This window comes from Ptychodera flava, chromosome 22 (genome assembly GCF_041260155.1).
Source record: "Ptychodera flava strain L36383 chromosome 22, AS_Pfla_20210202, whole genome shotgun sequence".
In the NCBI taxonomy this organism is placed as follows: domain Eukaryota; kingdom Metazoa; phylum Hemichordata; class Enteropneusta; family Ptychoderidae; genus Ptychodera; species Ptychodera flava.
In genome coordinates this window covers 18,127,381-18,415,738 of record NC_091949.1, presented here as the reverse complement: position 1 = coordinate 18,415,738, position 288,358 = coordinate 18,127,381, and the positions used below count along the sequence as shown (strand labels likewise).

The 288,358-nt window shown below is 37.3% G+C and overlaps 8 protein-coding genes across 16 annotated transcripts in view; 3 read left to right on the top strand and 5 right to left on the bottom strand.

Moving 5' to 3' along the window:
* LOC139122861 (SH2 domain-containing protein 4B-like) overlaps window positions 1–47,579 on the top strand; it is a 56,982-nt gene extending 9,403 nt beyond the window's left edge. The window contains exons 2-9 of the mRNA XM_070688678.1: window positions 7,893–8,100; window positions 14,054–14,210; window positions 31,650–31,881; window positions 34,913–35,054; window positions 38,090–38,255; window positions 40,344–40,480; window positions 41,369–41,589; window positions 41,942–47,579. Of these exons, the coding sequence (XP_070544779.1) occupies window positions 7,920–8,100; window positions 14,054–14,210; window positions 31,650–31,881; window positions 34,913–35,054; window positions 38,090–38,255; window positions 40,344–40,480; window positions 41,369–41,589; window positions 41,942–42,061 (1,356 nt within the window). The 5' untranslated portion in view covers window positions 7,893–7,919 and the 3' untranslated portion in view covers window positions 42,062–47,579. The remainder of the gene's footprint in view (window positions 1–7,892; window positions 8,101–14,053; window positions 14,211–31,649; window positions 31,882–34,912; window positions 35,055–38,089; window positions 38,256–40,343; window positions 40,481–41,368; window positions 41,590–41,941) is intronic.
* A 1,597-nt stretch (window positions 47,580–49,176) lies between these two features.
* Window positions 49,177–87,334, bottom strand: LOC139122860 (cyclin-dependent kinase-like 2). 2 transcript variants are annotated; one of them, XM_070688676.1, is made up of 11 exons: window positions 86,703–87,334; window positions 84,268–84,455; window positions 68,972–69,166; window positions 64,852–65,030; window positions 62,611–62,723; window positions 59,588–59,727; window positions 58,641–58,847; window positions 56,503–56,712; window positions 54,886–55,133; window positions 54,092–54,351; window positions 49,177–53,633 (listed from the first exon to the last, which is right to left on the bottom strand). In XM_070688676.1, exons 1-11 carry the CDS (start codon window positions 86,707–86,709, stop codon window positions 53,476–53,478), a joined length of 1,905 nt encoding a protein of 634 aa, XP_070544777.1. In that variant the 5' UTR covers window positions 86,710–87,334; the 3' UTR covers window positions 49,177–53,475. The 2 variants fall into 2 exon arrangements, with proteins under 2 accessions (XP_070544777.1, XP_070544778.1); XM_070688677.1 differs by having other exon boundaries at window positions 50,173–53,633; window positions 54,092–54,348; window positions 86,703–87,305.
* A 4,999-nt stretch (window positions 87,335–92,333) lies between these two features.
* Window positions 92,334–101,596, bottom strand: LOC139122859 (coiled-coil domain-containing protein 200-like). Of its 3 annotated transcripts, none has more exons than XM_070688673.1 (3): window positions 101,350–101,596; window positions 96,996–97,144; window positions 92,334–94,942 (listed from the first exon to the last, which is right to left on the bottom strand). In XM_070688673.1, exons 1-3 carry the CDS (start codon window positions 101,440–101,442, stop codon window positions 94,756–94,758), a joined length of 429 nt encoding a protein of 142 aa, XP_070544774.1. In that variant the 5' UTR covers window positions 101,443–101,596; the 3' UTR covers window positions 92,334–94,755. The 3 variants fall into 3 exon arrangements, with proteins under 3 accessions (XP_070544774.1, XP_070544775.1, XP_070544773.1); XM_070688674.1 differs by having other exon boundaries at window positions 92,334–96,028; window positions 101,350–101,576; XM_070688672.1 differs by having other exon boundaries at window positions 92,334–95,496; window positions 101,350–101,576.
* Window positions 101,597–130,724: 29,128 nt separating this feature from the next.
* Window positions 130,725–151,874, top strand: LOC139122857 (ras GTPase-activating protein-binding protein 2-like). Its single transcript, XM_070688671.1, has 10 exons — window positions 130,725–130,897; window positions 139,279–139,392; window positions 141,074–141,143; window positions 144,401–144,674; window positions 145,091–145,190; window positions 145,651–145,922; window positions 146,370–146,479; window positions 147,795–148,044; window positions 148,550–148,668; window positions 149,323–151,874. Exons 2-10 carry the CDS (start codon window positions 139,298–139,300, stop codon window positions 149,557–149,559), a joined length of 1,527 nt encoding a protein of 508 aa, XP_070544772.1. The 5' UTR covers window positions 130,725–130,897; window positions 139,279–139,297; the 3' UTR covers window positions 149,560–151,874.
* Window positions 151,875–159,848: 7,974 nt separating this feature from the next.
* Window positions 159,849–192,408, bottom strand: LOC139122856 (lysosomal alpha-mannosidase-like). Of its 2 annotated transcripts, none has more exons than XM_070688669.1 (25): window positions 192,198–192,408; window positions 190,539–190,641; window positions 188,767–188,940; window positions 188,300–188,493; window positions 186,531–186,734; window positions 184,946–185,017; window positions 184,330–184,446; window positions 183,573–183,773; window positions 182,799–182,868; window positions 182,227–182,266; window positions 181,832–181,901; window positions 181,448–181,570; window positions 181,078–181,194; window positions 179,395–179,518; window positions 178,706–178,738; window positions 178,311–178,384; window positions 172,785–173,003; window positions 172,121–172,239; window positions 171,538–171,639; window positions 170,872–170,959; window positions 170,114–170,194; window positions 168,373–168,600; window positions 167,477–167,626; window positions 166,860–166,980; window positions 159,849–161,785 (listed from the first exon to the last, which is right to left on the bottom strand). In XM_070688669.1, the coding sequence occupies exons 1-25, from the start codon at window positions 192,279–192,281 to the stop codon at window positions 161,694–161,696; spliced, it is 3,000 nt and encodes a 999-aa protein (XP_070544770.1). In that variant the 5' UTR covers window positions 192,282–192,408; the 3' UTR covers window positions 159,849–161,693. The 2 variants fall into 2 exon arrangements, with proteins under 2 accessions (XP_070544770.1, XP_070544771.1); XM_070688670.1 differs by lacking the exon at window positions 186,531–186,734 and adding an exon at window positions 186,309–186,512 and having other exon boundaries at window positions 192,198–192,371.
* A 4,942-nt stretch (window positions 192,409–197,350) lies between these two features.
* On the top strand, window positions 197,351–248,652 carry LOC139122864 (prolyl 4-hydroxylase subunit alpha-1-like). 4 transcript variants are annotated; one of them, XM_070688683.1, is made up of 14 exons: window positions 197,351–197,484; window positions 198,788–199,044; window positions 204,580–204,731; window positions 207,123–207,287; window positions 213,766–213,926; window positions 214,572–214,623; window positions 216,745–216,938; window positions 218,175–218,348; window positions 235,738–235,908; window positions 238,563–238,616; window positions 239,599–239,664; window positions 242,954–243,022; window positions 243,737–243,833; window positions 244,397–248,652. In XM_070688683.1, exons 2-14 carry the CDS (start codon window positions 198,863–198,865, stop codon window positions 244,465–244,467), a joined length of 1,608 nt encoding a protein of 535 aa, XP_070544784.1. In that variant the 5' UTR covers window positions 197,351–197,484; window positions 198,788–198,862; the 3' UTR covers window positions 244,468–248,652. The 4 variants fall into 4 exon arrangements, with proteins under 4 accessions (XP_070544784.1, XP_070544783.1, XP_070544782.1 ...); XM_070688682.1 differs by lacking the exons at window positions 238,563–238,616; window positions 239,599–239,664 and adding exons at window positions 238,680–238,739; window positions 239,736–239,801 and having other exon boundaries at window positions 197,353–197,484; XM_070688681.1 differs by lacking the exon at window positions 238,563–238,616 and adding an exon at window positions 238,680–238,739 and having other exon boundaries at window positions 197,353–197,484.
* On the bottom strand, window positions 225,758–228,518 carry LOC139122855 (uncharacterized). 2 transcript variants are annotated; one of them, XM_070688668.1, is made up of 3 exons: window positions 228,179–228,518; window positions 226,690–226,886; window positions 225,758–225,888 (listed from the first exon to the last, which is right to left on the bottom strand). In XM_070688668.1, exons 1-3 carry the CDS (start codon window positions 228,353–228,355, stop codon window positions 225,843–225,845), a joined length of 420 nt encoding a protein of 139 aa, XP_070544769.1. In that variant the 5' UTR covers window positions 228,356–228,518; the 3' UTR covers window positions 225,758–225,842. The 2 variants fall into 2 exon arrangements, with proteins under 2 accessions (XP_070544769.1, XP_070544768.1); XM_070688667.1 differs by lacking the exon at window positions 225,758–225,888 and having other exon boundaries at window positions 226,199–226,886.
* Window positions 248,653–249,901: 1,249 nt separating the features above from the next.
* Window positions 249,902–258,978, bottom strand: LOC139122867 (mitotic spindle assembly checkpoint protein MAD2A-like). Its single transcript, XM_070688686.1, has 5 exons — window positions 258,810–258,978; window positions 256,420–256,566; window positions 254,845–254,965; window positions 254,039–254,142; window positions 249,902–251,339 (listed from the first exon to the last, which is right to left on the bottom strand). Exons 1-5 carry the CDS (start codon window positions 258,883–258,885, stop codon window positions 251,173–251,175), a joined length of 615 nt encoding a protein of 204 aa, XP_070544787.1. The 5' UTR covers window positions 258,886–258,978; the 3' UTR covers window positions 249,902–251,172.
* Between the last annotated feature and the right edge of the window lie 29,380 nt (window positions 258,979–288,358).

Sequence of the window (288,358 nt, the reverse complement as noted above, 5' to 3'; positions counted from 1 at the left end):
GTTTGGTCAGAGCAATGCCAACAGGCATTTGATACACTTAAAGCCATACTGCAAAGTGCCCCAGTGTTGTCTGCACCAGATTTCACTTTGCCATTCAAATTAGCTGTAGATGCTAGTGATACGGCTGCTGGTGCTGTTTTATTGCAAGAAGATAGTCATGGGATAGATCATCCTGTTTGCTATTTTTCACGCAAATTTAACAAATCCCAGAGAAACTACTCTACAATTGAAAAAGAGTGTTTATCTTTGATATTAGCTTTACAGCATTTTGAAGTTTATGTTACTTCTTCAAATCAGCCAATAGTGGTTTATATTGATCACAACCCTCTTGTTTTTCTGCAGAAATTTAAAGGCAAAATCAGAGATTGCTAAGATGGAGTTTAATGTTACAGGAGTTTAATCTTGACATTAGACATATCAAAGGCAGAGACAATTTAATTGCAGACTGTCTCTCTCGTATTTAGAGTTTATTGTTGTTCACTTTCAAGAAGTTTACTTTAGAGTAAGAAAAAAAAATTGAGTACTTGAATCTTTTCAAGATTACATTTGCAAAAGAAAGATTTTTCTTTGAAAAATTTTCTTTTTTGAAGAGGGGGTGTGTTATGTAGGTCATTTCCCCCACACTCATCATGACCTGAGTTCAATTAGTCTAGAACATTCTCAAGGTCACTGCCCTTGATGACCTCACAACCTTGAATTCAATTAGTCATGTTTGGAATGTTCTGGAAAATTGATTAGTTGTGTAAGGGAGATAATTTTAGAACAGTAATTAGCATGTCAATAAAAGTTCTAGATTGTTCTTATATGCCTTTATAAAGGGACGCGCTCAGCTTCCAGTCAGACTTTGGGATCGTGTCTCTTGTGTGTTACTAAACTCCAGCAGTAGTCATTCTCAAGACTTTTCAAGACCTTCACTGTCAACGCTGGATTTATACTGTGGACTTTGTGCAGCTTCAAGCCTGCAAGGACTGTTCATTCATCCAACTGACTGTTACAACTCTGAGACTGGAGCTTTGCCGTCCCAGCTGAGATAAGTAGTCTGTACACTTTTAAAGCTTGTACTCTATCCCTGACTTAGCAATTAGTTTTATTTTCGTAATAAATTTTGTTTAAACGTTAACTGCTGAGTTCACCCTTTTGTTCGTTTTCTCTGCACGTAACAATATATATATATTCACAAAATATAATTATATACATTTATATGTGTGTATATATAATTCTAGACAGACACATGCACACACATGTATTGTATGGTAAAGAATACACTAGTACATCTGGATGGTTGACTCATTCTTTCAGTAGTGTGGTTTTACTATCTTGCTAATCATTAGATGTGATATATCTCTTCTCATTAATTAGATGGTGTTCATTTAATTTGGTTCAAATCAGCCTGGAGACACTTTGAAATGAAGGCAAATAAAAAATGTGTAATAACTCTTGGTTTGGCAAATATTTGCCAGTAGATACCATGAATCATAGAGCATAATTTTTTATTTTGCTTGACACCTTGAATCGATAGAACACTGACAAATGATATTATGTCAATTACACAATGATGTTCTGATGGCAGATATTCATTTTCTGATTGTGAGGTCGTTATCTTTTAATTGATTACCTGTCAATCAAGGTGTATAAGCTTAGCAAATAGCCACCAGGGTTTTTAATTAAATCTCTGTCTCACAAAAGCCAGTTAATGTACTTTTCTCGTGGTCAAACTCGATGCTTAGTAGTTTTCAATGCAAGTCTAAAGGCTTATCGAATTATTTTACGATTATAGCCACTGCACAAACACAGTTGAGTTGCGGGCAGTTTTATGATTGACATATAAATAGATAGTGAGATAAAATTTTCAATTTGATTGTGGAAGTAAATATCATTGACAAAAAGGTGTCACTAAAGGAGAGAGCTGGTGTTTTGTTTGCACTCTCGACATGGTGTTGGATACTGAGATATTTTCCGTGTGTGTTGTGTGTGAGAATGTAACAGATGTGGCAGAAGTGGTACTGACATTCCTGGTCACAGTGTGTTACAAAGTGTTGAATTCATTTTGGCACCAACGGTAAAAAACTCATAATCTGGTAAATGGCATGTGTCACATTTATCATATTGTATGTATAAGCACCAGATTGTGTTGAGTGGAACCTATGATAGCTTTTGTCAGTTTGTTGTGAGTGGACACTATTAAAAAAAACAAATTTATGTTGTTAATCTCTATGGTACTGTGTCATTTCTCGCCTGTTTAAATGCCAGTTTGTGTATAATCTTGTCAAAACCACCTTTCTGCAAATTGTGTTTATTTGCTAAATGTAAAAGTGATAACAGTATATTGTCTGTCAACACTGTATTGGACATTATCAGTGTTTTCGCAGGACATTACAATTACCTCATATCAATACAGCTTGTCAGAAACATGTTTTACAAATTGAGAGACCAGTCGATAGGAGCATGGCAAGTGAAACTTTGCATATGACCTCAAATGGCACCCACCATTGTACATCTACTGAAGGATCTTGTATGTCTTTTGTGCAGTTCACAGAACAATTTTATACATTATTTTTTTTGTGAGGTGCAAGACAATGCATACATATCAGTGATTGAATGCAGATCAGATGCAGTGCAGTATGGCACGAGGCAGTACAGTAGAGAATTTTGCATTGCTCTATGGTAAAATGCAGCACATGACATTAATATAGTGGTAGAATACAGACATTCACAGTACATTATCAGGTAGGACTCTTGTGCAGAACAGTACAGCATAAATGCAGTGCTGCACAATATTCCTACTTTACAATAGTTTTAGTATAGTTTTAGATCTCACATGATGTTATGATATAGTAGAGCAATGAACTGTCATGGAGCAATTGCTACAATGTTGAACATTATGCAACAATGTCATGCAGTATGCTACAATGTTGTGCTGTATGCTAAAATGTTATGCAGCATGCTACAATGTTGCACAGTATAGCCACAATGTCATGCAGTATATGCTACATTATACAGTGTTGCACAGTATGCAACAATGTTGTGCAATATTCCACAATGTTGTGGAGTATATGCTTCAATGTTGCACATTAGGCAACAATGTTTTACAGTGATAACTCTGATGATTGGATTCTGTGATGCAGGTGAGTGCATTACAGAATAAGTAGTTGGTCCAGCCAAAGAAGAAAAGGGAAGAGCCATATGTGATTTTCTGAAACCGACAAATGAGAGAAATCCATCAAAACTTGACAGACTTCCCTCTCGAAATTGCAAATGTTGTTTGCCCTGAGTACACAAGTACTTCATCTTTCTGTCAACTTGAACTGACCTAATTTTCCATGCAGAACTCAATCGAGCTGTGCAGCCATTGTGAAATATGAGAGAACGCAAATGTACAATAAAGCTATCAGGTATCGGTGAGGTATTGAGTATAATGGTTTTGGTTGCTGGGTTATCGTCATGGTATTTTATGGTATGTAAATCCTGGAATGTATACCATTCGGACAATATTGTCAGGTGACTTTTTTAGATTTTTGCATAAAGTTTGAAAGACGAAATGACATTACTGGCTTGCATTACTTGTCTCAAATAGTTTCAATGGAAGAAGTGTTGTAAAATATGAAAATTTGGCTTTGAGTGAGGTTGCTACATTCAAAAGAGTGACTGCACAGGCAGTAAATCAGAATCCCAAATCTGTTTCTTTGGTTTTTGCCTGCAATTTAAAATTCTTGATTAAAAAAGTTTCAAGTCTGTGAAATTTCTAAGGTAGCATTTTGGTTATATCAAGTTTTTCAACAACTAGATATGAAGATTTATTTTTACATATTTTGTGCTGGAAATGAAATCAAATGAATCTTTATTCAGATGTCTAGATTTTGAAACTTAGTCCGTTGCAAACTGACATCTGTTCTCATATTTAGTTTCAAATGGGATTAATATTACATTACCCCTGTACTTCTGTTTCTTTTGTAACACAAGCCAAGAACTCAGTTCTCAAGTAAAGTTTGTCTCTTGGAAATTGTGATATAATTCGTCCTGCAATGACAGAGGCTAAAGACCTTTTCTCATTATTACCGTAATTCGTTTAGGGTCATCAGGGCACACAGATATCTACAGTCTACATGAGATATCCTCTGTCAGTGTATACTCAAAACCCTGTATCAAAGTTCTGTTTCCTTTGTTATACATGTAATTATGTACAGGCCAAAAACTAAATTATCTGATGTCTGGAATTCCTTGATCAAATAAAGCCAACCAGGAAGGCCCTTGTGACTATTTTGTTTCATGACGCATTTGGCATATCTGTAACTCAATAAAAATACAATAATATAAGTAAATGATTTCAATTGTTGTAATCTGGTATTGTAGAGGTCAATACAGGGTCAATCATGTCAATTTTGCCGTCATTCAAGGATATCTCACGACAGATTGGTTGAAAAAAATGGTTTGATCCAACTACATTGTCTGCTGTGATGACGTTGGACCGATACATGTAGAAATAGGGGTGAAAGGGTGACACATTGATGTAATCTGTTTGAGTTTTTGATTTTTATATAGCAATTATGACTAAAAGTTTGAAATTCTTCAAAATGTTATGTTTGACAACATATGAATCGAATTCAGTGTCTGCATGTTTTCTGCAAGTTAAATTGAACTCTCACAATAATTAATGCCAGCGACTTATAAAAATCCAAATGTCTATGTGGTAGGTCATGTCTGTATATAATTGATACAGAGTTCCAAAAGCCAAATACAAACAAACATTTGGTCATAACTAAGTGTATCTGGAGTAATAGAAAGTAATTTTACAGCTGTTCACATCACGTTTTCTCAAGTGTAGTGATGTGTTCTAGCCACACACATGCATGTAACATATACCATTAGCATGATTAGTATTAGTATTTGAACATGTTAAGTAATAACATTCTACCAATATCTTTGGACATTCCTTCCATCGTGTTCATATAGACACAGATTATACTGGTCAGTAGAAAGCAATAAGTCATTATTGATTTGAGTATAAAAACCGACAACAAATTGATTTTTCCATGAAACAGTAAAATGAAATAGCTTGCAACTTGTAATTAATGTAACACTTTCCTATGTGTAACTGTTGGTATAGTGTTGCATACAAATGCTATTACTTTTTCCACTGTTTGTGGCAAATTGAAATCATATCTGCTGGTTAATGATTAAACTATCAGTATCACTTCACCTTGATACAGTGTATATAGTCAAGGTTTGCCAATGATGCACGTCCTTTGGTTCATCATAGTTCAAAGTTCATTCAAGTATCTTTGCTGTGTACAGATCTTGCAGAGAAACACCTGCCGTGTGGAAAAATAGTTCAGGACCTGTAAGTGTTGTTACAGTGCCCCAGCTGGTTGCTAAAAGGTCACTTTCCGACTGAATTAAAAAACCTCAGGTTGGTTTCATTCCTTTATTGATTTCACACTTCTCATTGGACTGGAAACTTCATGCATGAAAGCATGTCTGTGCGTTCTGTTTGTATGCACAGGTTAGGTAAACACAGCAAATGTCTCTCATGGAATGTCTATTAAATCATTTTCCAAATCCTCTCATAATCCATATTTTGCCAAGTACCAGCAACTGATTATTAACTTCCAGTTCCTCAGCTATGCGGATTGTCATTGCATCATGACTGTGGGATAGAGAGATGTATAAGATTCCCAAAATACTGTTCAGGAATGAGACTAATAACTTAGGTTCATTGTGTGAATATATAGAATTCAGGAAGTCAAGTACTAACTGTGTTAAATGCCATGTGCATCCTGTTTTTCAGAAATTTTGTCTGGAAAGTACTCTGACAATGTTTAATTTTGTGTCTATGAAAGGGGAAAGTTTCAGCAAAGCATTTAAATGGAGCAAATACATAAACCATATGAAGAGCGTTAATTGTGATTTTAAAACTACCCACTTCAACATTTGTTATTGTAGACTTCTTCACTTATCACAAATGATGTCAAATTTATGTAATACAAAGGTCACAAGGAATTAAACATGACACTATGCATTTGCAGTATATTGTATGTGTACGAGTATGACTGTATACATATGCCAACATATATCAACATAAATTTACAGTGAATTCAAAGTTTGTAATGGTATTTTCATATATCCTCACAATCATCAGAGACACTAATACAGTGATGCCCCATATGATGCCCCATATCTATATCTATATCTATCTATCTATCTATCTATCTATCTATATATCTATATATATATATATATATATATATATATATATATATATATATATATTTTATTTATTTATTTATTTATTTATTTATTTTTATTTATTTATTTATTTATTTATTTATTTCGAGAACCAACTCATTCACCAAAAAAAATACAGAAAAAAAGGGGGACTGATAAACTATAAAAAACTATAAAACTAAATCATGATGGAAATTAAAACTGTCAGACAGAGAAAACTTTAAAAGCAGTCGGAAAACAGTCTTTTCCAGAAATGAAATATATATATATATATATATATATATATTATATATATATATATATATATATATATATATATTATATATATATATATATATATGTGTGTGTGTGTGTGTGTGTGTGTGTGTGTGTGTGCTTAACATGTTAATATTCCACATCCAGCAACAGTATACCACATGATTTCGAGCAAAAGCAAGTGCATGTATACTCCTTGCTGAGGTGGTTTATTGCTATTATATTATAACATTACAGTATGTTGAAATTCTGGTATGAAATGTCAAAATTTGACTTTTGTCCTAGGTGAGAGCTTGCATTCAAACGGTGCTATATTGTGAATATAACATGGTTATTTTCACGTCTCGACCAATCAGATCACCAATTGCTTCGTGAGTTTGCATCACCAACTTGTTGGAATCCAGGAGGTGGAAATATCCAAATGAGAATTTGAAATCCTTTAAGGTCCATTCATTCTGAGCTGAAATGCAGAAGTGTATTTCAAAAATAAACAGCTTGTAGGTCGTAAGTGATGGCATGTCAGAAACCATACACTGTACTTGTATTGCATTTTATCCGTGAACTGACGCCAACCCTTTTTATTGCGTGATTAGAACCAAAGGTTGAGTACGCTGTGCCGTTAGGATATGACTTATTGCTCTGTACAGTACAATAAACACAACAAATTTTATCTGAATATAAAAATTAATGCAATTCCTGATTTCACATCATTGAGGTTGTAAACAGCTCTCTGTGCAAAATATTAGATAAATTTTGGGTTTCATGTATTTCAGTCCACCCAATACTGGTACTTGCATGTTACCTAATAGTCTTATGAAAAGTAAGTGTAATTTCCATACATTCCAGAAATGAATATTTTGTTTGCTATAACTGATCTTAAAAAGTGTATGCAATCAAATATTGGTTCAGTGTATGACAGTAGAGCAACAAAAATCATGGACTGACTGTAGCATTGCCATAAACAGGATTGAATTCCCATTGGTCAGTTATTATGTGTGCATGTTCACTATATCAAGTGTGACTGTTTGTGATTTTTTTGCAAGTTAATATTGTTACCTAATATTATTGAGTTTTATGCAACTTTTCACTGAAAATTGGCTCGTGGAGTCTTTCGTTACTACATCATATGAGTGTGATATGCTGAGTGGATGGCAAATTTTATGAAGTCTGGTACTGGCGCACTGCTGTTTTTGCCAGCTAATAAATCAATTTTTCAAACCAAAGTCACTTTCCATATCAATTTCATTACAATGTTCGTCTGGAATATCATTTGTAAAACACAGAAGCTAACTGGATTTCTCACAAAGATCCAATGCCAGTATCATGGTACGTTCATAGAAGGTGTATTAATATGTTTACCTTTGTAGTAATGACAATATGAGTGAATTTTCAATATTTTTCACTTTCTTTCACAGTTCATATAACCAGAAAGAAAACACAAGATGTTACAGCAGATTCTACGTGACATGTACATTGAGCCAGAGCTTCTGGCCGAGCTCTCTGAGGACCAGAAACAGGTTTTGTTCGTCAAGATGCGGGAAGAGCAAGTCAGGAGATGGCAAGAAAGTGAAGAAAAAACGGAAAAAGAAAACTCGCGGAATTTTAATCGACCCCAGAAGAAAGGTAAGTAGTGATTTGTTTGCTCTGATCATAGGTTCAGTCTATAATCTGACCATAGAGGTGTAGTGCATGCTTTTGCATTAGCTAGAATAAGTTAGAATAGAAATTTTCATTTGGCGGCTGTTTTGAAGATTAAGGTACTACAGTTTCTAATCTGTATAAAGCAAGTATTTAATGCTTATACATGCTTTATCAGTGGCGCTAGTCACAAATGTGGGTGTACTGAATATAACATTGGGTAGGAATGCGTGTACGTAGCGTCCAACCAATTTATTGAAAATTGAAAATTGAAATCACCTTCAAAATGCAATTTTCATTTGAATGAAATAACAACCAATTTTTAATATTCGTTTTTGCAGACAAAATTTTTATTTTACCGATTTTTTGGTACGGTTTTCGCGGCCAATCAATTCCCAAAAATATTAAACAGCCTTTTGGCATAGAAAGCAACATTTGAAATGTTTCAAATCGAAAATTATTTTTCATTTTTATCTTCGTTGAAAAAAAAAAAAACGATTGACGGCCCGTTTTAAATAAAGCTTCTGCTATTTCATTATTAATGAAACATAATTCTGTTTCGCCTTCTTTATATTTTGAATCCGAAAAGCAATTTTCAGTAAACACAAATTAAGCTTTAATCAATTAATTGTGTTTCATTCATAAGATTTGAAGACACAAGTTCGGGTTTACTTTTATTGAACGTTCCTTGTTTCATATTTTGATTTTAATTCATTTTTAAAAATGATGTTGCCATTCTCAACAAAGCATAAAAATAACTTCAAGTCTTCAACTTTATTCTATCTTAACATAACAAAAATGGTATTCCTTCCGATTTTCTAAAATATAAAATATAGGATAATTTTGACATTTGAAGGAGAACAAAAATGATGAGAATCGAAACTCGTTAATACTAAATCATGTACAACTAATTTAAAATGAATCGCTGTTCATTTTGTTACTTGCGAAAATTGAAAATTGAAAATGGTAAGTTTCAACCATTTTCATTTTTTTGAAAATGGTCGAAAAACGACTACATGTTATTTCAATTTCTTTGCTGTTCCTGGCCCTCTACCGGCCAGTGGGCGAGCAGCGATGCGTGCGAGATTTTTGGCTTCCGTCAACGCAAGAACTGCGGTAAATTAAAATGGAGTTGTCTTCCTTAGTCTCTGAAGATGCGGCAAATGGTTGTTTTTGAAGGTAAAACACACCGCGAGATAGCATGTACTTTGAAAGACTTGTTCCTGATCATAATCTGTCAGGATTAAGCGAGAGATCAGTGCGCAGATTTGTGAAATACATGAAATTAAGTGACGCCACACGCTGAACAATGACCTGATTAATAGTACAACATATACTGTTAACATAACGAGCACTAGCAACGCTCAAAATATACCCTAAAACAAAATCCTTGTAAGCGTCTAGAAACTCCGGCCGATGCTGGGTCATGTTAATTATAATATGACACCACACACCGGATCGCTCACCATAGTCAGTCAATAGAGTGGCTAACTCTCTGAACTCTCTCAATAACGAATCTGGCTTCTCCTCCCCGAGGACGAAGATGACTACATCACACAACCAAGCAGAGGGGATACAAAACAAGAGAGCGACTGATGAAGGACCCCCATTTTGGTTCCGAAACACCGTTAAGACGAATCACTCAATCAACAAACCAGTTTACCGGGAACCCAGATTACATGACTAGGGTCTAATTCACGTGCCGCGTGCCAGGACTCGTGAGAAATTGTAGGGAGGGAGGGCCTAATTAAATAGAGTATACGGAATCTAGGAATTGCGTCAGTTTATACATGCCCGTAGTATATTCAGGCAACACCACAATACCCATCTCAACACTACCTTTGTTGCGCCAAACTTACATAAGTCGGGGATTGAAATTGATTAGATGGAATAAAGTCTTTAGAGTTTGACCAATTTCGACACCTCTACATGCAGAGTCTCTGGTAAGCGTCACAGTGGTTAACTGGAAATACATTTGTTTACGCATGGAGGTATAAAGTGAGAGTCGTCTTTTGCCCGTGATTAGGACACCAAGACTGGCCAAGACTGTATCGTGTTTCGAAAATCAATGTTGACCTGGCCTGACACGAGTATGCCTATCGCGTTCATGGTAGGCCTGCCCGCAGCCTATGTGTTGTGGTGGGACTGTGGTTTACTTGCACGCGTGCGAAATACAGCGTTTTGGTAACATTTTGATTGATACAAGTTGGCAGGATGGTGGACTTGTCCACAAAATAAACCTGTTTGCAACGTTTTTATTGATACCTGTCAATAGGCTTACGCCCATACCAGTCACAGTTCGATAGACACCATAGGACCTAGATATTTGCAATATAGCAACCTTAACATATGGTCTACAAAATCAATGTACGGAATTTTGATTGATCAATTTTTAATGTTACAAATTTACGTGCAGTGTGATTTTGAAAAATACTGGCCTCCCTCCCTATAATTTCTCTTGAGTCCCTTTCTGCATATGCACGCTGGTCATTCGCTGGTCCCCAGTTCATGCATTTAGAAGGCGGCGTTGAAGCCCGAATGTTGATTTGTTCATGAAAATGAATCAATGAATTAAATTGGAGTGAAAATTAACCTACTTCTGGCTCGCGGCGCGTGGCACGTGAATTAGGCTTACCCCGATTCACCGGTGTCTCGCCATGTATTCCACACAAAATAAATGCAATGATCCTTTTATTCACCACATCGTAATACTAAACAATCTTGGTAGAGCCGATGTGTGGAGTAGTCCTACGAGTATGGCGAGAGTGTCCGGCTTTGGCTACGCTGTGGGAGGCGGCGTAGCCAAAGCCGGACACTCTCGCCATACTCGTAGGGCCAATGTTTAGAGTTGCCCTCAATTTCCTTTTCATATATCGTCTTCGGTGACCAGTCTTCCGCAGCACATGCAGTGAGCGCGGGAACAAGTACGCGTTGCGGAAACTGGAAGTCTCGTATGCATTGATGCTGCTCACCCACTGGCCGGTAGAGGGCCGGGAACAGCAATTCAAATGAGTCGTCTTTCAACCATTTTCAAAAAAATGAAAAAGGTTGAAACTTACAATTTTCAATTTTCAATTTCTAATTTTCGCACGCACCAAAGTAAAATTGCAAACTCCTCTTAAATCGGTAAGACATGATTTTATTTCAAAGAGTTTCCTTTCTCTTCATTTCGTTTTTATCAAATACGTACAATGTCCCGTAATAAATTTTACGAATCTTGAAAATAGTACTATTTTTTTATTTTAAGATTAGGTAAAATTTTGATACTGATAATGATTTTTTTTTATTGGTGAAAATGAAAACATCATTTAAGGATACAAATTATAATATGAAAACAAGAAACTTTCCTTAAAAATAATCCAGAACACGTGATTTTGAAATTTAAGAAATAATAGATTAAATTTCATTTTGTTTTCACTGATAATTGCATTTCGGATTCAAAATATGAACAAGGCAAAACAGAGTTATGTTTCACTAATAACCAAATAATAGAAGCTGTATTAAAATTGGTCTGTCAATTGGTATTTCAATTAAGATGAATATGGAAAATAAAATTCTATTTCAATCATCAAAATAACGCTTTTGTGCTAAAATGCATTTTATATTTTTGAGAATTGATTGGCCGCGAAAACCGTACCAAAAATCGGTAAAATAAAAATTTTGTCAGAAAAAACGAATATTAAAAATTGGTTGTTATTTCATTCAAATGAAAATTGCATTTTGAAGATGATTTCAATTTTCAATTTTCAATAAATTGGTTGGACGCTACGTACACGCATTGGTAGGCCGCATTGAAAGGCTGCTTGCAAAAATACAGATTAATTTTATACAGCAAGCACTGTGTTTGAAGAGTTTGTAGTTAGATCTGTAATACTGGTGCATGTGATTTTTCTTGTTTTCATTATGTCATTTGTTGTATTTTTCTTGTCATTCTTGTGTGAGTAATTTCCTTGAGACTTGCAAATATTTCAAGACAAATGCTTTTTGCATTAATTTTGTTAATGTGAGGTCATTTGGAACCCACATGTCCAGCTAACATTTTGTATTGTCTTGTTTGATGAAAAGTGAATTTTAAGCCAAATTAGTAGTGTCTTGTGTGATGCTCCTTCCCTTGTCCTCCAATATAAGACAATTGTTCCCGATGTTGTTTTATGTTTTGGTTGTAACAATTTGCTAGAACAGTGGAAATACCTGTACATGTAGCTACTATAGCTACTACTGATACCTCCATGGTTTTCTGATAGTTTTTCTGATAGTTAAGAGGGAAAAATGACTCATTTGTCTGAATTTTTGTAAATTTTGTAGTATGTAAGATGTCAGGTATATTGTTTGACTTCTCAAAACATGCATAGAGATTGGCTGATGAAATCCCATCCCATTTGATGTAGAATTTGCCTCGGGAACAGATTTTCAAACACTCAAATTTCACAGTACTTCTCCTGTCTTGTCGCATGGGCTCATTTTATAGCCTGTAGGGTGATTCTTAAGTTTTCAAAATGCTGTTTTTGTGGCAATTAAAAATTTTATTTTTTCTTATTGAGTAAACTTGGGGTATAGATTTCATTCTTTTGAACTCCCAAGTTCCAGTAATTTGAGGAAATCTGTCTCTCTATTCTCCAAGTCTGCATTGTTATCCACCCCTCCTTGTTTTTTATTCTTGATTATAAAAGAGTATGGTTTCAAGTTTCCTGAAGGGAAGTTTGAGCAAAAGTTTAAAACTGTCAGTTTCAAGACGGGTATCGTATTGCTTTTAAAAATTAGCAGAGTGAGAAACCATTAAATCTAAATATCTATAATACCTCTCTGCTCTACCAGATTGTAAACTTCAACTATCAAACAGTTAGGTCATATATTAAAGCCATCATATTATGCATCAACAATATCTTAGTTTGTATTTGATTTAAAAAAAGTAATTCAATTTGCCTTTCATCCAAATAAAAAAGCTGAAAGAGCAATTTTACTCCGTTGATGTGAGTCACCTGTGTATGGATGCAGCCATCTTGACATCAAAAGTGGGTCAGTTACTGCACTTAGATCACTAATAGATATGCATAAAGTCAGGGTCCCAAGTGGCACCCATGTTCAGAGTTACTTGACCTGACTATAATTGAGGTGGTTGTCATAGTTACAAGTAAGGAGCTGACAAACATTCATCGACAACTCAAATGCAGAACATTGTAATATTCATTTGGTGTTTTTCTTCACAAATAGTGATCAGGACTTCAGTCATTTTGCCGTATGTCATCAAAAAATTAAATGAAAGTGGTCATATAATTTAGGATACGTATTAGGAAACTTTCAGTTGTAAGATATGTCTTCCTGTTTCACAAACTTTTCATAGATATCAAATCCCTCATAGTTGCTTTGACACAGTTTGCATTTTGCTCCTGATCTGAATGTTCTGATAGAGAAAACTATCAAAATGAAAAAAGGGGCTAGCTCATGGTCAACATGTACATGTTATATTTTGTCAGTGAGAATTTTGTTTATGGCTGTATGGTTTTACCAATTTTAGTGTGTACAGTTGAAAACTTGTTGTAAATTCAACGCTTTGTCTAGCTTGAGACATCTTTCATAAACCGTGAAAATTACGGGCAATGTGCAGCATCTCGGAAGCTTGTAGCATATAGGTTGGTTGAATAGCATTGACTTTAATGAATTATTTCAGAACAACCAATCAGCTACATACTAGCCTAAGTTTCAGACTGCATATTATAAAGTTGCTGTTAAAAATTACAAGATACCAAGCAGCTATAACCTACTGAGCTGCTGCACATTGACCTAAATATAAAATATCTTCTTTAATTAAAGAAAGACTATCAAAAATGGAATACCTTTTCAAAACATGTTTTTAATTAATTTGTGGGGTCTAAATATCTATAATTATACAAAACCAATGGAAAAGAGTTAATGAAGAAGTTGTTTGTGATTTTTTCAGTAAAGAAACGTGTCCAGATTGCCCTCGGTACAGATGGGGAGCCATGGACTTGGGTGATGGGTGATCACAAAGATGACAAATCATATGACCAACTAATCGATGAAGTTCAACTAGAGAGAGCCAGAAAACTAGCAGCAGCAGAAGAAGCTGAACAGAGGTGAGTTGGTTGCCATGGCGTGACACCGAAATCCACCCTGAATGGACGTGCTTCCTTAACCCTTTTCCTGCCGAGCGCCCCTGTCCGTTATCCTGCCAAGTCGGTCAAAAACCGGCCCCCTTTTCCGTGTCTACAGAAGATAGGCTCTCCTGCACGCTTTCCTGCCAGGCATTTGGCGGGAAAATACCGCATTTTCGGGGTACGATTACTGACCATATACGTGTTAGACTTCAAAAATTTTGCATGCCCGTATAGAGGGGCAACCGCTGATGAGGTTGTGTCGAGAAAATAACGAGGTCTTGGGCGTTGTTTGCCCCGGGGGACGTGCACTTTTATGCCCTTTTCTAGCTTACTTTTGCGGAAGTAAAGCTCGTTCGCCGTCACGCACGTCCACACCGGGGAAACATCACCTCGCTCGTGGGTTAGTAGAAGACCCAGGGGTTAGTGCTATGGGTGCGGCAGCACCCTCAAACCTGTCCTGTTCCCCCTGGGTTGTGTCACTTGGCCACGTACTTTGAACGACTTGGAAGAGTCGCACAGTGCAGTCTGCTTTGACGTAGTGTCAACGACATAGCTTCGCCATTGAAGGAAGGCGTGTACGTAGTTTGGCCAGTTCAGTGACACTTAGCTCGTTAGTGTTACCGTTTCCTAACAGGTTAGTTGTGCAGTTGTTACTAAGGTGCAGTTTTGTACCACCTTAGCTCTGGACAGTGCAACTGCTCTATGCACTAACCCAAACCACAGATGGTTGTACAACGTCTACGTCGCACGAGCACAGCCTCCGTTGGGCTGTGCCCCTCCCACGTGATACAATGCACGTTCATCCATTACTATAGCGTCCTTACGGATCTGCCAAAAACGAAAGTGGGGGTAAAAACAAAACAAACGAAAATATGCGATCATAGATAGTATTTTATTCGGGAATAATTACATTATGCCGAACAATAAATCTCGGAGTCTGTCTCGACGTCCGAGTGCATGGTCCGTGTTTCAAAAATTACAATCAGGGTGGCAGATCCGTGTTAAAAAATTATAATAGGGGGAATTGTACAAAATAATCCGTCTAAACAAAAACAAACGAAAATATGCGATCCATAGATAGTATTTTATTCGGGAATAATTTACATATAAATCTCAGAGTCTGTCTCGACGTCCGAGTGCATGGTCCGTGTTACAAAGATTACAATCGGGGGGATTGTACAAAATAATCCGTGTTTCAATTTACAATCAGCGGGATCGTAAAGCACAAACAAACGGCACAACCGTGCTCAAAATGTGATCATGGTCCGTGTTAAGAATACAGTCAAGCCACTGTTAGGCGAAGCTGTCCCCTGTCCGTTATTTACGTCGGGTTCTCTTGCTGATGGGTGTCGTCGGGGCTGTGTGAGTAGAGGTCTGCACGCCAACGCTCCTCTTACCTCGTAGCATCATGCGATGATGAAAAGCCGCAAAACACTCGCCCTCGTGAAGATGAACCCCGCACAGACTACATCCTTTGGACGTCTCAGACAGTCGTCCGCTCGCAGTGGTCTTACCCTCTCTGCTGCATACTTTACAGCATTTCTGCCGCCCCTCCAAACGGCTGACAACGTACATCGGCTGATTTTGTGGATTTATGTACGAGGCAAGAGAAACGGTGGCCTCGACCTCTCTCACACTGGGCTGCGATCGCCCACAATAACCGCCAATGAGCTGTTTCCCGACACACAGATGAAACATCTTATGGGTCAGCTTACTATCAGGGTGTACATGCTTGAAGCATATATATGCATTTACCAGGGCAACATCAATCAGGTAACATGCCAGATATGTCCACCATCTGTGATTCTTGCGCCCAGTGTGAAAGTACTTGCGCTTCTGGTTGGCTCGGTCGACACCTCCCATGTACCGGCGATAATTATACAGCGACAGAGGCACTTGTCGCTGCTCGTCTCCCTCCCCCACTGGCACGCACTCCAAGGGTGGATAGACCGTATTCAAGATCAGCACCTGAGCGTTACTATCCTGATAAGCAGTGATGTTAAGACGAGAGTCCGTTCTGGTCGTGGCTTTCATATCCCCAACAGACAGAGGAAGGCGCTTCCTCTTACCCGGCGGAATTAATTGAGGGGGCATGGTGCGACGATTACGGCGGTTAAAACTCCCGACCATGTAGATCCCGGTCTCCATCAGCTCTCTAGCAGTAACGACCGTGCTAAACAGGCTATCACAAAATAGGCTGTGATTTATAATATCCACAAAATGGCTGGACCAGCTCCATCATAATTCTTTTCACCACACCTCGCTCCTGCCGTCTCCATCAGTCCGATCCCGAAATTTCACACCTAGGTACGGTGCAAAGTTAGCGATGTATGCAGTGGTGGAGTCGCACAGCTGCCATATCTTGAAACCGTCTCGATCAGGCTTATGCGGTAATCTCTGCTTAAATTTAGAACGGCCCTTAAATCGCACCATGCCCTCGTCGATGGAGATCTCTCTACCCATCTTATAATTATTTACGCACCTGTCAACTATGGGCTCCATCCATGGATTGATTTTATAAAGGGGATCCTCCTGACACCGACGTCGGCGTCGGCGGTGCGCTCATCAGGATCACGACGTGGATCGTTCTCTGGGTCTGCCAGATGAAAATATCGCATAAGCTGCTGAAAGCGACTGCGGGTAATCACAGTAGAAATACCCTGGTTTCTCAGAAAGGATCGCTAGACCAATAATCCTCCACTGATGATTTACGGTCGATACCCATACAGACTAAGACGCCAATGAACGCCTGCACCTCTCGGTAGTCAGCGTTACGCCAGTATTTATCTATTTTCCTAGCGATATATCGCTGGTGGAATTTGGCGTATTTATTAGTCTCGTCCTTGGCCAATCTGATCAGTGTAGCTGGAATAAACTTAAAAAAGTAATCGATCTCACGGGAGTGGCTGGGCAAGGTGAAAGGTCGGTCCTCTCTCATGGTCAAAATGGGTCTCCTCAAATATATTAGCATCGGTAGTTTCCGACATACGCCAGACAGGAGGGGTGTCGTCCTCCGCCAACACAGCAGCAACGTCATCATCGTCGTCAGAGCTTGCCTCACCTACATACTGCCTGTCATAAAAGTCATCGTTCTCTGCTGCATCCTCGTCAACCTCCGAGTCGGACTCAGCGGTGATATCACCGATCGTCTGGGCGTCTGGGCCTGAACTCGCTCGTAGTGGCATCAAGGATCATATCTGGCTCAAAATCAGGTGGGCTATCCTGATAACGAACCGTCCGCACTATCTTTTTCGGCGGGGACATCGCAGCACACGAAACTATGGCAGGAGCGGGCTGGGCAGCCTCTGCTGATGACGAGGACTCAAGCTCTTTCGCACTGGGCACAGGAACCTCTCCTGACGCAGGATGAGGGCTCATGGTGCACGCAACAGGTGGTGTCTCTCCCGGAGCAGCCGGGGGAGAACCAATGGCATCAGCCGTCTCGTTACTCACTGTCTCACTAGCAGCAGCAGACGTAGTCTGTGCAGGTGAAGTATCTCCCACAAGAGCAGATGTAGTCTCTGCAGGTGAAGTAGTCTCTCCTGGAGCAGCCGGGTGAGAACCACTGGCAACCGGTGACCCGTCATCATCCTCATCGGCAGAACGATCAGTCTTACGTTTACGCTTACCACTGGGTTTTTCAGCCGGAGATAGCTTCGCCTTACGGGAGCGTTTCTTGCCCGACTTCTTAGAACGTTTACTAGGGACATCACAACGATCGCTACCACTACCGCCCGGAGACTCTGCATCTTTGAGCTTCAGTCGTCTGCTCGCCTTCAGAAAACTTTTGCGGTCCGTCAAGCTCATGTCTGGAACAGTGTCGACAGACTAGCAGGTCCCACCCTTTTAAAGCCACAGGGAAACAAAGCCCTGGACATGATTGGACGCAGGGGTGTTTATATATGCAGCCACCTGTTATTATAATGGACCTACGGCAATCAGTCCACCAACCGGCGCTGACATTCCTACCCGTCATGTAAATTGCCTGTCCGCACCATTTGATATGCTAATAATACTCATTTGCAATGCAAATCCCTCGAGCACTTAGCATAACATAGTCAATGTCATTAGCATCTCAACTTGACATTCCGTCCAGCTGGGTACGTGGCATGCGCACCTGCCACCCAAGGACGTTGGCCCAAGCCCATGTTTAGTACGGGTGGGAAACCCGTATCTTTAACCTCATGTCCCTTCTAAGTACGCCTGCGCAGGGCGTATTGTCATCCAAGTCGGTGACAAGCCAACCCGACAGATCGCCCATTAAGCAGTAATGGACTGGCCGTCTCGTTCTTGTACGGCAACGAACAGTGCTTCAGCGGCTTGTTTAGGTCATAACCGTCGCCTGCCGAGCGGCTTACCCAACTAAGGCGGTCAAAGATGAAGGATGCCAAAATTGTCAACAGCTGTCTCGGCCTCGTCTGTTGGGCAAACATGGCTCCTTCAAATAACGTGGCCAGCACGTCTACGTCATCAGCGGTGATGACGACCCGTCATTGACGCCAGAGTGCGTAAAACTCGGAATATACCGACAGGTACCTCTACCTGAGTCGGTCATACTACGGTATAAACCAAACACAGGTCTGCCAACTCCCGTTAGACTCGGCCGTTAGCCGAACTTCACAGGGACAACATAGGCGTAACAAGTCGGTGAACAACGGTTCACGCACCTAACCGCAGTCGCCAAGTCGGTGAACAATGGTATCAAATTTTGAGGCCATGTTCCTGAATGGCAAGGCTGAGGCGGTGTGTTTCGTTGCACGGCTTGAACGTCTAGAGCCAAGTGCAGCCGACAACGTCCGACATCTGCTCAAGTAAGTTAATGCATGGGTGTTGTACCCATCAAGCCCAAAAAGTAAGAAAATGATCAATTATCTTTAAAAACCACCAGATTTGATTGATATTTGGCCTAATTATTGGAATTATAAATTTTTTAAAAAAAAAGTCTGCCTAAATCTTGACGAGTTGAGTCACGTGACCAAATCTGATATTTTCCCGCCAAAATTTACGTCTTTATTAATTTTAAAATTCCAACCGTAACCCGTTAAATTTTCTTGATTTTCTTTGCACTTTTGGGAACAACATCTATCATATTGTTTCAAAAATAATGGCACTCATGAAACTCTATCTATACTTCTTTCTGATATTCAAATATTCATGTAAAACGTCAAAAATATTGTATTTGTTGTTATTTGTGAAGAAATAGTATTCAAAATTCAATAATTTTGCATCTGCCACTAGTTCTAACACAAGTTCCCATCCATTTTACATTAATTGGTCATAATATTTTACATATTTTGATGTTTAGCGGTTGGAATATTCAGTTATTTGCAATATACAATTTTGGCGGGAAAGTAATAGATTATGGTCACGTGACCTGACTTAGGTAATATATTATGTTTAATTTCAACTTAATCAAATGCAAAACATATTTTTGGCAATTTTCACAATTTTCGACCAGGTCTGATTAAAAAGTATGTTCAAACTGATTTTACATGTATGTAAGCCTATGCCCATGCATTAACATACCTGAGTGAGTGGGTAGTCTTTTCGAGAAGGTAACAAGTCGGTTAAAAGCGGTGGTTACCCTTCACAAATGTCGCTCAAGTCCGTTCGGATCAGTTCCATGTCAGGGACTAATCAAGCCGAGTCCGTCAAATCCGTCCGCACTTCCCGTCAATCAGGACTAAGTCCGTGATTTTCGTCTCGCACCATTGGCAAAAAATTGCACCGCCAGCTGAGGCGGTCTTAGGCGGTTGCCTTACAGATTAGCGTTGCCGAGACGGTCAATTCGGCCGCAATCTATGTAGTGCCTCAGAGCCAAGTTAGCCCAAACTCCGCTAGGATACGTCACCGTGCTAACCTGCCAAGTACGTACTCGTCCCACCCAAAAAAAAACCAGTCCCCCAACGGGGTTGGGGACTGGCTGGGTAGCTTCTGCACCTTTCCCTGTTGTTGGACTCTCTGTGAACCCATTTCGAGAGCAAACGCCGTTCCTCGCCCAAAACCTGTCCTCGAACGACCCCTAGCGCGAGCAAGGGTTTGCTACACGTAGTTCCGTCGACTAGGCAGGAAAGGGGGTACCCAAAAAGTTGCCCGATTTCCACCGCCTTGGCAGGATAACGGCGTGGCTGCTCAGATTCTAGCTACACCGACTTTCAAGCGGATTTTCACCGACTTGGCAGGAAAAGGGTTAATTAAGGAAGTGGTTCAAGAAGCATTCCGTTTCCGTAGCTTATTTTAGGCACAGAAGCTGTAGAGTATAACACACAGTCTAATCTGTATCTGTCCATTTTAGGTTGAAGTGGATTTATAGATGTTATTCCAGATGTCTTTAAGAGTTGCAACAGTGAAAGGGGATTCTATTCCTGGTCATAATTTCAGGGAAAATTAGAAATCTAGGAGAATTTGATGTGACCCATTCTGTAACAGAATGGTAATTTTGAAAACTAAAGTTTACTACCTAAATGACATTTTAATGATTGTTGATATCTGTGTGAAGGATATGCTACATAAATATGAATGAAAAAATGAAGTTGGTGCAAAAAGTTATTTTTGAGAGATCGTTTAAATTCTATATGTTACATCATAGGCCTGGTTAATGGCAAAGTGTCTACACTTGAAGTGATCAGGAAATGACATGATATGGTATCATCTCATGAACTCAGTGCTTTATAAATATCCTCCTTTTAATTTTTGAGTGGCAATGTGTACCTTTAATACCAAAAAGTGAAAATCATTTAGTAAAACAGACAGGATGAAAAATTGGGACATAATAATATATTGGCATGTAATATTGCCTGTAAGTTGTAAAGACTTTTACTGTAATACCCCAATACATGCAGTTTGTGAATTTACCATTCTGCATCATATATTTATTTTACCATTCCAAGGTTTTACCTCTTCTCCCCCTTTTCCATGTGAACAAGTCCATCCTCACCATTGAAAACAATGGATTTGAGCCGAACCATAGATATGAAAGGGTCGAAAGGAAAAATAATTGTGCTTAGGGACCGTTCAGTTTTTACGGCGGGGGGGCGGCAAAATCCAGGGGGGGGGGGGGGTCATCATAATTTTGGAATCCGCGAAGGGGGGGGGGTCATCACTTTTTCACTGGTAGGAAAGGGGGGGTCACCACATTTTCAAAAACATAATACCTACAATAAAGTTCACTTTATGCCATGGCCATGATCGACCCTCTTTACCGGCGGGCCGCCTTCGGCGGCCCACTACAATAAATATACTTTATGTATTACCCATGACCCTCTTAACAGGCAGACGCCTTTGGCGGCCCACTCCAATTAGGTTTACTTCATGCAACGGCCATGATCGACCCTCTTTACCGGCGGGCCACCTTTGGTGGCCCACTAGAATAAAGTTGACTTTACGTAATGGCCCATGATCCTCTTAACCGGAGGGCTGCCTTTGGCGAACCACTCCAATAAAGTTTACTTTATACAATGTCCATGGACATAAGTTGTCTATGTAAATGAAGTTAAAATGCCTTACAGTCGTCCTAAGTAACAGACGTTTGCATGGATGTGGCTGAGAAGTTTGTGCACTGGCATCTCTGCTACACAAATAAAGTGCGCCGCGTACCGGAGTTCAAATCCAAACCGTGCGGGTAAATTTGACATATGGGTTTTGGTTATTTTTCAGCGAGGGGGGGGGGGGGGGTCATCAATTTTTTCGTCTGACAAAGGGGGGGGGGGGTTTCATTATTTTTTTGCAAAAAATGCAGGGGGGTCTATATTTTTTTGAACACCGGCGACAAGATTTTGCCGTCCCCCCTCAGGCCGTAAAAACTGAACGGTCCTTTAGTGTTGCATTTACCCTTAATTCTGTTTGAAAGTCTGCTCATAATCCTGCATTGTGATCAGCAAGTAAAGATGGTACTGAATCCTTATTTTTGGCAGTGAGCTTATCAAACAAAGGAACTGTATTTGGCAATTGAGGCATTTATTTGCTCCATCAATGACACGCTTGTCTGTATTTGTTGTGAAGTTATTTTTTACTGCTACCACATACTTAAGCATCATGTCTGACAAGGAAATGCCAGAAGGTATATGTTTCATAACTATTGTTTAAGTTTTTCAAATACTCCAGAATCCTGCAGACTTCACCACCACATCAATTGTGCAAGCCTAGCCCACAGTGGCTGTGAAGATGAAATGATATAGCATGACAACCCGCTCCCAGCTGAGATATTTCAGATTCTATCACATTCTTTATCTATTTTCCAATTGAATACACTTAGGCTTGTCTCTTACAATACACGAAGCTTGTCTCTTGCAAGACACGACATGTCTCAAGAGGTTCCTGGCATTGTCAATTGATAAATGAGGAAATGGACTATGACCAAAAATATTTAAGAAATTCACAATGTAGCCGCCTGACAAAAACATCTATAGCAAAGATTCCTCTCTTTATGTATTGTAGTCCCAAATTTCATAATGTAGTGGATGAAAAATAACGAATTGTACATGGGTTTTGGAACAAGAGCATTTTGGAATTGTTGAGTTTCATGATTTGAGATGAAAGTTAAAGTTCTTTAGAGTTTAGGCCAACCGATATTTCTTTTGTTTTCTACCTCTAGTTCTTGAATTGCTAAAAGATTCGATACTCCTGTTGTTTTCTGCAGTGAGATTTAACGCTCACAGAGGTGAATGCCCTCTTTGGTGATAAACCAAGTTTGAATGGTGTTTTCTACACCGTTCTTTCGTACTTGGCACTATTATTACACCGGCAGTCATTGAAAATCAGAGCTTTTGGCCTGGACTTTGTGACCCCACAGCAATAAAGCTGAATGTAGGTTTTGAGTGGTACTTCTTCATACGCAGCTAGCAACCTTTATTCATGTTTGTTGTTTGAATTACACAAGTATCAGGTCAGTATTGTAGAGTTGTTTGTGTGGAAAATCTTTGTGTCCATATGTATGGAGTAAAATCAACAAAACTATTTATCCTAAATAGTAAAAAATCCTCTTCCAAGGATAAATCCTTCACATGATTTGGACCTTAACAAATTATTTTACAAAGATAATCTGCTATTATCGTAAGACATTTGGGAACAGGTATATGTACAAGGTTAACAGCGAAAGGGCACTATTTTATTACAACTAAGTTCAGCATTTTTGGCTAGCCTAATTTCAGCTTTTTTAGGGGAAATTCTGTCAGGGACAAGCATTTACAAAATTTAAAATGCTCTGATTGTGTTTGACAATAGAATTAGAGGGTTTTTGATAGTGTGTGGTGTAAACTCGTAAATTGTTGTTTGTGTAGAAATATTCAGGTCAATTGTTTTTGTCAAAATTTCAGTACTTACCGCTCGGTTGGTTTTAAATAGAATGAAGACGTGTGCAATCATAATATAATGCGCAATTTGCATAATGAGGATTATCATATCATGCTCACCTGGATGTACAATCAACATTTTATTGTCTTCTGTAAGATATCTGTCAGATAGGTCAACTCATAAGGTAGCCGTATTTATTTCTTTAAAACAGAAGTATTAATGATATAATTTACAGATGTGATAAAGCTCACCTTTAACACCATGAATACAATACTTCTGTTGTTTAAGTTAGAGTCACATTACATTTCTGACCTGAAATCTGATGATGTAAGCACTGTGTCTACATTTCCATAAAATACAAGTTTGTAATTCTTCATCAAAAAGTTTCATCCATGTCTCAGATTAAAAGTATTTCCCAAGCAAACGGACAGCCCAAGTTCAAGAACTCTCCTAACGTCACATTGTGCATTAAGCACTCTCATGTAAGCTCTGAAAAGAGTTCTCAAAGTCTTGATATTTTGGGCTTTCTTTATGTCTTGCCATTAAAATGTAAGACTAAGAAGCAACTCAAAAATGTTGGAAACATCCTAAAAGACAGATTAGTATCTGATTTACTAGTTGTGCGGTATTTCATAAGACTGTTTTCAGATTTGATTTTATTATAGTGTTCAAATAGTATGGTATATTGATATTTACCCTTGAATCACATGTATAAAGATACAGTATTATACCGAACACATGCTAACTGCTAGAATTTTATTTCAAATATTTTGGAAAATGTTATGAATGGTATGATTATTCGTGACCTTTTAAATTTTGATCGCTACAGCCATTAACCCTGTCTGTAAATGCACCAGGGTATCATATATAATGGGAAATTTGTAGTTGACCTACATTGAAGGGTATCGATATCATGAATATTCATGAGACACCACATTTTAGTTGCTATGTCGACAACACATGAGGCAAAGTTAGTCTGTCATTTCATGTTGTAGTCAACTCATATGACATTTCATCTTGCAGAAAGCTAAAATTTGCATTGTAAAGTTGAAAGTGCAAATTTGAGGTAATGCATCACTTTTTTGTGTGGCTGCACAGGTAACACATATCCTTGACAGCATTTTTCTCACTGCATAGATATAAATTCACAATATTGACTTTGCAAGACAGAATGCCATCCCTTACTTCCATTTAAGAAGTCTTCCATATCATGTCTTATTTCATCTGTACCACAATTTATCAGTCCTAGAGATTTTAATACAGCTCAAATTTTAGACCTCATTTTCATTGTTTAGATGACCAGCACTGAAATGGACAGCAATTTCTCTAAAAGTTCCTCTGTACACTGTATTCATGGAGTATTTGGACTGAAATAGAATTACCTGCTGTCTCCTTTGTCGTTATCCATTTCTTCACGTTAACCAGCTTGCTGCTTTTAAGTCATCAAGCAAAAGTCTCATACAGCTGATCCCTAATAAAACAGTCGATTTAATCACTTTAATGGAAGATTTGCTATTCTAAATTCCAAAATGGTCAAGCCAAATAAAATTTCCATAAAACACATCAGTTTGAGTAAGATTTATGACATTGGTGTCACCTGGCTACGTTCATTAGATGAAAGTTTTATCACCATGCTCAGAATTCAGACATGACGATTTTCCTGTTCAAACTCAATATAATAATTGACCAAAATGTGTACGGTTGTTGAGATCATATTAGCTGAAATACTATATTGCAACAATATGTAATTGCATAAATGAGTACTATTTCAATTAATAAATCAAATATACTTAGCATATTTTTTATTTTTGATCATGATTTTCAGTGATAGAGTTTCCTTTTGATACCAGCCATGTCTGAAAAATTTTAACGGTAGTTAAATTTTATTGGGAAAAAACAACACAAAAACATTGCATTTCTCTCCAAATTTTCCCCTGGAGATCGAAACAATCAATGTAATTGGAAAACTAGCTGAAATTTTATATTTATTGGCTGTTTTACTAGCGCCGTTTATAAATGATTTCAGCTTCAGTTGCATTTTGTTTAAACTTTCTGTCCGCTTGAAATATCAAATTTCTGTCTTTTTTGCAACAGCCAATCGTAACACATCAGTTTCATTTTACAAGGGGAATCAGTCTGTACTGTGTAAAAAAAATTGTCTGACTGTCCTGTTGTCTTGTGACAATCAGTTTATTTGGTACATCACTGAGTCATCACCGATGGAAATTTGATAAAAGTGGCAATATTTATTCAATAATGCCAAACTATCATGTGATTGGCAGCTGTTGTGACCTCTGACCCAGAACAGTGAGTCACCCATGTGATACAATAAGGTAGAATGGATCAAATGATGGGACAGTAGAGTGATGGAATTTTTGACTGATTTCTTTGTGCAGAAATTTTCTCTTGTAAAAATGTGAGTGAATATACATATCAAAGTGTACTGTCTTTGTTGATGAAGAGAATTCTTGGGACATGCCAAAATGACAGAAAAAAATTTGGATTTGAGTTTCTGGCACATCCCGAAGTACTTTTTCAAAACTGATTGTTTTGGAGCATTTCTTCAGTAATTTGTGAAAAATTATGTGAAAATGTCAAGCCATTTAGCTTGAAAGTCTTGGAGGGGGGACTGTGAATCAGGAATATGCTGTAATCCCTTGAATTGGCAACTGAATATTTAAGTCTGAAATATGACAGTGCAAGATAAAAGTGTGGTAGTATTTTCAAACTCCACATGCATGAAAAATGGCTCTTTCAGAAGCAACCACCATATTTCTCATCTTGAACAGAATGTATTTTATTTTATAACTTGTTCAAGCTTGGTTGCTGTGAAACTCTGTTGGCATACATGTACCCATGCTCCTGAACAGAGACCCCTTGGGTGGTTCCGTAATTGAATAACCAAGGACTGCACTTCCTTCATTGAACCTATCCATGGCAGATTAAGTTTGACATATGTATAAGGTCCACTTAACTTTTCACTGCCATGTCTTTATTCAACCTTATCGTTCACAAGAGAATGAATTTACCTAATAGTTATACTCAGATAATTATGGTTTCTAAATTTTACAGAACTGCCAACAAAGACCATATGTTCACAGTCTGTCTGTTTTACCCATTCATCACCCATCTCTAACATTTGTTTGTTTGTTTATTTATTTCAAACTCCAACACAGATATGATACAGTTTTAAACCATATACTGCACGTGGTTCACAGAGCTCCATAAATTGGAGAACCAAAAATTCAATTTGATGTCAGTTTGATCTTTGTACTCAAGTCAGTAAATGAAAATTATGTTGACTGTCTATTTGTTTTATCATCATTACGATAGATAGTACTTTTCCCAAGAAAAGAAGTAAAATCATCAGAAAAGAGACATTTTAGAATTTTCAGCAAAGTGTTGTATGATGTTTATACATATACCCATGACCGCATCCGTATCTCCTCTGACGCGTCATGACGTGGAACGTAAAATATCAGTCTGATACGGCACGTTATACGTCATCAATGTTGTTTATTTCCGATTTTGATGTTATGATGGCGATGTTCATCTTGCATTTAACGATCAAATCCATCTTTTTTCACTTCAATCAAAATTAACCAATATAAAACGAAACATATTACTAGTACATAACGTTCCTTTATTTCAGATGTAAGAGAGTTACAGGACAGGTTGTAGAAAATTAAAAGTTGATGTTTACAATCTGTTGTATTTCGCGCTACTTCGTCGTTCGTGTTCACGTCAGCCATGTTTCAGCAAGAGTAATTAAAGTGAATTCAAACTTACAATATTGTCCGTGTAATAATTATCCACCAGAACACCGGGACGGTGACCAGAATAAGTAAATTGGCTCCATTCGTTTTTCTGAACTGCAGTAAATTGCGCTGAAATAATCCTGTTTAGACTGTATACAACCGACACGATGCTATCGACGACTTGATCAGCTTTTGTAAACAAACATGTATCAATGCGCTCAGACCAGCGGCAGAATATAAAAACATAGTCCCTTCGAAAGACTGACAAAAACTAATAAAATTTCTTATTTTTAATTACCTTTTACATAAATATACGGTCATGGGCATATGATAAATCAGTTATCCCACGATATCAGCGCTTGGTTGGGACGTATTGCCACTCTTGAGGGTGCGCGCCGCATCACACTCGTCTTCGACTCGTGTGATGTGGCTCGCACTCTCACTCGTGGCAATACGTCCCAACCAAGCGCTGATATCGTGGATAACCTCATAGTATCATATGTATAGCTAGAGCAGTGACTGAATACTCCCTGCGGACACATTACAACTTTACTCTTATAAGGTAGAATGTGCTTCGGGGACAGATAATTTTGGACCCCAAATTTTTCCAATATTTTTCTGAGATACCATTGTTGGGGGCTCATTTTAAAGCTCTTGGATTGAGAAAATTTTTCACAGTCTTGGTTTTTGAAAATCCAAAAATTTGTTTTCCCCTCACAGTTAAGGGAGGGATGGCAGCCATTTTGAATTTCAAACCTCAGTAAATGTTGGGTTATTTGTTTCTCTAGTTCCAAACTTTGCATGGTTACCCATGATCTCTATTCTTGATTTCGTAGGAAAGTGGTTGAAAGTTTCATAGGGGAAAGCTTGAGCAAAAGTTGTAGTCTTTCGCTTTCTAGACGCATGCTATCTTAATTGTAATTTTGGGTATGAAAATTCCCAGCTTTGGAATCATGGGTACCCTGGTGCTAAGTCTCACATATTGTCATTATAGAAAGGAAAGAGGAAACTACACTCTCTCACAAAATGAAGAATTTTGTGATTTTATGATTTGTGCAGTGTGTATGGAATTCATGAAAAGCATCAATATGGCATGAAGATTGATAAGAATCTTTCCCTTGACACATTTACTGTTGACTTACATAGAGTTCCATCAACTGACCAAATCAACCGTGTGTGTGCCGACGATCATGTTTCCAGTTAATCTGTTGCTACTTGATTTGATTCGGTTGTATCCACTCATCAGATTCAGCATGATTCCTGTGTTGCCATATTTTGTTTCAGATAATAAGGGTCTGCATTTTATTAATAGATGGTATTTATCATCTCTATGGACATGATGGCATTGTCATATTTCAAATATCAGAGTCAAACTCATGTACAAAACATAGAATCGATCTCTCTAAAGAAAGATGAAAGATTTTGCATCAAAAAATAGAATTTGTGATAATTTAATACTCGACAGAGTTGAAGGAATACTATTCCTGTACGTGTTAAAAAATTAAGAATAAGTTTGTTAACCTTTTCAGGCTCCTGGAGGCAATAAATTCATTATGATTTGCTGAAATGAAAGACTTCTTTCTGTCACTATCTCTGAAGCAGCAGGTGTTGACCCAGTGTTTGAAATTTGAAGTCTATTAAAAACTGTAGAAATCATTGTATACTGTTCTATATTCCCAGGCATTAATGATCAGGTACTTCCCATATGCTTCAAAAAAATTCAAAAGTAACATTCCTTATTGATGTCGAAATAAGGAAGAAAAAGCTAGCGGCTAACGTTTTAAAAGCGAAATTTTGAGTCAAGTAGTTCTGCTTTAGGTAGAATGATTGGATCAAGCCAGCACACTAAATGTAACCTTGTATCATTCATGTTGCTAGGCGATTGATTTTAGTTGTAAGATTCTGAACTGCCCTCAGTGATGGCTATATTGTTAACAGGTGGTGTATTACTGGTAGTTGAAATATCAAGGTTTTGCATTCCCAGCATACAGTGTGGTGGCTGATTTGCATAACAATACATTTAATTGTTATGGTAATGAGTTTCTATTGTTTACCAAAAATTAGAGAATGGTGGCCACCATTCTATAATTGCCCTGGGGAGAACATTGGCATACTTTACCAAGTGTTGTATACTTCCTGCCAAATACATTCTGCTTATATTTGTACTGATTTAAGTTATTTTCATGTATCCTTTACACTTTTTAAAGTAATTTATACATTGATTTCAGTAATTTTAAATCCATTGTTTAAGCTTTGTGGTTGTCACAGTCCGGACTTATCACATTTTTAGCTCCCATAGCCATATGTATATATGGCAATGGAAGCTATTCTTATAGGCTAGGAAAATGTCTGTATGTCTGTATGTCTGTATGTCTGTCCGTCAACATCAAAAACTCCAAAACCGCTGCACATTTCATCTTGATATTTGGTGTGTACATGGATGATGGGCTGTAGATGAGATTTTGTTCAAATGAAGTTGTCATTGCCAAAAATATGCAAATTAGTGCCAAAAAAGGCGTTTTTGGTAAAAAATCTCCTTCTTCATAACCGCTGGTCAGACAGCTTTGATATTTGGTATACAGGTCCCTAGGGATAACCCAACTTGGATTTGTTCAAATTGTGATGAAATAAGCAAATCTGTATTTTTAAGGAATTTTTTTGTCATTTTTGGTCAAAAATTTATTTCATCAAAACCGCTCGTCTGACAGCTTTGATATTTGGTATACAGGTCCCTAGGGATAGCCCAACTTGGATTTGTTCAAATTGTGATGAAATAAGCAAATCTGTATTTTTAAGGAATTTTTTTGTCATTTTTGGTCAAAAATTTATTTCATCAAAACCGCTCGTCTGACAGCTTTGATATTTGGTATACAGGTCCCTAGGGATAGCCCAACTTGAATTGTTCAAATTGTGATGAAATATGCAAATCTGTATTTTTAAGGAATTTTTTTGTCATTTTGGTCAAAAATTTATTTCATCAAAACCGCTCGTCTGACAGCTTTGATATTTGGTATACAGGTCCCTAGGATAGCCCAACTTGGATTTGTTCAAATTGTGATGAAATAAGCAAATCTGTATTTTTAAGGAATTTTTTGTCATCATTTTTGGTCAAAAATTTATTTCATCAAAACAGCTCGTCTGACAGCTTTGATATTTGGTATACAGGTTCCTACAGATAAACTAAATATGATATACAGAATATATGATGAAATCTGCAATTTTGTATTTTTGGTGCAATTTTTGCCATTTTTGGTCAAAAATGTGTTTCTCAAAAACTACTTGTCTGATGCCTTTGATATTTGGTATACAGGTTCCTGGGGGTTCTCTTAGTGTGATATAGTGAAATTTGATGAAATCTTCAATTTTTGTATTTTTGGGTCAGTTTTTGCCGTTTTTGGTCAAAATATTTGTTTCTCAAAAGTTACTCATGTGATAGCTTTGATATTTGGTATACATTTTTATACATAATTATGATGAAATCATCAATTTGTATTTTTGCAGCTAATTTGCCATTTTAGGTCAGGCCATCCTGAAATGAGCTATCAAAGATCTCAACCTTCTTCATCAATACATATGTCACAAAACGTTGCTCTTCTTCATAACACAGCAGAGCTCTGTCGACCATTGGGTCGTTTGTTAGCTCCCATAGCCATATGTATATATGTTTACAAGTTTACATTTTATTGAAAATCTCAATAGCCACTGAGCAGATTAGATGGAAAATTAGCATGTAAGTACTTTGGGCTGACCTGAAATGATTGTGCACATCTTGGGTCAGTATCTTGGACTTGCTATTTTTCATGATTTTTTTGTAATTTTCTCCCATTTTTGGTCAAAAAATCTTCTTCTCTGAAACCACAAGTCTGATTGATTTGAAACTTGGTATGGAAGTGCATAGGAGTGACCTTTCTCAAATCTGGGCAAATCGTGGTGAAATTTGCATATTTGCATTTTTTGGCTATTTTTTTCATTTTTGATCAAAAATTTTTTTTAACTCTGAAACCACACGTCCGATTGAGTTGAAACTTAGTGTAGAGGTTTTTACGGGTGACGTCAGTAAGATTTGATCAAATTCTGGTGAAATTTGTATAATTTTATTTTATTGGGGGAATTGTTTCTATTTGTGATAAAAAAGCTTTTAGCTTGATTTTAGCTTGTTTTGATAACTATATGGGAGCGACCAGTGACATTGTCACTATTTTTATATTCTTTGAGTAATTCTTTCCCCTGGTTTATTTGCACCAGGATAATATTGATAGTTTGGTTTTTGTCAGACTTAAATCAATCACCGTTTCTGGTAAAATGTCTTGTGGTTGTATTCATCAAAAGTTGGTAAAATTTCAATATTCTCTCAAAAATTTCTCTGCAGAGCAAAAGAGGAACAAGAACGGCTTCGGAGACAGCGGGAAGCGGAACAACGACTTGAGCGAGAGAGAACAAAACTGGATGAAGAGAGACGAAAGAAAGACGAAGAACAAGCTCTTTTTGCATCACTGAAACAAGCAAAACTTGAAGCTGAGAAGCTGGAAAAGCAAAGATTGGAGAAAGAGAGTCAAATGAGAGAGATAGCTGCCAAAGAAAAAAAACTGAAAGAAGAAAGAGTGAGTTAAATAAAACATTCATCGTTCGGAAATTATAAACTGGTACATGTACTTTGAGTTACCAGTGTAGCAATTGGGCAGTCAGGTGACAATTATCAACCAATCAATGGCATAGCCTTGAGTTGCCAATAATTCAAAGATTGTTATGATATTATGCATTAAAGACCTGAGAAGAAATCCTCGTATGGATTGCAAAAATTTGAATATCTATTTCGGAAATTACAGAATTCTATAAAAAAACTGTTAAAATGGCAATTACATAATTGTGTAATGGCATAATTTCTTGTGTTTCCTCGGTGTGATAATGGCAAAGTCAGAGTACAATTACACACTGCAAACATTTAAGAAGTACTTGAAGCCCGGTAAATTCCATTCATAAGTGTTTTCCATTTGGCATACTTGTCACGATGACTGCATGTATTTTGTGAAGTGGCAATTAGTTGAGCTGGCTTTTTGTAATAGAGTACTTCCCTCCAGTAACAAAACAGAAGTTTAAGTACTGTACCTTTCTTTTATGGACTGTGTGCATTAAAAGTATGAATGCTCTTGAATCAAAATACATTGCCTTCAATAACAGAAATTATCCTGTTTAAATTGCTAAAATTTCAAAACTACTTTTAGCTCAGTAATGTAGGCAATATGTGCTGCTAGCCTTTGTTCCATCCAATTGTTAACAACAGCACAAGTTAAGCCTATCAGGGTAATGGGACTGAGTTTGTAAGGACAAAACATTTTGGAAATTAATTATGCATTTAGACCAGAATTGAAGCCAAAAATATATATAGAGTATAAGCTGTGTATACCGATCTGTATGTTGTCATTATTGAACATGATGATGTATTGGCCATTCAGAGCCAGGAATGCTCAGACCTGCCTGGTACTGCAGTTCTCAGGTGATCATACTTTGGAAAAGGGGAAAACTCCCATTGGCATAAAATGTCATGAATATTTCTCTCCTGTAAATTGAAATTGGCAAGACTTCGAAGTCTATCAGGAAGGTTAATGTAACGTCACACATGATCTTTAATATTTTTTGACATTGGAATTCATCTGTTAAGTCACTGTATTGTTTGGTGGATATGTTCCCCCTGAAGCTTGGCGGCGCCGCCCCCCCCTCCAGTGTCAAAGTATAGAATTCCACAATTGTCATAGATAACAATTGGGTAGTCCTAAAATATGATGGTGAAAAGGTGAACAGTAAATTTGTATATTTTGGAAATACACAGAAATTACATGGAGCAGCGTGATTTCAATAATATCTGTAATATGCCGTAAGCCATTCATACCATATGCGGTGGCCTTGTTCTGGCACAATTCTGTCTGTCTCCAAGTCGTTCCATCGTCTTGTTCAGTTTTGTTGACAAACATAATATTGACAAACAATTTCAGCGGTGGCATTTTAATTTGGAGGTAGAGTCAATCTTAAGTCGTCTATTTCTATTTACTCTTTAATAATAGTGCAGAAACACTGATTCCAAGGTTTGTTGCTAAATATAGTAACATACAACATTTGCTATAGCCAACAGAAAGTTGGACGAATTTTATCTGTATGCATCTGTCTGTGTTATTATAGTTTGTGATGAGATCCTTTGACATGTGGTCTGTATACTGTCAATAAGGACATCTGTAGTAACGAAGTGTACCAAGATTCCCATTTGTGCAAGAATTATTTCTGAAAGTCTTGTCAAAATTTTTAGAAAATATTTATTTTTGCATTATTGATGATGGAACTATGACATCACTGTAAATAGGATCTGCCCATTATATGTATAGACAACTAGGAAGTGTGGTTTGACTGATTATCTCTGTAACTTTGAGAAAATATTTTTGATATTTTCTCAATTGTTACTGAATGTAATGCGGAAAAACCCTAAAGTTCAAGCAAAAGATACCTGTTGGCTATGTTACAGCAAGATGTGAGAAAATCACAGAAATATGTACTTCTCTCAAAAACACTGCCTGGGACTCAAAGATAATTGGAATCAATCTCAATAAAATATAAAGCAAGTTGCACAGAGTATAATCTAATGTCTAAGTTTTATTTAACATTCAAGACAATATTTCATTGTAAAAGCATTGAGTTAATTCCTCCACTTTTCTCAGCCACTTCCACAAAATGAAAATTAGTGAAAGTAAAACCCAATCTTGTTGATATTTGAAAACAAAAAAAATTTTTTTATCAAACAGCAGGTGAGCATGACACCCAAATACTAACAAGCTTACTACTAGTTCCCTGTACAATATCACAGGAATTGAAATGCAAAGTGTTTGAAAATTCTCATTGCATTTATACCATGCCAGGTAAAATATGGCAAAGTTAAAATGAAAATGTACAATGTTATTAGTAAATGCTTTTTCGGGAACTTATTTCCCATATTTTATGGTGAATTATGTTTTATTACTTTACCTTACAGTCCCTTATGATGTAGTATGTCAGTCCAGCCTTTTCACTTCACATATATCACTTCAAATAATTAAAACTGTATCAGCTGTACCTTCTGATTTATTTTCCAGCATGTTTATTCAGTCTGTGAAATACTCTCAATTTTAATTTGTCAGCATAGCATGTATACCTGTACCTGTATTATGTCTAACATGATTGTAGGCCGTTTGGTTTTGTCAAGACTAAAATTCATTTTTTGTCAAAAGCGCTGCATTGCATATTTTGAACATATCGTGTGTTGTGTGTGCAAGGCTGGTCAATTAGTTCAGTATAATCTAGGGAGAGGGGTAAAAAATTTACGTGTGCTTTGTGACAAAAATTATGAAAAAATAATCAAAAGTTACAGATTTTAATAAATCCAGAATTTGTATACATGCATAATAAAGATTGGAAAATACTTCAGCCATACTCACTACCACTTTATGACTGTTGCAATTGTTAGGTTATGGTAAGGCAAGATTTGTAAAAAACATTGAGGGTGACAGACTTGTTTCCCACATCGTAATTTTCCATGAATGTTAACTTTGAAATCGTTGTGTTTTTATGATTGTTTGACCTTAGTATTGACCTCAATTGCCATCTCTACAGGAACGTCAAGAACAAGAAATCCGTAGGCGGGAAAAGGAACGGGCCAGAGAGTTGTACCAGAAATGGAAAAGGCAAGCAGCATTAAACAGCCAGGCTGAAGAGAGTGAAACAAAACAACAAGATGAAATCTGGAAAGTTCAATGTAAGTTCCTGTGATGTTCATTGTCACTGACAAACACTTGCAACAAAAAACGACATTTTGACCGACAACTTTTGGTATAGCTGTTGCTGTCTTGCATAGCAGTTATTCCATTTTCTGAAAAGAAAAATGTGTTGGGCAAGAAAATTAAAGATTAGTTTGTTCTATGTTAGGTCTGTAAAATGCTCCTCATGAATGGATTTCTAGAAAAACTAAAAGCTCTGTCCATTTTTAGTTCCATCCAAACTTTTTTGGCGCTGCTACTGAAATGAAAAGAAGGTTGCATTCTCAATATTGTTTGGCCCCAGACTGTCAAGATCAATATTTCATCATAAAGTTGACAGAGAAATTTAATAGCAGTCTCTGTAAATACATGTTATACTGTACCAGTACAGTTTAAATAAATTAATTCTTTGTGAAAATTCATCCATTATATAAAGGTATTCTTGATTGTAATAGACAACAGTTTAAACATATACTTGAGCATTGTATTAAACTTTAGTTTTCCAGGCGTGTTCAGTGTTAAAAATAGTTATGGTCCTGTAACTGAGGAATGTGTGTGATTTTGTTGCCTATAAATGGCTCGTTTAGCAGAAGTTGCCAAAACTATAGATTATGCTGAAATTGAACCACCCCTGTGATGTGTCTTTTGAATGAACCATTGACCTATTTAGGATGCAGGAAGTATTTGTTTTCGGAAATGCATTTAAAGTTTGTTTATTTGATAGGGTATTTAAATTAAAAGATTGGCTTTTGACAGTATATTGAAAGGAATAATGGACTCTTATATTTGCATTATTTTTCTTTTACTAAATTAAAACTTCCTTTTTGCTTGGGTGTACCTGTTAAGATATAAATTAAGCCTTACCAAGACAATAGATTATATGTAAAACATTTTACACACCTGAACAGTCCGTGTTGACATTTTGAACAACAAGTATTCAAAATATGATTTAGCTGCACAACAAGAATCTATTGCACTGTTTTAATAAAATCAATAAAAAATGCATCAAAGGGTACAGCCAATTGGAATGTGAACTGGTTTCTTTATCAATGGTTTCACAGCCTACCAATCAAAAGCTTTGAGAAACTATACATTAATTACTGGACATACATTCATCATCAGCCTTGATCAATAGAAATATTCATAATTCATCTCATGGTATGTTACATTTCAACAAGTCCTGCTGTACAGTTTGATTTCTTTGTGTCTACTTTGAACGTACAGTACAGGAATTATTTACCATGTCCGTACAGTAGTGCAGCCTTCAGCACAAAGTGTAAGAGAATGTTTGTCATAGGGGTATGTAATAAAAATGTTTAAGCAATAAACCACACCCAGTGACAGTATACTACAAGATTTTGACCTGGAGTTCACGACATGTGTGCACGAGCGATAGCAAGTGCATACATGGAGTGACCTGGTCAAAATCGAGCGGTATGCCCATTGCTAAGGTGGTTTATTGCTATTGTATCATATGAAATTAAATTCTGGCATGAAACATCAAGAAAGGAATTTTTCTCTTGCCAAGAGCTCGTCCCTGTTCCAATTAGCTATACTGCGAATATAGCACGGTTATTTTCACGTCTCAACCAATCAGATAGCAGTATTTACACCATTAACATACTGGTATGATATGATAATGAATACTCACTATCCAAAAACTTTTAGTAGACGTGCCTGCCAACTCTGTGAATTTTTCACACCACGACACAGACTACTCAATACTTTCTCACATGACAGTTCCCGGATATTGCATGTCTGTCAGTGTCTGTCGACACCATGCTATGTATGGTTTTTAGAGTTGATATTGATATGCTCTTGAGCGTACAGAACACGGCATGGATAGATGGCAAATTATACTGAAATTGGTGTAAGAGGTCAAAATTTTAGTGAGATTGTGAAACCCAAGAATGTTATCATCTGCTTCAATAAACTTACAAACATCTTAAGTAAAACATCCTCGACAAGGATGAGCTGCTGCTGTCTCAAGTATTCCTGCCAGTAATGGTTTTACAAATAATGTACATTTCTGTACATTATTTCACAAGTCACAGGCCAGCAACTGCATTTCATAGGGAAGCAATTTTTATATGGTAATTTACTTTGATGTTCAACTTTAAAGCAAAGTCGTTTGAAAGCTCATTGACTGCAGTCACGTTTGTTCAAATCATGCCACGTTTGTTATTGCTTTTGTTTTAGAATTTTTCTTGTTGTTAATAGTCTAGATTTTATCTGACGAATACCTTTTTGAAATGAAGTTTGTTTTAAATAATTTTTTGGTGACATAGCAGTGGTGAATGCATTCTGAAGGAGTCTGAATGGCTGTAAACACCAGTTTAACATTTGAGCATGTCTGTCATTTTCAACATTAGTGACCGAGGCCACAGTTTCGACTTGTGAACAATATCTTCCCTCATTATGCCATAACTGTCAGCCGAGAATATTTATTATACTTGTAAAGCATTTATGAGTAAGAAAGTGATTTGGTATCTCATGGTGGTTGACCTTGCAGGTCAAAGGTCATGTGACCTTCATGTCCTCCACGTAAGGTCTCTTACAAATTAGGGTAATCACTTGAAAATTGGCCCTGTAAGAAAAGAGAACTAGAACAAGGCAATTCCCACTCTGTCAGAAGTTTAGAATTAATTGTCAGCAAAGCAGAAAAAGAATCCCGAGTTTGTATTGTTGGTTTTAACCTTTTTGGCACCTGAGATATGCCAGGTATTTTGGTTGTTTTATGGAATGTAATTGTCTTCTCATCAAGATTCATATATCAGATGGGACATATAACAACACTATGATTTAACCCCTTGTAACTTAATTGGACCTTATGTAAGAACTCTTTGTGTGATATTATGGCTCTGCAATTGAATTCCAAAATAACTTTTAGTATGACAAAAGGCAAACTTTCATGATCTGGCTTCTACTGTCTGGTGCTCCAATTTCCACTTGAACAGTTGCTTCTGTTGACTGTAAAATATCTGTAGTGATTGAACGACTTTTTTTCTGCCTTGTTTTTTCATCTCCTCTGAAGTGCGCCGTTCCAAGAAGGCTGACAAGGAGAGGAGTGAAGCCGCCAAGAGGGCTCGCGTCAGTTTACGAATGTCAGGGGATTACTCTGGTTTGAGCTTTGCAGATGTAGCTCTCCAGGTACACAACAGAAATCTGGCGCAAAAGGGTAAACCAGGCATACCGCCCAAGTAAGTCATGTTTCAATCCTTTCATCCGTATTTTCCTGTGAGTGGTTCCACCCAACCATTTGAAATAAGAGGGATATACCAAAGTTTAGTGGTGAAAGAGTTAACCTGTTCACTCTCATGTTTCAATCCATTCACCCCTTTTTCCTGCAAATGGATCAACCCAACCATTTGAAATAAGAGGATATACCAAAGTTAGTGGTCCATGTTCATCAGTGTTACAAAAATGATAACAATTGGCTCAGACCAAACCATAGTGGTAAAAGGTCAAGGTGGGAAGTGACTAGAAAATTTTCAGATTTAAACTTTTGCTTAACTTTCTTCAGGGAAACTTTAAACCATTCTCTTTCAAAATTGAGAGTACAAGTGAGGGGTTTCTCTGTTAAAACTGTTAAAAGAGAAAAAAGTTACTAAAAATTTACGAACGTATGAAATTCAAAGTGGTCACTTTTCCTAACTAGTATGTAAGGAAAATTGAATTTTGTTTAATTTCACTAAAACGAGTGGAAAATCCTTTAACACTCCACCAGCTTGAAAATGAATCTACACAAATGGCACACCAGATAAGTATTGTTAAATTTAAAGTCTGAATGTCTGTTCATGGGCATTCTACCGTATGCAAATATTACTTCCAGCAGCTAATCCTATGCAGTCATAAACCTATCATATTTCCAGTCAGCTGTACTTTTCAGACTGTCATCTCATAAACATCATTTTCAAGCTGTTACAGTTAGGAGAGGAGAGATGTTTTGCATCATATATCTTGCCGATGACAAGGTTTCCCAGAGTTCAGTAGCTATTCCAGATGTTCACAAGCTCTCTGTTGCAAAGACGTCCTTGTCAGAGTTTAATTTGATACTCAGAAATCACACTTTGGAGGTCAAAGGTCAGTCTGGCATGACCACCGGTCCAGAGGTTTGACCAGGGCTGCTCTAAGCTGTCAACAGTCTCTGTCAGATGCCAATATGACAAGTCATATTAAACTGAAGTATTGTCTTTTTGTGTTGTTTCAAGTTAAAAATAAATTTCTGCTTTGGAATAGGAAGCTTTGTCTGCTAAAGTCGCCCACTCAAAGTTCCTGTCATATGGTTCCAAAACTTGATGACAGACAAAAACAGGATTGAGCAGCAGCTTGACTTCAAAATTTAATTGAGGAAGCCGCCTGTTTAGAAGATCATAATGTGTGTTAGGAAACAGCATATGAAACATTATTCTAGTTACATGTATTATTAATGGTTGGCAGGGTTTGTACGGTCCTGGACAACCCTGGAAAACCCTGGAATTTATTTTAGCCCTGGAAAACCCTGGAAAAATGTGATTTAGCCCTTGAAAACCCTGGAAAATGAAGACACTTGAGACTGATGTAGTTGAACTTAACAAATCTGATAATAAATATTCCAAGAAAGCTGAATCTACAGGGAAATGTCTTTTGTCGCAAAGTTAAATAGTCTTAGGAGTGCAAATTCTAAGACTGCAAAAGAGAAAAACAAACTGAAATACAATCAGTAGCTATACAGTTAGAAGAAAAAGCTCAGGAATTAAAGCAGTAGATAGGTACGGTGTGTCGATAGAAGTCGAGTATAAATTTGTTTTCATGATCAAGAGCCCTGGAAAATTACTTGATTTTAGTTGAAATAGCCCTGGAAAACTGGTCAAAAAACCCTGGAAAGCCCTGGAATTTTATTTGTCCCAAGGTGTACGAACTGTGGGTTGGGCAGATGATTTTCATAAAAGTGGCAAGAAAACCATTCAGAAAAAGAAACACAATTCACAGCCAAATTCTACAGGGTTTATTGTTCTATCATTTATTATGCAAAAATAACATTTGTACAAAACTTTTAAGAGGCTTTCGGAAATTACTTCTTTTTCAAAAGTGGGAAAATTGGTACTTTTGTAACATCAATGAATGTTCTCAAAAGTTGCAGTAGTGGAAACAGGTGAAAGAAGACAAAAGTTGTCCAGATTTCTATATACAGCAACAAATGCCATCCCTTCTGTGCTATATTCAGCAACAAACATACAATTTACTTACTCTGACACACAGAGAATATTTATTATTGACTCATGAAAACGTTTTCCCTCCATATTCAGGCCTCAAAATCAATCCAGAGGCAGGCCAGCCCGTCCTAAGTGCAGGGGAGATGTAATCCAGTGGATAAAAGAGGTTGAAGCTCCAAAAGGAGTGGGAATTGATCCAACAACTAACAAGGTAGCTGAATGGTTTCATGGTGAGTCCATCCCCTATATCATTCAAATTTTTAAAATCTTTCAAAATGAAGCTGGCTATGACTGTCTGTTTGTCCATCTGTCTGTCGTACATTTTGCGCATCATTGTCATTTTAGCCTCCAAGAATTCAGCTATATGCAGCAGCTCAGAAGGTCACACCTGATCGGTAGATGTGAATTATTTACAGCAACTTAAGGAGTCTGAAACTAAAGCTGTTATGCAGCTGATTGGCTATTTGCAATAATTGAATCAGAACAGTGTTATTTAGTCAACCAATAAGCAACAATCTTCAGAGACACTGCACATATCCCCAAGAATTAAGTGGACTCTATGTGCTCGTACTGTGTCTGTCGTATATCTGTCCAATACTTGAATGTACTAGCTATGGACATTCAGTAGTATGGAAGGGTTATGCAGTACAAAGATTTTCTAAGTAAGATGTCAAAATCCGAAGCTCATACAATGTACATGATCAAATTTTCCTAGAAACAATATCAGCAATGATGTTCAAGAAACATTTTCTTTTTAAAATGTTGATGTAATAATTGATTATTTCAAAAGGATTTCCACACAAATATTCCTGGAAAATCTTCAACAAAAAACTCAAAGTGTTCATATCTTCACATCAAAATTTCATATTTTTTTAGTAGATCTAGAAATAAAGTAATATCCATAGGCAATATTTCTTGTTTCATAATCTTAGAATGCTTTTCCTGATAACACAAATCGTTTGGGTTCTCAACCTTAAAATAATCAAAACATATTTGATACTCTCTATCATTCTCGCTCTATTTTTTTTAAACTCTGACCCAAGACATTCAACTGTTAACTTTTAGTATTATGCAACTTAATTTTAGACCAGTTGTATCGGGAATATCTTCATTTGTAGGTATCATTCCCAGACAAGAAGCAGAAGAGCTTTTGAAGAACAAACATGTTGGTACTTTCCTCGTGCGAGTCAGTGAACGCGTCTGGGGCTACACCATCTCATTCATGGATGCGGATCGGATAAAACATTTCCTAATTGATACCTCAGACAACACGTACCAGTTCTTTGGAGCCAATCAGCTTGCTCATAATTCCTTGTATGAACTGGTGACCTACTACAAGGTATTTGACCTCTCACCGTTTTGATTGCAGAAATGCGAAAAAATCTCAAACTAGAAGTAGTTGGACCACAATGTTTTCTATTCATCAGTTTGACTCTCTGTGGTTGAATGTAGGTGCTGTGGGGCTGAATATTTCCATTACATTGTTTATTTTTTAATTATTTCTTTCAGATCAGATATCAAAATTTGATTCTGCCTTGAAAGTTGAAATTTAAGTGATAAAATTGTCATGGCGTTCAAACTCCATGTTGATTTACATGTTTACAACACACGTTGACATGCTTACAACATACTTGTTTCCATAGTTACAAAACAGTATCCTGTAAAATGTCTTGTTTTTTCTTATTCTACAGAACACACCCATCTCAGAAGTTGGTCAGGAGTATTTGCGCACGCCGTGTGGGCAAGTGAAAGACCCTCCAGATTATGCAGATATCCTCGACCCAAATGAAGTGCACAGTACTAACTTTTAAAAGTAATGTGAGGGTACGACTTTCAAATTTATACTGGATCCTTCCTAGAAATTGGTCTGGAGTGAGTTTACTTCAGCAAACAAGTTATTTTGGATTGATAAGACCAGCGGCGCAACTCATTGGCATCATGGTTCGAAGTTTGAACCCAGATGTTATTTTTTTCTCAGACTTTACTTTGATTGGTGCTCTGTTTAGTCATAATCCAAGCTGATTGGTCAGTATTTGAGGCAGAAATCTTTTGAGGAAAAAGGAATAAATTTGCCTGCTGTATATTCATAGTCTTGTTTCCTGGTGAAATTTGACCAAGCCTCTGAGTAAAATATAAAAAGTGAAAAATCAGAAATGCTCATATATGGTATGTGATTTCAATAGAAATAAGCCCAACAATAGAATATTGGGTCCACCTATTGTATTTTATTAATCAGTGCTTTTCTGAGGGTACCTTTTGTGATGACAAAATACAAACATACCCCCTGGAATAGTATTAAATTGTCAAGCAGCTAGTATGGGTGCAATGTTCATCCGCCTTGCCTAGAGTTCAAAGTAAATCAATCGGGTTTCAAGTGGTGACAATCAGTTCAAATATATTTTATTACTCTTTAGTTTGCTGATCTGTAGTAAGAACGCAACCCGTGCTGTGGTTCAGTCCTGTGGTTGCACCATTTTAGACTCCTCCCATGTAATGAATTTGGGTGGGTCAAGTTGGGGGAGCTGGTCATTTTTGAAACACAAGCACAAATCATATGCTATTGAAGTCCATGCTACCACATCTGTGTTGTATTTTCAGCAAGAAACTTTGAAGTCTTCAAACATTTTTCTCTGAAATACAACATTACTTGTAGCTCTTGGTAGTATCAGTTCCTGAAAATGTGTAATATTTGAGGTATTATCAGGAAACACATTAAACAGTGTATATTGTATTCAGTGAGAGGAACCACATGCATGTTGCTCACAATGCAATGAGGAAATTACTTTTGATATTTATATGAGACTGTCACTCAAACCATTGTCATTCAAGAAATTTGCCAAAGTTATGGCAGTATGGTATTTATGGATTTTTTCAAGGAGATGGGGATATATGCATTGTAATAAATGCTGCAAGGTTTTTCTTTGCTGTGATGAGGAAAAGATTTCTTTACCAACATAATTATTTTTTCAATAATATTCACTTGCCGTTGGTCAAATTTCTGTGTATCAAAGAGAAATCCTTATTGTTGCTGTCTATTTTCATTAAGACTTATGGAAAAAAATATCATTTTCCTATCAATCCACAAGAAAAGGAGAGATAGTTCCAAGTCTTATGAGTTTTCATAAGTCTCTGTCCTGCATTGACTGGAATATGGAGTATACCAAGAAGAATTAGAATCTAATGAAATGTTATAAGCATAAATCTTGAATTCATGTTTTAGGAAGAAGTTGAGATTTTTATTTTGCTTCAAAAAAGGTTTCATATTTCTGATTACGATGCGTGATAAATAGTGAGAAAGCTAGGTGCTCACATGACCTGTCATAAATTAGGTCATTTTGGAAGACATGATGTGGTTTATTAATCAGAAATTTCAGCATTGCTTGAATATGAGAAAGGTTCATAATTAAAGTATGACAGCTGAAGCAGAATAACAGATACAATAACCCTTGCAGACCTTAATTTCTGGTAACTTACTGGAGCTATCACCTAAAAATTGGTGTTCAGACCAGAAAGGGTTTTAAGAATTGAGAAGTGTGAAATCAACCCCAGTCAATCACATATGTATTATGATTTCAATTGGACACTCACTCACACCAAATCAACTACAATGGTCCATCCATTACAGTATAGGAGTTACAAGGACTATACCATTGTCAACATATTAGGGGTAGTTTGATGTATTTTGATTAAATGATCCTATCAGTGTAACTTGGTGATTTTCCTTGCTTTAATCAAATAATATGAATTATTATTGCAAATACGACTTTTTATAAAAATCTATGCAAGAATTCTTTATACTGTATACCTTTTCTACTTTTGCAAAACATTCCTTTGAGTTTTGATACAATACATTTTGATTGCAAAACATTTCATATTTCAATGCAATTTGTGATCAAATTTATACTTTAATTGTTTTGTTTCTACCTAGTTTGTATTTTTTTACATTTCACTTTTGAAAGTGTGCTTGCTAATTTATTCTAAATGACTCGTTCGTATATGTATGACCCTGTATATGATTCAACAGAAATTCAAGTCAGACCTGATTAAGTAGTTTTTCCCTGGTGACATTAGGTGTTTGCCTACAAACTTACCAATGCTCATTCTGTCATATCAATCTTTCGTTAAGGTTGTCATACAATCCAGCATTCTTTCAATTCTGCCAAATAACCCACTCAGAAAAGAATGTATATTCTCCCAACAACAGATGTATCCTTAAGCTGTATGCATTGATCGCAAACCCCCGGTATAAAGCTGTATGCCATTTTGTTCTCAATCTGTCCACCAAAATAGTGTGATGACACTCTGAAGGTACTGTATGGATTCATGATTCAGTACAAAGAATAGTAAGCCAAATGAAAACCAGCATGTCTAAAATTATGTTTAATGAAAGTGTGTTATCTCCAGTCAAACAACTTTAGCTGTTTTGCGTGGCCATGATTTACCAGAGCGTACTTTGTGAAGATAACTTATCCACAGATGTTGATATTTTTAAAGATTAAAAATATAACCTGTTAAAATATCACTTCATTTGAAAGAACTGTCCATCCTTGCCATATAATGTATTCACCAGCAAGTGCCAATATATGAGAAAAAAATCCCAAAATGTACTTTGCATTGCAATCATAACGCCAATACAATCATATGTAGACACAGCAAAAAATGACATTATTTTACTATAAAATCAATGAATCTAATCTTGAGCAAACAGTTCAATCATGTTCATGATCAAATATGTACTTCATTAAGACAATTTTTGACCACACTGTGGTTGCTCAATACATGTGTGTTTCATTCGTTTTATTTATATATGCCAAGACACTGTGTGAGGACATGCTTGGGAATAACCGTTTTTTTCTCTGTAAATATTTCAAGACTTTGGTTGGACTTGCATAGCCTGGTAATAAAATTATGTAAATGAGAACACCTAAATAAATTATCCTCCCTGAAAATCACTGCCTTTGTTTGGTTAAAATTTAATCTGCATAATCAAATTAATAATATGATTGAATTATGAAGAGAGATGATTCAGTCTTGCTCTGACCGGATGACGAATGTGTTTTAGAAAATTTAATAATGCCGATTTTTTTTCTCTCTTGAAGTTTGTTCTGCTCAATATCTGATTACAAAATCAGTCTGTGTTTATTTATGAAGAATGGCATGTGATATGACACTGCAATATGCCTGTGTCCCTCACATTTGGAAATTTCATTTGTAGAATTTAATAAAACCAATATTATATGTCTGTTGCTTAAAACTGAAAACTAAAAGTGACAGAAGCTGTATATTTTTAATAAAAAAAATAAGTTCAGTATTTTTGTCCATATTCCAGGAGCAGAGAGAACAATGACCAACCTCTTCACAGAGTAGAAATATAAAAAAAAAATGTTAACGGTTATACAAACAATATAAAAAGATTTGTTTCATCAATTTTTAAAAGAATATTGATTAAGGATGGCTATAAATTCAAATGCCTTTGAAACAATCATTTATGTCTGAAAAAGAGTTTAGAAATAACACTTGGCAAAAACCAAGTCCCTTTACATTCATTGAAAAAGTAATGCACCTGTTCTGCGAAAAATATCCTATCTCAGTAACTTGCTTAAATTTTATCACTGTAGCCTAAAACAAGTGATAATCTTTTTCAAGCATGTTATTATTGATAATATATAAAGCATAGTTATCAGTGCTGATGCAACTCATTTTAATGTCATTCTTGTTCATACGCCTAGGGAGGCATTAAATTTGTGTATAATTTAAATGTATTCTTGCATATATAAAAACTGATTTGCATAAATTTGCATATTCATGAACATAATCAGATCAAAGCTGAAAGGCATTATAATTCATAACAAGGATTTTGAGAAACTGTCAGAGACTCTTTAGAATATAGTTGATTATACATAATTAGACTAGTGAGAACTAACTTTTTTCTTTTTCATATTGTGTGCCTAAACTATGTAAAAATGGTGCTAACATGTGTGTACAAAGATGCCAAGAAGTCTGAAGAGATGTACATTCCTAAAATTATGCAAAGTAGATAAATGTTATATACAATAGTCTTGGTTTCAAGCAGGGAAAAATCTTTTCGACAGTGTTCACTGTAATGTGCATGTGCCAAGGTGTTATGGATCAAATTGCAGATGTAAATCTCATCGTCAGGCCTGCTACAATATTTATGGAAACAATGCATGGTTACATTGATGTAAATGAAACACTTCTATCGTTTACACTAATTTGCATATTATTCATATGTAATTTGCAAATGATGATGAACAAATGAGGACTACCAGCTGCCATGTGATTGGTGTAACCAGCTAGATTTGCCTGTCCAATGACAGAAAGTCGTCTGGTACACTTTCAAATCTCATTAGGTTTTCTATCATTGGGTTTTCTAAGTCATTGAAAGTTAATGACTCATTAAAGATATTTCAAAAGTGAAGAAATGTAGACCAAGCATTGATGCATTCAAACTATATCATGGAAATATCGGTTGATATAAAATTATTATTTTGAATGCAAAATCAAATTTCTATTTTTACATAACTACTATGTTGAATGGTTTTACTGAGTTCTTTCAGGCGTTGGTGAACTTGAACAGATGTTTTCTAATTCCTGAACTTTGTTACTGGAGCTTGTATGCAAATTTCTTTGGGTCTCTCAACTCACTTGAGATTATTTATAATTTGGAGCTCCCAGCTGACTTCAAATTCTTCTACAGCTCTCAACAGCGCAGTTTGGAAACTCATATTTCTCAGGATGGTCAGACTTCCTATGTATAGCCCAACTTTCTCCTATGTTTGGCAACATTCCTTTTCCTACTTTCCTACATTGTTTTTTCAAACTTGTATATTATTGTTAGTTATTAAAGAAGAGTTAGCGTGTAGGACCAGTAATAATCTGAATATATTGATAGAGTTCAGGGCCAAAAAGAGCCAGTTTGTATGTACGTTATGTCAGACAAGATTAAAACAAAAGTTAGGGATTGTCTAAAGTTTATTTTTGAATTGAGAGTGTGAACGAAAGTGTATGTCAGAGTTTGTCCTGATTTTTTCAGCATTGTCGGAATGCACCCTACTGTTGGTAAATGCTCTTTACATGTATTTAATTATTGTAAACATTTCTTTAGTTATTAAGTTTATATTTGATTTTGGACATCAAGTGTTTAACCAGTTAATTTCATGAATGTATGGTAGTTATGCAAAGACAGATTTTTGCAATGAAAGCAATGAGTAAAATGTTTGATTTATGCAAATTAAGCTCTCAATTGTCTGGATTCATTCCAGTGTCAGGATGGATAATTTCCGATGGAAAATAAACTCTTTTCCAGGATTTTTCTGTGTTTGTGTGTTTATTTTTACTTCACTTTAGTACCCAGCTTGTCATATTCTCAAGAGGGGAATCTGGTTGTGAGATTAATGGTTTTTTTGTTGGTTCACAAGGCAGTCTAGTTGGATGGGAAAAGGTCACGAGTATGTTGACAAAATTACCAAAACATCAAGTTGACTGAAAACCAGCGAGGTATAAAATTATCCCACATGTTGCATTTTCACATAGATTTGAATATTTGAAAGCCCCTGAACACAGAGATACTGTAAACATTATATTTACTGGCTAAATCTGCTATTAAAATACGGCCAAGGAGGTAAAAATACCACTTTTGGTTAAACCAATTTATTAAATGCCACTTTTGATGTACTCAGCCGATGGGATAGTGATAGGCCTGGCAGAGTATTGAACAGATCAAATTTTGGTTACTCAATGCCTTTCATGCTTGAGATCCAATTTTTTCAGCATTTGTAAGCCAAAGTCTGTTATGTTTCAACTTCACCACACCAAATTGATAGCCAAAATTTATCCACTTCGACAACACTGAAACAGTGTGATAGATCCTTTTTTAAGAAAGCTGACATGGAAGCCTGTTTTCAGCTGTGTGAAACATTGAGAAAGATGTATTGGGTATCATGAGAACATATGGCATACACAACAAATTCTGTATCAGCCACATGTAGCACTACTTTATTGTGAGACCTGCATCAAGTGACTGCCATTTTGGTGAACGATCACACACAAATCATGAGGTATAGCGCCATCACAAAAGAGGTTTGGTATTCTTTTGTTTATTTTTGGTCTGCATGGAGGCTATCTCTTTGAAATCCAGCTATGATTATTAGCTACTTGTAGGGCTTCAACAACTGCGAGGAGTAGCTTTAGTCACTGGGTAAACATACTCTACAGAAGATTTGAAATTTGTTTATGCTGAAATTCAAGGGGGTCGACATTTTTTAGTACCATTTTTACTATCAAATATAGTGAATTTGATGTAATTTTCTTCTCTGATGCAAAATCTCTTCAACCTGACTTCCTGTGAATAGGTCTACAATCACCATTGATGATGCTTGGGCCAAGCCATCATGGTTAAATACTCATGATGGCAGTAAACAGTCATTCTCAATTCTTTCCTTGGGATCACTTTATAGCGATGTATTCCTTTTGCATTCTTCTAGTTTCTGATCACAAAAGTTTATCCTTTCTAGATACTGTGACATTTTACTGTAAGATATACCTAAAAAATTTAATACACGAAAATAATCCTTCAATGAATCTAAAATGATGTGTAATATTATGAAATCAGGTTACATATCAACTTTTAGGTCATAAGACTCTCATCTATGAATCAAAACTCCTCTTGAATGCATATCATACCGAACAAAGGGGAAAGCAAGAATGTACGACACTACTCTTTTTGTTGCAATGTCAATGTGTTTGTGTCAGTCTGCTTTTTTTCTGTTGAACAGAACAGCGTGGAGCGCCCTCAACGGTATGGGACCGTGGCACCTTCACCGAATTTCTGAAGATAACAGCGAAAGGTGAGGATACTCACAGTAAACAGACTATTTAGGACAACATGAACACGCAAAGACCTGGCTTTGATGTAATGTTACACATTTATTACTCTTCCTTCAAATATACATCGCCCATTTGAGTAAAAGAACTGAATAAGAATCAAATTTCTCTACACAAGCAGTTTTGGTAGCATAGAAATACAATTTTTATATCCACATTTACTTGGAAAAAAACTGATCATATAACAGACAGGCACCAAGTTGATCAAAGCTAATATACAAGACTGTTACCTAATAAAAGATTTTATTAAAATGCAATGTCATGTTCCATTACAAAGCAAATAAAATTTAAATTTCAAGTATCTTAGGACACCCTTGTGGAAAATATTCATGCAGTTTCAGCAAAAACTGTTTCCAACACTCAAAAAGGTCAAAGTTCATGAAAATTCTGCTGTGTGCTCCCTTGAACTGACAGCAGTAAAAATTCATACTTTTTTTGGAGAGAATCAAACATACATGCATACCTTAATGACTGCACCAAAGTCAGAGAACCAAAGGTGTCATGAAATATACAGATACCTGCAATTCCGGCAGCAATGACCAACAAACATATTTACAGCACCAGATACATAACAGTAAATAACAAGATTTCTACATCCTCAGTAGAAAATAAACGAAGGAAAAATATTCATATGTAGACAAATATTATCATACAACACACTTGCATAGAGACAGTGATACTGTGTCTCATATTGAAAGGCACTTGCATCCCTATTGCCTATTAATGGTTCAGTCCACTGATACACAACACAAAGGACTGTTTCAAAATCCAATGAATTGAAAAGCTACAAACACCACAACATCTATGCTATAATTATCACTTACATTTTGACAAAATTTACAATTTCTTTTCACCCAAGTTCATTTTCAAAAATGTGAACTTATTAAAATGTCTTTCAATGTTATCTTCCCATATATGTAACATACCCAAATAAAATATGCTATATTTTCAAAATATCAGATCTTCCTGGATAATTTTCCATGACAACACAACCCCTAAAAGAGACATGAATTGGTCCATGAGTGGTTCAAATCTCAGAATCTTGAAATCATGACTAAGTCGTAAAGTATGTTTTGCCGTCTAACCTGTAGATGAATTTCCAGCTTGCAGAAAACAAGCTGGCAATATGGTTGGAAGTCAAAAGGCCCTGGCTTTTGTAACTCCTGAAAAATAGTTATGTGATATGGGAAAGTCATTCGGTCTTTGTCGTGGGGTGACACTTTCAAGAGCAATGAATACACTGAACCTGAGATACAGAAAATTCCCAGCAGATATTTTTGTCTGGTATCAGAATTTTGTGCTTCAATATCATCTGGGTCAGCATTATACCGAAGCCTTTTTCCTGATTAAACTGCAAGTGTTCTTGATAGACTGCCATCAAAATGGTGGTAAACTTGTATTTGTCAGTACACACCCTTTGCTAGAACTTTTCTACAATATGTCAAAAGCTAACAATGCATCTAATTAATCTTTGCCTGTATTCATTGCTCTGAGAAATTTCATGTTTTGCTAATGGAAGTACTGCCAGTTTTTTTTTCAATGAATCGTTAATTATTTGGAAGGGGTGAGCAAATCCATTTAGTATACGATGGTCCTGAGATCAGTTTCAGTATTGTCATAGTGGTTGTGTAGTCTAGTTTTCTAGTCCTGCAGTCTAGTTTGCTGGTCCTGCTGTCTAGTTTGCTGGTCCTATAGTCTAGTTTGTTGGTCCTATAGTCTAGTTTGCTGGTCCTATAGTCTAGTTTGCTGGTCCTATAGTCTAGTTTGCTAGTCCTGCAGTCTAGTTTGCTGGTCCTATAGTCTAGTTTGCTAGTCCTACAGTCTAGTTTGCTGGTCCTATAGTCTAGTTTGCTGGTCCTATAGTCTAGTTTGTTGGTCCTATAGTCTAGTTTTCTAGTCCTGTTGGCTAGTTGTGTAGTCTAGTTTGCTAGTCCTGTCTAGGTTTGTGATCATGCTGTCTAGTTTGGTAGACCTGCAGTCAAATTTGCTAGTCCTGCATACATTCTTTTATCTCACTAAATTAGTCCTCACTGCTCTGTTGGTCTGTTGGATTTGAAACAGCAAATTCACTGGTTCTAACTAAAGCTGATGGTTGCAGGCCTCTCACCGTCGGATTCGCCCATCCCTGATTTTGAGAATGGTCTCTCCTGATTGTGTACTTGCTTTGATAGCTTCATTTTCAGACTCAACTCTCCAACAATAATGTTGAATATGTGACTGTGATTCAAAGTGCAGTTAAACCCAGCAGCAATGGCTGGCACATTGCCAAAGCTGTCAAGGATGAAAATTTGCGACACTTCTAAGCCAATTCTTTTCTAAAAAATGAACTGAATACTGTAATATGGTAAGGTAGGGTAAAATCACCTTGAATAGCATCGGTTACAGCAAAGAGGGAGACCAACCCATTCACATTAGCAGAGACCGACTATCTACAAATTTTGGAACAAAATGTGGAAAACACACAATAAATATAATGCTGGTATGATGTTATGATGTATATATACGTATGTACAATGAATGGAATGTTTCATAGAATACTGCATCAGAAACATTTAATATCTGGTATTTTCATTAACCTTGTATCTTCCATCCTGTCTTTACAGAGAAACCCCACAAATTAATTGTGTATTGTGAACAACCTCTGACGTTTTTTTACAAAAATATGAATAAATTACAGAATACATCTGGCAACTACCCAATCAGAAAGGTGATAAGAATCTCATTGTCCAATCCGGTGAGTTTCTCATTTTCAAATTAAAGAAAACATTTAGAGTTTCTTTACTATCAATGAAATTTCCAGAAACAAAAAAACTTCAAAGAAAATTCAATAGTTCCCACCTTTGTGAGCGAGATATTTTCCAAAGCAACTTGAACTGACTAAAGGAACTGGTATGAGAGTTCAAGTATGAACTGAAAATGGCATTACTGACCTGAAAGGTTGCCCTGGCATTCTGAATACTCCACTCTATCGACAATTTTTTTTTTCGCGTATTTTTTTTTAAAAAAACAATGGCAACCTGAATTAAAAACCAAACTCACCTATCTACACTACACATTGTAACCTTAAAACCCTTACATTCTTTGTCCAAGAATGGATTAGTCCAAGTCTTAAAAGACATGCAATGACTGCACTGAAAAAAATTAGAATGTTAAGGGGCAGTAAGGTTTAGCACTCTTGAGTTGTTAACAATTGCACACGTTATAATAAGTAAACAAACAGCACTCTGTATTTTTTCTGTAACCATGGAAACAAGATACTTTTCTTGATTTGCGTGATCATATTTCAGGAAATTACCTTTGATGGATGCTGGCTAACTGATTGGCAGTGTGCAACACTTCAGCCTGTCAACATTGCTTTCGCCCTCTCATGGTTTGTAATAATGATATCAGATTGGTTCAGATCATTGGGTCACTTGGGGTGAAAGGTCATCAAGAGTTTAATTTCAACTTTCTTATTCTGTAATGCACGTTTACGAATTTGGTATTTGCCTTCATTTTCCAAAATGTTAGATCTACCAGCACATGGCATTATGCTGGAGCAAAATTTTATGATTGACAGCATAAGTATAAATAGTAATGCTGTAAAAATGAACAAATTCTCAGAAATAGGAGAAAATCTGAAACTTTCATTTTTCCGTCACTTTTGTGCTTTACTTTTGTTCATTCATATTAGCCTTAGCATTGAGCAAGAAATTTAGATTTGAATCAACAAGTTGGAAGTGGATAATTATTATGTGTACTGTCTACTTGGTAGACTTGGATTCAGTTTTGTTCATTACATGTTATTGAAGTACACAGCAAAAGTCGCAGATAATTTTTTGAGATGAAACTTTCAACTTTCTGATAACAGGGTCATATGCTGTTATCATACAACTGCTGTTTGCAAGCAGAAGAGCCATAACTCTCATTTTATGATTTCATTTTCCAACACACTTGTATCGTTTTAATGCCTGGCTTGTTTCCAAGAGTTACAGAAATAATAACTTATGGTATTAAACATCTCCTTAAAGCTTGTAAGAAATCAATTTTATTTCACACACAGTTTAACTGAATTCACTCACAAATTCCTAAACTACATAAAATCCTATTTACAAGGTCGGTGAATCTCACTCCCACCGCGGCTCAGTGTCTGAGATCATCGTGACTGAAAAGGGCTTACAGCGATTGGTGTGGACGGACAATTTGGAAGACCAAAACACTGGGGTCAAATCTGTACACTGTACTCAAATTGCATAGGTTGAGAAAAAAAAAATAAAAACACAAAAACTGAGATTCTGGCAAGATAATACTATCAAAATGTAAACGAGGGTCTTTTTTTGTGTCATACGAGCGGAAGATTTGATTCGTGCGTTGATGATTTGTTTTCGGGCGTTGCCATGCCGTCCGGGGTACTGCTCTGAAATGGGTCAATGTTTGCAATGTGAGGCATGGTGGCAACGTATGTCTTCTTTTTCTGCTTCTTCTCTGTGCTCGGCTTATCTGGGGAAAAAAGAATGAAATGTGTGGTCAAAACAATGAACAATTTCAAGCTATTATGACAAAAATATCAGATTATTGGTTTTGGTCCCAGTATCTGGATCACATGCCTGAAGATATCAAACCACTTAGGTACTCCGTATCCTTCCCTAACAAACTAAGTTACACTACCATGATAAAAGGTTATCAGAACTTTGACAAACAAAAGGGCTAATGTTTTACAAACTTCACGACAGAGGGCACTATCCGCAAAACACATCTATAACACACAAGACAGAAGATGATCATGTTGTGTTGTCTATTATTTCAGCAAAACTGGAAATACAATGTAGGATGTACATTGTATCAAATTATGTGGTCATTGATGAAAGACAGCTACAAAAGTACTGAATTGAAGTAAAAACAGATGAAGAACGTAAAATAATATTATTGTAATTTTGACAGAAACAGTTTCCACTTACATTCTGCTCCTTTGAGGTTCGGCAAATGAGTCACGCTCTCTTTGGAATTCACCTGGCTGTCTGATTTAGAGCCTTTCTTCTTCAGACTGGCATTGATCATCTTATCAAACTGCGCTGTCTTCTCATAGAGGGAGCTCTTCTCAGACTGTATCGTCCCCGTTGGATTAATGGATGTGCTGTGGTGGTTCGGCGGTGGTGGCTGCGCTGGCTTCTTGAAGTACGAGTTGTTCGGGTTCTTCTTGGCCTTATCGGAACCTCTGCTGGAGAAATTAAATTTTACTTTTTTTGTGGTGAAATGAAGGATGTTAGCGAAAAGGGGTAAAAGTGCTGGCGGTAGCGAGGGAGTGTTATTAGCATTCCATTATAACCTTATCACAACCAAATCTTTGACAAGTCCCATTGATTTCAATGGTGTGGTTGGACCTTTGCATAAAGAAATGGGGTGGAAAGGGTTCTAAGAATAGTCCCTATTTTTCCAACTCACAATTTTTGTCGTGAGAAAATTGGTGGCAGTGATTTTAGCAATATTGGTGACATACATATCGGTTTGTAAACTGTGACATATACCTTAGAGGTGGTGTACGTGACATTACATGTATGGGCCTGTGATGAGAGAAAGACTCCGGATGATACTTTGATAGTGATTTAATATTTAAACACAGCTGGTGAAGACATACTTACAAGTTACAGCGTGACAGCTAGCAGCACAATTTGTACAATTCCACGTGACATGTACACAGAGACGGTGCCCACAAGGCGTGCTGACAATGACACATAAGAATTCCCTGTCTTACCTTAGTAAACCCTGATCGGGGGCAAACGTGCCAGCCATACTCAGGTTGTTTATTATCGCGTGATTATGGGGACTGGAAGCACCGTGAGTCGTGTGATTGGATGTCCTACTTTGATTGATCGGTGGGATGGGTGATGACCCCCTAGGTGTGTGTAAAGGTGGGATTGGGGACTTGTTTGAGCCGCTGTGGTGGTCAACACTCGTTCTGCTAGTACTGCCAGTAATCCTTGGTGTAGTCTCTATGGTTGACTGTAATGAAACACATGAACTGATAAGGTCAGATTCTGGAATGCCCTTTCATCTCTGAGATGCCCTTTCACCTTTGAGATGCCTTTTCACCTTGGGATGCCCTTTCACCTTTGAGGTGCCCTTTCACCTTTGAACTATCTCATGCATTATAGAGGGATGGTAGGTGAGAGGGTAGATTCAGTACCAAATTTGCAGAACTTCATTACAGATTGGAGAAGAACTCATCTGTCACTCAAAAATAAAGTCATGCTTCAAAATTTTTCACAGAAAGTGAAAAATTCAATAGCCTACACTGAGAAAAAAATCCAGATAAAGATCCTGCAGCCATTTTTGTCCAAAGAAATTTGGTTTGCTTGGGTAATCATGGTGTGGTCGTTTTTGTTTTTCTGTTTCCATTGCAGAAAAATAAATTGATTACTTAGTGACAGATTTGTCTGATATCTTAAAAAAGTTCACGTAACAACAAATGTTTACCCTTACAGTGAATGTATTTTAAGTTTACCATTTGGCATGCTTGCTTCACTTTTTTAAAAGAGACATTATTTCCCCATTCAAGTTCAACAAATTTGAAGCATAGGTATTATTATGCTATCACTGAATACTCTGAGACGTTGACAGACACCCATTAGAGAGTTCAAAGTTATGAAGCCATGGTGCAATTCTGTCTTTAAGGTGTTGTGATGCTTAACAAGAGACATTTCATTCATGTCTGGACATGTTAGACGTAATAACATAGTAGATCTTTACAAACACACACATACAAATGCGCACACAACAAACTTTGCTCCCATCCCTAAAATGCCTACATACAAAAATGTGTATTTCAAGACTATCTTGTTGATGTTTCCTTGTTTATTTCCCCCACAACACAAGTGTTTTCACAAGGAATCAAGCACTACTTTTCCAAGTGGACAAAGACACTGTTTTAAAACATTTTCCTCTGTGACGCAAATACCTGTGTAAATAGCCCTACTACCACTATCTATCTTACTTTTGTCCATGAATACATTTCACTAATCACCGCTTTGATCAGTAACTCAGAAGGATCACACAATGAATAGCTTGTGATTAACTTTGATGCATAATTAAGTGCCTCCATTGTCAGACCACCCCCCTGCCGACAAGCACAACCACCACTTGTGCAAGATTATGAGGTTTCATCCAGTTAGTACTTTTGTCTTCCAATGCAAATGGACAAACAAGAAACACCAACCAGACCTTATCATTATAAATTTCAAATCCATTGTGTCCAGCTGGAATAGATCTGGTAAACCCTACTGCTGTACAGAAACGGCATGACATAACGCAAGGTACAAATGCTACTACGCACCTCTGCATTTTAATATATTTACTAAATATACACACCCACCTTCGTTTTATTGCTTGCGTTGATGTTATTCGCTGCTGTACTATCGTTTTCTGCCGCCGTCGGAGGAGTGGAATTTCGCTTCATCTTTTCCGGATCCGGTAACTTCTTCTTCGACTTTTCTGCCTTCTCTTGCCTTTCCTGCTTTTCTGCTTTTTCCTGCTTCTCCGTCTTATCTTGTTTTTCCGTCCGGCTGTCTTGGTCCTTGTGCTCCTGTCGATACAGTTGTCATCAAGTTTTGTGTGAGCTGAGTTTTACGAGCAATTCAACGCCTTTCAAACGCTACCATCATAAAACGGCATCATAAAGCTCCTTTTGTCTCACTTTCTTTGCTGATTTTCACCATTAATCAAATTCTAACACAAGCACAATACAATGATGATTCATTTTCTATCTTTCTATTGACCAACATCCAGTGTCCGTCTGAAGCTTTACGTAATGTGACTAGAGCAACATTTACAGCTTGCGAACTCTGTGTGGCTTGGACCGGTTACAAACATGTAATAAACACTATCATAAGTTATAGGAACTTATCATCGTAGTAAATGCGTTCAACAACAAAATCTACAAACATTGACAATGACAATATGATTACCCTGAAGAATACTATTGTCAAATGTAATTATTCAAAGTGGTCAGTCAGAATTTTTTTTATGCTCAATAAACCTATAAAATATGATATTGTAATATTATATTGGGGCTTACATTCTTTTTGTTTACTTTCTCTTCAAAGGCATTACTGAAATTGAGTTAGAATTTCTCTGGATTTGAACTCTCTTTATCTGTCATAAAAATGGTCACATAAATAACTACATACATTCATAGTTATTTATTTCTTAATTGATTAATTTACTAATTTGTCCTCTGGCTTACAAATTCCTCTAACTTTCATAGAGGGGGTCAAGTAAACAAATAAACAATTTAATTAATTGATAATTAAAAGAAATAAATTAAAAATAAAACAATGTGATTTTAAATTAACATATCTCTGATATTTATTTTAACATTCTGAAAGTTTTAAGTCAAGTTTGTTGATTTTAGACTGTCTACACCTATGACCTGTGATGGTTGAAAAATATTTGAAAAGAAACAAAAATGAGGTGGCAAGATTCGTCTATGAAATGCCTTCCTCATCGCTTCATTTGATACACATTATACATTTTACAGTCCAGAGTTTTTGTTTACTTTCTAGTTCATGTTGATAACTAATGATTAAATAATCTTATTGTCTTCTCATGTGAAAGGAACCAATTATGCTGACACAGGGGCAGTATATCTTTGGTCAAACTGATATCAATTAAATTCAAAGTATGAGAACGCAGGGACAGCTGTATACTGAAAGGTAAATCCTTCATAAAATTTGAAGAAATCAAAATGGTGCTGCAGTTGAGCAGTGGCAGGAAAGACTACTGCGTGAAAACATTTTGTTACATTATTCACAGTGTGGAGGGAAAGTATGCCAAAGTGAACAACCATTTTGTTGAGATAATCTTATTCCAAACAAAGATGGGGCGACATATTTACAAAGAGTACTTAATGTTTTTTTTTATTTGAGCAACAGGAGACAGCAAATACCATCTTCTTTCAATTACCATTGTTGTGAGACAAATGCATCAGGCATACTTGGAAGATATCCGCTTTCCAATTGGTTTTTCACAATGAATCGGTACGACACAGGAATGTAAATATCCCATTCTGTTTGATGTTTTCTTTTCCGTTGTCATAACAAAAGAGAAGGGTTTTCAACAAGCACAAGGAAACAAGCAGACATAAAATTTCATGTGTAGCATAGGTATTTTTGTTATTTTTGGAAAGGAATTTACATAATCAGTACAAATATCATCCATTTACCCTTTGAGTACTGTAATTTTCCAACCAAAATTTTAGTGCAACATTCTACCAATTTTTATTAATTTTTCTGCTAATCTTTGATAATTTTAGACCAAATTGACATAACTTTCCATTGGCTACTGGTTTTGATAAAAAATTATTGGCAAAATCTGAAAAAAATGTTCAGATCAGAAAAAATAATTGTCTGCATGATATGTTATAAAGGGTATTGACTTGAGCACTCAAAGGGTAAGTCTATTCTTTACTGAGAAATATTCAGTTTAATCAGTAAATATCATAAAATCTCTCACCTTTTGCTTTTTCTTTGATTTCTTCTTGTCTTCTGCGCTATTGTGGCCACTCTGTTGCCTTAGCAACGGATTCTCTATCATCTCTTTTTGTATTTTTGCACGCAACTCTGCTGGAAACTTTTCCGAAAATCCATTTTTCCGGAAAAATTCATGTTTGAGAAGCTGCCCACAGTTGGGTCTTTCATTGGGATCTAGTAGTAAACAATACTGAGAACACAAAAAAGTTGAAAGATTGAAAATTTCTGTGTTAAAGAGAGCCATAATTGTATTTGTGAATTTCTGTGTTAAAGAATGCCATAATTGTATTTGTGCCAAGCATACTTAAATAATAGAAATAAAGTTACAAAAATATACTTTTATGTAAATATATGAGTGACATGATTTATCATTCATAATGAAATTGTAAAATATGATCTCAAGAGGGCAGTATTCACAATTTTGTTTCAACACATATATCCTGGCCCCTTGATGAAATGATTATCAAATTTTATGGACCCCCTACTTGGAACAACATCTTCCAACAATTCTGGTCTGATTAACATATTCCCACTATCCCCGTAGCAGTTAGAAGACAGGGCAGAAAGATTAAAATTGTAGAAAATTTTATATTCTAAAATTTTACCCTCCAGTAAAATGTATCATTTGGTTTTTTAAAACATGTGTATCTCTCTTTTAAATCACCATTTCAAGGTCTGTTCATTATTGAATGATGTTGAAATACTTATTTGGCTTGTCAACACAGCCTGCAGATATTTGACCAATACTGCTGTTGTTGACAAATGGATCTAGATTCCTCTCTGACTACAACACCAATGCTTGTCACACATATATAGCATGGACGAGCAAATACAAAACTCTTGGGGGAGCAGATGTTGTTCATATGTGTAACAAAATGGAAGAAAACTCTGAAATATTACAGCTATGTCAAGTGAGGTATAAAGACTTACTTTCATAAGTGCCAAAGCTTCTGAGGTAACCTTCGGGAGTCTTTTTTCTAACGGTTCTAACTGTCTAACCTCCGGTAGCCTCATACCAACAAAGAGAGGGTTCTTGTGAAAGATCTCTCTGTGCTTCGGTATCAAGTTACCTACAGTGGAGAAAACAAAAAGAAACCACTGTGAAGCACACAATTAATTCCCACAATGCACCATTTTCTGCTCCAGGAAAACTTAACAACTTGAATATGGAGAATGTTTATCAGCAATCTCTCTACATTAGGGTCAGTTTACAAAACTGCAAAATTAACATCAGATTGGTAGATGGTACCGTAGATCGTTTTTGCTGAAATTGACTTTGTAAATGTCACTTTATGCAGAGACAAGCGAAACTAACACATTATACTATAGAACTGCCCCATTCAATTTTCCAGCAATGAGGAATCACTCTCAACATCACTTGGTTGCTAGGTAACAATGATACCTTTCCACAAGACGTCTGTTTCTTTTGTCAAACTAACAGCTTATATATAACATGTCCCAGATACTGCATCATTCTGCACATGAAACTGAACACATCCTCTTCAATGATACCATCTAATTTACAATACTCAAGAAACATTTATGGTATGCAAGTTATTATCTATTCATAGCATTATTTGAGGAACATAAATATACATAAAAACTGTAATAAATCAAGCAAATATAAATTGAGATCATTATGATTCAGATGTTAGTATCTTTCCTTAAATGTTGTATTTCATATGAAATTTCATTTGAATGTATTTCAGTATGCTTTCCATCGGGTTTTGGAGGAAAATTGGAATATCACACTGTACATATCTGAATTTATTTCATGTTTTTAAGTCGCAGCAACATGTCACTTGATCTGAAATCTGCTGACAAAACCGAAATGAAATGAAACATCTCTCTTCTGCAGACTTTTTTGTTAAATGATTTGGAACTAATCCCTCACTGGTGACAAAAACCAGACAGCAGTCTCTTGTTAGTCCCTTGTGGGAGATTGTGAATCCAATATGGCTGTCCTACTTCAAGTAACAAACATATCAGAGGGAACTGTTCTCTGTGGTGTGGATTTTTTTTCAAATTGTATAATTCGTCCTTCCTTTTGAATTTTCTTCCTTTTGAATTTCTCATTCTATCTCAAATCTACGAAAGCTTGAAAGTAAACCTCAACACATTTTTTATTTGAAAAGATCACATATATTGAAAAATTTACAGAAAAATTTGCTTGTTCTACTTCTTGACCTTGAAGTACCAAGAAGAACATGTAATCACCATGGATACCGTTCCATCTTTCGTTTGAACAAGTTCAAGTGATGGCCATAGTGACATTGCTATCTGTCTACAAACAATTTCCAAATGACATTTATTAATGAAATCTATCCCATAATATTTGCGGTAATTCACTATCATAACAGAAACCATCTCATTATATTCTTTACATTGTTGCCTGTTGCTATGGTGACAGGGTGAGCACCATTAGAAAGTGTTCCAGACTTAGTAATCTGTCTCAGTACCATTAATAATTCAGACTGACGATGGATCAATATTTGAACTGGAGACATAAACATTTTCTCCGTTTTAAGGAACACCCTTTGCTTGTTTACTTAGCAATACATAGCAAATATTAAGCCACTAAATGACTAAGTTTTGCTTCTCAAAAACTGTTACAGAAAGCATTTTTTGATTGAGATTTGTTTTCTCATGGAAAAAAAATGTTAAATGCGCCAATCAGAAAAAAGATTTTTCTTTGAATTTTCATCTGTCTCTTCGAAGAATTTTTGGAAAGCTTTGCTTATGAAAGATTTCCTGTTGACATAGTGCTGACCTAAAGACATGTAAGTTACTGTGGTTGTCTAACACAGAGATGAGAAGTACATATTACATAAATGGTGTTTGAATAATACAAATTTGAATGGCACTCTTTGAAACAGTAATTTTGTGGGGCGCTAATCACTTGTGCATATTACTTAATCGTGTCAAAATCACACGGATAATTGGCAATTGTAATGCCAGTCAACCCCAACAAATGTCTTTCTACAGCTGTTTCTTGTCAAGGATGAGAAACATTCATTGTCCATGATACTGAGTTTCATGTCCACAGCAATGAATATATCTGTACTCTCACAATTTGCTTCACACTTAGGAACACTGTTAGTTTGATGATTTATAACATTTTGAATGGAAATAAGACTTTACGTTTGCCAAGGATGCATTTCAAATTTTGTTCACAATGTATTTGATAAATCAGACGGTGTCATTCATACTGTATATATGATTCAAATTCATATTTGGTGAGTCACCTGGCACATTCCCGGTAACAAACTTGCACACAATATGATACAAGATACACTAATATATATACAGCAGAGGTGACTGGAAATGGGACACGTAATTAGCAAATTACCCAGCTGTATTGCAAGGCATATCGCTATTTCCCTTCGTAATTAGCAAGTGACTTTGTTAACTTGTAAGCGATATCGTTTTTCATTTCAGTCAGCTGCAGACACTTCGTGCATGTAGAGGGTATGTTGCCATAAAGCTTATCTGGGTTTGAGTAATTCGGTGTAGGGGTGGCTGCTTGTTGCTTCATGGGATTCAAAATTAACAAAGAACAGTGGACAAGCAGTGTTTAAACTGAGTGCTTTCAGAGGCGATAGCATGTTTTTGCGGTATACGTAGTAAAACATTGGTGATAAAGCAATATACCAAAATCGAACAAAAATTAGCTATAAAGATCAAGATAATCTACACTTGTGTTTTAAAGTCGTCTGTAATAAACATGTATGTGGAGCAACTTGTACAGGGGACATGGGTAGATTGATTTAGAAGTAAGTATAACAAGATTTATTTCTGCTGTCCACTCTAGTTTAGTGTATCACTGAACTGTGGATACATGACTTGTGGTCCTCGGTATTAAACGTTCATTGACTTACATTTACGGTAAGTGACATAATCACTATCATCGATGATATCATCAATGACATACCCATTGGCAAAATATTACTTACCAAAACATTTAATGATGTGATATAATTGATCAATATCACTATCACCAGGAAACAGTGGTTCTCCCGACAGCATTTCAGCTAAAAGACAACCAATTGCCCAAATATCAACAGCCCTGTAGAATAAAATTTAAAGAAAATTGGTTACCTATAATTGCAGTTTCCTTTCAAAATCTTTCAAAATTTCTTACATAATTTAACCTATTAGATTTAATGAAAATCAGTTTGATCACTATTCATAGTTGACTGAGAGACTTTCTGTTAAACTTTAAGTACAACATATTACAGACTTATGAATAAGTTATGACCAGGGCTCTTTGTTCAAAAAGAACAGAGGTCAAAGGTCATGTCAATCTTCTAAGTTACTTTGGCATTTTTATAATACTTCTATTGATCACAAATGAACTCTAGGGTCTTTCTTTTAAATACCATTACGTCCATAGATAACACACATTCCTGAAACACATTGCAATGTACAAGGAAAGCCAATCAAATGTCTATTTTTCCTCTCTATTTCACAGGAGAAAAAAAAAATATTTCTTTGACTGCTCAGGAAGCCAACAAAAGAAAGAGGTGAAGCTATTTCAATTTTTATTACAAGCCTGTACAATTTCCCAAAATAATTTTATGATATCGATGGTCTTATTACTGGAAGCATGTATCACTAGAGGATGCTAAATATAATGTATCTAACAAATGTGGTTCCCGAGCAATGAAATTACAAGAACACAATAACTGATTGCCTAGAGAAAATTCGATAGCGTGGAAGTTTACGGCCGAAGTAGGCATGAATAAAAATGCAATTTCAAGAAAATGTTCTTAAATTTATTCACTTCGCCTGACAAAACTTGACTTTCACGTCATACTCATAATTAAGCACATAACCTAATAAGTACATTATTACAGAAATTTTAGAGAAACTTTGCTGTAACTTTGATACCGCCCCCAACATGTTTTCTCATCAAATACACTTGTGAGGTTTTCCAGCACTGCAGCTGCACATCTACATCATTGGTAATTGGAGAAAATGTCTGATACTACAATTGCACAGTTTCGAACACAGCAAATTTGCTTTACAGGAAATGGATTTAAACCCGGAATTCTGATGGACCATGGTACAAACAAAAGCATGTGCACAAACACACATAGAAATGCATACATCATCATATGTGTTTGTACAAATTGGATTGTTTGTTCCGCTATCACATGATCATCTTGGGCGTACTGCGTCTGTAGAGCACTGTGCGTCCTTTTTATTCTGGAGTGGAACCATTCTTTGTAAACCCTTTGACTGGCAAAATCTTATTGTCTTAATGGTAAATTTGGTTCATTTAAACAGTTAATTCAAGTGGAAAGGTTCAATATTATCCATCATAGCCAACTGCAGAATTTTATTGACACATCGCACAAGAAATATATTCACAGAAAGGCAAAGATTTTAGAGGGCGCCATCTGAATTAATGAAGGTCAGCTTTTCACTGGTACTTTTTTTACAAATCTTGTAACGCCATTGCTAACAGCAGGGTTTTCCAAATCAAGAATTGTACAGATGTACCATCCCAGTTTTGGAGCAAGACATAATTTATTAATCTGTACAAAAGAATGCACTTTCACATAAAATAATATGCAGATCATGCATTTTTATGTAAATTAGCCATCCAAGCTGCAGAGAACACTGCAATAATATTCTATAAGATACATTTCTGACAAAAATAACGCTGAAAAATGAAAAGATTACGATTCCCTATCTGTGTTTTTTTTTAGTTTTATTACACCTGACAACAAAGGGACCATTTGCCCTCTGACCTTGACCACAGGTAAACAAATGAATATGACCATACACATTAGAGGTCAAGGGCTTAACAGCCTCTACAAAACTGACTTTCATCCAAGATGGTCTACATATTAAACCTCAGCTTTTTCAGCTTTTACAGGTTTATGGGTATTTCTACATTTCACCTCATGAACCAAATTGACCTTGAAAGAGGCTTAACTTTTTTAAACAAAAATTTTGGGGAGAAAAGATTAAATTAAAATAATTTTCTAATCCATCCTGACGGTGAAAAACTATGAAACGAGGAACCATAACAATCAATGGGAAAAAATGACGTCTGGAATAAAAAATATTGAGTATAATACAGAGTATTCCTATCAGTAAATTGGCAACAGTTTTAGCAAATATCCTGGATTGTTTCATCTGAAGTGCATGTACAGGGGTGGGTGGTGTAGTGCTAATTTACTCACCTGCCGTACTTAGTGTCACCTACGAGTAATTCCGGTGCCCTGTACCACCTGGTTGCCACATAATCTGTGTACGCCTCACCTGGCGACGCTAACGTCCTCGCAAAGCCAAAATCGCATATTTTAACGACACCTGATTTTGATACTAGTATGTTTTCTGGTTTAACATCTCTATGAATAATCTGTAGAATACAAAAGAAATAATGTATTAGGCATTTGATAGTCCTACAACAAAGCCATGACACAAGTCTCCTACAATGAATAAATTCAACTGACCAAATAAAAAACCACACTATAACATCCACTTTCACTTTTACAGGACAGGTATTGGATGATTTTGTTGAAGTTCACTTGACTTCAGACAAATTGATTGTCGTGGAAATTTCATTTGTCCTATTAAACACAGCTTCCAAATACAGGCGATGGTCTTACTCTGGAATAAAACGATGCGCAATCTTCTTCAGACTCAGTACACTCAAAAGATCATGTGATGACACAACAAACAAATCCATGTAAACAAATGGACATAGAAATACACATATTTCTATAGGGGCTTGTGCATTAGTTTTGTTTGTACCACAGTCCATTCGAAATCTGGCTTTAACCCATTGCAAATACTATAATTAATTGGAGGAAAGAAATTGGGTTTAACTCATTGTAAATATTTAAATTAATTGGAGGAAAGAAATTGGGTTTAACCCATTGTAAATATTGTAATTGGAGGAAAGTCCATTCGAAATCTGGCTTTAACCCATTGCAAATACTATAATTAATTGGAGGAAAGAAATTGGGTGTAACCCATTGCAAATATTGTAATTAATTGGAGGAAAGAAAATGTCTTGGCAAATGAGTTACATGTACTTTTTGCACATCCTGCAATTCCACTAGCTACCAGCATAAATAGAAAGAGTAAATACTGATTTCATCTTTCCAAATGTCATGAACGTTTTTCATTTGATACTGTTCTTTCTATATTTGACAATATCTCAATAGCTGAAAGTAGATGTTAAACTTTGCACAGCAAATTTTTCCTTCTCTCTCTTCTGAAAAATGTGGTAGGTACAGAGGAAAACAGAATTCACAAACCAGCAGCAAAAAAGCCATAAATTGTTCCTGTTCAAATGGATCTGTAAAGATGCATGGGAACTTAGCATGATCTGACATTTATTTTTTAACCACACATGAATGTAGAACGATTTGATTTTGATTGATGATTCATGAATGCCTGGTTTTCAAACGCAGCTAATGTGTGTGCGTTCATAAATTATCTCCTCAACTACCACAATACCAATGGGGTAAAACACACAAGCTAACATTTCACTTGCTGCGTAAAGTCAACCGAGAAAGTAAACAGATAAAGAAGATTTACAAGTGCATTTGCAAATTACAGCACAACCACAAATTTACAGAAGGGAACGTTAAAGTGGCATTACAGTTAATCCATGTTAACTCTATCACCCCCATTTCCCAGTCTGTGAATCCAACCAACATAGAGCAAACAATAGGATCAGACTATGTTTTGGTCATGAAAGGGTTCAGAAAAGTCTGGCTTTGAGTTATCTTTTTCTCTTCAACAAAAATAAGACAAACTCTTGACAAAGTGATCTTCTGTAATGTGTTCTAGTATAGATGTAGGTTATAACATTGAGTCACTATATATTCTGTGGCCTGTTCACCCCAAAGTCCCAATAAACAGATCAACAATCTATATTGATCACAATTGGTTAGGGTCAAACCATTGTGGTGATAGGGATCAAACCTAAATATTGGTGTAGTCCTATTGTGAGATTGGACATCTGCAGTGGGAAATGGTTATCATGTAAAAGGCTCCACCGTATGGGATTTGCCACCAGATATACAACAAACACTGCATAGTGAATCCCACACAACATCTACTGTTACAAAATATGGTATCGGTGCATTAACTCCATCTATTTCTACTAGATCTGCCCCCTGATGCGTTGCTTCCTCTAAACAATGCCTGCAGATTATTGAATTTCATCACAAAATAACTGGTTTGCCTTTCATTATTTGCCAACCCCCAAGATGTGAATACAAATAAAAGATTGTTAAATGAAAGAGATAAAATGATTTCTTGTATGAATATAACTATAATATATAACTATAATATAGTTAATATATATAATATAACTATAATTTCTGAGATCTTTATATAAACAGTGTGTGATATCTCACAATAAAGTGAATATCATAAGAAAGCCGACACATCAAAATGGAAACTATGAAAACATAGATTGCTACTGAACTCAAAAAATGCCCCGTTATGTCAAATCATGCCTTGTGTTGAAGCAAAAACCTCCCTGTATTACAAAATTGTTCTTGGATAAACACTTGGAGCAAATAAAGGAACTTGTTTTGTCAGGCAATACAACTGTTATCCACTTTCGCTCATATTAAATACTGTGGACATACTACAGGCCGACACAGGCTAGACTCCACGAAAGCCAGAACAAATGTTTACAGAGGAGACTACACCCAGGGTTAATAATGAGTAACATGTTCACTAAGTTTGTTTTTCTGGAATATTCTCCTCCGGTGAAAACTTTGTATTTGTCATGGCAAACTTAATCTGCATGGTCCAAGCAACCTGACACTGACTAAAAGCGATGCAGTTTGAACACCACGACGGGATCAAGAGAATATCAAACAGGTTGACCTTTTAATATAGAGTCTAACATTACAAATTGCACATTTTTTGAAAGGAAATCATGCTGATATGGTTTCAGGGAGATTGCAAGTCTGTGATTGGTTAGTGGTGGTCACATGACCTGGTAGAGAGATGTCGTTATTGGTTCAGTAGAAATCATGAGACTTTCTTATAGAAATGCAATTTCAGTCCTTGCACATGTAATTCCATTACCAAATTTGTTCTGCGCCATTAAATGTCACTGATACATATGGAAAATCACACCATGTTTTGCCAAAGTGAAGATATTGACATGATAGATTTACGAATCTTTATAGCTACAACCATTTTTAACACAGAGATTTAAATGTGACAGCTTGAAGTAGTAATGTGATTTGAGATTTTTGAGTGAAATTCACAATGACAGCAAGCAGACTTGTAATTCTTGTGTGTTTCTTTGCCACCTATGGCTGTCCTTTTTAATAGTCAATGCAATAATTACCATTTCACCGAATATATCTTTTTCACATCATCCTGCATTCCTCATATGAAACCTCATCTTGATAGTTTCATTTTGGTGATTGATCAAGCATAACAATCCAATGTCTGAGGACTCACTTGATAATTTGGGAATCCTAACAGAAGCGATACTGTGGGGGGAAACGTGCAGCACCTCTTACACAAAGGTAGACCAATACAAAAGGCATTATTGATGTGATAACCTGCCAATAGCAGATAATGTCACCGGGGAGATCTGCCTCACTATCAGCCATTTCTGATAAAAGACTATCTCTTGTTCAATTACCATACACATGGGAGATATATTTCCCAGTGTTGTCAAGTCTTCCTATAGAGAACCCTCAAATCACGTCATTGAATGCCATGAGTTATCTTGTCAAACCTCTCAATATAATTCCAGCCTGTATGTTCTGTGATTCTGTTAGACTGGATAGTGGAACTTTATCAACATCTTGCCGTTATACTATCAGGGACAGAATGATGCTAGACTGGATAGTGGAACTTTATCAACATCTTGCCGTTATACTATCAGGGACAGAATGATGCTCACTGCACTATGCAACACTGAACTTATAAATTACCACACTGCAGCGGAACTTTGTTGTATAAACTTTAAATGATATGATGAATGGATATTTTGAAGCCCTGGTAAATGGGGAAAATTCTTGTCGCCATGGCAGTCATTTCAAAGCAAGACCACTTAAAGTGGAGGATTGTAAACATACACCACACTTGCACTACATCTGACTGTTTGCATTGGACATGGTGTACAATTACAATCAGGCTTTACAAAAGTCCCATGACAAATGCATTGAATGTACATCCCTAAAGAAAGCCATATAGTGTAAAAGAAATTTGGTCTACATCATTTGTTTTTTGTCAACATTCAAAGAAAACAGACTGCCATGTTATGGTTTCTTGTGTAAACAAACTGAAACAAGCAAAAAACATACTCACATTATGATTATGACAAAATTCAACTCCTTTGAGAACTTGCCAAAGCACCTTCCGACACATCAATTCATCTAGACCATTTGGATACCTCTCCAGTTCATCCAGAACTGTGTGATCTACAAATTCAAAGACTAGGTATAACCGCTTCTTCCGCCGGAACACTTCTATAAGATTCACTAAGTTCTCATGTCGTAATTGCTGTGAGAGAGAAAATGAAATCAAAGAACATTAAGCAACGTGAAAACTTTACAACAATTCTAGACCCATGTTTAATAAGGGCTTAAAAATATATCTGACAGTGTTAAATGCTAAATTTGGTGTCACTTATTACTGAAGATCTGTCAGACCGAACAAACAACATTGATATTTGTATCTGATGAATTTCAAATTTTTAAAAGCATGACATTTTCATTTGAACATACAATTTACTGATACTTACGACTCAACTTATGGAATGAAACATGAACTGCTTGAAGCCAAACAGTAAATGGTTGGTTATGTTGTATTGGGACTGATGGCTGTTAGAGTCATCAGCACAGAGAATTATTAGATATTTGACAAAACACTAAACTTTATTAGCTTCAAGTTCTCACATTAACCTCATGCAGTACACTGTGGTATTACGTAAAACCTTTCTCTTTTATTTCATTTAAGTGCATGTGGACCTAGTGTGGAACTACCATGCCAAGGATACAAGAATTACCGAAGAAAAGAATTAACACCCCTTTCTCCATTTGGCTGTGGTATGACCCTATTGTTTTTCAAGAGACTAAGTCTGAACCACATTCAGAGAAACAGGGAAGACAAAATTCATGTAGTCGGTCTCTGTATGCACTCATTGTACACACCACTTTCTTCAACAAAACCTGCCTTTGTACAGGCTATGGATCAGTAGATGTATTCAAAACTACAGCATTGATGTTAATGTCTGTATTGAAGTGTGTAAAGAAAGTGCGATATAAAAATCATTATACCACATCTTGTTCATGTACAATAGCACATTAACTCAATATCCAATTGAATAGATTTCAAAGACAAAAAATTGATCTTATTATATGGTTTTGAAGACTTACAGGTTATTTGCTTAAGGCAAACCATTTGACTGCACCGTTGAAATTCAATTTTTGATTGTGCCATAATAACGAGATAATTTGATTTCCAATGTGATATGTTAACTTTCTCAATCAAATTGTCAATGATTAATTTCAGCATTATTATATGGAATACAAGTACAAATCTATCTCTGAAATGATGTACTGTACATTGTACATAACTTTGTAATCAATTGGACCACTAATGTACATGTGAGTTTTGCACTTGTTTGGTTTTGCTGCTATAATAACCTGAGCTCACTGGCATACAATATCCAAGATTGATTCTTTCGGTTGACTTGAAGGATCATTGGACTGTACCATTATCAGAATGGGGACAAAGACACTAGGATTGCATAAACAAACCATCTACCATGAGAAATATTATGCATCTGAAAACTTGAACTCACATGGTTTATTTGGTGCGTTACTTTAAAAATTCTACCCAATGCAATCATTCTAGAATACAAAGCCTTTGCCTTTCAAGTTGAAGATATCACCACACTGGTGACTATCAGTACTCCAAATTAAGTAGAACCCACACATGAAAATCTTTGATTTCATTTTGGATGTATCACAAATATTTTTCACAAATCGAGATGGCAAGATGTAATGTACAGTTATTGGCCACGTCAGGTCAAATCCCCTTTTCACGATCCTCAGGTTCGGGGACCAGGGAAACGCTGCACCTTTATAAATACCTTCCTGTCATCATTGTCACATTACACCAACCTCTGGCATTAGCTTTCTAAAGAAATACAACACTGTTTAGTTTCGGCTTTCTGAACGGGCTGGGAGAAGTGTGTGTCCTGCACAATGGAAAACCCTATCTGATTGCTGGCCCATTATTAGCTAAGACACCTCCCTACTCATGATGTTATTGATAGCTAACGGGGTTGCCATGACAACCATTGTGTTTCAGGAACTGTTGGTATTAAAGGAGTGTTAACAGTATACTTTTTATAAACTTGGAGATTCTTTTCACTGGTATGATTCGTTGCTTCCTCTGAAATTTACAAGTGTCCCTTACACCTGGGCGTACACCCACAGTCATCAGATTCAGAACATTTGCTAGATTTAAACATTGTGACATTGGAAACTGCAATTCACATCTAACACATTAAACAAGTGTAATCATTATAATTTATTTATTTTTGGAGTTAGTCAGAAATCGTAACATTTTGAAGCTCTACTGTTATCATTTATACATATATTTTGTCTGGACTTAGATATATTACTTGCATATGACGTTTCACTCTATAGGTAGAGCTTCTTCAAATACATCTAAAGAGAGAGACAAAATGTACAGATCTCAGTATGTTTATAAATTACAACTTGACCGTGGAATTTGTTCAATTCAGCATATACATAAGTTACATGAGTCTTTTTGAAAGTTTCTAGTAAATTAACTGGCCATGTTTAACTGGTCATGTTTTGCAAGTACACACATATCTCTTAGATGAAGGAAGACAATGATATTCCAACACTCAAAATAAATTAGTCGTTCAAATGCAAATGACACACAATGTCTAAAATCTGGTAAATACATGTGGGTGGCGAGAATACGAGCATAGCATTTTTTATGGCCAAAGAAATTTCAGTTCAACATGTTCAACTCTATATAGCTGTCCCTGGGAATTAACTGAACTACATGAATTTCCAAAGCTACAACAAGCAAGGACTGGACTGTGTATAATGTAACCAAAAATCCTAGTTTAAAATATCTTTGTGCAAAAGCCTGGCCCCGGGCCAAATCTCAGCCTTCTGCTTAGCATCAATCCATTAAAACTGTTTAACAATACCACCTGTTCAATTGCGCTCACCTTTTATTAGGAACACTCCATTTTGGCCTTTCAGATTGATGGCCTTATTCAATTTGGTTGCAAACCAAGAACAAACTTCAGTTTTTACATCAATATGGTACTTTTGTTGATAGGAAATGATCTGTCAAAGATGTCTTACTTTCTATTAACTAAATGTAAATTAGAAGTCTTATGTTGACCTATTACTAGATGCAACGTACAGTTATCTCTGCTTTCAGAAAGAAATTAACCTCTAACCTGTATTGGATGTGGTTACATGTATATTCTTGAGGTTATGAAAATATTTGCAAGATCTCATAAATTTTTATGTCATTTTTATGTACCTCAATTTATGGATGAGCTAAGTTATGAATCAATAAATATGACCATATCAAAGATGATTACTGTTGAAATAGCTTGGTCATAATCATTAAAGTTTTTTATGGACGACAGACCAATTTTTCTCTATGATAACATTTTTCAGACAAATAAATTTGGCCACAAATGTTGCAGTTTTACCTTGACTTTTAATACTTCAACATCAGTCCAAACTTCTACAGTCTACAATATATTTCTAACTCTCTATGGTGCCATCTTACTTTGCCGCTGGTCCAATATGCATTTCTTATGTGAGATACGATGCTAATAATGGATCTTATATGTCAATTAAGGGTAATGGCCATGATAGGGTTAGAGCAATCGTGCCACAGTCAATGTATAAACAACATTTCGATCTCATTAAACTTTAATTTTTAAAGGCTGGTTTTGAACTCGTGTTGATATGCTTCTTAAAATAAATAAAAAAATATATAAATAAATACAAATGAATAAATAAATAAGTAATATATAAAATATATAATGTAGCAGCACATATGTTTTATATTAGATGCAGGGTCAAATTACATGTAACTCCGAATGTCATATTCAAGAAATGAACTCTAGAAGAATACCATACATTATTATGACAATAACTATTACTTTTGTGAAACTGATTTAATACATATTCTGGTTTAACATCAACAGGATCTGGAGCACATACCGTACTATGACCTGAAGGCTGATTGCAGGAAAATGTCGTTAGTTGCTTTCATTTTCATCTCATCAGACCAGCTGATTTATTCAGCCATTTCCTGCAAAATCTGGTAATATTTTGAATGTCCTCTACAAAGGACAGATATTGTGCTGGACGCAGCAGGAAGCAAATCTCCCCTCAAGTTAAAAAGGGCCGTGTAAGCAACTGTTTTTCAATGTCACAATAATAACCATTCTCTCTTTATTTGAAAATACATTATTTTGCAACCGGAATTCATTCCCTTTGGGTCTTTTCACTTTTTTTGTGGTTTCACAGCTGACGGTTTTGCGTTCGCTTTCAAAGTTCAAACGGACGCTTTAGGACAAGCTGCACATTAACAGGGATATTAAATTATTTCCTGGCGGATAATGGATCTCCAGGAACAAAAATTGGATTTCATTGTGAGTGAGTCATAGAAAATGTGACATTTATGTCTGACCACCTGCTCTTGTCCTGAGAGCCCTATACAAGTAAAATTCCAAAGTACGTTTAAATAGGGTACGGTCTGCTGATTCTTGACTGACACTGAGAAATGGTTACAGACAGATTTTTTCAGCGTTGAAATTTGTTTTCGCTTATGTTTACCCTCTTCTGTAGCATTTTCCATGTATTCTACAAAAACAATAATAATTTTCTGTCTGCATTACCGATTTATTCTGAAGGAACTCACAGCATTTTGACTTCATATTATTTTTAAAACACAGCAACAAAAACATAATACTCAAAATAATGCAAACATTCTAGAGTTTGATGTGCATGTGTAATTATGTTAAGTTGTCTTGCTTACTGTACATAAATAATGAAGTCGTAATAAACTGCTTGTGATGCACTAATCAAGGTTTATAACATTCAGAAAATGAAACTACAATTACATGTACAGTGTTATATAACACTCTTTCTTCATTATATAGTATTGTAGCAGTATTAAAAAATATCTGCTTTGCTGTCAGACTCCATCGTCCCTCCAACAGCAGTATGTAAATGTTGGCATGTGACATTGCATGGGGAACATCTTGTGTTCAACACAAGGGGAATACAAGCCAGATTTAACCAGTTCACCCTAATTCTCTGTAAACAGATCCTGGAATACCATTTGAAACGATGGATTCAGGCTAAACCATTATGATGAATGGGTTGAACTAAACTGAAGATTAAGTTTTTTGAGTATGCAACTATTCTGAATCATAATTTGATGTGAATGTCACCAAACTGTTTTCTAATTTTTTCACAGCACAGACCTGTAAACACCTACACACGAAGGGAGTCCCTTTCTAGTTTCTTTCAAAGTTGTCACTCACCCGACTATGATTGATGCTTAACTGTTGTTCAAACAACAAACAAACAAACATGTTCTTAACCATAGAAAGGTGATGTTCTGAAATGTGATGTGATTGTGAATGAGAAGATCCAAGATCCGCTGATGTACAGTTGTATGTTTATCAGTATTGTTCAAACATAGAAGCCCTTACAACTTACAAGAGACAACAATTTACACTCAGTTTGAACAATGGGCAAGATTCATTAGCTTTGAACTTCACAAGTAAAAGTTGCAATTTATTCAGGTTGTTACAGAAATGGTGTCGACAAATACATCGGGGGCAGCTGATCTGCAGATTTTGAGGAAAATGTATCGGGCATATGTAGAGTCAATGTCATATTCTAACAAGTTTTAAAGAACATCAAAAATTTGGAGGGAACACTAAATGCTGTTCCTACCTACTTTCCCACAATTTTGAATTTCCCTTCCTCTCCCCACTACCCTCATCAGGTGACTGCCCTCAGCTTACCCTATCCAGCCGAAAGACTTCAACCCTTTCTTCCCCGTTTCCCTCTCCAGAAGTCCAAATATACCATGGAAAACAAGATTGATTCAACCGCAGAAAAAATGCCCAGTCACCAAAAAAATTTGTCAGCAAAAAACCCTTGTCACAAACAGCTGAAAAACCCTGTACACTAATGGTTGACCATGCACAGGCACAGAATGATCATTGATACAGGCAAATAGCAGACATGATTACGTTTTACTGCACTACATGTTATTAGGTTCCATAAATAATCATAACAATTCACACAATGTTAAAAGCTTTCCTCTCATAATATCACTTAGTCTTTCATTTGTTGAATAATTTTATATCATTTATCCTGTTGCCTAACATCAAAGCACACTCGTTTCTCTTGACAACTCTAAATACTCTGTGAGTCCTCAAGCTAATAGTGTCCGTAATATTATCCAGATGGTACAAATAGTCACTTTAAAACTTTTAATAATTGTTAATCTCATTTATTTCTTTTTTAAAGGTAGTATGCGCCTCGAAAGTGAAAGACTTCAACTTTTGCTCAAATTTTCCTTTCAACCATTCTCTTTCAAAATCGAGAATAAAAATCGGAGGTCACGGTGCAAATTTTGATACTAGAGAAACACATCAACCCAAGATTTACCGATATTTGAAATTCAAAATGGCTGCCATCCCTGTGTTAACTATATGGAGAAAAAATAAAAATTTTGATTTTCAAAAAAACTAAGTCAGAGAAAGTTTTTCTCTCTTCAAGAGCTTCAAAATGAGCCCCAACAAGTGGTAGATCAGAAAAGAATTGTAAAAGTTTTAGAGTCCGAATATCTGTCCCTGAGGCGCGATCTACCTTAAGGCAATAACAGAACTACCCTCTTTTTATACATTTTCTAAACACATCTTGATCTGTTTTATCAGAAATTTGCAGCAGTAATGGTATGAAAATGGAAAATTAAAGATATACTTGGCTATTTTCCAAAATTTAAACAGGCAAAATCTCAAGTATTGTCATGTACAATAATGGTTTTGCCTTATGAAACTTTAAACAATTCATTTACAACATAAAATTAAAAACCACGAGATGAAAGTAAAATAATGTACATTTGCTGCATTATCGTAAGCTTGGTAATTCTATTTTGGAGTTTTCCCGCTCTTTTTTGCATCAAGAACACCTGTACACCTAATAGATAAACCGATATACACTACCAGCATGACCTGGTTCCATTGACAGCCATTATACATGTACATATACTGGCAATTAAAATAACTGGGTTAGAATGCCGGGAGCGTGTTAGCAGACGGTGCTTGATATATTCAAAAGTTAAACTCTCCTGCAATTTATCATGTCATGGAAATGGTTTCATGAGAACAACCATTAAAACTGGTGACCTTGCGTGTGCACAGCAGAGGTTTAATTTTCATCAAAGGATCAGAACATGGCTGAATACACAGTTTAACTGATTGGCTAAGCCAACTGGAAGAATCCACATTCCATGTGGACAATCTGAGCTGAAAGTGTTCAGGAGGAAAATTTGTTTGTTGATTCAGATACACATGGCCCACAAACCTGTCACCAGACACAAAATCCTAGCTTACCTAGGCTTCGTACATACACTGTATAAAAAATCATACATGCACATGTTCTATTGCATTCAGGAACACTACATTTGCACCCCCAGTTTATCATGAGAGAAAAAATGTCATTGGATAACTTCATGTACAGTGACCAATCAACAGTCTCCTTTTATACTATGATGAGCAAAAAAAAAATTAAATCACATACAGATACTCAGTGCATCATGAGAGACACAATGTCATTGGCTAGCTTCACAAACATAGGTCGATTGTAAGTCTTTAGTCTTTTTAACATTACTGTTTGTTGAACCCAGTGGTTGACTAAAAAAACAAAATTTCAAATAAACATAAACAAAATCAGGGACTGATGTTTTAAGAGCATCTGGTAACACCTGGGTCTACATTCAAAAAATAAATAATTTGTTTTCTCTGAGGCATTGACCTTAAATGCACTTTTTGATAAATGATATGTTTTCACAAACTGTTGTCGGCAAGCAGCACCAAGGAAACATTAGTCCTCATGTTACGCACTTTCAATTCTTCAAATTGAATGCACAGACAGTTGACCTAAACGTATTGCCACACCAGCCAGAAACTGTTTAATGGTGCCGCAGATTTTGGCTGAACTAAATTTGAAAGTCTATCAGCTTCTGCTCTTTTGATAAAATGCTAACAAATTTCGAGCAAGTACCTTGATTTTACATCAAATTGATATAAACACACTGATCAAGAAATCTCACTGCAAATAAAATAAATTCATAGAACCTAACTTTTCTTAACAACAAACTAAATAATATCAATAATACCATGATAATGCTATTTTTTCATTTAGAAAATGGTTATATGTGCAACCCTCCTCATACCTGTCTTAGAATTGACCGGCAAGCACAGGTCTGTGTTACACCTGTCAGTCCTATCCAATTACAAAATCAAAGGATCCCATGCATACAAGCATTGCACACCCTCTATTCAGGGTCACTTCTGCTCCTTATGCGCTTGGAGTCCCTACAATATCACAATAGAGCTCGTACAATGGCAACGGCACTTGAATAGCTTCAGATCACTCCAGAATGGAATGACTGCACTTTCTAAAACTCATAGTGGTGCATCATTTCAAGCCCATTTCCCTGTATGTACATTCACCTACCATACTGAAAACAGTGTGGGATTCACCTGAACGTGTTCCCATTAACATGACATAAACTCTTTTGACACCTGTGTGATCGATGTATAAAATTTCCTGAAGATTGCACGAATCTCTCGATTATCCTTTGTACCCGACTACACTGATTGCCGGAAATTCCTGATGTTATTCTACCTGTATTCATAGTATGTTTGGTATACTAGGATGTGATTGTCATGGGGGCTAAGTGCAGCAGTGAAATTCTTTATTCAGTGAAAAAACTGCATTCACTGTGTATCATAGCTTTGGTTTATGACTGCTATCATAACTGCTATCATACCAAAATGAACAGCTGTATGTATAGAAATTTATGAAAGTAATAAAATTTGAAATTTTCAAATGCAGCCTTGTTGACTTGAGTTTTCTCCCTTGCTGCTGATGTCTCAGCTATCTAATTTGCATATTAACATGAGGTACACTGTGACATCACAGTGTACAGATTTACATAATAAAGCCTCATTTGTATATAACATCAAAATGTGCAGATTTATATCGTTCAGCATAAACTGTTTCTTACAATTTCAGAACAAGGGTGAAACATATTGTAGACGCCTGGCTTAAACCAAAGGCAGTTGGAAGGTTGAGCATATTACACTATAAAGGCTGGGTTGGGAAAGTTAAGAATTTTGCCTCAGTCAGGTGGTAGTTTTGTTCATGGATGCAGTTATATTCTAGTATGCTTGCCAGTTTGAATTTGACAGTTATGAGGTCACGGATGCATGTGAAATGCTATTATGACTGTACATGACTTCAAAATGACCGATGTAAAGACGCGTTGTTATTGGCAGTTAGTTTTGGCTGAAAGTAAAGGGAATCCTGATTTGAAAATGTTAAACTCTGAGAGACGACCTTAAAATGTTTGACTATTACTACTGACTCGTTTGGTTTATTTGATTGTACATACTCGTACATGCAGAATTGAATTTCCTCACAGTCACAGAAAACGAACTTGTGTCATGCCTTTTCTTTGTATTATACATTCAAAACATGGAATGCCTGTGGGCTGCATGTACTGTGCATGTAAATCAAGGTAGATGATGTAGCAACAACTCGATTGTACAATCGACCTATTGTGCACCTGTGATGTGATTTATAACTTCTACCAGAAACTGAATAAATTACAAGGCAGAGGAAGATTCACTTTAGTATGTATGTGATTAACCCATGCATGTAGGGCAAGACTTGATTTATGCATGAACAAACGTAGCATGCAGATTTGGACCGTCTCTACCTTGATGCTGGCAAAGGTCTACATTCCAACAAGAGAGGATGCCATAGAGATTTTGCTACACTTTTACATCATAAAGATTTTGTATATTGGTCTTTGCCAATAATTTTCAATGTGACGTACCTACAGAAGCGACATGCCTTTTCACAATTCAATATGCCACTGAAACACGAGTGCTCTCTTTAATTCGACAAAAATTTTGAATTGTGTGTAATATATTGTATTGATCGAGGGCCGAGTCAAGAAATCTTACTGAAATTTCCAAATCAAGTCAGAGAAGTTCAGAAAATCTTTGAATTTGGCAGGCAAACTGTGCAGAAATCAAGGACTTGGATGGTATAATAAGATTTGCTTGATTTATATGTACCCGGCATCCTCAGTGGAGGACATAATGTATAAAAATTGACAATTTTAGAAAATCTGGGTGAAAATTTACCTCAGAATTTCACACCTGCACTACATAACTCAAAATTCATTAATTCAGATGTTCTTTAATACAGCTACTGAAACGGTCAACGGAAAGTATAATCAAATTGACAGAGGTCACCTGGGAGGGCAAAGGTCAAAGTGCATGGCAGTATAATGTTTGCAACACAGTATTTATAACAATACCAGGTACATGTATTCATGCAGACAAGAGGGTATGGACTGGCTTGGAATTGACTGGCAATTACTCAGCTGCTACCGTAATCTCTATCTCTCATACACTGACAACCGAATTTGATCTGCAGTCAGGATAATTCACCACGTCTAATCAGAAGTTCATTACATTTTTTTTCAACTGAAGCCTTATCCAGCAAATTCTTTTAATAACTCCCTACTTCACAGGCCTCAACACTGTTGATGTTGTTATGGCCACCAAGGGGCTCTCCGGGGTCAAAGGTTACACAATGCACTTCAATGATGTCAGGGAAATGCAATTAATTACTGAGCCAAGAATAACCCGTCCTACATTACAAAACCTTGCACCTAATAAGTTTCCCAAGTGGAAAATCTAAAATCTGTTCCGTGCAATCTAAGATCTCTTGATATACCCAAGGAATAAATTGGAAATTTTATCGACAATGCAAATATTATAGTGCTTGAATTTTACAGTTAAATCCCAGCTTATCACTTGCTAAAATCCAATGTTCAATATTTGTACGCCCTAATGCGTTTACCCAAGAACAATATATGTTTTGATTTCCCCTCCATTACCCCATTACATCACACATGTGGAAAGAAACACAGCTGTGATAAAAGTATTCCTTGTACAGGTATTGCCTACTGAACTGATGATAAATGATTATCGTAGGGAAGGAATTTGATAACATATAAATATCACAACCATGAAATGTAAACATGAATCGGGTGATAGCAGTGTAAACAAAGAATTTTGCTTAATTAAATTGGTAATGTTTGATAACATACATACAACTCTGAGATACATATATGCTTGTCCGAGCCTATTAGCCTTTAACCCTTTGAGCGCTGTAATTTTATCCTGCCCAAATTTTAGTGCAAAATTTTACCAATTTTTCATGAATTTTTCTGTAATTTTTTTATAATTTTGGACCAAATGGACATCACATCTCATTGGCTACACTTTTTTCTCAAAATTTTTGGCAAAAATCTGAGAAAAATTGACTGGGGTTTATTATATAAAGGGGACAAAATTAGACTGGTGCTCAAAGGGTTAATGCCAACCTGTTTATTTTATCCCTATTGCCATGGTTGAACCCACATACAGAGATAACAGGTTGTAAATATGGAACCCTTTGTTTTCAGGGTGCAGGGCAGTCAAATTATCTTCTATTGTTACATCAGTTCCATCATTCTCACAGTTTTCTACACATGAAACCTATATTTTGAGGGTTTCGAAAACTTTCACCTAACTTTTGTACATGCTAAAACCAGCAAAGCTAATTTTTGCCTTGTAATTTCCAAGCATACAGAGATCTGTACATTTTTCGCTGGCTATTATACGTACATGTATAGTTGTACCTGAAGAAGCTCTCTACAGATTCCCTCACAAATGCGTCTCATGGTTGTGTCATAGTGTTTGCAAATCAGTAACCATTCACATGATAACACAGAGATTTTGTTTCATAATCATACCTTGTAAGTTGTAAACAATAGTAAAAAAATCTAATCCTATATTTCTTTAGATTCTACAGATAACAGATAGATAGACTGATATATGGATAGATGTTGCTTGTTGAAAATACTAATAGTTCCTTCACCTAGCAAGATTCATATTTGATAATCATACATAGTTTACAAAATCATAATGCATGGAAATGAACACGTAAATTATAAAACTATGAACATTATCGTGGCCTCTTGATACAATTAGTGAATTGCAATTAATCTGTAACTAGGGTGCCGACATACAATGAGCTATTATAACACATAACATGATATTTATTTTACCCAATACCACGAATGCTTTTGTTGGTAGTTACCATTACTGAATTACATTTGCATTTATGTAAACTTACTGAAGAAAATTAACCAGGGGAAGGAATTCTCAGTGTACATGAAAAGCAATCCTTTAAATTCAAGAAGCCAAATGCACACATTGTGCTCTCCTGCATCTAGGCTATGTGCATCCAGAAAAAAGTGTTCAGTCATCTTGTACTTTCCATAGATGAATATTTTAATTTTCTGCACAACAGGTAATTTTTTCTCAAGGTAACATACAGCTATACATGTCCACCACAAACTAATGGTTTAAGCCTTAAATTGATGATATTTGCAAGAAGTTTTGCTCAAAAATGCTATGATACCATTGCTGCTGACAAACTACAAGAACCGGGGTTTTTCATATTGCTTTTCTGAAGCATAAAGATATTGTATACTTTCTTCAGTGACTGACCATACCTGGAAAACACAAGTCTTTGACAAAACAAGGTGAAGTTACTTGAGCTAATATATTTTCTGTTTTCATTTAGTGAACATGTAATTACGAAAGACATTTGGGGTGAAAAATCTGAATGAGTTAGGGGGTCATTTCATTACATTTTGGTATGTATTGAACATTTCATGGAGCCTGCATTAAATATCCGCTCCACTTGGACATAATATCATATAACAAGGAAAACAAGCAATGCATACAGTATACTTTTCTTCATGTTAACGATTGCGTAAAAACCGACGATGTTTGTATATTTTCTTTGAAACGGGAAGCATTACAGAATGTCAAAACAATAAGCAGAATGTTATAGGTGGTTTATATGAGTATAAAGAGGATAATAAGAATTCATGGAATGGCAGTCTTTGATAAATGGCAAGTTGTGTTGTGGATCTGAACCCAGGCTCGTAAAGGTGATCAGGACTGACTTAAAATAAAAGGAAAGGGGAACTTAACCCAATATGCACAGTTCTTTGGTCTGAATCTATAGCATTTAGTGTGGTCAAATGGACCAAACCATATGCAAAATGGGGAGGATGCAATGATTGTTACTGTATTAGTGTGATTTTTCATTTCACCAAAATGGCAGGTGTGGACGAGGTGATCAAGAAGTCAATTTGTGATTTCACTAAATCAGAGTTATCTATCACTTATTGTTTTCATCAAGAAATCATTATTGATTGTTTTCTCGTAAGCTATAGTGAGACCAATATACCCCTCACGTCTCATGGTGCAGCAAAATAACAATGCAAATCACAAAATTTATTGAATGTGCAAACATGATGTCACCCGATGTCGTGATTGTATCATTGATTTGTTATTTCTACACTTGAGTTATAACGGTATGGTGACACTACATCACACCTACCTTACACAATCACATAAATTATGTCAGATAAATACCACCAGCGAAAAAAAAATGCAATGAAAAGATTGTCACAGAGTACATTCCTTCTTCAAAACAAGTGTGTGAACAGGACAGAAGTAAATATTAAAGCTATTAAAAACAATTTAGATATCTATTCTGCAGGCTAAGGTAAGGAAGATGAAAGTCTTGAATCTAATAAGGAGCATGTTCAAACATGGTGATCACACAATTATTTTTTCACTGCCATACTTGTTGCACTGACAATCAGATGCAGTTGTGTGTTTTTCATTTATATCTGTTTCTTGTCTAATTTAATTACCATACCATCAGGGGTACCTGTCATTTTTATTATACTATCATTTTTATACGATACTATTAAAAATATTTCACTTTTCTCGCTGTGAAAAACATGTAAATTTTAATCTTCAAAATAACAATACATCGACTATCTTGACTTACTATGTCTGTTCTTATTTGCCAATATTGCTAAAATTTATGGTTTGCTATCAGTAATTTCAATCTCAAACATTTTGCATGTCAGCTACTGCTCTGATAAAATCAGCAATGTTTGTTGTAGAGGTCAGAGTTGGGCCAATTAACAGATAAAAATACTTTTTAGTGTTTTGTGTAATCTGTGTCTGATGACCGTAAATTTTCTCATACAGTGCAATGCCGCATCCATCAGAAAGAAATACAATTCGCTGTTTTCATCATCAACACCTAGTTTATTTCAATCTTTGACAATATTAGATCAGTCTTTACAGGGCCCATAAAATGGTCTTATACACAAATGTTAGGATCTCTCAGGTCATTTATTGAGCGCATTTGTAGGATAATTGACGAATAAAAGTGTAAAACTGACATGTTCCTAAAGTTTGGACAGTCAACTTTTTCGTCTTTCCAAAGATTCAGAAGATTGCCCGATGTTTAAATACACATGTACTTGTATACAAATAAATTTCAAACCATGGTGACAATGGGCCAGGGTCTCTGTTTGTATAACAACCTCAGCTTGTTTTGAGAACAATTTCAGTTTTGTTTAAAGTCCGCTATCACGACTTTGAATATGAAAAGGGACCACTGCCTCCTGCAATACAGTCCAGTACTGCCAGCCAAGTCTTAGCTGGTGCTAGAAATGGTGACAAAAAACAGTCTTTCTGAAGTGTAATCCATAAAATTGCAACAGTTCATGCAACAGTTCTTGATCAAAATACCATCAGGAACATCTCCCACAATGTGATTAAAATCCATAAAAGACAAAGGACAGACCGTTTCATGGGTCCTTGACAGTTCCTTTCACATACAAACATTTTGGCAAATACTGTACCTTTTATTTTTCTGATGTGATCAAACAAATGTATATACTGTACAAGAAAAAGTGTGCAAGATACCCTGTGATGATGAAACAATCTGAATCAATTTACCCTCTACATTTCAACCTGTTCACCCCTAATGCCCCATAAACAGGTCCACAATCACCATTGATTACAATGAAATGGGGCCAAACCACCGTGGTGAAAAGGTTGAGATTTCTGAATCCTTTGCTTCAATTTTGAAATTTCTCAAAATTTTCCTGGGTCATACTTTTTGTCATTGGTCACAGCAAAAACTTTCGGAGTCTATGACATATGAAATTGACTACCCGCATATTGAAACATGTTCATTTCCACAGATTTTTTCACGTTCAACATTAAAGAAAAAAACACAGTGAACTTTATCTATGAAAAAGATGGGATACCATACCATACCTATTACATGCCAATACAAAACATTCATACATAAACAACATCAACTTACCTTTAACATTCTAACTTCTCGCATGGCTATTTTCTTCACCATTTTGTCCTCTTCACTCTCCAGAAACTTTTTTATAGCCACTACTTGATTGGTTTCTTTATGTTTGCATTTTAACACCATCCCATAACTACCCTCCCCAACCAAACCCAAGTTCTCATATTTGTCCATCATGATACCCTTTTTAGACCCTGAAAAGGAAAAGACAAAAGCGCTGTAAGTGATGGTTCCAAAACTAACATCATTTAACATCATCGAAAATCCATAGCATCTGTGTATCTGGGCTATCCAGGAATTGCATCAGCCCAGAAGTTCAACAACACATTGCAAACATCTGTACGAGAATGTTGTTGAGTGTATCAGTGTTTTTGCCAAATTTTGCAACTCTCAGATTTGCTTACAGGTACATTCTGCTTATATCAACATAGAAACAAAATTCAATAGCAAGCAAACATGGGTGGAAATTTCCTGAAAAGAACTGTGGGAAAGTGATACAATGTCAACGATTCTCAAGCAATTACCCCTCTGGTAATCTGTCAGCTTACTCATCTGTTCAGCTCCAGACTACATAACTGGAGGTGATGTCAAATATTTGTCTTTGGGTTTGAGCAAACCACATCTTGCTGACAGCAACCAAGTAGATTACCCCATACAGCCCACAGTGGTTATTACTCCAACACTTTTTGATTAATGACTTGGCTAAATTCTTTGGTTCAGGGACCTACCAACGCAGAGCTACAGGTAATAAATAAATCTGCGATACGCTGACCCCACACGCTTCCTGACATCAAAAGTCCATGTTTCATTGTCACTACCTTGAACTTCTGACCAAAAATATCAAAACACAGTACCGATATGCTTTGGTAGAATCTTTCGTGAATATAAATCAAAATGGCTCTCTACAATTATTTCCTGTTCATTGGATTATTTCAAAATTTACATTTACCAGACTGATTAGTGTTCAGACAAGGTAAACAATACAGTAATCAACATCATTGCATTTTATCTTACAATTGCAATTGTGCACCAAATGATGTAATTTCTAGTTTTAGCTGTCCCATTGTGAATAAAACTGCGTACACGACATCCACTTCTACCGATTAGACCAGGAAGTGTATATTGTCTACAATTCAAAAAAATTTCAGAGCTGCTTCATTCACAAAATAGCAAAAAGATTTGATAATCACACAATTACAATACTAATTAAAAGTCAGCTTTACATGATGAAGTATAATTTCCCCTTTGATCTTGAAATATTCATATGCTACCTAATATGTCACCTGCAAATTCTAAAATTAATTGATGTAAATTTACTGAAATCTGGCCAGAACAAATCAAAGCTTTTCTTCAATTTTGTCCAAAGAGGCTTTAAAATATGGTGATTGTGTGGCGTAAATCATGATTTGGGGAAACGTTTCCTAAAAGATGGTGAAAATATTTCAAATGGGGATCCCATGGAACAACAACAACAACAATTGGGTAAGATGCCGGAATATGCAGTTCCTGGATAACATCGAATTCTGAACAATTCACTTTGACATCAACTTAAATATGTTTCACCAATATGTATGTCAGTCCGTAGACAGATATGATTGCAGATCTGCCTGTGGGGTTGACCCGAATGCCCTGAACACCCCCCAGACTTTTTCAAGGCTTGTCCTTCGCTCTTGCCATTACACGAAGATACATAAACCCAATATGGCTTTCAAACGAATAATAGCGAATTAGTTTTTTCACAATCAGTTTATCCGTAGTTTTCAAGGGATCTTTAAAATGTCAATTTGACAAGGGAAGAATGCACAAATTGATACGCCTTTCACAAACATACCACTGGTGGGATGGCAGACCAACTCAGCATGGTCGTTTATGTGCAAATACATTGTTGACAACCTGTGTTGGCACAATGGCCAGACGATAACTCAATAGGGTCGTTTAAAATTTTGGCCTACATTTGGCCCTGCGGCTCACTAAAAGATATCCTAGTCTATGCCTAGTAAAGTCATTGGCGGGAAAATATTCTTCGGCAAAAAAGAAACTGTTACTTCCAACAACAGATTGTTTCACCGGTCAATTAGTTATTTTCGTATTTGTTTTTAAATCTTGAATTTGTTTTTCACGCGGACAAAACAAGTTGTAGTAGCAACGTAGTGAAAGACATGCGACAATTACAAAACTGCTCTCCTATGGCGGTCAACTTACGTTTGAATAACTATAACTACAGGTATATTTGAGGCTTAACGGCAAGTCACAATTGACAAGCATCAGCGGTACGCATGCACCCATAATTATTCAACCTACAAATTTAAATTGTTTGGTTGTAAGATGCACACAGTCGACTACGAAAAGTTTAACATGAACAAATCATGTTCTCGCATCAAGCTATCGTTTCCCATTGACTCTATCTCTCGTAGGTTCATGTATTTACAAGTGATACTTACCCGACATTTGTTATGTTCTTTTGATCGTACAATTATATATAAAAATTGGCATGGTGCGTACAGTGTCGTGAGAGACGGACTGGCTGTGGTGGGAAATCCGCTTCCCCTGTAAATGTCGATATTTTTTGACCGGTACGCGGCGGTGAGCAATGGGGCACAGTAACTTTCGTGAGTCACGCGCCTGGCGTCTTTTACATCAACCGATGTCGTGTCTCTGACTTTCTATAAAACGACAATCGTTTGACGTCTTCCCTGCGCTAACAAAACAAACACAGCCGGTGATTGCCGACACTTAATGAACAACAGCCTTGATACACGTACGGTCGTAAAATCTTCGCCCCAGTGTCTTCCGCACGTAGCTAGTCGACAGTTACGTTCAGCGTTGCATAAGTGCAGAGTAACACATTCGGCGAGATCTGCTCTGTCTGCCTCAAGTATCCGTTTTGTAGGAAAGCAGTTACATTCCCTTGTCGTCAAATACCCGTAAATCTCTCAACTGGAGTAATATCTTGCACACGAAGTCCATGGAATAATCGAACACAAATCTTTCGCGATGGTCGCTTTGTACACTTCAAGACTGTGCTGGTTCCTTTGCATACATTACACATGACGTGTTGTATCCATAGGAAACTGGCGTCAATAGTGCCGTGCCAGCAGTTATCGACACCCCTGATACTCAATAATTTTATCAACAAATATTTACCAAAATAAAATTGTATTAAGAAAAATATGATGAACGAATGTTGTAATGTGAGATTAAGGTGGCGCAAAATACCAAAATATTGTGAATGTATAGTAAAATTGCCAAAGTATCCGAGAATTTGCAGGTGGTAGTAACACTTACAGTGGGGTGTCCGTGTTTGTGGTAAACTAGAACATCGATGTTTACTATTTGGCTGAACAGCCGGTGGCCGATTTTAGACACTGACTGCTCAGGCGTGTGTTTCAAAAGCGTAGCAAAATATTGTTTTTTCAATGTCCTGTTTCTCTATCAATATGCCACCTGTACTTCACATAGGTCAGTAATTGTAGTATCAGTTGTTTTAGGGCATACTGTAAAAAAAGTGGTATTAACAGACAAAAATTGTTACACGGAACTAGCACTTCCGTGTGCCGACGACTGTGGTGTACAGTGATACACCCACAACGACGCAGAACGTTAAGATTACAGGTGTTCTCGCATTGAGATCTCACTTTTGCGGCTTGTGCCCGCGCCCGTAGGCCTAGCTTGTCTAGACAGTAAAGTGTGAATTACTTTCTAATGACAGCGTTGTGAAAATACAGGAACGAGTTGAGGTTTGCTTCATGTCAACTCGCCTTTGACACAGGAAATTGAAATGTCGAACTCTGCAATGAGAGAGAAAAGACAATATTTTTAATCAATAAATCTTTTGATTGAGTTCAAGCCTTTCAAATTGGCAAAAGTCAAGTAACCTTTTCGTCAAACAGTATCGTATTTATTTTATTTTTGGCCGCATTTTGTAAACACTTGAGTACGCTATGAATGTTGAAGTGGAACTACCTATGTGCTGGCTGTTTACAAACATCCTCTTTTTCATCATATTGCTATCTTACTTTGAAACAAATAATTTTAATGAGGATATGAAAGAGAAAAAATTCAAACGCCCATTAAAAGCATTAAAAGTGTTCAGATGGACTAAAAAAATGTGTGTTACAAGGACACACTTTAAGGACAAAGCAAAGCCACATTGTTTTTGCAGCAACATTTTGAGGAAAAGTAAAAGTTTTGGCAAAATATTGTTTTGATAAGTAACTGCTTTAATTTACTGTAATGATATATAATGAAACCTGCAGACACTCAGTATACACAACAGTGTGTTAAGACCACATGACCATTTTGTCAAATATTAGATTTATAGTTTCATACCTGTCTTATCAATAGATGGTTGGTATAATTATCAGCATATTTGAAAATTCAAATTACTTCTATTGTCCTGTGATGATATATCTGGCAAATGCAAATTGCTTTGTGTTTCATTCTAGTTTCTAATGACACATACATGGCAAATTGTTACATTGTTGACTTCAGGACCCATGCTATGTTGCATAATGACAATGTAAACAATTTTATGGTGCAGTTAATGACAATGCAGTTTTCAATAGTCAAAGAGTCACCCATTCAATCAAATAGATATTTTAAAATGATAGCCCCCTGGGGCAAAATTTGTTCCTCCGGGTTTGTAATTTAAATAAATTTTACACACAACAAGGTCATATTCATTTCCAATGATTCATTGCAGGCTATACTGGCAGTTGCTTTTTTAGAATTGCAACAAATTTGATTATTATCTGGATGAGCATCTGAATCAGCCTTAAAGTGCTGCCATTTGACACTTTCAATTGTCATTGCTCCGAATGATGCAACCAACTAAGTTCTTGGCTATGATTTTAATTATGCTTCTTTATGGCCATCTTTTGACCTTAAAACCCTGAGATGATCAATTTCCTGACAAAGTTTAACTTCTCTGTAAAGTCTAGTGTATTTAATCCTTTGAGTACCAAAGCCAATTTTTGTCACCTTAATAAAATGTAACCCAGCCAAATTTTTTTATATATTTTTCCCCAAAAAAATTTGATCAAAACTGTAGCAATGTAAAACGATGTCCATTCAGTCAAAAATTATCAAAATAATTACAGAAAAAATCATGTAAATTAGTAAAATGTTGCACTATAATTTTAGAGGGAAAAAAATTACAGCACTCAAAGGGTTAAACAGTTTAATACAGGGTTTGTTGTCAAGAAACTGAAAGTACATTTGCATACTTAAAAGTCTCAACACTTTTGCTTTAATTATTTTAAACGGTTTGCTGTTTTAATTATTAATGCGTTTATCAATAAATTACTAGTAATTAGGATAGTCAATTAACTCCTTTGATAATGCATGGAATATAATTAATAAGTGTATTTTACTGTATTGATCAGTGTAATAAACAGCTGAGGCAAATTTACTTTTAACCGCCATTTTGAAAAATACAATCCCAAGCACACATCAGAACTACACAGAGGTTTTATTACATAATTGCTCCATAGACTACAGATTCTACTGCAGTGTTGGTAGGGATATATGATATAGTATTGTTGCATAAGGGTCAAGGTATTGTACATTGGTGGCCTTATTTAGGGATGGGGAGCATCCTGAAATATGATGTGATCATTCAAATTTACCAATGCATGTATATTTCTTGTAAAAGTTGGTTGCTGAACACAACAGCATGGCATAGCTTATAACCCATTCATCACCATGGTTTGAACCAATTCTATTGTTTTCGATGGTAGAGTTACACCTTTAGAGAGGGAAATGGGGTGAAAGGCTTAAGTTCTAAACTCGAATCATGAAAGGAAAATGAAAGACAGCGGCACTGAGACTAGAAATACTGTTGGTTTTCTTTTGTCCCCCTCACTAAGGAATTTTTTTCAAACTTTGAAATATCATTCCTTCTTATTCACTGCAATTTATTGAACATGATAATATCTGTTATAATGTGTGTAATGCATTGCTATGTATTGTATGTATGTATGTATGTATGTATCAATCAAAATATTACTTAAAAGATACAAATGACTTTCTACAAATCAACTTGTCTTGATAGTTTTGCAACTGGTGGGACATCTTTGGAGAAGGCAATAGAGGGCGCTCTTAATTCCAAAAAGTTCATTTGCTGAAAAAAAATTTTAAAGTATTTTTATACCTGATATCTTCTGTTCTGCTCACAAAGTATAACGTTGTGGTAATTGCAACAGAAAACTTCTGGTGAGCTACAGTCAAGAATCAGATTAACATTTTGGGTTTCCCTAAACTTTTCAGGGCAATTTAAATACTCAATGCCATGGGAATGAATCCCGATATTGAACTTGATGGCATTTGCAACTTTTGGGCATAGGAGGAACACAATGGAAGGTATCATAGCTTGATTTGTAATATTCCAAAACAGCCAATTACAAGTGTATATAGATATAAATAAAACCTTCTTGGATACGTGTTTAGCTGTTATTGCTGGGAAGCCACTTATTGATACATCGGGAAAATAATGTGCCTACTGTACCACCCCTCATATCATTTTGTGCCTATACCTAGTAATAGGTATTGTGGGTTTTATTTTAGGTAGAATGCACCTCGGGGACAGCTATTTGGACTCTCAAATTTTTATAATTCTTTTCTGATCTACCACTTGTGGGGGCTCATTTTAAAGCTCTTGGTGTAAGAACAATTTTGATTGTCTTAGTTTTTTTTGAAAATTGAAAATTTTATTTTTCCATAGAGTTAACACAGGGATGACGGCCATTTTGAATTTCTAATATCAGTAAATCTTTAGTAATTTGTTTCTCTAGTACCAAAATTTGCATGGTGACCCCATTTTATTTTTTTGATTTTGAAAGAGCATAGTTGAAAGATTCCTTGAGGAAAATGACAGCAAAAGTTCCAAGTCTTTATTTTTGGAGTTGCATACTACCTTAACTGAAAAGGTTTCCCGATTCTTATTTGGGGGGGGGGGGGGGGGGGGGTAACCAGGTTTTGTAATCTGATTTTTCAAGCAATATTATATCAGTAAGTGTAGAAAAAATATTGTGTCAAACAAATTATCCTGATTCATACAGATGTCTTTCTTTTTGTACTTTAGCACACCTCATAAATCATACAGTTTGAGCATTTTTCCTTTTCATATCATTTGTTTGATCATCATCCGGCCCATACCGTTTCTTTAAAAAAAATCATCATTCTCAAAAACCTAGGTAGCCAATTTACTTAAAAATGCTTTTGTAAAGATTAATAGTTTGCTTGAAAAACAGAGGGGTGGTCACCCCCACAAAATCGCCTTGCACAAAACTCTGTGTAATCTCTCAATAAATAATTACTGCTTTCTTGGTTTTAAAGAATGTGCCTCAGGGACAGATATTGAACTCTCAAACTTTTTCAATTCTCATCTCATCTGCATTTTGTGGGATTCACTTTGAAGCCCTTTGAGTAAGAAAAACTTTCATTGTCCTGGTCAAAAATTTTGGTTTTCTCTATATAGTTAACACAGGGATTGCAGCCATTTTGAATTTCAAATATCGGTAAATCATGGATACTTTGTTTCAAGAGTACAACAATTTGCACGGTGACCCCAAATTTTATTCTTGATTTTCAAAGTGAATGGTTGAAAGATTCCTTGTAAGACTTTGAGTGAAAGTTTAAGTCTTTTACTTTTTAGGTCCATACTACCTTAAAGGGCCACTAACTGTAACTTTTCCATGAGTTTTTTCACTGTGTTTGTTTTCTATAACAATTGCAAGTTCTTGTTCTAGGCCCTAAAGCATGTTGAAACACCAAACATTTATCTTATAAACAGTGTCTATATGTGTGGAGTACTCTTTTATTGTTTGTACTTAATTCTAGTCTGGACTAGGTTTAGACATGTATAGGCCGAGCTGACAATATGAATACTGGGGATATAAACATGCTTCAGGGAGCAGAAAAAGAAACCGTGGTTAACAATAAAAAATTAAGTTTTGAAGATAAAAAGCACTGAAGTTGAAGCTATTAGCCCTTAACCTTATGACCAAACACAATTTATGTAATATTAATTGTAGCAATCCAAGATGCATATGAAATGAAAAGACCCACACTGATTGGTTTTGGGGTGTATTTTATTTCGATCAAACCAAACCAACAAAAATACTTGAGTTAAAGCCATTACAATAACACAGCACTCTTGTAAAAACCAAGAAAAACCTCAAAAAATAACTGGCTGAGGCGATTTGAGTGAAAGCCCCATTTTGTACAAAGCCAAATCATACCACTAGAGGGCGCTGTAATGTGCCCAATTCCCAAACTGTGAGCTGTTGGGTAAAGTTCCTATACGCCACTCGTGTATTGAACAATCCAAGTATACGTTCTCCAAAATGTCGTTCATGGGCTTAATGGACGGAATGACACTCAGAAATAGAAGAAATGCATAATACTGTCATATACAAAATCAGAAATTACTATAATTGCATAGGTGCCAAAATATTTTGTAGATGGACGGAAGAAGAAAGCAACATTGTGCACATTTCCATTGTAACTATTATAGGCAGTGAGATATAAAATATATTTCTAATCAACTTTCATTTTATAATCGTTGGGTTCATCACCAGTTTTGTGTTTTCTCCTGTGTATTTCATATCTTTGGCCATCTTACAGCCAATACTGTTTTTACTAATATTGGCACTTGCTTCTCAAAAATCTCAAAATATTCCAACACGATGATCTGTAAGCTGCATGAGCTCAAAAAATACTCAGAATGAAATGCAAGTGAAGTTGTTTGTGAAACAATTCCACAAAGATCAAGGTAAAATGGTCCTGACAGTGGGACCTCGTAAACAAGAGTTAAAATGTACATTACTACCTGATTAACATATTCAAATGTGATGTAAAATATATGGTAGAGAGGCAAAAGAACAAGTATTACACAACTTAATGACTCATCAACTTGAAATTTGCAAACTCTTGAAAGGAAAAGAGGGCCAAATTATGAACCACTCTGTACATAGCAAACTTGGAGAAAGCAGTTTCTGACTTAAACAGGCTTGATTTTTTTTCAAATTTCTTCATGATATCCATGATCTCAGCAAACTGTGTTAACAATTTCAAATTCTACAAATGAGGAAAATATATTTCACAATACACTGATGTCAACCTATAGAAATTGCAAACTTTTGTATTTGGAAACCACAGCAACCAATGTAAAATTAATATTCGTGAGGTATGCAAATGATCAAAAAGTTTCAATAGTTCTGATTGGACAGGATAATTTATTCATAAATTTATGTATCATAAATTAATTCATTCGTTAATTTTCAGTGGAGCCCTATGGTAATTCTTCATCGAATTATTGATCTTATTTTCCTTGCTGCATCAACGCTCATGCTCTGAAAAGCCTTAGTCCTTTCACACCTAATTGTGTGTATGTAGATCAGCCCACATTGTTGAAAACAATCGACTGAACCAAGTGAAACAGAAAGAGGTACGAGGCAAAGAAAAAGTCAACATCACAAAGTTACACATCAGTGAGAAATATTTCAAGGAGTGAAAGATAGAAAAGATGGAAAGATTTATTGCAAATTATCATGATTGAAGCTGATTTTTTCAGTTTTGTATGATTTTTTTCATTGGAATATTGACTGCTTTAGAATCTCCTACAATTTATGTCATTTCTTGTACATAATTACCAGCAACAAGAAATTCAGCACTTGCATTCAATTCATTCAGAGTTGTAAATATCTTCTGTTCTTCTTGAAAAATTGTTCATTTCAAACAACTTTCCAGGACTATGTAATTTGAGAGCTTTGAAAGATTCATGTTTTCAGTAATACATAATACCACTGCTCAATTATATCGGCTGATTTCACAACTTTCTGTTGTCAATTACAAATGAACCCTTCCATGATATTTGTGTGTACCATTCAATGAAGCATCAATAGGGTTTTTTTTTTCAAACATGTGTAACATCCAAAATATCAACATGCATCAAAATTTGGTGCAAATTTGCTGTAGATACAGGGTGCCTTTTCTTCATTCTTACAATGGTGCGAAACATCTAAGTGTGTATTTTGTATATGTTCACCGTTGCTGGAGTTTGCCAAAGTTTCCATGCGTATGTCACCTTTCTTCTGTTCCGAACGAACAACACTGTCAACATATCTCTTGAAAATAGACTCCTGTGATATCAGCTAATTTGCAAATCTTGTTATCTCAGTGGATGATCAAGCCATTCAAATGGATGGGTTGGTTTGAAGTTAAGGCCTGAAAGAATTAGGTTAAAGATCAAGTTCTGACTATTTTTCCATCGAATGGATGACCTGTGTCAGCCTTATCATCCCTAGATACTCCCACTATCATGTAATTCACTTTGCTTGTCTACTCGATCGACAAGTTTACGATATTGGCAGCACTGGGGATGAGAAAGCTAGCTACTTGAATATTTTTCCTTTTGTTAAAATCATCAAAACACAACCGATGTGTTCCCATGGAAACTTTGGCAGACTCATTTTAGTTGTTTTTTTTTATGAATTAGGCATATTCCGGATCAATACAATAGGAGGGGTGTCCGCGATAGAGTCCATGATCACGCAAGACTTTCTCCTTCTGGCTGTGATCTTTCATCAGAAGGTTTTTGACCTTGTTGCCGTCTTCGTCCTCCATTCGTTTAATTATCTCATTGTGCCATGTACGCTCTCTCAGCAACCGTGCTATCTCCCTGGAAGATTAGAGACGTACAGAGATGTATGTACTCGGAGTTGGATTTGAACAAGTGTTCTGAAAGTTATGGGCGGCGCCAGGCAGTAACTGGCACCCACCCGCAAGGAAATGGTATGACCCAGAAATCCCACTGAGCATATATTCTGTATTTCTGAGTTTTGTCTTGAGTTTTGATAACCAGGTTGTTCTTATGGCAAAAAAGGGTAAAATATAAATATTATAGGGTATTATCAAATTCTTGTTACAAAACACAATACTAAAATGAATGCGTCCTCAAGCTCTAAGGTTACTGGACATTCATGGTGCAATTTTCAGGGGGAGAGGGGAAAATGAAAAAAAAAAATTAAAAAAAAAATTTAGTATTGTGCCATTTTAGGGGATTTAGCATAAGTATGGGGTCCATTGAACACGCCATGATCTCGGAGCAATTTTTCCTTGGCACGGTGGTCGCGAAGAACGTCTTGCAAGACTTCGTTCTTTTTGGCTTTGTTCATTTTGCCGACGCGTTCATCACGCCAGGTGTGTTCCTGCATCAGGCGCTGTGCCTTTATCCTGACAATGAGTTGAGCCATGCAAAGAAACAAGAACACCTTGATTCAGTACATCCCTGGCAAGGCCAGAGATTATTACGAGCAAGAATGGTGAAAAAAAAAACTACATTTGAGACTAAAGCAGGACTAATCTATACATATATTGATCTAAAACTACCTTTTCTTGAATTTTATTAAAATCAACATTAGCTTTAAGCCAATAAAATGCCAATTGTTGCTGAGATGTTGTGAGATTATTCTCGAATCAGTCAAATTAAATATCCTTGAGATGTCGTGAGGAACAGTTCTCAACAGACTTGATGCCCGGATACCGATGAATTTATAAAAGGAGGAAGTGGTATCTTGAGACACTTCCAAGTTAAAAGTTATTTTTATTTGTTTTTTTTTATTTGGTTTGTTTGGTTCTGCCTTTCAACGTCTACATTTGTCTTGGTCGGTCTTCGACATTTCCTAAAAGCTTGGTTGAGTTGTCGATCTACAATTTGATCTTGCGTGTTCTATGTCCTTGTTGGTAAAAATGGACTCCCTCTAACCTAAGGAGAGGAATGACAGACAAGAGGCAGGGAACAGCATGACTTATGAAATGACCGGGGTAGTGTGAGGGTGAAAAAGTGTGGGCGAAAATGATGTATCGCAATCAAAATTTGAAATAGAATACCATGGAGTAGTTTCAGTTTCTTTCTTGATCCAAAAAAATATTCTTTAATCAGAGGTACAATGTCCATGTAAATGTTGCATATTTATTGGCAAATCCAGCTTGTTCATTTCAAATTGTAAATTTCAAATGATAGGACACACTAAACTCTATCAGAATGTTGTGTCAAGTTCAATGCCAGAGGACGAGCATGTGTTCTACAATTAGTCTTCAGTTGAAAGTTCAATTTTTATTCCGAGTTCTCACACTTCAAACCCACTTTGATATCAATTTGCCAAAAAGATCATATTAACGTACAGAAAGTTTTTCAAGTGCTTGTGATTTAAATATTATCAACAAAAAATTATAATCAAGTCAATTTAGCAATTAGTCAATTTAACAGAAGCACAGATTATGTCTAACACCATTAAACTATGATAACAAGACACAACATTTTTGAAAAAATTTAAAAATAAATTTGGTGCTACAGATTTTGGCCACCTTTCCCGACTACTAACACAAACACAACACCTTACCTCTTCACATTATACTAGGGATGGAAAACGTGAAATTTTATAATCTTTATGCAACATGTGTGAAATTAAGATATATGGTGCATGATAATTACATATAAATTACAATGTTGAAAGCTGAGTGATGAAAATATGCAAATGGTGCCGTTGTGCAGGGTTTCTCACAAAACAGATGAGCACAAGGTTGCAAAAGCATTACCTTTAACAGCCTTTTTTGGATAAAAAATGCAATATTACAGGTGAGGTAAGCAGAGGCAGTGACTATTCACACTCGACGTAAAACCTTTAGTTTGTGAAATCTTCAACAAAATTATTTTTTAAAATTTACACTACCTTTCTCGATTATGGACAGATTTCTTCATGTCACCCTTGTTGCGAGTACGTAGATGTTGTTCGAGTTCCTTCCTCCTTGCTTCTTCCTGCTCTCGTCGTTCACGCTCTTCTTTTGCCGCCAGTTCAGCCAGGCGTGCCTCTTCTTGAGCCTGGAAGAATGGAAACACCACATCGGTAAAGCCAGATTTATTTACAACAGTCAAAAAAAAATAACCTACTTGTACTTAGCTAGGTCAAATTTGATGTACCGGTAATTCAAATTCTCATTAAAATTTTCACTTTCTTTCAAAATTCATGTGGCTTTTGTCACCATTGAAGATGCAGCTATTCCTTCTCTGTCAAAAGTTTGGTCCCTGTTTATCAAAGACAGTGTACTAAGAGAAACTGGGCGATGACAGAGGTTGAATTCATCACTACGTATGAAGATGACACTTTTGTCAGAGATGGAAATTGAAATAAACTGTGCAAATTTAAAATCAAACTGCAAGTGAAAAGAACATTATTTATGTTCAAGAGTGATGCAAGAGTGTACCATAGTTCAAAAAAGCAAAATCATATAAACATTAATAAATAGTGACAAATGGAGCACTTTCAAATTATATCATGATTTGATCAAGATTAAAAACTAGGACCTACGCCCTTATTTTGAAATCAAATGTAGTTTTGAGTTCAAAACAAACAAGGGTTATATTCTGGATCAGTGATAACTAAATCATAAAACATACTCTTTTGACTGAAACAGGCACACATAATAGGAGAAAATCAATACAACAGCTGAAATATTGAATGCATTATTCCTATGACTGGTATTGAGTAACAGACAATTCACATCAATGTACACTGACATGTATGTTATCTATATGGTAGGATGCACCTACGGGACACATATTCAGACTGTCAACATATCACAATACTTTTCCTTTGGGAAAGTTTGAGCCAAGAGTTAAACAAGCTTTCAGTTTTGAGGATTGTACTATCTTTTGAAAATTCCAACATTTTTGCAGTATAACTTTTGAAAGATCGGGAACGTTGGAATCAAACAAACAGCCACACAAACATGCAGTCAAATCTACGGCACACCTAATAAAGTTGTAGACTGCCTAATTTCCTTTCCAGAGAAATTTTTTCATTAATTGATGAGATTTCTAAACCTCAAACAGAATAATTCTATTGATTAAGAATATTAAACATGCAAACAGCTATACCTACAAAAAACTATTAACATTTGAATAGCCCAAAAATGATACCAGTGCTGGTGATCACGCAAGCTATGATTAAATACAATGCTTCTATGATACAACAATCTCCTTATCCCATTTGCAGAAAGTTAAAGAGTTCAACTGAAACCATTTATGGGAGATACGGAAACACTGTAGGTACAGTTGTTTTGTGCTGTCAAGTTCATGTTTTCTAAGGTTACTGACATCTTCAAAATTGCCATGTATGGGCTGTGAAGCACAAATTATAGTAATGAAAGCTTTTTAGGTAGAATGCGCCTTGGGGACAGTTATTTGGACACCCAAACTTTTAGAATTCTTTTCTTATCTAGTACCACTTGTGGAATTGTCACCGTCTTAGTTTATTGAAAATCAAGAATTTTATTTTTTGCTATAGAGTTAACACAGCGGATGGCAGCCATTTTGAATTTCAAATATTGGTAATGTCAGGTAATACTAAAATTTGCATGATGACCCCTGATTTTTATTGTTGATTTGGTTTATGAATATGGCTTAAAAGTTTTCCTGAGGAAAATTTGAGCAAAAAAGTAAGTCTTTCACTTTCAAAGTGCATACTACCTTAACCCTTTCAGCGCTGTAATTTTTCCCGCCAAAAATTTTGGTGCAACATTTTACCAATTTCTTGAACTTTTATGCAATTTTTTATATAATTTTAGACTAAACGGACATAACATTTCATTGGCTACAGATTTTTATAAAAACTTTAGCCAAAATTAGGAAAATATTGACTGGTTTTCATATGATGAAGGCGACAGACTTTGACTTTGGCACTAAAAGGGTTAACAGCCGAGTTCCTTCTATATCACACTACCTTGTTAGAGAAGTCTAAAGTCAATAAAGACAAATTATGTTCATTTCAGACATAGCTACTTTATCGAGCAAATATTTTCGACAGTCGAACAACACTCAGCCCTGCACTTTGCTGAGCTTTTGCAAATATTGACACAGGGACTATGTCAACTTCATTTTCCATTTCTGAGCAACACTGTTAGAGTTATTGCTGTGGATGTACTAGAATTTAATTTGAATTTTTACATTTTCATCGATGTTAATGAATTTTACCTTCTCTCAACTACTTTTTGGTTTAACTCAATTGTTTGTGAAAGATTCTAAATTTCCAAATTCCAAAGACAGGGTGGGAAGCGTACAAGTTGAGCATGCGTCTTACTTATGTTGATTTTTTTTAAGCTGTTGTAGAATCAAAATTAGCTCAACTGCTGATTATTTATTTATTCATTTATTTATTTGTTTGTAAAATGCACCTCAAGACAAGCTAATGATAGCCATGACGACAATTAGTCAAACGATGTTGCAGAGGTACTTGAGAAGAATATGTGATGTTCCTAATGGTGGAACAGAGGACATTGACAATTCGCCAAATGCAATGTCCCTGTTAGTTGGCAGTGAGTATGTGTCAATCAATGGTTTACTTGTTCAGTCTCTCTAGTAATTCAAGACAAATGATAAATTTAATTAGTTTGTTAACTTTAAGCAGCCTTTGCACACATATATGTGGATGGGTATGTGTGTGAGCGAGGCATTGAGTCACATAAGTTTCCTGTATTTGGAAATTATCAAGAATTAAAAACTTATTTGAATCATGGAGGCAGGAATGTTTGATTAAAATGTATCAAAAGGTCATTCCCATTAATAAGTTGCCAAAGTGAAATGAAAAAAGATGTTAAATGACTTATTCTTGTGTATTTTGTTCATTTCCTCTGAAGTTATATGATGTTTATGTTCACTAGTACTGTTAGAAGTGTTTATTTGGCTTCCTTTGAACCAAATGAAGGTATTGTGTTGCGGGATTACCGGTCACTTGAAATATTCAGCCATGCTTGGCTGGTTTTCAATGTGTTGCGGATAAGTAGATTGTTACGTGCAAAGCTTTCACCTCATTGAAAATGGAATTGCTGTCAAAGTTAAAGACTTCGTACATTTTGATGGAGAGAGAGAGAGAGAGAGAGAGAGGGAGAGAGAGAGAGAGAGAGAGAGAGAGAGGGAGAGTGGGGGACGTTTTATATGCATGTCTGTCAACACAGAGAGGAATCAACAGGTGTCTTGACCTCCAGGACAGAGATGTAACAACATCACAAAAAGTATACGTTCTGATTCAAGGGTGATATGATGAAAGTAAACAACTTCTCTCAAGACAGATGGAAACCCCTGACAGCACTGAACCGGTGGTAGATTTGATCGTCCAGCTCAAACCTAGTACAACCTCATCTAATATCTAATACCAATGAATGCCGACTTAAAATCCTGACAAGTTTACTCTGGGAAACCAGACTGACAACAGTAGCATTTTCTCACTTTCATAGCGTCGTAGTTAAGATCTCGGTTCTATGACAATTTTTAAAAATTCAAAGTCCAGTTTTTGCACCACTTCAGTGTCAATCTTGTCCTGCAGGGAGGCTGGTTTCCTTAGCAATAAATGGGAAGTGTTCAAATTAAAAATTCATAACCGTGGTGGCGTACATAAAAAAAACACGAACATTGCAAGGAAAAAAAAAGAGTGTGGCGAAATAACACTATATTTAAAATCATTGGTGAATTCAGAAAAAGAGAAAAATTATATACGATATTATTGTAGGTCCATTTTTGTTTGACCAAGAATAGTAGCGGATGGATTGACCCCTTCGGTCGATGTCATCAAAACAACACTTGCCGGCACGCGTTCAATTGTGAAAAAAACACAGTCATTAATGGGGAAAATTGCCACTTCAAGTAATTTGTCACGGAGTAAATATCGCGTTATTGGGGTCACCATGGGAACTATAGAAATGACGAGCATGATTAATTCCAATGGTTAATTTGACGACAGCCCTGGCTGACGTTGCGTTGAACTATGAGGATTTTGACACCTGTTGTGCCAAGCATTAACCCGTCAAATAGCTGATATAAAGGAAGAAAATGACAAGGGGAATTAAGTGTAACACAATCATTACTTTGTATTTTCGATACGCTTTTACTTGTATCGTTTTTATGTCAAGCGAACAGCCAATGTTGACATGCAGGACCAAGTAATAACCAATAAAAGCAGAGTTGGTGATATGACTGCGCGCTACGCCGATGCACACGTACACTGGACTGGGTAAACCAAGTTGCTAACTTACTTGTGCCTCCTGTAACCTCGCGAGTGCCACTTGCCTACGGTCGATTATCCTCTGTTTTCGCCTGGCTTCCCAGTGGTATGCACTTTGACTCATCTTCGTATACTTTAGAAGGTTTCCTGAAACGAGATTAGGTTTGAAAAACCGAAAACTGTGTTGAACAACACAAACTGCACGCTTTCGTTCGGGTCCGCTGTGTGGCTGAAACGCCGACTAGCTGATAGTGACACTATGGCAACAACCTTGTAATAATGACGCATGCGCATGGTGACCAGTTGCTACAACAACCGATGAGGGCGCCCAGTACTAGGCATTACTGTAGAAAGGTATATGCCCCTTATCACCGTTACTGTATATCATGGCAGCAGAAGTGCTAGCCGAAAATATTCGTAAAGATGACAGCATATCAGGATTCATACTACCAGACAAACAAGAGGAAAAAATTAAGAGTTTTGCAGATGATACGACTCTTTACTTGAGAAATTTGAAAAGCATTACTCAGTCATTGAAAATGTTTAACAATATGAAAAAGCAACAGGTGCAAAGCTGAACAAAAAGAAATCCAAAGGTTTATGGGCTGGGAGTTTTAAAAACCGCACTGATTCAGTGGAAGGGATCGATTTCTCAAACAAGGTTTTACAGATCTTGGGAGTTGGGTTTGGAAACAGTAACACATCTAGAGAAAACTGGAAAACAGTGATGGAAAAATTTACGAATTGCCTTAAGATCTGGAATACTAGAAATCTGTCGTTTAAAGGCAGAGCAATAGTAGCTAATATGCTGGCTGCATCAAAATTATGGTACCTGGCATCATTTGATCACGTACCTAAGGAAATTATTAATGAAGCAATAGTAAATTATGGAAATTTATTTGGAGAGGTAAACGAGAAGTTATAAAAGGGGTATTTTCATTCAAAGATATGATGACTGTGGCAAAAAAGTTGTCGACATTGAAGAAAAAATTAATGCACTCCAATTAAAGTGGCTTATGAAACTATTTGAGAAAAATCCAGATAAGGGGACCCCTAAATGGGCCAGCTTATCAAAATATTTCATAGCGAGTTATGACAATAAACTTAATAGTGATTATCACTACCTGCATCTCAATTTCAAAGTCAACAACAAACGAACCCCAATGGTGTATGGGGATATGTTAAATACCTGGAAGTCACTTAGACTTACAAGAGTGAATCTGCCAACATCAAAACAGAATCTTCTTAGAGAAGTTCTGTGGTATAACGACAATATTAAGAATGAAGGAAGTGTCCTCTTTTATGACAAATGGTCAAAGAGTGGAATTTTAAGGCTTAGGGACATTTGGAATGATGACAGAAATGACTGGCTTCAACAATGGGAAATAATTGCAAAAATTAGAGGAGGTACAAATAGACATGTGCAAGAGGAAATCAAAACAGAGTATGAAACACTCCTCAATGCTATTCCAGATTCCTGGAAACAAATCATTTCTTCAAACATCCAAAATGAAGAAAACTATGATATCTTAGACTTAGAGAATTATGGTCTGACAAAAAGTGAGGTCAAAACCAAGTCACTTTATTGGAAATTAGTTGATAAGAAATGGCATGCAGTCAGAGGTCAGATTGGTCAAAATGGGCTGAGAATCTAAGTCTTACTGACAGTTACAAAGCTACTCTATTCAGCCGTCTTAATTCAACAGAAATTGTCAGCAATTCAGTAAATGATTTAAATTGGAAGATTTTCCATCGAGGCCTAGTCACAGGAAGCTTGGCCAAAACTTTCAATTTAAGTGATGGGAAATGCCATATTTGTGGCCAAGAAGAAACACTGGAACACATCTTATTTGAGTGTAAATATGTTAAAGAAATCTGGCAGAAATGTATTTCTTTCTTTGTCAGAAACCACAACTTTGATAATAATATCAATATCAAAAGATTAGCAATTGCAGGAATCGAAAATGATAATAATGCAACATCTGACATTATTTACTGTATTACTTTCCTTTGTAAATATACAGTTTGGAATATTCGAAATTCGGTTACTCTTGATGGGATTAAAGTTTCCCTTCAATCCTATGTCATGCAATTGAAATGTCATCTCTCCTCATGGATGAATACATTGTATTTCATTTATAAGATGATGAACAAAACTGAGGATTTTATCACAAAGTTTTCAAGCCTTGTAAGACTGGAAGGAGAAGAATGCATCCTGAATGCATTCATATGATGATCTTTGTAATCAAACAGCTAATTATTTGTTTTTTCACACAAGACGCATTGTAATTTTAACGCATTCACAGTTATGTAGATTTGTTTTATTTGTGACTATGTTGAAATAAATTTATCTTTTTCAAAAAAAAAAAAAAAAAAAAAAGAAAAAGAAAAAGGTATAATTGAAATGTCATCTCTCCTCATGGATGTACACATTGTATTTCACTTATAAGATGATGAACAAAAGTGAGGATTTTATCACAAAGTTTTCAAGCCTTGTAAGACTTGAAGGAGAAGAATGCATCCTGAATGCATTCATATGATGATCTTTTTAATTAAGCAGCTAATTATTTGTTTGTTTGTTTTTTTCAAACAAGACGCATTGTAATTTTAATGCATTCACAGTTATGTAGATTTGTTTTATTTGTGACTATGTTGAAATAAATTTATCTTTTTCAAAAAAAAAAAAGATGCACATGTAAAAAAAAAAAAAAAGAAAGAAAGAAAAAGGTATAATCTTGATAAAACCATGAATAATAATGGTCGTAATTTGTTAGAGATATGTAAAGGCCTCAATCTGAAAATCATCAATGGAAGGTTAGGGACTGACCATTCTGTTGGCAATTTTACATGTTTTAAACCAAATGGTTCCAGTACAGTTGATTATGCTATAGCTTCACCTAGTGTTTTCCCACTAATCTCTCATTTCGAAATTGATTCGTTTGATAGCTGTCTCTCAGATGTGCATTGCCCAATGAATTTAAGCATTAGAACAGACATAGAGCGTATTCAAAAACCTTCTATAGAGAATTCTCAGTTTGATCCTATTTTTGAGCCTCCCAAAGGAACATGTAAGAAGCACCTTAAAACAAAATGGCAGGCCGAATTGGCTGGTGATTTCAAAGAAGTGTTCAGTGACCATATACAAGCAATTAACAATTTAAAAATGAGGCTTAACACACTAAATGTATGCAGTTTACAACAAGGTGATGTAGATTCCTTGACATCTGACCTTTGTAACATTTTTATTAGTACTTCTATGTCTGTTGGCATCACAAAAAACACTCCTGTTGGGAAACGGCCACGTAAAACCCACCGTAGTAAACCTTGGTTTGACAAATCTTGTGAAGAACATAGTATATAAGAAACAAGAATAGACTGAAAAAAATGAAAACCCCTGAAGCCCAAATTGAAATTAGGCAGATGAACAAAGCTTACAAGAAGTTGATCAAGCAGAAGTTTAAAAATTACTACCATGATTTGCATACTAAATTGAGAAATTTGAAAAGGGAGAATTCTAAAGATTATTGGAATATTATCAATAGAGTGGAAAACAAAAATGGAGGTTCTGGAAATGTGCCTATGTCTTCTTTTGTTCAACATTTCAGAAATTTAAGTCAGAAGAACAATCCTATGGATGCCCCCGAAAAAAAGCTTATGACACTAGGTCCTAAATCATTCTATAAATACTTTCATTAATAACTCCATAACAGTTGAAGAACTAATGAAACAAGTACGAAAGTTGAAGAATAATAAGAGTTGTGGCTGAGACAACATTATCAATGAGTTTATCAAAAACAGCCCTGATAACGTACGTGAGATTATAGTTGATTTGTTTAATGTGGTTTTGGATACCGGTTTTGTTCCTAATGATTGGTGTATTGGTATCATAAAACCCTTGTATAAAAACAAAGGGTCAATTGATGACCCCGACAACTACCGAGGCATAATTCTGCTGAGCTGTCATGGGAAATTGTTTACCTCTGTTATAAATGCTCGTTTAAGTTGGTATGTTGGGAGCACTGGCATGCTGGGCGAAGAACAAGCTGGTTTTCGGGAGGGTTACAGCACAATGGATCATATCTTTGTCCTTCATAGCATTATTGACTTATATTTATCTCGACACAAACGAATTTTCTGTGCTTTTATCGACTATAAAAAAGCGTTTGACCTTATTGATAGAACTTCCCTTTGGAAAAAGCTTATAAGTCATGATATAAATGGTAAAGTCTTGAATGTTATTTATAATATGTATGATAATGCCAAATCATGTGTAAAAAATGAGAACTGTCTTTCAGAATTATTTACTTGTAATATTGGTGTTAGACAAGGTGAAAACCTGTCGCCACTGTTATTTGCTATTTATCTCAATGACTTTGAATACTCTGTCAGCAGAAGTTATAGAGGATTAGATCAGCTTTCAAAAGATTTTTGCTCTGTACTTAGTGACGACGATGTCGAAGTATTTCTGCGTCTTTATGTGTTATTGTATGCTGATGACACTATTGTACTTGCAGAATCTGCTGAGGAGTTGCAAAATGCGCTCAATGCTGTACATACCTATTGTAATAACTGGCACCTTACGGTTAACACAAGTAAAACTAAGGTTGTTATTTTTTCGAAGGGTAAAGTTAAAAAGCACAAGTTTACTTTTGGAAAAGACTCTATTGAAGTCTGTGATGAATACACATATCTAGGTACACTCCTTTATTACAATGGTAAATTTATAAAAGCAATTGATAAACAGGTCAATCAGGCCAGGCGTGCCATGTATAGTCTAAAAGCCAAGGCCCAGCGTCTTAATCTCCCTGTTGACATCCAGTGCGAGTTATTTGATGTTTTTGTCACACCTATACTCTTGTATAGGTGTGAAATTTGGGGATATCAAAATCCCAAACAAATTAGCACATTCTATAATAAGTACCTGAAAAATCTTTTAAGGGTAAATACTAGAACAGCGAACTGTATGGTTTACGGAGAGTTGGGAAAAAACAGTATGGATATTATTATTGAAAAACGTATGATTAATTTTTGGATACACTTGATATCTTCCAAAGAGAGTAAATTGTCTTTTTCCATGTTTAGATTATTAAAGTCCATGCATGATAATAACAGCTATAAGTCGCCTTGGATTGTAAAAATCAAAAGTGTTCTTGACAAGTGTGGTTTTTCTAATATCTGGTATGACTATAAAAATGTAAACAAGAAATGGTTGAAACACAGTTTGGAATTGCGAATGAAAGATATCAGCATTCAAAATTGGCACAGCGAGGTCCAAAAAATACTTTATGTACAAACTATCGTATCTTCAAGAATGAGTGTATCTTTGAATACTACCTATCTAAGCTCAACGCAACGAACAGAATTAATCTCACTAAATTTCGTTGTGGTAGCCACAAACTTCCTATTTCCAACCGTTACCAAAATAATATTAGTAATATTTGTACTTTGTGTAAGTTCGAGAATCTCTTCAAAAGTAAGAATTTGCATGATCTCTCAAAATTAGCGAAATTCGCCAACCTCATTATGAACAAGTTTAAGTAGTTTTTTTCTGCTTTATCTATGTATTTTTCCGTATGTGCATGTAATTGTTCTACTTATAGTGCTATTTTTAAATACATTTTAAAGTCTTTTATCAGAACCTTTTTTTCAATGTATTTATCTCCTGTTTAGAGATTTTGATGTCAATGTACTCTCATACCTCGAAAGGGGTCGTAGAGCTCAATAAAATTATTATAAAATTATTATTATTACTGTCCCACTCACTTCTGTGAACTCAGCTGATTAGGTGATTAGGTGTTTGTGTATCCTCTTTCCGTGAATGTCTTCCTGTTATTTGGTTGTCTTTAGTACTTTATTGTCATAGAAAAGCTTTACTGCAACTAAGTGAATTGATAAAAAGCTTGTTGTTTGTAAAAATAACGTTTTCAAGACTCTTGGACTTGGTCAGTTCAACTTCAGTTTCAGAGTTTGAAAAAGAACTTATTCCGACGATTCAAAGCTTTTGTGCAACATGCGTAAAACCACGATCACGTTATTTTCATGATGTTAAATATACCCATGGGGTTAGGACCTCCATTGTCACAGACAGAAGTACCGAATATCGCTGATACTTTACTATCTCTTCAGATATTAAGAATTGCGCCATTCTAAACGAAAACGCACCGGATAAGTGACGGAAGCAAGCATACTCTGTGTTAACTGAGCAAAAAATTCAAACTTTCACGTTCAAGCAACCTACATGAGGTTATCAGACTAGTCCAAAGTCCTCAGGTCTTTTATTATCAAAACAAAGTATTTTTTAAATAAACTTCGGCAGACTGCGTTTTGATGGTGGGATGATCTGGATGATCGTGATAAACATCTATACAATGCCTGTGTAGCGTGTCTCCAATGGTCACATGTATTTCTGTGTAAGTATGCATCGATCACAGATACATCTATACAAAGCTTGTGCAGCCCATATCTGCCATGTATGCATTGATCACTATATAATAACTGTGTATTGTCTCCCATGGTCGCACATGTACCCTATTATTAACTGAGTGGACTATAAGATTTTCAGAGGGGGTGTTCAACATCTGAAAAAGATAGATTTTTACAACTTTTCTGCGTTGAAACAAAGAAAGATCGGAGAAAAACAACAATATGACTTTAAACCGAAAATAAAAGCGTGAAAAAGCGTAAAAGCTCTTTCTACTCCGAAAAAAGTGTCTAAGCTTACACTTAAAGGCGAAAAACCACTATAACCAGTAACGCTGACCTCGACTAAAATCTGAGAATTCACCCTCAACAAGCTGGCATTATCTCTGAATTGCATATGACTGGTACTATAATGGTTGATGAGGTAAAAGTGTCCTCGTGAAAACTATCGCAGAAAAAGGCTGTTACGTAATTTCATTGGTTAGGTAGGGTTCAAACGATCCAAGGGGAAAATTCATAGTTACTTGTTGTACTGCAAATCCCTCTCGCCATCTAACATCGTCAGGTATTCGGAATGTTTCGTCACCTTTCGCGTCGGACGAACATCTTAATTCGGGGAGTAGTGTTCGCTGTAACTGTTGTGGTTATGTTCCATATCGGTCGATTGTCTAATGAGAAGTGTGAAGAATTCGATAAGCTTGGTGCGAAGCTGCAGCGGAGCGACGGCGTCACGGTCTTACCGACTGCAGATTTTGGGGCAGCAGCTGCAGATTTTTCAACATTTCTCGAACCTCTTCCAGTTGTTAACACGTCAGTAAAGTGTTCTGGAAAAGCAATGTTTTCTCGAGATGCGATCAAGCAGAGGACATGTATGGAGAACTATTTACTTTTAAGGGCTTGTCCACCGAAAGGGGATCATGGCAGTAGGCCATTGAAAAATTTCTACCTCACTCTCAGTCACAACAGCAAAAATGTCACCCGATTTAAAATGGTTCTTCATCAATACAGAGAGGCTAATGTAGCTTTCGTCCATTTGCCGAAAGCAGGTGGAACTTCGGTAGAAGAAATCTTCATGCGAATACCAAATTTAGTGATCAGAACCACAGCGCTAGCACTTCGACATTGCCAGCAGTTCTATCAAGCGGCCTGGAATACGTACAAACAAAGCGAGAAGACTTTCTATTATTCGAAGAGGGCCTACGGAATACATTACTATGCGTATCCAGATAGACCATTTATATATGTCACTTGGTTCAGACACCCGGTAGAAAGAGTCGTGTCGACATATTATTTCCTAAGCCAACATGGCTGTTTCAAAAAGCACATCCTGTGCAAAGAGTCGCTATTATCAAGTAGGAATCTAACAGATTATTTACGGAAAACCGAGGACGGCAGACATCCATTGCAAGATCTAGATAATTATACAGTTCGGCTGCTGCTTTTTGAAGAGTTCCCGGATGTAATGACGGCTTTTGAAGACTGTTGTGGCTCCGTCAAAGACTATGATAGCATTCCAGCGATCGAAGAAAAACATTACCTGCGAGCAAAGGAAACTCTGGAGCGACGGATGGCATTCATTGGTATCCTGGAGGATTGGAAGACGTCACAGGCTATGCTAACACTGATGCTGAACATCCCGGATAATGACGAAGTAGTGCATGCCAATGCAAATGCTCACAGAAACCAGTTGAGCGAGTATGAACTCAAAGAGATTCAAAGGCGCAACCACTGGGACTTAAAATTGTACGCAGATGCCCTGAGAATATATGAAAAACAAAAGGAAAAGCACTTGAAATTGAGAGAGCAGATATATATGACATGAAGTCTTGGGGATTATGCAAGATCTACATGTACGTTGACTTTAACTGGAAAGATTGGTTTCAGTTCTGACTAAACTGTCTTGTTGATTCGATCAACAAACTGGCGGTGCTTTTCATGTTGACGACGCTGGAATTGTGGCCCGGGGTTGAGCATAGTCAGTAAAGGGAAAGCACCTCCACACACCGTTCATACCTGAGTTGTTTGCGTTTTGTGTATGATATCGTGTATATTGTAAGTGGATAGAGGGACTATGGTGTATATCATGTTTGGCTGTTTTATGTATAGTGTTGAACAGCCATGGCGAAAGAAACCAAGGTTGAGCTATGGTTTAGCGTAGCTGAAGTTCCATGGCTCGAGGTTTTGCCTGAGTGGGTCGGACGGCAATTTTCCGTCCGAGCCAAACATCCAGGCAAAACCTCGAGCACTGCAGCTAGGTCGAGTATTGAATCCCGGTCCATGGGATCACATATGATGCCCAATCCATGCCAAAAATTACTGCTTTGTTTTATTATTCTGAATTCAATTCTCCAAGATTCAATTCTTCTCACTCCAATATGCAGTCATCAAATTAATTCAGTCGTCATGACAAATAGGAATGTACTATTTTAAATTATAAAATGAAATTTTTAGGGAGAAAAAATGGAGAGTAATAATGTTTAACTGTGAAATATAATGTTGAATCTTGAGACTGTTAAATGATGAAGTCACGGATCGAGTAATAGAATGCAAAATATAATGAATAGACAGATACATAGAAAATCGAATTGTAAAGTTGAATTCAGAATAGCAAAACAAGAAAGTGTTAATTTTGGCACGAATTGGACACGTCCATAGACCGCCGGCCGAGCTGTGAGAAACTGCGAGCCTCTTGCTCGTTTCAACAATGGGAAAATCAAGCAAACTGGCTTTGAATACAAGTTTGTGGTTTTCCTCAGAGAAATTACCCATGATGCCACATTAGGTATAATTCCGTGAGAAATGCTGCTTTCTGGAAAGTTTGTAAGTTTTGTACCACAGAAACGACGAATTTGTGCTTTTAATTTCCTTTACGGTGTTTGTTTACAACTGCGTCACGTATGGGTATGTTTACCTTCAACCATCTGTATTGATCGCATTATTCTAAAAGGTGTACTGTGACCTGTTCCAATTTTGCCACAGTTACCATGGAAAGAGAAAATCTAACCAATCACAGATTTTAAGCGGGTGGCCGCTTTTTAAAAACAGCGCCCTCACATGGGCATTTTGAATACCCAGGAACGCCCCTTTAACCACATGTGACTGTATACCTTTAAGATCTTCTGCAGAGGTATTAAGATCAGTTGATCGGAAGCCCTCGCAAGGAAAGTTGACGCGCCATTGTTCGAATGCCCGACATCTTGCCAGAGGAAAGTCTGCTTCATCTGACTTCTTTTATTTGAATAACGTTATGTCGACCTTGCCAGAGCAATCGAGTGGTATACATTCGTTTTAAGAAGAACACGGTATGTAATTTTTTCCCTGTTCGAGATTACTAGTGTGTGCTTTTAATTTATTCTAAATATCCAATGTTGTTTCCACTAGAAACTCAATCATTATTGGTGTTGCTCTTTGTAAATAAAATCGCTGAAAAACCTCATTGTTCTATATATGTTGTGTTCTTCATGAGTGAAATCTTTACAATACTGTCGTTATTTATCGGTTCTTGTCTGTATCTCCGTGTGTGTTTTTTTTTTCGATGTCGCCATCATGAATGCATGTACAAGAATAATTTGGCTTCATGAATATCACATCTTTTGAAATATCTGCGCTTCCCGCAACAAAACTTCCAAAACACTTCGCGTGCTCTTACCCTTCCCATATACTACGAAACAAGTATTGGGAAACTGAGTACCAATGCCAAGCTGGCGTACAGATGAAGACTAGGAGAGTGAGGATGGGTCCCTGTATACCAATTCAGACAAAAGTTCATAAAGCCACAGTCACATTCTTGTACAATATCGCACCAACAGCGACATTGGAACAATAAAGATAAAAAAGCAGCAACACATAACCAACAGTATTTTTTTGGCCTCTTCTCGACTCTGTTAAAATTCACATTATTTGCATATATTATCATACAGTTCACCGCCATGTCCTCATTGGTATTGAATGACTCTGATTCTTTATATTAGTGGTGAAACAATTGATGTGCAAGCCTCAGTTTATTGTTCGAATTTAGACTATCTTGAGAGGAACGAGTACCTTCTGTCGGCATCATCGTGGCACTGTAACAATGTTTTCTCATCGCGCAAGAAGGATAGCGTCTCGCAAAGACTAGAGAGTCGGATTCTTTTTCAACTCATTACAGCCATAGCCATCTAAACAAATGCGTAGATAAAAATATAACTTAGAAAAATAAGATTTTCAATCGAGTATTTTTTTTCTACTATATAGACCAGGTTCAAGTCTTTGATTTGTGAATGTTTGAGTCGGGTGAACGCTATGATTTGAGTTCTGTTTTCATATGAAACGTGTGAGTGGAGTGAATGCGATGAGTGGGGTGTACGCGATACAGGGGAGTTTCACCAGGAATCTGGCAGAAACTAACTCACTACTGCGCAGACTCAAAGGTAACGCCTTCGATCGCTCGGAAAACCTGATCTGGGCCAAATTTAAAATAGGTTTGTATGAAATGGAAGAGACACAAGAGAAACTGTAGCAATATGATTTTAGGTTTTTTTTAATTCACCGACTTGAACCAAGTCTACCAACTGTAAAGCTTATTACATATTTAAGAATGTTCAACATAATTGTGGCATGTTTCCTCAGTGATGCGATGCAACCAGTGCAGTGTGTAATAAAAGACTTTCAGCATCAATGCTCGCCATATTGCGACCGTCATATACGTCAGCACAGAGTTTAACCACTAGAAGGGATCTTTTAGAGTACTATATCCGGTGTAGTACACCGCTGTGTTTGTCAAGCATACAACTTTAATAAAAGTAAATTTTGTAAAATATTTTTACTGAGTCCACAGCTTTCCTATCAGAAGAAGCGTAAAATAATGAAGTGATCATACCGGGCCATTGCAGTGGGTCAGCGCTTGTCTGTAGTTAATTTATACATAGACCATTGCTTTGTTTTGAAAGTAAGGTCACAGAGTAACATAAACAGTCTATGATATTACTCTGTGGTAAGGTCAACGTCCCTCTGCCGTGGAATCGGCGTGACTGGACGAGTGTTTCCACGGTCCACTCTAAACTGGAAATAATTTCCGGGGGGTACTCCCATAGCAAGGTTTACGGGTATGAGCAGCCCGAATAGTCACGTTTTCATGAAAAATTCATAAACATGGGTCGATTTTTCATCTGAAAAAAAATCCCAAGCATTGGTCGATAACAAAGCAAATGTCCCATGCTTTAAGAAAACCTTCACATGCAACAGAATAAAGGTTAAATTTCCCCAAATTTGTTACAGCAAATCCCTAAGCAACGGGTCATACTTTTAATTTACATTGGCAGATGTTTTCGACTTTGGCGACACACCCCCATACGAAAACATATTGCTTTGTTATCGACCCATGTAAACCTTGCTATGGGAGTAACCCCCCCCCCCGGGAATTATTTCTTGCATGCTCCAGTTTAGAGTGGACCGTGGAAACACTCGTCACGCCGATTCCACGGCAGAGAGACGTTGCTTTGAAAACAAAGCAATTTAGTTCTCTGTTAGTAGTACGTAGTCTAAGATGGGCACATAATTCAAATTTTATGTAAATGTATATTCTTTAAATGGAAATTTAACAATGCATGACTCATCAAAAATTAGTGGACCGAAACCAAAAACAGATAAGCGGGCGCTTCAGAGCATGAATTTGCCAGAAACAATATGTCTGGCGTTGAATGTATCTTCGTCTGAAACAGCCACTCCAACTTACAGACTATAGTGAGGCACTGTGGTTAGATAGTAATACCATCAATGAGCAGTTTTCGAAAAGTATCGAGTGAGGTAGTTTCGTAACGATCATGGTTTTCGTCGTTTTAAATCAAAGTGTCAATCGATTTTTATGTAACGTACAATTTCTTTATCTTTTCATGGACAATAAGCTATCTAACAACCGTGTGGCCATTTCCAGTTACGTCACACACACACGATATAAGAGAGTGTCTTTGCTCTTTTCAAAGGACCGAATCTGCAGCCTCGAATCTGCATTGGAAGCTGTCTAGTTTTCAGAGTAGCGACTCGCATTATGCTAAAACCTGCCGATCAACGTAACAGGCACTCTGTCACGGTCCCTCTATCACCGTGGCTCTGTATAATACATATCTCAGCTTGCATTCTCATGTTATGTAGGCTAGCAGAAAATATATATAGTCGACCTGACGCTTTCTTCAAATTTTTATTTTGTTGTTTCTATTTCCGGACCAACCGAACTATACACGACCATTCTCTTGCACTCTTCCGCAGCAAATCAATGATTGCATTGTATCACGGTCACTGACCGTGATTGTACCACAACCAATGACAGTGGATAGACAATCAAGAATGACTGAAAGACTAATACTTTTTTTTGTCAAAAGCGCACAAAAGAAGACAGGCATATTTTTCTTTTCGAACAGTATATGTTGCCTAGCAAAAAGTATCGGTCAGGAATATAAATTAACTACAGACATGCGCTGACCCACTGCACTGGCCCTGTATGATCACTTCATTATTTTACGCTTCTTCTGATAGGAAAGCTGTGGACTCAGTAAAAATATTTTACAAAATTTACTTTTATTAAAGTTGTATGCTTGACAAACACAGCGGTGTACTACACCGGATATAGTACTCTAAAAGATCCCTTCTAGTCCTTAAACTCTGTGCTGACGTATATGACGGTCGCAATATGGCGAGCATTGATGCTGAAAGTCTTTTATTACACACTGCACTGGTTGCATCGCATCACTGAGGAAACATGCCACAATTATGTTGAACATTCTTAAACATGTAATAAGCTTTACAGTTGGTAGACTTGGTTCAAGTCGGTGAATTAAAAAAAAACTAAAGTCATATTGCTACAGTTTCTCTTGTGTCTCTTCCATTTCATACAAACCTATTTAAAATTTGGCCCAGATCAGGTTTTCCGAGCGATCGAAGGCGTTACCTTTGAGTCTGCGCAGTAGTGAGTTAGTTTCTGGCGGATTCCTGGTGAAACTCCCCTGTATCGCGTACACCCCACTCATGTCGCGTTCACTCCACTCACACGTTTCATATGAAAGCAGAACTCAAATCATAGAGTTCATCCGACTCAAACATTTACAAATCAAAGACTTGAACCTGGTCTATACAGTAGAAAAAAATACTCGATTGAAAATCTTATTTTTCTAAGTTATATTTTTATCTACGCATCTCTTTAGATGGCTATGGCTGTAATGAGTTGAAAAAGAATCCGACTCTCTAGTCTTTGCGAGACGCTATCCTTCTTGCGCGATGAGAAAACATTGTTACAGTGCCACGATGATGCCGACAGAAGGTACTCATTCCTCTCAAGATAGTCTAAATTCGAACAATAAATTGAGGCTTGCACATCAATTGTTTCACCACTAATATAAAGAATCAGAGTCATTCAATACCAATGAAGACGTAGCGGTGAACCGTATGATAATATATGCAAATAATGTGAATTTTAACAGAGTCGAGAAGAGGCCAAAAAAATACTGTTGGTTATGTGTTGCTGCTTTTTTATCTTAATTGTTCCAATGTCGCTGTTAGTACGATATTGTACAAGAATGTGACTGTGGCTTTATGAACTTTTGTCTGAATTGGTATACAGGGACCCATCCTCATTCTCCTAGTCTTCATCTGTACATCAGCTCGGCATTGGTACTCAGTTTCCCAATACTTGTTTAGTAGTGTATGGGAAGGGTAAGAGCACGCGAAGTGTTTTGGAAGTTTTATGGCGGGAAGCGCAGATATTTCAAGAGATGTGATATTCATGAATCCAATTATTCTTGTACATGCATTCATGATGACGACATCGAAAAAAAATCACACACGGAGATACAGACAAGAACCGATAAATAACGACAGTATTTTAAAGATTTCACTCATGAATAACACAACATATATAGAACAATGAGGTTTTTAAGCGATTCTATTTACAAAGAGCAACACCAATAATGATTGAGTTTCTAGTGGAAACAACATTGGATATTTAGAATAAATTAAAAGCACACACTAGTAATCTTGAACAGGGAAAACAATTACATACCGTGTTCTTCTTAAAACGAATGTATACCACTTGATCAGACAGTTTTGTTTTAACTTTGCTCTGGCAAGATCGACATAACGTTATTCAAGTAAAAGAAGTCAGATGAAGCAGACTTTCCTCTGGCAAGATGTCGGGCATTCGAACAATGGCGCGTCAACTTTCCTTGCGAGGGCTTCCGATCAACTGATCTTAATACCTCTGCACAAGATCTTAAAGGTATACAGTCACCTGTAATCTAAATATGCCCAAATATGGTCAAAGGGGCGTTCCTTGGTATTCAAAATGCCCATGTGAGGGCGCTGTTTTTAAAAAGCGGCCACCCGCTTAAAATCTGTGATTGGTTAGATTTTCTCTTTCCATGGTAACTGTGGCAAAATTGGAACAGGTCACAGTACACCTTTGAGAATAAAGCGATCAATACAGATGGTTGAAGTTACACATACCCATACGTGACGCAGTTGTAAACAAACACCGTAAAGGAAATTAAAAGCACAAATTCGTCGTTTCTGTGGTACAAAACTTACAAACTTTCCAGAAAGCAGCATTTCTCACGGAATTATACCTAATGTGGCATCATGGGTCATTTCTCTGAGGAAAACCACAAACTTGTATTCAAAGCCAGTTTGCTTGATTTTCCCATTGTTGAAACGAGCAAGAGGCTCGCAGTTTCTCACAGCTCGGCCGGCGGTCTATGGACGTGTCCAATTCGTGCCAAAATTAACACTTTCTTGTTTTGCTATTCTGAATTCAACTTTACAACTCGACTTTCTATGTCTCTGTCTATTCATTATATTTTGCATTCTATTACTCGATCCGTGACTTCATCATTTAACAGTCTCACGATTCAACATTATAACTTTCCATTTTTTCTCCCTAATTTCATTTTATAATTTAAAATAGTACATTCCTATTTTGTTTTTCGAAATTACATTTGTCATGACGGCTGAATTAATTTTATGACTGCATATTGGAGTGAGAAGAACTGAATCTTTGAGAATTGAATTCAGAATAATAAAACAAAGCAGTAATTTTGGCATGGATTGGGCATCATATGTGATCCCATGGACCGGGATTAAATACTCAACCTAGCTGCAGTGCTCGAGGTTTTGCCCATCGTCGTAAACCACGTGCCTCTTTACGGCAACAGCTCAGCGCTACCCGTCAAGAGATTGATTGACGACTTGATTTTTGCGTAGGTCAGCGGAGCGGAAATTATTGCTCTGGCTCGCCAGAATGGGTTTTGCCTGGATGTTTGGCTCGGACGGAAAATTGCCGTCCGACCCACTCAGGCAAAACCTCGAGCCATAGAACTTCAGCTACGCTAAACCATAGCTCAACCTTGGTTTCTTTCGCCATGGCTAATCGTATCAACACTATACATAAAACAGCCAAACATGATATACACCATAGTCCCTCTACCCACTTACAATATACACAATATCATATACAAAACGCAAACAACTCAGGTATGAACGGTGTGTCGAGGTGCTTTCCCTTTACTGACTATGCTCAACCCCGGACCACAATTCCAGCGTCGTCAACTTGAAAAGCACCGCCAGTTTGTTGATCGAATCAACAAGACGGTTTAGTCAGAACTGAAACCAATCTTTCGCAGTTAAAGTCAACCTACAAGTAGATCTTGCATACTCCCCAAGACTTCATTTCATATATATCTGCTCTTTCAATTTCAAGTGCTTTTCCTTTTGTTTTTCATATATTCTCAGGGCATCTGCGTACAATTTTAAGTCCCAGTGGTTGCGCCTTTGAATCTCTTTGAGTTCATACTCGCTCAACTGGTTTCTGTGAGCATTTGCATTGACATGCACTACTTCGTCATTATCCGGGATGTTCAGCATCAGTGTTAGCATAGCCTGTGACGTCTTCCAATCCTCCAGGATACCAATGAATGCCATCCGTCGCTCCAGAGTTTCCTTTGCTCGCAGGTAATGTTTTTCTTCGATCGCTGGAATGCTATCATAGTCTTTGACGGAGCCACAACAGTCTTCAAAAGCCGTCATTACATCCGGGAACTCTTCAAAAAGCAGCAGCCGAACTGTATAATTATCTACATCTTGCAATGGATGTCTGCCGTCCTCGGTTTTCCGTAAATAATCAGTTAGATTCCTACTTGACAATAGCGACTCTTTGCACAGGATGTGCTTGAAACAACCATGTTGTATTAGGAAATAATATGTCGACACGACTCTTTCTACCGGGTGTCTGAACCAAGTGACATAAATAAATGGTCTATCTGGATACGCATAGTAATGTATTCCGTAGGCCCTCTTCGAATAATAGAAAGTCTTCTCCCTTTGTTTGTACGCTTTCCAGGCCGCTTGATAGAACTGCTGGCAATGTCGAAGTGCTAGCGCTGTGGTTCTGATCACTAAATTTGGTATTCGCATGAAGATTTCTTCTACCGAAGTTCCACCTGCTTTCGGCAAATGGACGAAAGCTACATTAGCCTCTCTGTATTGATGAAGAACCATTTTAAATCGGGTGACATTTTTGCTGTTGTGACTGAGAGTGAGGTAGAAATTTTTCAGTGGCCTACTGCCATGATCCCCTTTCGGTGGACAAGCCCTTAAAAGTAAATAGTTCTCCATACATGTCCTCTGCTTGATCGCATCTCGAGAAAACATTGCTTTTCCAGAACACTTTACTGACGTGTTAACAACTGGAAGAGGTTCGAGAATTGTTGAAAAATCTGCTGCACCAAAATCTGCAGTCGGTAAGACCGTGACGCCGTCGCTCCGCTGCAGCTTCGTACCAAGCTTATCGAATTCTTGACACTTCTCATTAGACAATCGACCGATATGGAACATAACAACAACAGTTACAGCGAACACTACTCCCCGAATTAAGATGTTCGTCCGACGCGAAAGGTGACGAAACATTCCGAATACCTGACGATGTTAGATGGCTAGAGGGATTTGCAGTACAACAAGTAACTATGAATTTTCCCTTGGATCGTTTGAACCCCACCTAACCAATGAAATTACGTAACAGCCTTTTTCTGCGATAGTTGTCACGAGGACACTTTTACCTCATCAACCATTATAGTACCAGTCATATACAATTCAGAGACAATGCCAGCTTGTTGAGGGTGAATTCTCAGATTTTAGTCGAGGTCAGCGTTACTGGTTATAGTGGTTTTTCGCCTTTAAGTGTAAGCTTAGACACTTTTTTCGGAGTAGAGAGAGCTTTTACGCTTTTTCACTGTTTTATTTTCGGTTTAAAGTCATATTGTTGTTTTTCTCCGATCTTTCTTTGTTTCAACGCAGAAAAGTTGTAAAAATCTATCTTTTTTCAGATTTTGAACACCCCCTCTGAAAATCGTATAGTCCACCCAGTTAATAATAGGGTACATGTGCGACCATGGGAGACAATACACAGGTATTGTATAGTGATCGATGCATACATGGCAGACACGGGCTGCTCTAGAGTGTTTCACTTTTGTCAAAATTTCATCTTGTAGACACATATCTAAATTTACTAAATTCACAAAGCTTTTAATAAGGTTTGGTACATATTTGCTTGAAAAGTTGTGAACCAAACTTTCTCAGTATTTCCATGGCAACCAGTTCTTTATTGTGTTGACACACCGTCACGGACACTACAAAATATTATGAGTTGATGGAGAAATAACACAGTAGACTATACAACATTTGTACAAATATTCTTTTTAAAAGTTTAACCAGAAATATATATATGGCGCGTAATCAAGACCAATATTCGAACTCCCAATTTTCAACTATCGAACTCAACATTCAACATTTAAACACCCAATTTTCAACTATCGAACTTAACATTCAACATTCAAACTCCCAATTTTCAACTATCGAACTCAACATTCAACATTCAAACTCCCAATTTTCAACTATACAACTCAACATTCAACATTTAAACTCCCAATTTTCAACTATCGAACTCAACATTCAACATTCAAACTCCCAATTTTCAACTATCGAACTCAACATTCAACATTCAAACTCCCAATTTTCAACTATCGAACTCAACATTCAACATTCAAACTCCCAATTTTCAACTATCGAACTCAACATTTTCAACTTTCGAACTCCACATTTTCAACTTTCGAACTTCACATTTTCAACTTTCGAACTCAACATTTGGGATTTGTATTCTCCCTAGGCATCCCTAACTTGCTTCGTTGTGGTTACCCGAGTTTTTCCTTCTGGGCTATACTATGTCAGAACGCGTCATTGATACGTCACATGACGTTTCGGAGTTTTAGAGTTATTCCTATGTGATGTTCTAGAGGGTCCAAAAATATGAACCGGAAACACTTGTGATGCTATAACTTCAAGATTTACCGCCGACCTCCGCCATCACTTAGGCCTAATTCGGTCGCTATCATGTCGTCTAATTACAAGAGCATGCGTGCGTGGCTCGCCATGGCTTATTTTAAAATTAAAGCGCAGTGTCGTCGCGCTGCGCATCCTCCTGAGGGGGTCCCCCTCTGTTGTAAACAAATCCAAGAACGCCGCACATGTTACGGGTTGATTATTGTAATGTTTGCGATATTGCCGCTTGTAAAATGGCGGTTGATCTGTCACAAGCATACCAACTAACCAAATGTAACACGCAATAAAGGTACGGTCAATTAATCTAAGTTAAATATCTGCTGAATATTGAACAATAATTGCACGCTGGATTGAGATCACATTTGCTCATGATTTTCTTGAATCAGTTGAATGGGGCTCGGCTACTGTTATCGCTCAAGCCATAGAGCTAGACGTACGCATGTACGCATGTATACGCCAACAGATTATCAACGACCGGGCTCTAGTTTTCGACATCGCTAGCAAGGACGAGAGCTTTCATTTCAAGAGGCCCGACAGGAGTACAAAGACAACAACCCAAACTACAGAAATCTACAGCTCCCAGAGCAATGCCCGCGTATAGCAAGAAGCATCTCTGCATCTGTTCCGTTCCGTGCTCTGTATGAACGTCCGTGTCAAACCGGGTATATGGCGCGCTACACTCTGCTGTGGAGAATCCAACTCAACTACAAAGTTTACCCCGTTTGGGGGTGCAAACGAGAATTCCGAGTACAGGTATCTCAAGTCAAGCGAAGGACCTTTCATAGGTCTTCTTGTTATGTGGGGGTTATCTCACTTGAAAGAGGATTCAGACCTACCCGGTAATCAGGAGGTACAACAACGAAGTTTGCCCAGCACCGGTAGGCTACACCAGCTAGCGGTTGGATCACTGCCATGACCGTGCACAGGACCGGGGCACAGGATCTCTCGATACGTCTATGCACGGTGTATAGCCGTGCAATTTTCCTGCCAAATGCCGCGAAAACCCGCTCGTTTTGTCTATTGTTTCCTGTCATTTTACTATTTCTTACCACGTAATACTAGGAGAAGTAAGACATGGTGATCAACAGTTGGTTGTGGGCCAAGTCGTCGCGGGCCGGTACGTGTGGGACCGGATTTTCTATATCCGGTTACGTCAACGAGGTGACCGTCTCCCAACAAATCTCCCGTGTCCTGCTCTGGCTTGCGATCATGGTCTTGAGTGTAATTTTTGTGTTAGGCATTGTGCTTGTTACTGGTCTACATATATAGGCAATGTTGATTATTCTAGTTATGCATTTTCACTGTACTGTACATAGCATTGTGTACAACCAGCGTGATCGCGCGCGATCAAACCTTTTTGTTCACTGTGTCTGCGTGCAGTAAACTCAGCGACATAATGTGCTGAGTGTAGTGTCCCAATGTTCGTAGCTATACACGAGTTTATAGATAGAAATACACCACTGAAGTTCGTTTCCGATCTCAATATTTTACATGATGATGAGTCTTACATGATGTTGAGTCTTACAAAGGCCTTAACAAAGTGGGGGACTGTTCCCATCTCACTCCTATTGAAGTTGAGAAGACTTATTATGTTTACAAAAATTTATGTTTATCAACAAAAAAATCACGCACGCGCAGCGCGACGACCACTGCGCTTTAACGACTTGCTTGTTAATTTCCACACTACAGCCAAAACACAACTCAGACACTAAGGGGTGGACCATTTGATATCCTGGGGGGGGGGTCTGGAAGATTTTGAAAAAAAAAAAACCAGCAGATACAAGGGGAAAAAAATTCTGCCTTAGATGACTTAATGAAAAAAAAAACTGGCAAGCTAATATGGAAGAAAAAAAATCTATCACAGTATCAGCAAGTACCTTTTGGGATGTAACTTTCATCATTCAGTTTCATTTTTCGGCGCGCCCTTCGGGTGCGTATCTTAATAATATGAGGTTACTAATTATGAAAATAGCGCAAAGGATGCAGCAGGACATCCGCGCAGCGTATCGCTAGTGCATCCTTTGAGGTATTTTTTTGATAATCTTATTATTACACATCTTACATTCTTGACTAGGGCATCAAATTGTCAGAGTAATGACCGTTTTAGTGCAATGTCAACACTTTTCTTCCGATTTGTGGTGCCAATGTAGAACGCTATGTCAGTCATGATATCAAACGCCTTCAAGGTCAAGATTTGGATCAGGTGAAACGGGTGCAATTCATAAAGTCTTCTTCGGCCTGGGGAGGGCGGGATTCATGGGTGTCACCTTGTTTTTGACTTTGGTGATAGGGGATACCATGTTTTGAAATGCCGAATGAAGGGGGGGGGGGTCAGTGTGTTTTTGAATTTCGACAGGGCTCATACTTGCATAAAATGCATTGTGCCAAATTTCATTACTCAGTTGGATTTTGGCGCACCCTTCGGGCACGTATTTAACTTTAATGATAATAAGACATATTTTTCAGAGCCCCGTCCTAGTGCAAAACTTTAATATATCAGACATACTTATATCTGAGATATCTGTATGTTTAAAATTTTTCGGCGCCCCCTTCGGGCGCATTTCTTTAAAATATCAAGCAATATATATGCCCTTCAGCTGCATGACTTTCACACACACACACACACACACACACACACACACACACACACACACACACATATATATATATATATATATATATATATATATATATATATATATATATATATATATATATATATATATCAGACATATATGTTTAATATATTTCAGCGCGCCCTTCGGGTGCAGTAAATTAATATATCAGAGATATATGTCAGAAATATGTTGATGTCTGTAAATTGAACGTCTGTTTTGCAAAGTGTACTAATCGTTATGAAATCTCAGTGCAGTTCATATGAAAAGCATGACAAGTTCCTGATGCTTTTCTGTTTCCTCTATGAGAATTCAGTATCAGAAAGCAACATGCATATCACATTTTTCTTACAACAGTTCTGGACATCTGGTTGTGCATAAAAGAGTACGTGGTGTACATTCACAGCTCGTTCAAAATACTGTATTCAAACTTTAGAATTGACACTTTTAAGTTCCTATCTTACAACTGACATGACAACAATTTCATTAAAACACTGAATGATTCAAAGCAACGTCTCTCTGCCGTGGAATCGGCGTGACGAGTGTTTCCACGGTCCACTCCCGGGGGGGGGGGTACTCCCATAGCAAGGTTTACGGGTATGAGCAGCCCGAATAGTCACGTTTTCATGAAAAAATCATAAACATGGGTCGATTTTCATCTGAAAAAAATCCTAAGCATTGGTCGATAACAAAGCAATATGTTTTCATATGGGGGTGTGTCGCCAAAGTCGAAAATATCCGTAAATGTAAATTAAAAGTATGACTTGTTGCTTGGGGATTTGCTGTAACAAATTTGGGGAAATTTAACCTTTATTCTGTTGCATGTGAAGGTTTTCTTAAAGCATGGGACATTTGCTTTGTTATCGACCAATGCTTGGGATTTTTTTTCAGATGAAAAATCGACCCATGTTTATGAATTTTTCATGAAAACGTGACTATTCGGGCTGCTCATACCCGTAAACCTTGCTATGGGAGTACCCCCCGGGAATTATTTCCAGTTTAGAGTGGACCGTGAAAACACTCGTCTAATCACGTCGATTTCACGGCAGAGAGACGATGACCTTACTCATTGAAAACAAAGCAATGATCTATATTTCTGGCAGAGGGCGCTCATCATTTCAGCAACTTGAATGAAGAAACAATCCATTTTCAAAAAAAAAAAAAAAAAAAAAAAAAAAAAAAAAAAGAAGAAACAATCCAAAATCATCCCTCCAACCAGCACAAATGGCAATGTACTTTTTTAATTAAGCAATAACCCCCGCCGCAGACGGGTATAAATGCACTCTCCTTTATTGGTTTCCGCATTACATTTTATGCTAGTTCAGGGGCCCGTTTTAGCACCGCTAGCAGTGCTAAAACAGTATTTTAGCACTGCTGTCGTCCAATCAGAATGGCGCATGGTAGCATGATATAATACAATTTACATTTTACTTATGGTTTAACCTTTCTATCAATTACTGTCATACGGTGTATATGTTTATATTACTCCAATTATACTGAAGGCAATTTTCTCTGTCGCTGTCTTTGTCCATATAGGCCTATATTAAAACCGTGTGTATAGGCCATACCACTTAAAGGCACTGTTCGCGATCCCTGGGATCGCTTTGTTCTAGTCTGTAAGAGGATTATGGAGGTGTGATAGCCTTTTCTTTTCCATTGAAATTGTAACTTGATGGGTAAATTTTCTGATGAGACAATCTGATGCCAACACAGGCCCTTAAGTATGCGGCAAACACCCCCCCCCGGTGACCGCTGACGTCCTACTATTCGCCACAAGTGTACCTAAGCACGAGTGACTGCGAGCCAGATTTTACTCAATAATCGATGCATATATGAAATATTTATGTACACTTTTGTCAAACTAAATGATGGACGCAAAAATGCTGGTGCTTTTATAATGGGAAAGCTTCTTGTTGCTGCCTTTTTAACATCTGGAGAGAACACCGTCCAGGACCATACACAGCTTATACCAGTTTCTCAGTACTGTCCAGTTCAAATCAAACACAAAAGGCATCCGGTCGAAATGAAAATCTGAATTGCATTACCCGTGTAGAAAAGGACGGTGGACCACAGTCCCTCGTGGGCTATTCAGCTCTGGGACTATTCGCCCCATAGACGAGTGTACAGAAGCGAGAAACCCAGTCCCTCGTGGGCTATTCAGCTCTGGGACTATTCGCCCCATAGACGAGTGTACAGAAGCGAGTATACTCGCTTCTGTACACTCTATCGCTCTGTACACTCGTCTATGGGGCGAATAGTCCCAGAGCTGAGTAGCCCACCAAGGGACTGTGGGTGGACGAGCGTTGATAGCCTACCTGTAGGCTATACCAGATGCCTCTGCCTTTGTACTCTTCGCATACGAGAAAATGACTTTTGCGATACTTCTATAGCTGGATTACTACAGACGTCATCACACATCGCAGGAAAGGACTTTGGGCACCCATGACAATGGAAGTATTTATCTATTACTAAGCCTTTTTTTTCTCTTGATATCCATTTGACATAACGCCGAATCGGTCAAATGATGCCGTCAAGGCCTCTCATAAAATGATTCAGAACGAGATTTTATACTCAACATAACTGCACGTCGGAGAGATCCCCACCTGTACCACTTCAATCTCGCCAGGTACCAGAAATAGCTTGAGCGCCAATTCTGATATACCTACTTTGTTATTGTAGTCAGCACATGGACTGGCCGAACTGACCAACTTAATATACCTATATATTGGCGTATTTAAGGAAATATCATTCTGAAAATTAATACAGTCAAACCAGAATCTATCTGAATCTTGAGGACATTTAGCAGGCCAATATTTTCAGATGGAAAACTGTATACTTGTGTGTCACTGGCAACGTTATAAGTAGTAACGTTTTGGACTGTTCGGAACTTCCCCTTCAAATATACAGCATGGTTGGGTCCTTTTATGAGTGCACCAGTTTAGTTGTCGGAATTTCCATATAACATCACTTGTGGCACGTTTTCGACGAGTATATATGTAACTCCAAAGCACCAAAAATGAACACAATGAGAATTTGTTTTTGAAAAGAAAATGGTTGAAAGTTTAAAACAAAAACTGGTTTCATATGTATTGCTGTGTCATTAATTATGGCACTCGTAATTATATCAAAATAAATCACTATCCTGTACGTTTCCTTTTTCAGTGACCCTTCACATTTTGTCAATGGGGATATTCAAAAAACCAATGAACTTATTTTCACAGGTGACAGACAAAGACAAGTGCGCCTCTGGCAGTCGGCTGGTGTACATTTCTGAAAAGACTTCAATGATACGCACATTCTAAAAGGGACACAATTCATCAATCTCTTACCCTACACAATCTTCGGTTGCGATCATTCAGCGGACACTAATTACTGTGAGTAAATTCACATTGTAAATTAACACAATAAGGGTGGCACGGCCTTCAGTGGACAGTGCAAAAGTCAAAGATCGTGAACTAATGTAAACTATAGCAGGCGATCGACCCGTCTTTAAAACCGATTACATGGCAATAAAGTAAATAGCCAATGATATAATCATTTCAACCCACATGTAAGAGATGGTTTGTAAAAGAGAGTTTGTAAAAAAATCGATACGCCCTTGTGTAAATCAGCGAAAGAGGGATGTAGGCCTTATTGACTCAAACCGAGAAGACCTGTCACGTGATGTCAGACCTTTCTGGAAGATTACATGGACACACTTCCCGCATCCTGCTCTGGAATAATACGACGCCCACTCAAAATCAACACGATCTCGCTTCTATAGACTGTCGAATTATGTGCTTTTCCCGAATTCCCCTCAACTTAATAATTAATTGCGGCGAAACGTTCGAGCCGGCACCGTTACACCACAGTCCCTTGTGATCTATTCCGCTCTTGACTATGCGCCCCATAGACGTGTGTACATACTGCTTGAGAAAAACCTCGCTTATGTACGCACGTCTATGGCGCGAATAGTCCCAGAGCTGAATAGCTCACGAGTGACTGTGGTTACACGAGCAAAGCAAATACAACAACGGTACAAGCAGTCGTGGAAAATATATCACTTCTACACCCCACCGATTATAGAAGAAGCACCGTTGTAGAATTTAGAGCGATTAAAATTGGGGTTGAATATTGTCTTTTCACCTTCCAAGTTTGATATTTTTAATCGGAGAGCATAAATACTGCTTATCCAGAATGCTGTTCTTTTTTCCTGTTTCCACGAATGCATTTAAATATTTGTTTCGGAAACATATTTGTTTCCGAAACCATCATTAATTGAAATAATGAAATGAAAAGACTTCTATTAAGGGTTCGAGTCCTCAAAACTTCTCCGAAGGGTATATTATACTAGAATGCTATCATAATCAATGGCCCTCTCATTCCAGAAGCATAATAATCGTATTTGATCATTGTATCGTATATCCGCTCTCACCAGGATGTGTGTCTCCAGCATCAGTCCCAGTGCGTGGGAAGAATAAGGAAGTCCAGTCATTGAACTTGGTCTAATGTATCGTTAAAGTCACACAGATATGAAATATGCGCATGCCAAAGCTGCTAGTGCAAGTTCATCACTGCGCCTACGATCAACAGTCACCTGTGGTCTATTCCGCTCTGGTCTATGCGCCAAATAGACGTGTGTCAGGTGTATGTGTACATGTCTCCATCTCAGGCATATGTACACACGTCTATGGGACGCATAGACGTAGAGCGGAATAGACCACAGGTGACTGTGCTACGATCATAGTACGATGTTACTTCCAGACTTAGGGAGCATTCAGTAATCATTGGGGGGGGGTTAATTACAATTTTGGGACGTCCCTGTAAAGGAAACGTGACCACCTCCCGCTCTTGTAATGCGCGAACATAACAATTTCTCAGACTTCTATAAAGCTTGATTCCCTCACTACAGACGATACATCATATAACATGTTTTTTATTGGAGTTATCGATCATTATCATACATGCCTTTAGTACATCTGAGAAAAATTGTTTTACTTTACGAAGCAATTAAAATATTGAACATTCATCATTCATTATCATTATCATGTGTCATGCCTGTTGTGCATGGGTCTCGGTGGATAGAACTGTAAATTCCCCACTTCTTATCACGTGCAAAACATTGTCTCTTTTCTAAAGGCGATGTGAAACTCTTTTTTTATACAGAGTTAACAAATCTTTTGTACGGTATAAATCTGGGTAGTTCCTTATTACTTCGACAGATATAAATGTACCTTTTATCAATAAGTAGGAAATTCATAATAACAGAAAGTTTTGGATCACCTAGTATGATCTGCCATATTTTTGGTCTTATTCTCAATTTTAATTTTTGTCCCGATAACATAACAGATGATCCAAAAATAATTGCACATGTTGACAATCATGTAAAATATGGAGTAAAGTTTCCTTGTTGTTTTTGCAGAAAGAACATAGAGCATTATCAACCGTGGGCAGATTCATTTTACTCAGTCTAGCATTTGTATATAGGATATTGTGTAATATTTTAAAGTGAAACTCTCTATAGTTATTTTAAATGGAAGTTGATAAATTTGGTTCCAGTTGTCAATATTGATTTTAGTAAATTCATGTTCAAAGTACAGTTCTGATTTGGTTCTATAAAATTAATGTCATTAATTATCTGTGTCATTACTTTTGTATTACGCAGTTCTACACTAATTGACCTGTTACTTTCCAATACAATTTTGACTTCATCGTCATCATCAGCTGTACTTTGCCAATTTACTTGTATGTTGACTGAGATAACACTTTTTAGTCCAAACCCTTTCAATATGGATGACTGAGGGACACCTTTACTATGTACAGAATCCCAGTCCAGCTTTTGACCATTTTCTTTGTACAGTTGTTCTAAATATAAAATTCCTGCTTCCACAAATTCCTGGTAAAACACAACGTTTGCCAATCAAAATGTCCTTATTGTTCCATAGAAGAGTTTTTCTGGAATTCAAATTATTTTCTCTGTGTGGTATTTTCAATATCAACTCTTCCCATGCTTTCAGCATGGTGTAAAAGAAACCTGTGATTTTCAACGGTAGTAAATCAACTTTAAACAACAATTCAATAATAACTTGAAACCTCCAACTGGCTTCAGTACTCCAGTAAAAACCAGTTTCCACGGGTGGTTATTTTGTTCACTAAAATACCATCTGATCCAGTCAACCCTGGTGGCATTATATATTGCAAATATATTTGGCATACTCAACCCACCATTTTCTAATGTTCCTACCATTGTGTACCTGGCAATCTTATCTGGACCTTTCCAAGAAAATGAAATAACATTCTGTCTATTTCTTTCAGCTTATTTTTAGAAATATCAGTTATACTCACAATATACTGAATTTTGAACATCTAACATGGTTAGCATTACAGAGTTTCATCGACCGGCAGATAACGATGGACCCTGATTTGGGAGTTATTATTTGACTCAAACTTGTATAAAAATAGACGCACTCGCTGCAAAATGTGAAAAAAAGATCTGAACTTGTACAACTCCCCTGGATCTTCTTGCAGGATCTTCTCATTTAAGAAGCAATGTCAATGTCAGTTCAGCATCTCACCATTGTCGGGCAAAGTTCTTCTACGCCATATATTGACTCAGAATCCTTTTTTGCAAAGATTCATCCAAATTTCCAGTGATTTGCTGACCAAAAATTAAAACATTGGTAGGGATCGACTTTTAACATGACAAGCATGTAAGTTAGGTGAGAATGAAGTGTAAATTTATGCAAATCATCCGATTTCCTGACTTCTTTCAACATTGGTAAAGGATTTAAAGGCCTTTTGGCGATCCCTGGGATCGCCTTTGTTATGGTCTGTAAGATGATTATGGAGTTGTCATATAGCCTCTTGTTTTCTATTGAAATTGTGATCTAGTGGGTAAATTTTCTGATGAGACAATTTGGCGCCAACGCAGGCCTTTTTAACTCCATTCTTACTGAGTCAAATTTTGAGAAATTTTCACATACCATTCTTTGAATTTTATACAACAAAACGACAACTTTGATTACAAATAAAGCTCTTTAATTTGATTACAAATAAAGCTCTTTAATTTGGAAATACAGTAATTTAAATTTTGCTTATCATTAAACATTTTTATGCAAGTCCGTCAATAGGCCTACCTGAAACAAAATTGTCGGTTTTTATATGAACTCTCATTTCCAATAAAGTGTGAAATTTTCATAAAGTGGTATCATGTTTTTGGCTTAAATTTACTTTAATCATTAATACTAAAATTGAGATTTTCACCCTAAATGTGTAGGCCTACTCCATCACTGATTCTTGAGTAAACTTTTGCACAATAAGGCTTAGGCCTACTACTGAAAATATTGAATATAGGGCCTATAACGCTAAATAAACTTTGACTTGAGTGTACCTCCCACAAGATGAACTTTAATATTCCTTCTTCATGAACTGCTATGCAAATGGTGATACTTGGAACTCGAATGGACCAAGACACAAACAAAAACCACTCGAAATATGTGTACTTTTGTGCACGTATTCATCCTCTTGTAGGCCAGGCCTATTTGATTGTACCTCACCTAAAGGGAGATATTGCGCCGAGGGGACATACTTCGGACTCTCAAATGTTGACAATAACTTGTTGGACTTCATTTTGAAGCTCCCGGGGTATATAAAATTTTCCCCGTCTTATTTTTATGAAAATCGGAAATGAATTTTTCACTATGAATTAATTCAGTTTCAGTCTGCTTTTGTATCGAATTCTCCGACACAAAAAGGCTAGACTTCTCATAAACCTTCGACACTGGTCTTTTTTATTGTAAAACTGTGTAACATCTGTTGATAATTTATTTTATCCACTAGTTTTTTTTTAAATAGCGTGGCTTTAAACAATGTGTTTTTAATATTGCTAATTTAGTAGGAAGAATGAATTAAATGATCATATCAAACATTTCATTATGTTTGTTACTTGAGCCAGACGAGCGCCGCACTGTCCTGAAAATGAGATTGAGCTTCGCAACCACTGGCGGAGTAAAGAGAGTAAACGGATTTCCCGATCTGCATTGCAAGGGAAGAATGCGCAGTTGACTTAGTAAATCGTCAGTTGTGCGCACAGTGCATGTGCCTTTCGTCTGCATCTTGACAAACACAAACGCGTTTTACCAAATTTACACACCGTATTCCATGAAAATTTAAACTTTTAACCTTCAAAAGAGCTTTATATTCAGTCAAGAGGTGAGTATGATCGATATTTTGGATGTATATTCATGCACCGTGGAAATAGACGTCGATTGACGTGACATGGCGTACGGAAAAACCACGCCGAGTGATTTTCTCTTCCTGTATATCTTATTGTCTATAAACTGCGTAGTTTTTCCCCGAGTCTCCATTGTTTCCGATATATTGTACTCGCGGTTGTTTTCTGTTTCGCAGGTGTTGTTGATATGGGTCAAGCTCTGGCGATTTTGTTAATTTTCTCTTTTTTATAGTGTTTTCGGCTTGACACTTACACGACGTGGTTCGCCATTTTGGTACCCCATTCATTCCATATATTGTTTTCTTTCAAACAAAAACCATGTGAACTTTAGTTTGGTTTGTTTCGATTGCGTACCAACGCAATCGCATTCGTTGTCAGTTCGCCCTTGCTGTAACGCCAAAATTCGATGTACTGTGACCTGTAGACCGTGGAATTTCGATATAACTCTTGTCTTTCATTTCGAAGGGGGCGAGAGAGCACCATTTGTGACGTTCTTGGCATGTTCACGACCTCAGTTTAGTCGTGATGGTAGTTGGTAAAATAGGGCGCTACAACTCCGAATAATTTCAATAAATGTCCCACTTGATCGCTTTAACTTGGCCAGTCGTAGGCTAAAGTTGTGTGGTTGTAGTGGTTCTGAAAACCGTCAAGTGTGAAGGGGGACACTTAACTAATGGAATTCGTGAACATGTGCGATCATTGAGAGCAGCCGTAGATGTCATGGTGGAGTCACTAATGCATAAATGATATTGTCCTGAAATTATCTCCGGCGATTTTTGGTAAGGCGGTTGTTTTTGTTCCTGAGCTCGCGTTAAACGAAACTGAAATCGTCATGGCTGTTTTTGGTACGTTGACTCACTTAGTAATGTTCATGATAACGAAAAAGAAAATTGTAAATATGGCGGGTTAGACAAGCAAGTAATGGCGACTCTAACTTCGGATGTCACGCAGGCGCTGACTGTTTGTCTTCTGAACTTGTATGGCTTCTGTTTTCACAAGAGTGAAATTGAGACGATATTTCCAGATTCACGATGGGGTGGAGGTATTCGTCTTGTCACCTTTGTGTGTTTAGGAATATTTACCGCAATCCACATAGTTGCATTGTCATGGTTGTCTATGCGTGTTGAGTTGTGTGTATGACTCACTGTGACCATCTCGCTCGCCGTGCCGGTGGAAGCCATTTTGAGTGACCCCTTTCAGGTCACATTGGCATTTTTCCCTACGAGGAGAATGCCACCGTCGGTAAAGAGGGCCGATTTCGCCTTTTTCTCTTTCTTATTGTGGTGTTTGTATCGATTATGAGTTTGTTTGTAAGGACCTTGAACTCTTGTTCAGGTCAAAATGAGCTATCACTGTCAACCAGCAGGTGTTATGTATGTTAGCAGTGCACCAGACTGTTCAGATTTCTATTTTTGCAGGTCGAATTTTGTTCTTCATGTTTCTATCTCAATGTAACCTTTTATGTTCAAGTCTTGTTTGCATAACCTAACCATTTGTCATGACAAGTTAGATGTCTCGATGTCTGGATTGCTTAAGAAATAGTTTTCTGTGTTTTTGCTTTGCAAGCCCTTAAAAGCTCACACTGTCCAAGGATAAATTAACCCTAGCTTTGTGAAAATAGTGTCATAGCCGGTGCTGAGGATGTGTGCATATATTCAATATATGCTGCTTTTGTATTCAATGCTGAGGTGATATGTATGTGTACACTTCAAGTTGATCATAAACTGGGAGAGTATTGGGTTAGTTAACCATGTCTGTCACTGAGGGTGCAGAAACCAGACACTGTAAAATCATTGACATTGACAAGGTCATGGCATTCATAAAAGAATTCAAACTGTGCCATGTGTTTAGGTCACTATCATATCAGCCTTCACTTTGGTGTGAAGTGGAAACGGGTCATCTATGACAAAAGCTCAATGATTATAATAACAATATGTCCATGTATGAAAATGCACCTACATCATGATTGTATGGTAAAGCTGGGAATAATACTGAATGGGAAGAAAGGTTTGTATATATTTTAGGGTCTGTGGTTTATGTCAATGTTTATGTGCAGGTGTCACTAATGTTTATCAATCATAATGGTCTTCCCTGTTAAAAGTTGTCACAGAAAGAGAATGAACTTGGGATATGATAATGTTAATCATGATCAAGATGGGGATGAAGTACCTGTTGTTAAGGTCATGTTTAGCTTATGTAACTTGCATTAGCATTATTGTATTTGTGAAATGTGACATATGCATATGTCATTATGTGCATGTCAAATGTCATGATTGTCGTGGTCCTGAGTATTACTTAAGAGTATTAGTTCCCAGGTCTGGCAAAATGAAACTGGGTAATTAGGGGGGTTCAAATCAGGCCATAGATTATTTCTACCTCATATGCTTAATTAGTCCCAACGGACACCGTCCGGGGGGACTTATAGGTTTGGTCATGTGCGTGCGTGCGTGCGTCCGTCGGTTCACGCAGATATCTCAGAGACGCCTGGAGCAATTTCATTCAAACTTAGTACAAGGATTACTTCATATGTCATACAGATGCACATCAATTTGTTTTGTAATACGATCCAATATGGCTGCCAGGCGGCCATTTTATTACGATTTTTTCATGTACAGAGTATTACACTTCCTGGTTGAAACCGAGGCAATCTGGAGGCAATACCCGTCAGAGGGCGTACTTAAGCCACAGTCACTTGTGATTCGATACATGATGGCCGATGTGTGGTATGCATTACGTATACCACACAGCGGCCGTCGTATCGTGTATTGAACCACACGAGACTGTGGTAGTCTGACGCACTGAACGTGTTCGCTTTGCATACATACCGGTATATGTCCACGGAATTCGCGGAAGCTGGAGGCGTCATGGGCACGATAAATATTTTCATAGGCTACGACAACAATAATCCGAACTACGAAAACACAAGAATGTAAAGCTTGTATATCCCTAAGGAATTACATGAACATTTTTCGAAAACAACGAACTTGAAGCTGGTGTCTTGAAGGGAACGACGTTATAGTGTTCGTGCCGTTGAGATTCAGTGAATTTTTGTTCTCGAAAAATAACGCAACTTTGTCTGAGATAATTTTTAGGTCTTTGCTATGTTTGGAATCATGTATAAACTTCGCGGGAGATACGTGTTGTGTGATGTTATAAGGCATTTGCTCCATTCCTCGCCCACGCGACCTAGTACCTACGACTGGAAATGATCGACAACTGGCCCACTGCCGATTGATAATATTATTCCAAAAGTAGTTCAGAGGTTTAAATGTGGAATAGTTGGAGGAAAGTTCTCTTATTATGCAAAAAATTATCAATTCTTGGCTTGCGCATGTGATAAGTATATTACATGTATTCCAGGCGAACTTATACGTGAGAACATTGACGTCTTTTTTCCATGCTTCGATCAATTGACAAAATTTGTAGCCTTGGATGGCGACCAAAATTTCACATCAAAAGTTGATGATTGTTTACAAACATCATAGGGATATGTTTCTTGATCTAAATAAATGCTGACTTGGCCTGTTCCTTCTGCTGGTTGTGAAAGGGGGTTTAGTGTGCGAAAAAACGTAACTAATGACAAAAATCAACTGGGAGCTGAACGGCTGAACACTAGCAACTACTGTTATTGTAGAGGGCCCCGAAATGGACATTCACTGTGGAAAGAACGAAAGTCCATAGACTTTTCATTGAAAGGCACTGATATTCAATATCAGTTGATATGTTTACAAAAAAGTTGTTGAGTTGAATGAGTTGTGAGTCCTTCATTTTTCCCATGCATAGAATAAGGTTCGTATTTGCAGTTTGACTTTTTTAACGTATTTATATATTGTCTCACAAAAATCATCCGTTGTCCCGCTTTTTTTTGGTCAGCGGGACAAAATGTCCCACAAAATTTTTTTTCTGGTGAGAACACTGGATGAAAAAAAGAATTGCTTCAAACGGTAAACTTGAGCTTCAAGAAAGAAAGCGACATGGATAGGGAGTGAAAATCAAATATGACAACGACGTGACATCAAAAGTTGTATTAGGGAACAGCCCTGGGTTTATTGATACTGCATTCTCAGGGCAACTTTAATATTTTATCATCTTCTAATAGCATATTTGCTCTGAAAAGTAATTATACAAACATTAATGATCCATTACACTTGTATGAGGCTCACACATCCCTCACAATAATACACAACTACCATGACCGTCATGATGGTAATACTGCTTTGAAATGTGCTAAAGTGAAGGTGTTCTCCAGATCCATAGTTGGTCAGTCTGTAACAATTTTCATATCCAATCATACTTGTCATACTTGTATCTACATAGAATTCCATGTTTGAGTGTAACTTATATGAGTAAAACACACTGAATGTTTCAAAAATCTACGAAAATTTGGAGGGGGGGAGCAGCTTATGGACGAGCAGGAGTTCACATGTGGAGAAATAAGGTACATGCTGCCTTGTCCAACAAAGTGTTCTGCCGAGGCCGCGGCCTTGCGCCATTGCCGCAAAAATAAATTGAAGACCCCAAAAAATCAATCATCGGGTCCGGCAGGCGCAGCACGCCGTCAGTCCCACTAAACTTTCGGTAAAAAAATACACTTTAATATTTACGTACTATACGCGAAAGGCCAAACGCGGAAGTAGACATTCCACGCTGCTCATGCGTGCATGCTGCTCATGAGAACATGAGACGTGTTGCTTCCATAGCAACCTTCAGTGATTTTTTATTTGCATAATCGTGAACTAGGTTTTTCATCGGCTAGATTCAAGTCAGCCAGTCAGCGTCTCTGTTAAATTCAATGCCTCACAGTACTCTCTGGCAGTGGAAAGGAAAATTGCTTCCGTGAATAAATCAAAACATAGAGGCAGAACAATTCTTAGTTTTTTTGGACCAATTCCGCCCTAAAAAGACAAATCCAACAACCGGACGAGTGAAGACAATACGATCGAACATGACATCGTGTCTCAGCTGTTCACATCCTCGAAACTGAAAACCAATGCACGCCGCTGCCATCCACATCGGAAACGCATCAGTCAGAAACAGAGCAGTCTCAAAACATTGAGCAGCCATGCATCGGAAACTCAGCCTTCATTGAGGCAGGCTAGTGTTTCCGTTAATGCGAAATCCGCGTATTTTACGTAAAATTGTTCTGAAATACGCAAAATAAATCATGACTGCGTAAACTAATACGCATTGAGAAATGCCCCATGACACGACGTACTTGCCGCACTGCATGTATTGCATTGTATTGCCTGAATGTGGTTCAATGCGGGACAAAATTAGAACATATGCACCTGCTTGCAAGTGACATTTATCATGATATTGCAACATTTTTGTAGATTTTAGCAGACCGCAGCACTTTATGCAACATTGTATTTCATCATCACAAAACGTCACGTCAATCAGTTCTGTACAGACAATGGCACTACAGATGCAAAAAATTCGAGAATCGATCGAGTCTACGTTGTTGGTAACACAATACAGTTAATGGTCATTACGTCGCATGTTATTTGGAAAGTGTTTACGGCCTACTACGGATGACCATTTAGAATCTGTCGGGTTGCATTCTTGAGAGGTCCCGCTGGACTTTGAACAGTATCTGCTTTTTGTTGGCCCTTTGAAAACACTAATTTCACAGTCAGAAGGTCTTTTCTTTGAACATGAACTCATTGGGCTGCTCAACGATCATATACGGGACTTGCATCATCACGGCATGGCAAGCATTCAGCTACACCTTGAAGCCCCCAGGTTGTTGTTTTTTATTAATAGAGCATGCGCATTACAGGAAACCCTCCAAGTTCTACAGAAAAGACTGCCCAACTCACATCAGATACGGATTCCTTAGCCGTACGCATTTTGAATACATTTTACGCAAATAAAAACTCAGTTGCGTAAAATCATACGCAAGTTTTGAAATTGTCACGCAGGCATGTTCGACGTCTTCATGAAAATTTGTTACGTGATTTCAGCTGGCTCCACTACGATGCCAAAAACAACCAAATGACTTGCAAAGTATGCATAAAGCATAATAATAATCGAAATACGATGACCCAAGACAATATGAATTTCCGAACGAGTACACTTACTCGCCTTGTAGACTGTAGGTAGGACCATAAAACCGCAGCACTCATGGAATCTGCGAGTTCGAACTTCGAAACAACAACACGGGTATGGCATGTAATAAAGTGAGAATGACCCCCTTTTTTCAACAGCGACCCACTTTTTGAGCTTCCATGGGCCCTCAGACCCCACTGATGCAAAAGCTTGGCAGAACATGCTGCCTTGTCAAACAAAGTACAAGTTTAGTGGAACAAGAAAGTTTGTCTCAATTCGTACTTTCACTTCCATCATCTCATTGTACACAGAAAATTCTAGTATCATGCCATCTGAAGGATTCTTTAACATCTCAATTTCATTGTGCAATAGAGGAGCACCAAAACATGCCATTGGCTCTTTGATTTGTTTTTTGTTAACATTTTCGTTTTCACAAACACTGAAGAGGAAGGTGAGGGCCTGCTGCAGAGGTGTCAACAACATGCCCAGAATATGATCACAATCCAAATCCTGCACTTTGAATGCAGGCCTGCTTTTACCATACTCCCATTGTATCGATTTCTGTCAATATTCACATTTTGTGAACAAAGAAAAAGGATCTGCAATACCAATGCTTTATTTTTATATTTTTTTTCACTGTCGTTTTCATATGCTCTTGCATGACCATGGAGCTGTTGTCTGCTCACAGCAACACATCTCATGAGATAGTATCCAGCATACATGTATCAACTTCATTGCCTGTTATCTGGAACTGTAGACAGGCTTTTACTGCAACAACATTGCCATTAGAACAAATAATCGGCCTATATTTTCAGAGAATTCACAGCAACATTTTGTGTACTTGTCTTTTCTAAGTTATTGTATGAAGACTGATATCGTACTTCAGTGCATTTTGAAGGTTTATCTTTGTTCCAGATGTAGGAGTAGTGTAGGCAAGCCCTTCTAAACCACACTTGCTGATGTTACGTTTGCAGGTTCCTAGCTTTTCACATCACTCCATCAATACATACTTAAACCTTTCATAATAAATAGTTCACTGAGGAAATACACCTCATCAAAATCTTTGTAGCTGTGTATTGGCACCAGACACATAAAATTGTATCGAAGTTCACTTTATGTACCTGACACCATCAAGGTTAATGTGGTCTTTTGCTCCTGTCTTTGTTTGTGTCTTGAATATGACATTGTACATCTCTGTGAAATTGGAAAACATTGGCAAGAAGACATGTTTACTACAGCTCTCCCTAAAATCACAAGTGTGTACTCTGTCAACATCCTTCGTTTTATGTGAAATTAATATTACTGTTTTGACCCGTAGCTTATTTCTCATAGCAATGTACATTTGGTTGTGCATGTTCAAACAGTCTTACAGGCATAATTTAACTCCATAGGGATTGATTTGGTGCTTTTTGTCCATCTGCATATCAATGCATGTGTCCTCACGCCTCATTGAAACTTGGCTCATGATGACAGTGCATCAATTTGTTATGATGTGCAATCCAGTGTGGCTGATGGATAGTGATTTTGCCATGAATACTTTCACACTGGCTTATTTGTCCGTATTTGTGAAGCACTTAGTCCTCTTTTTCCCAAGTTGTATTTATTTCTATGGTTTGTCTATGGAACCTGGTAGAATTAGGATTATATTGTCTGCCGCTATGCTCAAACTCTAGTGTGTGTCCTGTACATTCTTATTCAACTTTGGTTTTCTACGCAACATTCTGTTTACTTGTCAGTATCATGTTGTTAATAATGGAATGATCTTTCATAATCATAATTCCTATGAGCTAGTGGCAGTACTTAATGATAAGACTGATGTGTACTTTGATATGACAAGAAACCAAGCAGATACTGGGAATATTCTCATAGTGTGGCAAAGTTATCAGGTTTTATGGATGTCTGCTCTTCAAATATTGGTGCAGTCTGAGAAAAGGAAGTTGAATCTGATTGGCATCAGTGTGTCCATCATTTGCAAAAACATTCTTCTGAAATTTTGAGAAAATATTTGGTGTTAAGAAGAAGATAAGTGACTAAAGAAGATGGTTCTATGTGTCTCCCAGTGGTGCTGGTATGATGAAGATCATAATAATATACTTTCTGACAAGTATGAAATTGACAATACTTTGGCTGAATTTCTGAAGACTGATGATGATCTTGCATACAGAGTACACCAAACAAACTGTTATTAGCTATACAGTGGCTGAAATGAGTCCGTGACATGTCATACATTTCACCTGGATTGTGTGTACAGTAACACATCAAGTAGAACTGGTCTTCCTTTACTTACTTGCAATTATTTTTTTATTTTCAGTTTTGAAAGTTCATCGGTCATGGTCATGGCAACTCCAAGTCCCGAGTGCGTAGGACGCGAGTTTGTCAGACAGTACTACACACTGCTGAACGAAGCGCCTCTACATTTACACAGGTAAAGTAACACATGACATTGTCAAGTTCATCCCAAGTGATGTTGTGTAAATTAATCTATTTTGTAACTTATTTCCTTCCTGGACAGGATGGTTGACACATGTTTGTAGGTCAGTCATACAATAAATCATTGTAGAGGATGCGGTTATCTATCACTAGAGCATCACACAAAAATTTGTTCCATTCTCAAATGGAAGACATTCCAAAATTGTTGTGTCCTGATACCTGAATATTTGTGTCTCTAGGATTCACTCATTGACTTGACTTGGTCACATAGTGCAGTGTGTCAAGCATGGGTCAGATATTTACACGACTTGTCCAGAGGTTTGCTAGTGTGCTTTGAATATAGCCAACCCAGTACAGAAATAAAATGAAATTCTGTTACTGTTGTCTCCTCTTTTTGCGCTCAATTTCTCTGGTGAATCAAGATGAATTGAATACTATCGTAGAAATGGCTACAAAACTATATATGACACTACTTCCTGTCAGCGTTACTTCCCAGCTGATGCATGTAAATAAATAAAAATATCACTCTGTGTTATGTCCTTGAAATCCAGATTGAGCTAGTCCATAACAGTAAAGTTAAATAATGCCTGCCAACTTTACAAATTGTTGTAATGGTCATTATTTAATCTTGTGTCCGTCTCAAGGTTACAGATACAGGATGTATATATGTAGTGAACTAGCAGATATGTTGTTTATGTAAAGCTATATAATGAGGGGTGACTGACTTTGATGTTTGGCTGTGATTTTTATTTGGCTAGTGATAATTTCAAGCCTTCTCTCTCATAGTTTTACCGAAGCCTTGTTGTGCATATTGCAAGGTTGAATCCTTTTACCACAATTTTTTTGTCCAAACATGTCATCAGTTTATGATTTGTGACTTGTTTAAAGAGAATGGAGGTGATCAGGTTAATTTCTATCATTGGAAAGTAGTTAATGTAGAGAGAGAGGGAGGAAAGGGAGGGAGATCAAAAAACCAAAAACCAATATATTGATCACCACTTGGAGGTTTTAGTTTTTCAGATGCCTGGAATAAATTTCAGTCTATGGTTGATACCAGTGAACTCCATAAAAAATTTTGAAAATTTTTTGTGTTTTTGTTCAGGGGTGATAAGTCTGCAAATGTTACTGTTGGGCTGCAATTATTTGTCAGGGTCTCTTAATCACATGGAGATAATCATTGCAAAAATTATGCCAAAACCTCTACAAAAGTACGGTATTGGTGGCTGGTGGCTGCTCCTGTGACTTGATTGTTTACTGATAGTATCAGACACAAAAAAATCAGAACAAACTAAACAGAATTATCAATGCTTATTTTTAGGTTGCAAGTATAGATGTACTTGCCCACTTCATGTAAATGTGTATTTACTTGTAAATGGTCATCTGTAGCAGAAAAGGTTTATGTTAACCAATTGTGGCGCTTAGCAAGAATGTCTCACTGTTGTCATAGTAAGACAGCAGACCAGTTTCCCAAAAATGTCAAATATTCAAATGATTTGTTTTTACCTCCTAGTGATTGATGTCTTTTTGTTGATTTGTGTATTTATTTTATTTTATTTTATTTTATGAAACCTTGAATAATGATTGAACAGTCTGGAATAAAATATGATGAAGAAAGAAGAGGCAACATTAGACAAAATATGCAATCTCTTATGGTTTTCTGTTTTGTAATTTCACAGATTTTACAGCAATAATTCGTCGTTTTTGCATGGCGGCGTCGATCATGAAGAACCTGTGATTGGCCAGGCAGTAAGTAAATATAAATTTGTAGATAATATAGCTGGATAATATTTCACTCTGTTGTATACATGTCTAGCCATGCCCAGAAGGTAGAACACTGAACATGCTGCTGGGTCCTATCTGTGTAATGATAATGTTACAAGACTAAAGGTATGGCACAGCTGACTTTATGAAAAAAATTAGGTTTTCTCAGAGGGCCTCTGTATTGTTATAAAGCAACTTGACCCCTTAGGATCATAGAGAGTTGTAAAATTGTTAAGTGTATGAATGGCTGTGTTAGCGCTGGGTTTCGAAAGCTGTTAGCCACTGTGGCGAATAGTTTCAAATTTTATTAGCCACAGACAAATTTTATTAGCCACACACTTTTACGAAAACAAAGCTTTCTATAATGCTATAATCTCCAATGTCGGTTGCATGCACAAGAATAAACTATCAACACATCAACCTTGTATCCAATTGTCTTCATTTTAACAGTGGAAATTGCTTGATTCTGGACCCCGATGAAGCCCTGCGTACGATGCTGTGTGTTCCGCTACAGCTAATCGCCCGCTCACCACAAAGCGAGTGAGCGGGGCGATTAGCTGTAGCGGAACACACAGCATCGTACGCAGGGCTAGACCCCGATGCAAATCGACAGCAGCACGCAACGTTGAGACCACGATTAAAATGAACTGCAACACGGAAGGTTGGGACCGCGATGCAAATCAACAGCATGACAGCAACACTGAACGTTCGGACTGCGATTAAAATAGAAGTTTGGTTACACGTAATTACGTTCCATCAGTACACGTAGCGTCTTTGTCACGTCATACAAGACGTCGCGTAAATGTGGCACAGACGTTCGGAACGTCATCAAACGACACTTCCACATGTAGTCTTAATTACGTGTAGTAATTTTTAGATTTTCTTGGTGATTTGCGGGAATTTAGACAGGAAATCTCGTTAAGTACTAGTATGAGTATCATTGTAAATTAGCAAACATCTTTGATATCAGAAAATTCCGTAGAGTTCACCTGCACAAAGACGTACGTGCTATGATTTCCTGACATAAATGAAATGTTGTCCAATTCAACTTTTTACCTGAAGCTGTCACAAATTTCCGTAAACCTCATAAATAACTGTATTACAAAAAATCGGTAAATTTAATGCGAGGATACAACGAGCTTGCAATAGTCCTCGCGTAGAGAAATTAATTGTTTCTTAAAACTTAGACGAATTTCGTATGTTTCTGAAAAAACAATACGGCAAAATCAACCAAAAAAATCACAACTGAGCATGGATACGCGTACGCCACTGTGTGCCTTCAGACGTACACGTAATTAGATTATAACCTCTCTAATGAACAACAACACGGAACGTCGAGACCGCGATGCAAATCGACAACAACACGGAATGCGTCGCTGGGATAGCGATTTTAATGAACATCAATAGGGGACCATGAGGACCGCGATGCAAATCGACCACCATTAAAATAAGACCTCGATTAAAATGCGCAACAAGGAACGTCTAGACACGATGCAAATAAATTTTAACACCGAACTTTGTGACCACGATTAAAATGCGTGTGTCTGCTGTAGCAAAAGTTTCAATTCTCGCGAGTGTTCGCTTTGCTTGCTGTACACTGGACAAAATGACGTCAAATTTATCGCGAGACTAGGGCTCGATTGCGTCTGCCTGCATTTTCAATTCTCGCGATAGTCATTTATGTGCATGCTGTACACTATACAAATTGACGTCAAATCTCTCGCGAGACTTGGCTCGACTGCAATTGCGTACGTCGGAGAGAACAATACGGAAATAGATATAGTTTTTTCGCGAATCGCCGAAAGAGAAGCGCAGATCAACAAAAGACTAAAAAACCCCACGTTTTTGCTTATTTTGCGGAATTTTTTCAACAAAATCACTTTCGCCACTGTGGCGAATTAGGATCGATTTTTCTTCGCCACGCTGCTGATTTCAATTCGCATTTGCGAACGTGGCGAATGGGCAGCGCGAACACAGTGTGAGAATTGCAGTATATCGTTCATTCTTCCCAAAGAAACAAAGGCAGATCATTAAGTTGCTATGTTTTCTGTAAAAAGATTTCCTTGTCAGATTAGTCTTTTCTTACAGACCGTGACAACTTCTACGTATATGAAGTACTTCATATTCGAAATTCATTCCTTCATGCAGGAGAGGTTAAAGAATAACCACTCTCATTATGAAAATCCAAAACACAGAGATGCTTGCAAGTGATTTCAATTTACACCATATGTCAAACAAAACCTTTCTTGTTCACTGTTTCACCGTGATATCAAGAGTGCAACCAAACTGATTCTCACTGTAATTAACTGAAAAATAGTCCAAATTCAGAAAAAAACAGTGTTATGTGAATCAAATCCTCTCCTACCACTGTTGTTAAGAGTTTTGCTTCTGGCAACTTCTTGGAAGAAAATTTACAAGCTGGCTACTAGTCAAACTCCCCTGGTGACTTTGTGAAGATCAGGCACAAGGGGGAATGATCTGAGTCTACAGATTTAATTAAAGTTTGACATATAGTAGAGCAGGGATGAGTAAATCCACCAGCTCAACTACGTAGGATAGAGGTTTTTATGACTGAGCTGATAATTTTTTGCCCAATGGCAGTGGGTAATAAAATGCTGACTCGGGGGCTTGTGGAAATAAGCTTGGGTAGTGATGTGTTAATGGTTGTGAAAATGATTTGCTCTCACCGCAGTGAGATTCCAATACCTACACAAGGTGATTAATAAACAGGTTTGGCTACACGTTGTATGTGAACGTGAACGCGTAGAATCCACGTTGGCGTTTGCGTTCACGTGCAAAAATCCATTTGGCTATGCGTTACGTGACGCGTTTGTGTGGCAAGCGCAAGAAATGATTCTGCTCGGCTCAAGTTTTCCGTATCACAGAGATAGCTGAATGGTTACCCGGTATGCCGCGAATCGACGGAGAAATTTCACATAAAAATAACTAATATACATGAATATCTTTGAGGATGTCATATATCCAACTAACAACGTGCATGAATGATTCACAGTTTATATCATGTTTTGATACGTAAAGATGAGAAAAAATTTACATGTTTACAAATTACGTGAAAACAACTGTCTCCACGTAAATACGCGACGCTGGCTCCATATATGTGGAGAACGTACGCACAAGTTGATGACATCGCAGAAATTTGTTACGTTACGTGTTCATGTTCACGTAAAACGTGTAGCCAGACCTATATAATTAAAAAATTCCACTTGGTGTTCAACCTCCAGGATATCCACAAGAAGATCATGGCTCTGAATTTCCGGGATTGCCACGCTAAGATCCGCCAAGTGGACAGCCATGCTACACTCGGCGAAGGAGTTGTCGTCCAGGTTACGGGTGAACTTTCGAACAACGGTCAACCAATGAGACGGTTTATGCAGACGTTTGTGTTGGCACCCCAGTCTCCTAAGAAGTATTACGTGCATAACGACATCTTCCGGTACCAGGATGAGGTTTTCAATGATGAAGATGAACCAGACAATCAGGAAGGCTCACCTGTTGGTAAGTGATTCCAGCATAATAAATCAATCCTTCATTTTTACCGCACTCTTGAAGTACATCATGCTACAGATAGGGGCAAATACCTCAGAGAGTGTTTCTTTCTTATTTTGGGCCAATTATTGAAAGACATTGTACCATTGGTGAAAGGATTTGCATTGACAATGAAATGTAAAGAAATGGACCAATCGCAGACAACCTTGCTAGAGAGCAATGGGCAGCCCCTAAATTTTGCTGTTTTTTCCAAAAACATTTTTTGTCTTCTGATATAATGCAAACTTACAGAAATTTCAAGAACTTTCTCCATGTATGAAGTTATACGAAAGTTTTATCTAAATGTTGGTGGTGTCTAGGACATCGTCTGGCAATAAGAAAATGAACGAAGTGTTTGAACTCTTTTGACTGTCTTTGTCCAACAGAATCGGAAGGGGAGGCTGAAGAGGTCTTGTTGGATTCTCCTCCAGTGGAAGCTGTGCAGGATCCAACTGTTACTTCTTTCTATGATACTCACCCTGTCAGGTAAGAAATTAAAAAAGAAACTGAATCCCTGGCTGACTCTGTATGCTGCTGTGTACCTTGCCCAATGCTCTTATGGTAACGTGAAATATATGAAACAAAGGTTATATTTGGATGTTAACTCCTAGTGAAAAACAGAGTGAAGGACGTAAGATTTTTGTTCTGCATTGTAACAGTCTATATGTGAATCACCGTGCACTTAAAATATGACTCTCGTTGGAACAAAGTCTGCATTTTCAGTCCATATATATATATATATATATATATATATATATATATATATATATATATATATATATATATATATATATATATATATATATATATATATATATATATAATATATATATATATATATATATATATATGGGACAACTTGTCGTACAGTGATTTCCTCCATGTAAAATTGAGTCAATGTTGAATTCAAGGGTGTGATGCTTAAATACGTATTTTGTGATTGTAGCAATGGCACTGTGGAAGATAACTCACAACCAGTTCAAGTTGTTGCAAAGCCGGCAGAAACAGAAGAGATCGTGGACATGAGCCCAACGACGACGCAAACTGCACCGTCGCCAACTCCCATTGCTGGATCGACGACGGTGATGGACAGCCAGTCGGCGCCGGTGACGCAGTCGGAGTCGATTGCGCAGCAGAACCCGGTAGTTGTTCAGTCGGTTGATGAGAATCACACTGGTAGGATAACACCCACCAGGGACGAACAACAACAAGAACTTGGTAAGAATGCTTATTGTGCAAGATGGCTGTCTGTAGTGCATGCATGTAAAATGGTCAGAAATATTGTGATGTGATAGTTGAAAGCCAGGAGTGATGGTCCACTGGAAAATGTTTCAAACATGAACTTGGGATAATATATGGAAACGTCTATGTTCTTATTTGTGATATTACTAGGAGCAAATAGATCAGTCAGTCCATATGAACAAATTATTTTGATCACAAATGTGAGATTGGTACAGCATTTCTGAGGCTATGTTTTCAAGTATTGCTTTTTCGACAGAATGTATCACAGTGTTTTACCACTGCAAAGTTTTCTTTGGATTAGAAGAGTTCCAGCAATTTTATCCAGGCACACTATCTTGCCAACTGTCTTGTCATGGGACAGTTGTGAATTTAACTAATGATCCACACATTCTAATGAGGTTATATTTTATTCCTGTTTCTCAGAAAATCCCAAAGCACCCAAAAATTGGGCAGACGTTGCCCGACAGAATACACAGAGCAATTCACCAACAGTTCAAGGATCTGCTCCAGTCATAAAACCAATTCCACAACAAGTAAGTCATGCCTCCTTCGTAACAGAACTTCTGGTGCAACAACTTCCCCCAAAAAGCAGCACGCAGTAATCACAAGCATGCTAAAAAATATCTCAAGCTGCCTGCTTCCTTTATTCTATTCCCCCCCCCCTCCCCCGTTTACAAATGGACAAGTCAAACAAATCCGATGTATGCGAATCAGATCACTCCTATTCACTGGTGATGAAAAGGTCAAAGCACTTTCAGTCAATACAATAACTGAATACAAAAACAGAAGCATCAACTACTTATGAAACTTTTAGATCAACAGTACAATAACGCAGTATCATGTTACTTTAATGGTTGTGAAACTCAGATCACAGGTCAAAGGTCACTTCAATACTTCCTGTTGTTAATCTTCCACAATGTCAAAATAGGGATATAAACATTATCTGAATAGGTTCATAATGCAATGCCAATTGAAAGTTTATGCTGTGAGATTTGGCACGAGTCATAATGATCTACTGTTTAACAATGTGATATTCATCCCAAACAAATAAATTGTAGCCATTTGAGTTATTTTTATGCTTTAAACTTGGTGCCTTTATAAGCTCTATTGCTTGCTATTTTTGATCAATGTAAAAAATATTGGAGCTGGGGTCGTGACATGTAATGATGCACTTACGATTATTGTGGGATTGCAATAGCAGCACCTGTGTGGCCACAGAAAAAATCATATCGTCCTGTGGTGAAGCGTATATGTATCAGTGAGCCACTTGAAACAACCTGTGGCAGACCCCTGTATTAGCTATTAGGCTTCTCAAATGTCTCTGCTTTACATATCACTTCATGGTTAGTTTGATCTTTACCCTGCAAGGCTTGTCACTTACCCATCTGCCAAGTCAGCAGAAAGCGGTATTGAGTCCAAACCTACACATAATTTCACCTACTTTGCATGGTTTGTTGCAGTGGATAAAGTCAGTAAAATTACAGTATCTGTGTTTTCAGAGTCATTTAAATGTTCCAGTCTTTGTTAAAATGAAACATATTTCATTTATGCCATGCCAGCTTTAACCAACTTGACCTTATGGTGACACATGAACTTGGCAGGATAAGGGTCAACTTGTACACCTTTATGGAAAGTTCCTTTTATGCTTGCCTTCAGTGACTTACACCACACTTACTTTGTAAACATTTTTTCAAAGGAAAGTTAATCAGTCAAGTTTTGCGTATTCTGTATATTTTAAAATCCACTTTTGACATAAGCTGTTGACAGGCCCACTTCTAACTTGATTTTCAATGAAGTTTGAAGGAGCGAAAAATTACAAGTCGTTTTCTTTGCCCCCTTCCTCCATAGCCTGTGTCTCCCCCTTCAAAAGACCAGAACAAGACTGTTGAGGGCGGCATAGGGCGTCAAGAACCATTACCCCAACGACCACCAAGACCAAGTGGAAGAGGTGCTGGCAGGGGTGCGCCCCCTAGTGGCCCTGGTGAGGGTGGGATGCCAGAACCACGGAGGGGACCTCGATACCCGGACAGCAACCAAGTCTTTGTTGGAAATTTGCCCCAGGATATTAACGAAGACGAACTAAAAAATCATTTTATGGGTAAGTTAGTCTATTTGTCTTTTTTGTTTCTTTGTTTTGTGAGGATCAAAAACTCATTCTATAAACTTCATTCAGTATTGCCATCTTGGTTCAGAAATTATAGCCTCAGTGCTGTCAAACAAGCAATTTTAAAATTACTTGCTATGGGTAGTAGTTTCTGTACAGAATTTCTGCTTCCAGTCTTGTTTTCAAGAAAAGTTTGTAGGGCAAGAGAGATACTCTAGATTTTACCCATAGAGTACCATCTATGTTAGATATCATTTATTGGTATATTCAAGCATTGTACTCACGTATGCAAAAGTTTGCAAAGATGAAGTTTCTCTGTAATCTTTGAACAGTTCTTGTTTAAATTTTGCTGGAGCCGAGTAAGAGATGTCAAGGTCAAGGCAAATTTTCATGTACTTTTACTTCCCAAGACACAAGTAATTATGCATCCTTTCCAGTGCAGAACTGTCTCACTCTCCTGTACTGAATTGTCGTGACTTTTATTCTTTGTGCATTTCAGAGTATGGAAATGTTGTAGAAATGAGAATAAACACCAAAAGTGGCGGCGGAAAGGTGCCCAACTTTGGATTCATTGTCTTTGACGACCCATCGTCGGTACAGCGCATTCTTAGTGAGAAAGTAAGTAGCTGAGCAAACTACATCTTTGAAATTTGTTCATATCAACTTCTTATGTTTACCTTTGATACCTTCAGTGTGGTCGATTTGATTCCCATAGCAATGTTTTGCAAAGTACTTTATAGGTAAGACTGTTTCTGATCCTTGCTCTGCCAAAGTTTAGGATGTAGATTTTTTTCTTGTCATTGCCTGAATCACTTAAAGGTCTGCATGCCACAAAATACATAGAGATCAATAGGTACAGTCACAGAAAAATAACCCCAAAAAACCAAAAGAACAAAAAACAAAAAACAAGGACTGTCAGGGTAATGTCATATCTAAGTGGTCAATGAAGAGAAGAAAAAACAATTGCATCATAACGCAATGCCTGCTAAATGTAAAGCATGTGAAGCAATTGTTTTCCTGTCTCAACGCAAACTATGTGTTATAGACATTCCCTCTAACTATGTTGAAACCAGTATACCACAAAGCTTAAAGGAGATAATTGGTCATATGTGTTATGTAACATTCTTAAAAGAGTTGAGGTGTTTAAGTAGTCATTGATTAAAATGAGGGATAATAACAGAGGTGAAGGTGAACGACCTGGGGAAATGTTCTTGTTTAATGTTGCATAGCTGAGAAGAAATTCTCACACGGTGTCGCTCTTTTTCCTTGCAGCCAATTATGTTCCGTGGCGAGCATCGTTTGAACGTTGAAGAAAAAAAGGCCCGCGCTTCACGCAACGACAGCCGTGGAGGGAAGCCAGGAGACACCCGTCCCATGGGCACTGGACGTGGCATGGGGGGTCCCCAGGGTGGTGGAAGGGGTGGTGGTAGGGGAAGTGGGATAGGAGTTAACAAAGGGGGTGGCGGTGGGGGTGGTGGTGGTGGTAACAGATTTACTCCCCGTCGTTGATCCACACAATTAAAAATTCTGTAATGTATATTTGGTGCTTTCAATGATGTTATGCAATTCTGATAGTGGACTCATAACACATTTTTTATATATTATATACATATCTTTATTTTTGTTATATTCTGGATGCCTGCGTCAAAGCAAACTTTCTTGTGTGTTTTCTGTGTCTGATATCGAACACTAAATAGCGACAGTGAGACGTGGCAACTTTTGGGGACAGAAACAGATTGGTGATTTATATAGAATAGTGGTGTACTTGTGTAGCAAAATTATGTAGATATATTGCAGCACTCTCGCTGACTTTAGAAAAAAAATAATTCTAAAAAAATCATTTTTTTGTAAAAATTTAGCATTTGTATACTTAAAAAACTTGTCCATGTACAATTTCAGTGCAATTTTAGCTGCCATGTGTGTTTATTTTTGAAAGATGAAACACTTTGTGTTTTTCCACAATGAAAGTTTGCTTTTGGCAAGCATAGTACTCGGGGTTGGGTAAGAAAAAAATAAAGAAAAACACTTTAGTCTGCTATGTTGATTCACTATCAGAATTGCATACTTGGGCAATTGAGGAATTGCAGAAAAACATTCATGTACAACGTTCAAAATTGGTTTAAACAAACATCTGTGTTTTTCATTTACTCGTCTTAACATCAGTTTTGTCTTCAGTAAGAAAAAAAAGACCTTGCTGATTAATTTTTTTTTTGAATTTTTTGTGAGTCCTCTCTTTTTTCCTATCCGTGCCCCCCCCTCTTTTGATGAATGTATTTGTTGTAAATGTGTGACGTCCCTTGGGGAGAGATGGGAGGGGCTTGTCTCTGACACCAGAGCTGTGACATTGGCCATTTTGATGGTGTGATGCCTTACGGAGGGTACAGTTGATACAAGTGGACACTCCCTTGCAATGTTTCAAAACCTGTTATCACAATGACTAGTTTCTCATGTCACTGTAGTTCTCAGGTATATGCCAAAAATTATTCATTTCTTCACATGAGAAATGCGTGCGGTGAAAAACCTTTTTTGTTCTTTTTTTCCCCTTTTTTTTTTGCAAGGTTATGTGTAGGATTTTTGTTCTTAAAAGCTGTAAAAGTAATCTTAATGTATTTGAATATTGTAGACAATTTTGAAAAGAGCCTTTGCCACAACTTTATTAATGTAACTGTGACTTTAAAATAATAAATTCCCAACAGGAAAGACAATTTTCTTCCGAAGGTGTGATTTCTATTCGGACGTCAAGGTCAAAGGTGAATAGAAGCCATGTTTTGGTGCCTGGAGCTGGAAACAAACCATAACTCCCCCCATGTGTAAACTTTCTTGGTTCAGTCCATGAGAGTTTTCAGAGTGAACCACTTTGTTATAGGGGTGAAGTACTTCATTAGGAACAATATTAAGATATGCAACTTGTAAGTGTAACCTTTTAAACCGTCAAGTTTTCAGTTTCGTTGCATTTGGTTTTATGTTTGTTCTAGTTGAGTGTCCTGTGTCGAGGCGATTACTACGGCCCTGCGAGTGACCGCCTTCTTGCCACGACTTTTTACCTCTTTCCCTTGACCTTGAGGTATTCCTGTATTGACCTTGAGGTATTCCTGTATTGATATTTATGGGCTGAGGTCATACTATTTAAAAAAGGAATTAGGGGTATTGAAAAACACGCAAAACTTGGTTTTGCTCTTTAGTGTGTGTATTAAACCTGACAAAAATTTTTATGGCACATGACTTTGCCTCCCCCTGAGAATTATGGTTGAGCTTCATTGCCTCGTGTGATTGTGTCCCTGAACATTCAAATTTCTAGTATATGTGCCAACCTGAAATACGAGAAAAAAACTACCAAGAAAACTTACTTTTTTCCAAAATTACATTTTTACGCACATAGTATACTGGATATGCTCTGAATACGGTAATGCAACAATCGGAAGAGACGGTTTAACCAGAATGTACATTTCTTCTAAATTACAGAATGTGTATTTTTTATGCTAATTCTGACGTAGTTCAAATTCTGCTACTTGTTTTCTAAAAATGCTGTCTGTCTTAATTCTGTGTCAGTCTTGTTCTGTTGCCAAAACAAAAAAAACACAAGCGGGGGTCGCATTTGCAAAATGAACTCGCTGGCCTGGGTTTATTTCTTTCAAATGTGTCATCTCTTGTGAGATAGTGTTGTCTTATTTAGTTTAACACTCGTTCAACATCTTGCTCAGCTAAAATTTTCTTACTTCACTGTACTGTGGTAAGTTAAATATTGTCCATACCAGCTGTGGCTGCACTTTTTTTTTGAAAGAAAAATAAAAATTCCTAGAAATGCCTTGACGACATTACTTCAACTATGCGTTTCCTGTCTTCACTATCCAGTGAGAGTGTAGCAGGGTGGTGAATTTTGTTCCCAACTGCGTTCCAGAATTCTTGAAATTGGTTTCTAGGATAAAAGTTTAGAATTAAAAGGACACACAGTGTTATACATCACCAGTACGCCCAACTGATCATGTGATGGCAGTAAAAACCTACCCATGTGTATAGACGCTTATGAAAAACACTTTGCACGATTGTGCATATTGCTTTATTACATGCCTCAATGTGAGTGCAAATCAGTGCATTGATTTGAATGGGAACATCCGGGATGTTAGTGGGCCTGTGAACGATGTACTGACCGGTACCCATGGTTACCCGGTCCAGTGAAGCCGTTCGACGTTTTCGACATCAAAGTAGACGCGTAACGCTAGATGTAAAATATCCATGCGCGCACTGCTAGTTTGACTTTCATTAAAATCTGTATGATGCTGGTCGATAATGGTAAAATTGTTTGAAAACGCCCTGCATGTAACTAATTGTCATATAGCGTTAACTGTGAAGAGGCATGTAATAAAAATATTATTGCCTGAATACATGGGTTTCTGTGCCCTCGCAGCAGGAGACAATTTGCCCTCCTGGCGTCGGGCAAATTGTCACCTGCTCTCGGGCACATAAACCCATGTATTCAGGCAATAATATATATTATTTACACTGTGGTCCATTCTGATTATGGGCTTAAGCCATTTGGCATGCCATAATTTCCCTTTTACAGCAGGTTGTGATCACATTTGCTGAGCAGCTACATGTACTTTTCATCATGAATGACAAAACTATTGTGCAATATTACATTCAGAGATTTTGCATGAAAACTTAATATGGGAATCTGCAAGGGAAATTTTCCTCAAGTTGTCAATGTCACTATCATAAATGTCAGTGTAAAAGCTGAAAAAACGTGCTATGCACACAAAATCTACGAATGAATCTTACAAATCAAGAAATGTGGAAAAGAGTTACCTTGCAAGAGTTTTGATGAACAGTTCATGGCACCAAATTTTTTAAAGTGTGAATTTGTACATGCAGTTTACTGCAGTCATTGACAATTTTAAAACCCTGGTGATCACGTGAACCAGACGATGATTGCCTTTCAATTTCATAGTGCTTATCTCGACAAAAAGAGGAATTTTGTCTTTACATGCATTAAAAGAACTATAATACTTCACTAGCCTGGCCAAATTCCCTGTAAATATATTCACGCTCATGATTGATAACAATAGTGCTGATCGCAAATGATGTCATTTTTCTCTCATTAATATGCAAAAATAAATATTTGTATTCTCACCAAGAACAACAAAAATGAAACCTAATAGTCTTACTATGGATACTAGAAGTCACACTGATTTATGGCCTGGACCAACAGGCTGCAACAACTGCCATGCATGCAACAGTAAAATTTGTCCAATTTCAAGCAGCAGTGTCCGATGTCGCACGTGTGCAGCTATATTTAGTAACAAACGTGAAATTGCAATCAACACTATAGGTTTGGACCAAACCATGATAATGAAAGTGTTTATAAGAAACTACACCATGAAGGTCATTCAAATTGTAAGAAAATGTAAGTGACGTCAGCACTTTTATTTGAAAGAAATATTAGTAAGACATCTCTGACCCCCCGAATGGAGATATTACGCTTGACATGATCTCACATTCCCTGAAGTCAGAATTTTCATAATCCACGCACTGCCAATCGAAAAATATAGCAGAGAAGACAGAACAAGTGGACATTTATTCATTTTTGTATGAAATTCAAAATATGGTAGCAATAAAGGGCTTAGAAAATTTCCTTTTGTGCACCATTGAGCATAGGCTTTTCAACGAAAACACCAATCACTGGTCATAAATTTCAAATCTTCAATTAAAAATTCATGAGATTCTGAAATGAAGCAAAAAATGGGACAAAATACATGTGCTACTGAGCATGCCCATTCAGGTGAAACACAAGACTCTCCCCCACAAGCAATAAGACCGCACTGTATTTACAGTGCCAAATTGCAAGGTTAAATTTATTCAATATACAGCAAAAAACAGGATGTTTGGACAGTCTCATATACATTAACGTTTACTTTTTTGTACGTCTCCACAAGTTTGTAGATACATTGTAGATAAAAGAACCGACTCATTTGAATGAAATACTAATCAAGTAACTCTCCACTCCACTGTTTATCTTTGTGTGGTCTAGACAGATTGGCATCAGTACCTATACATTGTATTATGGTTTGTTTAGCAGAGTGCTGTCCTAATTAACTTCGGTCTCTACTATCAACACGATAACTAATTTAGCAATTCCCCTGTGTGTTCTATCCAGACACTCAAATGAATCTGTTCTTTTTATCTACAATGTTATCTACAAACTTGTGTGCCACGTAAAAAAAGTAAACGTAATGTATATGAGACTGTTCAACCATCCTGTTTTTTGCTGTATGATGTGGTAGACACCATTGTGTTGTGGTCTGAAAAGAATAACAAATACTGGGAGAACAAGAAGGGTTACTTTATAACCAACAGAAGTAATAACGAAAGGTGAAATTAGTGTTTCATAATAAAATAATAAAAATTGATGTATGCAAAATTTATGGTGTACATGTCATTAATATAAATAATTGATATATAGACTCGTGAGTCCACTGTTATTTCAATCTAAAGCAAAATGCTTCTTTCACACTTACTATTCAATTTTGGCTCCATCATGAGGAGTGGAGAAGATAAAATTGTGCATGGAGCTACTCTTTTACACATGCAATGTCTATGTTTGCTTCATTATCAGGTGATTGCCAATGAGAATGAACTCAAACCCCCTAAGTGAGACTTAATACTTGCATGTAGCCCCCTAACTCGTAATACAAAAGGACTTTTGCAAAAGAACTTTTTTCACATTCATGTTAAGCAGAACACTATATATTATAGCCCAAACATGGGACTATGTACCCTCAAGGCAAAAGACCATTTGCCCTCCTTTAATACATTGAGTAAATTGTCTCCTGCTTCAAGGGTACATAGTCCCATGTTTGGGCTATAAAGTTTTTATTACATGCCTCTCTTACATAATTTTCACTCCAAATTTTTGGGTTTACATACTAATGACAATTTTATGCTTTATTTCCATGTTAGACAAAATCTGTTGAAAAAATCAAATGATTATCATATCAAACGACACATTGATATATTTAAATAACTGTTATGCAGTTCGATTTTTTTAAAGTTTTTTATAAAAAACAGTAATTCCTGTGTAAAACATGTAATTTTATCATTTTAAATCCCGAAGTTGTCAAGGTGAAAATAGTTCCGGCTCACTTTTCAGTTCAATTATGACTATGCGGCAAGTGACGTCTTGGATGAGTTACCATTGAATCCTATGGAGCACGTGATGTTCAATATTCGTGGCATGTAATAACTGGAGTTTCAGCTTTCTGGCAATGGACAGACCTTCATTAGTATTGGTACTCAACCTGCTGCAAATTTTATTCCTTAATTTTGAAGACATCCACTAAAAGTAAAATAGTGCTTTTCATATGTGACATACATATAGTCTTCTTACTGTAAGGGAGCCATCATTATTTACAGCCTGGGGGGTTGGAGGAATTGCTTTAGAAACTCCAAAATTTCGAGTAACCCCCCCTGCCAACCATGACGTATTTGAGTAACCCCCCTCTCTGCTACAGAAATTTTGAGTGACCCCCCCCCCCCCAAAAAAAAATGGGAAAGTTAAATATCTATACAGTAAAATGGATTGCTGTTGGCGACAGGCCCTGTACAGACCCTGGATTATTAAAAGAGGTTCAATTGCTGTGACAGGGGCTGATGTACAGGTCTGTATCCAGTGCTCTGATTTTTTTACAGGAGGGCGAAGATGTGGTGTGAAAGCACCACAAGTGAGGGGGAGGTCGGGAGGGGTGTGTCCCTCCTAACCGTTGGTGCTTTTGAAAAAGAGAGATTAAATTGGTGTTATTTGGTGGCACTTGGGAGTATTTTTTCAGATTTTTTTCGTATAAAAAACTCAAAGGAACAGAAATTTGAGACAGTATTCCAAAACTTATACTCCAGTTCACTGATTTCAATCAAGAGTCTATTTTCATTTTCGCTCACGTGTCACACACGTGAGCATATGTCGCAGCGATGTCTGTCTGTCCGTCTGTCTGTCTGTGTGCTCAATATCTCAAAAACGGCTCATCAGATCAGAATCAAATCTGGTACATAGATTCAGTTTGCAAATGGCAAGAACTGATTAGTTTTTGGTGGGTGTGGCTTGCTTACTTTTTGCTCATTTGCATAATTAATGATTTTAGAAAAAACATATATATTGACAACGACTGCACACAATTTGATGAGATTCGCTACAAATGTTGATCACACCAAGATATATCAGCTTTGAAAGATATTAAGGGGTGAAGTGAAAGATAATTACTAATTTGCATGTTTAATGAAATTTCCTAATTAGGAGTATATATCTGGATTTACTCGATCAAAATTGACGAAACTTGGTATGCATATTGAAGATACTATGATTTAACCTTATTGAAAGTCATTAAGCATTTTACTTCATCCAAATCCTAATTTGCATATTTAATGACCTTTTGAAATTAAGGCTATATATTTGAAGTTACATGACCAAAATTGATGAAACTTGCTTTGTACATTAAAGATACTATGATAGAATATTATTAAATGTCATTAAGCATTTTTACATCAGCCAATTCCTTATTTGCATATTTAATGAACTTTCATAATCAGGGATATTTATCTGTATTGACAAGACCAAAGTTGACGAAACTTGCTATGTACATTAAAGATACTATGATACGACATTATTGAAAGTCATTAAGCATTTTTACTTCATCCAGCTCCTAATTTGCATATTTAATGAATTTTTGAAATTAGGGATATATATTTGAATTTACATGACCAAAATTGATGAAACTTGCTATGTACATTAAAGATACTATTATGTAGGCTAACATTATTGAAAGGCATTAAGCATTTTTGCTTCAGCCAATTCCTAATTTGTGTATTTAATGAACTTTCCTAATTAGGGATATATACTTGGATTTATTTGATCAAAATTGGCATAACATGCTATGTACATTGATGATTATACCAGGTTATATCAATATTGGAAGTCATTTCGCATTTAAGTTTTCATGTCAGCTAATTTATAGTTTGCATATCTAATGAGCTTTCAAAGTTTGGAATATATAGTTTGAAGGACTTGAACAAGGCAATTACACTTGCTATATAAAGTGGTGATACAATGACAGCAGTCAAAGAAATTAATATTTTTCAGCTAATTACATATTGAATACTTAATGACCTATAGAGTTAATCTGTGGTGAATTATGTTCATTATGTTGGCAAGAATATGAATATAATTTATAATGCTAATGAGACTGTGTGCAAGCTTGTTCAATGGAGAAACTGAACATTCCCAGAATAACCCTCAGTAAAACTTAATGGTAAATCAAATTGAACTTTGTTTCTGTGCACACCTATCTGGGACATGTAATATGGTTGTGATGGGTGTGACAACGAGGATATCGCAAGACAGAGACGTGCTTTTTGTGTAAGAGCAAACATGTTACTCAGACAATTTAAAGTATGTAGTCCGAATGTAAAGAAAGCATTATTTATGGCATATTGTAGCAATATTTACTGTTGTAATCTTTGGGGTGAACTTCAAGTTAAAAGATGAACAGCTTTAAAACTATGTATAACAACGTCTGGAGAAGACTTCTCGGTCTTCCTCCATTGTTGTAGTGCATCACTATGTTCGCAACAAACCATGTCATGTCTCTAGGTGAAGTTATTAGGAGTAATATGTACAGTTTTAAGTGTAGGCTTGAAAAGTCATCAAAGTGTTACTTGCTGCGATCTGTCATCAGATGAGTGACAAATGTATATTCTTTAAGCATTGGAGAAAGCAATGTGTATTTTTTGTAATTTTTTTTCCCTCTGTGTGTTATTTTTTTCAAATTGTAAACTTTTGGAGCAAAAGCATATATCCCAGGGACTGAGAGAATTTTTCAGGTGATTCTTTGTATTTTCCTTATATGGACATTTCATTCTGAAATAAGAACTATTATTATTATTATTATTATTATTATTATTATTATTTATGTTGATCATAATACTTTCAATGAAGTTGCAAACATGTGGCAAAGGTTCAAATTTACACATAACCGCAATATATAATGAAACACGTGAGCATTCTACAGTTCATATCTGGTTGAAAAAGAAAAAAATAGCGACAGACATACATTTATTCACATTTATTATTTATTATCATTTTCCTGCAATAAAAGATGGTTTGTTGTCAAGGCATTCCACTGGTTTTAAACTTTATAGAATCAGAATTAGCTTGCTTTACACATTTTCCCCTATCGGTAGCCTATACAAAGTAGAAATAGAAAGTAGACGATTCTCATGAATGATCAGGCAAGTATATCAATCTTTCATCAGGAAATACTGAAAATGTACTCAGTACTAGCCTCTAACATAAGGCTTGCCACGTCGAATAACTTCATTCTCGTCTGAAGATCACAATAACGTAAACACATGGTGTAATGAGATTTTAGTTTCTACTTGAAACACCTGTATTATGATATATATATATATATATATATATATATATATTATATATATATATATATATATATATATATTATATATATATATATATATATATATATATATATATATTATATGTGTGTGTGTGTGTGTGGGTGTGTGTGATGTGTGTGTGTGTGTACATATACCGGGTATGAACATACATATCTCAAGCATACATATTGCTGTTCTTTACTATTATTGTTGTATTAATTCATAACTTCACTAAATGCTTCAGTACATATCAACAAAATTGAGTAGCCCCCCCTTCTTGTTCTCCACTTTTGAGCAACCACCCCTTGGAGCTTTTGACTTTTTGAGTGACCCCCCCCCTTAGATTCCTCCGACCCCCCCCCCCCCCCCCCCCCCCCGGCCATAAATAATGACGGCTACCTAAAGGGACAGGTTTTTTATTTCTGAGCAAAGTGACTATATTAAACTCCGCACAACAAGGTAAACCACCACTAATGTGTGAACCAGGGATTGAGAACCGCCCCTTCAAGTTTTGGTAATTGTCCACTTTCTCCACAGCATAGTTTTTGCAAAGTTTATCACGATTAAATGTACCACTCAACTTTTTGTCTCATCAAAAAGTTATCCATCTTATGCAATGAGCACAGTTGTTTTGCGAAATCTAGCAAAATTTGTCTATTTTGCTGTGAAATTGCATTCAGAGAGAGTCATTGGTACCACAATTTTGTAAAGCTGTACAAAGAATTTTGAGAGTGCATCCATTTTGTTGGATTTCTTGATCAGTTATGGAACACTTTAAGGCTAGTGGTGTTACAGTATCAGTGTTCTTATTATTATTGTTGTTATGTAACAAATTGTGGTTCAGTCTGACGCCAACCTCCGAAAGCCCTAATTTCATGTATGAAATATTATCTCTTATCTTCACATCAAGTTTAATTCAGCGGCAGACAACAAAGCTGTTAATGCAAAAAGACGTTTGTGAGCAGTATTTACGACAAGTGGAAAGGTAAAACAGTATGATGATATGATCAATTTTTCGCTCATTAGCTCGGATGATATTTCTTTCTCTTGCTCTACATAGTTGATATTACGCAAAATGGCTGGGCAGGGAATATGATTGAATTGTTTTGGGAAGTTTGTCTGTGAGGAAGGGGAAAACATGACACAAAAAGGCAGTAGGTGACTTGCAGTGAGAAAAAAGCGTTTAGCTGTTTTGCTTGAACATTCCTAAGAGGAAGGGGGGGGGGGCCCTCATACTAGTCATAGGCAGGAGAGGACAATTTTCAAATTGTAGATGGAGGGCAGCCATGAACAGCTATCATTCTACCATGATTTTCCCATGCCTGGATTTTGTACTGCATTTGATAAAAAGACAACAAATGTTGAAAACAAATTAAAATGCCTATTTATTTTGTACTTTTCACCTGACACTCCATCTATAAATTACAATAAATTAAACGATCCAACTATCCAATCACACATTTGTTAGAAACAAACCTCACAACTTTCTATCGTATGTCTGATACTCAGTAACTTAAAACCTTGCCACTAGGTGGCAGACTTCTATTTCTCAGTTATCTCTGCATGAATGTGTTGCACTGGCCCTCAAACCTTTCCTGAGCATAGCTCTTAGAATTTTATTGGAAGACTACCTAGACACCATAGATATCGATTTTTTGCTGTACGCACACTTCATGTGTCCACACTGACAAGGTCTGCCATACATGCATAATATAACTCATCTAAGCAAAAAATCCAATCTCACATGTCAATCTATGATTACATCTTGAATCAATACATGCTTTAATTTTAAGATCGCCACACTGTTGTTATGTATGTTATCAGCTGGCGTGAATACCCTGAAAACTCACCAATAATTTTACTGTAAGTACCATTTTACCACTGCGGCTTACAAAACATCCACACATTAAATTTCAGCAGTCAATAAAATGTACATGCAAAAAAATCTGAGGATCTACCCACTTTTTTACCCTTTCCTCTTTTTGTCCAAAATCCATTTTGGAATTGTAGAACTACCGTTTTGTACTCTGCCACACAACAGCACTGCTAAGCAGCACTGTCAAGGTGTAATTCTAACATTTATTCACAGAATTAGAAACCATGTTCGTGAGTTTGACATAGGCACATATTATTATGTAAGAAAACATGACAAACTTTTCCATTGGCTTCAAAATCAATTAACAAAATCTTTTCCAGGGACGAACTTTGTGACAATATTCACACAAACACTGAGGAAGACAAGATATAATGGTGTACAAAATGTTGACTGCATCGGGCTGGATAAAAATATGAATCTTTATAAAATCATCTGAAGTTCCCTGATATCAAGTTCTAGGATAGAAATCATCACTGTTCTTCTGTTCCTCAAGTGTTGTCAGTCCTTTGACTCCCCTCTTCTCAAGTGTGAGAGCCCATTACATCATTGAATACAAAGAAATTAGGGCAACTTTGTCACTGAAAATTTGCGTATATCCATATATGGTCAAAAAGGCTTGTTAGCTATGTTTGCTTATTGAATGTTGGAAGTGCACTGCAGTTTTGAGGGCACACTTTTTTTGGTTGATCTCAAAGTAAAATCACTGATTGGCTATTCTGAATAAAAGTGAAAGAGTTCCTTTGATCCTGCATATGTTTGCATTGTACAGATCATTTTTCCAACACTCGACAAAGAAAAATCAATTTGTTGAATAAAAATAATATATACTTCTGTTGTAAATCTAATGTACATTTTGATATTCTAAAACTTTAAGATAGAGAAGTTTGTGTTAAACTACGTAAATTTTGTAGGCAAATGAAAAATTTTATTTTTCAAGGTGATGTACTAAAACAAGCAAACTATTGGGGATAAACATTTTTAATTAATATTGTTACTCACTGCTGGAAATTTATGTTAAAATCAATTAGACCAAAAACAACATCACACATGTTTTGGGATTTTTGTTTTGGTGCAAATAACACCAATTTGAACATTCCTCATTTTGCCTTAATTGCCTGATTTTTTCCACTAACAAATGGATTTAATTTTAATTTGTACATTTGTTAAAAAAAACCCTTAATGAAATGACTAATAAAATGAAACGAAACTTCACATTTTCTATATTGATTTACATGTTGGGGAATCTTTCTCTTGTTCTGTATACTTCCAGATGTTTGACAGCTGCCATCATTTTGAATGGTACCCTCTAGGGAATATTGCTTCATTTGTACTACCCCCTCTTCACATGAATTCTGAAGGTTCGTATTTGGAAAGGTTGCAGTTCAACATCCAGGCTGTCGTTGAGTGCTTCATAGTTAGAACCTAGGAAAACAAAATACAACATATTATGAGGTTTTATCGTGAAAATACCGCAAAGGATGCACAGGGACATTGGCAAAGCGCATCAACCAACACAAAGCAGAGGGCAATGCGCTGTATTTCCTGATAACCTTATTATTACATATCTAACATTCGCGACATGGGTGTCATCAATTGGACCATTTTCGCGCAACATCAACAATTTTTCTTCCGATTTATAGCGCAATTGCCTAACTCTAACTTGCACGTGCTTCTGGATAGCCTGGGCACTACACGTACAGAGTGCAAGACATTGGTCCCTTGAAACTGTTCAACGGTGAAGGCACAGATGTACTCGCAGAATGCACTGCACATCATCAAATGGGAGCGAGGGAGCCTGGAAATGGTAAATGCCATGGCACGGGCATTCCATACATTTTTTTAGCACATGCAGCATTCTATTGCTCTCGATGGTAGATGTATAATACTACAGTAAATGTTAAGGAACAGGCATTCCATACAGCTTTTTTAGCACACACAAAATTCCTCGTCATATACTAAGGAGGTGAGGCCTTAAATATAGCACCTATAAAAAATAATACGACGAAATAAACATTTTATGATATTTCTTATCTCCAAAAACTACATGAAATGCTTGAACTTTTGTTGCAAAAGTTGTTGATATCGCCAACTTGTCAAGACTACTTACTTTGCTGAATATTATGTTACCATTGTCATGCAAATAAATTGTAATATTGTAAAGCAACTAAAATTTTCATAAAATATGTAGGAATTAGAACTGCTACGTTCAAATGATATCAGAGTGATTATGGTCACTTGCAATTTTGTCATTTATATGATGATAAGCTGAGCCACACAAGGTCAAGTTCAGCGCTCTGCACCTTCAGATTAACTTCTCACATGGCAATGTTAAAATGTTAAATGATTGTTGTGATCTACCAGTACAGGGGTTTCACTAAGTTTTGAAACAGGGGGCCAAATGAAAATTATAGGCGGCCAAGCCGTACCAACGTCCAAGCATGAGGATGTTTGGATATGGCAGGCCCCCCCCCCCCCCCCCCCCCCCCCCCCCCCCCCATACACGGTTCCAAATTAGCTACAACTCGACAAAACGGTACATCAATCACACATGATAACTTTATTTAAAAAAGTATTTGCATTTTCAAACGATCAGAGACAACAGTATATAGCCTGAATCAAGGTGCCGCTACTTTCAAATCATGAATGACTGTTGTAAAAACGTTTCGTTTTATGTTGAAAGCATGGGTCCCTTCGGAAACCACACTCAAAAATGCATAGGAGATCATCTTTGACGCAAAGAGCATAGAAAATATCAATTCAGAGATGTATTTGGAACCATCGATGTTTGTTTTTTGAAAGAATTATTGTGGCTTTTGGTGCGCGAAATCCGTCTCGCATGTGTACAGTGGCTGGTAATTCAATTTCCCTACTTCCTGCATTGCCGTGTACAGTGTGAATGAAACCACAAACAACTGTGCTACAGCACGGTCTCTCCGGACCGTGGCTACAGCCTACCACTCAACGTCACAGTCTGCTAAAGTTTACACCTTCAATTTATTCTGTTTTGATATTTATATGCCCACAGAGTTGAAGCAAGTCAAACGTTTGGCTCTCAGTCATTAAAATCCAAGAACGAACGCGAACGTTGACTACATTGACAAGCAAGCCGTTATCCGCGGCCACGGATAGCTGTGGGCGATTGCTGATGCATTCAGAGGAAACCTTTCCTGAGAGATATTCATAAAACGCCGCATAAGTATCAAAATGATCTGAGAAATTGCCATCGACTGTACCCTTCTTAATCAACCAACCCGTCTAACTGTTTCCATTTCTACCGAACTGAGTAACTTCAAGTTCAACTACGTATGGCCGACATTATGTTGCGTTACTGCACATGCTCAATGACCCCTAACCTCCAACCACCCTGTGTACGTTGTACAGATGGGTTCCGTGCTGTACCAGTATCGCACGATACACGAATGCGAACCAATGACCACAAAATTTTCACTGAAAACCTCGCGAAAACAAGTAATTCAGCATGAAGGATACAGATCGTTGTAAACTTTTACCGATATGCTGTATTTGTTACCAGCTATTCATTCCTGTAAGCGGCACAACAATTACATGATTTCAGGTAATTACAGGCGGCCGTGATCGCCTTACAGCCAGCCATATGGCCGGTGGCCGGCTTTTAACGAAACCCCTACCAGTATGTGTCCAGTGAAGCGGTGCGCCCTCCTGGTGTGGCTATGAACAGTCTGGGGCCATTTCACTCAGTTTAGTTTACTCACTGGAAAGATTTCTGATTATCAATTCATGATATTGCGTCATGGTCATTTACTTTGTTTTTTAGTATGAATTGACGATGGTACATGTTGTTTGCCACTGAAGTTAAGAGAGACATGGGCATAGAAATTCATCCTACCATCATCTTTTGTCTTTCTTGAATCCATTAAATCCCCATTTTGCTCCATAAATAATCTGTGCTGTAAAAAGCTATGGGGGTTTGGCTGAAATTTGATGGTGAAAGGATGAGTGACACAAGTGACTATTAGCTGCCTAAACTCTCCTTTTAGCACACAGTCATTTTTTAATGCCACTTCTGTGGATAAGTTTGTGTTACAAGGAAACACTGACGTGTAAATTAAGTGCTTTTTGAATGGAAATTCTATTCGCGTCTCTCTAAGATACAATCCCTCTATCCACCGGTCTGGAAAGGCCTATTGTAAAAGGTGTCAATCACCTAGACCGCACAGCCAAAGCGCAACACGGTCATGTGATACCAGTGTTCTCTGCATCTATCTACGGCACCGAGACAGAAATAACCGTATCCTGAAACTGGGGTGTTTTTTTTGTGATCCTTCTCCCATCGTAAATGATGATAGTGAGCAATAATTTCTGGGGTTGATCACTTCGAGTGTGTTGACAAAGCACAAGCAACGGCTGGAATCACACCGGAAAATTTGTCCTCCCTTTCTCTTGCAATGCTACAAGTCAGTACCCCCAAATATGATCTAACGGTACATATGTTTTCTGTGTTATATTCTATGAAATCATGTCTGTTAACTGAGTAGAATAGGAAAGACAAACGCAGAAATGCGTGTAGTTTTAGTTTATAGCGTGAATATGGCAAACTCTTGACACATACGCTCAGGCACAGCTTTCAATGGTGCATAAATGTGGAAATATATCACTCAAAATTCTATATGTCGACCCCAAAAACAGGTTTGATAATGAACAACTCCGTTGTTGATGTTAATATTTGGCTGATTTTGCCCTGTCGTTATGATTTGGGCAACAGTCATGACACAAAAGTGCGTCGCCATTGTGTTTTCGATCGTGATCATAACCATAGACCCTCGAGAAAAACGGGACAGGCAACTGCGATAGAGAACAAAGGGTCTATGGGATTAGCAGCCTGCGATCTATCTTGGAATAATTAAGAGGTGTTAATGGGTCGGGGACGGAATGAAGCTGGACCCGATCGACTGCACAACGTCCGGTTCATAGACACGTGCATGCGGGTATACGGTAATAATGTTTTCAGATTACAAGTTATTTCGGATTACCCGCAAGTCCATTTTTAGAAATAAAAGTGTTACAACTATTTTGAGAAGAATTCGTCAAAATGGTTTTAAAGTACTTTTTACATATTGGTAGCGAGATTCGATGCAACTAGAAGTCTGCAGGGAGTCAGTATGTTGCTGTATAGTGACAAAGTTTTGAATAGAAATCCGAAACACATACCGCTGCAGTTCCAGACTTAACAGCAGTTGACATCACAGAGTTGTTTACATTCCACAATCGTCCGTGTATCTCCGAATTTTCCCTCGTTTTTGCAGTTTTTTAACCGTCGGAATATTTTCTGTGCGAGGAGTGCTCCATGATTCGGTAAAGTATGTATGTTAACTACTGAAATGTTGTTGTTTGAAAACTGTCAACGGCCAAATTTACGAGGACAGCGTTCAGCTTTGTGTAAATGCATGTCTACCTTACCGCTTCGGACTCCATCAACCGATGGCTAGTCCCGATTTATCGCGAAGTTTCTCCTGACAGCGAAAGTCAGTGTTACAAATGTATTTTCTAGTACTTTGCAGATGTAAACATGTGTAGCTTATCCGAACTTTGGTGTTTCTTTAGGCTAAAACAGTACCAAAATGTTAGAGGTTGTGTATTTGAGCTCCGATGGAGTAGTCATTTTTTGTTCCCTGATTTTCGTCAAATGTTGCGTGACAGATGAAATAAGGTCAGATTTTCATTTCGCAGGACTGGGGAAGTGTAAAGCTGTCTAACTTGTAAATGTTTGTTGTTATAGGAGATTTTTATGGTAGGGAATGTAAACTTATATTGTCGATACCTAGCAAGAGTTTTCTGCAGCGTCTATGGCTAAATGTACACTGTTTTATTGTCTGTTTTTTCCCCGTTGGCTTCGGCTAGAAACCAAAATGTGATCTTCATCGTTACCAGAACATTCACCATGACTAGTATCAAAAAACCCCTCAAAATTATCTGTGTCATTACTCGGAACGTGCCATGCAAGAGCAAACTGTACATATTCAGAACGTCAGTTTGATCGTTAATGAGATTCAGTGATAAGTACGACGTATTGTTGTCGGGGACCGCTTGGCAAATAAACTTAATATATTCCAAGATAGATCGCACAAAGAAACAACAGCAGTTGCCTGTCCCGTTTTTCTCGAGGGTCTATGTCATATGCAACCATAATGTGTCGTTCCCTTTCAAGCTTTATCTAGAGGGGCAACGTTACCCATTTAATGAAAAGTAAATTGTTGAGTGTTTCTAAAGGGAACAAGTTGTAATGTTTTTGTGATATTCTGAAAATAACCCACAAACGTCATGTTTTGAATGATCTCATTGAGGCTGTCATAGGATCGTGGGGTAGCAGCATTGATATAACGGCCCGTTGGACATTGTCAGTGTCCTTTGTTAAGGTGTGAATAGTTTGTTTGTTCATATCACGGAGTGTAACAGACAAACCATCCGCGTTTCCGGACTGTGGATAGAGGGACTGTTCGCGTCTCTCTAAGATACTAACCCATCTTCCTGTCTGAGCCATTCACTATGTCCCAGTGCAGTCTTTTCACATCCTTCTGGAACTGATTGGCTCCTAAATTCACTTCCTCCGCCATGGTGATTTCAAATGGAGCAAACAGACCCTTGAAACAAGTAAATAAGAAAGACGTCATTTTCTCAAATACCATCATCCCATTTATTTACTTTTTGACCTGTTCACCTCGATTTCAAGTAAACAGGTCCACACTCACCTTTGGTAACAATTAGCTTTGGTCAAACCATTGTTGTGAAAAGGTTAAGTCGGACATAACTTTGAAACTTTGTAGTTTCAGTAGTATTACAATATAATTGATATTGATACTGAAAGTGTACTTAATATATTGTTCTTTCAGATGTCTTCATAGTGTGTTCAAAGAGAGTGCTGACATATAACATGGCTGCCTCATAACTCAGATTTGTGCACTCATATCTTAACAACGTAAACAAAACTGTGTATTACTTTTCTTTCATTCTACTACTGTCCTTAGTTGAAGTGTGCTGTTGACTGACCGATAGACCGACAGATAGACAGACCAGTATGGTCAAAATCAGCCACAAGGGGCTAAAATAGTGACTCTCATTATCAAAACCTTTACCAACCTGCAAAGACACAGTGACAGGTTTTGACATGTTGGCGTCCTCTCCTTTCTCGTACTGATGTTCCAATCTCAACAAATGCATGTTGTTTTCCAAGTGTTCCAGAGTCAGCAGATGGACATTGGCTGGAAGTTCATGTTTCAATGCTGAATACTGTGAATAGAATGTAATATACCTTGAAGAGCTGTAATTCATGATTTTGCTCAGATCTGTGTCCACTTACCTCTTGTGTCAGATATGCTTCTGTCTAAATATGGGTGTAAACTCATTACAAGCGTAGACTAGCTGGATAAAACAGCTTACTCAATTTCTAGAACTACTACCACACCATCACCACTTGCTAATAGCAATTTCGGAACTTCTTGAAACTGTTCACTCCCGGTACTTCTTTTCTCCGACTACAAATGTTACCGGCCACTGAGAATCAGTGACTGTTTTCGCAAAGTTATCTTCAAACTATTGTACCATAAAATTCAAAATTGTAGCCCCCGCTAGCATATTACTTTCAAATATTTTTTTAAAATAATGTTACATATGTTTTGTCCACTATATAAGCAATATTTGGACCTAGCACATTACTTTCAAAAATTTTTCAACTCGATGCATGGAAATGCATATCACAAAAAAAAAAAATGTTACATATGTTTTGTCCACTATATAAGCAATATTTGAACTTAAAAAAATTGTGTCAGGTTGAAAGGTTTTCCAACGGTGTGATATTCCAGTAAGGGATTATATGCCTATGATAATAAACTCAAACTTGGAAAATGGACTAAGAATTAATTGTATACTAAACAATTCATGGTTTCAGGGCGCTCTCTGCTATGGTCCCCTCCTTTGGGGAAATATCAGAAAGAGCAACCTCAAACAACAAATCTTTTAGAATAACTTCAACATACCTTAGTGTTAAACTTTTTACTCCAGTCTGACACCATTGGTGTAAATGAAACCCATGGCGCCATGTACACTTTTTCTCCGAGATCACGATGCAAGGATGCAGACTTTTCTGGTGGTGCAACCAAGACGTACATCTTGCCGCGAGCGATCAGTCCATCACCGAACTGCCCAGGCTCATTCAGCGCTTCACCGACACCGTAGTGGTCATCCCAAAACATACGACGGTGCACCTACCAATCACAAAGCAGAGACTTGGTTAAATGTTAAATGTTAATCAGTGTATGACACATGAACTGCTTCCACATGACATGAAGTGTACCAGCAGAATAATAACACTTCCTAAAATCTTTGAATTGCACAAATTCTTCATCTCGTAGAAGTACCCACAGTTATTGAATTAAAGGGACATAAGCTGTAACTTGTGGCAAGTTTTTTAGTAGTCTGCTTCTGTATATCAACTACCATGTCTGACCCTAATCCGTTTGTCATGCTGAAATTTCGAGTATTCTTTTTGTCAACATAGCTTTTATGTGTGTAGTGATCATTGTTTATTGTTTACAATTGAATTCTAGTCCGGACTTGAATACAATTTTCAACAATAACAATGTAGATTATACTCATATAGGTTGTGTTGATATGCTAAATACTTGGCATTAAATTACAGTTTAGGGATTCAATACAGAAAGTGTAGGGAAATCACAAAACAAAGGTTCTGACAAAGTAGCAAAGATACAGCTTATGGAGCTTTAACCCTTTCACCACCATGGTTAGTCCCAAATCCATTGTTTTCTATTGTAAAGTTGGACCTGTACATAGGGAACTGGGGTTGAAAGGGTTAAGGTTTGATACATGAGCTGCATCTTCTTATATCCTAACACCCCCCCCCCCACCCCCCCCACCCCCCCCCCCCCCCCCCAATTTGTGCTGATATTTTAACCTGTGAATTTCTCTGTTACGTAGCATATACTGGAAGTATTTCATGGAAGGTAAGCTTTTAGCGATTCTCGATGTTTTACAGGTGATGTATATTTCTATGAAGTTCATCTCACTGTTGCCAATGTCTTAACATTTTTTCCTGTCTATTAACTACACTTGCTGAATTTAATCTTCTTCTTGTAACAATTGTGATTGAATGTGCCTTGGGGACAGATATTCAAACTCTCAAGTTTTTACAATTCTTCACTTGTAAAGGCTCATTTGAAACTCTTTGAGGAAGTGAAGTTTTCATAGTCTAGGTTTTGTGAACATAAACAATTAACCTTTGGCTACAGAGTCAACACAGGGATGGCAGACATTTTGAATTTCTAATACTGGTATATGCTCAGTAATTTGTTTATCTTGTAGCAAACTTTGCATGATGACCCCCAATTTTTACTCTTGTTTTGTTCTGAGAATGGGGTATTGTTCAGCAGAATTTTACATCTGAGTCGTTCAATTTTGAAGCGTGTACTGCCATATGGTTGAAACAAGATAGAAGTTCCCCTGTTAACTTATTTACCAACTTTGGTACATCATTCCAGCAAAGAACAACAGGTCTCACAGGACTTGGTAAATTTTGAGCTCAACTGTTTGATTAGATCTACTCAGGGCACTGAGGCTTAATATCACTTGCAGACAAGTGAAATATCAGAAATCATTGCACTTGTAATCAGGCAACATTATGGAAGTTATAAGTTTGTAAAAGACTAGCATTGCGGGAAAAATGAAAGTAGTGTGAATGGAGCAAAAGACAGAGAAACTCACCATCAATTCAAGGGATCCATTCATCATGCTGCTACCTCCCTGAGATCTGTCATTAAGTACCGTCAACTGAAGATTGGAATCCTGGAAAAAAATGGAAAATATCTCAGGATCATTGTTTGCAGGTTGACAGACAAACTTGTGACATGGAAACATCACTTTACGAACTCTTGCTACATATTGAACTTATTATCTTTTCTGTGAAGACAAGATGACACTGTGGTCATGTTTACTGATTGATCAGTAAAATTTCCTGAAGTGAATGAAATTTTTCATGGCCATTCAGGCACAAGATGACGAGCCAGGTAACCGTGAACATCACTACAGAAGACATCAACAGGGATTCTCTTTACTTACCAGTAACCATAATAGTGTACATAGCTAGAGACCACATGGACAACCTTGAAAGGCCATGAACTACAACTTTTTGCATTATTTTCAAGATTTCCTTTTCACAACAATAAATCACGTTTCACGTTATAAAGCATCAAAGCTATTGCCTGTAACTTTGGTCAGTTGACTTTTGTTGTGGTTTGAAAGTTTGCACAAAAACTCGGACGCCTCACAAACGGACATACATACATACATACATACATACATACATACATGTACATACATACATACATACATACATACATATTACATACATACATACAGACTGACGACGGATGCCGGACAGATACCAATCCCAATAGCTACTATAGACTATAGTCTATAGTAGCTAAAAACTTGGGAAATATTACCATTGAGTGATCAGTTACCTTGATAAATATTCTGCTGTTGACAGGATAGTAGTTTCCAGCAACAGGCTCAGTGTCGTTGTACTGCCAAGTGTCTCTGTGGTTTCGGCTGGGCAAAGAAACAAAATATACAATTACACTTTTGTACTATCATAGTAACTTCTACCTACTGAAATATTCCCTTCATGGTGTTCTTGATGCACCAAGTTTCAACTTTTTTTGGATTGAAGTATATGGAACTTCAGTCTTCTTCAGTGGCAACTTTATCTTGTAGACCATCATGACCTAGCCGATTCGCAAAGTTTTGTAGGCCTTGGTTTGGACTATAGGTATTTGAAACGTTGTCTAGATAAGCTATCCGTGCAGCTGCGATGCCCAGCATTTTGTGATATTGGCACAATATGCTAGGTCAGTGGTATCACTGACCGGGCACTGTGGCCACACAGATAGCTTATCTGGGCAACATTTCAAGTACCTGTGGTTTGGATTACATGTCACAGTTTACATCAAATGGTAAACTCCATCAACCTATTGTCCAATTGAAAATGTATCGTATTTCAGGCCATTGTACCTGAAGTGGCTGAAAGCTGACAAAATTTTGTTTAAAGTTAGATTTATTTCAGTTTGTATGTCCTAATGACAACGCTGGTGGTCATTTATGATATGTGAGGGTACAATTATACTTACACTCTTGTCAGAATTTGCCGACCATTGGCATCGGTGTAGAAAGTTTTGTTTGTTGCCAGTTTGGTGTCAAATCTGCAGATAATTTCTTTACCAAGGCCATCCCTGTGGATTCATGAAATAACAAACTTTTATTAAGAGCACTAAATAAAATACTAACAATAACAATGAAATCTCTTTGATGATTGCGTGTATGATCAGAGTGCAACAACAATGCTGACCGAGTTGAGAAGTTGATGGGATGAAGTGTGTGATTTACAAAAAGTTGACAAAAAACTTCACGATTCAAGGCAGAAATGGACAACGGAAAGCAAAAACATCACTTAACAACATGTCTTGAATCTTATTTGAAGATAATCTGACCAAACTTTCCCCACAGTTTATTTGTCATATCCATCAAATACTGACCTTAATGAAGAATAATAGATTTAAATTGTTATTGCAAATCTTGGATCCCTCAGTAGATTGATAAACAGATGATTGTTCCTCTAGACTGAGTCAGACACTGGTAAAAAACCTAGTATCGGTCAACAGTAGGTTTTATAAATTTTCTGATATATGTGCGGGAGAATTAATAAGACCTTACTTGAATGGAATTGGTCCAACGGTCCATTCAAACTCTGCGTGTCGTTGACCTTTAAACAATCTGATGACCTGGCTGACCCAAGGAGTATATTGTTGTTGAATCTCTTGTACCAAATCTCCCTGCAATAAGAATTAAAAACATTATATCATTGCACTCTATGCTAGAAATAAATGGAAAAGAATAGATTTCTCATCTTGTGATTGGTGGTAGACCAGGTGTACTTGTTGGTATTAAAAGTATACCAATTTAGAAATTGACTTGGTGGGCAAGGTATTCATCATTGATTGGTCACTGATGAGTGTTCACCTGGTGTATATACATAATCTGATCCAAATTGGCCAAACCACTAGATAACTGAATACTATTGCAATGACATACATATGAGGGTTAGGACCAAGTGGTATTTCCTAAAAACAGCAAACGTATAACCTAACAACATTTAAGTTTCTTTATCTTCTTGGAAACTTGTGCATTATTGTTTTGACAAAGTCCTTCCATGCTTTCATCCCAGCCATGCTTCTGAAATCCTCATGAAACTCCAAGACTTCAACATTCTGGCAATTTGCAGAATCCAATGGTAATCTGAATCACTGGACAATGTGACACATATGATCATTAGCCAATCAGACTTGCCCTTGCGTAAGTTGTAACAGTGTATACTGACCTGAACAATGTGCATTTGTACTGAATCTTTGAAAAGCGGGAAAGCATCAGTCTGATTTGGACGGAATATGTATGCCCCTGAAGGCTGGTTGTCTTTGTTGTTACCGCTGCTACTGTTGTACCAGAAGAATGACTGGCTAACTGGCAAGATTTTGCGAGATTCCAGATCCGTTATGGACTTCAACAATCCAGTTGTACCATCAAAACTTAGACTCATATACTACAGTGGAAAGACACAAAGTTTTGTGGTGAGTACTTCTGCTCTAAAGGGTCAAAGTTCACAGCTGTAAGATTAATATTCAATGAACTTGCAGTATCACCTACCTACCAGAAATTTACATTGATTTGATTATTTGGAGTCATCTTTGACAGAAAACAGGAGTTGAAAATGATTCAAGCTGGTCAGAAGAGTACTAAAGGTTTTCACATCTTTTACCCTGAAATTACAGTACAATCCTATCATTTTAACCCTACGAGTGCTGTAATTTTTCCAACCAAAATTTCAGTGTAACATTTTACCAATCTTTATGAATTTTTCTCTAATTTTTTGATAATTTTGGACCAAATGGACATAACATTTCAATGGCTACAATGTTTGACCAAAATTTTGGGAAAAATCTGAAAAATTTTTTCTAGGTCTGAAAAAAGTTGCTGGCTATGTCATATTCTATAAAGGCAAGAAAAGTTGACTTTTGCACTCAAAGGGGTTAACCCTGATCATGCCAGACAGTAAAAAGTGGCATTGAACCAAATCTTCATTTATCATACATGCTATGCCTGTATTGCCATTCTCCTATTGTTTAGACGGTACTAGTATGAACCCGTATTTTAACTAGTGAAAATACAAATTATATTTTCACTGTAACCAAACTACTTCCAGCTACGCGTACGCGTGACCTTCGCTGGGGTGTTCACATACATGTAAAACTGCTGAGCGAATAGACTTGTGACACTCCGAAACGTCATTGTGAATGTGATTATGGTCAAAATTTTGTTGTTTGCAGTCAGTTCATGGGCATTGCACTTAGGTACAAGTACAGTTGTACAAAAAACATACAAACGAACGCATTGAAAATGTGTATGTTTTGCCGACCCGACACCTGTCATCGTTTACGTCCAGTCCCATACGGTGTGGTATTTTCATGTCGTTTACTCTGCGCTGCTGAAGATTACGATCTCGGTTGAGAGAACCGCTATATGAAAAGTTTCACGTTGACGAGTTTCAGTATCTGAGTGGGAATTACATCGTTACTGCCATAAATGAGCCACAAAAATCCAACCGCACTGAAAATACTCTAGACAGACGATGTGCATATATTATATTCCCGATTTTTACAGGTCTGTCAGTGAGATTCACAGGTCATGATTGTGCCCGGTGGCACCGGTGTGGGTTTCGGAGACAATGTAAGATACAAGGGAAAGTAAAACTTTCGTTTACGTTGTCGTGAAAGAAAATTAGTTCTATTTAGGCAAGCCAGTAAGGAAAATATACGAGCAGACGATAAAAATACCTTTGAAATGTTTTATTCGTACAGCAACAAAATCACGAACGAGTTACGACGCTACAGCTTACAGTGTACTCACTTCACGTTTTCCCTAATCCGCTCACAAATTCCTTTCTAAGATGGTAAATTCGGCATAATTGACGACTGAGGACATGTATCATTCTTGGAGATAAACTGACTGGTACGGCTATTATATCCACTGTGCATTCATAGATGTCGCAGAGCTGCTAGCTTCGTGCTGATCAGCTGCTCGATCGAGTTTGAAATCGAACGTTGGCGCGGCGCGAGTATTTTGACCCGATTTTGGCGGCCTCATAACTTTCGCGAAGGGATGAGTGTATGTTTCAAAACACGAAAACATACTCATTTTACACACTCCAGCCTATTTTTTACTTCCACCGCCATTTCAAGCTAAAAATCAAAGTGAGACTTGAGTGGACACCGTGGGTCATCAGTATGTATTAGGGAGATGGTGCAGTGGCAAAGAATGTGAAATTTTTAGAAGAGTACTTTCAGAACGTGCTTTGGAATTAACCAAACTTACTAAACTTTTACCATAGTTATGCTATAGGGTAACAAGTCATTGACAATGACATAGTCCCCACTTGTAATAGGAGTATTAGTCTTGATGGGGCAGGGAAATGAGGTCATTAAGAAGTATCACTGGAGTGTATATGTTCAGATCTATGGACACATAGGTCTATGTCATTGTTCCCAATTTGAAACAAGAGGCATGTCTAAGTTATGGTTCTAAATCGGGAAAAAAGATCAGACCTCTAGCTGTATTGGCCAGCCAAGAAATACATATGTGCATAATAAATGAGGTACAAGATGTGACATCTTAAGGTCTATTATCCTATCAAAATTGAAGCGTAAAGAACTTGTGGTTACTGAGTTATGCATATATATGCATATTCAAGGTCAAAGGTCATCAAGGTCATGTGACATTTTGAAAATAAAACATTGTATTGCTAATTAATCCATATATGCCAAAATTCAGACCTCTAGCTCTATTGGCTTGCCCTCAATTATATATTGGCATAATTAACGAGGTAAAGCATGTGTTGTCATAAGGTCTCCCATCCTACTTAATATAAAGGACATAGCACTTGTGGTTACTTATTTATTGACATAATCGTGTATTTTAGGTAAAGGTTATCGAGGTCACGTGACATTTTGTCAAAAAATTTCTATCCTATAGTCTATCCCTATATACTAAAAATCATATATTTACCTCTATTGGCTTGCTCAAAATTAGATATGCACATAATTAATGAGGTACAATATGTGGCATCATAAGGTGTCCCATCATACCATATATGAAGGGTGTAGCACTTGTGGTTCCTGAGTTATGGACAAATATGTATATTTGAGGTCAAAGGTCACCAAGGTCACGTGACATTTTGTCAAAAAAATGTATTGCTAAGTTATCCCTATATACCAAAAATCAGACCTCTAGCTCTATTGGCTCGCTCAAAATTAGATATGTGCATAATTAATAAGGAACAATATGTGGCGTCATAAGGTGTCCCATCATACCAAATATGAAGGGTGTAGCACTTGTGGTTACTGAGTTTTGGACAAACAAAGGTCACCAAGGTCACGTGACATTTTGTCAAAAAATTGTATTGCTAAGTTATCGCTATATACCAAAAATCAGACCTCTAGCTCTATTGGCTCGCTCAAAATTAGATATGTGCATAATTAATGAGGTACAATATGTGGCGTCATAAGGTGTCCCATCATACTAAATATGAAGAGTGTAGCACTTGTGGTTACTGAGTTATGCACAAATATGTATATTTGAGGTCAAAGGTAATTGAGGTCACGTGACATTTTGTCAAAAAAATTGCATTGCTAAGTTATCCGTACATACCAAAAATCAGACCTCTGGCTCTATCGGCTCGCTCAAAATTAGATATGCACATAATTAATGAGGAACAATATGTGGCGTCATAAGGTGTCCCATCATACCAAATATGAAGGGTGTAGCATTAGTGATTACTGAGTTATGGACAAATATGTATATTTGAGGTCAAAGGTCACCAAGGTCACATGACATTTTGTCAAAAAATTGTATTGCTAAATTATCCATATATACCAAAAATCAGACCTCTAGCTCTATTGGCTCGCTCAAAATTAGATATGACATACATAATTAATGAGGTACAATATGTGGCGTCATAGGGTGTCCCATCATACCATATATGAAAGGTTTAGCACTTGTGGTTACTGAGTTATGGACAAATATGTATATTCGAGGTCAAAGGTCACCAAGGTCACGTGACATTTTGTCAAAGCGTCTGAGATATCTGCGTGAACGGATGGACTCACATGGATGGACTAACGGACTGACATGACCCAATCTATGAGCCCCCTGGACTTTATCTGTAGGGACTAAAAACTGTGTCACTGCATCCTTTTTGCAATATGAATACGATGAGAAACTAAATTTTTATTTTTCTTGGCCTTATACATGGGAGTCTATGGACTGCCTTATACATGGGAGTCTATGGACTGCCTTATACATGGGAGTCTATGGAGGTGAAAACTAAAAAGTCCTCTAACACGGCCAAATTTGATCGCATTGTGAAACAAATCGACGTGCATCTGTATGAGGTAGAGTACTATCCTTGTACCAAGTTTGAACAAAATCGCTCCAGGCGTCTCTGAGATATCTGCGTGAACGGACGGACGGACGCACGGACATGACCAAACCTATAAGTCCCCCCGGACGGTGTCCGTGGGGACTAATTAAGTATGTGTACAGTCACATCAAATTTGGTTCAATATTTCTTGAGATATAGCCCTATGGCAAAAAAGTCATAAAATATGCAAATGAGCAATTAATTAATAAGCCACACCCACCAAAATCTAATCAGATCTAAGTCTCATCATGATAATACCAAATACCAAATTGCATGACATTGGACCTAAGGGTTCTTAAGTTATGAGTGGAACAAAATCTGTCTACGGACGGAACGGACAGACGGACGGACAGACGGACGGACGGACAGACGGACACACACACAGACATTGTGGCGACAAAGGACACCTTTGGTGCTTCGCACCACGGTGTCCAATAAGTCTTCTTCAAAGTGTGAAAATCTGTGTCGACATCTTAATATTTAAATTGTTCGCTTCAAAAGTGTGCCACAAACCCTCCTTTGAAGTGGAAGTGCCCAACAGCGGAATAATATCAAGAAGTGACACGGTTGTCATCACTCCTTAGCAACCAACTTTTTATTAGTACAGCGATGAGCAAGCAAGGTTGATTTCAATGGATTTCGTTGCTGATTTCGGAATGTCCGTAGGAAAAAAATCATAACCAAAGCATGCATGTATGATAAAGGGGTTATTACACGAAGTTTGGGCGATACCGCGTCATATTCGAGTGATGTTGTCCGCATTTTGACTCGTTGCTGCGCAACTCGTCAAAATACGGACACATCACTCGAATACGAGGCGGTATCGCCCAAACTTCGTGTAATAACCCCTAAGTATTTTCACTCACATGGCATGATATGTTATAGCTGGTTTTACCAATAGTCAGTAAAATCATGTTTACAGTATCTGTTGCCGGGCTTCAAATGTTCAAGGTTAGTCTTTATTAATATGCTATGCTTCACTGTTTTTAACCACCTTGACCTGATGGTGACTTATGAATTTGGCAGAATAAGGGTTTAGTGGTCTGGCTGAACCAATATGCTGGGAGATAGGGGTGAAACCATTTTAATATCAGGGATCAGAGTACTCAATTGGGATTTAAACATATCCCAGTATCAATGTTGATAGAAAATGAAGCAATTTCATTCTGTCATGTTGTAGAAATATGCACAATCCTGTTGGTTTATGCACATATTTTTTTATATTTTCCTTTTTCTATTTTGTATCAGATGAATTCAATTTGACGACAACTTTTGTAGCTTTAGTTATCATTGTTAACAATCATGAGACAGTTGCATAATGATGAACATTTGTACTGAATGCAGTTTGACAATACAAGATTCCGGATCGATTACCTCATTTTTGATGATTGTGTCTGCATTACTCTGCTGCCTTGGAGTGTACTGTGAGGGTTCAGAAGATCTCGATGCTGTAACCAAGTAAGAAAGAAGCCATAAAAAGGTTGAAATGCAATGAAAAATAATTTTGAAAAATTTCACGCAACATGATCCACCATTGCTAATCACAGATTTATTAACTTGTCTCATCACAGATGCAGGCAATCTGCCTGTACTGGTAACTGGCGATGCATATTTACATTTCACTCCAGTAAGAGAGCACCATCACTTATTGAGAAACTCCTGACATAGAATCAAAATAAAACTTTTATCACATATCTAGGGAGTTTGATGATGCATCATGGGAATAAAGTCTGCACTGAATATTGTCAAAATTGATTACTGATACTTACATGGATCATGGACAGGCTGGAAAACCAATTTGCCTGTAAACAAAACACATATACTGTCATTGTTTTGTTTATATCATTTCATTTATCCAGCATTACATAGTTTTAGGATATGAAGTCTACCCATTCCTCAGAGCTAAGTATCAGGTAAAAGCAGTGTTAAGTAAACTGTTCAGAATGGCAAACTGCTTGAGAAAAGGATTTAGACCCAAGTTTGCCTTTCTTTCAATTATGCATCAAGTAATTTGCTAACTAACACTGTCAGCTCCCCCACTTCTCTCTCTCTCTCTCTCTCTCTCTCTCTCTCTCTCTCTCTCTCTCTCTCTCTCTCTCTGACAATCAATAATACTTGTAAACTTTTCACAGTAGCTAAAGTGTTTCATAAATGTTCCAAAAGTCTTTACTTTTTTTTTAAACGCAATAATAGGAACAGTTATAAACTGTGTATGCTGCTTATTGTGGGCATGATGAATGCAAACAGCTTTTCAATGCAGAAGCACATTCAAAGGATGGTAAGCTCAAGACTCCAGCGTCGTCTTATGTCTTCAAGCAAGGCACTTTACTCATTGGTGAATTGGGTAGCAACTGCTCGGTACCTAATCCTGTACGTAGGCTTCTCACCATTGGATGATGCAGTAAACAGAGAGTATAAAAAAAAACGCACACACAAATCTCTGATTCAAGATACTTACTGTCAGCAGTGACCAAGTAAGTAGAGTATCCTAACGCTGGCGCCGACACAGGGAAGAAAAGTTCATGTGTGGCACTGCCACGGTTACCGCGCACACGCTTTGTCTCCTTGGTAACATCTAAAATCTGGAGGATAAATCATCCACATAAAAAAAAATATCTTCATTATCTGTTAATTATGAAGTAAGGCATAAAATATGCATGTTTCATCTCATACTTCTGAACCCCTTATCATAATGATGAATCAGTGTATGCATACTAATGAGAACCATTAAAGCCCCTGTAGCTATAACTTTTGAAATTTGTCGACCTGAAAAGGCTTTCTATTATTCTCTAGTTTTCTTGAAATTCTACAGATTTAAAGGATATAGTCTTTTACCACTGAAAAATTGGACCAGTACATTTAAATTTTAACCGTTATTTTGATTTCAGGCCATTTTTAAAAACAGGTAATAAAACGAAGAAAACACAGCATATGGTGTCCATGTGGAAAACACTCAGCATTATAGGCATAATATAGGACTAATCTGTTGTTTCTGTGAAGATTCCAATGCATAATGCACTGCATAGTGTGTTTTTGCTTTATTTGCATGAGGGCCCCATTTAACGTTTGGGCAAACATTTATTATTTATCTTCCTCAAAATTGCACATGCAGTCCCAGTGGACAGTTTATCGTACTTGTAAACATCCCTCAATGAGTACATTCCCATGAACTTGTTTTAGTTTGGAAGTAAAATCACAAAAATAATGCTAAAAGATACAGCTATTGGGCCTTTAATGTACATGCTATCCGTAACAGACTGGCAAAATGCATTCAGAGGAGGATTTTGAAAAGGTCAATGGCTGTGAAGGGATTTCAATTTTTCAAGTCACCTTGGCTTATTCTGCTCTCTCCTGAGTGACAGATGCACCATATCTAGATGAATCACATCAACACAGCTGCAACAAATGTATATTATGACACATGTTTTACCCTCAATCGCCTATGTACCTTAGATACAGTGTGTACCTTAGCCTGGGTCCCATATGACTGTTGAGTGCAGTTCTGACGACCACCTCCCTTTAAATGACAGAGTGCCAGTTCACCTAGTTAACCCTTTGAGTGCTGTTATTTCTCCCACCAAAATTTTAGTGCAAAATTTTACTAATTTTTATAAATTTTTCTGCAATTTTTTGATAATTTTGGACCAAATGGACATCACATTTCATTTGCTAGTACAGTTTTTTCGCAAAATTTTGGCAAAAATCAGAGAAAAATTGACTGGGGTTTATTTTATAATGGGGACAAAAATAGACTTTGGCCCTCAAACGTTTAAAACACACTTGGAAGGAAAAGACAGATGTCTCAACTGACCCAGTTTTTTGACTCTGTCTCTTCAGAACGTTTGACAGTGCACTGGTTTTTTGCCTGTAGCATAACTACTGCACATGTTTAATATGATCACTAATTAAAAACTTTGATCACTACATTGTTATGGTTACAATTAAGTAATAAACTGTAGGATGTATTTTCAAAGGAGGCACGACGAAGAAAATCCTGGCTATCAGGAATGGTACGCCAAAATAATGACCCCCTTGACCCTCTCAACCAGTTTCCCTTTATAGATGATCTCGCTGCCACAGAAAATAATGGCTTCAGGCGTTACTATGGCAGTGAAATGGTTATTGGAACATTTCAACTTACCTGCGTTGGTACAGTCTTGCCGTCAGGATCTGTCACTGTATACCGCAATAAATCCACAGGGACACGCACAAAACTGTTTGTACTACGAGCCAATGGATTGTACACTGTTACAGTGAACTATTGAGAAAACAAAGTTAGAAACCATTACTTTCTTGGACAAACTTGACTGAGAAATGTTCACTGAAACTAACATCTGGGAGAAATTTATTATAAACACTGCTGTATCATATGTTTGTGAAATAAGGTAGTGATGGCACAAGCCTAATTTTCAAGTTGACCTTTTAACTTTTACCTTTTGATGACCTTTCAACTGCAACTAACAAACAGATAAATTACATTTATGTACAGTGTTAATACATTTGATACTTACGGACTTTTGACTTTCAGTACTGCTGCATATACTGATATTTAGATAGTGACAAAACTCGGATGTTGGGGGCATCGTCTTCTGATCTTTGGACATGATGGAAGACAGGGAATCTGACACTAAATTCTAAAGACAAAACAGGGAATTTGAATGGCATAACATATGCTTGTAGTTACGAGGTGCGTGCACTTTTGCAGAGATGAAGTTGCTGACGATGATGCATATATGTATACTGCTGTTATTCCTGTTCAAGGGCCTGCTGTTGACCAATCACTGAACAATATTGCTGACTTTATCACATCATGTGGTACCATTGGACCAATCACAGAAGGCTATTTGCAGAGAGGTTCCATTGTCAAAACCAAGACATCACAGAAGAAATCTTACCTGACAATTCTGAATACCAATGGCCAGTCTCTTGGCATAATCGTTGGCCACGTGCTGCTTTTCTGTGCCACTGAAAATGAATTACAGTAAAATTCCAAAAAGCGCAAGTGATTTTTGAGGAATCGAATTTCTTAAAATAATCAAAATCCTTGGATGTGACTCTCTTCCCTTAATGTTCTTTTTCATTGGAAAGTGTTTTTTTAAGCTTTAAATTTATGAATCTACCATCAATACAGAAAGCGTAGCAAAGCAAAGTTGTGGACATTTATGATGGGACTGATTTTAAATTTTATCTGATGGATAAGCATGACAAATATGTCATAAGTTCCTCTTTGTTGTTCACAAATATGATCTACTATCATCATATATTGTTGAAGGCATTTTTGACTTCTCACCTGACAGCATCATGATGTTGTGCCACTCCCATTGCTTGCTCTAGAAAAGATACAGACAATAAACCAGTCGTTACTTGGTTTGTGTTTGGTTTCAGTGCTTGATGAAACAGAAACCAGATTGTTCTTTCAAATGAGAGTATAACAGCATTTGACTTGGTCAAATACTGTGATTTCATGCAATGCTATCTTACAATATTGGCATAATGCACGACAAAATGCACCCCAAAAATACTTTTTGAACCCCAAAACACCATTTCCCAGACATCGTTTTTACAATATATCATTTTTATATACTATTATGATACCATGACTGATTGTCTTGTCATTTTTGAAAATTGAGCAGACAATCAATTTTCCAGAACTTTTCATAACTCAGTTTCATTTCCAAGGACTTTTCCAGGATTTTAAAGGTTTTAAAATTCCAAGACACTCCAGCAGCATTCCTACTCTTAATGAAATTGGGTTACTGGATAAAGCAACTGTGAGCTGGCTGTGGTAATGCCTTTTCTGCAAATTACTTGTGACAACTTTCATCATGTTCACAGATTGATATACAATGTACTTGTACTTACTGAGTGTCATTGACTCTGAAGCAGCATTTTTTGTTTGAAGACCTGACAACACATCCAGCTGTTTACAAACCTGCAAACAATCATGATATCATAAATTTTTTTCAATTCTTTTAAAATTACAGATGCGTAACTACACTTTTAGCAATTCAAACTCTGAATAGTCTTTGGAATAATGATAGATTTCATTTATTAAACAGCTTTCCAGAATAAAAGCATGACGTATATGATGAGAGAGTTCTTCTCAAGACTGCTGGCCAAGACAATTACAGTAGGATTGGATTTCACTGACAAGGACAATCTTAGTATGAGGGTTTTATCAAGCTTGACCCTTTGAGTGCTGTATTTTTCCACCAAAATTTTAGTGCAACATTTTACCGATGTTTATGAACTTTTCTGTAATTTTTTGATAATTTTGGACCGAATGAGAACAACATTTCATTGGCCACAGTTTTTTATCAAAATTTAGGCAAAAACCTGACAAAAATTGACTGAGCTTTATTTTTATAAGGGCGACAAAAATGACTTCGGCGCTCAAAGGGTAAAAGCAAGTCGCTTGAAGTCAACATACTAGTATTGTGTACCTTGACTATCTCATTATCAGTTTAGCAATTAACAGGATTCCTTGAAACTTTAATTATTGAATGATCCACTTCAGGATAAAAAGCATACACAGTGTTCTGCCGACTCAGTACCCCTGAATTGTCAATCATATCAGTGAACTGGGACATCCTATCTTTCTACGTCTATAATGACCAACTGACCATGTGTGCTTACCTGGAGGAAATTGTTGGTCTGCCTGACGTAGCCTTTGATGGCTGGACGGCTTGTGAAGTAGCCAGTCCAGAAGCTGTGTGGTGCATTAGCATAGGGAAAGAAATCATCTTGCTTTGTTGTCCACTTGACACCGGCTTTGTTGAGGGCGTAGGTGTAACAAGATGGCGTGGAATACAAAACATGTACGCCTGAAGTTTCTTCCTGTTGAAAGACAAGGTGCAGGTTTTCGTTGTTATTATTATTCATCTGATTACTGTCATTGTTATTTTTGAAATAGAGTATCAAGGGGCCTACTCTGGAATGCAATACATGCCAAGAGATCACATGGTGACAGTACCAACAAAACCAACATTTACAAATACCGGTATATATGGGTATACCACGTGTTTCTATGTGCATTTGAGGACATGATTCTGTTTGTACTGCCCATCTTTCAAAGTATGGGTTTCAAGCTTCATAAAATGGTAAAGGGGGAGGGAGGGAAGGAGGGAGGGAGGGAGAGAGAATGAGAGAGAGAGAGAGAGAGAGAGAGAGAGAGAGAGAGAGAGAGAGAGAGAGAGAGAGAGAGAGAGGGGAAAGGAGAGGAAAGGAGGGAAGGGAGGAGAGAAAGAAACAGAAGGGACGAAGGAAAGAGGAGGGCTTGGGTCAGGAAAGACAGATCTCTTCTATTAGAGGTATACTAACATACAGACAGAGAGGGCAGGGGAGAGTTTCAGCGGCAGTTAGAACTTAGAGAAAGCATATATACTTGACTTACTTGTGCATTTACATATTTAATTAGTTTATCCATGTTCTTGTACCACTCATTTGCATTTTCATACTGAAAGTCTGATCCCATGGTGAGGATAATGTGATTGGTTTTGAAATGACTTGCCTGGTAATGAATGTTGGAAGAAGAGTTATATTATCACAAATATTAACAGGAAGCAAATTATGATATCTTCTATTAAGACAACTTTTAAGTTACTGTAAGCAGCTCATCAAGTTGGTAGTATGTTTCACGTAGTAAACTTTAGACTTTGAAATTAATTAAAACTGTTGGGTCTAATTGCTTGGCATTGGGTCCCTTCAGGTTAACCAAATGAATTTTGTTCAAGTTGTTATGATATGAAAAACATTAATCATTTGAGAATACTTTTGCCGAACATCAGGTGAAAGGTTTCTTTAAAAATTCTATGCTACCAGCAATCCCATTTCTTGTAATTTTGTGAGTTGCAAGTCCTGAGGCACGATCTGACTAAGGTTAGGTTAAATTAAGTGATAATGTGATTTTGCTGTTATTATATTTGCTTCATTTATACACAAGTAAACACACTAAAGACAGTTCAGCAAATGCAACATCAAGCTCAAATCAATATTGTTTTTAAACTTACCTGGTCCTTAACAAACTTCAAGAATTTTTTCACTTTCTCATCAACATTCATATCAAATAAATTTGGATCGTCCTGTGACAGAGATCAAATGTTAATCACTGACGAGAAAATGTGTTTGAAAAATCACTTGGGCATTAACAAAGCATATGACAGTATACCAGAAATCAGTACAAACCAGTGAATATATAATCACACTAATAATGCTACCCTGTTTTTTAAGAATTGTTCCATTTTTTTCCCCTTTGTTATAAGTCACTGACGTCTCAATACTGACAAGACAAGAGAAGAGTACAAAATATCAAATATTTCTCATTGCACAAATGACAGCTGAAGGTTATATTCTGTGTACACATGTTAGATTCACAGGCAGCTTTTCTAAATATTTAAACATATTAAAATATTACTCAAGGGATGAGGAAATCCTTGGGGTCTGATGACATTCTCTATTGGCTGTCTTGTATTTCCACTTTTGTACTGAATAATCCGGTTTCTGTACGTGATTTTTGTGATACAAGAAATAGTCGAGCAGCTTGTACCACTGGATTTACTCACACCACAATTAACCTTTTCATCCAACTCAAATTCAGTTGATAATGATGGATGCGGGATTGTGAAAAAGTTAATTTTACAGCGAACAAAGACAGTTTGCAAATCAATAATGTACCTTGATGTCATTTATATGTATGTGTGTATGTAATAAAAGAAATGAAATGGCGTTTAGACTATGATGATGACTTTACTGAGGATTTGACACACCAGCATCACATGGAGATTTAATCATATGAGCTTTGACATGTTTATCATATTCAGAATGTCAGTCTTGCCCCTTAAGGTAGTATGCACCTCGGCAGAGAAAGACTTACTTTTGCTCAAACTTTCTAAATTAAACTTTCCCCCATTGTCTTTCAAAATCAAAAATCAAAATCAGGAGTCACCATACAAAGTTTTGTACTACAGAAACAAATTACCTAACATTTACCAATATTTGAAATTCAGAATGGCTGCCATCCCTATGTTTACTGTATGGAGAAATTTTCAATTTTTGATAAGCCAAGATGCTAAACATTTTTCTCACTCCAAGAGCTTTAAAATGAGCCCAAACAAGTGGTCGATCACAAAAAGTATTTAAAAATTTGAGAATCTGAATATCTGTCCCCGAGGCGTGTTCTACCTTAACCCTAATACCATTTTTGATCAATGCTTAAAGAGCCACTAACTGTATGTAATTACTATAATTTTTTTTCTGTTACAAAATAAAGTCTTCCACTTTATTACCCTGTTACTATGGTAATGATCACAGACATGGAAGATGCTTGTTTTACATGTTCTTGAATGGGACTGACAATTGTCTTGATAATGGTACCTCAAACGGGGCATCATCACAGAAAGCGTCAAAACAGAAACCGCCTGGAGGTCCGTACCCGTTGTAGAGGGCGCCATAGAACAGCTGGGCTTCCAAACCTAAACTGATAGAAGCCTGCCACACTTCCTCCATTCTTTTATCTTTCAATCTTTTCTGCTTATCATCATAGTCCAAACGACCAAAGAAGAAACCGTCATACGACATCTGAAACGATTAGAATACCTGTATTGGATCATCTGCGCAAAACTGATCAAAACAGAATCCCTCAGGAGCATCGTAATGGTGGAACAACGCTCCGTAAAATAAGTCAGCCACACTACCCAATGATGTACTCCCTTGCCATAGCTCTTCCATTGTTTTATCTTTTAATCGATTTTCTTTATCAGCGTAATCCAGCCGAGCGAAGTAAAAACCATCAAAACCCATCTGAAATAGACATGAATAACGTTAGCATAGTTCGGCGTTCCGGATATCATCGCCTTTTCTCAACACAACTAGCTGGCTTTATCCATTCAAGCAATTTCAATGTTTTTCATGACAAAAATGCTATCCAAAAAAGTTACAATGGAATTCATGCTCACGTCAATTCGTACTTATGGCACCAAATTCTATAATCTACCTAATTTTAATATCTTTAACGCCTAGTTGCTTTGACTTTCATGATAAATCATTTATTTATATTTCATATGTCAATGCCAAGTTATTGTTCAACAACACAGCATCTATACTTATGAAATATTTTGTTACTGTTTACATCTAAATTCTTGTCCGGACCAGAATTCACTCGTCAACAATAACAAAGCAGTTTCCACATGTACAGGCTGAGCTGACAAGCCAAATATCTCAACATTCTTTGGGGATTAGAACAAGAAACTGAAGTTGACATTAAAAACAGTGAAAAACATCAAAAGTTACAGTCTTTTAGGAAATATACTTTTCTATTTCTAGACTGTAAAATTAGAAAGCAGACATGTAACTTTTCTCTGCCAGTGCAGGAAAGTTTTACTTGAGTGCCAATACTACTTAACAACTACCAATTGATAAGTAAGAAAACATGACCCTTGACCCAGTGTGTGTCATCACAGAATAGAAATGGCAGTACATGTGTGGCTGTCACAAAAAGTGAACAGCAATTTGACAGCTTTTGTTGAAATTGGAGATAACCTTGACAGCTTGTCATCAAGAAGCTGGAGTTCTACAGCTGTGTAATAGAAATAAATGACACATAACATTTTCAAACTATCACAGCTTATGTTCCCATAATCCAGAGATACAGGTAGGGGAATCAATCCCAGGGATCCAGTTTGTTGGAGTCTGTAAGAGGATGATGAAGGTATGATAGCCTTTTATTTTCCATTGAAATTGTAATCTAGTAAGTAAATTTCCTGCCAAGACAATCTGACGCCTGAACCATGCCTTTAAGTTCAGATTTGGACTCCTTTACTTTTGAGAGAAACCCTTAAAAAAATATCATGTTTCTCAAAAGTTAGAATTTCCTCTCTCAAGTCCCCAGTACACTGGGAGTGTGAGAATGCTAGAATGCTATTGATTTGTTCATACACTCTATTATATGTTCCTGAGACAAACACTTATACAGGTAAGCCATTTACTCAGATGAGCGTTCTTATAAGTAAGGGATCATGTTAACTCAAGATTTCACTTCCGAATTCTAATTTTTTTGAGAGGGACCTTCCTCATTTACATGGAGGGTCCTACCTCTCATAAAATTGTGAGAGTTGAAATTTTCTGCCTGACATTCTTAAACAACACAGGGACTCACTCACCCATGGCAATTCTTGATATAAGCACAGTAGAAACAAGGTTTCAAACATACAGGCACGTCAATATAATATACATTTATGTTACATCTTTGCACCACCCCATGCAATTTGGTTTTGTCCTAGATCCTAGTATGTTAAATGAATGGTTTGGATCATGTAAAGGGAAATGTGGGGGTGGGGAAGGTTGACACATGTGGAAGTGTCCATTACCTGTGCAAACAAAGCAGCCTGTTCCTTGGAGTGGCCAAATGGATCGATGTGCCAGGCAACTCGTGGTCGTCCACATTCACCGAATGTGTCGTTCAAGAACTTCAAACCCAGGGTCATTTGATCAATGATGGCATTGTAGTGAGTTGAAGCTTCATCATTCATGCACCATCCACCATTGATGAACTCCAACCGACCTGTGAAATGTTGAAAGATATTTAGTCAGAATAATCTCCCCAACCCCTAAATCCTTGTGCTTGTATTCTATATTTTGAAATCGGCCTCAATACTGACATTTTGTCTCAGAGCTATACAGGGCATATTCAACAGATACTTCAAGCTGCATCCAGTATTCTTGATGTGGATTTTTAATTTATATATGCGACATGAAAATATGACGGACGAATATGACGACATGTAGTCCATCTTAGTAACTTAGCAGAATAATATTTTTGTCCGTGCACTCTCACCTTCCTCTACAAGCGTCTTGACAGTCTTCTTCATCTCATCACTCTGCTGACGCCACCAACGATAGAAAAATGCCATTTCTACGTAGATAAACCTCTTGTTAGGGTCATCTCTCAACTGTGGGATGACAGAGTCTAGAATGTACTGTACACCAGCATGCTGAATGCTGTTATTGGCTGCAGAGAAAAATTCCACATTGATGCTGTTTAGTTACCTGGCCAACAAATGGGTCTCTTTATTTCACTTAACCACACAAACATGTTTAACAGAATTCTACCAATTCAAAATCTTTAGCGTGAAATAATTATCAGGTTATCATACATTTGTTTTGTTTTGTATAAGATGATGTATGTCAAAACTCTATTCCATAGCTAGAGCTGCCTGTTGAAAATCGAATGAAGACATAACAATGCTTCCTACAAAATCAAATCAGCAACTTTTTTCTATATAATATTGTTAAATAAGTTGATACAAAGATAATACCTCGAACACAAATGATTGAGTTGCATCTGCATGCACTTTTACATAGTTTGCCTATGTACGAGCTGCATTACCTGCACTACAGTAAGTGTGCATACCCAGATTTTAACTGTTATACGAAGTAGTTTCATGTGTACCCTTTGTCAAAATAAAACGTTGGGATCGAAATTTCCCAGTGTTTAAGAGGCCCTCAAAGCGTCATCACATTGAAACCAAGAATTGAGTGACCAGAGATGGTCAGATGACCTAAGACACAGCTTGGTTTGTGTTTGCATTTGCAAGGCAGTACAATGTCCATGTTTGGCATGAAGAATCTTCAACCTTTCATAATCACATGACTGAAGTGTATTTCCTCTGGCTTCTGAAATTTTTTAGTAAATTTACGAATTGGGTATTGAAACTTTTCGTAAATTTTGAAATTCATAAGTAAACTTAACCGTCCCGATACGGAATATCATTCAATCAAATTCAAAATTAAGTACAACATGTGCTTAGAGAGAACTATTTTGAGGTTTTGGGGCCTTCAGCTCTCAATAAACTAACTGCTTCCTTGCATTCGTATATTTACGAATCAACAATGAAAAAAATTAGTAAATCATCTAAAAAATTAGTAATTTTACGAATTTGAGAGTGGCAGAGGAAACACAGCTGAAGTATTGTTCTGGCTCAAGACCTCAGTGACCCCTAACCTGTGCATGGAAGATGGACCGATGTACTGTAGTAACTGCTCTGAATGACAGTTGTTGAGATAGGTTGTAAATTGCAAAACAACTCAAGCTAAACTATCAAATTTTTCCATGTACCTAACGATTATTTTATCCTAACACGTAAAGAGTAAACTTCATTTTTTGGGGGACTTTTCAATCGGGATAAATCACTTCTTAAGATGTGTTTACATCACCCACAAGGTCTGTGGTTTGCTGTGTTGACAATACCCATATATTTTGAATGTGAAGCTCTTGGCTACATGCAAATTTACCACCACCAGTTTCTTGAGCACTTAAAAACTGCTGATTTGGCCACAAGAACAGTATTTTAGTGAAAAATACCATCCTGAATAATTCCCATAAAATTATTTTGATTTATATGTAAACAGGAGAGAGACCATTTCATTGGACAGTACATACATACAGCTTATGTTGACAAGTTGAAATCTGGTGCAAATAGAAATTAAAATATAAAATATGATTCATAATGGCCTTTGCAAAATGAAGCATGACATATAATATGCAAGTTTAGTGCAGTTAGTGCAGTTAGGTCTGGACTTAAGTTCAGCTGTCGATCAAGATCTCACCTCCATAAAAATATTGGTCCACTGTTTTCAACCATCCAACATCATCATGAGTGTGTGGTACAAGATGGACATTCAGCTTGTCAGCTTTGGTAGGGTGGCAAGACTGAAATTTGAAGAAAGAAAAGAAGAAAAACTGAAAAATTTTTCACATGTGAAAAACTAGTCAACCTCAATCCCCAAAATGTTCAAGTGAAAAACGTTGACAAGACAGTAAATACCGGGTTAGGATGCATGTAGTACGTCTACTGTTGAAATCTGATACCATGATATCTAAAAACAACTTTATTCGTCCCACAGAGAAAAATGACTTCCCGTTTGGCTCTATTTGCTGATTGAAAGAATTGCATTGTCAGATTTTCACATTGTGCACTGCCTTAAAACCAAATTGACAAACACCTAAAGGTTATGACCTTTCATGCGCCTGTCCAGTCGTTAGGATTTATTATTAACATGAGTTCCGATAAAAATTTGACGAGGCAACCACAGGGGGTGTGTCTCAACCTGGTCAGACTTATTTTAAAACCACTTATGTAAAGATTTCTATTCACGGAATAGAATTGCCAAAAAACTGTACTCTTCAATGTCTTCCTGTCTATGACTCTACAATTTCCTTGTTTATATCCATCATAAATTTCCCAGTTCTTCCTCCACAACAAGTAACGAGCAATGGCGTGCATTTCTTGACATAGTACACCTATTGTTTCATTTGTGTAGCGATCTCATTCACACCTTGTAAACCTTTTTTTTTTGTTTTCCAATGAAAAAAATTGTAAATCAGTTTAAACAATTTACTTGCTGTTTTAATCTCATCAAAAATATACCTCTTTAGAGCTAAACAAGCTGAAATCATTATAGGGGTTTTATTTTGTGTTTGTAACAGAGTTTCTTGTTCAAAAAATCATACAAGAATGAGTTGTCTTCAAGTTATCAACGCAGACTCTGTGTTGCAAATGTTATTGTTGACCACTGACTTTTTACTGAATCCAAACTGAACTGGATTCATTTGTTTACAATAACATAATGTACGGTACATAATACATAATTTTGATAAGCTAATAGTTTGTATCATAACATATCCTTTGTCAGTTTGTGTCATAACTTTTGAAAGAAGAAAATGCATTGGTTTTCCCATAGACCCTCAAAAAATGGGGGTCTATGGTTTTCCAGAACAAAAAAATATTGAACCAGTTACTGGCAGTGTCTGATTCATTCGAACTACTGTGATCATTTGTGATGATTTATCAGTTTATATCCATTGTAATAAATTTCCCTGTTCAAGCTTGAGTTACAAGTCGGTGGCAATAGAAACAGTGGGACTAAAATTGTAAAATTATAACTAAAATAAAATGTTTTGGATGAAAATATGAAACTTTTCTTGTCGTCTTATGCCACATTGAACTCAACCATATGGGTTTGTGATAGAAAAGCGAGAAGCGCACGCTACTTCTGTAAGTAAGCCTCTCATCAGGCCTCAGAAAACTACTTAGGTTGTGTGGGGTCAAAGCAGAGACAGATACAGAGACACGGGATGGCACGTATGTACAGCCACGTACAGGGTAAGCTGGAGAAAAAAAATAGAGCTAGACGATTGGATGAGCAGCTCGTCGGTTTTTCGTATAAACTGGGGCGATTGGTTAAAAATCAGTGGTTTTGACTGACCTCATAGCCGCAGGTGGCAAGTGTAAGGCGCACAAAAAAGATCTGAAACAGTATAAACGTTGTGTAAATCAATGTTCGCAACATCTTCGATTCCGAGATGTGGTATCACTCTTCCTTGTGATGATGCGACCGCGACCGTGGAACACCGGTTACTGTCACATGCTCATGTCTCATGTGACCGTGCCATGTGACCCAACTATTGACCCTCTAACTGCCCTACCGTATTTCCGTTTTCCTTACAACACTCTAGATGGCGCTGTTATTCAGCCCATGCCTTCTTCCCATCCCTCATTCTGGCGTCTGATACGTAGCATCCCATATATTCTATCGTGTATATACATGTTAAAAAAATAAAATTCAATGTGGAGACTTATTGTTTTTACTGTTGATGACGCTAACTATCTGATTAATTTGATCCATGCCTTAGAGCGGAAATGGCCAATAATTCTTTTTAGATTTTCGGAAAGCTGAGCCTATAATAGGTCGAACGTGCTTTTCTGCTGAAAACGATGGAGAAATTTAAGGGACGATTCAGAATTTACTTCCGGGGGAGGGTGGAGGATTTTCTATTTTCTGGGTGATTTTTTTCCACGCCGCCCCCCCTAGTAAATTATAGAAAAAATCTATGGCCCCCCTCATCTTTCGTGTTTTTTTTTCCATGCCCCCCCCCCCCCCCCAATTTATACATGCATGCTTATACACTATAGACAATCCAGTCTAACAAGTTGCAGGAACTGTAGTGGACATTTAATCGATGATATAACAAATCATTTCAGGGTTATGTGACGATAAAAAGAATGATTTGCAGGGACTGCAAGTGGAACGCTTGTGTACACAATATTTCAACAATCCGACACCATAGCATTGATGCAGTGCCACATGATCTTCTGGATGCACATACAGGATTATTGGAAAATCAACCCTTTTGTAAATTTTTCACCATATATTTTTGACAGTAATACATAATATTTTTATTTTCAACATTAAAAAACTATTCGCTGAAAAGCAACTTGAAGATGGGACGGCCATAAATTTATTTTCAAAAAAGTTTATAGTATAGTAGATGTAAGCACTGTAAAAAGTTATGTAGAACATTTGAAAAATTTAGAAAGGGTAAAATTGATGAGAATGAAACAGAAAAAAGGAGCAGAAAAGAAGAGAGGATAAAAAATACGAGGACTGTGACTGGTTAAAGATGCTCTTGAGTGGGAACCTTCAACTTTTAAACGTAAAAGAATTAGATAAATACCTTGATAAACATAAATTACCAAAACAAAAAAAATGAAAGCTGAAAAAGTTCAAATTATAACCGCACATATACATGCACAACCTTCATTCAATTTAAGAAAACTGTCAGGGAAAGATGTAACAACTTATGTCACAGATGAGTCAGAGCCAGATAGCAGTGACTCTGAATTGGAAACCTCTGTCATTGGAGTCATTGAGAGTGATGATGATGGTGTTGGTTCTGAATATGATAGTGACACAGACACTGACACAGACAAAATCCCAGAGAACCAACGTGACCATGTTACTTTAAGAAGTGGCAGAGTAGCAAGTCAATTTGTTTTGAATTAAGGTGGAGCTGCATGTTGCCAACACAGTTTTTTTTCAAAGCAATATTTCTCATCAAAGATGACAAGGAAACCCCCTCATACCATATATTTTCAAAAAGCAGAGACTCTAAAGTTTAGTATGGTAGCAGTAGTTACTCAAAGAATGAAGTGGGTGTATATTTGGGGTAAAAAACCTCAATTTTGGTATTAATGATAAAAATTAATTTAAGTCAAAAACTAGACAGTATTTTCTGAAATGTAATATTTCACTTGAAAGGAGAGTATATGTAGAAAAAAACGACTATTTTATTTGGCATTATCTATCCTCATTTTAAAATTGTAGGGGTTTAAAGACTGACACTCTAATAATTGATTAAAATCATGATCAGCAAAATTAAAATGCCTCCTATTCAAAATGATGCCTCTTATTAAAAATCTAAGAGCTTTATTGCCAAACAAAACCAATTGATAGTCGTTTTGTTATATAGCATTTAAAAAACATAATGTGAAATTTCAGAAAATTTGACCCAGTCGGAGTGGAGTTATATTCTTCAGAAATTTTGAAATTGGGAGGCAAAAGAAGCCAAGAAATCGGGTGATTTGCATACATTTGCATAAAATAACACTTCTTTATCATGCAACTTTCAACTGCTTTACAAGCTACAAGATAAACCCAACCTGATGATGCTGAATATTTGCTGTAATTTGTAGCATTTCTTCAATGTTCATCTCTGTGTATCAGCATTTGTTTGTTATTCTATCACTACATAGAACACCCAATGCTGTATTTAGCAACATACCAGTGTGAACATAAATGACCATTATTGTTATTGTTGATAAATGAATTCTAGCCTGGACTTGATTCGAGATCTCTTTTCAACAAAAACAACCCCGACTGTTTACTGTATGGTTTGTGTTGACATGCTAAATACTGGACATTTCATGACGCTTCAGGGAGGAGAACAAGATACTGCAGTAGATGCATAAAACAAACCACGGTGAATATTACCGAATTTGGCAGCTAAAGGAGTTTAACTAAACATGTTGAGTTTATCTGTCACCCAGGTAGCGTCTATGGTTCTCTTTTGTAGAGATCAGAAATTCTGGGCAAATATTGAATTGATGATTTTTTTCCTTGGCCCCCCTAAAAGATTGTGGTATTTTTGTCTGCCCCCCCTAAATTTTCTTGGGAAAAATGGGTGGCCCCCCCCCCTGAAAATCCTCCACCCCCCTGGCAGTAAATTCTGAATCGTCCCTAAACTCGGAAATACTTTCAGAAGACATAAAACTATATACAACTTCAATGACTGTGATCTCTCTGCAGTGATATGGTGGGCATGTTCCGAAAAGCTTCACCCTTCCTGGAGAACCAGACAGGGTTGTCCTTTGTTAGCGCACGGTCCGTCCACAACGTGGTTAGCGTTACTTTTTCTTTTGGTGGTTGAAATTCTTGCCACTGTAATTCGCATTAATGAGCTATATCAATATTGCCATTCAAGATGAGTCGATTTACGGATCAACAAGTAGCCGATGATACCACATTATTCTTAGCAAATGAAAATAGTGTCCAATGAAGTTCTTCGTACGGTAAAGAGCTTTGGCGAAGTCGCTGGTTAATAGGGAAGCACACACAAGATACACGGTATCTGAGTAGCTAAACGGAAGGCCAGAAAAGATATTGTTGCAGTTCTGGCCTGATAAACCACAATTAAGGTCATTATCTTTCGGAAGTTATTTCCACATCAGTATGTCAGGCTATGGAAGGAGTTGATAGAAGAGGATTCTAAAAAGTGGCCAACATTTTATAAAAAGAGGACGGAGTCGAGTAATCGCAATCTAACTTTATGTGGACAAGTTGCAATTTTAAAAAGTGTCGCAGTTTCAACGTTTATTTATCCCCAATGTTAGATTTTACCCCTAACAAATTTGAGGGAACAAATAATTTGTTTTTTAACTTTTTTGGTGTTTATCCCATATAGAATGTGACAGACAATGTAAATTGCATCTGTTGTTTTGTCAATTTATATACCTTCTTTTGCTTTGTTCATATATATATATATATATATATATATATATATATATATATATATATATATATATATATATATGTCAAGATTGCGTTACGCTCTTACATGTGATTTACATTTGCCCCTGTTCGCCTCTTTTTCACATGCACGTATCTTTTAAAGGCACGATTAGGAGAGTTTCAGACTGACAACGATGTAACATTTCCTACCATCTAGCTTTCCTTCAAAAACTTTCTAGTCGGCGATGGTGGGGACGGTGGTACTTTGGGGTGTGTAAGTTTTGATATTACCAGTATGTTTTATGTGGGACTGATCAGTAGGGCGGTCAGAATGTAACATGCATGTCTTCAGAATCTGTAAAGTAACATTGCGACGCAGAAAATTTGAGGTTTTTTTTGTTTGTAACGTTTGCTCTAGCTGCTGGCATTGAAAAATCCCCTTCCCAATATCTGATGATCTAAATATTACAAACAAGAAGTCATAAAGGGGCGACTTAATTTGGCACGTATTTCTTTTTCTGATGATTTAGTCAAGGTATCGCATGTATGTTGGAAGAATGATACCAACAGAGATGATAATATATTAACCAAACAATATCGACTTTATCCGATAATATCCGATTGAAATGTAGTAAAGTTGTTTTGGTAAGGCATTCTCACGGGAAAAGCCAGTCACTTTTCAACCATGTACAAACCTTAACGGGTAAAAAGAGCTTCACAATGGTCGAGGCTTTTTCCACTCATTCTTCACATTATCCTTGCAAACAGAAGAGGATTCTGGAAAAATAAAGTTTTCAAGTTCGGGAATGCTATGTCGGAGTTCAAGAAACTTAAACGCATCCTCCTCCTCCTCATCTTCATCATCATCATCATCATCATCATCATCATCATCACTGTTTTCAGCATCGTCACGGTCGTCATCATCATCATCATCGTCATCGTCATGTCAGTCAGGCGGGCCTTAATCCTGAAAAACGACCGTAACTAGTGTTGAATTAGATGTGTCGTTTTCGGTAATATTCGCTGACTAGGTCTATAGGCCTAAATGTTGTCGAACTTTTCGATGAAGTGCCGCGGCCGTCAAGAGTTTGTCTGGCATATGTGGCAGATTTACAGGTTATTCAATCAATTAACATTTACTGCCCTGGTTTAGCGTTATCTGTACTAGTCTATCTTCTTGAACGTACATCTAATTTGATTACATCATTTATGATTTAATTTCAAATAAAATTCCACAGTTTCTGTTTGCTTCCCCGATTATCCTCTACCAACGTACACAGTATGCGCACTGCATGGAGCATTTAGGCTCGGTTTACACTGTTATTTATATGTCTTTCAAATTAGCTTTTAAAATTTGTTTTCCTGTCAAAGCCTTATCAAGTTTTTGTTTGATTTTTATTCTATTTGTAGTACGATATATTCAAATCAGACGCGAAGCTTTGCTACTTCTTTTCATGAAGAAATTTCACGTTGATGGATATCTCCCACGGATATCTTGCTTTGCTTGCGTGGCGTAAACTTCGCCCTCTTGTGATTAATTTATTCAAGACGCGAGATTACGCGAGACTACTGAAGTTGAAAACCAGGGATTTGAGGCACAGCACTGAAGTCGCTAGTGGTGGTACTGTCTTGACTGGCAAACTGTCACAAACGGAAGGATAACCTATCCTGGGCCCAAACTACCAGAAAAGAAGCTTAATTTTAGGTGAGTTCGGGAAATCTTGTGAGGAAATCTTGAACAGAACAGAAAGAACAGTATCGCGCCTTGACAGTAACTTTGACGAGGAGGCAGTGTCGCGTTTTACGTCTCGTCCACTCTCAGGTCGTGCGTAGACTTCTCCAGGCCTCCACCAGCCTACAGCCGGGCCGACAGCCCTGGATTAGGACCAAAGCCGGCACTAGGACCACAGTTTGGAAAAATCGAGTGGACAGTTAGAACGATTCATAGCCTGCTATTGCAGCATAGAGAGTGGGCACATAGGCTGTGGTGGTTTTTAGAGGTGAAAAACGGTAAAAGTTGATATGGTTCACCTAGTTTGTAAACAAAGTAGAATCGCCCAGCACAGAAGTCACTTGTGTGCAACTTCGCACATAGTGTGAACGTCGGTAAAAGTTAAAAGTCACGTTAATGAGGCATTTGTTCATCTTGTTGTGAAAAGCTTCTTGCTTTACTTATCAATCGTCCATGCTTTGTATTCAAGCATTAAGGTGATAAAAGGCCGAGCTTTACCGCCCTTCTCAGCTGACACTTTTGTGAATGCCGGGGAAGAAGGCTGACCAGCATATATCATCGTATGTGCACGGATATATTTGCACGTAATCCATCGATTGGCTTCGCAAACATTAGCCCCTCCACAAACATTACACAATTTTCGTAAAAAAATATCAAGTTATAAGCAATGATATTCCCTTTCCAGTACATGATTACAAATTTGCTACCTTATGGGGTCAGTACACATTACGCCAAAACGACAAAGTTTTAAGTTAATTTGACTGCACTTAGTTGGAGGTAGGAAGCCCTATGGGTCCCCAGTACTATCTCCTTGCCATGCTTGAGTAGAGCTGAAGAAACATTTTATTTAAATTTATGGATAAGATTTTGACCTTGTATTTACCTTTTGTAATTGTGTAAAACAATGATATTAATTCTCCTATTAGTAATTTTACATTAGCAAAATAGGATGATAGAAGTTATGTTAATTATTTTTAATAACAGTGGCAAATGTATGAGCCGGAACTGCAGCTATATGCATACATGGATATCTTCACATTGTGTGCAGGGGGGAATGTGGTGTCACGTATACAGGTATGTGCGAGTATGCGGAGTATTTTGACCTTAGCAAATGAATAAAAGGGACTCTTGTTGTGAAACTCCAAGGTCTGTGAGCTGTCTGTCGCACAGGAAGCAGCGTAGGTGACGGTCGTAGCCAAGTCTCATTTGTTTGTTTCCACCGATATATAAGCATTTTAAAATTCTTGTCTTGTACACTTCCCGTACATTTGAACAGGAACAGAAAGGAGTGAAGAGCAGATCATTCGTACCTTGCAGTCTGACGCTACAGTTTGCACTGAGAGGGAGCAAGATGGTGGGTGCTACCCGAGGTCTGCTGTTTTGCCTGCTGGCTGTCAGTGTAACGTATGTCAAGGGAGAGATGTTCACAGCCTTAGCAGACATGGAAAGATTGGTCTACCAAGAGTCCGATATGGTTGCAGCCTTGAAGCAGTACATATATATGGAAGAAGCCAGACTTGATGAACTCAAGAGGTACGTTGAATAGGTCTACATGTATAAATTTATTTACTTTATTGCAATTCAACATTTCCACTATGAAAGTACGTCAAACACTACAAGCTTTTACATTGATGTTACACATTACAAATATCATTTTGCTTGATTTAAACACAAGTGAAGTTTTTTCCTTGAAAAAGAACTTGGCAAATTTCATTGGTTGATGGTTGATGTTAGGTAGCTGTATGTGTGTAATACTAACCATATCTCACTGCTACTTCACTTGATGATAATGTATTTGAGAGTAGAATTCGAAATATGTGAGGAGAACAATACTTATTCAGCACAGAGGCTGTATCAGAAACACATGGAGAGATTTCTAGAAGCTTCCTTGCAGCTGATGAATGACCCCTTTAACGTGGCACTGTGATGGGTGCAAATTGTAACTTGAGCAATATCTGCCATTAATTCAAGTGGTATAACCTCCGATATGAACCGTACAGTCTTGTGTTACATTTGTGTTTAAGGTTTGAAAACTTTTAGCCCCTTTTCTAAACCTAGGGTCTGTGTGTAAACTACAACATTCTCAGTCTTAACTTAAGTATCTTTGAGGGAGTGTGTGTTTGCGTATTTACTTATATGTAAGTCTTTGTGTGTCCTGGTAGCACTTCTAAATTGTCTATTGCATCTTCATCTCTCTTTTTTCTGATGGAAAATAGGCAGGTAAATCCCAGACATTAGAAAGCTGGGCAGGGGCATAATAGTAACCCTTCTAGTAGTTAATTGCTGCCATATTTTCTATGCTTGGCCATATGTACATGTACAGGCATGGAGGTACATTTATTACACACTCTGAACATGATATGAAACTCTTGTCTGACCCTACAGAAGAGTTATGACCAAATCATGAGTTCAGTCACTACTTACTTTGAAACATACTCACAGCTGTCAAATCCCTACGAAGATTTATTTCTTAATGTTTTGTAGCAATTATGGTAAGGGTAGCTGATAATAAGTCTTACAGCATGGTAGTGTGTTTTATGTGTAATTATTCAGTAAAATTCAAAACATGTAACTTTTGTTTCTCATATTTTAAAATTTACTGTAATTTTGTAGTTTTGATGATATTTTAGTCTAGAATAGCAGTATTACTTGCATGTACCTATGTCTGGTTTCTGTTTCAGAGCTGACAAACATACTACACAAGGGTATCCGTTAATGTGTTTGTCAAGGCCTTTCACTGTTTAGACATTTAAGATACAGGCAGTGAGCTGTGCAGTGGCATTTTGTATTCCAATTAAGTTACAATATCTGATGTATTCATACAAAACTACCAAACATACAGTAATTTGGAAACTTTCCTGTTGATGGTGAACAACTCATGGATATTCAATCAGTCTGTATTGTAGGAAGGGAACAGGGATGTTCATAAATTTTCTTTTAACAGGTATCAGACAGTAGCTATGTGTATCAGAAGTCCCTTTTGTGTGGTCCTCTTGACCTCTTGACCTTTCTTCACAGTCTGTTGGTTTTGTAGTTTTGCTGTTTTCTGAAAAAAAACTTTTGTGTCTGTCAAGGATAGCAGGATTCTATGCAACGTATGAATTGCCGATACAGACCTCATATGACACCTGTAAATAGTTGAATAACTTAGTTGGTTTGAAATTTAAGGAAAATCAGATTACAAAGCAAACATCCTTTATATGTGATAGTTCATGCCATGGTTTTGCACTCCTTTTAAACAATTTGCATATTGAAGTAGTCAGTGTTCTTTTACACTACAGCCCTGTTGAGTTTAGAAGTTTTTAGAAGCCTTTGACTGTAACCATGTATCTGCATAACAAATGTTTCTTCCTAGGTCAGGGAACTTAAACAATAAGCAACTATGTAAATTTGTGGTTAAGTAAATGGGAGAGACATTGTATATTACATAATTTTGAAATCGCAACTGTTTTATGCCTTACAGATTCCACTGATACATTCTTTATCCTAGTTTGGAAGATTTGTCATGTTTTGTTTTGAAAGATGGTACAATTTTTTGCTGAGGTTGTTCACATCAAACAAAGATAACCAAATTATTTCAATAAAATTATTTCAATAAGATAGCAACTTTGTCCGTTCAATAAAAATTTCTGAATGAACATGGAAATACTTCTTTCATGACTGAATTCTGAGGAAGCCCTGTGTTTGTACTGACTAAAGCCATAATCTCTGAGAGTTGTAGTCATGAAATCTCTGTCTTTGAGTTTGACTGAGCATGTCTGATTTGATCTGAACGTTGCAATGTTAAAAAAATACAGTCAAATTTGTCTGTGATAATCTATGACACAACTGTAAACGTCATGTTTTCTTCTTAGAAGGTCATCCAGTCTCTTGCCAGTCAATGCAGTTCAACGCATTGCCTTCCTTACAGTAAATACTTCCTGTACATTATGTTGCTCCAAAGCAAAAGGTGAGAAAAGGTCAAGAGCACAGATGACTGAAGATAAAATTCCAACCTTGTTATACTTATCTGCCTGCATTTAGTGTGAATAGTGAGAGTATAGAAGGGACATTATGCTCTTTTGAAGCTGTGACCTTTTCCCTGTCACCTGGCAAGCTACCGTGAAGTGACAATTCAGTCGATGAAAGAAGTGATATTCTCCAAGCAAAGTAATACTTGGCTTGGAGTGCATTCCCATGGCATGGCTAAAACTCTAAATCTTTCTAGGTTTATTGCGACCAGTTCTGGTACAAACCTCTCACAACTATCACTCAGAAACATTTAGAATATCAAAAACTGTTGGCAGGATGTTGGACATCCAGTTAAAGATAATTAATATACTGCAATTATTTTGTCACTAGACAAACACTCATTTTGAACCTGTCAGTTGTTTCAGTATGGTCAAATGAAAAATTTATGGCTTTTTAATGAAAATGAGAGGATGATGCTAGAATTAAAGGGACAAAGTCGCCCATTTTTCATGAATTTTGTTTGATACGAGATACTACTAATATTGTTTGACATGTTGAAAGATACTGAATGAATGGGTGACCATGCATATATTTGACCCTGGTTTTAGACACGACATATGAAACCTTCGCGAAAATGAATTAATAGTCCGCGAAAATGAATTAATGGTCATGACAATTAATTCATTTTTGCCCTGGTTTCATTTAATTTGTCTACTACCAGGGTTGAATATTTGCGTGGTCACTCATTCATTCAGTATCTTTCAACATGTCAAACAATATAAGTAGTATCTCATATCAAACAAAATTCATGAAAAATGGCCGACTTTGTCCCTTTAAGTTTTTGGTTACCATATCAAAACTACATGGAGATGTCCTGGACAACGAACTCTCAGGTTAAGGGGTTGACATGGTTTTTTCAGTGAAAACATACACTGTGTTCAATGGTTCCTCAGACAAAGCCATTCTGTGTGGCTCTGCTGTCATCTGATGTCTCTATCCACACTGCAGTGCTGTCAAACCATGTGATTCAGTCCACTGGTACAGTCTTGCCTACCTTTTCCACTTTTAAGTACATAAAATATTACAGTGTCAAAAAGACATCACACTTTTCACCACTATATGAGCATCTTTTACACTGAAAGGGTATGTATTTAGTTTGCTAGGAGTGTCATAACAACTATGCATGTCATCCATTGCAGACGTGACTTCCTGTCTCGTACACCACATGTCAGTCTCAAATACTATAGAAGATGTAAACAGAGTGTTGGTACTTCATCTGGCGAAATCTGCAAGCCTTGAGGCTCGGCCTGTTTGTCCTTCAGAACAGTCTTGGAATGCTCAACTGTTGTCTTCACTTTTATTTTTTTTAACTTTGACCTCCCTCCTTTCCCCCCTGCAGTGGATGTTGGTCCACTGACATTATCGAATGTGGAGGTGCTACACAAGTTTGGTGTTGACAGGATGAAAGCACAGGTTATCGTAAAGTTGCTTGGATAGTCGTTCCGAGGCGGGCGGCCGCAGGTCGCCGTTTACTTGGAAAAAGTAAACGGCGACCTGCGGCCGCCCGCCTCGGAACGACTATCCAAGCAACTTTACGATAACCTGTGGATGAAAGCATGAGTTTTAAAGCTCGAAACAATGTCAACACACCAATATATACATATAGGGAGTGGTTGCTCAACCGATCTCATTACTGTTGTTTACCTTCTTCAAGGAATTTAGTCTAACATTGAAGTTGTTACTGACAGGTTAAAGGGTTAAGTTACTCATTATGAAGGTCACTTAACCCCCCTCCCCTCCCCCCCCCCCCACCCCCCCACTTTGTGCAATGTTGCTTCCAAGCTTGTGTATGGGGGGTGTATGGTATCATGGAGGTCTTTTTCATCCGCCTTCCCTCCCTGCCACATTTTGGTATAACCTTATTCCCCCAGGCACAGTATACCTTAGGGACTGTGATGCAATGAAAAAGAGAGATTGAGTAATGAGAGTGTAGATTGTGTAAAGTGTGGAAATTTCACTAAGACATTTAAGAGCCGTCAATGAGTGTGGGGAGAAATGTAAGGGTAATGAACTGAGATGTGCAGCAGGAAAAGGAGTCTGGACATGCAAATCCATACAGAATGAGTGAGAAAATGAAAAAGATAGGGAGCATGCAAGAAAATATTGGGCAGTGCATTTTTCTGAATCTCTAGAAACTTGTGCAATGTCAACAAGAGAGAAGATTTTGATGTTCCCCATTTCCCTGAACACAGTGTAATATTACAGGTGTTTCAGATAAGTGGCAATGTGTGGCTGGAAAGTTCAGAGGTCGTAAAAAAGTTTAGTAACAGTCAGCGAAGAATCACCTTCAGCATGCATGGAAGAAAGATAGCTGTCAGGAAAGACAGAAGAAATGAAGCTTTCAAAAAGCTGTCGTGAACTACCCAATAAATCTTTTTCAGGAGATGTGCGAAAGAGATGGACAGGAAAAGCTGTCTCCTGTCATTGTGTTGTACATGCCAAAACTAGATGGCCAATGACCCATGCTAGACAGCGTGAACACCACTCTTGTCAGTGTATTGTGCAAATTTGATGAATCACTCCATATGGTGATATACTGGCATGTCCCGTTGATTTCCAAGTCTTTGCATTCCTAGGCCACTCTGTTTTGATGTGTTCACAGTTTGAACAGTGGCTGAGTCTCTGTATTGAGTCATTCCCAAATAAACAATAGAAAGACAGGATATGTTATCAAACAGGAAATGTAATATTGTTATTGTCTTCAGTGTGTACAGCAAAATTACTATTGTATGTGGGAAGCACAAGTTGCTCAACTACCTGTATAGTGTCTCAGAAATTTATGGGTTCTTTAATTTTTCAGTGTTTTTTGAAATAAAGTTGTCTCATTCTGCGTAGAAAGGCAGGTGCATTTATTCCTCAATCAAGTTCACTATTCTGCTGCATTATCAAAATCTGTGAGAAAATGTTTTAGCATTGTGGAGTCCAACCCAATAGATGTATACAGAGTTGCACAAAGTTGCTTTCAAGTTGCCAATAATCCAGTGCCAATCACAGGCTTTGAATCTCAAGAATGTAGAACTCGAGGTTTATAAAAGAACCTTGTCTGTCATTTTCCAGGATTGCTGATGATTTTGAAGCACTGACCAAGAAAGCCACCGAAGATGCTGAAAGCTACCTTCACCATCCAGTCAATGCCTTCCTGACTGTCAAACGTTTCTTGGTCGACTGGAATAGAGTTGATGAGCTGGTGGAGATGAGCTTTGCATCTGGTAAGTACAAGCAACACCAGCAAGGTCTTCGTGTTAAATAGAAAATTTAGGTCGTGAGGTGGCAGCCTAATTCATGTATTGCTTTTAATGTATTCAAAGAACAGAAAGGAAAGGAAGGGCCGTACTTTTATAGCCAAATAGTTTAACCCTTGTAGCGTCATAGTCAATTTTTGTCGCCTCTATAAAATATTTGGCAAAAATCTGAAAATTTTTTTTTCAAATTTTTGCCAAAATTTTGTTAAAAAAATGTATCCAATGAAATGTGATGTCCAGTTGGTCCAAAATTATATAAAAATTACAGAAAAGTTCATAAGAATTTTTTAAATGTTGTTCTAAAATTTTGGCGGGAAAAAATTACAGCACTGAAAGGGTTAACCCAGCATTTGAGTGACCTCAAGTTGTCAGGTTGGAAATATTTATGGAGAAATACGGGTGAACCTGTGAATGCTAGTTTTTAAAAATTATCATATACGTGCAAGTATTTCTTTTCAAGTGTTTTCTCTTTCACTTGTCATAAATTTCAGTTTTATGAGACTCAACAAGTGTGACCTGGATCTCCGTTCGGAGTGAGTTGTCATCAGTTCTTTGGAATCATTCTTGACTCCAGATGTATCCAGACAAGTGTTAGGATCAGTGACCTCTCAGTTTGTCCCATTTTGCTTCAAAACAATTCTCATAATTACCGTACTGGCACTTTCCAAAGTGTCCTACATAACTACAACGTTCAAAAACCGTATTCTTTAAACTCTTCACATGACCATGGTATATGAATACATGCAACTGTGGCTTTGAGAATAAATCACTCCAACTGCTGAAACTGTGTTTGAAAATTTGAAAATCGAGGGAGATGTCTCTATCTTTTCAGGAAGATTTACAAATTGTAGGTACTCTTTGAAGCAAGATGGCAGTCATTCTGAAAGTCAAAGAGGCTGATGATCGTTCCTTTTTACCTGTTTCCTGTGCAAGTTGGTTAAAACATCCCTCAGAACTGAAAAATTTAAACCTTGAGCAAACATTCTTGCGGGAAACTTCAAAGGACTAGTATATTAACTGTAACTTAAGACTCATACACAGTGCAATCCCTTGCTGGCTATGCACTATGGCTGGTGTAGCTTTGCTTGTTACAAGCCGGATACGCCAGCTTTCTGAGCAGGGCTTCACTGGCCACAGTGTGTAGCTAGCTAAGGGCTGTAGGAGAGCCCAGTGTAACTTTTTGCTGATTTAATCACTTTTTTTTGTTGTCAATGTCAATCACAGTTCCTAGCTCTTCATCCAAAAGCATGCTGAGATATACAGAATCTCAACTCTGAGCCTGTACATGTGTAAAACTCCAAAGTTATTGTTGACATATTTTGTTCAACACTAGAATTCACGTATAAACAATAACGGTACATTCTACCCACATAAATGCTGTGTTGGCAAGCTACATAGTAGATATTTTACACATAACATGCAGTGGACATACAAAACAAAAATAGTGACAAAATCACCAATGGTTACAGCAACTGGGCCTTTAAACTATTCTCCTTCAAATTCAAGAGTAAAAATTTACTGTCATTGTATAGATATGGCACTGAAGAAAAAATTACCTTAAATTTACTGATATTGATCTCAAAGTTACTGCTATGCTCATGTAAAATCTATGGGAATGAATTTAGTTTTCAATTTTCACAAAAAGATGATGGTTGAAACTTTGTTTACTGTACCAGCTTCAAAATGAACGCAAACAAGAAGCATACCAGCAAATTATTATAAAAATTTGAATATGTGTTCCTGAGCTACATTTAGTTGTATTCTACCATTTGCAGATGGTGTACCTTGATAGAGGGATACATGTAGTTTCGATATCCAGGGAAATGGGAATAGTTTTGTTGTCATGGAGATTTGTTTGGAACACAAATTTTATTATGTAAGGTAGAATGCACCTCAGGGACTGTTATTTGGACTCAAATTTTGACAATTTTTTTCTGATCTATGACTTGTGGCAGCTCTTTTAAAGCTCTTGGTGTAAGAAAAATTTTCACAGTTTTAGTTTTGTGAAATTCGAAAATTTAAGTTTTCTCCTTAGAGTTAACACAGGGTTGGTGGCCATTTTGAATTTCAAATATTGTTTAACTTGGGTAATTTGTTTCTCTAGTACCACTTTGCATGGTGACCCTTGATTTTTATTCATGCTTTTGAAAGAGAATGGTTGAAATATTCCATGAGGAAAGTTTGAGCACAAGTTTAAGTGTTTCATTCTCAACGCACATACTACCATATGATTGTGACTCACTGTATTACGGCCAACCAATAAGTTTAAATTAAAACATCGAGATAACGATATTAATCATAAACATATTAATATTATTCATAGACTTTGATTAAATATTACAATATATTTTTCCCCAGATTATTTGTCCAATATCTCCTACCATCGACCATACTTCCCAACCAAGGAGGACTTCAGAGGCGCAGCCTTAGCACTTTTCCGTCTTCAAGAGACGTACAAACTGACTGCTTCAGATGTTGCAGACGGTATAATACAAGACACAAAAGACAGTCCAACCATGAATGGTAAGCAAATTTATTGTCCTTTTTTCCAAATTAATCAATTAATTAATCGTTTCTTTCTTTCAGAAGTTTCATTTGCATTATTGATCAGGAACAAAGGGCGATGCGCTAACCATTAAAACTTATTTATGGGCAAGGGCAAGAGAAAAGCCAAAAATTAACAAGCGAGATCTAATTTACTACAACAAGTATATTGAAAGGTTATCAAAAATTACTGCTACTGTTTTGTAAATTGGTTGAAATTGTTCTTTAACTAGGTTGAGTAGATTTTACCTGATATTTGAATTTTGCATATACATTTGACATATTTATTTTATCAGCTGGAGATATTAAATATCCAAACTCTATGAAACAGCTATTAATTAACATTTCTCATGCTGTAAAGTAAAATGTTACTGGTTAGCGAGCATTTTGACCATGAAAACGTCTTGTATACAGTAACCCTTTTCCTGCCAAGTCGGTGAAAATCCGCTTGAAATTCGGTGTAGCCAGAATCTAAGCACTGGTGACTGTTATTCTCCCAACCCGGTGGAAATCGGGCCCTTTTTGGGTACCCCCTTTCCTGCCAAGTCGACGGCACTACGTTTTGCTATCCCCTGTGTGTTTAGGGGTCATCCGAGGAGAGGTTTTCTGACAAGGAACGCTACGCCTTTTCTCCCTCGAAATGGGTTCGCAGGGAGTCGATAGACAGGAAAGGTGCAGAAACCTGTCCGCCAGTCCCCCACACCCGAGGGGGCTGGTTTTTTTTTACCGCTTTTTGGCGGACTTGGCAGGATAGCATGGTGACGTTTTCTGGCGGAGTTGGACGTACTTGGCTGCCTGGCACTATAGAGATTGCTGCCGAACTTGACCAACTCGGCAATGCTAATCTAGAAGGCTACCTCTTGCAAACGACTTGGCAGATATGCCGATGGTGCGAGACGAAAGTCACTTATTCAGTTGTGCGTGACTGAAAATGAGAACGTATTTTTGACGGGACGGCTCGACTTGTTCCTCCGATGGAACGGATATGAACGACTCGGAAATACCATTACAAACTGGTGTCCGACGTACTAAGCTGGGCTTCAGCTCTGCAAGTTCAAGCCAGGCAACGTCCTTCACCGCCTTGGCCGTGCCATTCAATGGACGTAGCTTTGGATTTTTTATTTATTCCATCGTCCGAAGTATTGGCTCTGGTTTGCAGGCAAACGTATCCTCTTGCCGACGCATTGGTAACTACGTACGCTGTTTGCGTACAGAGAATTCAAAAGTGACATAAGGTCAATATGCTACGGGGATACCGCCTGCATTTAGCAGGGACTGCTTTTGTTATGCAAACCAGCTAGCAGTACAATATGGCTGCCAGGCATGTGGACACGTCGATGGCTAGAACAATGGAAGCATATTGCGTTGTACCCATGCATCGCAAAAGTGAGACTGACGACTTGGGTGTAGTGACTGGTTATCACTGGTTAGCTGCAGCCCAAGCCATGTCGGTACAAACCCGTACCTGACTGAGGACCACTCGATTAAGTCAGTAATGAACGGTAACACTCGTAAACCAACTCCCAACTGAGCTGGCTAAACTACGTGGAGCTGTGCTTCAATGGCTCAGCCATGTCGTTAATACAACGGCAAAAACGTAGTTTTTGTGCTACACTGCCAAGTCGTTGAAGGTACGTATTCAATTGACCCTACCCTGGGGAAACAGGACAGGTTTGCCGGTGCTGCTGCACCCCTAGCATGACCCTCAGGGTCTCTGACTAACAGACGAGTGAGGTGATGTTTGTGCCTAGCGGACGTGTGTAATACTGAAGGAGTTTATTTCCGAAAAAATAAACATGAAACGGCAATAAAATGACGCACTCCCAGGGGCAAACAAAGCCGGTGACCTCAATTTTTTTCTGCAGTAACCCTTGAGCTCCTTCCCCTGTCTACGGGCATGTAGAAATTATCGAAGTCTAACACGTATAAGTACGGCTAAAACAACCCTGAAAATGGGCGATTTCTGCCAAAATGCCTGGCAGGATAACATGCAGGAGAGCCAATCTTTTGCAGGCACATATTATGGGGCGGTTTTCTACTGACTTGGCAAAATAACGGACAAGGGCGCTCGGCAGGAAAAGGGTTAAAGAGCGTGATATGTATCTCTTTGACCCCTGACCTCTTTATATGGCTCCCGAGCAATCCACACTTCCAGAAATTTCACCTGAGTGAAAGCATTTTTCTGAGAATAGCAAAGTATAGTGAACAACCACGGCCTTGTAATTCCAGGTTGTGTCTTTGTATAAATGTCACAACATATAAATCTTAGCCTTTAGAAATGGAAAAGTCAGTATACAGTGAGGCATACTAGTATCTCATGTTTCTTGGATGTTTTAAGAATCTAGGCTAATGCCTGAAGTCAAAGGGCTGTTTCAACTGAATGAAATTCATTGTTTACTGTCTGGCTGTTGTATGTTCTCATGGCTTGAAGTCAGACAAGTACCGTCTGATCGACCCATGTGTTCTGTTATTTAAAGAACCTTGTGTGTACAGGCAATTCAAGAAAAATGACATGAAAAAAGTCCAGGAATTCAGTAAAATTTTGTAGCATAGTAGTCAAAATCCTCTGTGCAGTCATGCTTACACAAACACAAACACACTTGCACATACCTTATATACACAATCTCATACACAGCCTCCCTTAAAAAAAATGCCGCTTATAGGTCCAAATCAACTATCATGGACAGTTATAATGAAGTTATATCGAAGTGATGTCACAAAAATGATCAGTAACCAAAGTTTTTGTCAAAATATTTAGGTTACACAATGTATATGCTCTGAGGGTGCACAGCAGTGTTTTTAGCTCCCATAGCCATATGTATATATGGCAATGGAAGCTATTCTTATAGGCTAGGGAAATGTCTGTATGTATGTATGTCTGTATGTCTGTATGTCTGTATGTCTGTCCGTCAACATCAAAAACTCCAAAACCGCTGTACATTTCATCTTGATATTTGGTGTGTACATGGATGATGGGCTGTAGATGAGATTTTGTTCAAATGAAGTTGTCATTGCCAAAAATATGCAAATTAAGTGAAAAAATGTAAAAACAGTCAAAATTGAAAAAACTCAATAACCACTGAGCAGATTACATGAAAAATTAGCATGTAAGTACTTTGGGCTGACATGAAATGATTGTGCACATCTTGGGTCAGTATCTTGGACTTGCTATTTTTCATGAATTTTTTTGTAATTTTCTCCCATTTTTGGTCAAAAAATCTCCTGCTCTGAAACCACAAGTCCGATTGATTTGAAACTTGGTATGGAAGTGCATAGGAGTGACCTTTCCCAAATTTGGGCAAATTGTGGTGAAATTTGCATATTTTTAGTTTACACGTCCATAGACTCCCATGTATAAGGCAGATCTCCATAGACTCCCATGTATAAGGCCACGAAAAATAAAAATTTAGTTTCTCATCGTATTCATATTGCAAAAAGGATGCAATGACACAATTTTTAGTCCCCACGGATGAAGTCCAGTGAGCTTATAGATTGGGTCATGTCCGTCTGTTCGTCCATCCGTGAGTCCATCCGTTCACGCAGATATCTTGGATATTTGACAAAATGTCATGTGACCTTGATGACCTTTGATCTCAAATATACATATTTGTCCATAACTCAGTAACCACAAGTGCTACCACCCTTCATATATGGTATGATGGGACAGCTTGTGACGCCACATATTGTACCTCATTAATTATGCACATATCTAATTTTGAGCGAGCCAATAGAGCTAGAGGTCTGATTTTTGGTATATAGGGATAACTTAGCAAAACAATTTTTTTGACAAAATGTCACGTGACCTTGGTGACCTTTGACCTCAAATATACATATTTGTCCATAACTCAGTAACAACAAGTGCTACAGCCTTCATGTATGGTATGATGGGACACCTTATGACGCCACATATTGTACCTCATTAATTATGCGTATATCTAATTTTGAGCGAGCCAATAGAGCTAGAGGTCTGATTTTTGGTATATAGGGATAACTTAGCAATACAATTTTTTTGACAAAATGTCACGTGACCTCGGTGACCTTTGACCTCAAATATACATATTTGTCCATAACTCAGTAACCACAAGTGCTACAGCCTTCATGTATGGTATGATGGGACACCTTATGACGCCACATATTGTACCTCATTAATTATGTGCATATCTAATTTTGAGCGAGCCAATAGAGCTAGAGGTCTGATTTTTGGTATATAGGGATAACTTAGCAAAACAATTTTTTTGACAAAACGTCACGTGACCTCGGTGACCTTTGACCTCAAATATACATATTTTTCCATAACTCGGTAACCACAAGTGCTACACCCTTCATGTTTGGTATGATTGGACACCTTGTGACGCCACATACTGTACCTCAATAATTATGCGCATATCTCATTCTGAGCGAGCCAATAGAGCTGGATGTCTGATTTTTGGTATATAGGGATAACTATAGGAGAGAAATTTTTTGACCAAATGTCATGTGACCTCGATGACCTTTTCCCTAAAATATATGTTTATGTCAATAAATAAGTAACCACAAGTGCTATGTCCTTTGTATTTAGTAGGATGGGAGACCTTATGACAACACACGCTAACGCTTTACCTCATTAATTATGTACACATCTAATTCTGGGCAAGTGAATAGAGCTAGAGATCTGATTTTTTGGCATATAGGGATTAATTAGCAATAAATTTTTTTTTTCAAAATGTCATGTGACCTCCATGACCTTTGACTTTGATTATACATATATATGCATATTTCAGTAACCACAAGTTCTATACCCTCAATTTTGATAGGATATTAGACCTTAAGATGTCACATCTTGTACCTCATTTATAATGCGCATATGTATTTCTTGGCTGGCCAATACTGCTAGAGGTCTGATCTTTTTTCCCGATTTAGAACCATAACTTAGACATGCCTCATGTGTTTCAAATTGGGAACAACAACATAGACCTATGTGCCCATAGATCTCAACATATACACCCAGTGATACTTCTTAATGACCACATTTTCCTGCCCCATCAAGACTAATACTCCTATTACAAGTGGGGACTATGTCATTGTAAATGACTTGTTGAGTTAATGGTTGTATCACAGTATTCGATATATCTAATTCTGTATTTTTTCCATTTATATTCTGAATAATTACATTAAACATATTTCACTGTCTCCAGTACATTTCATTTAAGTATTTTCACTTCATGCACTTTATCCCTTTCACACATGTTCAAATATCTGACCAGAGAACAAACACTAAATAGTCCAGGATGGGAGCTACAGTGTCATTGACGCTATTTTTTTGTACAGCTGCAACTGGCTAGAAATTCCAGTCGCAGATAGTCCAATTTTCAATGAGCCAAAGAAGATCACAAAAAGCAACTGGTACATTTACTGGTAGCGATGTAGTCAAAATTTAAACACATAGCTTGATCACTTTAGAAACCTGTCAACAAATTGTGTTCAACGCTCCCCTACCTCTGATAGCCTAACAACAAATGCAGGTACCATTGAAATTAATGTTGTCAGTAACAGTATGGAGTATTTCATACAGTATACAAGGTAAATTTACAATTGGTGGCAGGCACCATACTGGCTATAACCCCATAATGGTAGACATCAAGCAGCTAATCTAGTGGTCTTGTGATCTTTTGACCTGAAGTTTGGTTCCATTTATTCACAGTTACGAAATTTCCACTGTCCTCTTATGAAACCAAGCTAGTGACAACGAAGGAATTTTGCAATTTCAATAATACGTATAACTATATGGTTAAGCTTAAAGTACTGGAAAGGCAAAGTAAACTGAAATTATTAAAAAACATGACACACAGTTTTGTTCAGCAAATGGTTCATATGGAGGCAACCTGTTAATATATAAGATAAATTGTTTAATGGATTATTGTTGTGAATTATATATTATTTTATGAATCACGAAATATGACAATTTACTTTCATGTATCAGTGGCCCTGGTGATCACGGCTTCCGAACACTGTATTCACATACAAGGAAAAGTGTACAATTCAAAAGATCATGTATCTGTGTGTATCATGTGTCCTCTTTTCACTGTGACTGCAGTGGAGTGTAAAATCCCTCAACTGTGACTTGGGAAAGAATTTATGGCACTTTTTAGTGCCCATGCTGTTAACATTCAATTCTGACAAAAAAATCAGTTACATGGTCATTAATGTCCGTTGATACAATTCAAATGTTCACATGGACTGCTAGATTGTCCCTCTTTCAACATTGATGCGGGATCCCTTTTCCAATCCAAATTTAGTACAGAAATAAATGTTTACATGGCTGCTTGTATTTCAGATCATTGATCATGTGATCAATGGAAAAGAGAGTTTCCGGATAATTAGTATAAATGTATGAATTATGTGCAATTGCAGCGTCACAAATTGTCTTTTCAATTTATTGAAAAACACCTTGATTTCACTGTAATTTGCTTCTTTGCAGCACTTGAGTGTTTTGAATTGGGAAGAGTGGCTTACGAAGACACAGATAACTTGCATACAGTTATGTGGATGAAAGAGGCTTTGAAGAGGGCACAAACTGAGAACCCTCCAAGCATTGAAATTTCTGTAGTCCTGGACTATCTGTCCTATTCCACTTACATGGTAAGTTGCCAACTGCTCAAACAGTGTTTAGCCCCTATCATATCTGGCTGCCAACTTACTTAGGGTTAGGATTGCTTATGTCTGTGCTGGCTGTCTGTTCTGATCTATCAACCAGACAGACATTGCTTGGTTTCGTTCAAACTGGAGACAAGAATATGATATAGCAGATATACGGAAGTCAACTCATCCCCCTTGGTTTTCTGTGGATATTTGTTTTGGAACAACTCTCGTGTGACGTTGTAACAAGCTATATGTTCCCATAATATTTTCAGATGTTTCCATAGCCTTTCAAATTTCAGCTTTTATATTTTCTTTGTGACAGAATCTCTTTTTATGTGTTCTGTATCTACACTTGAGGTACATGTAGCATATTTGCACTCATGAAACTAGTTTTACAGAAATAAGGTAAATCGAATTATTTTTGAAAAATCAGGTAAATTTACAGAATAGAGACATAGGACAACTTATTTTAACTAGTGGCAACACACGATTTTATCAGTTTTCACCTTTCAAGCAAAAATCAACTTAATTATCTTGTGAAAGAAGTACATGACAACTAAGGATGAAAGATCTTTGAAGTTCAAATTCTCATGTCAGTGCTCAGTGTTCAACTACAAGCCGTCTCTTTATGATCTGATCATGTAGATTGGTGACTTGAAAGAAGCACTCCGTCTCACTGAACAACTGTTGGATATTGGTAAGTACATGAATTCATTATGAGAAAACTTTTCCTCATTCTTGAGATATTCTTAGTGTCTCTGACACAAAGATCTTGAGACTTGAACTTACTGGTATACTGTCATTACAACAAGTACCATACAGTTTTGTATACCAGAGTGGATATGTCCTTATGATACTTCTTGCAATATTCCTGTCTCCTTTGGAAGGCTGCAGTGGACGTCCTCTAGTGATTATTTTGTACAATCATTCTACAATCATTGTTAACAGTCTTCATCAATTCCTTACTTCATGACCAAAAACTGTTTCCATGGTGATGGTTAATACCAGTAATTACAAACTTCAAGGTACTCTTTGAACAGAAATATTAATTTTTAGAACTAAGATAATCAGGGGAATAAATAATTTGTACACCAGTCCGCATGTGTCTCTAGATACTAACCCTACATTTTATAGGCAGGAATTCATTCTGCACATGGCGAGTCTTTACCCATACTTGGATGGTTTCATACATGAGTGCGGTGTTCTGGGAGATTGAATCAGGACAGCACACAATTTATCACTGCTTTCCCAGAAAGATGTGAACATTGCAGGGGATATGAACAGGGACACAGCAAGTTCATTGTATGAATCTGTTTGCTCCTTGCTCTAACATACATGAAATAGTTACAAAAAGGTGACAGCTGCAGTTGAAACAATTTAAATGAAAATATATAAAAAATGTAATAAAATATGACCAGGAACAATGTGTTCAATATAAATATAATTTATCAAGCCAGTTTTATTTACATGATAGCCTATTTGTGGTAAACTGGTAAATTATTGACAAGTTTTTGCATATACCCAGATACTCACAGAAAATGTGAATATTTCAAACACAATTCAATTAGCCTGGCTATGCATTAGTAAAATGTGAACACCTATAATCCTTACACCCCCATTTTGCTGGATATGTAGTGCCTCCCAATTTATCAGAAACAATAGGGATGAACCAAAGTCTGGAGATGACTGAGTTGAATCTCATCTTGTATCAAATGATGGACCAAATCAATTATCATCTAAGAGGATTGTCGACCTGTCTACAGGCAATTGGGTTGAACAAGTTGTAAGTCAAAAAGTATTGATGGTTGTGGCTGTGTTGTGCTGTTCAAGGACATTCAACATTTCTCGGTATTTTTAGTTGTCCGTCGGGACTTAAAGATTGGTCTCTGTCCATCCATGCATGCATCTGTCTGCATAGGTACATGTGTCTCAGGCATGCTGGGGCCTATTTCTTTTAAACTTGGTACAAGGATAATAAATACACTCTGGCATATCAATTGATTTTGTTATATAATCAAATATGGCTGTCTGGCGGCCATTTTGTTTCCATTTTCTTCATGTCTGAAGGCATTATACGGGTGTACCTGGGCCGAATTTAAGTTGGCACATGGACAACACACTATGACTTACAAATGCACGCAAAATTATTTTTGGACATGATTCAGTATGGCTGTGACGAGGCCAATTTTTTTCGAATTTTTCATGTCAAGTCATATTACTCTGGCATGCCTTGCTGATTTAATTTTTTTTAGGTTTGGCAGAAGGAAAATATGCTATGAGGCTGTCTTTCACCCAGTTTAAGTGATATATATATTAATTGCTTCAATAAAGTTTGTGTGTGATGTGTGATATTGAATGTACGAGCGTGAATGCTTCATGAACCCTACGGCATATCGAGGGGTCGCAGTCAGAAAAATTGTTACAAGTATAAGCTTAGTTATTGAACCCCCTTTCTTTTTTGAGAGTGATGATTTGGCTGAGTGGTTTTGTCTGTGGCTTCTCCATTAGGTGACTCAGTTCCCTATATTATGAGTTTGAACCAGATTGAAAACACCATATTATATGTGCATGAGAAAATATTTTATGATTTGAGCATATAAATTCTTGAAATTCAATGATGAATCTTCCAGAATCCATACACGAATCTGAATTCATATATCTGTTTTCAATAAACTTTTTATGAATATGTAACATAAACATGACTACTACTCACTTATTTGCATTCTTATCAACCAAGAAACATACAATTTGACTTTGTGGGGACTGTGTCATCAGCGATGACTTGTTAATTACATGTACAACTTTTGTTGCATTACAGAACCTGACCATCAGCGAGGGCATGGCAACAAGGCCTTTTTTGAACATGAACTTGCTGTGATTTCTGGACAGAAAGGAGATACTGGTGACATGGAAGAGGATGAAACTAACAAAGTCCAAGACAGCAGACCAAAACGAAATGTCCCTGAAAGGGAGGCATATGAGGCCTTATGTAGAGGGGAGCAGGTTCAGATGGTAAGTTTGCTTGCCCCGATTCATCAACACTGTCTGCATAGGTCTGATCACAGTGACCTGATTTTAGCTAAATAAAACAGAATGCATGTAGGATATTTTCTGCGGTTGACAGCTAGAAATTCAGAGATTTTTCGTCTCTGTGCCCCTTTCTTTATCACTGCAGCTTGTGGTGATATTTTTTGACATGTGATCTGTATAGAGTAAATGAGAACATTTGTGGTAATAGCAACAAATTTCATAATTGTAGAAGAGTTACATCTAAAACTCTTGTTATAATTAATGACCCAGTATGTATTTGCATATTAATAATGGAACTTTGAAATCATTCAGAATCAGCCGAAATACTACTTAAGATCATGACTGCTCTAATCCAAACCTCTGTATAACACTGTAAATAAAACCCAGCTGAGGAAATGTAACATTTGAACTTACAGATTAAGTGATTTACACACTTGCATTTAGACAGATTTCCAGTACATGCAGAGACCAATTATTTCAAGTATGGTAAAATGATAAATACAGTGTGAAAATGTTTTCATAATATAGTTATACTATCTTTGAGAGAAAGTACATCGGTATACTGGCATATTTCATAACAGATCCAATATGCTACTGGATACCCAATTTTATGCAGCTGTCTCAGGTATGAGTCACAAACAGGAATTGATTTCTTTCTAGATGTGGTTCAAGGATGATACAAAATGACTTACCTAATGTTTTTGAAATTTGTTTTGCTCTGTAACGAACAATAGCCACCGATCAGCCATGTTAATGTCATGTGATTTGTCCTGTCTTCAGCTGTAAATTCCTCCACAGTAGTTTCACATTTACATTAAATCATGACTTGCATTGGTCTCAATTTGTTTTGCAACGGGATCCAAAATGGCTTCCATGAATTGGGACAAATGCAACCATTTAGCATAATATTAATTATTCATAAAACCCAGGGAATGTGAATTTGCATATGTTATTGTCGGACATTGCCTGAACAACAATATTTTGGAAGCATGTGTTGTATGATGATAGCCAGGAACAGCATCTCTTTAGCAGTTTAATGGATTTCATGTCTTACAAGCACAAGTCAGTGACCTAAGTAATTCTTAGTTAATTACTTATCATATATTTTCAATATTTCAAAATATTAAGCTTCAAGTCACTGTTATAGTAGTGTTTTAGGAAACCCATCTCAAACCAAGGGGGATGCTCATATAGATACTTTGTTTCCTTTTTTGACAGACACCAGCCAGGGAGAAGAAGTTGAAGTGTCGATTGCGACACTACAATAGACCATTTCTGTATCTTCAGCCTGCCAAAGAAGAAGTTGTCTTTGACAAGCCTAAGCTTATCTTGTACCGAGACTGTATCAGTGACGCTGAAATTGAAAGACTCAAAGTACTTGCTGCACCAAAAGTAAGTGGTAGCTTTGTTAACCATTCCTTGTGGTATCATATCACACATATCCACATCTATATTGTCAGGGAGAATTTCATGATATTCATAGATTACTGCTCTGGGAGAAGAATTGAAAATGACTAAAATGTTCATATTTTTGTATTGCATTTCCTGACATTCTTCTCATTAATATTATTGTCCGTCTTCATGATTGACACAAGTTTTTTATACCTGAATAACAAATACAAATATTTTGGTATCTCATGACATTTTAACTCGATCAATGTATCTGTGCAGATTTCCATGTAAGAGAATGATTCCTTGTAGTAAGAACAGCAGACAGAAGTCTAGTAAACAATATACATGCATGTTGAACCATTGATAATTTTCCCATTGCAGAATGCCTTGCATTGGACAACTGATAGTTCATTCAGGCCTGAGACTGAGAAAAGGAAGCCATCTTTGAAATGGCTGATTTTCGTCTTTGGCAAAGAGCATGTTTTCTCACTGCGCTTCTGTCTTATCTATGGAATGCAAAGAATATTGATTTTTGTGGCATTTAAGACTCAAATGTGTATTTTCTATGGAAAGTTCACATTTACAGTCTTTTGTTATTGTGTAGTGTTATGCTATGCATGAGAGTATTCTTACATGTAACACTGTGCATGACGTTGGCTCCATGGTTGCTAATACTTGGCTTAACCTTTGCTTTGCTAAGATACAGGGATGACACGTTTGTTTATACATTTTCATGTTTTGGTCATGCAATCTTTCATTACTGTGATGATAAACAAAGATGTGACGTTGATTTACACACACCAATTTTATGTTGTTGTTGCCAGAAGAAAGATCATAAAATTTCCCATCAACTATAATGATTATATGATTATTTCTGTATCTTGCTAGCAAGTTAGCAGAGTGTTTGCCAAGTAAGAATATTTTCCTGTTCATTGTTGTATAAGTTCATTGAAGTTGTTCTATTGAATTTTTGTATGTTTTCCTGTCCAAGTATAAGCCCGCACTCTAGAGTTTTGCTCTTGTGTTTATATCTCATGTTGTCCAGCAAATGTAAATATCGTGTTGGCTGTGTGTACATATTTGTATGAAACAATGCCCTTCAATTTGTCAGAAACATTGTGAAATTATCAGATGGAAACAAAATGACAACTTTTAGAGGATTTATCTGAATGCAAGTAGTCCATGAGCACCAAAAAATAAAGAAGTGATGTTTTGCTGTAAGAATATTGCTGTAAGTTTAAAAATATGGTAAAAAAGTATGTAGGCCTCAAGCCCATGGATTGCCATTTACTCACTGGGTCCATTAGTTCCTGGAAAGTCCTGGAACTTTAAAGCCTTCTGGAAAGTCCTGGAAAAGTCCTGGAAAATTATATTGAGTCCTGGAAAGTCCTAGATAATCTATCCAAAATTTTCAAAATTGACAAGATGATCAGTTGTGATATCATAAAAATGGTACTCAAAATAATAGATAAAAATGATATATTTTAAAAGTGACACATGGAAATGGTATTTTTGACTGAAAAATGTTTTGAAAATTGCTTAAGTCCTTGAAAAGTCTTGAATTGAAGTGACTTTGAGTGTATGGACCCTGTACTCATGTAAAACAACATACTCTGTGACAGATCTTATATCATTTATTGGTACTGAAAAGCTCATGAGATAAAGAATTGCTCTACGAAGTTGTCTTGTGAAAAAGAAAAATTGTGATGGGCTTATGCTTGGACAAACAGACTTTGTGCCATTAAACAAATTTCAATTTTCTTGCTGCGATTTGTATTCCAATTTCAGGATTGCCTGTCACTTTGAACCGAACGGTGCTCGCTGTTGTCTGGGAAATAGAGACAAAACTTTTTTCTTTCTGAGGTTGTTGGGTACAACTGCAATCTTGCACTGCTATGTTCTGTCCTTGTTGCAGCTGGTAGCTGAAGTCCCAATACTATCTATCACTTTGCCCCCGTCTGTTTCTGTCATAAGTTGGCTGCTGCCGTCTCTTTCACCCTGTCCTGATTTCCTATCCCCCCTTCCTACGTTTGTTTTCTTTCTGAAGTTGCTGGGTACAACTACAATCATTATCTTACACTGCTATGTCCTGTCTGTGTTGCAGCTGGTAGCTGAAATCCCAATGCTATCTTTCATTCTATCTCATGTCTCTTTTTGTCATAAGTTGGCTGCTGCCGTCTCTTTCACCCTGTCCTGATTTCCTATCTTGCCCCTCCCCCTCCCCCATGCTACTCCCCTTTCCCATGCTAATCACACTCTCCACTTTATATTGTAGGCATGATGCTTTCTGCTTTACATGGTAGGCAAGCTGTTAACATGTGCGCATGGCAAAGAAAGCATTTTCTTGCTTGGCTGATATTTTATATATAGTGTTGTTGCTTGTCAGAGAACCAGTTTTCTCACTGTCTGTGTCTAAGCTATCACAGATATGTTAGGATGACTTGGTATTTGAGTATAACAGGCCACAGACCTCAATGTATCATGTATATTCATGCTATAATTGGTCTTCATAAGGTGCATGGCATACAATTCTGCTCGTTATATGTGTGTGAGGAAAAAATCTTCAGTCATTGAGTTGGTTATCATATTTCCCTTTCATGAATTTTGGATGAATTATTTGTCAATATGAATAGGGAGAAAAACCTGTGAAATACGAATAAACTCCAAGCCCAGGTAGGACCTTCTGTAGCTGTCATGGTCATATATGATATTGGGCACTGTAGGAATTTGTTCACGTACCTGATAGGTAAAATACAAACAGCTACATTCATATACAATCTTTGCAGTTGCACCATGTGTGTTTTCATTCTCCTTAGCTGACAAACTAAAATGAACAGAAAACTCAATATTGTGAAAGGATGTCATTGTAGAAACAGAAAACTCAATAATTGAACTTTAACGTCACCATCATGCATATTAATGAATAAGATTGTGTATAACTTAGAATACCATGCTTTGCGCTGTACAATAATGCTTAACTTTTGGCTTTCCTGTAGTAGCTGAAGTAATGGTGAAGGCTGCTGCATTTTGTTCACTAACAACCCCCTCCCAGATTATAACCCCTGCCAAACTTAGGTAGCTTTTGGTGGTGAGAATACAAATGATAGGCATCAACTACCCCAATTCCCATCAGCAGTGACTTAGAATTTTTGCTGGTCACATTCCATGATTTGAAAATAGGGCATCTCCTTTTGACTAGTGTGAAATATTTTTAGTTTCATATTCTTTAACAATTTCCAGTCATTCATAATGAAAATAATTACATGATATAGTTCCCCATCTACACTGCGTAGTGTTGTTTAGTTTGATTTAGTTGTGGAGTGGTCGAGGGTCCCTTGTTGTATTTCAAAGAGTGACCGATGGCCATTCGTGGTACCTCGCTCGTCATCCTTAAAACTGCTGCCTTGTCAATTAACACATGCCTAGGGCGTCGGCGACTTTAGGGTGGGTGGGTGGGCGCTGTCTGTCACGCTCCGCCGTGAGAAGGCATGGGTACTACATCTGGGTAACACTTATAAACCAGTCCTCATGCATATTCATATTTAGTTAACCAATCACTACGCAGTGTAGCTAGTTCCCCATCTACACTGCGTAGTGTTGTTTAGTTTGATTTAGTTGTGGAGTGGTCGAGGGTCCCTTGCCTCCTCTCTTGATCTCCCTCGACTGTACCCAAAAGCAAACCCTCTCCAATACTCATCACGCACATCTACAAATACCACACAAAGATGAAAGAGGAAAAATTATTTATTTTCCTTCATAAACATAATAGTCGACAAAACATAAGTCAGGAGCAGATATCACCAAAGTCACCCTGACGGTGTCAGCAAACGTAGCCTGACCTAACCAAATTGTCCTGTTAATCTTCACTAGCTGGTGGGAACGCTGCTGACGCCCCAACAAGTTCATTACATCTCTGATACATACTATGCGCTTCTCCTATCGATTGTTGTTGTAATCTGAAGGCGGGGGAGAAAGGCAACATCACCTTCGATAACTGCATGTAATACGATGCTGTTGATTGATTAGACCATCCTATATGCTGCATAATATCTGGGAGGGATGAACCTGATAAAGCTAATGCAATGGCACATGCACTGCGAAAACTATGAATAGTCTCTCCTTGAAAAGTGCCTGTTTTCTGCATATAGAATCTCAACCTAGCATTGGCTGCATTAGTAGAGATATGAGTACATTCCACTTTCCGATCCCTTGAAGTTGAACGGAACAGGTAGCCAGGACTAAGCGTAATACTTACTGCAATTGAAATATCGACATAGTCATTTATGGCCTTGACTGGACAGATCAGGCTATTTCGGTTCTGAAATAGTGCAGAGGGCCGCACTTTCCCATCACGCAGCGTCTTCCCCCATACATGGTTTAACACAAATCCACCTTCGGGTAATTGAACAATATTTTCGATTTTAGTCATTAAGAGGTCACCTGACCGGTCACCAGTGAACAAGAGAGTAAGAAAAAATGCTCTATCCCTCGCCAGTACAAAAGCCCGATATAAATCCATGTTTGGGAAAGCGCTAATTCCGAGTTAATATACTGAACGAGTTTTACAACTTTCTCGATTGTAATGGGGATTGCCTGTTTTGGTACTAAATTTTGTTTTAGTTGTTCTTCTGTGACGGCCTTTAGATATTCTTTCACCGTTTTATCTGCTGCCGGATTACCAGTCCAAGCCTTATATCCCACTCTCCACCTCGTCCTTCCTTTTCAAATATCGACCTCAACTGACCAATATATGAATCGACCGTTTTAAACGCCAAACGATGAGGGCAGGTACACAAGTCTTCCCCGGGACAGTCTACACGATGTACAACAGTACGGCCTTTGCTATCCTTCCAAACCAAAAACCTCAGCACATCTTTAGGCGAAGCTGACAGTATAGTCTTACGTGTGTCCAGGCTAGCTAGGAAATCCTCAAGTTCCCCCTGTAACTTAGATTTTCGTTCACCATATGGTGTTGACCTTATACGCTCTTGAACCTCCTGAATTCTCTCATCCAATGTCATGATATCGATGGGCAACCGTAGAGGGCGGTGTTCACTGTCGGGCACTCGACGAAATCCGCATTGTTGGCAAAAATTGAAAGAAATATCATTGGGTAACGGCACTCACGACATTTTTCTGCTGGTAACCACAGTCGAGGGGCACCTAAGGTAACATGGTCCGAAATCTGTAAAATATAAAAGAAGAATAACAGAAAACTCTAACAATTTTTTCCGGACAACATTTTAATTTTCCAATCATTCAAAAAATGAGTACGTAACCCTTACTTTATTTACATAATTACCATGTCCAAATTAACTAAAGGCCAAACCATAACAGAAAACATGTGTTAATCTCTGCAGTTGTCTAATCACATTTGCGGTAATCAATTCGGCACGCAAAAATATCATATACCGATGGGACAGAAAACCAGTGCCCTGTTTTTGTAGGGATTTCCCAGACCTTCTCACCTGCCTGAGCAAGTCGAACTATCTTGTATGATTTCATTTCCACTATAGGCCACCAATACATGCGGGGTGATGTTAAGGGAACAATTATGGTGGCTAATGCCTTCTCCTCCTCCAAAAACTTAAGTACAGGCCCTATCATCGAGAAGGCGGGAACACATAGTTGTTTTCTCCACCAATTTTCTGTGTGAACACATCAATGCCCGCTGAATCAGGGGTCTTCCACGGCGTGTAGTGCTTTAAAGAAGCACCATTCCGACCACTCTGTGCATTCGAGTCGAGGGCCATTAAGTCGACTGTATGTGGGCCAAATTCATTTTCTACTCGTTCCCAAACGCCGGCATAGTTTTGCGTCACTTGCCGACATCCTGCGCGATGGTTCATCAGCTGGATTTTCAGTTGATGGGATATACTCCATCTCCAAAACTATATCAAGATTTTCCACAGTACTATACAATTGTTGCAAAGCCTCGTTAGCCTCACTACTCTTTGTTCCCATATTTAACCAACCATAAAGTGCTAACTTATTATCAACTTGGGCTTTCACTCTGGTATTTTTAACCAACTCGCTATTTGCCTGTAAAATGTTCCGTAGGGCTAATATTTCTTTATATGCGATGCTTTTGTGCTGGAGATCACTAACCCAATAATCACATAATTGCTCATTACCATTAGTATAGATAATACCACCCCAAGCCCCAAGGGATGCATCACTCGCAAGGGAAACTGTGACATGCCGTTCATATTTCCAGTATGACCAGTCTCGACCTGTATCAATTCTCCTCCACCCTAGTATTTCATCCCGAAGATCGCCCTCTATCGGTATGCGTGACCCCAGTTTTTCTGCCTTTGCTATTGCTTTGGTCATTACCCTCACAAACAGCCTTGCTGCTGGAATTGCTACAGTAAATGAAACACATTTCCCAACGAATCGCTGCATAGTTTTCACTGGGATCCATTTCTTTGCTAAGATGGACTCCCTGAGATCGGCAAACTTCACTTTCTTGGCAGGAGGTAAGGTAAATGCCCTACGATTGGTATCAACCCCAAATCCAAGATACTCAATGTATTGGGTAGGCTGAAGCACACACTTCCCTATCCCTAATGTGTAGCCTAATTCAATCATAGTATAGCACAAAATAAAGCATGCGGCGTCAGCCTTTTCGTAATTTGACAGACTTGTGCTATCTGTTATCAACTGACCCGCGTGTCTGTCGTCTATGTAAAGGGAACAAGGTACACCCCAACGACGCACTTCATTCATAGCTGCCAAGCCCACTGTCTGGTAAATATATGGGGAGCACTTCCAGCCAAAGGGCAGCGTAGTAGCTACGTACCAATAACCGCCCCATTGTATAACCATTAAAGCACGACTCGAATGTGTCAAGAAAATGTGATCATATCCACTCTTGTCGTCCGTTTTTGTCTGATAATGCCCTTTATCCAGATACCGTGGTAGGTTTGTAATCAAATCTAATCTAAAAGGCAGATCTTTCATCCACTTATTCAAGTATCGCTGATCATGACAAAGCCTAGGTTTTGTAGGTTCTATAACCAAAGGCATTACTATATATGGTGGTGGTACTCTGCCAACCTCACCCCAGATCTCCAGTGACCCTGCCTGTACCCTTTCTAACAGTGTCCTACCTATAAAATCTTTGTAATGTTTACACACTGCATTGTTCGGCAAATATACACTTGGTGGAAAGCCACAATCATAATGTCTCCCGCACACTTCGCCTTTAAAAGGAGTGATATAGTCAAAAACTGACACGTAGTCATTTATCCATTTTTCAACAAGCCTCTGGTTATCCTGATTTTGCAATATACTAGACCAATATCCCTTCTTTCCATGAAGTCCTCCTGCTTTGAAATATGCCGGATCTCGAAAATGGAGTCACGTGCAGAGACTTTTAGTCCGTTCCGGAGTACCAGTTTGGATGCGGCAGCACGGTGGAACAATTACGATCATCCAAATTTATCCATCTTGTGGCCCTTTCAAGATGTTCTCCGTAAGCCGGTAGAGGATTCACCCTGATTTCCCTCTCCCATCCCGGAATAGCGGGAACATACACCTACAAAGGTCAAAACCACTCAATTTAGTATCTATCGCATACCAAAAGCGACAAACAGTCGTTTTGTTTGGGTTGTAATTTATTCTTTTTTGCAGTTGTTTTTTTTTTTTTTTTTTTTTTTTTTTTTTTTTTTTTTTTTTTTTTTTTTTTTAATTTCTTTGGGGAAAAAATAAACCGGGCATAGGGTTAGAAACCCCCGCCTAGTTGAAACAGAAGGGACTGTAATTAGACTACAGTACACCTCCCCCAGGCACGCCCCCATTTCCCAACATGCGCAAACCACTCACACAACAGACAATTTTACATTACGTTCTTATGGTCCTTTAATCACCATTATCAATTCCGTGCTACAATACAACAGACAATATAGTATTCCAGCCAAGGTGTCCTCTTATATCATATAGCCATACCTCAAACAAATCACCGTAAATCTACACTAATACCTATTTGTCATCTCTACTCGAACGGGAACGGTAAGATTCTCTTCTCCCGTCATCATATTTATCATATCTATCGTATCTATCGTATCTATCGTACCGATCATACCTATCACGTCTACCATAACAAAACCTAGCTATATGTCCAATTCTGTTACACTTCCAACATCGCAAACTTGATCTTTCTCTATTCTCTCTGCGACCAGCATTTGAACGGGTGCTAGTATTACCAACGGCTTTCTTAACTTTTGCAATTTTCTCTAAGATCTCTGCATGTGCACCTGATCCAAGTAGGGAAAGCAGCATTTGAGGCATAGCGGGTGATTGTCTCTCTTTACGCAGAGCCCGTAACATGGCTACGTACTTATGATAGTCTTTATGTCCTATATCCATCGATATGTCCACTAGCATTTCAAGGCGAGCCAAAGCTTCTTCTGGACTAAAAGCCGCTTCGTCCCGTTCAGCATACAACCGCAACTCCGTCAGTGATCTTTCGAACCTGTCGTAGGATTCCAGTCGAGGGCCACTTGACGTCTCCGATCTGCGAGTATGTGAGGGTCCCTGTAATGCAACAAAGCAAATAAACCTTAGCACCTGGGGTATGCCGCACGTTTAGCGTGTAATTTACATGACAATCATTTCTGGCCACACCCATTCACAGTCAGCCTGCAATATTCCCCGGAAAAAAAAAAAAAAATCGCCAACATGCAAGTCGTATATCGCAATTCTCACCAACGAAGAAACTGATATTCAGGCAGAAAACAGTCCCATTTTACATCACGAAACAGAAGACGGCACACCCTAACCTGTACAACTATCCCATTGCTCCGAGTGTAGAAATTCTCGGAGTTGTAAATATCGCTTATACTCAAGGAAATCTATCCAGGCGTGCACCGCTATACCACCATGCCACGTAACGTATACACTGACGAACTTCAGAGCTTCTACTCTGTACACACTTTACTCTGTGCATTTTCACAGAACGACCTACGACATGGCATTTCTATAAATGCAAGCAAAACACGAGCAAACCTCAATGCGTCATGGGCGGGTCCATATAATGCAAACGTATTCATTCCAACTGGCGCTATATAATTCGTCAACCCACAATGTTTATAACCTGCCATGACCAATCCGGCCATACCTTTATCACATTATGTGACAAGTACACTAATTCCAGATTCGTCAAACCCACATATATAAAATGAAAACACTTGGGACGACTCGTCGCCTTCACTACCATTCATTACAGTCTCAGCTTTTCATGGGGACGACTCAATACTAAGTTTCCTCTCCATTATGTCAATTCGTCAACCCAAACGCGTATTTCATAACTTTTCATGGGGACGACTCAACACTTGGTTTCTTCGCCATTATAACAACTGCCAATTCGTCAGACCCAAAACCACACTTCAGAACTTTTCATGGGGACGACTCAACAGTTTTCTTCGCCATTATAACAACTGTCCATTCGTCAGACCCCAAAACCACATTTTATAGCTCTTCATGGGGACGACTCAATAATCACTTCTCTTTCGTCAAACCCAAATACATTCCATTCTCACTCGAAAAGGACTCAAATCCCAGTTCCTGATGATATCTTCGGTCTTGAACGCAGATGATTCCATGAGATAACATCGGCCACCTGGGGAATTTATTCATTTTCCCGCTACCACATCTTACTATCTCAAAAATCCAAGTAGGGGCCTAACAGTGACGACTCAAGTCAAAATTATATTGTTCATAATATCAGCAGGTACCCACGCATTTTCCACCTATCAGAATACAAGCTGGATGTGAAAAGACAACACAGCAAAATGCACCAAATATTCAGTCTGCAAGGTAAAACTTACCGCATTGACTGGTTGCACTTGGCTGGTACTTGTTCGGGTACTGGTTAGAGCGACAGTAGCGTTGGTGGTAGTGGCAGTCGCAGTCCTGGTTGTCGACATTCTACTTACAGCCAAAGTAGTGAGAACTGGTGTTTGCAGTGCTGTGACAACTGTTGCTTGTGTGGTTGGAGTTGCCATTCTGAATTCCACAAAGAAAACTTTGATGACGAGCGAGGTACACTGAATATTGCTGTATGTCACGCTCCGCCGTGAGAAGGCATGGGTACTACATCTGGGTAAACCTTATAAACCAGTCCTCATGCATATTCATATTTAGTTAACCAATCACTACGCAGTGTAGCTAGTGTCCAAGGGACTTTTTTTTAAAGTGACCTCAACATTATATGCATTGGCAGCAGAAACAATTACTTCAATATTGTTTCCGACACATGACGATGTAAATGATCATGAAGAATAATCAGAGAAGACTAATCAAATTTTTATCAAAACATTCACGTACACACTGTTTATATAATACACTTGATGTCTTTCCAAATCTTTTGAATTCTGTCAGCCCCCCTAACTTAATCCAATCAGGATTCAATTTCTTGTAGTTGCTGTATGAAGACCTACGAGTCACAACCCAGCAAGCTTAGGGCAGCTTGTGTGCAGCTTTGTAGATTTCTGCTAGTGCCAAGGCAACAGTGCAGCATTCTGATTGGCTGTTGTAGATTGCTGCTTTCGCCAAGGCAACAGTGCAGTATTTTGATTGGCTTATATGACAACGGTTACCAATTCCATGACATGATTAGTCATACCATTCAGCATGATTCATGTATCTAATATTCGTTTCCATGGCTACTTTCATCTCCCAACCACCAAATTTACACACTACACCATTATATACTTATAGATGTGTGAATTTCATGTATGGTATTTCTGTAAAGAAATTTAAAAAAATATTCCATCTAGCAAAAACTCAAGTAGATAGGCATCTCATTGTGTAAATATTTAGGACCAAGTTTCTCATATGTACTAAAAAAATGTATTTCTAAAAATATGGGTAAAGCTGTCAAATTTAGTTTTAGGTTTGTGGTCCATAGGTATAACTCTATTCAGATAGATTAAAGCAAAATTTGCATATTGAAATTACTTTGGCCAACTCTCTGATTTTTTTGACCAAAACATTTCTGAAACTGCCTTTTTGATAGATTCCAAAATTGTATTGTAAACTTACCTTTGTTCTTATCAAAATGAATCACAGTTTTATCGATGCTGTTCTTATTCAAAATATCTGCTCTTTAAAACCTGATAGCTCACAGATATCTAATAGTTACTAATTTGATTTGCAAGCTCATAAGTTTTACATTTACATTCTGATTTTGTCAATTCAGGGTGCAATTTGCATATACAGTTTTTCAGAGTTAGTTGACAGACTGTTTTGGTAATAACATCTTTGAAATCTTATTGCTTATATCTTTCAACTTTGGTCTGTAGGTTCCCAGTGGTGACTTCATTTTGATTTGTTCAGGTGATGATGACATTCGCACAGTGTACTTTTGTAAGGCTGAAATAAGTTCCTCAATTTGGTCAAAACATCTCTGAAAATGCTTTGTTAATAACTACATATGATAGCATTCAAATTTGGTTGTAGGCTCTTTCCTTCTGATTCGTTCAAGTAATGATCATATTTGCACATATACTTTTGTCGGGCATATATTTAGCTCTGCTGTTGGAGATGCAGATCTGTTAGGGTAGGTAGGTTGATCATAGCATCTGCCATCCGTCTGTCATCTGTTGTCCTCTGTCATATTTAGCCTTCTCAGAAATGAGCACTCTGAAATTGATTACATTTCAAGTGCAAGTCACTCAGTATGATTGTACTCTGATTTGTCAATATGATGGGGATACTTGAATATGCGAAATGTCTTGGCTTATTTTGTTGTGTTAGGTCAAACTCCAATTTTTCAGATACATGGGTGAGATTGCTTTCAAATTGCTATGTAGCTTTCTTGGGATACTCTCATTAACTGCTATGAAATTAGAGAAAAAATTGTTAACATTTTTGAGAATTGTTTGCCATTTTTTGATTAACTTTTTCAAAAATCTGCTTCTCTGAAAGTGCTCATCAAAAAGCTATCAATTTGCTTTGAAGGTTCTCAGGGATTACCTATTCTATTTTGTTCAAATGGTGAAATTTTAACATATGTTTATTTTTTGGGCCAATCCTGTCACTTTTAGTCAAACATATTGTCAGACGTCATTGGTCAGATTGCTTTGAAATCAATTATGTAGCCCTCTAGGGATGCCCTCATCATAAAAACTTATGTAAGATTTGCATTTTAAAATTTTTGAGAATTTCTTCATGTTTTGTTCAATTTTTTGATGAAGATTTTTTTCTTCTTAAACTGATTTAGTTTGTAAGTTCCAAGGGATGACCCCAATCAGTTTGACACAAATTTGCACATGCAAATTTTTTGGATTAATAGTCTAATTTGTGGTTCAAGTACTGTTTCATCTGGTACTTCTTACACCTGTGAAATTCAATATGTAGCTAGCTAGGGTTATGGTCAATATAATTCCTACCGTGGTATCTTGCTTGAGAAATTAAAAATTTATGTATTATCTCAGTGCAATTTCAATACCTTGTCATATTCAAACCAAGTCAATTTAAAATGTCTGTCAGTGATTCTAACATAGTAAGCTGTATTCAGCAACAACACACAGCAGAGCTATATCGGCTGCCAGGTCGTTGTTTTAGTTCAAACATTTCTTGAACAGTATGGCTGATAGCTTTCAAATTTGGTTCGATGTTCCCTGATGTGTCGTAGTTTTGATTTGTTCAATTGATGATGACATTGGCATATGTAATTTTTTAAGAGCAGTGTTTCTCAGTTTGATCAAAGCATGCCTGGAAATGCTTATCTAATAGCTTCATAGCTGGTTCATAGGTTCCCTTAGATTACCTTTGAGTGAGTTATTGAAATTATGGTGTAAATTGCATATCCAAAATTTGGAGCCACCATTGTCATTTTTGGTCGAATCAGCTTTGTTTATACCGATCGTAGGTGGCATTCAGATTTGATTGAAGTCCTTTTGTTGTTCTCATTGTGGCTAGTGGCTTTGGCTTCTTTTATCATGTGTTTGTAAGATTTTATTTTTGAAACTTTTTTTGGCCAAAATATCACTTTATTAGTGTGTCATTATTATTACTATTGTACTTGGGCCTCAGCCCCAAGTACATTTGTTTCATTCCGTGGGAAAAAATTTGTAAGGTATAACCATTTCTGGCTGAGACCAGGGAGGGCAAAATGTCTTGGCTTCATCTTTCTTGGCATAATAAATGGCGTAATGATGTTAACTGAATGGAAGTGCTGCTCTCAGCCAGCTTGAATAAGTGAGATGTGAATATTAATGCTTCTCTATCTGAGTTTTTGCCACAAAATCTTCTGAATATAATCAAAATGTGCATCGAAATGCAACAATTAATGCACCCTCCGTTTCCTAGGCGATGGCACGACCCTTGCTACACCCACTGGACGAGCCAAAGTGGGAGGGGTAATTTCAGTTTGGTCGAACAAGAGGGCTCGAGACCAGAATTTAACATTTAAACTTGAAACATGTTTAATCGCTGACAAGATGTGGACTAGTGTTAATCAAAGTAAAAGTGTAAAAAGGAGAGGTTTTATATCCCGGACACAATGAAAAACATTACGACTGGAAACTGTACCCCCAGTTGAGAATAGTAATGCCCACAGCGATGGAAACACTTATCCTTGAGCTGAGAAAACCAGACCATCATTTCGAAATAGAGCTGCAGATTCGAGAAGCTCGTTCAAAATAGCTAGGTACACCCATAAAAGGGGTGGTTTCGAGTTTTGAGGGCAAATTTCGCCTCCTTCATATAGAAATCGTACGTTTGTTTTTCCAGGAGAACACACCATTTGACACAAAATTTGCATGTAAAGGGGTCGCCAGTAAGCACGTGGTCAAATCTGGCATAAGAAACAATATGAAATGTTGGGTAAAGCCAGTCCAAAATAAACTGATTTGAACTTTTGTGTTTTGTAATTTATACCACTGCAGTAACATTACCTTTTTTTGACAACATCACACAATGTAATACGTTTTGAAACTGAATACTCCGACGTATTCTGTGTCTCCTTTGCTAAAAAATACGGTATGCCGATTACCATGTAAGGAGATGATGACGTCAAGACAGATTTGTAGTGCGTTTGGTCCTGGATGGTGCACGAAGTTTTGTCAAGGTAGCTTGTGTATTTATTTCCTAAATGGGAGAGATTAGGGTCGATCTAAACGAAGGCCGAAGAATGTTATGATACTCTGAGCGAGCTGAACTCTAACGCGAATGGTTGGATAATTTGGAGGATGTCTAGAATGATCTCGTCTCATTAAGATTATTTGGCGGTCAGTATTGAATTTCAACTGCGTCACAAGTTTGCGAAATGAGTATTCCGTCGAACGGTCAACGAACGATATTTTAGAAATCTGGAGACATGGCACATCGCATTTTATTTTAGTATTTTATATTTTACAAAAGATTTAAGAAGCAATGATTTTGTCGAAAATTCTGAAAAAAATATAGGAAGATTTGATCGCGAACACATTTTCACTTGGGTCAACTAGCCCTGCGTACGATGCTGTGTGTTCCACTACAGCTAATCGCCCCGCTCACCACAGCCCTGCAAAGACCCGTACGTAGGGTCGGTGACTTCAAATCCATTTTGGGACTTGACGTAAAAGCCAAATTACTGCCGAAATTCAGCGTTCTTGGGCCCAAGTCGTATCCCAGCCTACCTCAGCTACTCGATCGCTTCCAAAAATGACAGTCTTTTATTCACTTCTCGTAAATAACCGTCGATGTCGGCAACTCTCTCGCTAGCCCTGCGTACGATGCTGTGTGTTAGCTGTAGCACATAGCATCGTACGCAGGGCTAGGGGTCAACATGGGGTCGCAGCCATGTTGCCTCAAAACTTATTTCTGACAGTGTCTGCACTCAAAACTCAAAAATGTCGGATATGAACCAGAAAAATCGATGCAATTTTGTCAAACTTCGGCGAAATTTCAGCCTTTAGACAAAATTTCATCTAGGTAAGGTAAATTTACTGAAATTTGATCGACAAATAATCCTGAGCTTGAACGTGACAGCTCGCCTTCTCCGGGAAGTCAAGTATCCAGCTGCCCATACACATAGTTGCCCATGGCCAGGTTTATGAGATTGTTTTCAAGCGACGGCGGCAGACTGTACGGGGCTCTGGATATGAACCTACCGCCGGTGTAGCTGTAATAACTGTTGCGTTGTTTTTAGTGCCCACGGACGAAGTCCTGGGGGAGTTATAGGTTTGGTCATGTCAGTCCGTCCGTCCGTCCGTTCACGCAGATATCTCAGACATGCCCTGGTCAATTTCTTTCAAACTTTGCACAAGAATAGTACCCAACCCCATACAGATGCACGTCGATTTGTTTCACAATGCGATCGAATTTGGCCGTGTTAGAGGACTTTTTAGTTTACACCTCCATAGACTCCCATGTATAAGGCAGTTCTCCATAGACTCCCATGTATAAGGCCAAGAAAATAAAAATTTAGTTTCTCATCGTATTCATATTGCCTAAAGGATGCAGTGACACAGTTTTTTGTCCCCACAGATAAAGTCCAGGGGGCTTATAGATTGGGTCATATCCATCAGTGAGTCCATCGGTTCACGCAGATATCTCAGACATTTTGACAAAATATCATGTGACCTCAATGACCTTTGACCTCAAATATATATATTTGTCCACAACTCAGTAACCACAAGTGCTACATCCTTCATATTTGGTATGATAAGACACCTTATGACACCACATATTGTACCTCATTAATTATGTGCATATCTAATTTTGAGCGAGCCAATAGAGCTAGAGGTCTGATTTTTGGTATATAGGAATAACTTAGCAATACAATTATTTTGACAAAATGTCACGTGACCTCAATGACCTTTGACCTCAAATATATATATTTGTCCACAACTCAGTAACCACAAGTGCTACACCCCTCATATTTGGTATGATGGGACACCTTATGACACCACATATTGTACCTCATTAATTATGTGCATATCTAATTCTGAGCAAGCCAATAGAGCTGGATGTCCGATTTTTGGTATATAGGGATAACTATAGGGTAGAAATCTAAATATGCCCATCTAAATATTAGACATCTACCATCGAGAACAAAAGAAATTTGCTGTAATTTGAATATTTAAGGAGTTTAAGCAATTTCCACTATAAATAAAGAACCCTGCCTCAAACTCCACAAAAGTTGCTAGACATATTTTGCCGTTGCCATGCCATTGCTTCGTTTAATAACCAGTTAATCAAATGCCTAATTGACAGGAGGAAATTCAAGACCATATTTGAATAGTAGTATATATTGTCCTCAAAATTACTCTATCACGGCCCAAGTACTCATTGCCTTCAGCAATACTGCCTTGTTATTATTATTATTATAATCTTTATTTAAACTCGATAACTCCATAGGTGAAACACCTCTTTTCATGGAGGTTGAATAAACTAAAGAAAATCATATTACACCACCAACTTGAAAACACAAAAAACAAAAAAAAAAAAAAAAAAAAAAAAAAAAAAAAAACTACGAAGAGGCATCAGACAAGTAAATAGAAAACAGAAAGCTGTTACAAGATTTCTTAAAACTAGTCAGCGACTCTGAGTCCCTGACTAATTTAGGGAGATTGTTATATTCATCCACACCCGCAACAGACAAGGTGTTTTGATAAAGAAGTGTACGTTTCATTTGTCTTTACACTTGATATTCACTTGATGTGTTGACAACTGATTTAATTGTTTTCCACATTTTATTTCTGATAATTTCCAACAATTTTAAGATTGTCAATATGTAGTATATTCTGTCAACTCCCAATTCCAGATAGAATCTGATAAATCTTTTTTGGTCAAAAATAATAAACAAGCAATACAGGGTTTTAGTTCACTTCTTGATTTAATTTTTGATTTTGCGCCATTTAAAAATCAGAGCCATGTTGCATCTTGTTGCAAAACATGATGTTGTCGGTTGCTATTGTATCTACAATAACTGTTTTCTGGTTGTTTTGGAAATGTCAGTGATGATTGTTCCTAGGTCATTTTGATATTGTCTGTGATGGCTGTGTGCTATTCCCATAAAACTGTAGACAGGAATCTATTGGTGACTTTTTAGAATTGTCTCTTTTATCCAAATCTTTCACCAAAATAGTGGAGAAGAATGTTGTGAATTTCTCTCCATGTGGTGAAAAAACAGAAACTTGTAATGTCTGTCATGTATCTAGAAAGCATAAACTTGTACTGTCTTTCCATATGTTGTTCAAAAGCGTAGACAAGACTGCCAAGCTTTCTAGTGGAATAAGCAGAGCATGTGTGTTCATCTTATTAGCCACACAGCTACATTTATGAGACTTTCTCATGGTAACCGGCTTACATGCACACCTAATTCCCTGTACCCTCCAAGCTCAGTCGTCACGACGTGTAAGATGTGTTTTGTTTCTTCTTTAAATCACCGTTCCAGTTAAGACGGGCAACCATTCAGAACTCAGTGACAGGCAACCTTGAGTTTGCGGAGTACCGCATCAGTAAAAGTGCATGGTTGAGAGATGACGATGACGATGTGGTCATGAAGATTAGTAAAAGGATAGAATACTACACTGGATTGACCATGGACACAGCAGAGGAACTACAGGTGAGAAATTTACAAACTCAGAAGTCAAGGTAGTATGCACCTCATGAAATGAAAGTTCTTAACTCCCACCCATACTTGGCATAGGGAAAATTTGATTCGTTCTCTGTTGCTATCAGGACAAAATGCAAGACATTTGATTTTGCCCAAAATATGTAAATTTTTCAAAATTTTGAACTCTAAATTCTCCTTTTCATTGACTCTGTGAAAAAAGTTCAAATATTTCTGAAAAACCATCTGGCAAACAAGTTATCTATTCCATTGATTGTAAACTTCAGTCTACAAAACTGTAGTGTGGCAAAGTATGGTTAGAGTTTAAAAGGGTCGGTATGCTCCAACAAAGTCCTGACTTTCAATACCTCCCTGTAAGTTGTTGAAACGTTATTCAAAACGATGTTTAACCCTTGAAAATTGATAAGACAACCTGATGAAAATTATTGAATGATCGGTCATGCTTTTCAAAAATGATATGTAAAATGATATACAGAAATGAATTGCAAATGGTATTTTAGACATCAAAAACTCCCTGAAAATTGCTGAAAAGGTATTTGAATTTTATTTGACTGAGTGCATGGACCCTGAAATAAAGAATTTTCTTCTTTTTTAAAATTTCTCGGAGGTGCATCCTATCTTGGAAAAAGTATGCATATACTAACACATACTGGTACATGTTTGAAATAAACTAGTGCCAGAAAGTAGAGTCATAAAGGTTAAAGGTATACAGTCACCTGTAATCTAAATATGCCCATATATAGTCAAAGGGGCGTTTCTTGGTATTCAAAAGGCCCATGTGAGGGCGCTGTTTTTAAAAAGCGGCCGCCCGCTTAAAATCTGTGATTGGTTAGATTTTCTCTTTCCATGGTAACTGTGGCAAAATTGGAACAGGTGACAGTATACCTTTAAGTTGCATCCAGTACAGGTGTTTGATTGTCCATAGACAGTAGAGTGGAAGAGGACTGTCCAGATCATTTGCCAAACTAATCAGCTTTACAAATTTAAACTTCTTCAACAGCTTAGAATCTACTATGAGCTTTGTTCACATCGTAAATCTTTACAAGAGTCTAGAATAGAATTGGTAAAGTAGAAAATACTCCATGTACAAAGCAAGAATTCACATCAGCTGGATGTGTTACAAATGTTTTTCTTCATGGAGAAACAGAAGAATTTGTAGCATTTTCCCCAGAGTACCTTCTTAGGTTAAAGTGATAGATTTATACTCAGAGCTGATTGTGGTTTCACAGTGATACTGAGATGACCTTATGGCCCCGCATTCCTTCAAACACCCTGGCTTCTCAGAAACATCCTGTGCCACTGTTTCACAAGTTTTCACATTATAACTTCGTGCCATCTTACATATCTGCTACTATTTCCCGCACCATCACCACCGTTATGAGTTAAAGATGCCAGTTTTACGGAAGTGTGTCATTCAGCATTTAGCGTTATATCACAAAATGTCAAAACGCATACAGCCATAGCATCGTGTTCCTTCCAACATAACAACTTTTGTATTGGTGATTATGCTAATTAGAAACAAATGTTGTAACCTTGTCAACATACTAGTAAGTAGTATGGCTCTTACAGTAAAGCAGCAAAGACACACCACACATGAAGTGGTTCACACAATTTATAAAATAACACATTTAAAGTTTTAGAAGAAAATAAAATCCTTCAGACCTTTCCTAATGCATCATAAAGTGTAAGATATAAAGAAGATGAATAGTCATTGTCAGTGTGTCATTGCCACCACATTTGCATAACATGAATATTCATTGCTAAATTTACGTATATGTATTCAATTTGCATAACATGAATATTTATCATTATGTCTCTATCACTAAATTTGCATACCTACACAATAATAATTTGTAAAGTTAACAACAGTGAATACTATTATGTCATGTTTCAAGCATGAGAAGTCTTTTATCAGAGATATTATAGGTTTGGACACTGTGTCTGTTTTCTGAGTTATCATTTGGTCATATTCTGCACATGTTGTTCAACATCTGTTGGTTATCATGAGGACCTCAGGGCATTTAAAGAAATTATTACAACAAAGCAAAACTTAAAGTTTTCAACAGTTATCTCCTTCCACTTAGACTGATAAAATCATGTTCATGATAATCTAAGAGGGAACTCGGAGAGTCAGGCCATGCGTCTGATTTTATCCATCCATCCCTATGTTAACAACCAAACATGAACCTTATATTCACAGAAAACAAAATCATTTAGACTCTCACGTGGCATTGTCTGCCATTCAGTGTGGCTGCATCCTTCTGTCACAGACAATCTAATCCTAGTGTTGCCAAGCTCAGTAAATTCTAGCAAGGCCTCTCACATGCTTACAGTATCTTTGGCAACAGCAATCTGTCTACATTGATGTTGTTGAGGTGTGGAAGAGGGCACACTGTTGTAATGTAGCCACCATGATTTGAATGTCAATAAATTATAGAAATTCTAACAGCAAATATTTTCAGAAACTGAAAGTTTGTCAGAATTTAGCCCCTTTGATTTAGACTGATAAAATTCTGTTCATTGTTATCAAAGAGGGAACTCACAGAGGTGGGCCACTTGACTGATTTGATCCATCCAGTGTCACCATGATTTGAATGCCAACAAATTTTGCCGGACGAGCACTGATCTGTTTCTGTCCATTACAGGTTGCTAACTATGGACTTGGTGGACACTATGAACCTCATTTTGACTTTGCAAGGGTAAGTCATTGGTAGCTGGACAGGTCAGTAAGAAGCCTTCTCCTTTATTACTTTCCTTTACAGGTTGCCAACTATGGCATAGGTGGGCACTATGAACCACACTTTGACTTCTCCAGACGGAAGGTGGGTATTTGGTATCTAAGGGTAAACAATTTAACTATTTTCTTTTCATCATTAATTGTGCTTAAGGTAGTGTTCACCTTGAAAGGGAAAGACTTAAACTTTCGCTCAAACTTTCCCCAATGAAACTTCCAGTGAATCATTTCCCAAATCAAGAATAAAAATCAAGGGTCACACTGCAAAGTTTGGTACAAGAGAAACAAAATTACCTGACATTTAACATCAAAATGGCTGATTTTAGAAAATTAAGACTGTGAAAACTTTTCTCTGTGCAAGAGCTATAAAATGAGCTCCACAAACGGCAAACCTGAAAAGTACTGTAAAAAATTGAGTCCATACTTCTGTGTGCTGTAGGTGTAACAATGCAGAATATTTTCAAAGTTGGACAGTGTAGCAAAAGTATACTGTGAAAGATATCAATGTTTTGGTTGAAATTCCTTCCATTTCACTTGAATGCTTAAGGTACTGTATGCGCCTTGAAAGTGAATGACTTAAACTTTTGCTGAAATTTTCCTTAAAGAAACTTAAAATGATTCTCTTTCAAAATCAAGAATAAAAATCAGGGATCACCATGCTAAGTAAGGTACTAGAGGAACAAATTACTCAATATTTGCTGATATTTGAAATGCAAAATGGCTGCCATCCCTGTGTTAACTCTATGGAGAAAAATTAAATTTTCAATTTTCTAAAAACAAAGGTGTTGAAAGTATTTCACACTCCAAGGGCTTCAAAATGAGCCCCCACAAGTGGTAGATCAGAAAAGAATTTTAAAGTTTGAGAGTCTGTCCTTGTAGTGCATTCTGCCTTAGCAACTTTTACAGTGATTCAATCATTCATGTATGTCATTCTCATCCAATCACAGAAAGATGAAGTAGATGCTTTCAAAGCTCTACAAACTGGAAACAGAATTGCTACAATGCTGTTTTATGTAAGTAATATTACCAAACATCTGTCATTCATAATTAAGAACAATGTTTGCTGTTTTTTGTTCAATCGCAGAAAGAGGAAGTAAATGCATTCAAAGCACTGAAAACGGGAAATAGAATAGCTACCATGTTATTTTATGTAAGTAGAATTGTTCTTATACATCTACCATTGAGAAGAATGGAATTTTCAGTGTACAAAAATAACCAAATGGAATTGCCTGCTCAGCTAGACCAACCTTTTCCGGATACCCCAAGCAAGGTGTATTTTTATCGGTGTCTTGGCATGTTCACCTTTGGATGGTTTTTAGGGACCTATTCCATGACTGCCAAGATAAGTCTTGCATGCTGTCTATGTGGCGGCACAGTCTGTCAGATGCATGTCCCAGATTTGGCCTCTTGCTGGTGGTGGATAGTGGGATACAATTGTTTGTGACATGCTGAAACGTTCTTGTTCTGTTTAAAAATTGCTAGTATTTATCTGGTATGCTGTCTGTTAAATACTTGTCTTGGATCATGCTCTTTGCTGGCAATGGACATCGAAAGACAAATTGTTGTGAAAAGCATAAAAGTATTAAGTTCAGATAATAAAAAGTTATCATAAAAACAAGGTCAAACCTGTATATAGCGGTCAAATGAGACCAAGAAAAAGTGACCACTATATGGAGGTGGCCTTACCATAGAGGATGGGTTTGGCATTACTTTCAGTGTGCGTGGTATGCTGTGTGGGGAAATTAGGAAGAGATGTAGGAGTAATAAAGTGAACATCATAAATCTCTTGAAAATGACATCTTATTTTTAAAAGCATTGTAATGCAGATATGAAATTTTTCAGAATAGACTATTTCTTGCTTTCCAGTGTGAGTATATTTTGACAGAGGTCATCCAGAGTCAGATATGCTGAACATGATAAACATATTTCGTACCACATTGAAGCAATTACATGTGGCCACTGACCACGTAAAAGAGGTGACTGTTCTGTAGAGGGTTTTTAGGATGTAAAATATTAGTGGACTGCTTCAAGGGGACTGCTTCAAGGTGACCACTGTAAAGAGGTGACCACTCTGTAAGGGTGACCACTAAGACAGATTAGACTGATGTACGGTAAACTATGTACTCCGTAGTGCTGTGTATGGCCTATTATAAATACAGCACTAGTGTCATCGTACACACTTCATGGAATTTTTGTAATAACTTCATAAAACTGTTGATATTACATATTAAGTGAGGCTGTCTTCTTGATTTTCCATACCTTATTTCATTGCTGCTTCTTGAAATATGAAATTAATATCTTGAAAATGATATCAATATCTACATCTAATATAGTCAACTCGTCCATAGAAACAGCTAGTATCCATCACTCTCTCATATAAGGGACTGGTCAGTTTCTTCGGCCTGGGGGGGGCCGGTGGATTATTTTTTGCCGACGTCAAAAAGTGGCTGACCCCCCCTATTCCAAATTTTGAAAACAGGTGACCCCCCTATTCCAAATTTCTAAAACAGGGTGACCCCCCCCCCCCCCCCCCCCGGGCGCGACAAAGGTAAAACAAAAGATGGACATAAATTTTATATATATATATATATATATATATATATATATATATATATATATATATATATATATATATATATATATATATATATATATTATATTTTACATTTTACATATATTTATATTTTAAATAGTCATTCTATGTTTTAGTGAAATTGTTGACATGTCAGTTGTAAGATAGGAATTTCAAAGTGTCAATCTTAAAGTTTAAATACAGTACATTTTGAATGAGCTGTATTTTGAATGAGCTGTGAATGTATTTCACACTTTCTCTGCTTAACCAGATGTCCTGAACTGCTGTACAGAAATGGATGTCAATCATTAATATCAAAGAGGAAAAAGCAGTGAATCAAAAACTTTGATGGGTGTTAAGACTTGCCAACCATCCAATTAAATCTACTGAGGAGCCATAGAGAGCTTTTTTAGCCAAATCTGATGTGTACAGTGTCTGAGAGGACCTTTCTTGTGTAACATTGAAACCATAAAAGCACAGCTAATAATGACAAAAACTGCCTTTTTTAACTGTTATTTTGTTCATAAAAAAGCATCTTTTACAGAAAACCTATGAAACAAAGGAAAATAATTGCATCAATGAGAAGGAAAGATATCTTGTCATTTTTCTATCTCTAAAATAAGTCACTGTATCAAATATATATTGTGAAATATTTGTGCATGTTGCTTTCTCATACTGAATTCTCACAGAGAGAACAGAAAAGTATCAGGAATTTGTCATCCTTTTTCATATGAAATGCAGACTTCATAATGGTACACTTTCACTTAGCAAACATCAAGATATCTCTGAAAGTATGGCGCCCGAAGGCGCGCCAAAAAATATGAAACATCCTGATATCTCTGATATATATGCCTTGTATATTAAAGTCATGCACCTGAAGGGCATGCTGAAAGATGTATGATATATTAAAGTAATGAGCTTGAAGAGCACGCTGAAAAATACTGAACATACATGTACAGATATCTCTGATGTATGTATGCTTGATATGTTAAAGTTGGGCGTGCTGAAAAATATGACTGATTATTAAAGTTACGCGCCCAAAGGGCGCGCCGAAAAATACAACTGAATGATGAATTTTGTGGCTGACACTAGCATTTTAGGCAATGATGAGCCTTTGTCAAAATTCAAAAACACACTGATCCCCCCTATTGGGCATTTCAAAAACATGGTGACCCCCCCTATCACCAAAGTCAAAAACAGGGTGACCCCCCCCATGAATCCACCGGCCCCCCCAGGCTGAAGAAACTGACCAGTCCCTAAAGAGCCGTGTAAAATCAAATGAAATGATTTTGTGAGAAGAATTCCTGCAGGAAAGGAAAGAATACTAACTTTGCTCTTGCTTCACGATCCTTGAGCTCTTTTTAATCTACTTATAAATCAATCTGCTTAACCAATAATAAAATCCAAAATTGTACTATCACTTATTGATCTCTGAACCCTTTTCAGCCTTTCTCACCAGTATTAAAATCAATCTGTACTGCCCGTTGTGGATATCTGAACCTTTTTCAACGTTTTTGCAAACATGCATATCTAAACTGTACTGCCACTTACTGTGACTTAGAGAGATATCTAACCTTTTTCAAACTTTCTCACATATATGCAAATCCAATGAGACTTTGTGAAGTAGCAGGATATTGCAAAGGCTTTACATAAATTAATTTACTTGCTAAAATCTGGAACAAACAGGAACAAACAGGTTTTTTGTGCACAATTTTTTTTTCTTATGACAGATGAGTGAGGTTACTGCTGGAGGAGCCACAGTGTTTCCACGTGTTGGGGCAAGGCTTGTCCCAGAAAAAGTAGGTCACCTCTGAATCTTTTAGTGTGTTATGATACTATGTCTATTAACGTAAAATGTTTTGCCTACTTTCAGTAAAAGGCACCTTTGGCAGTTTTTTGACAAATGTTTACAATACCTTGCTCATCTGCTGCTTGTGTAGCCTTATTTTGAAGCTTTTTTAGCAAGTTTCACTACCTTGTTTTTGTAAAAATCAAAGTTTCATGTTTTCCCATAGCGTTAACACAGAGTATAGCAGCCATATGCATTTCAAATATTTGCAAAATTTAGATAATTTGTACATATAATCCAATAGTTTCCACTGTGACCACTGATTGCTGTGTTTGATTATAAAAGACAATGGTGTAAAATTTCCTTGAGGAAAGTTTTAACAAAACTGTTTTGAGGCACATATTAACTAAATTTGAAGAACAAATATCAACCTGCAACAATACAGATTGACTACCTGTTCTCAACAAATTTCAGTGATATGAAGCAGATTTCATCTAGTTTGGAAAGTTTCCAACTTGCCCTTACAAAACACTGAAAGGTAAAAACTAATATTAGAAAGAATTAATAAAAGCTTTGTACCTCCTTATTTGATGTTTACTTTCTGCCCGACCTGCTAAGTCAAAGGTCACAATATAGCTATAACAAAGAAGATTATATCAAAAAGTTGGGATTAGATGGTGTGAATGCAGACTTCAATGTTTAACTGTTTGTTGTTTGCTTTCAGGGCACAGCGGCTTTCTGGTATAACTTATTAAAATCAGGAGAAGGGGATTACTCAACGAGGCATGCAGCCTGCCCAGTCTTGGTGGGATCAAAATGGGGTAAGTCAGTGTAGTTAATGATGTAGAGATAATTCATGCAAGTATAGTCAGCCCAGTAAGATGGGGAAAATCTTCTGCAAACAGAGGAATGAAATTGAAATCTGAGAAGACCAAAAATTAGTAGTCGTCGCTTCGGATTGTTAACTTATATTCATTTCTGGACTTCACAAATACTGTGGTCATGGTTGTGACTGCTTGAAACATTTTCATTCAATTTTGGTCAGAAAATGTGAGAAGGACAGTATATATGTAATACCATAGGTTAATACCAGAACACATCTGAATTCAGTACGTCCATTTCTCTCAGTTATAGTACTTTACCTTCACGGTAGAGTGCCTTACATAATCAGTGCCTCTTGGAATAAAATTGAACAGTAATAGGGCCCGATATGATCTTGGTATTGTTTATTCTTTCTGCTTCAGTGTATGTAAAATTCCTTGCTTGTATCAGTGAAATCTCTTTCGTCTTAGATTATGTAGATAATAGACTATTGACATGATTGTTTTTATCACTATGCTTCGGTTTTGTTTTTATGAGTTCAATATTTATCTTTATCTTGCAGTATCAAACAAGTGGATTCATGAAGTTGGGCAAGAATTTCGACGCAAGTGTGGAATGTCAGAAGACCGTTAGAACTTTTTTAGAAATATATCTTTGTTTTCTACCGTAAATAATTGTTTTCAAGATTGATGTATCTGTAATCAAACATGTATCCTATGCATTCGATTCTCTATGCCCTTTAATATGCTGCAATGTTTAACATCTGAAACATAAGATTTGAGCTTGTACAATTAGTGTTCATGGTACTGCTGTTCATATACTTGAATACCAAGGCGTATTTTGTGTACTTTTTAACATTCAGTCTCAGTCCAACCTTCAAGTTTAATTTTATTGAAAAAAGCCCAATAATCAGAGAAGCTACAATGTAAACAATTACCCATCACATGTTTAATCATCTTTCTACTAGGCTCCATAGACAAACCATAGAAATAAATATGACTTCTGAGAAAGACGATTAATTTGATTTGATATGTCATCCATTTATGACTCGTCAGCTGTCTAAATCTTAGTGCCTATTTTTGAAATATCACAATTGCACTGAATACAAGTCAGTCATTTTAAACTTGAATTTGCAATGCTTTTGGCTTGTCTGGGATTCAGACAGTTGTTCTAACTTGATTCAACTTGGCTGAAAAATGACTAATTTTAACGAGACAATTACGCTATACTACTTACAAATGAATACTAGTATGTAGCACAGCAGGAAAACCTACAATCAGCGTTGTACTATATTGAAATGTGGAACCGTGTCTGTGAGAAGAGAGTTACTACTTTTGATTGGTTGTCAGTATGTCATCGTGCTCTTGAATTTTAAAGTTCAGGGCTCTGTTTGACTTGTCTGTACTTACAACTTTATTATGTAATGATGCTCATTAGGTTTGACCATTGACAATTGTGTGCTCCCCTCTGCATTATTCCTTGTAATGCACTTTGAGGCAACCAAGAGTGTTTCACCCCAAAACATTGACATGGAATCGAAAAATTGAATTGAAAAAACTAGTACTGTGTAGATATCCCAGACACATACTGTGCCACCCACATGGTTGGTCACGGGACAGTTTTGGTCAGTTTTGTTCGCTGGACGCTTGTAAGGATGACCTTTCATGCATGCCAGTAGTGCTTAAAAAAGGCATAGATCAAGAGGCAGCTGGTTTGTAAAAGAGGATTGTAATCTTAATTGCTCATGAATATGGGACAAAATGATGAAAAGATAAGGAGGAATACACACCATGCTATTCAGGTAATGGTATGTGATCTGTGCAGCGACCTGTCCATTCACATGCAAAGATGTCCAAAGCCTTAATGTCTTTATACAGAAATGCAAATTTCTGACAGCCATGGAAAAGTATTCATTGAGTTTGGTACATTGTTTAGCAAACCCGGTGATGACAATCTTATTAGTGTCATTTTATCTTTCCTCATAGTGAGGAAATCATTTTGTACACGTTCAGATTAGTGTGACATCTTTCAATAAATAAAGGGCTTTTGAAGCACAAGGAGTTACCAGTGGTAGTGTCTAGTCAGGTGACCTTTGCACCATACAGTCGTTGTAAATTGAAGTCGTATATTATCTGTGCACTGTGAAGGAATCTGGGGTAGCATGTTTCTGTGTAAGAGCTACACAAGTCAAGATTTTGTGTCTGCCCTATTTACATGTCAGCTTACTGGTCAGATTATTTGAAATCCCAGTTTTGCTGATATGTGAACTTGGGCATTGATAAAGAGGTCAAAGGTCACTGATTTGACAAGAAATCTGCTCAAAACCTGTACCGAACTCACAACACTGTATGCTGTCAATCATATCCCAGGCAGTATCTCAACATAGCTACAGGGTTTGACAAAATTTCAAACATATTATCTGAGTTACGATATTTGAGTCACATTCATTAGGAACATCAGGTTGTGCACACCAAAATTGCACAGTGTCCACTTTAAATTAATATGTTTTTCCTAAATGAGATGTTTTCACCTTTTGGTTGATTACAGCTTATCAAGCCAGGCAGAATAACGTGAAAGCAATTCCCATCCATGTATTTTGTTTTGCAATGTCAAACAAGCATGGTGTTCAGTCAACAGTCACCAAATCCATTCATTTCACAAAGAATGGAACTCCTTGAGTTTGGTCCCATGGCTCTCTGGCCGGCCCCACTGCTAGTCTCAGCTGGTTTTGCACTACTCACTGTACTTCAATGAGAGCTAGTATCACCAGAAGATTGCAGAGTGTTCATGTAGGCAGAGTGACATACATGTAGCTTGTACAGCTCTAGTATGAAGCAATAATATTCGTTGCAATATGACAAGATAAGTTAATAGGGTAGTTACAAATCAGTACTAAATTGCATCCTGTACCGATAAATATGCTGCTTTGATGGGAGAACTGCCGTTGTTGATGAGCTTTAAAATTTGTTCTAATTCAGAGAATGGTATGACCCATGACTCTTCCCTCCCCGTCTCCCAGTAGGTAGGTCCAACCGCCCCACTTGAAACCATTGGTGTTGACATTGCACTGAAATGTTGAGATTTGAAATCAGCTGGTTACATACTATGTGTAATGTAAGGTTTAGTAGTTTGGTTTTCCTTGTGAATAGTTTGACAACTGTATGACAGCTTTATTCATTGCAACCACAGCTTTCCAGAAATCATTTCTATCCATTTTATCCACAACTTTTGGGAACATTTCTTTTGAAGTAACTTAGTATGTGCCAAACCTGCAGAAATGAGAAAAGTTGGTCAGTAGCTAAAGAGATTTCAGAGAGAGAGAGAATTTTACTTGTAAGGGAATGGAAGGTTTTTCATAATGATGTAAAACACCAATCCAAAATATATATTCTTTTATAAATGGTGCTATATTTATTCCTCTATACTTTGTAAAGTTATGTGCAAACAGAAGTGTACATGATGTCCTTGTATTGAATGTCCAAGGCAAATGAATGTGTGCATTTAACAACCTGTTTCTCTCCGTTGAAGTACGGTGTAACGAACGCGTCATAATGTGTGTCCATGTACAGTATTTCTGTTTTGAGATGTCATTTTACTTACAAACTTAAAATCCAGGCATGCATTTGATCATTGTTTTCAAACTTTCACACCTTTCCTGTTGATGTGTGATTTCCAAGCCAAATTTATATCAGACAATCTTCGAGATCCTAACAGCTACCTTTTTTGCCTCTATCCTGGAAACAGACATAAATAATCTTTACACTGTTATCACACTGCCTTCTCAGTATTACTGAAAACAAAATGTCTTAATATGTACATTAGCTGTCTCATATATCGTATATTTGCATCTGATAATAGGCTTGCTTCAGTGTTTTAGGTCAGCTGTACACAGGCAGGCAAGGATGTTTTTCAGTGAAACAAAACCTCTCCATCCCGGATGGTGGATGTTCAAATTTCTGTGAATTTTCCAGAAAGGAACAGAACTTTTGTATCACTGAGAGAAAAATCATTGTCACCACAAGCCAATGCAAGATTTACTTTGGTGATTGGATAGTTTATCATGAAAGGGGTGTCAGTGCAGTCATGACCAAAAAAAGTCTTTTTGATCAACTGAAATAATGTCTTCTCAGCAAAGCCCATACTTAGGACAAAAATCAACTTAAAGTGGCATGGAAACTTAATAATCATATTAGTCTGATTTACTGAAATGGATAAATTTGATCATGATGTCTTGGCAACCTTATCAGGTCTTCCTCATCATTGTCTATGCAATCAAATACGTTTCTTTGTGTGAACTTTCATCACATCGATGATTTGAACAAAATTAGAACAATCCCCTTTTTTCAAAATTACATGTAAAGGACCTATCACAGTGACTGTGATCTTTGTTTTTACCTCCCTGCTCAGACATGTTTTGTATTTTTAATGCATGGGCTGTATGCAGATCATGTGATCCAAAACAAGAGACTGAATCAACATATTTAACAAACAAGAAAGCCGATTGATCAGAAGGCTTGAGTTGCATTAGCCAATCAGAACAAGTTTTACTGTAATGTCCTTCACACGACTGTTGGGAATCTTTGTAATTATAAACTGAATTTTTTACCTCGCCAAAATTTTTTTGAAAACTTATCCATGAGCAATCTTTAACCTGGTGATAATTCTTTCAGGATTGATGTTGTTGACATTTTAGTGAGCTTTTTGTCATTGGACCGTGATGAGTGCGTACTGATGACTTTGTGAAGCTGTCACTGACATGTTCTGCATTACCTTATAGAATTAACGCCTGAATAAAGTGGTATAATTTTTACTAGCTCAGTCATTGTGTATTAAAGTCATCTTTATGAACTCTAGGCAGGAAAGTAAACTGCCTGTAATGATGCATGTGCTAGTGCCAGTATGTTTCACTCCATCGAGTCCATGGCAAGAGTGGGAGAAGTGTGGGAGTCCGTCAGCAGAGATTGGAAAGGCTGTATGTTGCATAAATTTTCACAAAATACCATTCTTTTGAAACAAATAATCCTTGACTTTATTGATCTACATCAAGTGGGAAGAATTTACAAAATTGGCCAATTATGATATAATGTACAAAAATACCATACTTTGATGAAAAATTTCGTGTTAAACCAATCACACATTTCAGATGTGATTGCATATTTGAATATCCAACGCCTTGAGCATCGTGAGGTAAGAACTCACTGTAATATATTTGACCGATGTCAGGTGTCTTGTAATAAATATGCATGGAAGACAAGACGGGTAAAAATTATGAGCTTTAAATCATTAATAAATGTATTAAGTTTAAAATTAACTGGAATACATTGCCAGTTGTTAAATAGACTAGAAGCTACACATTGGCATTGCAGAATGATTGTGTCATCACAAAGGATAACAGAAATTGCATGGAATGGATAAAAGCAATGTTAAACACATTCCTTGCAGTTGATGTATTGCCTAACACAGATCATCTCATGTAGATGGGAGGAGATACTAATATAGCCACTGATTTTCCAAGTTATTGAGGCATTTTTAATAAACTGAAATCTATGGATTACTACCCGCATAAGTTCTCATTCCCATTTTTGACATTTGAGAGATGTAGACAAGAATGTTCAACTTTTGCCTCATGAGACAGAAAATACAACATTGCAAAAAATATTTTAATGGTCATTTGTGGTGTTTATGGAGAACATAATAATTTCTGGAAGGGTCTAGTGGTCTGAACATGTTATGGTTTTTCTTCTGCACCACTGGCCAATAGAGGGCGCTCTGTTGGAAAAGCCCCTGGTGAGGAAAGATGTATTTCGGCCAGAGGCCAAAAAATATTGTTCCTTGGATTTTTTGGGGCAAAGCCATAGAGATGGTGAGTGAAATTCTTGAATATTTCTTTTATGAGCAAGCAAAATCCAAATTACTGATGACTTGGAGTCTAGATTTTACAAAGTGTCCACAATAATAGAGGCATTATACATACACTGGCAATGTTGACAGAACAAATTCTGAACATTTCACATGCTCCCATAGGAAAATGTCCAAAAGTATCAAAATAATTGCAATGCAAAAGCATATATTTGGTGCAATTACGAAAAATAATTTCCAAATTGGCTTGAAGTAGAAGTGGCCATTCCGAGGAACATTTTGGTAACTATTCTACACAGCCATACCATACAGCATGAAAAACACAAGCAGTCTTTCATTACTTATGTTTTTGAAAGATCCTAGAAAGACAGGTGAATTCTTGAAATCTCAACAGCCTCCTAGATTTTACAATGCCATCATTCACTAACCCATTCTCAGTGTAAAAGGGAAAGGAAAAAAAATACTGGCCTGCGATCTTGCACACCCCAACTCATGACTAGCTCTGTGTGCAATACTTTGAAGCAGTTCTAATCCACAACTAGCAAGCTGGACATGGAAATTTACAGAGACAAGTTATCAGAATTATTACATGGAGCATTCCTCAGCAATTACATTTTGTATTCTTGATGTAAAGGGGGCTAGAATGTCATGGATTGCAACACTGAGTGATCATCACTTTTCAGAAGCTACTCCATTTGATGTCAGCTCATGCTGACCATGCCAAAGAAACTAGAAGAATACACATTGTTTTCAAGACTGGGAATGATTCGATATTTGAGGCACAGCATTCACAGGCACAAAAGTGAGAGTCTTTGAACATGAACTATTCCTAACAGTTACACATCATTATTCTATATAAAGGGCTATTCACTGGTTGAAACAAAACCCTGGTAGTGAAGGGTTATTGACCTGATAACCACAACATAATGAATTTCCGTGACATCTTGTTGTTTACGCGACCATGAGAATATGCAAATACTGCTGCTTAAGTACAGAAACATTCATGTTTAACAGATGTCTCCTGACAACATTGACAACATTGATATTTTCACACTGGGAATCTCTTGTACAAGACATGGCATAGTATGTGCCTCACCTAACACACTGTGTGACCATTACATGCATATTTAACACTCACCCTGAGTAAATTTGTTGTAGAAATTGTCACAATGATGGTTCTTACCAGTAAAAAGACACAAGAAATAACATTGGACTTCTAGAAATGGCAGTGCGTTTCTTTATCTTCAAAAACACAATTTGCTTACCTCGAGAAAAAACAAAAATCTATTTACAAGTCCTGTGCCACTAATTCTTCCATAATCATAGTGCTATGGAACAAATTTAAATTCTGGAGACGCCCATAATTTTTTATACAATAAATTCTTTTTGCATAGAATAATAGATTCCTAATTGAAGTTTTCATGTTGAATAAAGTTCAGTGAGCTAGGGAGCCCAATCATTCACCTCTCTGGAGATCTTTTACTGGTCACTTTTGTAGGCCACCATGGCGTCTACTTTGTGTATGGTGGTGGTAAATGATCTGAGTTTGACTTCCTGTGCTCTGGGTATGAGCTGGGGTCCCGACTCCTCCCACAGCTCTGGGGTGTCAGCGTCTTTGTCTGTGTATATCAGCAGGTCAAATACGGCTGAAACAGAAGTACAAGGAGTCATTCAATAGCAGTCTGAAAGGAGCCTATGAATTTGCATAAAAGTTCGTGTTCGAGAGCCTCGTTTTCGTTACGCTGACCGCCACTGCACTGAGGGATAAAATACGGCGAAAGGGTGGTCTTTAAATATCGACGTGCAGCAAAACGCACAATAGCTAGAACTATAATTTTTGCTTTCAGTTGTAGCATACATACTAATGATCTGTTTTCCTTGGGTAAACTCACAAAAGTTGAGAAGATTTTATTTAAATCGCTACAAAGTGGGTGGCGAGGTCGACCCGCCAAATGCGGAAGTAAACTTCACCTTTTTCGTAAAACAGCTCGATAATGACCTTAGAGGTCTTAAGCCAAGCCGAAAATTTTAGAAAATATTCATTTAACTATTATCAACATTTGGTGAAATTTTCATGACCGTGCGACCATGGACATGTATTTGCGGCAGTGTTGAATGTTGGCATGCAGTTACCATATCGCTGTATACGTAGATCTCGAGGGTCTATGAGTATACGAACACCCGTTACGCTACGTACACTCCACGCTGTTACCGCGACCAAACCACTTGTAGTTCACACGGCGCGGGTGTTACACGATTAATCTTTCATTTTTATCAAAGTTTACTCCTATAATCTCGGGTCACTGATGTTATATATAAATAAAGTATTTAATTAATGTCACATTATGACCATCAATACTTAAAAAAAATTTTTTGCTAGTTACATGAGTTATAAAATGTGCCAGTCTAGTTCGAGCACGCACGGTAATGCTAGCAGGGATGGCCGCAACGCGCAGCTGTTTACCGGCTATCATTCTAGCCGCATCTATATTCACGTACTCGTGTGCGGGATACAGAGTAGCCGTATTTATCCACGGAGATTTTTTGCAGTCGATGTTATTTCCTACAGTTTTTGTATGCTTGCTAGCTACTAGAATGCGAAAACGGAAAAAATCACTCATAAACGAAACAGCACTGCTAGTCAGTACGACGGGTGTCTACCACTATACTACGTGTACGGCCGCAGACAGTGATAAACGTAGCCCTTCTGTCACCGTAGTGTTTTTTTTTTCCATTTGCACTGTCCACGACTTTACCGAGAAGCCAGCCAGGCAGATTGTGTTGGCCAGTGAGGTAACACAAGCTTGCAGTCTTGCTTCCTCGTCACAATCATTGAAAACATAAACAGAACCGAAAAAATCTGCCAAGTTAGCCGGTGAGAACCGAGAAGAGCTGAAACAGTTTACGTGTACACTCACGCTGCGTTGTAGGTCGCCATGTTAGATTTAACACATGAACGTCGCTGCATAGTCAACTTCAACGAGACTTATTTCAAAAACGGAGGCTTAAGCCACTGAGATTTTTTCAGATCGTATGGACCTACTCAAGATACGTCCCCTCCCTACTTCTCATGGAAATTTGACTTTGGATATGCTTTTGCGGCAGTGTTTAGTGAACGGCATTTTCGGTCGCTCGAAAACATGAAAATAAGGCTAACGCAAAAACGAATCGATAAAACCCATAAAAAATCATCGGCGAACACTAACTAAGAGTACAATTCAGCCGCTAACTGGAAACAGGGCGGATGCTAAACGAAGGCTGAGATATCTGCGGATAAAATTCTGGCGAAAAATGCCATAACCGTCACTCACTGGCTAGAGGGCGCTGTTCGAATTTGAACTAAATCCCTAATTATGCATGCAAATGAAGTACCCTCCTTTCAGACTGATAGTGTATAAGTCTGTTTGAAATGTACAGTCAACATAGTCACCTTACTGTACACCTGGTTCTCATCTCTAAGATATTGTTAAGGTAGAATGCGCCTCTGGGTCAGATATTGGCACTCTCAAACGTTTACAATTCTTTTCTGATCTACCACATGTGGGGGTTCAGTTTAAAGCTCTTGGTGTATGAAATATTTTCACTTAGTTTTTTGGAAAATTGAAAATTATCTTTTCTCCATAAAGTTAGCACAGGGATGGCGGCCATTTTGAATTTCAAATATCAGTAAATTTAGGGTAATTTGTTTCTCTAGTGCTAAAATCTGCACGGTGACCCCCGATTTGTATTCTTGATTTTGAAAGAGAATGATTGAAAGATTCCTTGAAGAAAGTTTGAGCAAAAGTTTCAGTCTTTCACTTTCGAGGTGCATACTACCTTTAAGTAAATTTATCAAAGTTGTTCTACTAACTGAAATATAACAAGGCAGGTTTAATTTCTTTTTTCACCATATGGGGCATCATAACATATTTTCCTTCATATACCCAGTGCCTAAATGGCATTAGAATGAGATGAAACATTGGTCTGCTACATGTATATATAGACAAACAAATAATTTTATGTCTTTGTAACAAACAATCTGTAAGCTTTATAAATGGGTTCTGAAGCACTGCTGACAAAATAATTTTTTGATAATAATATCAAGTGTATACTATATCTAACATGTTGAAGGGTTGAAGTGAGTCGTTTTGAATAATTACAGTTGATACTTTGAATACACAATATGTTGTATATTTCCTATAGTTTACAATGTTTTTATTGAACACTGGCCAATTTCCATACTTTTTCATTACAATGTCACCAGAAAAGTCCTGTGATTTAATATTTGGGTCAAAGGTCAGCATAATCTATTATCTGGGTCAAAGGTCAAGGTGTAACCCCTTTCACAGACATCTCTAATACTTACTTGCTCCTTCTAGCAGTGGTAAAAATGTTACAGAGGCTGTGATTTGTCTGATTACAGCTTTGATGCCTTTGTTGATGTCTTCCTCAACAACTTTTCTGGGTTTGCTGTGTACAGATAGAGAGTGTACAAGAGCCAGAAGCTTACAGTAAACAGTGTTGTGATGATATTAAATAACGGCTTTATCATTGAAAAGCTACAGAGAAAGACAAGTGAGCAGTATCCTACATGACTGATAGTGATGAAAACAATGAGTCAAACCAGAGGTTGGCACTGGAAGTATAATACATTTTAAGGAACTTGTCAAATTAGATTTATGGAGTACTTCTTGAAACTAGGAATATTTCCTTTTCATTGAAAAATCTCAGTTTACAAAGTGTACCATCTTAAAAATATTAACAGAATCATCACGGAATATTACTTTTTGGAATTCTCATCTTTACATAGGTGCAAATCAAGGGATGCTTTGAACAAGTGGCAAAAAACCCACCACATGTTGAATCTTTGTAGGTGGCAAGCCAAGTGTGCAATTATTTGTTGTAGGCTATGATTTAATGAGAAACCTTACACAGTAAAGTTAACTGATTAACCAGAATGTTTTGGTATAAGCTGAAAGATTCTAGGCTGAAATTCCCAATGAATATCACCAAGAAAAAGTGCATGTATGCCATCAAAGGACTTCAAGCCTGACTACTAAATATGTCATTTTAGTTTTTGATTTCTTGCGATGACAGGGCAGCAGGAATGATCATCAGCCAGAAAAAAATCATCAATCTGGTTGTTTTTTTACTATGAAAGATCATCCTTACCTGTCCTGTGTCACTGATTTGTCACATTCCACATCAAATTGCCATCTCTCTAGCACTTCATTGGTGTCTATATCATTGACAACCAGGACTAACCTTTGAACTGTCTTCTCAATCAACCAGTCTGAAAAATGACAACTTATGTTATGTTTGATGAAAAAGCTTGGATCCATTAAGTTACCATTATCATGATCCTTGCAGGACCTTGAACCCTATTTTTTTTGAAATAAACTTGTTCATTTTTGTTTCAAATGGTTTAACAATCAGTCTATTAATCTATTCAATTTGTATACTGAATCTCTTGTTCTATCTTTTTATCTAACAAAGCAAGGGTGCACATATTGCAGCTGTGACTTCAGTTATACCAAATTTATACAGCGCCCAATATCAGTGGCACTTTGGGTGACAAGGAGAATGAAATTGCTCTCTGAAAGATGTAAGTTTTAAGAGTCTTTTGAAAGTGTTGACATTTGGAGAGGTTTTTATTTCCCAGGGTAGAGAGTTGCAAAGGACGTGAGCTGCTGAGGAGAATGATTGGTGACTGAAGGAAGTCAGATTCCATTCTGGGCATGTGCAGAAGGCATTTATCTGATGAATGAGGAGTATGTGATGGAGAATTTGGTGTAATAAAGTTCAAAGATATTGTGAAGGGAGTCAATTTAGGGGCTTGTACGTGATGAGCAAAAGTCTGAACACAATAAAACGATGAGGTACAGGAAGCCAGTGAAGTTGCTTATCTATATGGTCCGATTTCTTGTGACAAAATAGCAATTTTCTTGGCTACAATAGCAACACACAAAGTAGAAGGATATACGGTCTTGCACAGGTTATGAATTATGGCTAACTGAGTAAAGTCAATTTAGTTCTTGGCGAGGATTGGAATCTACTGCTTTGGAGCACAACTTAATATTTTCCTCTTTGCAAAGTTAATTAGTATTGCTTTAGTAAGCATATATGAATGACTGATTAGGAATAGGTAATATTCATATATCTCAGTTCTTGCACTGTATAAAAATATACCAAAACACTGTTACAAACTTCCCTTCCAGTACCAAAGTCTCATATACCGATAACTACATCATTTGTACAGCTGACTTGAATTCTTATGTCTTGACTCCATGAAGTAGGAGTCACATGTTTGAAAAATATCTTTTTGTGTGTTCAGCCATAGAAGGAAAGACCTGTACCATTGGATTGCAACAGGTTGCCCCTGTTTGTATCACTCGTCGAAATATGCCAGTTTCATAATCAATGCAGCAATTAGAGGATTTTTTGGAAGCATCTAAACAAATAAGATAAAACTGGTCACCCAAAATTGACTGATATATGTATTACCTGTAAAATGAAAGTGAAAGTGAAACAAGAAAAAGATTTTCCAATGAATCTTCCAAGAATCTAAGAGAAGTGTTATTTCTGACTTCTTCACAACGTAAGTGTATCAAGTTTTAACAGTGTGGTTAGACCTATCTGATTTAGAGGGAATGTGACATTTACGTCAAATGTTGTCCAAATACAACATTGTCAGTATTCAGTTAACTCTTACATGTTTTATCAGAAAAGACTAATGTCCGTACTCACCTTTCAGTTGAGTGAGTACATTTGACAAATATTCTTTCAGTGAGTCGTCTGTGGTTACTAATATCGTCAAGCCATACTTCTGAACCCTGGTGAAGGTTTCTGGTGGATATATTCCCCGTTGGTACAGCAGATTGTTGATTCCATAGTCTGTGATGACACAATCATTAAATTTTGAAGTTTCATCTCAGTGCTGTACAAGAATATTGCAGTAAAACTGATTTGTATAGGCCATGGCATTATGCGTAGTGGATTTGCGCATGCTTGGAGTGAATACAATTGGCAGTAAGTTTCTCCCAAAATCTCCTGATAGCTCCACTACAATACATCATGGTCAGATAAAACAGCAGTGATTACTCAACAACATTGTATTCACTAAATTAGATTTTATTCACAGACTTGTACCTAGTCTACAAAAACACATGTCATTCTGACACAACCAGTGCTACCACTGACAGCGGAGTGGAAGACCAATGTCTATGGTGCCACAATGCAGTTTGAACTCAGATACAATGTGTGGAGTTCATGAAGCTTGTAAAATATACCATGCATCTTGTTTGCAATGTCGTCACACAGAGGTAGCTGCTATGCTACCTCCATGGCAAAGATGTCAACAGATGCTCAGTGTTTTCAGTGCATGCTGTAGTATCCTTTTTTTATGACTGTACATTGAGACAGAAACACTTGTGGGGATGATGAGATCAAACCTCTCTTAGCAATTTCTGGGTTTTTGTTAACCCTTTGAGTGCTGTATTTTTTCCCACCACAATTTTAGTGCAACATTTTACCATTTTTTATGAACTTTTCTGTAATTTTTTTGATAATTTTGGACCAAATGAACACAACATTTCATTGGCCACAGTTTTTATATCAAAATGTTGGCAAAAATCTGACAAATATTGACAGAGGTATATTTTTATAAGGGGCAACGTCAAAAGATCGATGTTTGAAAAAAACTTAATTGCTTAAGTTTGGGGGTGGGGGTTTTTGGCCAAATTAATTTCTGTGCAGTCAAAAACGATTTAACGTCTTTTTGGCAAATTTTACGATTTCAAGGCTGCTTTTTCGTACGCTAAAACCAATCCAGTCACCCGTATTTTTGTTACAATGGTTTTCAATTTTCATTTAATTCAATGGTACATTGGTACGTCGTTTGAAAGAATTAGTACAGGGTATGAGTCCGCAATGTTTTTTCATTTTAGGTCAGTTAAGTTAGAAGGGGGGGTGGGGGTCTGAGCAAAACTTCAGCAATTAAGTTAGATTTATTATATTGAACTTTTGATGTTGCCCCTAAGGGTGACAAAAAATGACTTTGGCGCTCAAAGAGTTAATCATGATATAATTCCTCTACACTCCCAAGCTTGCAGTTGATCACATACTTCAGAAAAATAAATAGTTGTCAGGCAGCATCAGTGTTGAAATGATGAAAATTACATGGCTATTATGTCACTGTCTGTCTGTGTAATAGATTGAAAATTCTGAGTAAACTGTCTAGACTATGTTTCTTGAGTTGTCCAGTCATAATACTTGCAGCCATGGATGTTAAAACAAGGAGCAGTATAGGATGAAGAGAAGGACATGGCACCATATAATATTATTATGTCTATTGACAGGCGCCTGTCAATAGCCGGATTCTGTCTATTGGCAGGCGCCTGTCAATAGACACTCCGATAATTATTTATAACACCCTTTCACGGCAGCTTTGTAGAATCAGCTGAAGAGGGAAATAATTTGATTCCTTTGAAATCTCCCTATATAACCAAACTGTCATCGACTTTAGGGCATTCATAATTTTGAAACGTAACGGGTCAGTATGCAGATCTGAAATAATTTAATCTCAGATCTGTATAATGTATCCAGTATGCAAGTTCTCTTTCTCATCTTGTTTTGTTAAGTATTGTGTATTGTATGGAACTGTACTCTGGATCACAGTCAACCCTAGCTGCAGTACTACTATACATCAAGGTTTTGCCTGGGTATTTTGGTTGGACGTCAAAGTCTGGTTTTGCCGTCCGACCCAAATATCTAACTTCTAGGCAAAACCTCGAGCTAGAGTACTGCAGCGAAGTAGACGATAGACCATTGACAAAGATGTGCAAGAGCACATGCTCTTCACTAGTCGCTTCACGAAGCCCCTGGGACGCAACTGGCTTTGCCTGCGAAGCAACGAGTCAAGCGACTATCGCCTGTGTGCGACAAAATTGGACCTGGGCAAGTGTCAAAAATGATTGTACTCTGCCAAAAACTCGTGGCATGCAGTGACACTTGACGAGGTCCACAAAATGTCAAGACAAGGGTGATTTTGCCAACCGCAAAACGTTAGAGTGTAAACCTTTTGAAGATAACCGTCAATTCATGGGCGACTCGACACCGACGTTAGCTAACATACTTACGGAAAAACTCTGCGACCATTTCCGCTGAACCTTTCAACGTGATACTGTTTTTGGTTGCCTGCTTCGTGGCCGCCATTTTTTCGTATTTTTATGCATCGAATGAAAGATACAATGTCATTGGTTAATATAAAAGTTTTCAAACGGAAGCTAATAAGATGGCGTTGATTGGCTGAAGCCTCAAATCTCAAAACTCCCTAACCTGGTCAATCTTCGGCACATTTGTTTTTCACTTGACTCGACCACGCGTACCTCCCGAAGATTTTGGAGAAGGAAATTATACAGCTTGATGCGTCGAAATTCAAAAAGTAGGGAGATTATAGAACATGAACGAAGACCTACAAGACGCAGGTCTTCCCTCGTAGCGACGCATACAGTCTTGCCAGTCAACCTACGTCCCCACACTGAGGTATGCCTGCGTCCGGAGTCCTGCATTTCGAGTTGAGGGGGGCGCCCCCAATGTTTGCATGACTTTACACTTTCAAATAACTCAAGAGATCCCAACCTCAAGAACGGATAATGTAAAACATGTTCAGATGATAAATCGCTTTTTATCTTGTTTATATTTTTCTTTCCCATGCCTCCAGGTAAAGTGGCTTGAGTAAACATGAACTAAAATACAAAGTATCGCTATAGACAAGTGAATGCTGAATAGGGTCGAAAAAAGTGAAACAGAGACATTGGAAATATTTATTTCATTTTATTCGTACAATATACTAGTAATTGACACAAAACAATCAAAATATGACGACATTGGCTGTGGCCACGGATGGGCTGAAGGATTAAGAGACTATTTTTTCCCAATAACTTCAAACTCTGTCAGTCCAATTGAGTGTGACTTCACCGGTTCTGCCAGGCCAAGTTGACGGATTAATGTCAGTCAGATGTGGAAATGGGTGATGTCTCGAGTTCGACGTAAGCCTCTTTGTGACGTACATGGATAGTTGAAGTTTCTGTAGTTCATATTGGCATGTGATGACGACAGACACTTCAACTACCAACAGCAACCTCCGTGAACCCCCTCTCCACCGGCAATGTGTACTGCAGTTGGCTAGGTTGTTGCCTCGACCACTGATCTAACCAAAGAGGGTACGAACTGTGCCTTTCACGCCTAAGATTTGCGCTGCAACCTTTACCAATCAATACACGAATATACCTCCATGCATAAAGTGCTCATCTCTACTATTTCCCGGGAAAGGTAGCCAAAGTCAACGGTAAACACAATTATGAACCAGGGAATACAAAAAAGTGCAAGGAGTCCTAATTGGAAATAGCTCTAAAATATCTTCCAATGAATCAACCTGAACGGATCAACTCTCAGAAAATTGCAGATGAAGTGACAATGGACCACAGACCTCCATTTTTAGGTGTATGACGGGACCGAAGTTGCACTATACAAATACAATATCGCCACGTCCACGAGAACGATGTCAATGGTTACCATAGCAGCAATAACAAATCCACGGTATTGCAAGCGCATATCATCGTCATAATCAATACAAATCAAAAGGCGGTCATACAAATATCCTAAAACTGACGCTAGGTCCTATTTATCGTTCACATAAGCAAAAATTCTAGATATCTCGTGCAACCTTGAACAATTTCGTATTACGACTTCCAAACATAATACTATAACTATTCAATTCACAATGAATGTACAACCGCAACGTCAACACAAACAATGTCAAACCATACCTATACGACGCGACGTGAATACGGGTTCCACACAGACATGTAGGCTACAGACGCCATAACTTACAAGTCGTTTAGACCTAGGAGCCACCCATGCGTATAATCGTTGCAAGTCTTCACGAAACACACCTTGTGAACAACGATCTTATACAAACGGGTGGCCCCCAGATACGAACACAACCTCATAGCACTGGGATACAGTGATAGCGAGGCCGCTTGCGTGAACGTACTGAGAACCGGTACAGTTATGCAGAGATAGAAACTCCACATAGGTACGAAGTAAGCGTCATGCAGTCAGGGGGAGGTTTCCCGAAGACGCGAGACAACACCCATTTCCAGTCCGTCATGTTGGCAGGCTAGAAACGTCCCAGGTGTCCAGCAGGAGCTTGGTATGTCTGCCTCACTCTGCGGACGACCCAGCTATTTATGGTTGTTGTGACGTCATGAGTATTACTATAAACAGAGTATGACATCACTTTCGAGGCTTCCGATTGGCTAACGAAAACGCCGAAACTGCTGACGCAAGTGTTTGCAAGAGAACCTCACTGTTGATCCAGTATTTTATTTCGTTGACGATAGAAAAACAAGAAATAGGGAAGTGAATGAAATGGTGATAAGTAAAATTTTAAAAAAATGTATATTTGTCAATGTTGTCTCGAACGAACGGACGCTGTGCCGCAAAATTACTGAAGCAATACCAAATACTGCTCTGATTCTGAAATTTACAATTCGATGAGTAAACAGCAATTCCTTTGTCACCTTCGCTAACTTCTCGTTTCTGGACGGTTTATGGAAATCCTTCTCCTTTTTTGGACTAAAAGTGGGGTAAAACCCATAACGCTAAGTATATTCTTTAATTCGATTTTTGAAAACATGTTCTTTTGCTGCATTGAATTAAAGTTGCTTTGTCAGCCCTTCGCTAGACTGCTAAATACTTGCTCAGCATTTTTGTTCGAGCCAATGAAAGTAATCAAAAATAACAAAACGCTAGCAAATAAAGGAACACCTTGTGATGCAACTGCAGACATAAATAACAGGTCGCGTTCCCAACTCGGCAGACAGACCATGCTCTCAACAGCCAGCTGTGCGAGCATTTCCAGCCTGCCAAAATGACGGACTGGAAATGGGTGTTGTCTCACGTGAAGCAATCTCCCACTAACTGAATGGCGCTTACTTCGGACCTATGTGGAGTTTCTATCTCTACATAACTGTACCGGTTCTCAGTACGTTCACGCAAGCGGCCTCGCTATAACTGAATCCCAGTGCTAAGAGGTTGTGCTCGTATCTGGGGGCCACCCGTTTGTATAGTAGGCGTTGGTAACAAGGTTTATTTGTAACGTCCTTCAACGTCTATACTTATCGGTGGCGTCCAGGTCTCGGCAGCAAGTTTTGAAGTCTGTAGGAGGTATGGTATACCGCATGTGACAGCTAGCATAGAACATTTGCCCGGACTACTAGAGGGTATGTGTGGAATTGTGGCTCGATCTTTATGTAACATGCTCTCACAAATATTTTATTATTTTGTTTGGTCACCGTGGAAAATGTTATAACAAATATTTGCATACTTATGAATTCTATTGTCACGAATGTTAAAGTACAAACCATGTAACGTATATTGTCACCAAACAGTGAAGAGAATATTACATGGAATGTGCTTTGAATATAAAATTAAAATCATTATGAATAATTAGCTTATACTGTCACGTTCACCATACAATTAAAATTAAGGTACAGGCTCGATTTATATCGGTTGTAGGCCAATTACGAGGGTTGGTTAAAGTTTTGTGTCAAGTTCTCAACTAAAAATATCTGGTCAACAGAATCAGTAGTATTCAGATTTATCAACACAATTCACGGTATCATTTTTTTCAATGTACTGTACAGCAATTGTGCAATTGATATGATGCGGATAGTACATAGCGTATACGTGCGGAAAATGAGAGAAGATTTTATCTCTTTTGGCAGAGGTTAGGCAAGATGATATAGCTGTGTAGTTTCAATGTCTTCTCTCAGCATTGCAGCTAAGTGTTCCCATGGAAATGTGCTCGTATTTAGTATAGCGCCCTCAGTGTTGGTGTTTTGCTAGCAGATTCCAATATCCATTTGGCTTGTACGGGAGACACTGCATACTGTACGCTGAAGCTTTTCTTACCTCGGTTATTACAGTATACATGCAAAAGCACCGACCGTGTATTACAATTTTATGAGAGTTTCATTGTCTTTTTCGGTTGGTATTAAAGCTTCAATCTGTTTTCATAACTTGACTTTATGAGACAATAGAAACTCACTGGGAGGTTTGTGCTGTCCTCGAGACACAGCAAACTGCTATTAAAACACGTCAGTCAATTTGGCACAATACGTCACAATGCATATCAAATACCTTCCTTGAGTTAGCACTCTATCGTATGGCGAAGAAAACCCGTCAACCTTGCGTTTGAGTCATCCGTAATTTTCAACAAATTACACCAGTGTGAGACCTTTTCCCATGTATTTCAGCAATAAAACTGAAACACTCAAATATCGATATCTTACAAATTTGTCTGCGTGAGTCTTTCTTTTCCCGACTACGTTTACTGAAGCAAATATTAGCGAGAAAGGACAATATTCTAACCGACTTTGCCGAATTCTGTTATCAGAAAGAGTGTAGCTAAACTGTTTGTTTTCGTTCCACACTATCTTTCGACCGGTATATTCATGGGCGTACGTGATTGTCAACCACATTCGATTTTGACAAGTGCATCTATATTTGTAGAAATTCAATAGTATATGTGTAAACGGTCTATGAAACTGACAAGATGTAATGCTGCTAGTGCTGTTCACACAGCTGGAAGTGAAAGATTTGGCATCTGGCCTGCCAGCGCCCTCTATCGATAACAACTGCAAAAACTTTAGTAATCGAGACGCAGAGTGCGAACACAGTTGGGAAGAATAGGTGTAGAGCATAAAGGTAGCATAGTGAGCACTTCTGAAAAATATGGGGAGTAAAATTTAAAGAACGATTTGTTCCTCGCAAGATATTATATCTGAAAAAAAGATTAGTATTTTCCAAATTGTAAGCTTGTCAATTGTTATTTTTGCTCCCACTTTAAACTAATTGTGGCATTCAAGTTATTTTGTAAACCGAAGGTCTGATTTCTTATCTCATTCTTTGGCCACCATTTCATCACAATATTGCCTCTCATCAACATCTCTCGTGACCGCCCTTTATATAGTGCAAGTGCCAAGGTACATGATTATTCTCTATGGACAACATGTCATTATCACGGGCTTTGCTAGTCACTATTCCACTAAGCTACTCTGAGACTCGTTAATTTGCGTTCAAAATAAGAATGTGTTGCGCTTCCAGCGTAAAATTACCACTTTCCCGCGTTTTGAAAAGTATTTACACTTTTGCTCTGCAAATTATCCGATGGATTTTTTGAAAAATTGATGATTTGAAGGAAAGCTGGAAGTTATCCGATTGATAATTTGAAGGAGAACTGGAAATTATCCGATCGATAATTTGAAGGAGAGCTGGAAATTATCCGATTGATAATTTGAAGGAGAGCTGGAAATTATCCGATCGATAATTTGAAGGAGAGCTGGAAATTATCCGATCGATAATTTGAAGGAGAGCTGGAAATTATCCGATTGATAATTTGAAGGAGAGCTGGAAATTATCCGATTGATAATTTGAAGGAGAGCTGGAAATTATCCGATTGATAATTTGAAGGAGAGCTGGAAATTATCCGATTGATTATTTGAAGGAGAGCTGGAAATTATACGATTGATAATTTGAAGGAGAGCTGGAACAAAATGAAGTTACAAATATTCTATTTTTATGCTAAGAGAACGAGGAAAGGTTATTTTCACTGACAGGTAGCAGTATGCCAGAAACTCTCTTGGAGCGCGAGCTTTCATGGCGAATGATTGAAAACGTATTACACCACCTAAATACCAACCAATATGGCAGTTTCGATGACAGAGTTACTGTTTGAAACTCACGCAACGTCACGTGATCAATGTCAATGTGTCTGTTGAATCATTTGTCTTCATATTGTTAAACTCAAATTATCCTTTAAGAAGAGTTGGATGTGTGATCACTTTTTATATGATTCATATAGTAATATAATAGGGCATAGGAATACTATTTCACGATATGGATAACAAGATCATGGATTTACCATAAGAAAGCTCCTATTGGCGCTGTTTGTGTCATGAAGAGGAAGATTTAGGCTGATATTCATTGATAGGGACCATTATTTGATTCCCACTTTCAATCAATGCTGATTAATACATTTTGCAAAAATGAATTCATCTGTTATAGGACCTCAAGCATTATGTAATTATAGTGTGAGTTGCAACTTATACGGAGGCCTCAATGTGAAAATATCGCTTTGTCGAGACCCTTCTATGCGATACAAATTATGTGAAATTTAGATCTCCGTTATTAGCCCGACCCTTCTAGCTTGCGCCTTGCAACTTTAAAACATTCTCCTTGCATAGTGGTGTGTTTCATGTTTTGAATGCAGGGGTTTTGAGTCAGGCAACAGCCAACTAGCCAATTTAAAGAAATTTTAACCAATGTTTTATCTGCAAATATATCTTGCATTTATAGGTTTGACAAAATATACGTTTCAAGTAGAGTGAGAAAGCTGCTAGTCTCTGTCCTTCTGCTTCAATTGCAAAGTGTCCATTCATTTCCCCCAACTCCGTTCCAAGGCATTTGAAGTCCCAATTTTCTCGGTATACGGTTGCTGCCGATAATAAATGAACTTTCTCATTGCCTGATGATGAAAGGATAAAAGCTGCTCCACTCCCCAGCCGGAGAACCGATTTTAATCACAGTACACATGAACAGCTTTGTAAGTTGCACCGTCCTGGCAATGAATTACACTAGTGCCCCACTCACAAAAAGTAATGTTTAAATCACATAGTAGAAATAGCTCTCGCCTTAGCTATATCTTCATCAAGTTATAATTCGACATTTCATCTTCCGATAACACACAAGATTTTTCAACTCGATGTCGCTCCATGCCCCAGGCTACAAGCTACACAATACTAGATTTGACATTATACTTCAAGTTTTCTTCCATGAACATTGTTTAAACAAAGTCATTAAGATACCTGTGTCCATTTTGTGAAAAAGGAAATGTGATTTCCAGACTTTACAAGTACAATTACACTATCCATTTGCTTGGAGTTTTCATAGAATATTTCACAGATAGCATAGTGTTAGTTATGGGAAAGTCATTGTCGAAAAAAGCGTTCGGACTACGAGGAGACTGAATGTGCTCGTTCACTTTCGTGTTTATTTGCGCTTACCTACGAAACAGTCTACCAAGATTATCGGTAAATACAGGAAGTTTTCACAAGCGAAATATTTCATAAATGCATTTGGATATTGTCACGATGCTGGATAAATTCCGGATTAAGCGTCTTATCCGTCGAGCTGAGATAAAGGAAATCGATACAATCGAATTAACCTCTTGTGCTTTTGACCAAATATTGTTATTAAGGAGACTCAAATGTTGCGCGATCCTTCTTTTAAGCTTTTTAAACAAAAATTAGATTTTCACTTCATCATTATCCACATTCTTTATTCATTTGTAGTGGTAACGTACAAGTCTGATATGCACGCTTCCCTGTTTATTATCAATGAAAGAGTACCTGCAATGGTTTAGAAGGCGGACATACTCTATACCACAAGTTCCACTTCAATTACGGTATTGAATGGCATCCACTGTTTTAACATGAATCCTCTCTACCCATTCACATTTGTCATCTGCGGATATTAGAAAGATTTTGTCTTTGTATCCCAGTGTTACAGCCAAATTGCCTATTTACCTTTTGGTGCATTTCAAGCTAGAAAAGCTATTATTCTTTGATCTCTACATTCAACTTTGTTAACGTTTTTACCTTTTGAGAAATTTGTATATTGCCCTCTAGAGGCCAGGAGTGTGCCTCCCTTTGATGCCATTGTCTTTGAGGTTGTGACCTCAATCACTTACATAACAGCTTGAGGTATTTGAAAGCAGGGTGAAAGCATGGTGTGATGTGGCAATCTTGTTCAGAGAGCTGATTAGTTTCTAGGTTTTGTTTGAATGATGCTGAACCAACAAATGGAATGAAACGTCAATCGCCCGGTGGCTTTAAGCTGTTTTCAGTTGTGTATTTTGATACAGAAATTATGAAGCCATGCATTTTGAAATGGACCACGTTGGAAACATTCAAACAACAGAGATTGTTGTGTATGTACTTCTCGTTCCAAAATTTTTGTATTTCTTTATTTTGGCGTCGGAGCACATTTGACAACATTGGCTATTTGAAATGAATTTTGGTTTTTGCATGAACAGTGGGACATTTCTTCAGTCTTTGATGTACAAAATGGACATGTACAATGGAACAATTATTTGAATATTATGAACATCTTCATATGCATTTTGGTGCTGATTGTAGGTTTTTTCTACTGTCACTGTGCATGTATTTCCTAATATTTATTGTTCCTTTTAGTTAATGTGTTAGTCCAGAGCAGTGCTGACCCAGAACCTATATAAACAGACTGAGCCAGCCTAGCAGAAATAAAAGAGAAATAAGTAACGACTGAACGGAATACTGTCGGTCCTTTGAAGATATTCAGGTCAGATTATTTAATTTATTATCATAGAGGACTAACTCAATTAGCAACAGAGTCACAACTGGGTAGTTTTCGTCAGAAGATGTCACCACTGCAGTACGCAGAAACGGCACCGACACCCAGAATATTCTGCAGTGGCAAGTTCGACCAAGGTGATTATTCTTTAACAGCCCATTTCAGATGCAGTGCAATCCTGACACAGTTCTTATAAGAACCTATTCCCTTTGAGATATTTTATATCACAGTCCCTTTGTACCACTGGAGGCACTATCTTGTATTCTATAGCTTGCTACTTTTGCTACACGTAATGATAAGATTTAATCCTTAATTACAATTGTTAAAATGATGATTTCAAGCGTCGTTGATCAACAAGTATATAAAACTTAGATATCTAGTTTCGCCTGGCACTGTATTTGCTAAAGATTGTTGTGTGATGCATGAGTTAGTGAATTAATATTTTTTGCATGCAAGTCATACAAAATCAAAACCAGGATGTAACAACCTGAATAACAAAATAACCTGAATTAGTAGAGGGAAATGCCAAGCTGGACCAACGACAAAAATATTTGCAAATTTGCTAATGAAATTATTTTAACACTTAAATCTTTATCAGGCCCTTTTAGTTCAAAACAAGAAGATTTATGTTGGCAGAAGATTTGTTGCTGCTCTCCTGTGAGGTATATGGATGTCAACATATATTATGCCGTACATATGCCTGCCTTCGGTGAGAAAATGTAGCCAATGGAAATAGGTATAGCCGATATAAACTCGAAGCGAGTTATTCCAGCCACACCATTTATTCTTACTTTGCCTTCCCTCAGAGATATAAGCAATGGTACAACGTGCAGCGTCTTGGAAGCTTGTAGTATTGGTCGCTGAATATCTTGACATCATAATCAATCTTTTAAACAGCAATCAGATACACGATAGTCTTAGGTTCAGACTCCTTAATTTGCTCCGAACAATTACGATCAACCAATCAGTTGTAACCTCCCGTGCTATTGCACGTAGGCCCAATATGGTGTTTGAAAATATAAACACATGTCCCAAGAAAATCACTGATTGGACGATCACATGCGTTGATTTGATTGATATGTTGATTGGTATATGTTAGAAACCTATGTTCATTTTAAACTTAGAACCAGTTTTAACCGAAGAGCGAAACGCATATAAGAGGAATGCACTCGTCAAAGATACTGGAGGGCTGACGACCATCCAGTGAAGAGCGCCCTCATACAATGGAAGTGAAATCTTTTTGTTTTTATACTTTGAAAAGTTCTCGAAACACTTATGAAAAGGACGCAACTCACATACGAGTAGAGAAAGGACGCCTTAGATACCGAAAAAATAGCGATAGGTTACTACTTGTGTGTTTTAGATCAAGGTCACGAAGGTTGAATCGCCAGAAAATAAGGCAACAAAGATACAAATATAACATAGGTTTATGGGTAAACCAATTTTTCGTTAAACATGGGGTACTGGTGTTCTTAATAGAGAGGTTTAGTTACATGTAGTTAAGGTAGATATATGCAATGAAAGTATTATTTGAGGACGGATATCAGTGAAAGCGGTAAACCAAGATTTGTTTGTTCAATAGTAGAAAATAGAAGATAAAATTTATGATACGTAATTGTGATTACCACTGTCCCAGAGTCGTATGCTTAATCCAATACTTGCCATAAAGAAGTTCTTTCAAAAAAGCTGTAGAGATACCAGATAGTGTCATTTTTCAGATTAGGGAAATAGAAACAAAATTGTTTGTCTTTTTACGTCATATTCCGACTGTAATTGCCAGGATTAGTTTTCTCGTAGAAGCGTTGACGTCTATTTATGGCGGACCTGGCTGTTTAATTCTTGTTTGTTTTGGAAATCAGCCTGCATGACTGTAGTATATCCTCAGAGACATTTGCAAACAAATTTGTCAAAATGTGATCTTGTACTATTTCCAATGTGATCAATACAGCAAACTCTTCTTGTAAATCCCTAGAGCGAAGTGAATCTTTTCAATAAAATACTGAGATATTGGCGTTAATCTGGAAATCTACTGTTGAACCTCAAACGACAGTTATGACTACAGTGAACAAACGTATTTCCTTCGTATAGAAAACTGCTGGTCAAATTTGATTAGATTAAAGGCAGATATACGTGACGTCACTGTATATGGAAAGCTATGCAACAACTGGCATTGGATTACTCGGTGAGTCTGTTTTGACCCTTTACTTAGATTACAAGTACATTCTCGGAGAACTGTACCTAAACATCACATATATTTCAAAGCATTGAGCTGTTGATCTTACCTCGCCGACGAAGCCAGATATTATACAGTTCACAGAATGTAAAGTTGAGGGCGTAAGAATCAGGAAAGGCGGCAGTTTTCGATAAAAAAGTTCTGACTGGTCTTTATTATACGGGTTTTTGAAATGACATGTCAGTAGTTGCGCTAGTAGCTTAGAAGCAGGTACGAATATTTTTCTGCCATTGACAAAGTCATTGCCATCTTTTCTAACCAGGTGGTTTTTCTTCAGGCGGGAATCATGCCTCAAAACATCAGAAAACCATATCAGACTGACGTTTAGCTATTGTCTGAGAGGATGCAAAATCAGACGGCTTCGTAGTATCCGGTTACAATCGATGATGACACGTCAACCGTTGTGTTTTCTGGTAGTTACCTCTATGCTTGAACATTGCTAATATATGCATAACAGTAATCTGCCACATCTCACAAAATTAATAAGGTCGGCATAATAATGCAAGAAGTCAAAATTATCGGTTAACAAAGTAAAATAAAAAAAATAAAATATTTTCCAATTATATTTGATTTTTACACTAAAAATACATACATGGTAGTGAGCATTGTCCTGTCGTTGTTTAAAGAACAGGTTTAGTTTATGGAAGACCAGCAGGACAAAATGAGTATGTATCTGGCGGCCATGAAATGACCCCTTGTATCATGTAAGAAAGAAGAAGTAGATTAATAACAATTATACCCGTCCGTAATCCAAATGTCCCATAACATAGTTAGTGTGTACGACAAACACAGCACAGCACAACACAGGAAAGACTATGGAAAAGTACCGGTACACATAACACAATCGAAGTTAATGATAAAACAACCAAAAATTGATGTCAAGTGTTTCAAAAAGGTAAGCAAATCCTGGCCCACATGTGGCACCTGCCACATACCAATCTGTAAGTCAAATAGGAATAAAAGGGTCACAGACTGATATCTCTGACGAACATTGATTTGTATCCCAATGTGATCATATGTCTGAGAGACACATCATGCTTATATACAAGCCCATGACACCTGCCAAAAATACGTTGAAATGTAGAAACTATCCTTTGTCTACAGTAACCTTGATTTGTAAGTTTGCAAAAGAGGTGGTAATGTCTCTCTGCAAAATCAACATATGAACTACATGCTCCAGCATAATGAATTAGCTGAGATCTTTATTCTCAAGCTAGTGGGAGTGGAATATTGCTGTCTAGGTGTGGAAAATTTATGATACTTAAGTTGAAATGATCTCTGTTGTCGTATAGTCTAGTAGAAGGGTGATCCTGAGAGTCAAATTCGAGAAAATATCCAGACATAAAACAGAAGAAGCTGATCAGCAGTTGCTTTGCCTGGACCCTATACGTCGCTTACGGCCTCCGCACCCGTCCCCACTCCGTCTAGCCTCGAGGTCCACCCTTAGCTCTTAAACTGAAGGTTCTCTGGCTAGTTTATGAGCAACACCCATTTAATCATTGGCCAATCATGAGAGGAACATTTTGGCTGATTGACTTTCAAAGGGACGCCAGTGACATCATCGTCTCTCCTTGAGACCATTCACTTTCAAATGAGACTTAAATTTGCATATTAAAACAATTATTCACACAATTAAAGGTACACGGTCACCGTACATTTGTATATTCCATATATGGTAAAGGGGCGGGGCTTAGCGTACTACCCCGTAACACCTGTAGCTGTCGGTTCTCCATATTTGATGCGTCAAAGAACATGCAGACGACGCTGCTAAGTATGCCATGTCTGGTCGTGTTGAGGCGCCCTTTTTAAAAAGCGGCCACCCGGGTAAAATCTGTGATTGGCTATTAAAAACAGGTGACCGAATACCTTTAAGCAAGTACTGAATCGAAGGAAATGAAAGCTGCTATTTATCAAACGTAGAATTGATGTCAGGTGTTTCGAGTGGAGTGAGCGTGTTTTTTTCTGAGAAGAGGGGCTTCAAATTTGATGTGTAAGGTAGTATGCGCCTCGAAATTGAGTAATTTATATCTTTTGCTCAAACTTCCCGTGAAGAAACTATAAACATACTCTTCCAAATTAAGAATAAACATCAGACGTCACCTTGCAAAATGTATTACGAGAGAAACAAATTACCCAATATTTACCGACGATTAAAATTCAAAATGGCCGCCATATCTATTTTTATTCTATGGGGACTAATTAACCTTTCGATTTTCACAAAAAAAGCCAGGGAAAAAGCTTTTACTGTGCGAGCTTCTAAATAACCCACAAATGGTAGACTTAAAAAGTATTGTAAAAGTTCGAGAGTCCGAGTGTTTTTTGTCTCTGAGGTGCATTCTACCTTAACATTACTGTTTCTGAGAGTACCGGAAGACCAAGATTCTATAAAATACTTGAATGCATCATGTAAGAAAAGAACATTCACTCACACATTCCGATGATAGCCACCCATCTATAATAGTTCCTTCAAGTGTGGTGATCTGCCAGAAGACATTTCTGACTGATTACATCATGGGATGCAAGTGGCTGATACTTCTGCAGGACACAGCCTTCCTGTCACAACCCACTCTGAATCCCATCATTGGAAGATAAGGCGCATTTGTGTTCAAACTTTCTGAGACAGGGCTTGGAGCACTGGACTGAGACATGAAAATGCTAGTATACGTAGATGTTGACATAAATTCATATCTGCACAGGCAGTACTTTGACTTTGGCAATGCTATAATAATTCTTTACACACATTAACCGAATTATGCACATCAGCTTCGAACACTTCTCGGATTGATATTCATATACTATATATAGTGAACGAATCCAGTGTTGTATCCTCTGATTAAGATGGTGATAACAGCATGCTTCATCATGAACGACGTAACTTGTAAAAATTGTGAAGATACAGATAACAAAACAATATGCCTGCTGCCGCTATCTTAATAACCTTAAATGATAAAATTGCAAACTAGCTGACGATCCTTAGCTAAAGATGTTTTCTATATTGCCAGCCAATTTTTCCAAGGCATTTGACAAAATCAAAGCTTATAGTAAGTATGGAATACCTAGCGCCCTCTTTAATTGCTTTAGAAACTTCTGAATGCAAGTTAACGTACAGGGGTGTAAGTCAGACCGCGTTGTCATCAAGTCAGGGGTTCCGCAGGGGTCACAACTGGGTCAACCGTGTTTCATTCTGTATTTTGAATGTTTTTTTTTGGCAACTTAAGTGTACATAATTAGACTTTGCTGACGACCTGAAATTGTTCAAAATCATTAGTTATGTGAATGACAGTTCAATGTTTCAAGAAGATATCAATAACTTATCTCAGTTGTCAATACCTCTTTATCATACCAAGATCGCAAATTGCTAGAGTCTAAGGCATTTATGCACACAATTGGGGACAATTCACAGTTATAGTGATTCAGGTGTAACATTAGATGAAAGACCTAAATTCAACCCGTGAACATTATACACAGCCATCCCGCATGACACACGTTATATATCACAAACAATCTTATTTCAATTTAACCGATGGTCTAAAATTATTTGGCATGTTAAAATATTTTGGAAGGTATTGTCTTTGGATACCGTGTTCATGGTTTACAAAGCTTTTTGTCAGAACTAAACTAGTTGTTTGTAACAGTACTGACAAAGTGTATACCAAGATAAGAAGCTGTTCCGCGTAATTTTATGAAATTTTATGCCATTTAAAAAAAGGGAGATTTGATGATTATTATGATCTGTATGTTAAAGTTTTAATTTACCAATCCCGCCTCAAAGGAGTATATATTTTGACCTAGTATTTACACATCAATCAAGGCCCTTCTTGATAATAAAACCGATTTTCAATTTACATATTCCTGGGCGATCAACTGGATTGACGACATATCACGAACCAAGTGGTAGAGTTTAAATCAAAAGCAATTGACTTTTACTGGCATTCCGTGGCTTGATTGCTTATTTCTAATGTTTGTGATTTGAATTTAAAAGCATTTCTTTTCATATATGTTTTATCCAGCTTTTTGTCACTTGTTTCAACTAACGAAAGCCCTTTTAGTGCCGATGTAGATAAGGTTTTACACTCTAAAACATCTGTGTTTGAACTATCACATTAATTTTTACTGTAGGTTCAAATAATGTTCATGGCTGTGGCAGCCGATCAACAGACTTCTTAAAATAATGTAAGCAGAGGTATTTAAATATGTAAAAATGCTATTTTAACATATTTTGGGCAACACTACTAAAAAAAGAATTCTCTCCGTCAGTTTGGTTACACTTTGTTCAGTCCCCTCTCACCACTTCTCCTTTACCAAACGTACTGTCACCTCTTTGCCTCATGCTTGTCTCCTCCCAATGGTTTAAATCCCCTCAAAGCGAATTGTATTCCCTGTCTACCCATTTGATCACAGACTCTCTTCAAGTTGCTCGCTAAGCAAGAGAATGCAAACTCCCCTACCTCTAATTAGCGCCCGCCTGCTTTTCGCACGGACAGCCTTCCTGGCTGCCCATGTAGTTTTCATGTAATGTCACCCATATACTTGCCCAGTGCAATTGACGAGTAGATTTTTGATGATACAAAGATTTTCATCGGAGACAGACTGATAGAGAGATCAAAGACTGCTCGAGAGACACACAGTCATGTTTGTACGTGCGATGGACGTTATTGGATAGGCAAGGAAAACGTATGGAATAGCCACCGAAAGTTCCCTTTAAAAGTTTAATCTCGGGAAAAGAAAAAATGGTTTTCATCTCAGCAATATCTTATATACTACTTCTTGGCCAGGTGATTGCTGTGAAGGGATGTCCGAGTTAGGGATGGACCATTAGACCTTGGGAGGGGGGGGTGGTCACAATAAAATTGTGAAAATTTTTTTTTTACTATTGTAAATTTCTGTATTTTTTTTTTTCCAATTGAGATTAGCTGTGCAAATTTTTTTTCAGAGTAATTTTCAGATTTATAATTTTTTTTCGTTCGTCGCTGTCTGAAGATAAAGAGGGCAAACATGTGGTGCTGCGGCCACGCAAGCGGTCTACGGCGCGCCAAATGTTTCAAAAATATTTATCGATTCAGTGCAAAAATAAACTGTCTTTCTCGCTTGAAATAAAAATTCGGTGTCATTAGGAAAATAAGTAAGAAAAGTATAATTAAAAAACAAAAGACAGAAATGTCATTTAATACTTCATTTTAACTTGAGAAAAAATCTTTAAAGCTTAATTAGGAAATAAACAATTTTCAATGATTTGAAAAAATCATACATCCATACTTATCGACATACATACACGTTTAATAGTTCGCGTAAAAGGTGCAATGAGTGCTGATTTTACAAAAAAGAGTAAAATATGTTATACAGTGGTACGTCCACAAAATTCACAAGAAAATCACTAAAAACCACTACTACCACACGGAAAAAATATTACAAAAAATGAAAATGTGAACCACATACAGAAAATCATTATAAAAGAATCAGACAAAAAAAAAGTCATGCATACATAAAATTATTTATGTACTTAAGAAAATTAAAAAGCACTACGTCTCATAATAAACGTATTATAGATAATCAAAAATATAATATGAACCACTAGCCGCTTTGACAGTAAAGAGAGAAAATCAGAGAAAAAATTCGGCAGTGATGGCTCTATACAAAAGTGGACATCAATTACAAAAAAATAAAATAAAATAAAATAAAATAAAATAAGATAAAAATAAAAAAATAAAAAATGCCATGAACAAAAAAATACAAAAAAACGCGTGGGCCTGTGGAAAAAGAAAACAAATGAGCACTCGCCACAGCCAAAAAAAAAAAGAAAAAAAGAAAGAAAGAAAAACGAGCACTCGCCACAGAAAAAAAAACGCGTGAAAATACAATTAATTTATTCAAAAAACTCATGGTTCACGTTTCCTTCGATCGATGAATCCCAAACAGCTGGGAATCCGATCACCACATACTCCAATGTTTGACGAAATATTAAATGAGCATTTCAGTGATAACTTTGACATCTTAAAACCTAGCTCTGTTTGGCGGGGCCCTGCCACGCATAGCTACTTGAAACCGTACTTGATGAAGTGAAGTGGGCAATATCACCTAAAGAACGTCCAGGTTAACAGTGAATAGTTCCAGAGAGTCAAGTTAACTGGGCCAATTTTAGGCAGTCCACAGGTCAGATCACGAGCGAGACGTACAAACCCATGACCTTTCATAGCAACACTGCGAATATATCTATGCCTTAATAAGCGCGGTATGGCAGGGAGCCCACTGCAGGCCTTCCACCGAGCCGCACTGTCATCACCGTTTACATGATTTCTACACAGTCTATACGTGTGGTTCGATACACCAGGTTCCAATACCATAATAATAAACCACCTCGTTATTTGGTAATTCCTCGTCTATCCTCAAAGATCACCCAAATCATGATAAATTGAATAGTTTTGAAGAAATCTGCCGCGTGTTGAGAGAACGTCCATCGTTTTCCGTGTTCGACAAGACGAGCGACGCAACTGTACAAGCCTTACGACTACGAGTATGGCGAGAGTGTCCGCCCTTCGCATCGCCAGACACTCTCACTCTACCCGCAGGGCTAGACCGGCACATACAAGACATGTCGATCGCCATTGCAGAAATCTTTATATCCACACAGTCCAATATATGGAGCTACGATATTTGTGCAGTAGCCTATGCAAAGCTCTGGGTGGCAGGGCAGGGCTGTGAGTTACCGGCCTGGCCGTATAACGCCGGTGTTATACGGCCTGGCCGTATCCGGTAACTCACAGCCTGGCCTTGCTGCGGTTCCGTAGCCCTACCACTCCCTTTGCTGGTTGTGTTGAGCTACAGTGTACAGAGAAATAGCGGCTGCTTGATCAGTGTTTGTCAAGTCGGGCGCGTTCGCGTTCTACAGGTACTAGTGAAAACGTTGCCTCGAATTTAAACGGAGTGTTTCAGCCCGAGTATTTTTGCCTTTGCCATACTCCGTTTAGAGGCTATGAACCCATACGATACGTGTGTGGTTCGATACATAGCGGCCGCTGCTAGCTTTGCATGGCAGGGCTGTGTACGTGTTACCGGCGTTATACGGGAGGCCGTGTCACGCCGGTAACACACAGCCCTGCCATGCAGAACTAGGCCGCAGCGTGCTGCGTGGTATGCAATTTTACTATGCATACCCACCACACGGCGGCCGCTGTGTATCGAAACACACGTAACCGTGGGCTAGCGGCAAGCCATCGTTTTGTTGGGGTTTGGGCACAGACTGTCTATGATTTGGGAGATGCGGCCCTACACTTTACAGCGAGGGGATCGCTGGTTGCCGGCGTGTAGGCCTACTGTACTAGCGACGGGACTGCCGGCCGCTGGCTTACCACCTCGAGTGTACATTGGAGCGAGGGGACCGCTGGCAGCCGACGAACCACCACGAGTGTTTTGTCCACTTTTAACCAAAACTGGTAACTGTTTAATATAGAATGGGACGTGTCGGTAACTTGGACGTCCATGAGATGATATTGAAGACTAGAAGCTGAGAGTTATCGCTGAAATACCCCAAAGATCATGTCCAACATCCGAGTGTGATGGTCCAAAACCCTCGAGCATTAAACTGTAACAATCATGACTTTGACAATTATTCAATTTGCATGTTGGGCTTTTTCTGCGGGGTGTCCCACTCTGTTTTCTTTTCTCGAACGGGCCTCTTTTTTTTCTACTGAGTTTTTTTTTTTTTTTTTTGGTAACCTCTTTTTTTTTTTTTTTTTTGTAACCTCGCTTTGGTTTTTTATCCCAAGCTGACCTCGTTTTGGTTTCTTTACAGCCTCAACGCCGGCGCGATCTCGGTCGACTTTTCAATTGTGATTCTCTTTCTTTTTTTAGTCAGACCTAATGATGGTTCGTTTTGTTTTTTGGTAGTAGTGCAAGTACTATTTGTGGTTTTGTTTTTAATCATTTCAATATTTTTTTTGTGTGTGCTTGATTTATTTTTTTTCTTTTTTCTTTTTTCCCTTATAATCAGCATTCATTGCACCTTTATATCAAATACACGTGTATGTGTACGTCAATAAGTATGGGAGTGTGGTATTTCCAAATTTTTGAAAAGTTTATCTTCTCATTACGGTTTAAAGAATATTTTACAATTAAGCATTACATAACATTCTGCCCTTTTTTGCAATAATACTTTTCTCATTTATTTTCTTCCGTAATGCCATCGAATTTTTCAATTTCAATCAAGAAAGACGGTTGCACGTCATCTTTATCTGTACAGGCACATTCAAATATTTAATGACACGTATTTTCAAATGAATGCTATTTTTATGAAAAGGTACATTAATAAAATGCAATGATATGGACGAAAGAACTTTTTTCTTTATTATTCATACACGTTTAAGACTTTTTTTTAGAAAGAAAATTTGACAGTTTATTTTTACTCTATGACGATAAATATTTTTGAAACATTTGGCGCGCCGTAGCGGTCACTGGGAAGAGGTCAGGAGAGAGGTGTCCCCCTGCTACTGTTGGAGCTTTTGAAAAATAGAGATTAAAATGGTGTTATTTGGTGACTTGGGGAGTATTTTTGCCGGGGGAGGTCAGGAGGGGGGACACTGTTGGAGCTTTTGAAAAATAGAGATTAAAATGGTGTTATTTGGTGGCACTTGGGGAGTATTTTTGCGGGGGAGGTCAGGAGGGGGCCGTTGGAGCTTTTGAAAATAGAGATTAAAATGGTGTTATGTGGTGGCACTTGGGGAGTATTTTTGTGGGGGGTGGTCAGGAGGGGGTGTCCCCTCCTGCCGTTGGAGCTTTTGAAAAATAGAGATTAAAATGGTGTTATTTGGTGGCACTTGGGGAGTATTTTTGCGGGGGAGGTCAGGAGGGGGTGTCCCCCCTCCTGCTGTTGGAGCTTTTGAAAAATAGAGATTAAATGGTGTTATTTGGTGGCACTTGGGGAGTATTTTGCGGGGGGTGGTCAGGAGGGGGTGTCCCCCTCCTGCCATTGGAGCTTTTGAAAAATAGAGATTAAAATGGTGTTATTTGGTGGCACTTGGGGAGTATTTTTGTGGGGGGGGGGAGGTCAGGAGGGGGGTGTCCCCCCTCCTGCTGTTGGAGCTTTTGAAAAATAGAGATAAAAATGGTGTTATTTGGTGGCACTTTGGAGCATTTTTTTCGGATTACACATCTTCCTCTGAAACATGGTCTTCTTGCTCCTCAGTAGCTTCGTATAGTTTTGAAAATTGACTATTTTGGTTTCCTGGCTTCCCTTTCTACTGCGTGGTGAAATGCCTACATTCACCCCACCAAACATCATGCATATCTCATGATTTACAATTGATTTTGACAAGCTGAGAAGCTAAAATAAGCTAAATAATATAGTGAAATTTGCATATTTGTGTTTTAGAGCAATTGTTCCCTTTTTTGATCAAAACATCTATTTCTCTGTAGCAGCATGTCCAAATTGATTGGATGTGTATAGATGTGTTGAAATTTCAATATTTGTCTTTTTAGGCAATTTATGCCATTCATGGTCAAAATATCTGTATTCTCTGAAAGGGCTTGTCCAATTTCTTTGAAATTTGCTACACAAAAACGATTAACCATGCAGATTTATTCAGTATTTGCTATCGAGAAACTTTCAAAGTTCAATCCTTTTCTGTGTTTTTGTGTTGGGATTTGTTGGATAGATGGCATTCTACGTAGTGTATTGTTAAATGTTAAAACATGTGTTGCTGTTGTTATTTGAGGCTGTTTTTTGAGAAAAAAGAATTGAAAATGCCTTTTTAAAAGCAAAATAATACATAATGACTTGATATGTTGTTTTATCATTATTGACGTGTTTCTACTTGTTCACCCAGTCCCATTCTTGCATTCATCATTGTAATAAAATGCTGTGAAAAAAATGAAACTGATGTGGCCTGCATCTGTTTACCTTGATCTTAAAAGGCAAATACAACTTTCTGTCTTGACAACTATACCATAGTTTCAATGTTTTACCTAGTGTACCTGCTTGGTTTGCACGCAGGAAACAAGTAGAAAACAGGCTCTATAATTTCATAATTTTCAAGTTATCAGAATACAAAAGTCCTGAAAAGATAAGATAATCACAACTTCCAGTATAAGGGATACAGTCACTCTAAATGTATAAATTAAAATTAAAAATGTGCCGGGAGGATGTATTAAAAATACAGAAAGTTGCTTACTGTCGGTAAAATCTAAAAAAAATTCAAAATTTTAAAGACTTTTGCAGATTTTTTTTTTACGCCTTTGTCTTCTTATTTATTTTTTTTTTATTTTGCAAACTAGTTTGAAGATTTTTTTTTCCTAACTTTCTGCTCTGAAAATTTTTTTTTTCTGTTTTTGACCACCCCCCTCCCAAGATCTAATGGTCCGTCCCTTAACCAGGATCACATGTTTACAGTCACATCTCCCACAATGAAACTGGTTGGTTTCAAAGTTTCCGTAAATTATATGACATTGCAAAGCTGGGCAGTATGTATATATCGAACACAATTATATGCAATCTATGGCAGAATGCGTCTTTAGGATAACATTCGATATTCGGTTACCCTTTGAAGTAGTAAAAACTTGCCCTGAGACTAATATCTACACAAGTCTTGTAAGTATTCTATTGAAAACTTCAAATAGCGCTCCTAGAAATCATTTCCATTGTCGTGCCATGACAAACTTGTCTTTTAATACTATGTATCAGGGGCGCGCACTCTTCCACACTTCTTTGAAGGAATAGTTTGACTCGATAAGCGAGGAAAGGTCAATTATGATGCGAGAATGAAACCATTTCTTTCTTTTCCAACTTGTAGAGCAACAGCTCCATTAGTTTATTAACCCCAATGCCCTATAAACAGGTCCACGATCACCATTGTTAACAATAAGTTTGGCCAAACCATGGTGGTAAAATCTTTAAAATCTTTTTCTTCCGGTGACCGTGACTTCAGGTGACGTTGCACATACCACAGTTTTAACTCAAAATAATTTTTTTGCAAAGATTCATTCAACTGTCATTAATTTGTTAAGATACTTGTAGGGTTCACCTTTTAGCATGACAAACAGTCGTAAGCTAGGCGGAAAAGAAGTGTAAATTTATGCAAATGTATGCAAATCACCCAACGGCCAGGCTTCTCTTTTTTCTCCATTTTCAAGATTCCGAAAATTTACCTTAGTCTAGCTGTGTCAGATTTTCTGTGTTTTCACATCATGTTCTTTAAATACTACAGAACAAAAAGACAATTTTGTTTAGTAATGAAGTTCTTACATTTTTATTAAGAGCCATGATTTTAAGGACGCTTTTGAATGTCTACGGCGCGCCAAATGTTTCAAAAATATTTATCGTCATAGAGTAAAAATAAACTGTCAAATTTTCTTTCTAAAAAAAGTCTTAAACGTGTATGAATAATAAAGAAAAAAGTTCTTTCGTCCATATCATTGCATTTTATTAATGTACCTTTTCATAAAAATAGCATTCATTTGAAAATACGTGTCATAAATATTTGAATGTGCATGTACAGATAAAGATGACGTGCAACCGTCTTTCTCGATTGAAATAAAAATTCGATGGAATTACGGAAGAAAATAAAGGGCAGAATGTTATGTAATGCTTAATTGTAAAATATTCTTAAACCGTAATGAGAAGATAAACTTTCAAAAATTTGGAAATACCACACTCCAATACTTATTGACGTACACATACACGTGTATTTGATGTAAAGGTGCAATGAATGCTGATTACAAGGGAAAAAAATCAAGCAAACACACAAAAAATATTGAAATGATTAAAAACAAAACCACAAATAGTACTTACACTACTACCAAAAACCAAAACGAACAACCATCAGGTCTAACTAAAAAAAGAAAGAGAATCACAATTGAAAAGTCGACCGAGATCGCGCCGGCGTTGAGGCTGAAAAGATACCAAAACGAGGTCAGCTTGGAAAAAAAACCAAAGCGAGGTTACAAAAAAAAAAAAAAAAAAAAAAAAAAATCAGTAAAAAAAAAGAGGCCCGTTCGAGAAAAGAAAACAGAGTGGGATTCCCCGCAGAAAAAGCCCAACATGAAAATTGAATAATTGTCAATGTCATCATTGTTACAGTTTAATGCCAGAGGGTTTTGGATCATCACACTCGGATGTTGGACAAGATATTTTGGGTATTTCAGCGATAACTCTCAGCTTCTAGTCTTCAATATCATCTCATGGACGTCCAAGTTACCGACACGTCCCATTCTATATTAAACTGTTGCAAGTGGTTGACTCGTTGTGGTTAGTCGGCTGCCAGCGGTCCCCTCGCTCATGACGTGCTTCAATATACACTCGAGGTGGTAAGCCAGCGGCCGGCGGTCCCGTCGCTAGTACAGTAGGCCTACACGCCGGCAACCAGCGATCCCCTCGCTGTACAGTGTAGGGCCGCCTCTCCCAAACCATAGACAGTCTAGGCCCAAACCATGGAGTCCTACCCCAACAAAACGATGGCTAGCCACTAGCCCACGGTTACGTGTGGTTCGATACATAGCGGCCGCCGTGTGGGTATGCATAGTAAAATTGCATACCACGCAGCGGCCGCTATGCATCGAACCACACGTAACCGTGGGTTTAGCCTCTGAACGGAGTGTGACAAAGGCAAAAATACTCAGGCTAAAACACTCTGTTTAGATTCGAGGCAACGTTTTCACTAGTGCATGTAGAACGCGAACGCGCCCGACTTGACAAACACTGATCAAGCAGCCGCTATTTCTCTGTATACTGTAGCTCCGGGTGGCAGGGCTGTGAGTTACCGGCGTTATACGGCCAGGCCGTATAACGCCGGTAGCGCACAGCCTAGTCCTGCGTACATGTCGGTGTGTTCCCGGCGTTATACGGCCTCCACTACTGTGGTGGAGGCCGTATAACGCCGGGAACACACAGACCTGTACGCAGGGCTACTCACAGCCCTGCCACCCAGAGCTATGTATATAGGCTACTGCAGAATATCGTAGCTCCATATATTGGACTGTGTGAATATAAAGCTTTCAGCAATGGGGATTGACATGTCTTGTATGTGCCGGTCGAGCCCTGCGAGTATAGTGAGAGTGTCTGGCGTTGCGAAGGCCGGACACTCTCGCCATACTCGTAAGGCTTGTGCCGATCCTGAGGGATCGCTGTTGCATTACGTCGCTCGTCATGTCGCGACCATGGAAAACGATGGACATTCTCTCAACACGCGGCAGATTTGTTCAAAACTATTCATTTTATCATGATTTGGGTGATCTTTGAGGATAGACGAGGAATTATACCAAACAACGAGGTGGTTTATTATCATGGTATTTGAACGCGATGTATCGAATCACACGTAACTGTGTAGAAATCATGTAACGGCGATGACAGAGCGGCTCGGTGGAAGGCCTGCAGTGCCCCCCTTGTCATACCGCGCCTAAGGCATCCATATGTTCGCAGTGTTGCTATGAAGGGTCATGGGTTGTACGTCTCGCTCGTGATCTGACCTGTGGACTGCCTGAAATTGGCTCAGTTAACTTGACTCTCTGGAACTATTCACTGTTAACCTGGACGTTCTTTAGGTGATATTGCCCACTTAACTTCATCAAGTACGGTTTCAAGTAGCTCTGCTCGGCAGGGCCCAGCCAAACAAAGCTAGGTTTCAAGATGTCAAAGTTATCACTGAAATGCTCAATTAATATTTCGTCAAACATTGTAGTATGTGGTGATCGGATTCCCAGCTGTTGGGGATTCATCGATCGAAGGAAACGTGAACCATGAGTTTTTTGAATAAATTAATTGTAATTTCGCGCGTTTTGTTTTTTTTTTCTGTGGCGAGTGCTCGTTTTTTTTTTTTTTTTTTTTTTTTTTTTTTTTTTTTTTTTTTTTTTTGCTGTGGCGAGTGCTCATTTGTTTCATCTTTCCACAGGCCCACGCTTTTTTTTGTATTTGCTGTGTTCATGGCATTTTTTATTTTTTTTATTTTTATTTTATTTTATTTTATTTTTTTGGTAGATGATGTCCACTTTTGTCTAGAGCCATCACTGCCGAATTTTTTCTCTGATTTTCTCTCTTTACTGTCAAAGCGGCTGGTGGTTCATATTATATTTTTGATTATCTATAATACGTTTTTTATGAGACGTACTGCTTTTTAATTTTCTTAAGTACATAAATAATTTTATGTATGCATGGCTTTTTTTTTGTCTGATTCTTTTATAATGATTTTCTGTATGTGGTTCACATTTTAATTTTTTGTAATTTTTTTTCCGAGTGGTAGTAGTGGTTTTTAGTGATTTTCTTGTGATTTTTGTATACGTACCACTGTATAACATATTTTACTTTTTGTTTTGTAAGATCAGCACTCAAGCAACTTTTACGCGAACTATTATACGTGTATGTATGTCGATAAGTATGGATGTATGACTTTTTCAAATCGTTAAAATTGTTTATTTCCTAATTACGCTTTAAAGAATATTCTCAAGTTAAAATGAAGTATTAAATGACATTTCTGTCTTTCGATTTTTAATTATTCTTTTCTTATTTATTTCTTTCCTAATGACACCGAATTTTTATTTCAATAGAGAAAGACAGTTTATTTTTGCACTGAATCGATAAATATTTTTGAAACATTTGGCGCGCCGTAGAATGTCAGTCTTACAATTCTTGACCTTTAAGAATAAGAATAGATAATACAAAATAGAATTGCCTTGTCTTCTACATATACTCTACTTTCTAATAAGATATTTAATTTCATAAATTAGTATCAAGTTATTGAATTGAATTATAATTTTTATCATTATTACAACAATTGATTTTTTTACCCCAAATATGTGCCGCCTTCATCCTTTGAGTAAACTGTTGCTACGATACCATACTTTAAATTGTTTGCTTTTTGAAAATATAGAGTGTAAGGTGGTTTTCATGGCATCTTTGACAAGCAATACTGCCCTGAAAAAAGTGTGTTGGTTTAGTGCACGCCACCTTTATCGTAACTTTTACGTAGTTTCCATTAGTGTTCAACATAAAAAATCATTTTACTCAAGAAATAATATCGAAATGCTTTTGTCAAACTTGTCAACACATCCTCTATGTGCGTACTATACCGCCAATGTATTTGGTCTAAAATTCATTTTTTAAAACAAGTAGCATTGTACACTGTTCACATACAATATAGATCTGTTAACTCTACTCGAAATAACAATGCTAAACTTCTTACCCTGCTGTCATGTCATTTTGTCATCATTTAATGTAGCAAGTTTGTTTGCCTTTGGTCGAGCCCTTCTAGTTTATAAACAAAATCGTGAAAGTTCATTAAATGTGGAAATTAGCAATCAGCTGACACTAAAATGCAAACTGATTTTCACTACTACAATTCATTGTAGCAATAATATACCTAGCACATTAATGATTTTGGTCAATTTTTTCCACTTAAATAATACTAATTGGGAAAGTTCATTAAATATGCAAATAACTGAACACATAACACAAAATTTTTTTAAAGTCTCTAACTTCTGTTATATCATTGTAAGATCAATATAATCAGCGTGTGTTGTCAACTTTGGTGAAGTCCGTCCTGTTTAATATCCCTGATTGGGAGTGTTTATTAAATATGCAAGTAAGTAACTCACTGATGTCAAAATGCTAAAGCACTTTCATTAATGCTATATCATAGTATCTTAAATGTACATAGCAATATTCACTTATATACATGAAAATTAGTACTAACTGATACAAATATTCTAAACGACTGTCAGTAATGCTGTATCATAATATATTCAATTGTACATAACAAGTTTTGTCAACTTTGATCACGTCAACCAGGTTATAGCCCTAATTGGGAATTTTCATTAAATATGCGAATGTTCATGAGCAGTACCATTGTCATTGAACTTTTCGATAACCAAAAATCTGCCGTACGGTTCCTTGATAAACATCTGTAACAAGATTCATAAGATATAATACTTCAATTGGCAGAATACTTGATTTGTAAAAGTAATATGCAAATTAGTATTAATTATGCAAGCATTACCCACCAAAAACCGACCAGTTCTTGCAATTGCCAAACAAAATATATGCACCATTTTTTACTCTAATCCGATAAGCCGTTCTAGAGAAATTGCGCGAACAAACAGACAGACAGATTTCGCTGCGCCAATAGCTCACGCTGTTGAAAACGTGAGCTAAAATTAAAAAATATCATAAAAAGTTACAACTGCTGGCCCTTTAAATTTGTCATTCTTTTCAAGGAAAGAGTGTCCCGAGTGCGAATAAGACGTAAGCTATGAATTCGCTGAGCAGAGTAACGACATCATAAGTACAGAAAATTAACAGCAATGTACATCAAGGCGTTTGCACATTTTCGTTGTCATCAGCGATATTGAAGACAACAGATACAGATTTATGACTTTGTGCATTCTGTAATTTAGGTATGGACTTTCCAGTGTTCCTTCGAGTTTGAAGCGTACTATGCGTCAGCAATCCCAAAATTTTAACATCTTAAAGGCTATCAAGATACAACTTTATTCGACTTTATGATATATTTAAAGACGTTTGTGGGTATTTCCTAAAACATTTTTCAGTTCAGTAGATCGTGTAAAGGATGAATTGAGATGGAGCGCTCATAGAGGAGTGCAGAAAGTACAGACAGGCCTAGAAGTCTTGTTTGCATTCTAACTCTATATTTATATGGGCGCCTGGTTAGAATTGTAGAATCACATTTGATGGCATTCAGCTATATCGGTATCATCAAGAAATTCTTGCTCTAATAGATAGACTTTTATCAGTGTGACAGTCAATCGCACTTTGACTGAATCGAAACAATCGATCAGTCTTTCAACAGCAATAAAACCCCAAAAAGATCAATAAATCAAGGATCGATCGATCTGATACTTCGATTGATTAAGTGCCCGAATGATTGATCATTCAATTTTTAATTTCCGAAATGTCAACATCACTCCATCGCTTGACCATTCTAGGAATGAAGAAATGAATGACGGAATGAGTGCATCAATCAATCAATCATATCAACCATAAAGATAGACAGTCAATCAGTCATTCGATCAATCACCTAACAGGCTGATGATTTGATCAAACTCACAGACCCGTTGACAAACGAGATAATCGTTCATACTTACTTACTTACTTACTTACACTTGCTGCATCTCAAACCGGACAAAAACTGAAAACGTCGAGACAATAATTGGGATTACTTACTAATCGCCCGACTGCTGAAAAAGAACCCAGCTCACGCTACTATTGTATCTGACTCTGTATACAGACGATCGAACCGTTTGTTAAAGTTATTTTAAGTTACTTTATTCAGTGGTCAAAATCTACACTTAACGACCGACAAATTATACATCCTCAATGTTCACGATTGTTAGAGACAGAAGTAAGACACAAGTACCTTTATTTGGTCAATGAAATAATGAAGGTCAGTGAAGCATAATTTTAACGGAAATTGTTTGAAATCCAAGCGTAAGTCAATATTTGGATACTCCAGAAAATCTTAAAGTCGAATCGATTTACATTGTCCATATCATGTATCGTGGATATTCGACTCTTTGCGCGCCCTTGGTGTTCTATACACCGTTTTCCAAATCGTCCGTCGCAGTGTGTCCGAAAATTCATTCATCTCGTCGCCTGTGTTTCTCTGCCACTCTATATCAGTGTAATCTCCGTGTCTCTATCCTTCAACATCATCGCGTGTCACTTTAAAAAAAACTGTATGTTCATCAAAAACATTTCACCTTTTGAAGTCCTGACTGGGGATCATGCAAATTGAGAAAAGAGGCCATTTTGAAAGCATTTACCAATTATTTATCTCAGATTCAGGGGGCGAGATGGGAAGATAGTCCCCGAGTGAACAAGGCCGACATGAACGGGATAAAATTTGATACTCGTCCTTTGTTCCGCGACATTGTTTGCCGTTCAATATTTAGTGTTCTACATATTCTCCTAAATCAATAACCTTTTAAGTGATGTTGAATTATGCAAGTTAGGGTACAGGTATTAATTAACTTTGTGCGAAGCATCCCGGGGACAAACGATATGGCCCTCAGCTATGTTTTTCTCTGAGCGAAATTCAGCGAAAGTGGGGCCGACTCGGTTACATGCAAACACGGCCGATGCAGTGGCGACGAAATTATCGTTGACCCATTTGCCACATCATTGTCGTCCCCGTGAGAGGCAATTTTTCGCTGACTACACTAGGAATCCGACTGCAGTGACCTTCAGATTGTCAAAGTTCTTCCTGGTAAAGTGGAATATTAGCAAAAAGCGCATGAACGAACCTTGTAGGCTTCTATACACAGTTTTTTTCAGTAACTATTTTTTTTGCCTCTCTGCCAAACGATCAAGAGTTACGCGTCCACTTTTATGTCGTAAAATGAAGATTTTTTTGAGGGAAAAGTCAAAGTCAGTCGCTTTCATTTTTAAAACTTACTCTGCAATCAATATTCACTGGAGAAAATAATGTGAGCGATTTGTGCGCCTAGAAAACGATTACTTCAAATACAATACATGAAGAGCGTCGATAACTGGTACACTTTTAAATTCATAGTTTCTAATGGTTTGGAATGAAAAATCGATGTATTCTAATATGAGAGCACACCATATCTGTCTAAATCATTGGATTAAAATCTCTGCAATGACATTAGTTTTCGGATTTTATAAAACAGGAAATGCAAATTGCCCAAGTGTATATACCAGAAGTCGTTTATTTGAAAAAAAATTTCAATGCAATCCTGATTTCTATATATCTCGATGTGACTCATTTCCGCCGAAAAGAAATGTGGGGACCTCTTGTTGTCGTCACCAATGCTATCGTTAGAGTTCTGTACGTGAGTTAACGCTATGTCCCCTTAACCCTTTGAGCGCCAAAGTCTATTTTTGTCCCCTACATAAAATAAACCCCTGTCAATTTTTCTCAGATTTTTGCCAAAATTTTGAGAAAAGACTGTAGCCAATGAAATGTGATGTCCATTTGGTCAAAAATTATTAAAAAATAACAGGAAAATTAATAAAAATTGGTAAAATTTTGCACTTGAATT

What these genes read in the sequence shown, in the direction of transcription:
- LOC139122856 (XM_070688669.1), bottom strand. Translation starts at nt 192,281, where the DNA reads ATGTTGCGAACATTGATTTACACAACGTTTATACTGTTTCAGATCTTT. An exon ending in TTGCCACCTGCGGCTATGAG is followed by an intron (nt 190,642 to 192,197) that starts GTCAGTCAAAAC and finishes TTCAAATTTCAG; the next exon opens with TCTTGCCACCCTACCAAAGC. An exon ending in GTAAAAAGTTTAACACTAAG is followed by an intron (nt 167,627 to 168,372) that starts GTATGTTGAAGT and finishes TTCTATTCACAG; the next exon opens with TATTCAGCATTGAAACATGA.
- LOC139122855 (XM_070688667.1), bottom strand. Translation starts at nt 228,355, where the DNA reads ATGGCAACTCCAACCACACAAGCAACAGTTGTCACAGCACTGCAAACA. An exon ending in AAGTGCAACCAGTCAATGCG is followed by an intron (nt 226,887 to 228,178) that starts GTAAGTTTTACC and finishes GTTGCATTACAG; the next exon opens with GGACCCTCACATACTCGCAG.
- LOC139122859 (XM_070688672.1), bottom strand. Translation starts at nt 101,442, where the DNA reads ATGAGTCAAAGTGCATACCACTGGGAAGCCAGGCGAAAACAGAGGATA. An exon ending in CGAGGTTACAGGAGGCACAA is followed by an intron (nt 97,145 to 101,349) that starts GTAAGTTAGCAA and finishes CCATTCTTCCAG; the next exon opens with GCTCAAGAAGAGGCACGCCT. An exon ending in TCTGTCCATAATCGAGAAAG is followed by an intron (nt 95,497 to 96,995) that starts GTAGTGTAAATT and finishes ACTCATTGTCAG; the next exon opens with GATAAAGGCACAGCGCCTGA.
- LOC139122857 (XM_070688671.1), top strand. Translation starts at nt 139,298, where the DNA reads ATGGTCATGGCAACTCCAAGTCCCGAGTGCGTAGGACGCGAGTTTGTC. An exon ending in AACCTGTGATTGGCCAGGCA is followed by an intron (nt 141,144 to 144,400) that starts GTAAGTAAATAT and finishes TTCAACCTCCAG; the next exon opens with GATATCCACAAGAAGATCAT. An exon ending in AGCGCATTCTTAGTGAGAAA is followed by an intron (nt 148,669 to 149,322) that starts GTAAGTAGCTGA and finishes TTTTCCTTGCAG; the next exon opens with CCAATTATGTTCCGTGGCGA.
- LOC139122867 (XM_070688686.1), bottom strand. Translation starts at nt 258,885, where the DNA reads ATGGCGGCCACGAAGCAGGCAACCAAAAACAGTATCACGTTGAAAGGT. An exon ending in TGTACTCACTCAACTGAAAG is followed by an intron (nt 254,966 to 256,419) that starts GTGAGTACGGAC and finishes GTCATTTTTCAG; the next exon opens with ACTGGTTGATTGAGAAGACA. An exon ending in ACCACTGCTAGAAGGAGCAA is followed by an intron (nt 251,340 to 254,038) that starts GTAAGTATTAGA and finishes CTTCTGTTTCAG; the next exon opens with CCGTATTTGACCTGCTGATA.
- LOC139122864 (XM_070688682.1), top strand. Translation starts at nt 198,863, where the DNA reads ATGGTGGGTGCTACCCGAGGTCTGCTGTTTTGCCTGCTGGCTGTCAGT. An exon ending in GGAGATGAGCTTTGCATCTG is followed by an intron (nt 204,732 to 207,122) that starts GTAAGTACAAGC and finishes ATTTTTCCCCAG; the next exon opens with ATTATTTGTCCAATATCTCC. An exon ending in GAGGGGAGCAGGTTCAGATG is followed by an intron (nt 216,939 to 218,174) that starts GTAAGTTTGCTT and finishes CTTTTTTGACAG; the next exon opens with ACACCAGCCAGGGAGAAGAA.
- LOC139122860 (XM_070688676.1), bottom strand. An exon ending in AATTTTGTCATAATCATAAT is followed by an intron (nt 65,031 to 68,971) that starts GTGAGTATGTTT and finishes TGTATTCTACAG; the next exon opens with ATTATTCATAGAGATGTTAA. An exon ending in CCCGATCAGGGTTTACTAAG is followed by an intron (nt 54,352 to 54,885) that starts GTAAGACAGGGA and finishes TAATTTCTCCAG; the next exon opens with CAGAGGTTCCGATAAGGCCA.